Source organism: Scyliorhinus canicula, chromosome 3 (genome assembly GCF_902713615.1).
Source record: "Scyliorhinus canicula chromosome 3, sScyCan1.1, whole genome shotgun sequence".
Lineage (NCBI taxonomy): Eukaryota > Metazoa > Chordata > Chondrichthyes > Carcharhiniformes > Scyliorhinidae > Scyliorhinus > Scyliorhinus canicula.
The window spans coordinates 107,736,336-108,024,693 of NC_052148.1; the positions used below are offsets into that span (position 1 = coordinate 107,736,336).

The 288,358-nt window shown below is 48.2% G+C and overlaps 1 protein-coding gene across 1 annotated transcript; it reads right to left on the bottom strand.

Moving 5' to 3' along the window:
* Window positions 1–57,499: 57,499 nt before the first annotated feature.
* LOC119963634 (involucrin-like) lies at window positions 57,500–192,491 on the bottom strand. Its single transcript, XM_038792964.1, has 4 exons — window positions 192,415–192,491; window positions 191,559–191,691; window positions 59,572–61,134; window positions 57,500–57,556 (listed from the first exon to the last, which is right to left on the bottom strand). Exons 1-4 carry the CDS (start codon window positions 192,489–192,491, stop codon window positions 57,500–57,502), a joined length of 1,830 nt encoding a protein of 609 aa, XP_038648892.1.
* Between the last annotated feature and the right edge of the window lie 95,867 nt (window positions 192,492–288,358).

A 288,358-nucleotide genomic window follows, 5' to 3' on the forward strand; every position in this document is an offset into this window, starting at 1 on the left:
TTTGATTCCTTGGTGCTTCTCTTCTGGAGTCATTTGCGGTTCACTTGAATCATCGTTGATTTCTTGATGCTCCTCGTCTGGAGTCAAAAGCTTCAAGATTTCATTTTCTTGTGGATAGGCTCTAGTGGATGAGGTTTTAATTGATGTGGTCTCACTGGACTCAAGAGTAGTGTCACTTAGATTGTTGAGTGCTTCTGTACATATGAGCTGACATCTGTCAGTCTCGCTGTGATCTTGCACATCTTGTATGGGAATTGTGATTTCTTCGTCACTTGTCTCACATACAGTGGGTAGACATTCAGTGTCTTCTTGTTGGTTAAATGAGCTGGGTAGACTTTCATAGTCTGCTGCTGGTTGCTCAGATAAGGTTGATAGACCTTCACGGTCTTGTTCATGCATGGACTTATTATTATTCGAAGAAGACATCCTCCCTCAGTGAGCTGCCAGTCAGTCAAAAGCTTGCAACTCTCTTGTTGCAGCAGCGCCACCATAAGCAGTGGTCACTATGGAACTGCAACTGTTCACAAGGAAGTCATTCAGCAATGGGGCCTGGATTGTGAGATGAGTCCAGACCTCATTGAGATCAAGCTAACATGTCCTGGTGAGGAGGCTCAGGAAAGTGTGGACAGGGGCTGACATGTCAAATGGAGGAGGTATGAGTAAACGCAGGGACTGTTTTTTCTTGATGGGCCGAATAGCCTACTTCTGCTCGTTTGTCTTATGGTGTGGAATTTGCACCTTGGGGAGACCCTCTGATGTGCCCAGGCAAAACACAATCTCGCCCCCAGCCCATCCACCAGGCCAGCGATTCTTACTGGGAAGCTTAGACAATAGCTGTGGGTCTCTCCTACTATGGAAAAAAACCAGTTAATTGGCTAATTAGGGGCCTCACTTGGCCCATGACGTATCTGGCAACTCGACATCTCCACTATAGTGGGTAAAACATCATAGGGTGGGCATGCAGACAACAGACAAGATGCTGCTGCCATGGTGCCAAATTTGTGCATCCTCTCCTGCCATCAGAGGGAGCATAAAATTCTAACTATTGGGGGCAACTCATCGGCTGCTTAAATCCTATGTCGCTGAGTGAATCAAATTGGAATAGCAGCCCCCTCCCTCCAACCCCCTCCCCCGAGCCAGTGCAGCTTGAAGCCGGCAGCAATCACTACATGGTCTCCAAAACCATGCCGGGGGGCTCTGAGGATATTGTAGCCCCGGGGTGGTTGGGGATATGGAAGGGCTGTGCCATGGCACTTTCCCTGGCACCCTAGCAGTGCAAACCTAACATTGCCAGGTTGGCAGTGCCAGGGGGCTGTGCCAGGTTGGTACTCCCAAGCAGTATAGCCTGAAAGGGTGTGGTCTGAAAGGGGGCCATGAAGGCAGCGAGCATGAAGGGGCGGACATCAAGGGCGGGAATGTGGTGAGGGGCCAGGAAGGGGGGGGGGCATAAAGAGAGGGCTGCTATGAGTGGGGCACCTGAAGGTCAGACACTAGGAGGGGTACATTTGGTGACCCCACGGTGGAATGTTGCTCACTTTGTGAGAGGGGGGGGCGCTGGTACTGGCAACTGGGTGGGGGGGGGGGGGGTAGGGGGGGCTGGTGCCAGCAAGAAGAGGGGGGCCTGGAGGGAGACTCATTGGAGGGGCCCTATGTCAGCGATCCTTGAGACGGGGTGGGAGGGGGGGAGCATTGATGCCTGTGAGGATGCTGGTGGTGTGTGGGGGTGGGGGGAGGGGGGGGGGGGGGCGATGAAGCTCCAATACTGGTGAGTATGGGGCCTTTATTGTTATTCTGAGGTTGGGATGCCCTTTAAAAATGGCACCCCAATTTCTGATAAGCAGGACGTGCTGGTGTGTTTAGGCCCTACCCCTCTAAGTGGCAGTTTACCTTCTTTAGTTTTACACACAATTCCCCATAATTTGCTCTTTTCTAAACTTTAACTCTTTCCTACTTTCTTTTTAAAAATATTTTTATTAAAGTTTGCATTTTTACACTGTACATAAAAATAGATGAGATGGTAACAATTGACATGTTGTTCCTTTGCGGCATACCCTGTCCACCTCTCATTTTCCGCCCCCCACCTCCCACCCGCGCCCCTCCCCACCCCCGCCGCCAACCCCTCCCCGACTTCCCCTCTTCTGCTGTCTCCAGATCCTATCCTAGGCCCTTTCCTTCACCATAGGTGGTTTGTTTGGTGTTTGTCTTTTTCTTCTGGCTTTGTGTAGGGCCCTCTGGTTCCTGTGTCAGTCTCTCTGTGGACTCCCCTTTGGTGTTTCCTCCAGTCTCTCCTGCCCCCGTTCATGTCTGCTTTCTGTGGTTCCAGTGGCTCCCATGCACCATCCTGCAACTCCCCTCTCTGTTCTATCAGTTGCTGGCTTCGAACAGGTCTTGGATCAGATTGATGAATGGCCCTCACACTTTGTGGAAGCTATCTTTAGACCCTCGGATGGTGTACTTGATCTTCGGCAGATGGAGAAATTCCTGTCAGCCAGTCTGCAGCTATGGATGGTGCTGCTGATCGCCAGCCGAGCAGGATTCTCTGGTGGGTGATTAGGGAAGCATCGGCCCTCTTCCACATATGAAGTTCTGGCTGCTCTGATACCCTGAAGACAGCCATTCTCGGGCATGGCTCCACCTTCAGCCCCACAGCCTTTGACATCACCTCAAAAAGGCTGCCCAGAAGCCGGCAGGTTTGGGGCAGGCCCAGAATATGTGGGCGTAGTTGGCAGGGCCTCCCTGACACCTTTCACATTTATCCTTCACCTCCAGGAAGAACCTGCTCATTCGGGTTCTTGTCAGGTGTGCTCTATGCACCACTTTAAGCTGCATGAGGTTTAGCCTTGCACAGGAGGAGGTGGAGTTGGTCCTATTCAATGTTTTGTTCCAGAGTCCCAACCCTACTTCCATCCCTAACTTTTCCTCCCATTTCACCCTTGTTCCGTCTAGTGGGGAGCATGTCCTTTCTTAAAGTCGTCCGTCTATGTCTTCACAGATCCCCTTTCCCAGACTGTCTGTGTCCAGTAACTCCTCCAACATTGTGTCTCTCAGGGCCCGTGGGTACCTCACGTCTCCTTGCGGAGAAAGTTACTGATTTGCAAATGTCGGATTTCCTGTCCTTTCGGTAGTTCCAGTCTCTCCGTCAGCTCTTCTAGGGTCACCAATCTGTCCCCTGTGTAAAAGTTCCCAACTGTCAGTGTCCCACCATCCTGTCTCCACCTTTTCAAGGTGGCATGTAGCATGGCTGGTGGAAACTGTGGTTGCAGCAGATGGGGACCAAGGTGGACATGTCAGTTAGACCGAAGTGCTGCCTCACCTGGTTCCAGGTTCATAGTGTTGCTGCTACCACTGGGCTAGTTGAGTGTTTTGCTGGCGGGGATGGGAGTGCTGTCGTGGCGAGGGCTTGGAGGGTCCTTCCTGTCAGGAAGACTCCTCTATCCTCACCCAGTCCGTGTTTGGTTCCATCACCGCGGCTGCCCAGTGGTAGTATTGCAAGTTTAGGAGGCAGCACGGTGGCGCAGTGGGTAGCATTGCTGCCTCACGGCACTGAGGTCCCAGGTTCGATCCCGGCTCTGGATCACTGTCCGTGTGGAGTTTGCACATTCTCCCCGTGTTTGCGTGGGTTTCGTCCCCACAACCCAAAAAGATGTTCAGGTTAGGTGTATTGGCCACGCTAAATTGCCCCTTAATTGAAAAAAATGAATTGGGTACTTTAAATTTTTTAAAAAAGTATTGCAAGTTCAGCAGGGCATCCCATGCTTCTTCTTCTTTGCAGTGTTGTTTTAGGGATTCTTGGATTCTCACCCACACACAAGCGGCATAATAATTTTGTCACCTGTGTGGAAAAAGGCCTTCGGGATGTAGATTACTATGGATCTAAACAGGAAGAGGAACCTGGGCAGTACGTTCATCTTGATCGCCTGCACCTTCACTGCCAGGGAAAGCGGGAGTGCATTCCCTCTCTGTCGGTCCTTTTAAATATCCTTCGTCAGATGGGTCAGAATCCACTTGTGGAACTGTGTCCAGTTGTGGGCTATTTGGATCCCCAGGTAGCGGAATTTGCTTTGGGCTACTTTGAATGGTAGACCCTCCAGCTCTGCCCTCCTCCTCTCGGGTTCACAAGGAAAATTCACTTTTGCCCAGGTTGAGTTTGTAGCCCGAGAAGGTCTGAACTCTTCCAGAAACTTTGTGATTTAATTCATGCCACTTTGCGGGTCCAAGATGTATAAGGCAAGATCATCTGCATAATGTGAGACCCCTCTTCGTATTCCCTTCCAGCCTCTCGCGTCTCGCAGGCCGATCCCCTCAGCTCAATAACCAGGGCAAACGAGCATGTATAGTGGGCATCCCTGCCTGGTGCCTCTGTACAGCTGGAAGTATTCAGAGCTGGTGGTGTTGGTCCAAATGATCACCTGGGGGGCCTTGAACAAGAATTTTGCCTATGAGATGAACCCTGTCCCTTGCCCAAAACGCTCCAGTACCTCAATGAGGTACTTCCACTCGACTCTGTCAAAGGCCTTTTCTGCATCCAGGGAGACGATCTCCTCTGGTGTTCTGTCCCCGAATGGGGTCAGTATCATGTTCAGCAGCCATCTGATATTCGCAGTTAGCTGTCTACCTGTAACAAAGCCTGTCTGGTCCTCCACGACAAACTCTGGTACACAGTTCTCCAGTCTCTTGGCCGGTCCTTTGCGTGTATTTTCACGTCCACATTGAGCAACGAAATGGGTCTGTAAGATTTGCATTTCGTTGGGTCTTTGTCTTTCTTGGATATCAACTGTATAGTGGCCTGCATTAGCATTGGAGGCAGGGTGTTACTTGCTAGTGAGTCTGTGAACATCACCCGCAGGTGAGGGGTGAGAGGTAGCACAAATGTTTTGTTGAAGTCCTCTGGGAACCGTTGGGTCTCGGTGCCTTCCCTGTCTGTATGGAGTTGATGCTCTCCATGTCCTCTCCCAGTCCTATTGGTGCTTCCAGTTACCCCGTCTGTTGTCCACCACGACTGGCATGTCCAGTCCGTCGAGGAATCATTTCATCCCTGGAGTCCCCGTTTGGGGGGCTCGGAGGCGTACAGTCCCCCGGGAGAAGACTTTGAACACTTTGTTGACCGCTGTTTGTTCAGCTACCAGTCTACCTCTGCTGTCCTTCACCTGGGCTATCTTCCTCGTGGCTGCCTGCTTTCTCAGCTGGTGAGCCAGCAGGCAGCTAGCGTTTTCTCCGTGCACATAAAAGGTCCCCCATGTCTGGCGGAGTGGTGCACTGCCTTCCTGGTGGATAACAGGTTAAAGTCCATTTATAGATTTTTCCTCTTTGCCAGAAGCTCTCTGATCTGGGCTTCGGAGTATTTTTTGTTGACCTCCAGGATAGAGTTGATCTGTTGTTGCCTAGCCACCCTCTCTTCCCTATCTCTAAGTGCCTTGTAGGGCTATAATTTCTCCCCTAATTACCACACTCAGTGATTCCCAGAACATGGAAGGTGAGACTTCCCCATTCCAGTTGATGGTAACATACTTGCTTATGGCCTGTGTTGTTTTCTGGCAGAAGACCTTGCTGGCCAAGAGTGTCATGCTCAATATCCATGTAATATGGAGCATGGTCGGAGATTACGATCGTGGAGTATTCCACTGTGATTATTTCTGGAAGCACCGATTTCCTCACTACAAAGAACTTGATGCGGGTGTCGATCTTTTGTGCTGGTGAGAAGAACGAGAATTCCTTCTCACCTGTAGGAACTGCCATAGGTCCACTGCCCCCATCTGCTCCATGAACGTTCCCTGTTCCCTCGCCATGCCTGTCGTTTTTCCTGTTCTGGAGTTTGATCTGTCCGTCAGTGGGTCCTGTAAACAGTTAAAGTCCCCACCCCACCCTATTATCAGTCAATGCATATTTATGGTGGGAACTTCCACCATGGGCTATTTTACAAACTCTGTGTCATCCCAGTTGGGCGTGTACATGTTGACAAGGACTCTAGGACACTGCTGGCCATGATGTACCACTCCCTTTGGTCCCAAACCATCTTTGTCACAGTGAATACCATCCTCTTGCTTATCAGAATAGCTAGCCTTCTTGCTCACGTCCCATAGCAGGAATGGTAGGTCTGTCACATCTGTGACAATATATATATTGTATGGTAAATGAAGGGTTAACAATTTAATGTGAATGCATCCAACCACTAAGTGGTGATGAAAAGTATACATGTGAATCATGTGATACACTTAATTTGGGCAGTAAGTGATTAGGCGGGTTAGAGAGTAGTCCTGCTTTCAGAAGCTGCGAAGATAGAATCATGTTTTAGTTTAGCTGTCGTCTTGTAAACCTTAATTAGCAATTTGTGGTGAATCACAATCCTAGAAATTCACACTGTGTTGTATCATATGTATTATGTCCTTGTGGGCACTGTATGTGAGCCGTTGCGCGGCTCTGCCCATAGGGGGAGATGATGAGTTTGTACTGGGCTCAACCCTTGGCTCCGCCCATGGATCGGCCCAGAGCTCCTCCCACTAACTGGAAGTATAAAGATATGCAGTTGTGAGCCTGCTGCCAGTTCATCCCGTCGCAGGCAGGCTCAGTTGTAAGACTATTAAAACCACTGTTCACTTCCAACCACGTGTCCTGTGAATTGATGGTCACATCAATTTAATAGTCATAGGAAACTTGAAGAAAACGACTATGGAATGAGCCCTCAAACCTGATCGACTAGAACTCGACCCGCAGGCTGCAGAGGCGAAATAAATCTTTCAACACTGGCTCAGATGTTTCAAGGCCTACCTGGCTGAATCAAGCACATCAGAAACGAGAGAGGAGCAGAAACTCAGTTTGCATGCAAGGGTGAGCCACCGTATATCTACTCAACTTAACAGTATTACCTCGTATACGGAGGCCTTAGCCATGCTAGATCGAATGTACGTGAGGCCCAGCAACGAGGTCTACGCACGCCACATTTTTACGACCCACTGCCAGCGCCCCGCGGAGTCGTTGGATTAATTCCTGCGGGAATTAAAAGCTTTCGCTCGGGACTGTAATTACCAAGCTGTATCAGCCGAACAGCATATGGAGCTCGCTGTCAGAGATGTGTACGTGGCAGGGCTCAGGTCAAACTATGTGCGCCAGCGGTTGCTTGAAAAAGGGGCCCAGAACTTGGAGGACACTGTAGAATTGGCTACGACCATGGAGGTCTCATTCTGCAGCCTCACCTCGTTCCCCGTGGACCAAGCGACCCCATCCTGGGCCCCCGACCAGCGACTGCCCCAGGTCTGCGCCGCGCGGCCACCCACCCACTATGCAGCCTCAGTGTGCCATTTTTGCGGGCACCCACGGCAGTACTGCCCGGCCCGCAACGCGACCTGCAGCAGCTGCGGTCGCAAAGGACACTATGCCCGGGTCTGCCTGGTGAAGAAATCCCCCTCTCCAAACTCTCCCGCAGCCCAGAGCACTCGTTTCCAAAACTCACAGGCCCACATGCCCCAAAATGCTGCGGCCTGTAGTCCGACTTCACCCCCACCCGACACGTGCGACTCATGGGGGCCGCCATCTTGGCAACCCCCCACCACGCGGCCAGCCATGTGTGACTCATGGGGGCCACCATCTTGGGCGCCATCTTCCTCGCCGCCCGCCACGTGCGATCCATGGGGGCGGCCATCTTGGGATCCACCCTCTTCAAACTCTGAAACCCATCTCGAAGACTACGAACTCAGAGGGCAGTCATCACGGGGTCACTCCAGCACAGTTGATCGATCCGCTGACTACCCGCAACTCAGCGCGGTCACGTTGGACCAATCGAGTCCGAAACACCTCCGCAACTCAATAATGACCGTTAAAATCAACGGGTGCAGGACACTGTGCCTCTTTGACTCCGGGAGCACCGAGAGCTTCGTACACCCAGATCTGGTAAGAAGCTGTTTGCTCCCTATTTTCCCTGCACGGCAAACTATCTCCCTCGCTTCGGGCTCACACTCCGTTCACCTCCAAGGGCGCACCGCCATGACCCTAACGATCCAGGGCACTAGCTACTCGAACTTCCAGCTATACGTACTCCCCGAACTCTGCGCCCCACTCTTACTGGGACTCGACTTCCAGTGCAACCTCAAAAGCCTCACACTCAGCTTCGGTGGGCCCTTGCCCCCATTCACTATGTGCAGCCTCGCTACGCTAAAAATCGACCCCCCTCCACTCTTTGCCAATCTCACGCCGGACTGCAAACCCGTAGCCACTCACAGCAGGCGATACAGCCTGCAGGACAGGGTGTTTATCAGAACCGAGGTCCATAGGCGTCTATGTGAGGGAATCATAGAGGCCAGTAATAGCTCCTGGAGAGCTCAGGTGGTGGTCGTCAAGACCGGGGAAAAATTCCAAATGGTAGTGGACTATAGCCAAACCATTAATCGGTTCACGCTCCTCGATGCGTACCCCCTCCCCAGGATTGCAGACATGGTGAATCAGATCGCCCATTATAAAGTCTTCTCCACGGTGGATCTGAAGTCTACATACCACCAGCTCCCAATCCGCCCGGAGAACCGCCACTACACGGCGTTCGAGGCTGATGGCCGCCTCTTCCACTTCCTCCGGGTTCCCTTTGACATCACGAATGAGGTCTCGGTGTTCCAACGAGCAATGGGCCAAATGGTGGATCAGTATGGGCTGCGGGCCATGTTTCCGTATTTGGACAACGTCACCATCTGCGGCCATGATCAGCAGGACCACGACGCTAACCTCCATCGATTTCTCCAGACTGCTCAGAAACTCAACCACATGTATAACATGGAGAAATATGTTTTCCGCATGACCAGGCTAGCCATCCTCGGCTATGTCGTGGAAAACAGAGCCCTGGGCCCCGACCCGGACCGTATGCGCCCCCTCTTACAACTCCCTCTCCCTCATTGTCCCAGGGCCCTCAAAAGGTGCCTGGGGTTTTCCTCATATTATGCCCAGTGGGTCCCTCAGTATGCGGACAAAACCCGCCCACTATTTAAGGCCACACTCTTTCCTCTATCAGATGAGGCTCGCTAGGCCTTCACCTGCATCAAGGAGGACATCACCAAAGCGGCCATGCGGGCGGTGGATGAATCCGTCCCTTTCCAGTTAGAGGGCGATGCCTCCGAGGTAGCTCTCGCAGCCACCCTATATCAGGCAGGGAAACCAGTCGCCTTTTTCTCCCGAACGCTCTCCGCTTCGGAACTTCGACACTCCTCAGTCGAGAAAGAAGCACAAGCCATTGTGGAAGCGATACGTCACTGGAGGCACTACCTCGCGAGTAGGAGGTTCACCCTCATCACCGACCAAAGATCGGTTGCCTTTATGTTTGACAACTCACAAAGGGGCAAAATTAAAAACAATAAGATCCTACGGTGGAGGATCGAACTCTCCACCTACAAGTACGATATCATGTACCGACCAGGGAAGCTCAACGAGCCCCCAGATGCATGGTCCCGCGGCAAGTGCGCCAGCGCGCAAGACGACCGCCTGAAAGCTATCCACAATGACCTCTGCCACCCAGGGGTCACCCGGCTCGCCCACTACGTCAAAGCCCGAAATCTGCCTTTCTCCAACAAGGAGGTAAAAGCCATCACCAGGGATTGCCCGATCTGTGCAGAATGCAAACCGCACTTCTATAGACCAGACAGGGCCCACCTGGTAAAGGCCTCCCAGCCCTTTCAACACCTGAGCATCGATTTCAAAGGGCCACTCCGCTCGACCAATCGGAATGTGTACTTCCTAAACGTCATAGATGAGTTCTCCCGCTTCCCCTTTACTATCCCGTGCCCCAATATGACCTCCCACACAGTCATTAGGGCCCTGCACAGCATCTTCACCCTGTTCGGTTTCCCCAGCTATGTACACAGCGACAGGGGTTCGTCCTTTATGAGCGAAGAGCTGCGTCAGTACCTGCTCGACAAGGGCATCCCCTCGAGCAGGACTACCAGCTACAACCCCAGGGGGAATGGGCAGGTGGAGAGGGAGAACGCGACGGTCTGGAAGACCGTCCTACTGACCCTACGGTCCAGGAAGCTCCCGACCTCCCATTGACAGGAGGTCCTCCCCGACGCGCTCCATGCTATTAGGTCCCTCCTATGTACTGCCACCAATCAGATCCCTCACGAGCGGCTATTTGTTTTTTCCAGGGGCAATACCACGGGGGTTTCGCTCCCAGCATGGTTGAAGACACTGGACCCGGTTCTCCTCCGGAAGCACGTCCGGACCCACAAAACTGACCCACTCGTGGAGAGAGTGCTCCTACTCCACTCGAACCCCCAATACGCGTTCATTGAATACCCTGACGGCCGTCAGGACACTGTTTCCCTCCGGGACCTGGCGCCTGCAGGATCCAACTCCGACACTATCGCCAAGGCTCCCCTCACACTACACCCCACCCAACCCCCCGCGCCCGGCGCCCCCATGCCTGCAGGTTCACTGCCCGTGCTCTGCGCCCCCGCGCCTATGGGTTTCCGGCACTCCCCGCCACCGGTCGAACCAGTCGGGTACGAAGCTCGGACCGAATCACCCCCGGAGTCCGCCATGGTACCCTCGCCGACCACCACCACCCAGCCACCAGAAGAGGCTGCAACCCCAATGCTTCGTAGATCTCAGAGGACGACTCGACCGCCGGGCCGACTCAATTTGTAAACCAATCAGCCCCGCTGGACTTGATTTTTTTTACAGGGGCTGAATGTGGTGAATCACAATCCTAGTAATTCACACTGTGTTATATTGTATGTGTTGTGTCTCTGTAAGCTCGGTATACGAGCAGTTGCACGGCTCTGCCCATAGGGGGAGGTGAGGAGTTTGTACTGGGCTCCACCCTTGGCTCCGCCCATGGATCCGCCCATGGCTCCTCCCACTAACTGGAAGTATAAAGATCTGCAATTGTGAGCCTGCTGCCAGTTCATCTCCCCGCAGGCAGGCTCAGTTGTAAGACTATTAAAACCACTGTTCACTTCCAACCACGTGTCCTGTGAATTGATGGTTACATCACAATTCAAAGCTATTTAATTGTAGTGTTAATAATTAACTTTTCTAAAAACATAGCTTGATTTTCTTTGTGAGACAGTACACTTCAAACCCATTATCATCCATAAAGCAAAGAACATCACACACCCAACACTCCCTTACCCACAGTCGGTCCTTCTCCCTCAGGTGCATCTCTTGGAGGAAGACTATGACGGCTTTCACATTTTTCAGGTGGGCAAAGTCCCCTAACGTTCCAGGTGATAATCCAATGGGGGGGTTTCTGACCCCACCATCCTGCAGGATCAACCATACTTGTTCAGAGACCTCTCAACATGGCCACCAACTGTGTGTACGCCATGTGGGTGCGCCCCTGCACTCCAGAGTTTCCCTTTGTTTGGGGACTCTCCAAAGTGGCTGCTTATGATGTCATTTTCTTCCATCAACCCAAACCTGACCTGCTGAAGCCTATCTAAAGCCTTTCCTTTCCTTATGATCCCCCCGTGATCCCAATTGCCCTCTGTAGCCCTTTCTGCCCTCCCCTAATCTCCCTGTGCTCCCCCTTCCTTTTTGCCCCCCCTTCTCCCCATCCCTGTGTCCACTTTCCCTGCCAGGCACTTTCTCCCCGCTGGGAGGTGCCCCCTTCTTTCCCATGCTTTCTGGTGCTAGATTTCCCCGCTAGTGTTGTGACCCCCTCCCAGGGTTGCTCTGACCCCCTCCCATGCCCGTTCCATTGCTGTCCTCTCCATCTCCTCTCCAGTGCTCTGCTGCCTTCGCCCCTTCCTTCCTATGAGATAGTGCTCCTACTCATAGTGAGGAATTGCCGACCCGCGCAAACATTGTCCATGTCCATCACTTTTTTCTGCGTGCGGCTTTCTCGCTGCTACTTTGTTTGCCTTTTGTCCAGGCTGTTCGCAGGCACAAACTCGTCCGCCTCTACCGCGGCGGTTAAATAATGTTCTTTATTCTGGTATGCCACTCAGAGCCTGGCTGGGAATAACATCCCGAATTTTACACTGTTCTTGTACAGGGCCGACTTCGCATGGTTAAACTCGGCCCTGCGCTTTGCCAGGTCTGCATCAATGTCCTGATACACCCTTATTCTCTATCCTTCCCAACAGCTCGCTTTGGTCTGCAGAGCCCTGAACAGGATCCTCTCCCGATCCTGGTACCTGTGCAGCTTGGCGATTATCACCCTCAGCTGCTTCCCAGCCTTGGGCTTCAGTCAGAGTGACCTATGTGCCTTGTCGATGCCTGGAGGTTTGGGGAAGCATTCCCTACCAACCAAGTTGACCAGCATGTGGGCCACATAGTGAATCGGGTCTCTGCCCTCTATCCCCTCTGGCAGGCCCACTATTTCTATATTCTGTCACCTGGACCGGTTCTCTTGGTTCTCGACCTTCCCTTTCATGCTCCCTTGGGTCACAACAAACCTTTTTATCTCTGCCTCCAGGACAACAATCTGGTCGGTCAACGCCCTTCCGAGCTCTTGGACCGTTCTTCCTGAGCCTCCAGCTTCTTTCCCATCCCGTTGAGCCCGCCTGCATGGTGAACAGCGTCTCCACCACCGCCACCCTGACCGCCACCTAGATCTCCACCTTGGTCTCATCTTTCATTACAGTCAGCTCCTTAGTCAGGAATGTCTTCCATCCATCTCCAGGTGGTGGGGGCAGGATGGGGAGTGGTTGGGGTGGGGGGTTGTGAAGCCCGCTATCTGGGTCGTCAGTCTCCCTCTCTCGGGGGTGGCCGGGAATCCCTCACCTCGTGGGTCCACCGACTCGCTGATCTTGCCCATTTTCACTGTTTATGGCTTCCTTGTAGCCTCACGAGCTATTGGTATGCTGACATACTACTCTGCCTTTGCCTTTTTAGCTGAGGAGCTGAATGAGTCTGAATTTGCGGGCAACATTCAGCCAAAAGTACCTATTTTACTGTGTTCTGGAGGAGAGCCATCTGATGTGTGACTACTCAGTACATTCCCGTCACTGAAACCTTCCCTTATTTCTTTACTCTTGATCATAAATTTGAATCTTACTTTGGCTTGATCGCTTGGAATTTGCCTGGGTGCTTCTTCACACAATCTATTTCCATTATCTAGTGATCTATGGTATGCAATTGATGACAAGTGTCTTCTGCTGCGAAGGTCTTAACTTCTGAAATTCCCTCCCTAAGCTTCTCCATTTTGGCCCTCTCTTTCCTCACTGAAGTCGCCCCTTTAAACCTACCTCTTTGATCAAGCTTTTGGCCATTTATCTCCTTCTGTAACTTGGTGCCAAATTTTGTTTGATTATGTCCCTGTGCCGCACCTTAGAATGGTTTACCACATTAAAGGATCTAAATGAATGTTTTTTTTTGGGCGATGAGACCTTTCATATGTTTTAACTCAATCCAATGGATTATTTATCTCTCTTGCTGCTAATTACATCCCTTTTCGACTGCCATTAATCTATCATTAACTAGCATACTGTATTCACCTCTCCGATTTCCTCGCCCTTGATCTGAAATATGTTATATTCCACAATATTTAATTGTCTGCCCCGTTCTCATGCTCCATTAACTTTAAGATTGAATATTGAATGACTCAGCTAAGATAATTGCATGGTATATCAGCATGGATAAGGGATTCTGAACAGGAAGCAGAGGGAAGGGATAAATGGGTCATTTTTGGGTCGGCAAGCTGTAACTAGTGGAATGACATATAGATCAGTGCTGGGACCTCAACTATTTACAATATCAATGATTTGGAAGTCGAGACCGAATCTATGGTGGCCAAATTTGCCAATGACACCAAGTTGAGAAAGAAAGTAAGTTGTCAAGATGTGATAGAGATTCAGAGGCAGGTGAGGTGAGTGGGTAAAAAACTGGAGATGGAGTAAAATGTGGGAAAATCTGAACATGTCCACTTTGGCAGGACGAATAGAAAAGGAGTATATTGTTTAAATGGAGAGGGATTGCAGAACTTGTTGGTACAGAGAGATCTGGGTGTCCTGGTACATGAATGACAAAATGTTAGTCTACAGATGCAGCAAGTGATCAGGAAGGTAAATGGAATGTTGATGTTTATTACAAGAGGAATGGAATATATAAGTAGGGATATTTTACTGCAGCTGCATGTGATTTTGGTGAGACCACATCTCGCACATCTGTGCACCGTTTTGTTCTCCTTATTTGAAAAAGATATAGGGCTGGATTCTCATTTCAGTAACTGAGTGCCTGACGCCGGGACTGAATCGTGGGTGTTTTACGGCTGGTCCCAGAGCAATTCAAGACCTGCTGTTGGCCAGCACTTGGACCACATGGAAATTTCCAGCTGCGGTGATGCAATCCTGGACACCGGCCCCGAAATGTTCAGTTGCAGGGCTGGAGACACTGCTGGATGCCATGGAGAAGAGGCAGAACATCCTGTTCCCCAGGTGGGAAGGTGGCTGCTAGCTGCTGATGTCAACAGGGCCTGGGCGCAGGTGGCAGAGACTGTGATCGCCAGGACCAGGCAGCAGTGCAGGAAGAAGCTACTGGATCTCCTCAGGGCAGCCAGGGTGAGCCACCAACACCACTGCCCCGGCACCAACCCCTGTCCCATGCCCTCACAGCCACCCCCCCTCCCCCCACCAAATGGCCCACATCAGGCAGACTGATAGGCTGTGCTGTGTGAGGATGGGTAGCCCACCAGGCCAGTCAGGGTGAGTCATGACCACAATGCCCCTGGTGGCACCAAATCCCTGTCCCACACATTTCTAGCCTCCCCTCATCCACCTAGAGGGTGAGCGAACCCCACCAGACTGCAGGCCGCTTGCATCCATCCTGTACCACATGTCCACACCCATATCTGCCGCCATGGCCAGGTGCCCCTCATACACGGGCCACTGGCCGCAGACCCTGTGCTGCCCGAATCTGAGTGTCTCACACTGTGTCTTATCTGCCCACCCAGGAGAAGGCGATCCACAACTGCAGAGAGAGCGAGAGGAGATCCGAGGGGGCCAGCCAGCCCTGTGGCCCCTCACTGTTGCAGAGCAGAGAGACCTGGTTGGCGGGGTTGGAAAGCAGGCAGTCGCCGTGATGGCGGTTGGCATCGGAGATGCAAGTGAGCCCCAATGAATTGTGATGTCACTATAGCACGTGTGTCACCCCTCCCCGGCACCATGCCTACCTGCAATATAAACCTGCATCTTGTCTTGTGTCTTGCTGGATCACCTGGTGATGAGGCGGGTCCATTCCGGGTCCCCCCCCCCCCCCCCCCCACCCCCCCCCCCCCCCCCCCCCCCCCCCCCACCCCCACACTGCAACCCCATATCACCTGGTGGCAAGGTGGGATGTGCTGGTAACCCCCCCCCCCCCCCCCACCTTTGCAACCCTAAGACATCCCGGAGCACATGTCCGGGAGCGACACCGACTTTTCGTCACTGCTGTCGCCAACACCCTCCACTATCCCAGAGACACTCACCTCGGCTGGGAACTTGAGTGAAGAGGCTCCTGGGGCACTATCCAATGCGCAGCACACACATGTGTCGGTACATCAGGTGGAGGTAGGAACCTCTGAGGGGGCGGAAGGTTGGAGGCGGTCCAACCCAGAGACTAGCTGCCATCCAGACAGATCCTAGGCCTTTGGAATGGGTGGTCCCATCAATGTTGGAGATTTATTGCTTGATTGATTGATTGATTTATTGTCACATGTACCGAAGTACAGTGAAAAGTATTTTTCTGGGGCCAAGGGAACGTACACAGTACGTACTTAGTGGACAAAAAAAATAATCGACAGAGTACATTGACAAAGAGTGATTGGTTACAGTGCGGAACAAGGGCCAAACAAAGCAAATACATGAGCAAGAGCAGCATAGGGCACCATGAATAGTGTTCTTACAGGGAACTGATCTGTCCGAGGGGGAGTCGTTGAGGAGTCTAGTAGCTGTTCCTATGTCTGGATGTGTGGGTCTTCAGATTTCTGTACCTTCTGCCTGATGGAAGGGTCTGGAAGAAGGCAATGCCTGGGGTGGGAGGGGTCTCTGACAATGCTGTCTGCTTTCCTGAGGCAGCGGGAGGTGTAGACAGAATCAATGGGAGGGTGGCAAGCTTGTGTGATGCGTTGGGCTGAGTTCACCACACTCTGCAGTTTCTTGCGAGATGCAGGCGTACAGCTGGGGACTTCGTGAAGGGCTGTCAGCAACTATCCAGCGCCTGCAGGTTCAGTTGGAGGAGTCCAACTGCCTGCAGGGCAGGAGATGGTTCCGACCATGCATGCTGCCCGGGCCAACACCAGATAGATGGCATCTGCGACGGAACCCTTGACTCCAATGGTATCAGCCATGGGTCAAGATGTCCAAGTACTCTGTGTGGGCAGCGGCCTATACACAGGATAGGGCAGCCTTGTCACAGGCAGCCATGTACCAGGGCAAAATGAATATGCAGCGGCGCTGTTGAGCATTACCCAGTCACAATGGGTCATGGCTGCGGGTGTCAAGGGCATTGGCCAGGCGATGTTTGACTTGAGCCAATAACAAAAGGGACCTGGCACAGTCACTGAGTGACATGGCACAATCCCAGAGGGACATGGCTGGAAGCATGGCGACTCTGGTCAAGACAAGAGCGGGCCTCCAGGACTGGCAGCGGCAGGTGACCACGGAGCCCGCAGAGTTTGCTCCATCTGAAACCCCGGCTGAAGGAGTAGCCCAGGGGCCATTGGGATCCCAAGGGAGGAGGAGGTGATGGTGTCCCGTGTTGATGATTCCCGCAGGGGAGGTGCCGGGACACCGCAGCACCTAGAATCACCCCTGGCACATACGTTGGGGAGCGGAAAGAACAGGGTGGCACCACACCACCCGTGACACCTGGGAGACTGCCAGCCCCATCTGGTTCCAGGTGACCATCATGTTGATGGCCTCCAGGAGTGGGTGTCCTCCCCCATACCCTGTGGCTCAAGATGTGCCATGATCTGGTACTCATGTCTCACAGTCTCTCTGCTCAGCTGCTGTTATCACTTGGCCCAGCAGGCCCTTGTACGATAGGCAATGTCGATACACATGAGGCCTGATGTTACGCCTCCATCCCACCCCCTCCTCAGCCTGTTGGGCAGCTGGCTCTAGATCCTCTGGGGCAGGCTCCTGTCCTGCACCACCCCAAGTAGCTCCTGCCTCAGTGCATCTGCTAGGGCTACGGCGGATATGAAGTTGCCAACCATTCCTGGCTGAACTCCGAAATCCATTCCCTTCAGGGGGGTAAAGGACAGTCATGTTAGCATGACCATCCAGGACCAATGGGCTACAATGGGGTTTCCTGTTGTTTGCACCCACTGCCGCTGGGAAAACATGTGGGGTGGGATTCTCCGCTATCTGGCGGGGTAGGCCGTACCGGCGCCGGGCCGCCCGGAAGGTGTGGAATCTTATGCACCTTCAGGGCCTAGGCCGGCGCTGAAGGGCTTGGCACTGCGCCAATTGGCACCAAAGGGCCTCCGCCGGCCAGCGCGAGTTGGCACATACACGGGAGTGCCAGCGTGTACTGGTGTCATCCCAGCGCATGCGCAGGGGATTCTTCTCCGCGCCAACCATGACGGACCATTATACCGGCTGGCACGGAGGGAAAGAGTGTCCCCACGGCACAGGCCCGCCCACCCATGGCGTGGGATTGCCATCAGAAGGGCAGGAAATTCCCACTGGCAGGAATGGTCAGAAAATCCCACCCAAAGAGCATTTTTTCCTTTCATAGAATCATTAATGTATGGAATTCTCTTCCGCGGAAAGCAGTGGGGGCTGGGTCATTGAATTTATCCAAGGCAGTGTTAGTCAGAGTCTTGATAGACAAGAGTCATGGGGGGCTTGCAGACGACAACCAGACCAGTCATCATCTTATTGAATGGCAGAGTGGGCTCGAGGAGCAGAATGGCCTCCTCTTGCTCGTAAGTCCCATGTTCCTACATACCTGGCCAATGCACACACAATTCATCAAAAATAATAGTGCAGAGGTCTAGTGAGACTGCCGTAACAGAAACCCTTGTTGGAAGTAATATTTTGCGAGACATTTGCTCCACTAGAAATACATACGTATTTCAATACTTTGTGTTTTTTCTGAAAATTATTGCCATATGCTCTTGCTGAAGTTTGAACTTCTATTAATTTTGAACATAAGCTGAACATAGCCATTCATGAACTAGCTACAGGAAGTTTGGAAAAGCTATTGACATTACACAAAAAATTCTTGAATAAAGATTCCTTTTATGAATTTGTAATTCATTGTTCTCAGACTCCACCCTTTCTATGTGGCTAACCAAACAATGGAAAAAGCAATCAAAAGAACTGTCAGTTTCACTCATGTTCGCAAACGACATGCTCTGTCCAAACTGAAGTGGTGCACCACGATCAAGGCAGTCTTGATGAATTTCATCCGATCAGGTTTTGAGTTGAAAGATTGCTAAATCAGAGCTTCTTAAAGATCTTCTTTAAGGGTGGCACGGTGACACAATGGTTAGCACTGCTGCCTCACAGCTCCAGGGACCCGGGTTCAATTCCGGCCTTGGGTCACTGTCTGTGTTCTCTGCATGTTCTCCCCGTGTCAGTGTGGGTTTCCTCCACAGTCCAAAGATGTGCGAGTTAGGTGTATTACCATGCTAAATTGCCCCTTAGTGTCCAGGGATGTGCAGATACATTTTTTTAAAATTTCTTTACAGGATGTGGGCTGGTTGGGCTAGCATTTATTGCCCATTCCTAGTTGCCCTTCAGATGGTGGTAGTCAGTTGCCTTTTTGAACTGCTGCAGTCCTTCACATGTTGATACATCCACTGTGCTGTTAGGGATCGAGTTACAGGACGTGACAGCGAAGGAACGGTGATATATTTGCAAGTCAGTTGCTGAGTGACTTGGAGGGGAACCTCCAGGTGGTGGGTCCCCAAGTATCTGCTGCTCTTGTCCTTCTAGATGGTAATAGTCATGGGTTTGGAAGGTGCTGTCGAAGGAACCTTGGTGAGTTACTGCAGTGCAACTTGTAGATGGTGCACACGGCTGCCACTGTTCATCAGTGGTGGAGGGTTTGAATGTTTGTGGAAGGAGGAGCAATCTAGCGGGCTGCTTTGACCTGGATGGTGTCGAGCTTCTTTTTTTAAAAATGTTTTTTATTGGATTTTCGAATATCGTGGGCGCGATTCTCCGACCCCCACGCCGGGTGGGAGAATCACGGGAGTGCCAGGCGATTCACACCACGCCGGCGTGTCGCGTTTTGAGACAGGCCGCTCGGAGAATCGCCGTTCCAGTCGAGCGGCGATTCTCCGGCCCGGATGGACCGAGCCGCCTGCCTAATCCGACCGGTTCACGCCGGTGTCAACCACACCTGGTCGCTGCCGGCGTGAACAGCATGCGACCGCTGCATGTGGGGCCTGTGGGGGGCGGAGGGAGGATCGAGCACCAGGGGAGCTCAGGAGGGGTCTGGCCCGGGATCGGTGCCCACCGATCGTCGGGCCGGCGTCTCTGAAAGACGCACTCTTTTCCCTCTGCCGCCCCGCAAGATCAATCATCCATGTCTTGCGGGGCAGTGGACAGGAGGACGGCAACCGCGCATGCGCGGGTGACGTCATTCAGGCTCAACCGGCCGCGTCATTCAGGCGGTGCCGCTTTGATGCGGGCGCCAAGGCCCGGCACGCGAGATTGATGCGCCGCCGCTTCTAGCCCCCTGGGGGTGGGAGAATAGGGGACGAGGAGCGGCCTCCGACGGCGGAGTGAAACACTCCGATTTTCACTCCGGCGTCGGCACTTTGTCTCCCTTTGGGAGAATCGCGCCCAGTATATTGACAAGTGTATACAAAAAAAATAAAATTTGAAGATAATACAAACAAGATAAAAACAACAATCCTATATAGTTAGTAAAATCACGTAAATAACAAGCAACGAAAAATAGGGTGTGGGGGGGGGGGGGGGGGGTAAAAACTGGGGAAGTGTATATACATCAAAGTATTGGAGAGACAATTGCAGTATACCTGTATACATGTCTTGTGTATTTTTCCAATTTATTTTCTGAAACAAAGAGAGTACATACAACACCGGTAATAACGGTGGGTGGGGGGGGGGGGGGGGGGGGGGGGGGGGGGATGTTGCTTGTTCCTCCTGGTCAGTTTATGTTGTTCTTGCTGAGCGTTTGCCTCTGTTTCGGCCGTTCGTCGTTTCTTTCTCCTTCTCCTGTGCTTTCTCACTCTCTGTTGCTGTGTTTATCATGGTCGTTGTAATTTCCTGTGCTCTCCTTCCAGTTAGTGTTCCCTCGTCTTTTCCGCCCCCTCTGGTTCCCCTCTGCAGCTTTGGGTGGTGCTGCTGACCACTGGTTGGCCGATTAGGGAGGCAAAGGTAAGGGCGTCCGCCCTCCTCTTTATGAATAGATCTGGCTGGTCTGATACCCCGAAGACTGCCACTTTCGGGCATGGCTCCACCCTCACCCCTATCACTTTGGACATTCCCTTGAAGAAGGCTGTCCAGTACCCAGCTAGTCTGGGGTAAGACCAGAACATGTGGGCTTGGTTGGCTGGGCCCCCCTGGCACTGGTCACATCTGTACTCCACCTCCGGGTAGAACCTACTCATTTGGGTTCTTGCCAGGTGGTCTCTATGTACCACCTTTAGTTGCGTTAGGTTGAGTCTTGCGCACGTGGAGGTGGAGTTGACCCTATGCAGTGCTTCATTCCAGACTCCCCACCCTATTTCGAGCCCCAGGTCTTCCTCCCATTTCTTCCTTGTTGAGTTCAGTACAGTGCCTCTCTGCAGTCATTCGTGCATGTCGCTACAGTTTCCTTTACCTGGAATGTTTGCATTAAGCAACTCCTCTAGTAGTGTCTGTTGTGGTGGTCGTGGGTACGTCCTTATCTCCTTTCATGGGAAGTTTTTAAGCTGCAGGTACCTTATTTTGTTGCCCCTAGCTAGCTGAAATCTCTCTGTCAGTTTGTCCAGTGTTGTGATCCTGCCGTCGGTGTATAGGTCCCTAACTGTCAGTATGACCCCGTGCCCCCCCCCCCCCCCCCCCCCCCCCCCCCCGCCGTCCTGTCTCCACTTTTTAAAGATGGCGCTGTTGAGTGCTGGTGTGAACCTGTGGTTGTTGCAGATGGGGGCTTTGTCGGACATTTCGGTCAGGCCGAATTGCTGCCGTAGTTGGTTCCAGGATTGGAGTATTTTTTGGGTGGGGATGGGAGTGCCTCCATGGCGAGGGCCCGGAGGGAGGTCCCCCTGCAGGAAGCCTCCTCTGCGCGTACCCACTCAGCTTCTGGTTCCTTGATCCATCCCCTTACTCGTTCTGCTGTTGCCTCCCAGAGGTAGAATTGTATGTTTGGGAGGGCTAGCCCTCCCCTGGACTTTGCTTTCTGTAGGACCGTCTTTGGGATCCTCGCATTCTTCCTCCCCCACCATACAAGTGTTAATTTGTCCAGTGAGTTGAAAAAGGCCTTGGGGATGTGGATCGGGATAGATCTAAGTAGGAAGAGGCACCTGGGCAGTACGTTCATTTTGATCATCTGCACTCTCCCCGTGAGGGAGAGTGGGAGTGTGTTCCATCTTTGCAGGGGTCCTTTTTGACTTCCTGTCAGCTGGTCAGGTTCCATTTGTGGATCCCCGCCTAGTCATGAACGATTTGGATCTCCAGGTAGTGGAATTTATGTCGGGCTTCTTTGAATGGCAGTCCCGTTTTAGTGCTGCCCCTCTCCCTTGTGGGTACACCGGGAAGATCTTGCTTTTGTTCATGTTGTGTTTGTAGCCTGAGAAGTCTCCAAACTCTTTCAGGAGCGCGATGATTCCGTCTTTCCTGCTTTGTGGGTCCGAGATGTAGAGGAGCAGGTCATCTGCATAGAGTGAGACTCTGTGCTGTCTGCCTCCCCTTTGGATCCCCCTCCAGTTTTTTGCTGTTTTGAGAGTGATCACTAGTGGTTCGATCACGAGGGCGAACAGCAGTGGGGCCAGCAGGCATCTTTGCCTGGTGCCCCTGTGCTGCTGGAAGTATTGGGAGTTGGGATTCGAGCTTCTTGAGTGTTGCTGGAGCTGCACTCATCCAGGCAAGTGGAGAGTATTCCATTATACTCCTAACTTGTGCCTTGTAGATGGTGGACAGGCTTTGGGGAATCAGGAGGTCAGTTACTTGTTGTAAGATTCCTAACCTTTGATCTGCCCTGATAGCCATTAATGTAGTTCGTCCAGTTCAGTTTCTGATCAATGGTAACCCCCAGATGTTGATTGTGAGGGATTCAGCGATGGTAATGCCATTGAATGTCAAGAGGCAATGGTTGGATCCTCTCTTGTAGGTGATAGTCATTCCTGATACTTGTGTGGTCCAAATGTAACTTGCCACTCGTCAGCTCAAGCCTGGACATTGGCCAGGTATTGCTGCATTTGGACACGGACTGCTTCATTATCTGAGGAGTCGTGAATGGTGCTGAACATTGTGCAGTCATCCACAAACATCCCCAATTCTGACCTTATGCTGGAAGGCAGGGCATTGATGAAGCAGCTGAAGATGATTGGGCCGAGGACACTACCCTGAGGAACTCCTGCAGTGCCGTCCTGGAGCTGAGATGATTGACCTCCAACTTCCACAATCATATTCCTTTGTGCCAGGTATGACTCCAGCCAATGGAGAGTTTTCCACCTGCTTCCCATTGACTCCAGTTTAGCTAGGGCTCCTTGATGCTATACACGGTCAAATGCTGCCTTGATGTCAAGGGCAGCCACTTTTACCTTGGCTACAAGATAGTGGTGGATGTGGAAGTAAACATGGGTAGAGTGCTCATACAAAGGGTCAATGAAAAGGTGATGGGCCAAATGGCCTCCTTTTGCACTAGAGCGATTCTATAATTCTAAGTCCCAAGTGGGTATTATTGTAAAAATGCATAGATTTAACAATAATTTGTTTAATAAATCACAGACACATTTATTATGTTCTGGATCCTGACTAATCTCCACATTGGCACAGTACTGAAAGTCATGTCTGGAGGAATTATTTCCGATAATATGAGTTGGAATTTGTAAGGTCATATCTGAAAAAGAGTGAGTATATTATTCAACAACAAGCTATTCATAGTATGAGATTAACTTATAGAAATGAGTTTTCAGATAGATTTCACTGCATTGTTTATTAATCTTTTTCACAAGAGTATTTGAAATGAAGATTAATGCAAATAAAGCACCACTTCAGTTTGGACCGAGCATGTAGTTTGCGAAGATGAGTGAAACTGACAGTTCTTTTGATAGCTTTTTCCATTGTTTGGTTAGCTGCCACTTTCTTCATATCTTTGATGTTAGTTTTATGTTTGACCTGACGAATATATAACAAAATATATGTCAACCTGCAGAGACATATCCACAGTCTGTCACCTGGTCTAATTAAGGTGATAAAGAGACAATAAAGAGGTGTTCCTCCACACTGAATACATATCACTGGGCTGGTTTAATTGTGGATAACAAACTTTGCATGATACTGAGAGAGGTATCAGCACTTCACAACATTTTATAAAATACTTACAGCATAGCGAGTTCATCCCAACAGGAACAAGTTGATGTTTATGCACCACACGAGCTTCTAGCTACCCTTCAACTTAGCCTGCTCGATGGCACAACTGCTGGTGACGTGCCATTGAATGCAACACTCCAAGGTCTCAGTCCTCGGTTTTCTGAGAGGTGGCATCGGTCACATTTTAAGTGGGTTTCCCTCACCTCGAAGCGTCCAGCAGTACGTTTCTTTCAAGGTGCAAAGAGGTCAGAGAGGAATACATCATGGCTGCATAAAGGTATTTTTGTAGGTGCACACCAGCAGTAAATAGGTGGAATGCAAGCCCTTGTGGTTGATAAATAGTCCAGGGTGATCTGTGGGTATTTGTATTTCCACACATGCATTCCTGACACCGAATAATAATAATCTTTATTGTCACAAGTAGGTTTACATTAACGCTGCAATGAAGTTACTGTGAAAAGCCCCTCGTCGCCACATTCCAACACCTGTTTGGATGCACTGAGAGAGAATTCAGGATGTGCAATTCACTTAAAAGCATGTCTAGCGGGACTTGGCAGGCATGGAAAGAACATTTAAAACATCTGATGGAGTTATTTTATCAACATCAGGAGGCGGGTTTGGTGATATACCTAGCCAAAAGTGAATTTGGAAAAGCCCAAGTCACTTTCCTTGGCTATACAATCGGACAGGGTCGAATGGTCCCACGGGATGTGAAAACAATAGTTAATGGGGAGTTTCCGATACCCTCAAGACAAAGGGAAATAATGCGATTTCTTGGCATGAGTGGATTTGATCGAACATTTGTGAAAAATTTTTGTAGCGTGGTTGCTCCACTGATAGACATACTGAAGAAACGTTGATAATTTCAATGGACAGCGGACTTTCAACCAGCATTTGGCTGCCTGAAAGCTGTGATAACCAATGCTCCTGTGTTGGTGAATTACAAGGGACTCTGTGATCAGATTTAACTAAAGTACCTGACTTTAAAGAGAAATGCCGAGGCGTAGAGGAATGGATGGAGCGTGCAGAGACCTTCTTGTTCAAAGAAATTGTCAATTAAGAGGATTCCAGTTGGAGAAAGAAGAAATAAAAATGGGCTATATTATTATACCTGTTTGCGTGTGTTGTTTTTTTTCAAAGAAAAAGTATATTGACCATGTGCATTTCTTAAAGGATAGTGAAAAGGTGAAAAATGAAACCATCTTGAAGTTGATAGTTTATTTTTTTTCTTGAGGGAGATGTCATGTGAGAGTACCTTTAAGAAATGGGTGTTTATAAATGGGTGTGTATATAAATATCTGTAGTGAGAGTACCTTTAAGAAATGGGTGTTTATTACTGCAGTGATGTCAGAGAGTGGGTGGAGCTGGGCTGTCTGTCTGAGCTTTTTACTTACACTTTAGGCTTTTTGCTGCAGGGTGGGTTTGGTTTCATTTTAGTTTTGGAGAAGCTGCAATCACAGCAGGATGTGTGTGAATCTCTGCAAGCTTATGAGTGTCCATTTTCTGATTTCAATGTGGTAACTGTTCTCAGTAGTGAAGTTAAGCCTGATGTCTTTCTGTAAAAAGGTGTTTTTAAATCTTATGGATGCCAAAAGGAAAGCTAAAAGGATTACTTAGTGTTATAGTCTTTGGGGTTGTATTTGCATTAATGGTTGCTAAGATGTTCACTGTATGTTTTAAACAGGTTAACTTGAGTTCAGAGAATAAACATTGTTTTGCTTTAAAAAATACTTTTCCATTTCTGCTCTACCGCATCTTTAGAGTGGGCCATGTGCTCCCCATGCCACAATCTATTAAAAGTTGTGGGTCAGTTGAACTCCATGATACACTCTGGGGTTCTCTGAACCTTGGCCCAGAACACTCCAAACACCTGGCTAACCTCCCAACTCCTGACTACTCCCTCCAAATATCTGACCAACCTCCCAACTACTCCCCAGACAACCGACTAATCTCCCAACTCCCAACTACCCCCAAAGACCCGACTAACCTCCCAACTACCCCCAAAGACCCAACTAATCTCCCAACTCCCAACTACCCCCAAAGACCCGACTAACTTCCCAACTACCCCTAAACATCTGACTAATCTCCCAACTACCCCTAAACACCTGACTAACCTCCCAACTACCCCTAAACACCTGACTAACCTCCCAACTACCCCTAAACACCTGACTAACCTCCCAACTACCCCTAAACACCTGACTAACTTCCCAACTACCCCCTAAACACCTGACTAACCTTCCAACTCCTGACCACTTCCTCCAAACACCTGGCTAACCTTCCAACTCCTGACCACTCCCTCCAAACACCTGGCTAACCTCCCACCTCCTGACCAGTCCCTCCAAATATCTGACTAACCTCCCAACTACTCCCCAAACACCCGACTAATCTCCCAACTCCCCCCAAAGACCCGACTTACCTCCCACCTACTCCCCAAATACCCGACTAATCTCCCAACTCCCAACTACCCCAAAGACCCGACTAACCTCCCAACTACCCCCAAAGACCCGACTAACCTCCCAACTACCCCCAAAGACCCGACTAACCTCCCAACTACCCCCTAAACACCTGACTAACCTCCCAACTACCCTCTAAACACCTGACTAACCTCCCAACTCCCAACTACCCCCAAAGACCCGACTAACCTCCCAACTACCCCTAAACATCTGACTAACCTCCCAACTACCCCCTAAACACTTGGCTAATTTCACTACTACCCCTAAACACCTGGCTAATCTCCCAACTACCCCCTAAACACCCGACTAAGCTCCCAATTCCCAACTAATCCCAAAGACCCGACTAACCTCCCAACTACCCCTAAACATCTGACTAACCTCCCAACTCCTGACCACTCCCTCCGAATATCTGACTAACCTTCCAACTACTCCTCAAACACCCGACTAATCTTCCAACTCCCAACTATCCCCAAACACCCAACTAATCTCCCAACTACCCCTAAACATCTGACTAACCTCCCAACTACTCCCTAAACTGCCGACTAATCTCCCAACTACCCCCTAAACACCTGACTAATCTCCCAACTACCCCCAAACACCTGACTAACCTCCCAACTACCCCTAAACACCTGACTAACCATCCAACTCTCCCCAAATACCCAACTAATCTCCCAAATCCCAACTACCCCCCAAACACCCGACTAATCTCCCAACTCCCAACTACCCCCGAAGACCCGACTAACCTCCCAACTACCCCTAAACATCTGACTAACCTCCCAACTATCCCCTAAACACCTGACTAATCTCCAAACTACCCCTAAACACTGACTAATCTCCCAACTACCCCTAAACACCTGACTAACCTTCCAACTCTCCCCAAATACCCAATAATCTCCCAAATCCCAGCTACCCCTAAACACCTGACTAACCTCCCAACTCTCCCCAAATACCCAACTAATCTCCCAAATCCCAACTACCCCCTAAACACCCGACTAACCTCCCCTCTCCCAACTACTACTCCTGAACATCTCACTAATCTCCCACTTCCCATTTATCTGTCAAACACCTAACTAACCTCCCAACTACCCCCGAACATCTGTCTCATATATCACTCCCTTACTACCCCTAAACACCTGACTAACCTTCCGATTATCCCCATAACACCTGATTAACCTCCCGCCTACCCTCCCAAATTCCACCCCCGACACACCCCCCACCAATCCCCCCAACCCCTGCCAGCATAATGGCACCCCACCCATCCCGGCAGTGGCGGCACTGGACTCAGTCCACAAGCGCCACGCGAGGTCACCGAACGGTGTGAGCATACCCGACGTCGTTGAGGACTTGTCCCATCGGGGCAGAACATCGGGGAAGGGCCTCAGGTGACATCCTGAGGTCGTCCATATGGCGTGCGCTGTTTTTGAGGGGCAACGCAGAGCAAAAGCGGCGCCGCCCTCGATTGCGGCCTAAACGGGGATTCTCCGGCCGATTGCCAAATTCGATTTCAGCATCGCCGATCGGAGAAGCCAGCCCGATGGACCTGAAACATTAACTCTCTCCAACCACATGATCTGCTGAGTGTTTGCTGCACTTTCTGTTCTTATTTCCAATTTCCAGCTTTCTCATTATTTTGTTTTTCAATCAGTATTGCTGTAATTGAATAATTAACCTAAGTTAAGTGGCACTACGTCTCTCCCTGCAGTATTGATCACATATGGCCTATCATGCTGGTTCAATCACTGTATCAGCTAAAGTTATTCATGAGGGTCCCGGCATCTCAACCTTGTCCCTAGCCTGAGGTGTGCTGATCCTCAGGTTAAACCATCACCAGTTGCTCACCCCCTCAAAGGGAAAAGCAGCCTGTGGTGATCTGGGATGATGGCGACTTTACTTTACTGTCATGCTGCACTAAAACTCAGGAGCTGGCTAGTTGGAATGGACTTCCCAACATGCTGTCAATTTTTCTGTTTTAAACCCCACCTGGTCCCAAACATACGTAGTTCTACTCACCAAATTCAATCTCTAATTTAGTTGTGGACTCACCACCAAGTCCAGAAGGAAGCTGATCGCATATAATTCATTGCAGGGCCATTGCTATACATGGACAAGATGTCACAACACAAGTACAAGTGCGATTTATTCGATGAAGGCATTTTTCTCAACAGAACTAGCAACCTTGGATTGAGTTTGAGTTCATGCTCTGCTAAATGAAAGGAAGTCAAATCAAGTTGCTCATACTCACGGAGGGAGTATGTGACACGCTAACAAACTGTTAGACCGAGCACTAAAGGCACCTTGAAAACCGATTGAAGCAGTTACCCAAGGGACTGATTAAAAATCTCTGCTCACTCCAAGCCAATTCCTGGCTAAATCCCCATTCAGATCCAAGTGTACTTGTAAAAAATATGATTGGCAATTCTATCTTGCTGTTCATGGGAAACGATGCAAGCTGGTACATCACTCGTGGGGTGTGTATTGCGGGGAGGAAATTCTCTAAATTAAAACAAACTTTTCATCTGTGTGATTACGATCCCATCCACAGAACTCCTGGAACGCATGATTTGGAAAGGTATGCTTTGAGAGTCAGAGAGAGGATTTGCCAGTTGTTTGTTCACTTTAATACAAACAGGTATTTTTAATTTTTTGTACTAAAAGAAGAATAAAGTGATCAAAGCTTTCCTGGTGAAAAAGCAATATCCAGATGTTGCAATGCAATGCAATACAGTCAGACAGAGTTAAATCACAAGGGTGATTTGAAAGTGAAATGAAATGAAATGAAAATCGCTTATTGTCACGAGTAGGCTTCAAATGAAGTTACTGTGAAAAGCCCCTAGTCGCCACATTCCGGCGCCTGTTCAGGGAGGCTGGTACGGGAATTGAACCGTGCTGCTGGCCTGCATTGGTCTACTTTAAAAGCCAGTGATTTAGCCCAGTGTGCTAAACCAGATTTGTTAACAAAAGAAGAACTTGGTATAACAGATCTACACATCTCCAACACCACACTCGTTCCTTCGACTCCCGACCTTACTCTCAAGATTCCCCACTACCCGCGTCAGTGCCCTGGCACCCGATAGGGTCAGCTTCATGTGCTCCAACCCAAAGGCGAGTCATTTGGCCTGCAAAGAACCGCCCCCTTGAAGGGGACACACTACCACGCCACAGAATCGGGAGGAAGAATTATGCCACAGAAATGTGAGGCAATGTTCTGAAAATACATTTTTTGGTAAGTCATAAGTGCCGGCAACATTCGCCAGGTTTGTCAGCATCTTTAAAATGTGAAGATGATTTGTTTAGTAATCCAGAGTGCAAAAAGGTTTCGCACATAAGAAGTATTGCATCAAGAACTGTTATTTTTTTTCATGGATTTTCCTCCTGTACCACATGTTGATCTGTTACTTTAGAAGATATCGATCTATTTTCCTCGCCCTGAAATGAATTGTTAAATAGCTCTGCAACGCTGCTTCTTGTTTGGGAGATAGGAGGCCGAGAGTAGGGAGGTTAACAGGGTATGATCAGTCATGCACCCCAGAGTTCTGTGCTGATGCTCAAACCTTTATAATATGCTAATGGCTTGGATGAAGGAATGGAGGGTTCTTGGTCAAAACATATAGATTGCACTAAGTAAAAAGGCAGCGTATGTTATTTGGATAAGCGCAGGAATTTATAAAGGGACCTGGATAGACTGAGTAGGTGAAGCTATGGCAGATAGAGTTCAGTGGGGAAGTGTGAGGTCTGCCACTCTGAATCTGAGAACCAAAATTTGTAATATTGCCTTAAAGGTGAGACACTAGAAACTATAGCGAAGCAAAGTCATTTAGGTGTCCATGTGCACAAATCACTGCAAGTTGGTGCACAGATATATAAAATAATTATTGAAATTTCTTGACTCACGGGAGTTGGAGTTCAAACTTAAAGGTATTAGGGAGCATTTTTTTACACAAAGGTTGGTGGAATTCTGTCTCTCAGAAGTCTGAATCAATTGACATTTTCAACATTGAGATCAATGGTTAGCTTGAGGGTTTCAGGAGAAATGGAACAAAGCGAGGTAAATGGAGTTGAGTTACAGATCAGTCATGATCTAACAGAATGGCAGAATAGGCTCGAGGAGCTAACAGCATCGATATTCAAAAGAGATCAGCTTTTGATTGCGAGAGGCTTCGTGTGAGATTTGTGTCACTGAGTCGGGTGCGCTGAGGCCGATCGATCACCCCCAAAATATCACTGAAATGAACCACAAAACCTCTTCTGGTGATGCTTAACCATGGCTGCACTTGAATGCAGCTGCTTGAATTGACATTTTATTTGGGAAGTATTTTCTGAACCATATGAGTAATCTATTGCAAATTGTAACCTTACAATAAATGTTTCAATGGAACCTTCTCTACAAAGGTTGCTGGTGCTTTTACTGTTCTCCATGTACTTTGTAGGCTATAACCAGGAAACTACTTTTCAAACAGAGCATGCAAAAGATTACACATGCAGTTACTGAAAAATAATATTCACTATTTTATATTTGAGGCTCCTGTAGAATCCAAAGGGCACAAAACACTCACAGGACGCATGGTAGGATACAAAGCATGGTAGTTAGCACAATTGCTTCACAGCTCCAGGGTCCCAGGTTCGATTCCCGGCTTGGGTAACTGTCTGTACGCAGTCTGCACATCCTCCCCCTGTGTGCTCCGGTTTCCTCAGGGTGCTCCGGTTTCCTCCCACAGTCCAAACATGTGCAGATTAGGTGGATTGGCCATGCTAAATTGCCCTTAGTGTTGGGTGGGGTTACTGGGTTATGGGGATAGGGTGGAGGTGTGGACCTTGGGTGGGGTGCTCTTTCCAAGAGCTGGTGCAGACTCGATGGGCCGAATGGCCTCCTTCTGCACTGTAAATTCTATGAAAAGGGCTTGATTCAGCCAAATGGAAACAAAGTTCCATAGTTAGCGACTTCAGCTCCATGTTTCCCAGAACTAGCAGCGCCGAGAAACACATTGCTAATCAACACAATTTGCATTGTATAAGGAACACATGACCAAGGCAATACATAGCTCCGTTTTGTACACTGGACGGCTCCACTTACTGGAACTCCCCGGTGTAGTGAGAGATTAAATGGTGTCCCAGTCTCCAAGGCCCCTGAAGCAATTCCTGACCTTCCCTCCCAGCCCAAATGCACTATGGCTCAATCGCGCATGCGCAAAAAATACCAGCATGGCATCTTGGCAGTGCCAACCTGGCTGCCTGTTAGTGCCCACACTAGCTGGCACTGCCAGGGAACCAACCTGTCCAAAGGATGCAGCTGGGGGCTCCGATGCCCTGGGAGACCCGAACGTGTGCCGTTCCATCTGGTCCCTGTTTGCAGGGACCAGTGCTGAATGACGCTAGCTCAAGGTCTCCGATGCGAAGGAGATGAATCCCAAAGCCTCAGATACCTCATGAAAATGCACATTAGAATGAGGCTTACTGAGTCGCTCTAATATGCAGATTTGGCAAAACGTAGTTCCGCCCATTGTAGGCGGGATTTATATTGCAATGTCTTGCGAGGTCGTGCTGGATCTTGCAAAGGGTGGTGACCTGACTAGATCCTGGGAGTGGGGTCTCCCAGCTTTTATCTGTTGTGTTTGGTCTTTTATACTTTATGAAGGAATCCACCAAACACCTCGACTTGTCCAAACCAGAATCTTTTATTGAGTTTTGTGTGATAAGATAGCAATCTGATACAGAGCATGTTATCATGGTGTCTACTCACTACTCCTCTGGAATCTGCACCTAGCACTGACCATTCACATTTATGTCTTATTACCCTGTCAATCTTCTTCTCCCAATGGTCAGATGTGTCTCCCCTTATATAGGAGTCAGTGGTCACATGACCTTGGTCTTGAGACTGCATGGTGTGTCTGCACCGCCACCTGCTGGTTGGAGGTCGCACACCATCCATCTATGATATAGCCCACAGGCATATCACCACATTATCGACCATGCTGAGCTGTGGCAAGCTGCTTTTCTGGCACAGCATGGCCATTGGATCACGCCCAAAGAAAGGGATTTGAAATGAAAAATCACTTATTGTCACAAGTAGGCTTTAAATGAAGTTACTGTGAAAAGCCCCTAGTCGCCACATTCCGGCGCCTGTTCGGGGAGGCTGGTACGGGAATTGTTCCCGCTCTGCTGGCCTGTCTTAGTCTGCTTTCAAAGTCAGCTATTTAGCCCTGTGCTGAACCAGGCCCTGGATTTATTAAAATACACTATTAATTTTCCACGCCCCGAAGAGTCACCCTCTCCGATCTGCACCTAAGCTGGATTTTTATACTGTGGAGCCTTCTCTGTTAAGGAGGAAGCTCCGCCCCTAATTACGGGGGGGGGGGGGGGGGGGGCGGTGTTCATACTCGTTATGAGTTAATGGGAACTGAATGGTGAACACTCCCCCACACCTAGAGGGTCTTAATAGCTCCAAACCTTATTTAACGCTGTGAGCTACATTTGGAAGTAACTAGACCATTTCATTTGTATGATAGCTCAAACTCAAAAGACAAGTCTCCCTCCAAAAAACAGTACAACATACTGATTAGAAAGTCTCAATAAATTTGCTTTGAAGAATGCTGAACAAAAAGAGATAACCGTTTATATTAAAAGCTCACTGCATTTATAATAACCTCACACACTGGCAAAAAAACTAAAAACATTTCTCAAGCTCTTTCCATTTGGCACAAGGAATAAAGAAAAGAAACCACACTAGCTGGCGCAAATTTCTCCATAACTGTACGTTTGAGTTCTTTCAGGATGCAGAAAGGTTTACTTTTCTTTTACCTCATTTCAAGTTGAATCAGGAACAACGAACCCTGAGGACACTTCCTCAGTATTTTAGCATATGTTAAATGTAAAATATTACTGCCTAAAATTAAAGTGCCTGGCTACTTTATATATTCAAAGATTAATGGATCAATGATAAAATGAATGCAATTCTTGGAAGTGAGTGCAATTTTCCACAGTGTGCAATGTCAAAATTAACTTAACAGTCACACAAGATACACTTAACACCTGGCAAAGAGTGGGAGTGAAAAGGATGTCTAGTGACACAATCAATTTGCGACGGACCATATAAAATGAAATTAATGTCACAGTGCTGGCGAATTGGGAAGCCAAATAATTATCTTGGATATATGGGTCTAGACCTTGTACACTAAAATAGAAAAACAGAAAAAGGTCCCGGGGTAGTTATGCCAACCCCAATTCAGTTAAATTAAAAGCTTCAATACAATTTATGGCAGCCAGCAGAACCATTAATTTGGCTATCATCATAATATGGTTATTAGATTGTATGTTTTTGGAAACTGGGCTTACATTAAGACCATGGAAATCCATATTGAAATACTAATAGTAAGGTTTGTGCAGCAATTGGTCTGTGCATGTGTTGGTGGATTATTCAAAAACAGCTTTCCAAAGCAACTGGAACACTTGAATCCATCAGTATGAGGCAGTCACAATCATGTCTGTAGACCAGCATGGAATTTTAAAGAGTGGCTAATCAACTAATAATGGAATTGGGCCAAAAGGTTGCAGCAGGATGCCAATTGTAAACCAGGAGGAGACTCAGAGTGCATATATGAGTTCGAGGACTTTTTTGTTTTAACTTTGATCTGTATCTTGTAATAACATGCCACTTCAGTGACTGGACCCAGATTATTATTTGGATTTTTTTTCACATTGAAGACAGTCAGCACTAAAGAAATAGGTTTGAACACATCAGCTGAATCAAAAGAGAGTGAATATATTCTGTTATAATATGACAAATATGCAGAGCAAACAGAGATATGGGTGCGATCTAACTAAAACAAGCCAGAGTCCATTCTGGGCAGGGTATTCGGGGTCATTCCCGGCACTACAAGTGCCAGGAATGACCCCGCTATCTAACAGGACTCTTTCCTTTCCAGTACCCTGGCAGTGAACATCCCCCACCCCACGAGGCCGAACCTTTTTTTAATAAATGTTTTTATTAGGTTTTTGAACAAAGTATATTTACCGGTATGCTATGTACACAGAATAAGAAATATATAAGGGAAGGGCACAGCCAAACATACCAAAAGGAAAAAAAAGTAATAATAAAAAATAAAATAAAAAATAAAATAGAATAACTGGCAGGTTATTGTGCACCAGCTCAACAGCAGCAATTCTGTACGACTGGCAAAATTATTTACAACACATAAGTAGGCGACTGTTTGTGAGGGGGGAGGCAGAAGGGGGGCGGGGGGGGGTGGTGGTGACTGGAGACTGGGGAGGTAAATATGCATTTGGGTGCCGGAGAAACAATTACAGTGGGCAATACTCGAATGGGTTTGGTGTTGGCGTTGTCACTTGCTTCTCCTGGACGGATCTCGCTGCCGTTGTCGTCTCGCACTCACCACCGCTTTTGCCGTTCCTCCTGTCTTTTGCCTGTATTCTCCTTGTTCTCTGTTCCTGTAGATGCCAAGTTTGTTATCGTATTCCATGCCCTCCTTCCAGCTGTCATTTCCCTGCCTCACCCCCCCACCTCCCTGGTTCTCCTCTCTTGTTACCTGTCCCTTCCCTCTCCATTCCCCTCCCCCACTCCTGTGGTTCACCTTTCGTTCCTCTTAGGTTTCGCTGTCTCACCCCCCCCCCCCCCTGCCTATCCCTCCCTCTCATGCTTTGGCTACTTTCCCCTGATTTTTGGCTACCTGGCTGTTCTTCTGCTTGTTTGTTGGCCACAAACAGGTCCCGGAACAATTGGGTGAATGGCTCCCACGTTCTGTGGAAACCGTTGTCCGATCCTTGGATGGCAAATTTGATTTTCTCCATTTGGAGAGATTCTGAGAGGTTGGACAGCCAGTCTGCAGCTCTGGGTGGTGCTGCTGACCGCCAGCCGAACAGGATTCTATGGTAGGTGATCAGGGAGGCAAAGGCAAGGCCATCCACCCTCCTCCCCAGGAATAGATCTGGCTGGTCTGATACTCCGAAGACTGCCACTTTCGGGCATGGCTCCACCCTCACCCCCACCACTTTGGACATTGCCTTGAAGAAGGCTGTCCAGTACCCCGCAAGTCTGGGGCAAGACCAGAACATGTGGGCGTGGTTGGCCGGGCCTCCTTGGCATCATTCACATGTATCCTCCACCCCCGGTAAGAACCTAGTCATACGGGTTCTTGTTAAGTGGGCTCTATGTACCACTTTTAGCTCGTCAGGCTGAGCCTTGAGTAAGTGGAGGTGGTGTTGACCCTGTGCAGTGCTTCGCTCCAGAGTCCCCACCCTATTTCAATCCCCAGGTCCTCCTCCCATTTCTTTCTTGTTGTGTCTAGTACGGTGTTGGCCCTTTCCACCAGTCGGTCATACATCTCATAACAGTTTCCTTTATCTAGTATGCTTGCGCCTAGTAACTCTTCCAGTAATGTCTGTCATGGCGGTTGTGGGTACATCCTTGTCTCCTTTCACCGTTTTTGAGTTGTAGATTCCTTAGCTCGTTCCCCCTGGCTAGCTGGAATTTCTCTGTCAGTTCGTCCAGTGTTGCGCTCCTGTCATCCGTGTATAGGTCCCTAACTGTCAGTGTCCCTCCGTCCTGTCCCCACCTTTTGAAGGTGGCGCCAGTCAGTGCTCATGTGAACCTATGGTTCTTGCAGATGGGAGCTTTGTCCGACCTTTTGGTCAGGCCAAATTGCTGCCGTAGTTGGTTCCAGGATTGGAGGGTAGCTATCACCACCGGGCTGCTGGAGTTTTTTTTGGGTGGGGATGGGAGTGCTGCAGTGGCGAGGGACCGGAGGGAAGTCCCCATGCAGGAGGCCTCTTCCGCGCGCACCCACGCGGCTTCCAGCTCCTTGATCCATCCCCTTATTTGCTCGGCCGTCGCCGCCCAGTGGTAACGAGGCTGAACTTGCCGTCATTTCCTGCATTGAGAGGCTCCGTTGAGTGGAGCACTACCGTGCAGGAAGGGATCTTGACACCAATTTTAAATGGCGCGCCAATCTTTCGACACTCCAACATGACCCCAAGACCCCCCCCACCAAGCCCAACTCACCTGTAAGGGAGTCCTCGGGTCCACCTCACTCCATCTCACAGGGCACCCCCAGGCCTGATCCCGGCGTGGGAAAAATGCCAGCCTGGCACCATTGCACTGCCAATCTGGCACCCTGGCAGTCCCTCTGCAAACCTGGCAGTGCTAGGTGATGGTTTAGCACAGTGGGCTAAACAGCTGGCTTGTAATGCAGAACAAGGCCAGCAGCACGGGTTCAATTCCCTTACTGGCCTCTTCGAACAGGCACCGGAATGTGGCGACTTGGGGGCTTTTCACAGTATCTTTATTCAAGCCTACTTGTGACAATAAATGATTATTATCATTATTATAGGGTGATACCCTGGTGGCACTGCCATGGTGCCAGGGTGGCATTTTTGGGGTGCCAAACTGACAGTGCCAAAGTGCCTAGATGGCATCGGCAATGCCAGGGTGCCACCCTGCCCAGAGGACGGCTACCCTACGGCCTCAGATCACCTGTGAGACCCTCCCTCAGGTACCATTCCATCTGGTGGCCATTCGATCCAATGGCAGCATGGCTAAGTGGGTTCTTAAACTCACTTAGCCGGGCGAGACTGGGTCCTACCCATTGTGGGCAAGACCCAGATGGCAAAGTCTTGCGAGGTTTTGTTTGATTTTGTGAGGCGTAACGGATATCGGGAATCCCAGGGGAGGCCTCTCCTGGGATATACTGGCCGTGTCCCGCCCCAATTCCAATGGGAACAACTGGTAGATCGTTTCTCTGGTTTATGCTTTTGGAATGAAAGGTTCTCTCACATGATTATTCTCCTTTGAATAAAGTCATGAAACATGAATTTGACTGCAGTGATGACAGAAATTTTCATCTGTTTCTGGAATGTAGTGGTTGTCACGTTTGCCTCACATGTGAAAGGTCCCTTGTTCGATGCTGGGCAGGAACATAAAAAAACATAATGGCAGAAATCTGCCAAATCATAATCAGCTGACAGTAAGGCTGTTGTTAATCTTTAAAAAAGTAAATTATTTATTAATTTCTACACGGCTGGTGAATTTGGAAACCTAGATGTGGATGCCCTCATAGATAGTATTCTAACGAAAAGATACATTTTGTTTTAACCTGCTGAACAGTTAAATATCATACAAAATGGAGTGTACAAGTGCCTCATAAACCAGGTGAATCTGCAACACAAACAAATGGAAGGCTGAGCAGGAAATGAGTCAGAGCTTGTGTGATAATAAAAAAATGCAGACTGGAATGCTAATGCACAGTGCCACAATTTTTTTTAAAAAGTACGATGGATAAAATTAATTTGTTATTCCAGATTGTATAAAGTGAAAGAATTTCAAAATGTTATGAGACCACCACTAAGTTTAAAAAAAAATAATTCTTGGGATGTGGGCCAGATCAGGTAAGAATGGCAGGTGGCCGTCCCTAAGGGACATTAGACATAACAGGCATGTTTGTAACTCTTCCCACTGACGGTGGAAAATAAATGATTTTTCAGTGCCATCTCACCCTTGTGTTGACAGATAGATATGGATGCAAAATTGATTATTTACACTGACAAATTAACAAATTAAAAATTACCAACTCAACCTACTTAATTGCACAACTGCTTTTTTTATATAACCCGAAGTTACGAGCCAAAGAAGGTCAAGGACTACAAATGACGTGAAAGCTCACAGGAATAAAGAGGTTGCTATGAGAGGAGAGTTGCTAGGCCGTTGTTGCTGGAGGCTGTAGTTGCCAGGCCATTTGAGGGACGTTCTCTGAGGGAGGAGTTATGTGAGCAATCAGGAACCGGAGTTGGGAATTCACTGTTGCAACTTGCCCCAGTAGTAGGACCCTTCAGCTGACTATGGGAAGATCATGTTAAATCACTCTGTATATAGTTGTTCATAGTTGGAATAAATTGTTGTTTCTTATAAGTTAACTGTTGGAGCCAGTTCTTGAAGTTATGACATTAGCTACAAGTATTTTTACAGTGTTGCAAGTTTAATTTGACTGGGAGAGCCCCAGGGGAGGCCATTGCTGCCTTCATGGCAATACTTATGAAGATTACCGAGCATTGCGATTTTGGGACGACGTTAAATGAGATGCTGAGAGATTGTTTAGTATGTGGCGTTAATGATGAAGCCATACAAAAGAAGCATTTGGCAGAATTGGAAGTAGACTTTAAAAAGGTGCTGGAGATTGTTTTAGCCATGGAGAGTGCGGAGAAAGGTGCCCAGGCGTTAAAAAGCACCCTGAGCGCTCCACCAGTTAGGGTGGGAAACCACAAGCAACACTGGCACCAGGAGTGAAGGAGCTGGTCCAAGTAAGGAAATTAATATGGGAACTGGAAGAACCAGAATGTATAGACGGTTAAACCCACAGCCCAGGATGGTCCCAGAGCGCATAGGTTTTTACAGATGTGGGGGAAGCCAGCCCCCTGACATATGTACATTTAAGGAAACTGAGTGCTTCAGGTTTGTGAAAAAAGGACATTTGAGACATAAGCGCAAGTATCAGCAGAGCTTGCCTAGCACTAGTAGATTGAACAGAATAGCACGATATGCCGTATGAAAGATGGCCCTCAGTGGAGCGGAAAGTTGTGTCTGTCAATAATGTAAAAGTGGGTAAAACGGCCCTGATCACGGTGGAGTTAGTGGAAAACAGAAGGGCGTTATGGATGGAAGTGGACACCGGGCCTCATTCACTGTGATGGGAGAGCAGACCTATCAGGACATTCAAAAAGGGGTCCACACCTTGGGGTTGAACAACACTGGGACCAGGCTGACGGCATATACAGGGGAAGCCATAAAGATATTCGGCACAATGATGACTCGAGGGAGCTATTGCTTTGGTCACAACTTTTCCTTTCTGCAGCCGTGTCATTGGGCCATGGAGCCTTCAACTCCAAAGATTTGGCAGCTAGCTGCAGAGGGCCATTCTACTGATGGCAAAATGCCATTGGGTTTTTACCACAATCGACAATGGGTTCATGGTCATCATTAGACTTAATTCCAGATTTTTATTGAATTAAAATTTCACCATCTGCAGTAGCGGGCAGGATTTGAACCTGACTCTCTTAAGCACTGGGTCTCTGCTTCACTAGTGCAGTGACAATACTACTACGCCACCACCTCCCCAAATATCCCCAGATAGGTACCTCCTTGTAACCTTAGTCATTAATGCCCTATATGTTGAGCTCTCTGTCCTTCTCTGACTGTCCATTTTGCTGCTCTGCTCTATGAATTTGACAGTGCTTCATCTTTTATTGCTTTTAAATTTACCCTGTCTTGAATTTTCCAATCTCTGTCCCACCCCACCACCCACCACATCATCAGTTTAAAGCCCCACTGCTCTCCTAATTATTCCCTTTGCCAGGGCACTATTCCCAACCTGGTTTAAGTGATTTAAATCCTAGACACCCCAACAGAAGAGCTCCCTCCTTCGCCGTACTGCTGCCAGATACCACACACGTTTAGCTGTGTGTATAACCTTCCAACCTGTGGCCCCTTTGCAAATTTTTGTGTGGCTGAGTTGCCAATCCAGGCAAATCTGAGGAAATCTGAATTTTAATTTGTCAACAGGACCTCTTTCCTAGTTTTGCTGCTTCTGAGGTGGACAGAATCCTGCCCCGGACTCCAAGTTCTTTGCCAGCTGTGAGGAGACGTCTTTAATCCCGGCACCAGGAAAGCATCACAAACTTCTGATGTCCCAGTGTTAGCTGCAGAGAACAGTATCTATTCCCGACCACCCTCCTGATATATTCCGTGACTGTGATATGTTGTTACTCTTTTCCTTACTCCCAGAATGGTCTAATGGTTGTAGTTCAATAAAAGCATCAGTCTTCAATTTAAGCAAATAACTTTCAAAAAAAAAATTAGAGTACCCAATTCATTTTATCCAGTTAAGGGGCAATTAGTGTGGCCAATCCACCTACCCTGCACATCTTTGAGTTGTGGGGGCCAAACCCACACAAACATGGGGAGAATGTGCAAACTCCACACGGACAGTGACCCAGAGCCGGGATCGAACCTGGGACCTCAGTGCCTTGAGGCAGTGGTGCTAACCACTGCGCCACTGTGCTGCCCAGCAAATAACATTTAATGAATAATGAATATAAATACTAATGAGTTTGTTCACTCTTCACAACTATAACTGATGATAAAGTAAATCAGAAGTATTAATTATGTTTAACTACACGTGCCAACTAAGCTATCTCTCTCTAATACTGTACTCTGCTATTTAGTCACTCCTGGTTCAAGAGACAGGAAGACCCTCTGAGTTCAGTTTATATATATGGATCTGGTGCTGCCATCTAGTGGTTGTCTAACACTATGATACAGTTGTTAACCATTTACATACCAGCAGATATCCAGATCACGACACCTCTCACTGTCACATTCCTTTCCACCCCTGTCATCGTGTCACGGCCAGTTTGCATGTCCGCTCTGCAGACATTGTCTTCATTCACACAGGCAGCCTCATACTTTTTCAATAAGAGCAAATCTCAAGGTTCTTCTGGCAGTACACCGGAATCCCTTTCCATGCCGAACTCCTGCTCCTGATTACTCACCAACTATAGGCCATTAACTCACCGAAAGGGTTGTGATTATATCCTCGAAAAGTGTCCAGCTAACTCTCCTGATTCCTGATGCCCCACAATTTGCACTCAAGGCTCCAGCTCAAAACTCTGAGCAGATGCCCCTGAAGATGTAGCTACTTGCTGCAGATGCAGTTCTCTTGAATTGCATATGTTACTGTCTTGAGACACTGCCGTCCCTATCAAACCTTGCTTTCTGTCTTTAATTAAGTACTTAAGATTTAATTGAATCCGAGGAATCTTTGCAAACTGCACCAGTCCCTGCTCTGCTCCATACTTTTTGTTTATTAGTTTATGATTTATTATTTTCTGCTCAAAATTTATATGTGTCAGATCTTAATGAATATTTAGAATGCTTTCATGTTTTTATCCTCTACTTAATTCATTTTATTTTATCCCCAATGTAATTATTTAAGCACTAAACATAATTATATAATAAATTATATGCTTGAATTAGTTTTAATCATAGCTGTAGTTCCTCAGGCTGCTCCTTCTCAAGTCACTTTTTCAGATGGAGGGCGTGATTTAACGGCTTCACCGCACCCGACTTGGTGTTGGGACGTGGCCATTAAATCTCGCGAGAGACGTCTGGCAAGATCTGCGACACTCAAAACACCTCATCTGATTCAATGGAGTCCTGCGAGATGTCGAAATTTGGATTTCACCCTCACTGGGCATGATCCAGATTAGAACCTTTAAATGAGTTATTAGACTCATTTAAATATGCGTTCATGGGATTCTCCCGGAGCCCGGGTCAAAACGGCCATGCCTAGGAGACCTTGCCAGGGTGACGCTTAGTACTGATTTCCACAAACATGGACCAGTCGTAATGAGACCTGGGTGGAGGGTCTCCCAGGCCACTCGAGACTCCCGGGTAGTTGGGGACAGGGCAAGGTGGCACCCTAACACTGCTTCTGACACCAAGGCACCTTGGCATTACCAATATGGCACCCTCTTAATGCCAGCCTGGCACTGCCAGGGTGACAGAGTGGCAGTGACAGGATGCCCAGGTGCCAGGGTGGCAGTGCCAGGGTGCCTGGGTGCCAAGTCAGCACTGCCAGGGTGTCAGGGTGGTGGAGCCAGGGTGCATGGGGGCCAGGTTAGCACTGTCAGGGTGCCATGGTGGCGGTGCCAGGGTGCCATTGCCAGGTCAGCACTGCAAAGGTGCCAGGGTGGCAGTGGCAGGGTGCCCGGTGCCAAGTCAGCACTGTCGAGGTGTCAGGGTGGCAGCGTCAGGGTGCCTGGGGGCCAGGTTAGCACTGCCTGGCTGGCAGTACCAGAGATCAGGCCCAGAGGGGCCTTACCAGGTGTGGGGGTGGTAAGGGGCTCTTCCCGGGACCTCCCCAAGGTTGGGGGAGAGGGTTGAAAACAGGAGGGGATGCTGAAAGAGGGAAGAAGATGGGTGCTGCCAGACAAAATGGAGCTCACCAGCAGACAATGACTCTAAGTCTGGCCTAGGCAGAGAAACTCCACAGGGCCAAAAAAAGTCAAAGTACCGTTAAATAGCGAGATTCTTCTCTGCGCTGCAGCCAGCGAGAGACACCCCGCTAAACACGCCCAAACTGGACATAGGTTTTTACTGATTAAATCACGGGCGTAGGGTTGATTTTTAGTTTCCAATTTCTTCCCTCTGTCACTCCAAACCCTCGTGATTCATGAATTCTGATTTCTCCCCTTCTATGATATGCCAATGATTATTGGCATATCATAGGCAGGATTTTCCTGGTCGCCGACGCGACCAGGAAATCGCGTTCAGTGATCGGGCAGAGAATCCCCGTTCACATCTAAAGCGGCATACTCTCCGAGGACATTGCCTGGGGCCTTCTCCCTGATGCTCCGCCCCCAACCAGCCAAGTTCCCAACTGCATAGTTCTCTCATGGTCTCACACATCGGGAACTTACTGTGGCGGCTGCGGACTCAGTCCAGCGCCGCCACAGTCAGGGGAGGGCTGATCCCCGAACAGGGGGGGGGGGACTTTATCAGTGGCTGAGGGCACTTGGGGGGTGGTCCAGGGCTCGCAAGCTGTCCAAAGTGGGGGGGGCAATATTTTGCAGGCCGTGTCCACGAATGGCCAGTGCCACGTTGCACGGCTCGGCCAATGTAGGCCGCCGCCATGCGCACGCGGAGCCACGGACCCGAAGATTCTCTGGGCCATATCAGCAGCTCGAGCCGGGTGTTCTACGCTGCCGGCATGCTAGCCCCCAGCTTCACAGAGGATGGGTGGCCCGTTTTGCGCCGAATCTACGGTCGCAAATCGCCACTGTTCCCATGCCAACATGAGGACATAGCCTTGCAATAGGAGAATCCAGCCCCGTATTGTTTAACGTAACTTTCTATTCCTTTCCCTCTCATGTAGCTTCTCCTTAAATGCATCAATGATGTTTGTCTCAACTTTCCCTTGTGCTCCTGTGCTCCACCTTCAAACCTGTCTCTGGGTAAAGACGTTACTTCTGAATTCCTCAATTATTGTTAACTTTCTTATATTTTTTACCCTCAGTTTCGGTCTCTCCACAAATGAAAGCATCTTCTCTATGTCTACCTTGTCACACACATTCATAATCAGGTTACCACGCCAACTCCCCCCCCCCCCCACCTCGCCACCCCACCCCTTGTCCCTAAACCCTTGTCCGTCACCACCACCCTTCTCTTCTCTGGAGAAAAGCGGCCACAGCTTTTAAAATCATTCCAGATAGATATTTGCTTTCAGTTTTGGTACCGTTCAAATAAATATTTTACTTACATCCTCCAGTTCCTCTCTACCTTTATAACATGCAGAGTGTAGCATTACACAGCACTCTTAAGTAATTTGCATTATAATCGACACAGGATTTGCTGCAGATTTTACTTTATTGTGTCCATATACATGACTGTACCAAAGTCCTTCATAGTTTATCTAATAACAATGCAATATACAAATGAATAAATATACTTCTATCCCTCTCCATAATGTTCTATCTGTTCTCTTCATAAGAGAAGCATAATCTGCAGCAGTCCATAACTCTAATATCAGTTATGTGCACCATAAACCCTGTACAAGTCTTATGTCTGCAGCAAAACCTGATGTAGTTCCCCGGCTTCCGGGCACTCGACTCTATCAGGGGAGTAAGACTATGGAAGAGAATGTTAGTCCCGATGTAAATGAGACGTCGGGAGATTTAGATGGTAGAGATCAAATCAGACGAAGCGAGCATGTGGTATTTTCCATTGAAAAGCTGTTCAAATGAATGCTGGAGGAAGAAAGTCAGCCTATATTTGGATGCTTTCACTTACTGAGGGAACGTGAGGTAGCAATAAAAAAGTTAATTTACTTTATCAACAATATAAATAAGCAGAAGAAATTACACCCACATCATTATGCCAGTATCACAACTACAGTTAATCAGTAATTAGCCTTTGATCCACGCCAGCAGTGCAAAACAAGTTCACACTAAGTTGATTTTTCACTGCCCCATTTTTTATTTTCCATTGGGAAATATCACCAACATTTTGAAATTCAAACCTTGTAACGATGACACTGAGACGGGGAAATGAGCCTTATGCAGAGTTTGAATGATTGTTCGTTGAAATTCAGTGGAAAGAGGATTGGCTCATTGAAAAATTGGCTGCTGCTTTGCCTCAATCCCATTGCTTGCTGGCAGCAGGGACCAATTTCACTCCCCGTAGAGAACAACTTTTACATTGGGAATATTACACCAGTGAACATACGTATAAGCACACTAAATAGGGGCAGCAGTTGACCATTCGGCCCCTCGAGTCACCTCCACCATTCAGTGAGATCATGGCTGATCTGTCTGTGGCCTCAGCTCCACATTCTGCCTACCCCCGAGATCCTTTGGTTCCCTTGTCAGTCAACAATCTATCTGCCTCAGCCTTCAAAATATTCAAATACCCGGCCTTCACCACTTTCTGTGGAAGAGAATGCCAAAGATTTATGACCTTCTGAAAAGAAAAAAAATCTCCTCACCTCTGTCCGAAGTAGGAGACCCCAACTGTGGGATTCTCCGTCGATGGGATCGTCCACTTCGCTGGCAGCGCACCCTCGTCCACGGGTTTCCCGCCGGCGCGAGGTGGCTACAATGGGAAATCCCATTGCCGGCTGTGGGAACAGAGGATCCTATGCTGGCAGGGGCACGCCGTGCCGGAAAATGGGACTGGCGGGATGGAAAATCCCCTAGTTAGTCTCACTCACAAGTGGAAACATCCTCTCAGCATCCATCCTTTCAAGTCCACTCAGGATATGTTCCAATAAGATCATCTGTCAGTATTCTAACTCCAATGGATACAGGACCAACCTGTCTAACCTTTCCATATAAGGTAACGCCCTCATCCCAGTAATCAGTCAAGTGAACTTTCTCTGAACTGCTTCTAATATAATTAGATAATTTCTTAAATGAGGAAACCAAAACTGTACACGCACTCTAGATGTGGTATTACCATGGTCTTATATTCTGTTCCCCTTGCACTAACATTCCATTTGTCTTCCTAATCACCTCCTCCATCTGTCCACTAACCTTTTGTGATTCATGCGCCAGGACACCCAGATCCCTCTGTACCTCAAGAGTTCTGCAATCTCTCCATTTAAATAACACGTTCTTCCTACCAAAGTGGACAAGTTCACACTTTCCCACATTATGCTCCATCTGTCAATTTTTTCCCCATTCACTGAGCCTGTCTATATCCTTTGTCAGACTCCTTAGGAAGGATTTAGCAGCCACATGAGACATGGGCGTAAATCACGTAATGGCCACTAAATCCCATGAGAGGCCAAAAATGGGATTTGCACTGTGATCTTCCTGGGCCCTCCGCGTCATTGCAATCAGGTTCATGGCCAAGGAGGGTACAAACCTAATTTGCATGATTTTGAATCCATTAGAACCGTGGCTAACGTCGTATCTTTAGTCCTTAGTAAATCCGGGCAGCACGGTAGCACGGTGGTTAGCTCTGTTGCTTCACAGTGCCAGCGTCCCGGGTTTGATTCCCTCTTGGGTCACTGTCTGTGCGGAGTCTGCACGCTCTCCCCGTGTCTGCGTGGGTTTCCTCCGGGTGCTCCGCTTTCCTCCCACAAATCCCGAAAAACGTGCTGTCAGGTGAAATGGACATTCTCAATTCTCCCTCAGGGTACCCGAACAGGCACTGGAGTGTGGCAACTAGGGGATTTTCACAGTAACTTTATTGCAGTGTTAATATAATATAAAGATTAATATTATCTTCCCAGCCACCAGACATGGCTTCACGCTGGTGTGAACTACTGCTGGTTTTTAAAAATGAGAACCAGATGCCATGACCTCTGACAGGGAGGATGTAGGTGAGCACTAGGGAGTCCAAGGAGGCAGAGTGGCTGCGACTGCGGGCCATATGGAGTGGGGGTGTGGTGTGAGGAGAGTCAAGGAGATGGGCCTAACGGACTGGGTAGATGAGATCCCGAAAGAGAAGGCAACATGGCGCTCAACCTGGATGAGGGGGTGGAAAACTCTGGAGTGGCTGTCCAGGAGTCTTCAGTGCAGAGGCCTGACAGCAATGAGGGGCGAAATCTTCCAGCTGCAGTAAGACAAGAAGATCCCACTGCTGGCCAATGGTGAGCCACCATTGAAAGAGTAGACAATGATGGCCAAGGTCTCAGAATGATGCAGCCTGAGTAAGAAGGGAGCCTGTTCACTTTTCCTTCCCCTGAAGCAGAAAATAATTGTGCGCCCTTACATTGCTAAGGCTCACGCTCATCAAACTAATTGGCCATCAAGAGTTAAACCGTAACAATGTCAGCTGTCCACAGTCTCAAAGTCAAAGGATGGGATGAGTACTCAGGGTGCAAGCTTAAACGCTTGGTTACACTGGATTGATAGGCACTGGTTTGCTTATGGGCCAGATCCCTACGCCTGCCAGTGAGGATCCATTAGCCCCCAAGGCGGACATCACCATCCAGTTGACTGTGCCCCTTCGGGATGTGCGCGCATATAAACCTCCTGTCAGAACTTCCAGTATTATAGAAAATACGGGAGGGGAGAACCAGGTGGGAGGTCAAAGGCGACTCTAACAGGCTGGGGCCAGTCTTGGGGCAATGGAGATGGGGCACCTGAGCTGTGAGTGAGTGCTAGCCATCAGACAAAGTATGGAACTGGCTACTTCCAGGTCCGGGAGGCCAATGGGTCAGGGGAGGTGCTGATGTTATCCGGCTGTGGCACCAACCTAACCATCTCACTCTCATCCCTCACTGGTAACTTATTGATATCAGTATGGAGCCAGTGGAGCTCACTATTCTACTTATTAGAGTGCTGGAGAAGCACAGACTCCGGCAGCAATGTGCAACAGCTCCCAGGGGAGATCCAGCAGCAGGAAGCCAGCGGGTGGCAGAGCAGGCTCAGGGGTCAAAGGTTGCAACAGCTGTATAGGAGGCACAAAGGCACAGAAGGAGACCGAGTGTGTACAGGCCCCGAGTGTCCTTCATGGAGCTGAAAAACAACATGCGCCAAAGGAGACTCGGCCTGACCAGGGAGACTGTGGTACCTGTGCTACATCCTTGCCTACATGGCAACGGAGGACACTCCCTCCCTGTGACCGTGAAGGTCACGCAGCCCTCAACCTTTATGTGACGGGGATGTTCCAAAGCTCCATAGGTGACCCTGTGTGGCATCGCGCAGGCTTCCACCCATAATTGCATCCATGAGGTCAAGGATGCACTCTGTACAAGGGCTTTGGACTCTAATAATAATAATTGCTTATTGTCTCAAGTAGTCTTCAATTAAGTTACTGTGAAAAGCCCCTAGTCGCCATATTTAGGCAATGAATCGGGGGAGCCATTGGTGATTGAAGATGCATTGCTGGTCCCTGTCACATATAAACAGCAATCGGCTAGCTTTCTACTGGTGCTGGTACACGGCAGCGGACTGAATTTGCTGGGCCATGACTGGATTAGACACCATGGCATTGGTTTGCTGAATGTACCCACACAGACCAGAGTTTTGGTGAAGTTCCCTGGCATATTCCAAGAGGGCCTGGACACCATAAAGGGGGCCGTGGCCAGGATCAGTGTGGACCCGCTGGTGCGACTGTGCTACCTTCGTGCCCGTCTGGTCCGTAAGTCAAAGGTCATTGCGGATTTGGACCATTTGGAGCACCTTGGCATTATTCATTCTCGGATTGGGCTGTCTCGGTGATCCCTGTGATGGAATCTGATTGCTCCTTGAGCCTGTGTGGCAACTACAATATTAAAGTAAACTGAGTCTCTCATTTGGATCTTTACCTGGTTCCCCGCTTCGAGGACCTGTATGTGAAGCTCAGCGGCAGTCACACATTCACAAAGCTGGACATGAACCATGCGTACGTCCAGCTGGATTGGACCTTGACTCGTAATGGTTCGTGACAGTCAACACACACCAGGGCCTGTACGAATACAATTGTTTGCCTTTCAGGATTTCTTCAGCATGTGCCATTTTCCAGTGGTTTATGGAAAACATCCTGTGAGGCTTGTCCAAGGTCACAATCTACTTCCACAATGTCCTAATCACGGGGTCCTCCAACCAAGAACAGTAATGGAACTTAGCCGCGGTTTTGCAAAGGTTTCAGGAGTCAGGTGCCCATCTCTGGTGGGAGAAATGCGTTTTAATGCAGCTGAGGTCACGTACCTTGGTCACCGAGTGGACTGCCAAGGCCAGCCTCTCGTTGAGGACAAGGTGAGGGCTATCTGGCAGGCCCTATGCCCGGCTGGCCCGGAAGTCCATTCTTTCATAGGGTTGGTCAACTATTACGGGATGCTCATCCCAAACTATTACGGGACACTCATTCTGTCCTGCTGGCCCCTCTTCACCGGCTGTTGAAAAGGGATAAGCAATGGAAGTGGGCCCGGCCTCAGCCGGCAGCATTTTTAGAAGTACGACAGCGGTTATTGCCCTCCTAATTTTAGACTCATTTTGACTCCTCCAAGCCGCTCCTGTAGACCTGCGACACCTTCGCCTTTCAGGGTTGGGGCTGTCCTTGCCCACCGAATGGCGGACGGGTCGTAGCGACCCAATGTTTTTGCATTCAGAATCCTAGCAAAACTACGCCCAGAAAGAGGAGGGTCTGGCCGTCGTTTTCGGTGTGAAGTTGCGCCAATATGTCCCTTTACGGTTCTGACGGACTATTAACCATTGCTGGGATTATTCAAGGAGAATTGGTGGTTTCCCGCATTGCGTCCGCCCGCATCCAGCGTTGAGCCTTGTTGCTGGCCACGTATGATTGTTGGAACATCGGGCAGAGTCGAAGGTCACACATGTGAACCTATTGAGCCGCCTTCCCCAATCCACCAGACCACCAAAGCTGACACCGACAGACGAGACCATCACGGCCCTCCATTTTATGAATTATTTGCTGGAGACGACATCACGCACCTGCAGTTGAACACAGATGGACCTGCAACTACCCCGTGTTAGCCACATTATCCAGCACGGGGCCCAGCACCAGGCTTTGCCAAACGATTTAAAGGTGTTCAAGGCAAATACCGAGGAGCTGAGCATAGAAGACGGTGTCACCCTTTGGGCGGCTTAGGTGGTGGTTCTGGACCATAGCTGTGGCCCACTCTTGCAGGATCTCTGCCATGGACTCGATGGGCTGAATGGCCTCCTTCTGTACTGTAATTTCTTTGTTCTAGGATGTCCCAGACGCACTTCCCCCATTGCCACTGTAACTGCTGCTACCACCACTGCCGCTTCCGCCAAGATTGCCTCCGGTTCCGGACTGTGTTGGGATCCAGACACTGAGATGGCGAATGCAGAAACATCGACTTCAATTCCAAAATAGAGGTCCAGTCACTGGAGGAAGCCACAGCACAGATATCCATACATGGCTGGTGCACCAGCCATGCCCACCCCGCCTCACTGTTTCACATGGAAGCGCCGTTCTCCAGTCCGGTACATGCTTCTAGGCCCCGAGCTGACAATGCCTGAGCACCTCCAGGCAAAATGGACAATGGGTCCCTCGCAGATCATTTGAACCAATATTTTGTATCATGATAGAGGATACAGGTAATGTCACAGTAATAACTCTAAATCGGGAAATGGAAGGGAGGGAGAACTTGGGAAAATTATAATTACCAAGGAAGTGGAAATGAGCAAATTGTTAAAATTGCTGGTTGTCAAGTCCATGGATCCTGATTGACTTCATCCTAGGGTCTTAGAAGAAGTGGATTTTAAAATTTACTCATTCATTAGATGTGGGCGTTGAGCCTAGGCCAGAATTTTTTGCCCACCCCTATTTGCCCTTGTTTAGAGGGCATTAAAGAGTCAACCACATTGCTGTTAGTCTGGAGTGATATCTAGGCCAGACCAGGTAAGGACAGCAGATTTCCTTCCTGAAAGGACATTAGTATGTGAGATAGGTTTTTGAAACAATCGGCAATGGTTTTATGATCGTCATTAGATGTTTTAATCCCAGATTTTTATTGAATTTGAATTTCACCATCTACCATGGTAGAATTTGAACCTGAGTTCCCAGAGCATTACCCTGGGCCTCAAAAATGCTAGTCCAGTGATAATATCACTATGCTACCACCTTCTCTTTGTGACATATTTGCTGCGTCACTTTTAATTTTCCAAAACTCCCTGGATTTGAGGAAGACTCCATTAATCAAAAATTAGCAAATGTAACCCATAAATGGGCAGCACGGTAGCACAGTGGGTAGCACATTTGCTTCACAGCTCCAGGGTCCCAGTTTTGATTCCCGGCTTGGGTCACTGTCTGTGTGGAGTTTGCGCGTTCTCCATGTGTCTACGTGAGTTTTTTCTGGGTGCTCCGGTTTCCTCCCACAGTCCAAAGATGTGCAGGTTAGGTGGATTGGCCATTCTAAATTGCCCTTATTGTCAAAAAAGTTGGGTGCGGTTGCTGGATTACGGGAACAGGGTGGAGGTGTGGGCCTAAGTGGGGTGCTCTTTCCTAAGGGCCGGTGCAGACCCGGCGGGCTAAATGGTCTCCTTCTGTACTGTAAATTCTATGTAAATTCTGGAATGATTTCTTCAAAAGGGGAGGGAAACAGAAAGCAGGAAACCACAGGTCAGTTAGCTTACATCTGTCATAAGGAAAATGTTGAAAAGCTATTAGTAAAGATGATATAGCAGGCACTTGAAAATTTCAGTGTAATCAGGCAGAGTCAAAATGATTTTGTGAATGGCAAATCATTGTTTGACCAATTATTGGAGTCCCTTGAAGAAGTCACATGTGCTGTGGATAAAGGGGAACCAGTGGATGTACTGTACTTAGTTTTCCAGATTACATTTGTTCAAGGTGCTCCAAGATTATTGTGAAAATAAAATCTCATGGTGTAGGTGGCAATGCATTGGCATGGATAGAAGATTGACTAGCCAACAGGAAGCAGAGGGTAGGCATAAATGGATATTTTCTGGTTGGCAAGATGTATCGAGTGATGTGCCACAGAGATCAATGCTGGGGCCTCAACATGTTACTATTGATATAAATGACTTGGATGAAGGGACAATGGTATGGTTGCAAAATCTGCCAATGACACAAAGATAGGTAGGATGGTATGATGTGTAGAGGGATCTGGGTGTCCTAGTGCATGAATCACAAAACGCTATCATGCAGGTACAGCACATAATTAGGGGGAGGCAGTGGTGTAGTGGTTTTGTCACTGAACTAGTAATCTCGAGACCCAGGGGAATGGTCTGGGGGCATTCAAATCCCACTAGGGCAGATGGTGGAATTTGAATTCACTACAAATATGGAATTAAAAGTCCAATAACAACCATGAAATCATTGTCAATTGTTGTAAAAGCCCATCTGGTTCACTAATGTCCTTTAGGGAAGGAAATCTGTCATCCTTACCTGGTTTGGCCAACATGTGACTCCTGACCCACAGCAATGTGGTTGACTCTTAAATACCCTCAGGGATGGCCACATCCAATGAATAAAGAAAAAAGCTAATAGAATATTATTGTTATTGCGAGTGGAATTGATTACAAAAGGAAGCAGTTTATGCTTTAGTTATGCAGGTGAGGCCATATCTGGAATACTTTGTAGCAATTAGGAGCATAAATCCTAGTTGATTTTCTGCTCTTTTATTCTGCTCCCATAATGCAACACACATTGGAGAAACAATCAGGACCTTCCCGTTCCTTATAGCTTAGTAATGCACTGGGCATTTCACTAACTGTCGGGAATGAAGAGTGGAGGGGACATAGTGCACTACTGGTGAAGTACTGTCTGGGAGGTGAACAACTGAGGTGATAATGGTGTGGACCACATTCAACATGAACAGCACTATCTAACAAAGCGAAAGCTGGTCTGTAAAATTCACCGCAATCTTTCCAAAAATGTTGATGAGGTGAGGAAATTATTAAAAGGATCCTGGCAGACCTGAAACTGCCTGCAATGTCATATTGTGCAAAGTGACTGGTCCATTTTAAATTAGTCACATCTGATTTGCAAGGCAAAAATTCCAGTGCTCTTTTAAAAGAGATACACCAGTTCCCGTCATATTTGACCTAATGTTTGAAGTGTCCTTTGCTATAATATATAATTTTGCTTGAATGTCCTGAATTATCGCTTGCAAGTCTAATGTGAGGACAAAGTTTGCAGTGTGTAATGATTGACAATTACATTGTCGTGTTCATTTTCATTCCTTTATGCTCGGAAAAAATACTCCCTTAGGTGTTAAATATTCAACAAATACATGAAAATGAAGTGGAAAGTAAATTAATGAATATTTATTACTTTCCCTGAATATATAGGAGAATAATCACTTGATATTAGAAATAAAATAGACCAGTTTCTTTAAATAACCCATTGCAATAGTCATTTGCATCCCAGGAGTAAATTGCCAACACATCTGACTGGCAACCATTCAAGGAGAATTTCAGCAGTTGTGTGTTAAATGTTTTTCACTCTATGACACCCTTGTTGACAACCAATCTCCCAGTGCTAAATGGGTGCAAAGAAGTCTAATTTAGGAGCCAGCTCTGTGCGGCTGAATCGTCCCTCATGCATGGAATACAAATGTTGAAATTCATTGTTCAGTTTCGGTAGTAGAGGGTGGAGTCCCAATACATTTTCAAAATTAGGCTGCAGTTTTTCAGTCTCTACCCATCGCAAACTAATTTCCCAGCTGGGTCCTTCAACAAGCATCATACCTGTTATGATTCTATACAAGTGCCGGGCGTTTATGTTAGCGAGATGATAGCTACATCCTTGGCCGCTCCCAAGCACCCAACATTTTTGTGGGAGCTCAGTGGCTTCAGCAGTGGCTCCTAGGGGACAAGATGTAGTCCCTGGGAACATGACTGGGCTACAGAGTGCAGAAGAAACCAAATATAATGAGACTCATACTTCAATGGAGTAGACCATTAGTATGCTGAAAATGTGGTTCCGGTGCCTGGCCCGGTTTGGTGGAGCCTTGCAATATAGTCTGTAGAGGCTGCCGTGCCTCCTGGCTGTCTGCTGTGCCCTCCATAACCTGGTGCTTCAATAGGGCTCGGAGCTGCCTGAGGAAGAGATGGAGAAGTGGCACGTCTCTTCTGATGATGAGGACATCAAGGTGGACAATGAAGAGGAGGTCTTGGAGGGTGTAGGCAAAGGCCATCAAGCAGTGGCGATGGCTAGAAGGAGCAGGAGAGCTCGAGACACACTCATCGCCTCCTGTTACATGGATGACATTAATTAGGGCTGATGATAATGTCCCATCGTCCTGAAGTCCCTTCCATGTGCATTGATCTCCCATCTGACTGCTGGCAGTGCACACCCTCACTGATATCGTCATGTGGCTTCGGAAGGGAGCAGTTACCCATGGTCCCAAAGTTGCAGGAAAATGATGATGACTTGCAGTGGGGATAATGCATTATTCCTCAAAATCTGCAATGAATATCTGACTCCTGCCTGCCTGAAGACAGCTCACTTACTCTCAGGGTAATGTCATGCAGACAGTTTCAGTTCTCCCAGTCTAGGCTCCTGCATGGTTAGAGGTGCCCCTAAGTTCAATGTCACTGGATTCAGATGCACATTTTGCATAAGGGTCTCATCACTGGGTTCCATGTGCTGAGATCGGACATTCACAATGACCGGGTTGAGTATTGATCCTGACCATTGTGGGGGAGTTCTTCGTTATCAAGGAGAAACTGGCATGAGTGAAGGAGGGCTTGTGGCACAGTGGTAGTGCCCCTACCACTGGACCAGAAGGTCTGGGTGTGAGTCCAATGCCAGGAATTGCTGGCTATGGAAGGAGCATTCAATGTGGTTCAACAGACTGAGAATTAGCTCAGAGGTCCTTCCACCAATTTCCCCACTATTCCCCAAAGGTAAAAAAAACAATATATATAGGTGTGAAGATACGCTAACAACAACTGGCATGAGTGATGTGTTTTGTCACTGTGAGGGTGCACCAACCAATGAGCCGGCAGCCTTGCAGAGAGGAGATGGAGACGGCTCTGCAGTGAGCATCTAGCCTTTCGGTGGAAGATAAACACAGTTGTCTCAGTGACACTCCATGAAGAAATCTTATGACAGAGAGGTTGCAAAAAGTGAGGTATATTTCATTGACAGAGGTAAGTGATGACTTACATAAGTGGTCACTACCTACACACCTTTGCCTATGCTTTACAATTTGACATTCTTAACCTTTCTAACCCAACAGCTATGTCTTGGTGTATCCTCAGGATCCACAGCAGAGATGGAGGCAGCCTGCTATCTGCCACACCCTGCTGTCTGAGATGAACTTGGTGGACCTCCTTTGGAGGGCTGAGAGCTGGAGGACCCTGGCCTGCTGCTGCTAGAGGGTGTTGCTGTGTGGTGGTGCCACCCTCCTTGGCTTACGGGGCTGGAGCTGTTCAGCCACAGGACGAGGGAAGTCAGATGGGTTGGACACTCCCAGAGTCTTCTGGGTGGAAGATCCCGGTGCACCAGCTGCTCCTCTGACTTCCCAATTGGGATAGAGCTGGACTGATGTCGGGAAGCCCTGCCAGCCTCTGGCGTTGGTACTCATAGATGCCACAAGTGCATGCACCATGGAGTTCACACCCTGAACCATTTAGTGCATGTCCAGTGGCATGAAATGAATGTTCTGCACCAAGGTATCCACTGTGTCTGCCACCCGCGCAGTGTTGACATGGCTGCCTCGGAGTGTCGGCACGACCTCCTCAGACAGAAGGTATTGGGACTCCTCAAGTCGGTCTTGCAATCCATGGACCAATGCGGACATCCCTTCCTAATACTCCCAACTTTGCCTTTAGAGCTCCAGCAACGGGGGAATGACTGGGTCCAGGGAAAGTCACCTGTCTGGGGCTCCAACAGTTCTCTGAGTGCAGGTTCCCTGGGATGTCCCTACCTTCACCAGGTGTGGATCAGAAGAAGTGAGGTGACCCCGAAGCCTCTACTTCTAAATTCCATCGAGATGTGTGTCTCTGCACTGGTGGAGGGGGCAGGTGAAAGCTCTGTCACCTCTTCTGTCTAAGACCAGGGTTTTTCAAAGTGCAGGTCGTGATCTGCAGATAGGTCGCGGGCGGTTGTTGGGGGGTTTCGGAATGATTGGTTGTGGCATTCCTGTGGTGGTCCCAATTGCAGGAGAGCTGCCCAATAGTCGCTACCGACTTTTAACTTGAGAATGGTGGCCGCCACTGGCTTTAAAATACAAACAAAATGAAGCTGTGTGCAGTGTTCCGGCCATAATTGGCAGCAGTGAGCAGGCCAAGTGCCCTGTATGTATGTGCTTTTGGTGCCAAATCATGTAGCAGAGCGTCTTACATTTTTTAACTGCTAGGAAGGAAGACAAGGGGACTGTGAAAATGGATTGTTTTGTTACAAGGAAGAGACAGTGAGAGACACAAACATGCAGTGTACATACTGACCAGGATCTCACATCTAAATGTACTGGAGAAAGCTGCCCTGGAGAGTCCATGGCAGCTCAGAGCAGTGCTAGTTTTAACTCTGTACAGAGGTCCAGTTCCTCTGGTGAAGACTACATTACCTACAAAGAAAAAACTCAAATCGGGAGCAAAGCAGTATAAAGATGATTCCTTGAAGTATGCTTTGTTATTGTGCCAATGCAAATCAGGATATAAAGCCCATGTGTGTCATATGTAGGGAAGTACCAGGGAATATTCAAAACTTAAAAGGGATTTGAAGACTGAATTTGTGATATTGCTGAGAATTTAGAAATCCAGCTTATTTCTCGTTTAAAGTGGGCACTGGATGAAAATACAGGGCGGGATTCTCCATAACCCGACACTGAAATCGGGATCAGCGATCGGGCGGAGAATGGCTTCCAACGCTGGATCCAGGGCAGGCGCCGGTTCGATGCTGGTTTGTGATGCTCTGTCCCCTCCAATTCAAAATCATCGGGATGCTCACCATGAGCAGTTGCTAGGCCGTTGGCGCATCATCAGCTGGCCCGCCCGCGATGTTCTTCCCTTGATGGTGCAGGCCACGTGTGGTCCCAGTGGTCAGGAACCTGGTGTGCTGGTTGTGGACAGTGCGCAGCACCATCACACTCGTCCGCGATCCGTACCTCTGGCCGGGGCTTCTGCAAGGGCTGTGGGTAGTGGTGGGCGGTGGACACGGAGTAGGCTGTGGGGTTGGGGTGGGTGGGTTGGGGTCAAGCATGGCCGGCGCCATGTTTTTCGGCACGACTGGTGCAGGTTGTCAGTCCTGTGCATGCGTGGCCCTGGACCCGCCGATTCTCCGGCCGTTTTCCACGCGCTCCATGGATGGTTCATGCAGAGCCGGTGTTAGCCCCTCACTGGTACCGGAATCGTTGAGGGATTCGGGCCAATTTTCCTGTTGTGAACCACCCACATATTCTCCATTGCCGCCGGCACATAGCCGCTGGAATGAAGAATTCCGCCCCAGATGTTTGGCACCCTAAATTTGTTGAGGATTTGCTATGCTGTCTGATATTACCAACCAGCATGACAGGCACACAGTCTTGAAGCTTTGAATAGTTACGTGGTTGGGAAGTATGGCTCGACTGGGCTCATTGCAGAAGAATCGTAAGCGATGGGGCAGCTAAAATGACTTGGAAAAACAGCGGAGTTATAATAAGGATAAAGGAAGCAGCTGGTCAGGACATTGTTTGGAGTCATTGCTTTATTCATTGTGAGACACTGGCATCAAAAAATAATTCCTTCCGATCTTGAAGTGGTGTTGAAAGGAATTGTGAAAGTTGTGAATTTAATTAAACGCAGTGTACCAGGCTTTTTGAGGCTCTGTGTTCCTATAGGGAGGCCGAGCACAGCCGTTTATTGTTCCACACAGAGGTATGTTGGCTGCCAAGGGGTGGGGTCCTTGGCAGTGTTTACGAACTGAGGTGTGAAATCCACGCTTTCCCCTCTGGCTGATTCGTTTGCTGATGAAAGTTGGATGCTAACTATGTCTTACCTGCAGACATCTTTTAAATTCTAAATGAACTGAACCTTAATTAACAAGGAAAGGATGATGATTGCTTTCAGCACAGAGAAGAAATAGATGATTAACTGACAGCTGACTCCAAATGAGGAGACTGAGTTTCTTTGCCTGACTTGTGACAGCACCTTAAAAACACGCTACAAGCCCACGAGGGTGTCAGCATTCTGGAGTAGCTTCTCCAAGGAGAATCCAGTGCTGAGTTAAAGCATTCTGTCGCTATTAACCTTCACGATGACCTACTTGTGAAAAGGCCCAACTTCTGAACCTTGCCTTCGCCTGTGATGTGGTGATCCTCAGGTTATATTACCACCAGTCAGCTCCCCCCCTCAAAGGGGAAAACAGCCTATAGTCTTCTGGAACTATGGTGACTTTATCTTTACCCTTACCTTTTCCTTACATGTGCGCGGTTGGATTTTCCGTTCTCACAAAGATGAAGATGGCACAAAGTTGAACTCTGCATCTGATGTGCGCAATGTCCTCTCCTCCTGTGAAGCTGTTTGGAATGAGATTGTGAGGACCAAGTAGGTCATCTGTCACATTAAAGGTAAGCAAAAGTGGCGTGGGTCGGGAAGATTAGCTGGCATGGGTCCTGAAGGTCGACCGGTTGGCAAATGTGGGTCCCAGGAAAAGAGCTGAAAAACACTGATCTAGACATCCAAGAGCTCTTCAGAGCTGCTGTCTGGGCTGGTGTCTAGATGGAGGTCCTAGGCTGCTATCCTGATGTTAGCCTGCAAGAGAAGGGAGATGGCATCAGTGCATGGCTGGGGAATAAGGATATAAGAGACAGAACTCACATGAGGTTGTTGAGATGGATGATTGTGCTGTGGATCCTCACTTTTTCTTTGTGCCCACCTCGCCCTCAGGTAGGAGTGGCCCTCTTCATCCCCAGCCAGTTGGAGAGCTCTCTCCTCAAAAGGCGAGAGGATTTTTAACTCTGCCATTCCTCTGCTCATCTGTGCTCTCTCTTTTTTTATTGTGAGCCAAAGGAACAAATGGGAACAAATGCTGCATGCCAGGGCAGATGGTAAGCATGTCTGGCATGTGCGGTTGATGGGTGGGAACATGGATCTGCAGGGCAGATGAGGAATGCTGTGGGAGAATGAATGGTCCCTTTAGCTGGCAGTGAGCGAGCTTCCTGTGGATATATCCTGGGTTGTGAGTGGATTTGTGGGGATGAATGAGAAGAATAATTGACCCTGGCTGTACTTCGGAGGTCATTCATCTTCTTTCTGCACTGAATGCCCATCCTCTTGTGCAGTGAGCTGGTGCTCACAAACCCTGCCACTGCCTCCCATGTAGGCTTGGTAGCCAGACTGGAGTGTTTCCTGTCTAACTGAAGGTGCAGGATGTGGCACCTCTCCCTCACAACATAAAGCATTCGGGTCAGGACACCCTCTGAAAACATGAGCAGACACCCTTGCAGCCATTCTGGCAGGATTGCTCGGGAGCGTACCACTGATAGAAGGACTCAGCTGATGGCAGGACCGGAAAATCAGATATCACTTGCCATAAAGGTGGTGTGAAACCTGTTTAAATTATTTTTCTCTGTGCCTAAAAATACGACAGGAAAAGTCGCCAATGCCACTGGCGGGGCAACACTCTGTTTTTGCACCAAGTTGACATTTAGAGCAATGTTTTCCCAAATTTTGACGATGTGTCACTTTCAGCACAAAGACTGGTGCGAATCACATCTGCCTGGCAATGGGATCCAGACCGCAATTGTTACACACTTTAAAAAAAAATTCCCTACATGAAAAATGTCATGCCTGTGGTGCAAACCGTCTAATTTGCCCACCCCAGTGATAATTTGAACACTTTAATCAAGGGGGAAACCACACTTAAATGGCTCCACAGCAATTCTCTCATTCATCCTCGGAAGATGGCAGCGAGGAAGCCAGCTGTGCGCTCCGCAGAGGGGGCCTTAACCAGAATGTTGGATGCTGTGGAGGAGGGAAGGGCAACAATCGACCCTCAGCCAGGCAGGAGACCCTCCAGCAAGATTACGAACAGAGCCACATGCCATGCCTCTGGAGAGTTTTGTCCCTCAGCTGCTTGAGATGCAAAGGCAGAGCCGGGAATACCCGGAAGGAGTGTCAGCAAAACTACTGCAACGGCAAGGTCAAAGGGAGGAGTCCCAAAACCTTCAGTCGCAGGTGATGTTGCCGGCATTCCGAGTCACCCAAGCCAACATTGCATGTGTGGCATCTACAGTGGAAAGCCTGGGGCTAGAAGCCTGATCCATGGTGTGAGATGTCCGAAGCCCTGAGCACCATGACTGAGGGCTTCAACTGTATCGTGCAGGCACTAGTGGGCATCTAGGAGTGACGTGCCAGAGGACGGCGGGGCTTCTGGATCTCATTCCAGGGATTCTGACTGGCGAGTGTTAGGGACCGGGGAGAGAAGTGAGCCCCTTGTCACTTGTTCCCGTGCTGAGAGCTCTGACACCTGAGGCTGAATCCCAGTCTTGAGTTTGAGACTGTGAGGATTTGATGTTGCTCAGGGTTAAGCTTTGAGGGCCAATTTATGTCACTATTATGAATCTCAGGAATGTAACCACCGCCAATGGTGACACCCCCCACCCACCCCGACCCACCCCGTTGTTAAACCCTTCTGTCCCCAAAAGCATTCTCTTTCTCTCACCTCCCCCCCAACTCACCTGACCCCCCCCCCCCCCCCCCCCCCCCCCCGCAGACCTCCCGACCCCACACCGGAGCTGCACAGCGATCTATCCCCTTGGACTCTCTGGTGCTGGGTGGAGACAGTGGTGCTCACCTACGTCCTCCCTCTCTGAGGTCATGGTGCCTCCGTCCTCCCTCTCTGAGGTCACGGTGCCTCCTTCCTCCCTCTCTGAGGTCATGGTGCCTCCTTCCTCCCTCTCTGAGGTCACGGTGCCTCCTTCCTCCCTCTCTGAGGTCACGGTGCCTCCTTCCTCCCTCTCTGAGGTCACGGTGCCTCCTTCCTCCCTCTCTGAGGTCACGGTGCCTCCTTCCTCCCTCTCTGAGGTCATAGTGCCTCCTTCCTCCCTCTCTGAGGTCACGGTGCCTCCTTCCTCCCTCTCTGAGGTCATGGTGCCTCCTTCCTCCCTCTCTGAGGTCTTGGTGCCTCCGTCCTCCCTCTCTGAGGTCATGGTGCCTCCGTCCTCCCTCTCGAAGGTCTTGGTGCCTCCTTCCTCCCTCTCTGAGGTCATGGTGCCTCCGTCCTCCCTCTCTGAGGTCATGGTGCCTCCTTCCTCCCTCTCTGAGGTCACGGTGCCTCCTTCCTCCCTCTCTGAGGTCATGGTGCCTCCTTCCTCCCTCTCTGAGGTCACGGTGCCTCCTTCCTCCCTCTCTGAGGTCATGGTGCCTCCTTCCTCCCTCTCTGAGGTCACGGTGCCTCCTTCCTCCCTCTCTGAGGTCATGGCGCCTCCTTCCTCCCTCTCTGAGGTCATGGTGCCTCCGTCCTCCCTCTCTGAGGTCATGGTGCCTCCGTCCTCCCTCTCTGAGGTCATGGTGCCTCCTTCCTCCCTCTCTGAGGTCACGGTGCCTCCTTCCTCCCTCTCTGAGGTCATGGTGCCTCCGTCCTCCCTCTCTGAGGTCATGGTGCCTCCGTCCTCCCTCTCTGAGGTCATGGTGCCTCCTTCCTCCCTCTCGAAGGTCTTGGTGCCTCCGTCCTCCCTCTCTGAGGTCATGGTGCCTCCTTCCTCCCTCTCGAAGGTCTTGGTGCCTCCGTCCTCCCTCTCTGAGGTCATGGTGCCTCCTTCCTCCCTCTCGAAGGTCTTGGTGCCTCCGTCCTCCCTCTCTGAGGTCATGGTGCCTCCTTCCTCCCTCTCGAAGGTCATGGTGCCTCCTTCCTCCCTCTCTGAGGTCATGGTGCCTCCTTCCTCCCTCTCGAAGGTCATGGTGCCTCCTTCCTCCCTCTCTGAGGTCACGGTGCCTCCTTCCTCCCTCTGTGAGGTCATGGTGCCTCCGTCCTCCCTCTCTGAGGTCATGGTGCCTCCTTCCTCCCTCTCGAAGGTCTTGGTGCCTCCGTCCTCCCTCTCTGAGGTCATGGTGCCTCCTTCCTCCCTCTCGAAGGTCATGGTGCCTCCTTCCTCCCTCTCTGAGGTCATGGTGCCTCCTTCCTCCCTCTCGAAGGTCATGGTGCCTCCTTCCTCCCTCTCTGAGGTCACGGTGCCTCCTTCCTCCCTCTGTGAGGTCATGGTGCCTCCTTCCTCCCTCTCTGAGGTCATGGTGCCTCCTTCCTCCCTCTCGAAGGTCATGGTGCCTCCTTCCTCCCTCTCTGAGGTCACGGTGCCTCCTTCCTCCCTCTGTGAGGTCATGGTGCCTCCTTTCTCCCTCTCGAAGGTCTTGGTGCCTAGTTCCTGTTTTTAAAAAGCAGTAGTGATTTGCAGTGGCGTTACATCATGGCTGGTGGTTGGGAAGATTTGATGAGGACTGAAGATGCAACGTCAAGCCCACTAAGTCGATGAAAATGCATTCAAAATTCAAGCTAATCAGGTTTGTGCCCTTCCTGGATGTGAAGCTGATCGTGTTATTGGAGGGGAGCTGGGAAGATTGCAATCTAAAACCTCGCTGGTGAAAATCCTGTTTTTGGCCTCTTTCAAGATTGACAAGCCATTAAGTGATTTGTGCCTACTTGGGAAAATCAGACAATTCCACTCCTTATGTCTTTTGCCTCCAGTTCTTTTAAACTGCCTTTGTGCTGTTGTGTTTTCTTCAGACAGCGCTTAAAGATTACATGGGACAAACATGATTGCCTTCCATGTGACTCCTCAGAATTTCAGTGCCTTTTCCAAATATGGTAATAGTTTTGTGTTGATTAACCATGTCCGAGCTTATTGTCTGAAGACAACCATTCTGAGCGAGGGGTGGGGGTTAAAACAATCACCTTCTTTACATCAAAAAAGACGTATTTGATGTGACCATCAATTCACTCGGAACACGATTGGTAGTAAACTGTAGTTTTAATAGACTTACAACTGAGCCTGCCTGTGACCAGAAGAACTAAATGCAGGCTCACATGGCTGCAGCACTTTATACTTCCGATAGTGGGAGGGACCATGGGCGGAGCCGAGGGTGGAGCCCTGTACAAACTCCTAATCTCCCCCTGTGGGCAGAGCCGCGCAACGGTTCAGACAGAGCCCACAAGGACACAATACAATACAGTAGACACAATACAATACGGTGTGAATTACATTTCACCACATACACCCCCTGTAAAAAAAATCAAGTCCGGCGGGGGTGATGGGTCTACAGGTTGAGCCGGTCCGGTGGCCGAGTCGTCCTTTGGGATCGGCGGAGCACCGGGGTTGCAGCTTCTTCGGGTGATTGGGTGGTGACGGTCGGTGTGTATACGGGGGTGGATTCCGGGGGTGTTTCGGTCCGAGCTCCGTTCCTGACCAGTGTGACGGGCGTAGGGGGCACAAGAAAACTATAGGCGTGGGGGCTCAAGGCGTGAAGGGTTGGGTGGGGTGTAGTGTGAGGGGTACCTGGGCGGTGGTGGTGGTGGTGGAGGATCCTGCAGGCACCAGGTCCCGGAGGGAAACGGTGCCCTGACGGCCGTCGGGGTATTCAATGAAGGTGTAGTGGGGGTTCGAGTGAAGCAGTAGTACTCTCTCTACTAGTGGGTTCGTTTTGTGTGTCCGGACGTACTTCCGGAGAACTTGGCTCGGTGTCCTCAACCAAGATGAGAGCGAAGCCCCGTGGTAGTGCCCCTAGGGAAAACAAATAGTCGCTCATGAGGGGTCTGGTTAGTGGCAGTGCACAGGAGGGACCTAATTGCATGGAGCGCGTCGGGGAGGACCTCCTGCCAATGGGAGGTCGGGAGATTCCTGGACCGGTGGGTCAGTAGAACGGTCTTCCAGACCGTCGCGTTCTCCCTCTCCACCTGCCCGTTACCCCTGGGGTTATAGCTGCTCGAGGCAATGCCCTTGTTGAGCAGGTACTGATGCAGCTCGTCGCTCATGAAGGACGAACCCCTGTCGCTATGTACATAGCTGGGGAAATCGAACAGGGTGAAGACACTGTGTAGGGCTCTGATGACTGTGTGGGAGGTCATATCGGGGCACGGGATGGCAAAGGGGAAGCGGGAGAATATGTCTATGACGTTGAGGAAGTACACATTTCAATTGGTCGAGGGGAGTGGCCCTTTGAAATCGATGCTCAGGCGTTCAAAGGGCTGGGAAGCCTTTACCAGGTGGGCCTTGTCTGGTCTATAGAAGTGAAGTTTGCACTCTGAGCAGATCGGGCAATCCCTGGTTATGGCTTTTACCTCCTTGGTGGAGAAAGGCAGATTTTGGGCTTTGACGTAGTGGGCGAGCCGTGTGACCCCCGGGTGGCAAAGGTCGTTGTGGATAGCCTTAGGCGGTCACCTTGCGCGCTGGCGCATGTGCCGTGGGACAGGGCATCTGGGGGCTCGTTGAGCTTCCCTGGTCGATATATGATGTCATAATTATAGGTGGAGAGTTCGATCCTCTACCTCAAGAATTTATCGTTTTTTATTTTGCCCCTTTGCGAGTTGTCGAACATGAAGGCAACCGATATTTGGTCGGTGATGAGGGTAAACCTCCTACCTGCGAGGTAGTGCCTCCAGTGCCGTACGGCTTCCACAATGGCTTGAGCTTCCTTTTCGACTGAGGAGTGTCGAAGTTCCGAAGCGGAGAGGGTTCGGGAGTAGAAAGCTACTGGATTGGATTGGATTGGATTAGATTGGATTTGTTTATTGTCACGTGTACCGAGGTACAGTGAAAAGTATTTTTCTGCAAGCAGCTCAACAGATCATTCAGTACATGGGAAGAAAAGGGAATTGAACAGAATTCAAGAAAATACATGAGAATACATAATAGGGCAACACAATATATACAATGTACCACATAAGCATTGGCATCGGATGAAGCAGACATGGGTGTAGTGTTAATGAGGTCAGTCCATAAGAGGGTCATTTAGGAGTCTGGTGACAGTGGGGAAGAAGCTGTTTTTGAGTCTGTTCGTCCGTGTTCTCAGACTTCTGAATCTCCTGCCCGATGGAAGAAGTTGGAAAAGTGAGTAAGCCGGGTGGGAGGGATCCTTGATTATGCTGCCTGCTTTCCCCCGGCAGCGGGAGGTGTAGATGGAATCAATGGATGGGAGGCAGGTTCGTGTGATGGACTGGGCGGTATTCACGACTCTCTGAAGTTCCTTGCAGTCCTGGACCGAGCAGTTGCCATACCAGGCTGTGATGCAGCCCGATAGGATGCTTTCTATGGTGCATCTGTAAAAGTTGGTAAGGGTTAATGTGGACATGCGAATTTCCTTAGTATCCTGAGGAAGTAAAGGCGCTGTTGTGCTTTCTTGGTGATAGCGTCGATGTGAGTGGACCAGGATAGATTTTTGGTGATGTGCACCCCTAGGAATTTGAAACTGCTCACCATCTCTACCTCGGCTCCGTTGATGCTGACAGGGGTGTGTACAGTACTTTGCTTCCTGAAGTCGATGACCAGCTCTTTAGTTTTGCTGGCATTAAGGGAGAGATTGTTGTCGCTGCACCACTCCACTAGGTTCTCTATCTCCCTCCTGTATTCAGACTCGTCGTTATTCGAGATCCGGCCCACTATGGTCGTATCGTCAGCAAACTTGTAGATGGAGTTGGAACCAAGTTTTGCCATGCAGTCGTGTGTGTACAGGGAGTAGAGTAGGGGGCTAAGTACGCAGCCTTGCGGGGCACCGGTGTTGAGGACTATTGTGGAGGAGGTGTTGGTGTTCATTCTTACTGACTGTGGTCTGTTGGTCAGAAAGTCAAGGATCCAGTTGCAGAGTGGAGAGCCAAGTCCTAGGTTTTGGAGCTTTGATATGAGCTTGGCTGGGATTATGGTGTTGAAGGCGGAGCTGTAGTCAATAAATAGGAGTCTGATGTAGGAGTCCTTGTTTTCGCGATGCTCTAGGGATGAGTGTAGGGCCAGGGAAATGGCGTCTGATGTGGACCGGTTGCGACGGTATGCGAATTGAAGTGGGTCAAGGCGTTCCGGGAGTATGGAGGTGATGCGCTTCATGATCAGCCTCTCGAAGCACTTCATTACAACTGACGTCAGGGCCACCGGGCGGTAGTCATTGAGGCGCGTTGCCTGGTTCTTCTTTGGTACCGGTATGATGGTGGTCTTCTTGAAGCAGGTGGGGACCTGGGAGTGGAGTAGGGATAGGTTAAAGATGTCTGTGAAAACCTCTGCCAGCTGGTCCGCGCAGGCTCTGAGTGCCCGTCCAGGGATCCCGTCCGGGCCCATTGCCTTCCGTGGGTTCACTTTCAGGAAGGCCGATCTGACTTCGGAAACTGTGATGGTGGGTATGGGTGAATTATGGGTTGCTGGGGCACTCGATAGCGGATTGTTGGTTACCTGCTCAAACCGAGCATAGAATGCATTAAGTTCATCGGGGAGGGGTGCACTGCTGCCAGAGATACTGCTCGGCTTCGCTTTGTAGCCCGTTATGTTGCTTAGTCCTTGCCACAACCGCCGAGAGTCTGTCTGTGACTCTAGTTTAGTTTGATATTCTCTCTTGGCATCTCGGATGGCTTTGCGGAGGTCGTACCTGGATTTCTTGTATAGGACAGGGTCGTCTGCCTTGAACGCCTCAGATCTGTCCTTCAGTAGGGAGTCAATCTCGCGGTTGAGCCATGGTTTCCGGTTGGGGAACGTACGTACTGCTTTCTTTGGCACGCAGTCGTCCACACATTTGCTGATGAAGTCTGTGACGGTGGTGACATACTCATTTAAGTTAGTCGCTGAGTTCTTAAATATGGACCAGTCCACTGTCTCCAAGCAGTCACGTAAGAGCTCTTCTGTCTCCTCGGACCAGCACTGCACAACCTTCTTAGCTGGATTCTCCCGCTTGAGTTTCTGCTTGTAAGCCGGGAGAAGGAGCACAGTCTTATGGTCTGATTTTTCCAAAGTGCGGTCGGGGGATGGAACGGTAGGCGCCCTTGATTTTTGAGTAGCAGTGGTCAAGAGTGTTGTCGCCCCGGGTGGTACAGGAGATGTGCTGGTGGAATTTTGGCAGTACACTCTTGAGGTTGGCTTTGTTGAAGTCTCCGGCCACAATGAACAGGGCCTCCGGGTGTTCTGTTTCATAGTTGTTTATGACTGTGTACAGTTCATCCAGCGCCTTCCTCACTTCTGCCTGGGGTGGGATGTAGACCGCTGTGATAATGGCTGAAGTGAACTCACGTGGAAGATAGTATGGGCGGCACTTTACGGTCAAGTATTCCAGGTCTGGGGAGTAGTAGGTCGCCAGGGTCACCACATCCAAGCACCAGGAGGAGTTGATGAGGAGGCAAACCCCTCCACTCTTCGCTTTGCCTGAAGATGCCGTGCGGTCCGCTCGGTGAATAGAGAAGCCTTCAGGTTGTATGGCACAGTCCGGTGAGGCGGGGGTGAGCCATGTCTCTGTGAAACAGAGCACACAGCAGTCTCTTACTTCCCTCTGAGAGGTAAGTCTGGCGTTAAGTTCATCCAGCTTGTTTTCAATCGCTTGGACGTTTGCCAGGAGTATGCTGGGGAGAGAGGTCTTGAAACCGCATTCCTTCAGTCTAACCTGCAGACCGCTGCGTTTCCCTCGCTTTCTCGGTCGGCGGCTGCTGCTGGATGATCCTGGGATCTGATGGGAGACGTCTGCCCTTGTGGAAGGTAGGTGGTTGCGTCTGGCGAGGTCCAGGGCGCTGTTTACATTTCCGGGGTCGCGTCTGGCAGGGCCCCGGGCGCTGGTTGAGGTAGTGGGGTTGCTGGGGGGGGTGAGTTTGCGATCCGGATGGGTCCCGGCGTTCTGCGTGCGCGGGAATACCTTGCAGCGTGTTCGGGTCCTCGAGCGCAGTCTCCGTTGTTTCTGGGGTCCTGGGTCGTGGGCAGGGGCTTCCTGGGGCAGATTGGGCTAGGTCCCATGGTCTGTTCCCTTCCTGGGCGCTCCTGGGGTCGGATCTTGAAGTCGGCACGGTTGGGCCTTCATGTGGATTTTTCTTTCTTCCATCACCAGGTAGGTCGGGTTGCTGGGCGGGCCTCTCCGGGTTGGGTCGCTGGGCGGGTCTCTCGGGGTCGCGTTGAGCCGTGTCTTGCCATCGGGGGTCGGGTCGGGATCTCCGGGGACAAGGCCGGGCGATCCGGGGGCTGGCGTCGGTTGTTAGGCCGGGTTTGGAGCTCCGAAGCTCGGGTCGGCTCCAAATCGAGGTCGGGGCTTCACTTCCGGTTTGGGCCCGATCTTCTTCCAGGTCACGGAGGTCAGGTCGGGTCGGGTCACAAGGTCTCCAAGGGACTCGGAGGATCTTCAAGCCTGCAAGAGAAGATAAAAGAGAGAGGTTAGTAATAATGTTAGCTTTAGAATTAATTTTTAAAAGGTTAGAACGAGTATAAATAAGGTTAAAAGTGGATCTGTTGGGGAGAGCCTGCAGAGAGTCGCCTCGCTCCGGCGCCATCATCAAGATGCTGATGATGCATCTTGTCTCTCTGCCAAGTCTCCCTGCCTGGTTCAGAGTGGCGGCGATAGCGACCTCTGAGGCGTCGCTCTCCACTTGGAAGGGGACAGATTCATCCACCGCCCGCATGGCAGCTTTGGCGTTGTCCTCCTTGATGCAGTTGAAGGCCTGGCGCGCCTCAGCTGACAGTGGGAAGAGTGTGGTCTTAAATAGTGGGTGGGCTTTGTCCGCATACTGTGGAACCCACTGGGCGTAATAAGAGAAGAATCCCAGGCACCTCTTGAGGGCCCTGGGACAATGAGGGGGAGGGAGTTGTAAGAGGGGGCGCATACGGTCCGGGTCGGGTCCCAGGATTCCGTTTTCCACGACATAGCCGAGGATGGCTAGTCTGGTAGTGCAGAAAACGCATTTCTCTTTATTGGAGGTGAGATTGCGTTTCTGGGCGGTTTGGAGAAATCGGTGGAGGTTGGCGTTGTGGTCCTGCTGATCATGGCCGCAGATGGTGACATTGTCCAAGTACGGAAACGTGGCCCGCAGCCCGTACTGGTCCACCATTCGGTCCATTGCTCGTTGGAACACCGAGACCCCATTTGTGACGCCAAAGGGGACCCGGAGGAAATGTAAGAGGCAGCCATCTGCCTCGAACGCCGTGCAGTGGCGGTCCTCCGGGCGGATTGGGAGCTGGTGGTAAGCAGACTTTTAGAACAGTACAGCAAAGAACAGGCCCTTCGGCCCTCGATGTTGTGCCGAGCAATGATCACCCTACTCAAGCCCACGTATACCTATCCCAGTAACCCAACAACCCCCATTAACCTTCAGATCCACCGTGGAGAATATGCGGTATTGGGCGATCTGGTTGACCATGTCTGCAATTCTGGGGAGGGGGCACGCATCGAGGTGCGTGAACCGGTTAATGGTCTGGCTGTAATCAACCACCATCCGGAACTTTTCCCCGGTCTTGAACGACCACCACCTGAGCTCTCCAGAGGCTGTTACTGGCCTCTATGACTCCCTCACGTAGGGCGGTGGCTGGTCGGGGGTCCACGATGGGGTCGCTTGGTCCGCGGGGAATGAGTTTAGACTGCAGAAAGTGACCTCCATAGTAGTTCCTAGCTCTACCGTGTCCTCCAAGTTCTGGGCCCCTTTCTCGAGTAGTCGCTGGCGCACATAGTTAGACCGGAGCCCCGCAACGTACACATCACAGACAGCGAGTTCCATATGCCGGGAGGCAGTTACAGCCTGAAAGTTGAATTCCCGAGCAAGGGTTTTTAAGTCGCGTAGGAAGTCCTCTAGCGACTATGCGGGGTGCTGTCGGCGGCTAGTGAAAATGTGCCGCGCGTAGACCTCATTTACCGGCCGCACGTACAATCGGTCGAGCATAGCGAGGGCCTCAGTATAGGAGTCGGTACAATTGAGTTGTGTAGAGATGCGATGGCTCACCTGTGCGAGCAGTATGCTGAGTTTCTGCTCCTCTTTAGTCTCGGAGATGGTCGGTGCAGCCAGGTAGGCCTTGAAACATCGAAGCCAGTGTAGAAAAATTTCCTTCGCCTCTGCAGCCTGCGGGTTGAGTTCTAGTCGATCAGGTTTGAGGGCTGATTCCAGTGGTAGTTTTCTTAAGTCTATTAAATTGATGTGACCATCAATTCACTCGGAACATGATTGGAAGTAAACTGTGGTTTTAATAGACTTACAACTGAGCCTGCCTGTGACCAGAAGAACTGAGGGCAGGCTCACACGGCTGCAGCACATTATACTTCCGGTAGTGGGAGGGGCCATGGGCAGAGCCATGGGTGGAGCTAAGGGTGGAGCCCTGTACAAGCTCCTCATCTCCCCCTGTGGGCAGAGCCGCGCAACGGCTCACAGACAGAGCCCACAAGGACACAATGCAATATATTAGACACAATACAATACAGTGTGAATTACATTCACCACAGTATTCAATTCAGGAAATTCTTTAGATGGTCTCAGGATATATGTAATTGGCATCTTTTTGTCTGGAATGTGCCCTTTTGTCTGTTTTAGACTGTGTGGTGGTTTTTGAATAGATAGGGCTGATCATCTAACCTTCAGCAGCCATCTTTGCGGTAGCACCTGGTTCATTTTAAAAACTAACAGTAAATTTCAATAAGTCCACATTTAATAAGGTTTGTATCTTAAAAGTTAGGAATATGGGGCTGGATTCTCCGCACCCTGATGCCGAAATCGCGGCCGGTGCCGGGGCGGAGAGTCCATTTTCCCGCATGGAATCGGGACCGGTGCTGGTTCCCCGATTCTCCGGGCCCCGAAAAGCAGCGTACTTCGCTGCATATCCCCTACCTGCGGCCATTGCTGGAGACCCGCTCCGCCATTCTCCGCTCCAGACCAGCTGAAGTCCCGATGGCGTGGATCTAACATGGTCCTGCCGGTCGGGATGCTAGCATGGCGACTGCGGACTCAGTCCGCGGCCACCCTGATCGTGGGCAGACCGATCGGAGGGGGGGGGGGGTCTCATACGGGGCAGGGCAATTTTTTGGGGGGGGGGGGCGGTCCGGTCGGGAAAGTGGCCGATTGGGAGCACTATGTTTAAGGTCCAGGTCCGCGGTCTGAGTCCGCCATGGAGCATGGCGCAGCTGCTGGAGGCCGCCGCCGTGCGCATGCGCGCCCTCTGACCCGGAAGTGCGGGGGCCCATATCGGTAGCAAAAGCTGCTATTCTTACGATTGTTCACTGCTCGCCCCCTGCAGGGCTATGAATATGTGGCCCTTTCACGCCAGTTTTTCTGGCTTGAAAGACCTTTATTTTTACGATGGCGTGGGGACATAATCCCCAAAACAGAGAATCCAGCCCATGATATATCTTTATTCAGCAGATAAACTAAAAAGTTAAAAATTGCATTGTACAAGTTGGCATTGAATGAGTAGAAAAAGGACACATTTCTGTATGAAATCAGATAATCAACTTTATTATTCTCATGACTTTCTTTTGAAAGTCTGAAGGTAGCATAATTTAATTTTGTTTCCTTCACCTTTAACATCAGCAGTGGATACAGACATTAAGATAGAACAAGCTCATGAAGCAATTATATATTACAGTGGAACTTACAGAATTTTTTGTTCCCAAAGTTTAATCATTTCTTGAAAGTTATTTTTCTTTTGAAAGCTGTATGACATACTGTACAAACGCTGATGGAATTGAGATTCTAATACATCACTAATATTGGGAAATGTAGATAGCCCACTCTACATGTTATTCATGGCTTCAACAGCAACAAAAATGTGAACAAATTCAATCTGCTTCATATTGGGCAAGCAACCTGTGTTAAAATGCACTTAACACTAAGAATATTTTTCTCTGCAAAACAATGAAGAGATGCAGAATGTGGAAAACAGAAAATTCACTGGTCCATTTGGAAGTCATTTTGTATGTTTGGGAATGACTGTTACTTTTCCATAGACCACAATAATATTTAAAATGAGCATGCAAAAATGGTACTTCACAATTAAAAGTATTATTTGTCTGACTGCAATTTTACAGTCTGTGTTTTGGTCTCATTTTATTTTAAATTTGGTTAATTTCACAATCCCTCAGTTGACACAGATGTTATCCTTTTGTTTTCTGTGGAGATTTTAATAACAACTGCACTCCGCTTTCTTTATAACAATTCTCATGAATTGAAGAATCATTTATTCCTGTGGTAAGTGCAGAATGTCATCCTCCCCAAAACAACGATCTTCCTAAAATGGACAGTCTGCCCTCTCAGTGCCATTATCATGTCTTGTCTACGACTCCAAACAACTCTGTATTTAATTAAGTGTGGATTTGCTTGTTACTTTCTTTTATATTTATTTGTTTTCGTCCGCTCCAAGTCGGCCTGTTGTTTTTGGGATACAAACTAATGATGTACTTATACAGAAATCCTTATGGCTAACATAATAGTTTTAGTCTAAATTCGTATAGTTGCTGCACCCATTTTCCAGTGCAGAATTAGCACTTAAATATCCAACATGGTACCTGTGCGATCATTCTGAATCGGGTGTATGATAACAAGCCATTTGGAACAACTGGTTCATAAGCATCCAGGATAGACAATGATGATGGCACCTCGAGAGCTGACTGTCCATTTTAGGCGACATCATTGCCATGGGCGGAATTACTTTTTGGCAAATCTGCCTATTAGAATGAGACAGTAAGCCTTACTCTAACTTGCAGAATCCCGAGGTACCTGAGGCTTTGGGATTCAATCCCTTTGCCTCAGGGACCTTGGGCGAGACCCGTTTGATACTGGACCCCACAAAGAGGGACCAGATGGAAAGGCACTCGTGGGGGTCTCCAATGGGAGCAGAGACCCTCGGATGCATGCGCAATGGGCAGGGTTGTGCCCTGGCACTGCTGGTGCCATCTGGGTACCCTGGCAGTGCCAGCCTGGCACCTTGGCAGTGACAGCCTGACAGTGCCACCTGGGTGCCAATTTGGCTTTTTTTCACATGTGCGATCGGACTGGGGTTGCCTGGTGTGGGTGTGGGGGGAGGGGGGGGGTTCAGGGGACCCTCGCATGTTGGGCTTGGGGAGGGCGGTCAGGGGTTCATTTGGGGACACCGGAGATCAGGACACCATTTAAAAATGGCGTCCCAGTCTCGCGCCACAACGGGAGTTCCGGCGAGGGGAGCTCCCCATTGTTTTAAAAACCGGGGCTATGCATGGCCTCGGTGGTGCATTCCTTGTTCAAGCCCCTTGTTTAACATGGGTCACATTGAATAACCATGGGTGGGATTCTCCCGTACCAGGCGGGGGTAGGGCGGGGCCGGAGTGGTTTGCGACCCGCCGGCCGGCATGGAAGGCCCTTGGCGCCACGCCAGCCTGGGATGAAGGGACTCTGCCAGCCGGTGCGGGAGCATCAGCGGCTGCTGACGTCATCTCCGTGCATGCGCAGGGGGGGTGTTCACCTATGCGTTGGCCATCACGGAGGCTGACACGGCCGGAACGTAGGATAAGAGTGCCCCCACAGCACAGACCCGCCCGCGGATCGGTGGGCCCCGATCGTGGGCCAGGCCACTGTGGGGTCACCCACCGGGGACAGATTTCCCCCCCCCCCAGGACCCCAGAGCCCACCCACTCCACCAGGTCCCCTGGTAAGGGACCTAGTCTAATTTACGCCGGCGGGACTGGCAAAGAATCAGCGGGACTTCGGCCCATTGCGGGCCGGAGAATCGCCGGGGGGGGGCGCTGCGAGCGGCCGCTGACCAGCGCGGCGCGATTCCCGCCCCCGCCAAATTCGGCGGCCGGCAGAGGCGGGATTCATGCCACCCCCTGGCGATTCTCCAACCCGGCGGGGGGTTGGAGAATCCCACCCCATGTGTTTCTCAGTACCACGAGTGCCGGGAAGCACCCGCTAAATGCGCTCACTCGGGAAGTTTGTTCCCTTTTGGGAGGATTCTGCCCATAGAATGGATTCCCAAGTCCGCGAATGCGTCAAGGAGACCTACCAAAACTGGAGTCAGTGAGAATCGGAGGAAAACCCTTCACTGGATTGATCGTACCTGGCACAAAGGAGAATGCTCATGGCTGTTCAGATCAATCATATCAGTTCCAGGACATCACTGCAGGAGTTCTTCAGAGTCGTGTCCGAGGCCCAACCAGCTTCAGCTGCTTAATCAAAGACCTTCCTTCCATCATAAGGTCAGACGTGGGGCTATTCACTGATGATTGTACAATTTTCAGCACCTTTTGTGACTCCTCAAATACTGAAGCAGTCCATGTTCAAATGTAGCAAAACATGGACAATATCCAGGCTTTAGCTGAGAAGTGGCAATTAACATTCATGCCACAAAAGTCCAGGCAATGACCATCTCCAACAAGAGATAACCTAACCAATGCCTCTTGACATTCAATGGCATTACCATTGCCGACTCCCCAACTATCAACATCCTAGGGGTTAGGCCGGCACGGTGGCGCAGTGGGTAGCACTGTTGCCTCACGGTGCCGAGGACCCGGGTTTGATTCCGGCCCTGGGTCACTGTCTGCGTGGAGTTTGCACATTTTACCCATGTCTTCGTGGCTCTCACCCCCACAAGCCAAAAATGTGCAGGGAAGGTGGATTGGCCATGCTAAATTGTCCCTTAATTGGAAAAAAATAAAGAAAAGAAACATCCTAGGGGTTATGATAGACCAAAAACTGAACTGGACGAGCCATATAAATACTGTGGTTACAAGACAACATCAGAGGCTTGGAATCTTGCAGCAATTAACTCACCTCCTTACTCCCCAAAGCCTGTCCACCACCTACAAGGCAAAAGTCAGGAGTGTGAAGGAATTCTCTCCACTTGCATGGATGAGTGAGGCTCCATCAACACTCAAGAATCTCGACACCATCCAGGACATAGTAGCCCACTTGTGTGCCACCTCTCCACAAACATTCGCTCACTCCACCATTGACTCACAATCGCCGCAGTGTGTGCCATCTACAAGAATAATTGCACAAACTGACCAAAGCTCTGAGAAAGCACATTGCAAACCCATGATCACTACCATCTAGGGCAACAGTTGCATGGTGATGCCACCACCTGGAATTTCCTCTCCAAGCCACTCATCATCCTCATTTGGAAATATATCATCGTATATCGCGAGATCAAAATCCAGAAATTCCCTTCCTAACGGCACTTTGGGTGTACCTACACCACATGGACTGCAGCGGTTCAAAATACCAGTTTCACCACCAACTTCCGAAGGGCAATTATGGATAAGTAATTAATGTTGGCAAAGCCAATGAGGCCCAAATCCCATCAATGAATTAGAAAATAGAAGTAACAACCTGAACCAGATTATTTAATGGTCACTTAACTTTTCAAATCAAAGCACTGTCGCCATGCCTTGTAGTAAAAATACAGTAGATACAGCAATGGGGTCACCAAATGCCCCCAACTTCATGCATTTTACAGGCCCCACACTTTTCAGCCTCTGCGCTTTGTCAGTGCAACCCTGGCATTGCTCTCTGGCACCCTGGCAGCGCCAATCAGGCCAGGTGGTGAGGCACTGCCCTGCCATGTTACCAACTACCTGGGGGCTCCACTGACCTCAAAGCCTTCCCCAGTGTAGTCATCATGTCTTTCATAGAATTTACAGTGCAGAAGGAGGCCATTCGGCCCATTGGGTCTGCACCGGCTCTTGGAAAGAGCACCCTACCCAAGGTCAACACCTCCACCCTATCCCCATAACCCAGTAACCCCACCCAACACAAAGGGCAATTTTGGACACTAAGGGCAATTTATCATGGTCAATCCACCTAACCTGCACATCTTTGGACTGTGGGAGGAAACTGGAGCACCCGAAGGAAACCCACGCACACACGGGGAGGATGTTCAGACTCCGCACAGACAGTGACCCAAGCCGGAATCGAACCTGGGACCCTGGAGCTGTGAAGCAGTTGTGCTATCCACAAGGCTACCATGCTGCCCATGCTGCCCGTGCTGCTTCCAGTGGTGGAGAACAGTAGTGATTCCCACTGCATTCATGCTGCACAGGCGGGAGGTACAGTACTGGGAGCCGGGAGAATCAGGCATCAAACTGTCCCAGCAATTATAAATGATGATTAAAATATGCTGATCTGGTTCATGCCCAGAAAGGGTGCAGACCACATTGCGTCAGCTGCAACAGGCTGAGAGCATTGCACACTGTTGGTGCCTGGTGCAAATCCCGTTTAGGGACTCTCTTTTATTTTACCAACAAAGCAAGATTTGCTCCGGGTGCAACGCGGCTAGAGAATCACCCCCCACTGTATTTAAACCCCGTCTTTTTCTGAGTCAAATAAAGAGAAACAGTTTCTTGTAAAGCCCCAGGAGGTCCAAATTGTCTGTTAATATTATCCCGAACAATTTTTTCATCATGGTAGCGAAACATGGTCAATGATGCAGCAAGCCTGCACCATTCCATTCTCCCTTTTATCTGACTGGCCTAACTGTCTTCTACTGCCAGTACTTAGTTTAACATTATACCCAGCTTCACCATCTCAGATTTAGTATTTAACTTAGACTTTTCTCAGATGGGACTGAATTCCAACTGCACCTAAAGGTTCTTCAACTACGCAACAGAATTGATCACAAAATAATAGCTGCTGCATTTCAAAATAAAATGTGTGACCAACCTTTAGATGTTTTACCGTAAGAAGGTGCTATATAAATGTAAGTATATTTCTAGATTTTAATAGTTCGATAACAATATTTTAAATCAGCATATTGTTAGTGCAGAAGTAAAGGCTATGGTTGAAGTCGGGATATGCCTTTAATCTTTAGGACAACTTTAATAGTTGCTGCTCGCGCTTCCAATAAGAATAGACATAGCAAAGGGAGAGAATGCACCTCTCTTGAAGTTTATGATAGAAAAGAAAGCATTTTCTGTCTTGCCAGTTGTTGCAGCATTGTGTAAAGTCACCTCTGGATAATCTCTGAGGTCTTCAGTTTTATATCCTTGGACTACTGCTAAAGCAAAGTTATTAACCAATGTAAAATTAGCAGTTAATTATTTTATTGAAATACCAAGTTGAAGAATTTCATTCAATTGAATTAACCAAATAATGAAAAATAACTCGCCAAGGTATTTCTACCTCAGGATTGGGTTTAAGTAATTTCAAAAAGGTATCCGCAATCCTCAAAGATCCCCAATGTGTTTTGAAACAAATTATTGTAGCTGAGTTTGGATCTAAGTCAAAATTAATTCAAATTGAGTAAAACTTTCTTTTCACCAACAACTCTATAAAATATCTATTGTCTGTGGGACATCTTCTCTGAAAAACACTGCTGCAATGTTGTGAAATAAAAAAATAAGGTTAATTTATAATTATGAAGGGAAATTTGGGGTATTGTTTTCATTTCCCCACATAGACTACTAATTTACATGAACCATGTTGGATAACATTCCCAAGGTACAAGAGCAATATAAATAGCCCATGAGAGTTTTGGAGTCTGTGGGCAAGATTGTCAAATAGCCGACGCCGAAATGGGAAAGCCGATTCAGTGGAGAATCGGTTTTGACACCAAAATTGCGGCAGTCGCCGATTTGACGGCAAATCTCAATTCTCCAGCACCTCGACAACGGTGTCAATGCGTTCCGGAACGCATGTACAGTAGACCCCGTTTGCATATCATTAGAGAACCCAGCCTAGTATTCTCCATGGCCTCCGCGATTCTCCTCCTCTGATAGGCCGAGTTCCGGAAAACGCGGTTCACTTGTGCTTTTGAAAATCGTGAAACCGGAGTGGCAGAGAGTGGGTATGGAGGTGTCCAAAATTGCCATAGTTTGCTGACAGTTGTACAACTGGCCGGTGGGGGGGCTTCTGCCAAGGGCTGGGGGGAATAGTTAGGAGTGGGGGGGGGGGGGGGGGTGACCAGGAGGTGGGTCGGGCATGGAACACCATTGCCGCAGCCAGCAAGGCAGCCATGTAGTTGCGCACACCACTAACGGTCTACTTTGAACTTAAGGCCACGGGTCATATAGGTGTCCCCCCAGGGCACTTTCCCGAGGTGCCTTCTGGTCCCAGCCGACCCATCAGCTGTATGGATGCGCTCCAGCACAACCAGTACCATCCATCTTGTTTGCTGGGATAAATATGTGTGGGGAAAGTAATGTGTATATACAGCTGCAGCTTGTCAGCCTCCCGAGTATCAATCACGGACCTGGCGAATCCCGTACCATTTTTCATTGGAATTGACTGGGTTTCACGCGGCATCGGTGCTCTTCCCTTAACAGTAGGGGAATCGGTCCAGGTGTGGCATCAGTTTTTTTGTCGTGAAAGTACACAAATTCTGCATTGGGGTCAACACTTAGGGAGGAATTTTCAGCTTACCGACGTCAAAATCTCATTCGGCGACAGGGCGGAGAATCCCGTTTGACGCCAAAATCGGGGGGGGGGGGGGAAGTGCCTGTTTTCGGATGCTCCGCCCCCTCTAAAAAGGCATCATCGGTGAGTACGCCGCACGCCATTGGGATGGCCTCAGGATGTCACCTGAGGGCCCTCCCCCATGCTCCGCCCCGAATGGGTTGACTTCCTGACGGCGTGGATCATTTGTGGTCTGAGTTCTTGTCAACCTCATCTGGCGGCTGCGGACTGTGTCCAGCACCACCTCAGTCGGGAGAGGTTGGGGGGGGAGCCGTTCAGCTGGCGGGGGCTTCGGTGGGGGCTGGGGGGACTGGTGGGGGTTGGTCCGGGGGTGGCGAGGGGGTGTTATAGGGGGACACTATCTGGCAGGCCAGGTCCGCACGCGGTCGCCGCCACATTGTACACATCGGCTGCCGCAGGCTGGCGCCGTGCACATGCACGCCCACGGACCCGGCAATTCTCCGGCTGTATCTGCAGGTAAAGCCGGGGGCTTTATGTGGCGCGGCTGCTAGCCCCCCACCAGGCAGCATATCGGTGCGGGGACGGCGCTGACTTTTGCATCGTAAGACTAGACATGTGCCTCAAAATCGGAGAATCCAGCACTTAGTCTCAGAAATGGAGAATCCGGCCCCTTGTTTTTAAAGTAAGAACTCCAGGGCACAGAAATAATCCATAAACTATGTGCAAACATACTTCATTTCATCTCAGACTCCTTTCCCCTTCTTCACCATCAGCAACCTTGGTCTTTTCAGTCCTTTGAACTAAAACTGTCTTTTCTATCACCAAAGCTGCCTCAGTGAAGCTTTATTCCTTTTGTGAAAAAACACTTATTTCATCCACAGAGGCTTTTCATTCTGCAAGTGCATCCAAGACTAGAATATTGCTCTCATTTCTGGGGCTGCTTTTCCAATATTATCTTGCATTCCATGACAGGAAACCATAAGAATCTAATTGCTTGATATGCTGTTTTCTTACAGTTAACTTTTGGCTAATCTCTCTCTCTGTTGCAACCTTTCCTGACTCTCCATTTTATCAATACCCGGAAGGTCATTACTCTTCTGAACTTTCCTCTATTTTTGCTTTTAAGCTTCAAATGATCTTCTCCCCGCTCTGGGTATCAACCCTTCACCTTGGTTTTTCAATAAATAAAAAGGTTACGCGTCTTCTAACTAAAAGGCGGAGATGCAAAGGCACAGAAAATATCTCATGAAATGGCACAGAAAATCTATCAGTTTCCATGCCTTTGAGACCTTCATAGCTTTAATGGTCTGTAACATTTCTAAAGTTCAAGTGCTACTTATCTCTCACCTATTGAAGCTGTTATCTTAGTAGCACATGCTTTTTAAAAGGATGTTAGAAAATCCTTTTCCTCTGTTGAATAACACTTGAATTAATACATATCGTTTTTAAGTTGTTCTTGCCTATTTATCTTCTCCCAATAGTGCTAATTTAATGTGTGCAAATGGCTTTCAAGTGTAGTTTCCATGTTCAGAGCAGTTTTGTAATAGCCATTTCAAGTGTACTATTTGTTCACTGTTTGCTTGATTTAACTCAATTGTTTAAAAGAGCTAAAAACCACTTTCTATGGGTTCAGTTGTCATAACTTTAGCAGAAGATCAGCAGGATGCCACAGAGAAAGGCGATAAATGGCTGTTTCCACAATCTCTCCTAGGTCCTGAAGTGACGGTTTGGAAGAATCACTCAGAAATTATCCCCAACACTGAAATAGTTTTCTCCATCAACGCCTTCCAGAAAATTCTACAGTTCGAATCGGAATTTTCTATAAATAGTAGTTTGGTAGTACAGAACAGTATTGGTTGAAAAGGAATATGCTGTTGAAGCTTTTCGTCTTGCACTGATCAGGACAGAATCCTAAGAATACTGAATCTCAATTTATACTGCACGAGAAGAAGATGCTGATTGGGTGACAAGTGGGACTCTGATTGGTAGAGGTATTACCATAGAGCGTACACCAGGAAACAGTTAATTGTTAAATTTCAAACAATGTAAAACTGATTGGTCAAGGCATTGGCCTGTGGAATATACAAGGGAATGGCTGTTCCTCAATCTTTTGCTTAATTGAAAATGACACAATGCTTGGACATGCTCTTCTGTCTGTAAAGGACAGGGCCCTGTGTGTGTGAATATATACAGCACAAGTAAGCCACACTGCGAGTCCGACTGACAATCCTAAATGGGTTGTTAGTTCATTCTTAGCGCATGGGTTGTTAGTTCATTCTTAGCGCAGTCGGGATTGTTTTTTAAGTGTTGTCCAATCAGGGAATCACTGATGTTGGACTGTTTTGATTTTTGCAAGCACAGGCTGGTTGAGTATGGTTGTTGTGAACAGCTGAAGGTGCATGTTGTTTGATACAACCCACCACTCAATAGAACATATGGCCTACATACCTGTCATCAAACAGCACTGAGATCTATATACTACATTGTTCATTGATGTGGTAGGCAGAATGGGCTTTTTCTTTTGGCTTGAAACAGCATTCTGTTAATGGAGAATACCATTCATGTTGCTACTGCATGGTAGCAGTATGAAATGGCTAGCTTCACCTGTTGCTCAGATTTTAGAGATGCTTTACCAAGGTAATATGAAGTAGACTGGACATTTTTCTGAACCAAATGTGGTGGCCTTCATTAGTTTGTGCAATGTACAGTGAGCAAAGATCTGATTGAGATAACATTATCCTGCAGATTTGATGCACTCTACTTTGGCATCAGGCTTGCAAGGTGAAAAAATGGCTCAGGCCCTATTTACAAGATTGTCAATAAGGCTGATCTTTTAGAGTATGATATGTTGACATACCAATGCCTGTGTTGACCAGTGAAGGTGGGCTTGTGGTAGATTTTAATAAAGACCCCACTGGCATAATGGAACTCCCTTCCTAAACAGCACTGTGGGTGAATCTACATCACATGGACTGTAGGGGTTCAAGAAGGCCTTTTCAAGGGGAATTGGGAATGGGTAATAAATACTGACATAGCCAGTGATGCTCACATTCCAGGAAAAATAAATTCTCAAGTAGCACCTTGAGGAAAGGGAGCTTGTTGACGGTTCCTTTTTAAAGGTGAATTTGAGCGCAGGATGTAGCCCACAAAGGTGTGTAAGGATATTCTTACACAGGAAATGCATCATCTATGTATCAGCAATATTAAAGGAATAGGAAGTTAGGAATCATTCCATTGAAGACACATTTCCCATGGAAACCAACAAAGATGTTTGTGAGAGTTGGGCCGAAAGGGGATTGATGACAACCCAGTGGCGTGCAGAGGTCTGGTGATGCCCGGGGCAAACCTTGATTGTATGCCCCAAAGACTCAAGTATAAGGCCTAATATACTGAGAAATATTATGAGAAAGGAAAACATTTTGAATATATAAACACAGATAAAACATGAAATAAACGCTTTATTCGATTTTAATATAAATCAATCAAATTTATTAAGTTCTTTTCCCCAAATGATACCTCCTGTCACAAAACACCTGAACTACTTCACTTTTTACATCAGCTGTGAGAAATTCTTTTTCAATGCTTATTAAAGCCAGGTTGGTCAGTCGCTCCTGTGACATAGAAGACCTCAGATATGTTTTTATTAATTTCAGTTTTGAAAATGACCTTTCATAGCTTGCGACTGAAAATGCGATTGTAAGCAGTAATCTGTATGAAACACACAGCGTCGGAAAGACATCCCTCCCATACTGCAGTAAAGACTTCAGAGCATCTTTAGGATCAGGGGGAACTCTATTCCCTCCAGCTCGAAGGAGCATCACAAAATCAATAATTTTGTCATATAACTGAATTGCAACCACATCATTGTCATAATAATTTGCAAAGTCTGAACATTCCTTTTTTAATTTCTCTCTTTCTTGTTCATCTTCAATCACTCCTGAATTCAAGTTAAGAAGAAAAGAAAATCGGTCACTGAGTCTTTGAAGACGGACACTGCGGTCTTCAATTTCAGTTTTTAATCTGTTCACAATCTCTACCATTACTCTATTCATTTCTTCTTGTGCCGTCAGTCCACTATCTCTTGCTGACTCTCCAGGCATTCTTCTTCTTCTCCTTGTTCGTGCAATTGGTATTCCCCAATTTTGACAATATTCATTGGCTAAATCTATTGCATTGTGGATAATTTCATCATTCTTCAAATTCAAGATATGAATAAGTCCTCTCAGATCACAAGAAGCTTCATGGAACCCCATTTTCGGATCCTGCAAACGTTTTGAGACTTTATCCACTGATGATAAAACTGAGTACCAAAAATTTAATAAAGCTATAAACGGGAACTGTTGAATAGAGTTCAGTAGCGATCCTGCATCAGATTTAGTTTCCCATGAAAATTCTCCTTCCAGCAGGTGTTGAAGGCTTGCAATAACGTCACACTCTTCGTGGATTACTTGCACAGCATCATGGCTGGAACTCCATCTTGTGTCACACTGTCTTTTCACAGTCCGAGTGACAAATGATTTTAACACTTCCCAACGAGAAGTAGATGAAGAAAAAAAAGTAAAGAGTTTTTCTAGAATGCCAAAAAATGTAACAACAGGTTGCACCTCACTTGCATGGACACAGGACAAATTGAGGCTGTGGTTCTCGCAGTTCACAAACACAGCTTTTGGGTTAACTTCAAGAATTTTTTGTTGAATACCTCCTCTCACTCCAGCCATAACTGCTGCGTTATCATATGCTTGACTACGACAGTCATTCATGGAAATTTTGTCTTCTTCCAATTTTTCCTGAATTTTATTTACCAGGCTGACTGCATCTTTCTTGTTGACTTGAAAAAATCCCGGAAATGTCTCCTTTATTTCTACTTTTCTGTTTTCATCAATATGAACGTAACGCAGAATTTCAGAAACCTGATCTTCATGGGCAATATCTGGAGTTAAATCCAGCATTATGCTAAAATATTTTGCGTCCTTAATTTCGGAAATTATATTTTTCTTGACAGTTTCACCAAGAAGATTGATTATTTCGTTTTGAATTCTGTTGGACAAGTAGGTGACACTTTTTGGTTTCTCTTTCCCTCTCTGCAAGTGTTTTGCTAAGATGTCATCATATTTGGCCAAAAGTCTGATTGTTGCTAGAAAGTTTCCTGTATTTTCACTGACTGTCTCCCCTGGCTCTGATAACCCAGATATTCCTTCTCCTCGATGTCCACGATAGGCCAGATTCTGTTTTGCCAGAAAGGATATAACCTCGACAATCCGTTCAGTTATAGCTTTCCATCTTTTCTTTTCAGCAGACATTTGCTGTTGAAGTTCAGCATCTATCGTAGTTGAATGATGGAGTCGAACTACAAGGTTCAGGTATTACCTCATGTGAGCTCTATGAGAAGGGCTTTTCTCATGGTCAGGTATTGTTGGATTTAATTTTCTCCAAGTGGAGAAACCGTCTTCCTTTCCAAAGTTTGACACAGACGACAAATGCTCCTTTGAAAACAAAAAGCAAACAAAACAGTAGCATGCTTTCCGATATGGAGAGTATAACAACCATTTTCTCTCCACAATTTCTCCGTTTGTGGAAACTTTATCAAACCACTGTTTGGAAAATGATCTCCCATCCTTCTCAGCAAATGGACCACTTTTATTCTGATATCTTTCAGGGCCATGTTGTAATATTGTCATCTTCAAATAATCTGGAATCGGTTTCTTCAAACAGCCAAAATCGCTTCTTTGCAAAAATATGCAAATATCTTCTTTATTTTCTTCACATGGATCATCATCCTGACAACGAGACTGAGGAGAGAGAGTATTATGTTCTGACCGAGCTGAATCCGTATCAGAAAAATCCTTCTCTGCACCCACATCATCTTTTACTTCTCCAGGTTCTCCTACTTCTTCTTTACTTCTTTTTATCCATGCATCTAATGTCCCTCTTTGATGGGACTCTTCTTCGACTCTGGCCCTCTTTTTTTTCCTGTTCTGTGCTCCACTCGGTTGTACACGAAATACTCGTAACATTTCATTTTCTATCTCAAAAACCGTAAGACGCATGAGAAATTGGGAAGAAAATGGTAAACAATCGGTCAGTTGCAGACGGATAAACCATATTTCATTTCTTTATTCCTTCGTATCAAATTATTTCACACTGATTCTCCACTGATAATTTTGTGCAATTTATATCATAGACTTGCAAATTAGTGGTATCTGTATTCGAATATTAGCATGTTAAGGAATAAATGTCTCCTATTCCGAGATTAAATGCCATAGCAGTCCTCTGATCATCCAGGCTTCACTCTTACTACATCTCACGTAAATATTTCATTAAATATCACCAAAAAACCTATAAAAACCATAGTTGCACCTGTTCTAGAGCTATTCACTGACCTGAGTAGGTAAAAGAACTAATCTAGATGCACAAAAAGCTGAAGAAAAGACGAGTTATGACTCGAGGAAACGCAGGAACGAACAGCCACGTCTGCTTGTTGCTTTTGATGGTTGCACCACGTACATCATCCGCATGCGTGTGGGGGGATGGGGAGAAGGACCATTTTCTCTAGACAGAAAGGGTACACCATGTTAAAGGAATAAAGGGCTAACAACTGCCTCTGCAGTGTGGTGAGCCTCCAAAAATTGATTTATCACCGCTGAAATTTTAAAATTACTATCTTATTTCCTTCTCTGGGGCAGCACGGTGGCCTAGTGGTTAGCACAACCGCCTCACGGAACTGAGGTCCCAGGTTCGATCCCGGCTCTGGGTCAATGTCCGTGTGGAGTTTGCACATTCTCCCCGTGTCTGCATTGGTTTCGCCCCCCCAACCCAAAAAATGTGCAGAGTAGGTGGATTGGCCACGCTAAATTGCCCCTTAATTGAAAAAAATAATTGGGTAATCTAAATTTAAAAAAAAAATTAAAAAAAAAAAAAAATTTTTTTTTTCCTTCTCTGATTGGATGCCCCCATCCAATGGATGCCCGGGGCCAATGCACCGTCAGCCCCCCCTCTGCACGCCACTGTGACAACCTCATTTATTTGGACATACATGATGGCATTGAGACTGACCTCAAATGAACGAGTTCAGAAGTTCAATGAGTACTGATTCAGGTAATGGCAACAATTCTAGATTGCCATGATATATGAGACAAATGTCTTTGGCTTCCTTGAGGAGCACATTAGCCCAGCAATGTTGAATGAACAGATAGACACAACATTGTTATTGATATGGAAGTCCAGCATGATCTTCACAAAGCTGAAGAAATGGTTCACCTTATATCTTTAATAATAATCTTTTCATACGTTTTTTTATTATCGTCGCAAGTAGGCTCACATTAACATTGCAGTGAAGTTACTGTGAAAATCCCCTAGTCGCCACATTCCAACACCTGTTCGGGTACACAGAGGGAGAATTCAGAATGTCCAATTCACCGAACAAGCACATCTTTCGGGACTTGTGGGAGGAAACCGGAGGAAACACACACAGATATGGGGAGAACGTGAAGACTCCGCACGGACAGCGACCCAAGCAGGAATCGAACCTGGGACCCTGATGCTGTAAAACAGCAGTGCTAACCACTGTGCTACCGTGCCGCCCATGTAGAAAACATACTCTGAACTAGCTGCAGCAGCTATTCATTTTGCCAAGACAGACCAAGTCATAGGTAGGATAGGGCATAACGGGACACTACTTTTGTGTGGCTTGGGCTGCTCATTCATACAGTGAACCATGTAACATTCCTGTAATGCTGTCTAACTCACAGATTACCCTGGAGCATTATGGAGTCTCAATCATTTGAGCAACAGGTGAAGCTGGCTTTTAAACGCTGCTACTATGCAGTAACAAGACAAGATGTATTCTCCACTAACAGGGTGCGACAATCAAGTCAAAAAGACAGTGGGAGGGATTCTCCGCTTGCCGCCGCCGAAACGCAATTGGGCGCAGAATAGCTTCCAACGCCAAAATCGAGGTAGGTGCCGGTTTGACGGCAAATCGGGATGCTCCGGCACCCCGAAAATGGCGTAATTGTGTCACTCGCCTTGTGGGGTTAAAGTATAGTCGGCATGTCATTAGCAGGCCTAACACCCGATTGTCTGGGGCCTCCGAGATTCGTTGCCTCCAATGGGCAGAGTTCCTGATGGAATGGTTCGCTTGTGGTTTCAAAAATCGGGAACCTGGCGTTGTAGCTGCTGAGCGAGAGAGAGAGAGACGAGGTAGGAAATGGCATGGAGTGACTGCGGGCTGCTGGCCCGGGCACCGGCTATGCTGGCCGCGGTGGGGGAGCCCCTGCCAGTGCCAGGGGACGGAGGAACAGGCCGAGCAGCCATGGTGACCCCCCACAGGACTGGAGCCATGCCCAGGCACCGACCGCCATTACGGTGGCCATCTTGCTGCGCATCCATTGACTCCCACCTCGGCCCCTGGTTCCACACAGTGACACCAGGCCGTATGGGTGCGCCCACCCCCGCACCTCATCCCCTGCCACAGCGCGCCCCCTCACCCGGCCCCAAACACCCCGTCCAACCGATCGGCACCTACTGGGGGACCACCCAGGGCCACATCTATGACAGCCCCAGTGAGGGCAGTGCCAGCCAACGGTACCCCTGGCATCAGGGATGGGCGCTAGGACCAGGGGGCCCCACGGTGATGGACACCGACAGGGCAGGGGTGCGGGTGTGAGGAAGGGACATGTGTGGGCGGAACCCGCACTGCGAGCCAAGGCCACCGTGAAGATCATAGAACTCGGTTGGGCACAGAAATATGCGCCATGCTAACTTGTTGACCTTTCACCCACTTCAGACAATGGCGTTCGGCATTCAACCAGCAATGGTGGCTGCTGTGGCGATGGTTGCAGCTCTGAGAGATGCCCTGCGGCCGCATGAGCAGGGGCCGCTCGGATAGGAGGGGGAAGCTGCAGCAGCAGAGCTGACAGCAGCAGAGAGGCCAGCAGAGGGCCAGGCTGCAGAGGACCGGGCTGCAGAGGACCAGGCTGCAGAGGACCGGGATGCAGAGGACCAGGCTGCAGAGGACCAGGCTGCAGAGGACCGGGCTGCAGAGGACCGGGCTGCAGAGGACCAGGCTGCAGAGGACCGGGCTGCAGAGGACCGGGCTGCAGAGGACCTGGCTGCAGAGGACCAGGCTGCAGAGGACCGGGCTGCAGAGGACCAGGCTGCAGAGGACCGGGATGCAGAGGACCAGGCTGCAGAGGACCAGGCTGCAGAGGACCGGGCTGCAGAGGACCGGGTTGCAGAGGACCGGTCTGCAGAGGACCGGGCTGCAGAGGACCGGGCTGCAGAGGACTGTACTGCAGAGAGGCAGATGGTGGCCGCACAAGCTGGAGGGCCAGCCATCCAACAGATCAAGGAGGAGGAGGTGCCAAGGAGGCACCATGTGAGGCCTCCTGTGTACCGCTGCCGCCTGTCATTCGAGGACCTGCCGCACTGGACATGCATTCAGAGATTCCGGATGAGCAGAGACAGTACGACATATCTGCCAGATGATGGCACACCTGGCACCGTGGGGGTATGGGCGAGGATACTAGCTCCCAGTGACCATCAAGGTGACGGTTGCCTTGAACTTCTATGCAATGGGGTCTTTTCAGGTGCCAAGTGGGGAGCTGTCTGGGATCTCACGGACATCGGTGCACAGGTGCATCCACGCCGTCATGGAGGCCCTATATGTCCAGGCAGAGCATCACATCCATTCCCACCAGGATGCCCGGGCAGCGGAGTTTGCCATCATCGCCGGGTGGGAGGCGATAGACGGGATACATGTCGCCCTACTGGCACAGGCAGATAACAGGCTGCTGTGCACAAATCAAAAGGGGTACCACTCAATAAACATCCAACTGGTCTGTGACAATCAGCTGCACATTGTACACCTCTGTACCCTATATCTGGGGAGTGTGCATGATTCCTTCATCCTGTGTCATGTGAGAGTACCATTATGAAATGGGTGTTTATCCGTGATGTCAGAGTGTGGGTGGAGCTAGGTTGTCTGTCTGCTTTTACTTTCGCTTTGGACTCACAGCTACAGGGTGTGTTTAGTTTTGTTTTAGATTTGGAGAAGCTACAGTCATAGCAAGATGTGTATGAATCTCTGTAAGCTTATGAATGTTCATTTGGTGATTTCAACGTGGTAACTGTTCTCAGTGGTGAAGTCAAACCTGATGTCTTTCTGTACAAAGGGTTCTTTCTGTCTTATGGATGTTGCAAGGAAAGATTAAGAGTTACTGAGAGGGCACTGTATTCTTTGGGAGATTTATCGGTGTTGATAGTTATTAAGATGTTTACTAGGTGCTTATAAAGTTTTTAATAATTTCATAAATAAACATTGCTTTAATTTAAAAGTACTGTAGATTTCTGCCTCATCACACCTATAAAGTAGGCCCATGTGTTTCCCATAACCACAATCTATTAAAAGTTGTGGGTCAGGTGAACTCCATGATACACTTTGGGGTTCTCTAAACCTGGCCCATAACACCTGGCACACTCAGCAGCCCGTGACCTGTTCGAGGGGCACCCCCCTGGCTGAGTGGTTGGCTCCTGAGCAACCGTGGTTACCCGCTGCGGCCATGGCTGATGACACCTATCCAGAGGCCACAGACTGATGCTAAGACCCAGTACAACAATGCCCAAACAGTAACCAGGAGTATGATCGAGTGGTACGTCGGCATCCTCAAGATGCGCCTCAGGTGCCTGGACCACTTTGGAGGGGCCCTCCAGTATGATGCTGAGTGGGTCGCCCACATCGGGCCAGATGTCTGCATTTTCCACAACCTTCTGCAGCAGAGGGGTGAGGAGGAGGGGCAGGAATCATCTGAGGAGGAGGATGCGGGAAGGGGGACAAAGAGCAGGACATGGGACCTGGGAGGCAAGGGAGGCTGCATGGGGTAATTGTCAGAGCCAGCACGCACGGGACGCTCTGATCGCCTCCAGGTTCACCAACTAGGAGGGAGAGTGTGGAGGGGGGTGCTGGCCAGGAGCATGGACACCACATCCCAGACCCACACCCCCTCACTTCCCACACCATCAGACCGCACACTTGCCCACCCCTTTGTTATACATACCTGCAGAGCTACGAGCTGGGGGCCCTGCTTGGCAGTAACAGTGGGTCTGGTTCATGGGATCGATGGTGATGACAACCCGCTCTGCAATGAGCTCTGCATCGTATGACAACATCTAACTCATGCTCGCGGTAGCACCTTCCACCTGGGTGATTCCTGCATGCGAGCTGGCCATTCCATCGTTTAAGTGCAGCTGCAGCATGTGAGCCACATGAGTGCCAATCATGGTCCCGTTGAATCCGTGGGATGGGGGTGCTGGTGACGGTCGGGGCATAGGGGGCAGCTGGGTGTGTCAGCGTGATCGAGGGTTGCCATCCCCTGCGGCCCGCCGCCTGACGCTGACAGTCCTGGAGGCCCGCTCAGGGTCTGCATGCTCGCAGCCATGGAGCACTGGGAGCGGACCATCGCCATCTGTGACTGCGCCACATCACGCTGCGACTGTGCACAATCAGCCAGTGACTGGGCCACCTCCCTCTGGGACTGGGCTACCTCCCTCTGTGTCAGTGCAATGCTGGCCAGTGCCTGGGCAATGCCACCGACGTTCCCAGCCATGGCTTTCTGTGATTGGGCCATGCTGAGATGTGACGACGTGTGCGGGGGAGAAGGATCGTTAAAGTTCGGCTGCGGCGTGTGAGCCTCATGAGTGAACCCGGCACTGTTTTACATGGAATTGGTGGGTTCCACGTGACAACAGTGCTAGCCCATTTAAAGTAGCTGAATCGGTGCAGCTGTTGCACAGGCTTTTCTCTCGTAACACTTCCTCCGCTGGCGTCAACACATAGCCTCAGAAACGGAGAATCCAGCCCATTCTGTCCACCATACAAATGAGCAATGTAGTGTATGAATGGTGTGATTCCAGCTATGTCGTGCCATTTGTCCCAACGATTAGTGGATTGTAACAAATAACACGGGCGGAATTCGCCCATCCCACGGCAGAGTATCCACGCCGTCATAAACACCATCGCGTTTTACGACGGCATGAACGGGCCACTGCCAGGAGTAATTCTGGCCCTTACAGGGGGCCAGCACGCGCTGGAGCGGTTCATGCCCCTCCAGCTGCCGATCCCAGCGTGAAATGGGCACCGCGGGATCCGCACATGTACAGTGGCGCCGGTGCCAACACGCACATGCGCAGTGGCACCGGCGCCAACGCGCGCATGTGCAGTTGCCTCCTTCAACGCACCAGTCCCGAAGCAACATGGTGCAGAGCTACAGGGGCTGGCGCGCAGGAAAAGAGGCCTGCCCGGTGATCGGTGGGCATTGATCGCGGGCAAGGCCACATATCGGAGGCCCCCCCACCAGGTCGGAGCCCCCCTCCCAATACCCCCCCCCCTCCAAAGGCCGCCACCCGACCCTTGCATGCAGGGTTCCCGCCGGCTGTAAGCAGGTGTGGATGGTGCCGGTGGGACTCAGTGTTTTAACTGCGGCCGCTGAGCCCATCCCAGGAGAGTGCGGAGAATCGCAAGCTGGCGTAGGGGTGGCATAGCTCGGTCGTGGGGATTCTCCAGCCCGGCCCCGGGTTGAGAGAATCCCACACCCCCGTTCCTTCGGCTGTTTCCAACAGGAAAAGCACTGACCATACCCAACCAACCTGTGCTTTCAAAACTCAGAATCGTGTCCATCATCAGATGTGAATCAATGACTGGACAGCACTTACGAAACAATTCTGATTGTGTTAAGAATTAAACTAATAACCAATTTATGATTCTCAGCTGGGTTCACTGTATGGCTCACTTATATGTGCTATAAGCTACATTTATTCGCACACAGGGTCCTGTCCTTTGCAAACAGAAAGAACATTTCCACAAATTGTGCCATTTTAAACTAAACAGAAGTTTGGGGGAAAGCCATTTCCTGGTTCATTCCTCATGGCAAAAAATTGACCGATTACAGTTGACTTGCCTGGTTTAAATTCAAACCAAGTTTAGCAGTTAACTGTTCCATGCTGCATTCTCCATGGCAATCTATTAATCAGAGTCCACTTGCCAACCATTCAGCATCCTGTTCTCATGCACTATGTTGTTCCTTTTGAGATTTGACAATCTTGAAATCCATGATGAGTGCAAAATGAAATGCTTTGACAGCATCAGCACGACTCTCCGATCTGGAGTCCAAGTGCTCCCGTCAGTGGAGAAGCCGGAGTGGTTCCTGCTGGCGCTAGGATGACCCAGATGTGCTGTTCCATAGCACTTGGTGAAAAAGAGTTTTGGAAATCGACTTCTTCGACCCATTCCATGACACATTGGGGCCCACACTACAAATAAGAGGAGCGGGTCTTAATCTCTCAGACAGGTCCCACACCTCTGAGATCACGTTAAAAACGGCACTCCGATCTCAATTAGCTGCTGCAGCACCGTCCCCCCACCCCTTCCCCAGATCGCAGGCAGGGCATCACCCCACCCTAATCACTAGCAAGCCCTCTCTCTCAGAAATCCCCTTCGCCCCCTCCCGGCAGCTTACTGATTTATGAGTTAAGGGGTGCGGATGAGAACACTTTTACTTTATTACCAAGCATGTGTATTTATGAGATAAATGATATAGGGTTATAGATGAGTACATTTTCACTTCATTATGGGAGCTCTTTACCTTTTATAAACTGACTGACTGTTTAAATGGTTTATGGATACAGATAAGAACACTTTACTGAATTATGGACTTTTTTTTACGTACTGATTAACTGTTCAATGGGTATAATGGCAGCTGATGGGGAAAGCATCTAAAGGGGCCCCATCCCAGAGAAGACCCCCGACCTGAGCCCCTCCAGCCCAGGGCAAGCCCCCAGACCCCCACCTCCCAGGTAAGGCCCCAAACGGCACCGGGGCGGCAATTGTTGGCTGGGTGCTTACCACCTTGCCACCCATCGGACTGCAAGCTGCGGGACTTTCGCCCGGCTGACCGGAGCATCCCATTTGGCTTGTGAACGGTGCGCTCTGCCTGTGGGGTGCGCACTCAGATGCGCAAACAGTTTGCCGCCCGAAGAGAATCCTGATTTTGCCTCGCTATGGGATTCTCTGCCCATCGGGATTCCCAATCTTAGCAGCGAGGAATGGAGAAACCCAGCCCGTGTCTTTTTTTTCCACTATTTTTCTATTGCATTTTTTTATTCCAAATTTATTCATATATTCCAGAATTATAAGCAATTTCAACTCTGTGTTATCTAATGAATTTCTTAATACGTTATTAACCTCGAAAAGCATTCAAGACATGTTTTGTATGCATCAGCAATGCTGTTCCATAGATTGTCACCTGGCCTAGAAGCTAGGTCTGCATTGAATCAGCTTCTACCTGATAGCTAGTTGGATATTAGTGATAATATATTTGATAAAATAGATGCACTCTTTCACTGCATCCTAAATTAATGTTTATTTCAACACAACATTATTATAGCAAACTGATATTCCCACCAGAGAAAGTTGCTTTGGAAAGGTATTTACTTCTATCTTGCTTAACAGCAGGAGTTTAATAACCCCATCCTAAACTAATATGCCCGTCTATTGATAAATGTGATTTCTCCTCATAGAATAAAGCACTTTCCATTTATATACTATTTATCTTTAAATTGTAATCTTTGTCGTGGAGGCGCTCGACTGGTTTAAACCAGTGCCGTAAGCTTCCTGTGCAGAGAATTGCCCCTTTTCGATCAGTGGAAATTTAACTCTCTGCAACATTATGATGAGATTTAAACAGTGACATTTAGCAGGTCTTAATATATTTGTCCATTATGTAGCTTTGTTACAAGTCTGTTGGAAATTTTTAATTTGTCATTGATAGATACAGGGAGCTGAATGCAAATTTAGACCCAGTCAAAGTCAGGAGGTGACTTCACTTTCAGAGATGAAGCCGAAACGGAGCTTTCATTTTGCTGTGGAAGTGGAGCGAGCAATAATGGAGTAAAAATCGGCCCTCATTATGTTAATTTTGCAGGCATTAAATGGATACAAGAAGGTCCAATTAGTTACAGGTCCACGCAAGCATGGAAGTGAGGCCACATGTGTCAGTGTCCCCCTTCATTTTGCTTGTTTTCAGGCCGCTGGGTCCCCCACTGGAGGGGTGCTGGAAGAAAGAAAGCATTGCAAACCTGTGCTGCATCCTATCTGACCCCCGCCATACAAAGAAGATCCTGCAAGCGGTTCAAAGATTAATGTACAGCCTATTCTTTGCAGCCCAAAACTAAAAAGCTTTGGAGCCTCAAGGACTTTGAGGTGCTGCTTTTGCACCAGAAAGTAGCAGCCAGAGGCGTTACTGATATTGATGGTTAGGTTGCAAGCAAAGCATCAATACCTATTTCCTAAGCCTCTAGCCAATGAGGAAAATCTACCCAATGATATCCAATAGTTAATTGTGAAACATTAATCAGATCTCTCCCTTAATCTGAATACTTAAATGTATCTGTAGTCAGTCAATAACATGATAGCTTAGCTCATTGATAACACTCCCACATCAAAGATGGATGGTGTGGGGTTCTAGCTCCACTCCAGGACCAGAATGTATAATTATGTTGTCGCTTTACAATATTGAGCAAGTGTTGCATTCTTAGAGGTGCTGTTTTTCAGATGAAGTGTTAATCTGAGTTTCCAGTTACTTTTTCAAAAGAAGGTAAAAGATTCAATGACAAAATATAAAGAAGAACAAGCGTGTGTCCCTCAGCTGTCCTCACTAAACAAATGACTGCCTGATTATTCATCTCACTTGTTGTTTATAGTGCTTGCCTTGAACAATTTGCTGCTACCTTATCTTATATAACAAATGTGGCTACGCTTCAGGAGTAATTTATTGGTTGTAAAGAGCCTTAAGACCTGAGGACATGATAAGACATTATATAAATGCAAGTCACTTCCTTTCAGATGATGGTAAAGGTTACTTCCAAAAATAAACGTAGAAATTCTGAACACTTCAGGTGTTATAATCTTAATTTGTGCACAAGCATTTTATTACTTGGAATTTTCTTTGGAAGCTTATATTTTGGTTCAGCAGTTAAATTTGGCATATATTTGCTTTGTCTTACACAAACAATACTAGCGTGACCTCATACACTCAATCTTCAGTCACAAGCTATAGACCTTTTCCCACTAGGTAGAGCTGGTATATATTGAAGATTCGAGTGAGTCACGAACAGAGATAACAATGAGTGATGGTTGGGAAGCTGGTTAGGGCACTAGAATTAGCTTCAATTGTTCTGGGCTAAAAGAATCACCTCGTGTTTCCACTACTGTTTCGGTGACCCCTGCTGAAAAACAAAATATGCAAGTTTGTCTTGGCCGTGACACCCCTGAGGAGGCAATATCCTGTTGACACATAAGGGGCGATATTAGCCCTGCTTGTGGGAGAGCAGTTTAAATTGCCCACTGCTGGCCCTCACCTATCTACAGGCTATGGTTTTAACCTGTTCTTCTGAGAAGGCAAGAACGACATCCACCCAAAACTGATGAGATTCTTCTTTAAATATTCAGAAAGGGCTCCAAAGATGTTATTGATGCTCAACTGCCAGACTGACCATGGGCCTGAGTGAGGATGTTTGTTGTGGTTTTGACGCCTAGTCAATCTAATGGGGCCAGAAGAGGCCCAAAAGGTCAAGCTTTTAAACTTTTTTTTTACTCTGCTTGTGAGTGCAGGGGCACTGCCTTCAAGTGGATAACTTGATCAGGGGACTTGCAGGTGAGGCTGGCAAATTAAATCTCACACAGGTAAATTCATGATCGTTTGTCACCTGCTTTATCACCTGGCTGCCCAATTCCCGGCTGAGTTAAGGAAAAATGAAATAAATATTCTAATTACTGTCGTGCATTTTGTGACCTCAGGACACCCCAAACTACATAACAGTCAACAGAAGCAAACCAAATGTTCCTTCAGCTGGCTAAGATCACAGCTCAACCTCAACTCCACTCTTCTACCCATATCCCCTGATTTCCTTAAGGTCTAAAAATCTGTCAGTTTCAACCTTGTATAAACGCAGCAACTGAACATCCGCCATGCTCTGGAGTGGAGCACTAGATTCACAACCATCTGACTGGAGATATTTCTCCTTACCTCAGCCTTAAACAAGCAATGCCCTATCGGAGACTGCCACCGTGTCCTCGATTCCCCAGCCAGCATTTCTGCATCTATCTTGCCCAGCCTCACAGAAACATGAAAATAATAGCGAAAGACTGCCGGTGCCAGAAATCTGAAAAATAGTGAAAAAAGTCAGCAGATCTGGCAGCACCTGTGAAGAGAGAAACAGACTAGACATTTCAAATCCATATCCAAAGCTGTGCAGATTATGTGGATTGGCTATTCTAAATTACCCTTAGTGTCCAAAAGGGTTAGGTGGGGTAATGGGGATAAAGGGGATAGGGTGGAGGTGTGGGGCTTAAGTAGGGTGCTCTTTCCAAGGGCAGATGCAGACTCGATGGACGAATGGCCTCTTTCTGCCCCGTAAATTCTATGTAAATTCTATACGACTTCACTCAGAAATCTTGGGTTGGATTCTCCAAAATCGCATTCGGCAACGTGGCGGAGAATCCCCTTTGCGCCGAAATCGTGGGCGGCACCGCTTTCGGGATGCTCTGCCCCCTGAAAAGCGGTGCATCCACGGCCTCAGGCCATTGCCTGAGGCCTGCCCCGTGATGCTCCATCCCCGACTGGCCGAGTTCCCGACGGCGTGGGTCTCTCATGGTCTCACCCATCGGGAACTTAGCGTGGCGTCTGCAGACTCAGTCCAGCGCCGTCGCAATCGTGGGAGGGCCGATCTGTGGGCGGGGGAGGGGGGCATATTTGGGGCTGGGGGCACTGTGGTAGGGCGATCCTGGGCGCGCGTGCCGGCCGAAGTGGGGCACTATTTCGGGGGCCGCGTCCGCAAGCGCCATCCGCCTTAAAGCACGGTGCGGCCGCAGCAGGCCGCCGCCCTGCGCGTGCATGGCCACAGACCCAGCAATTCTCTGGGCTGTATCGGCAGCTAGAGCCAGGAACTCTATGCTGCATGGCTGCTAACCCCCACCCCGGAACAGGGAACCGGTAGTCGCTTTGCGTCAGTTTTCGTGGCCTAAAATGCCACCATTTTTAAGCCGGCATGTGGACTTAGTCTCCAGAACGCAGAATCCAGCCCCTTATTTCTTTCAGTTCTTTTAAAATTCCGAATTTATAAGCCCATTCCATCAATCTCTCCCCCAGGCTTGACCTGTCATCATCTTTGGCAGTATGAATCTTCATCGTACTACCTCTAAGACAAATATATCATTCGTTAGATGTGGAGACAAAAATTGTACATGACTCCATACGTGGCCTCAGCAAACCTTTGTGCAGCAAGGCTTCCTTACTCTTGAAATCCAATCCCCTTGCAAATAATGTGAACATACCATTTACCTTCTTAACTATTTGCTATAACTGCATGTTAAAACTTTCTGTGTTTCAAGAACAGGCATCCAAAAGCTGCACCAATATCGATACCACCATTCTATGAATATTGGGCAGGATTCTCCATCCTGCGAGGAGGGAACTGTGTTTCGTGATCGGACGGAGAATCGGGCAGCAGTTGAAAATCGAGATCGGTGCTGGACACAAAACAGAGCGCCATGTTCCACTGCCTCAATGGCGGTGTGGACACGTCCCACACCCCGCGCCAGCATGGTTATGCAAAACATACAGTGACACTCGTTAATCATTAATGGACCTCACCCAGTAGTCTCCGGCCTCCCATGATGCTACACCTCTTTCAAGTGGAAGTGACGCTGTCGTGGTTCACTTGTGGTATTTAACAATGGGGACCGGGCGCCATGAGCTGAGGGAGAGAGAGGAGGTAAGAAAAGTTTCCAAAGGTGCAACCGTGGGCTGACAATTGTGCTGCTCGCTAGGGGAGTATCTACCAGAGCCGGGGAAGTAACGGAGGGGTGATCAGGAGATGAGCCATGGGTTCGGGATGTCCTCCTGGGGTATCTGGGCATGGACCGCCATTGCCGCGGCCTGCAAGGCAGCCATCTGTCTGCGCACCCTGCTGACTGCCCACTGTGACCTGTAAATGCTCAGGGTGTCACCAGCCTTATGGGTATCCCAGCCCCCCCAGAAGCCATCCCACCGGGAACCCCCAGACCCTAGCCGACCCATCAAAAGGACGGACATAGCCCAGTGCAGTCAGTAGACCACCAGGTGTTGGCACCCCTCAGTGCACCCATCCGAGCAGGAGTAGGGGAAGAGCAGAGCGAACCCCGAATAGCAGATGCATGCACCATGGCTCTGCCAGCCTCCCTGGCGCCCCCCACCCCTCCCAGGGGAGATGCCCCACCAATAACCAGCTAGCCCACCCCACAGGAACACGACTGTCACCAAACCCCACCTGTCTACTGCACCCCTGCTCCCATCCACCCTGCTCCCAGACAGTTAGCCACGACCCATGTGTTGCACACAGGTCCTGCGCACACTGCAGCTACAGTCCCAAAGGGTGCCCACTCCCCTCACCCATCCAGGTTCCTCCCACAACCAGGTGCCACTGTTCTGGTGGGTATTACACGGCCCACCCAAGGAGGGCACCAACACTAGATCCCACAGGCAGGCACAGGACAGGGGCCACAGAGCCTTTTGCCAGCAGGGATGAGTGTCGGAGCTGGACGGCCCCCAATGACAGGCACTGGTGGGGCAAGGGGTGTGGTGCGTATGGCAGAGTGTTGGTGGGAATGGGTGGGGATGGAGCTAGAATCAGGAAGGGAAGGGGGCATGTGGGGGTAGGGGCCGCAATGCAGGCCAGGACCATCATGCAGCCCGGTGGACCTAGATGGGCGTGGGAGCATTTACCATGCTAACATGTCTGTGCTGTACCCACTGTAGAAAATGGATTATGGAGTTCCGCCAGGAGAGGTTGGGATCTGCCTGGTTGCGGCAGCCCTTGCAGTCCACTGAGGCTGCACAAACTAAATGGCAGGCAGTGATTAGTGGGGTACCACAGGGATCAGTGTTAGAACCCCAGCTATTCACAATATATATTAATGGTTTTGATGAACTGTCAGGAAGATGCAGAGATGTTTCAATGTGATTTGGACAAGTTGAGCGAGTGGGCAAATACAAGACAGATGCAGTATAATGTGGATAAATGAAATGAAAAAATGAAATGAAAATCGCTTATTGTCGCAAGTCAGCTTCAAATGAAGTTACTGTGAAAAGCCCCTAGTCGCCACATTCCAGCACCTGTTCGGGGAGGCCGGTACGGGAATGTGAGGTTATCCACTTTGGTAGCAAAGAGAGGAAAGCAGATTACTATCTGAATGGCTATAGGTTGAGAAAGGGGAATGTGCAATGAGACCTGGGTGTCCTTGTACACCAGTCGCTGAAAGTAAGCATGTGGGTTTAGCAGGTAATAAAGAAGGCAACTTGTATGTTGGCCTTCCTAGCGAGAGGTTTTGAGTACAGGAATAGGAATGTCTTGTTGCAATTCCACAGGACCTTATTGAGACCACACCTGGAATGTGTGCTGTTTTGGTCTCATCTGAGGAAAGATGTTCTCGTTTTGGAGGGAGTGCAACAAAAGTTTATCAAACTGATATCTGGGATGGCAGGACTGACATATGAGGAGAGATTGATTCCATTAAGATTAGAAACCATTAAAACCCCAACAGGACGAGACAAGGTGAATGCAGAAAGGATGTTTCAGATGGTGTGGGATCCAGAACCAGGAATCACAGTCGAAGGATGCAGAGTAAACCTTTTAGGACTGAGATGAGGAAACATTTCTTCACCCAGAGGGTGGTGAGCCTATGGAATTCGGTACACAGAAAGTAGCTGAGGCCAAAACATTGTATGTTTCGAGAAGGAGTTAGATATAGCTCTTGAGGTCAAGGGGATCAAAGTATATGGGGGAAAGCGGAAAGAGGTTACTGAGTTGAATGATCAGCCATGATGTAAATGAATGGCGGAGCAGGCTTGAAGGGCTGAATGGCCTACTCACATGCCTATTTTCTATGTTGTTATGTATTCTTTCCCAGCCACAAGGGGATTTCCTGATCCTTGATACTCCATAGGCAACACAGCCTTCGGCACTCCTTGCATCTGTATCTATTCAGAAGATGGCGCTGGAGCGAGGCAACTTTTGAAAGTTGCCACTCAAGTGGATAGAGCTGTGAAGAAGGCCTATGGTGTGCTAGTGTTCATTAGCAGAGGGATTGAATTTAAGAGCCGTGAGGTGATGATGCAGCTGTACAAAACCTTGGTCAGGCCACATTTGGAGTACTGTGTGCAGTTCTGGTCACCTCATTTTAGGAAGGATGTGGAAGCTTTGGAAAAGGTGCAAAGGAGATTTACCAGGATGTTGCCTGGAATGGAGAGTAGATCTTACGAGGAAAGGTTGAGGGTGCTAGGCCTTTTCTCATTAGAACGGAGAAGGATGAGGGGCGGCTTGAGAGAGGTTTATAAGATGATCAGGGGAATAGATAGAGTAGATAGTCAGAGACTTTTTCCCCAGGTGGAACAAACCATTACAAGGGGACATAAATTTAAGGTAAATGGTGGAAGATATAGGGGGGATGTCAGAGGTAGGTTCTTTACCCAGAGAGTAGTGGGGGCATGGAATGCACTGCCTGTGGAAGTAGTTGAGTCGGAAACGTTAGGGACCTTCAAGCGGCTATTGGATAGGTAAATGGATTAGGGTAGAATAATGGAGTGTAGATTAATTTCTTCTTAAGGGCAGCACGGTAGCATTGTGGATAGCACAATTGCTTCACAGCTCCAGGGGCCCAAGTTCGATTTCGACTTGGGTCACTGTCTGTGTGGAGTCTGCACATCCTCCCCGTGTGTGCGTGGGTTTCCTCTGGGTACTCCGGTTTACTCCCACAGTCCAAAGATGTGCAGGTTGGGTGGATTGGTCATGATAAATTGCCCTTAGTGTCCAAAATTCTATGATTAACCTAGGACAAAATTTCGACAAAAAAATCGTGGGCCGAAGGGCCTGTTCTGTGCTGTATCTCTCTATCTATCTATCTAACTCTCTGTGAGCTCTCCTCAACAGATCCACTTTTTACTTAATTTATACTCGTTCTAATCTTTTAAAATTTAATTCCAAGACTAAGATAATTATTTACCTCTCTATTTTATCTTTTCTTGCAGGCTTGAACATCCTCTGAGGCCCGTGGAGACCTTTTGACCCGACCTGACCTGATCTCCACGACCTGGAAGTGGATCGGGCCCAAACCGGAAGTGAAGCCCCGACCTCGGTTTGGAGCTGACACGGGCCTCGGAGCTCCCAAACCTTCATAACAACTGACGCCAGTCCCTGGATTGCCCGGCCCAGTCTCTGGAACTCCCGACCCATCCCCCAATGACGACACCCAACCCAACTCGACCCTAAGAGACCCGACCCGGTGAGGCCCGCCCAGCAACCCGACCTACCAGTAGATGGAAAAAAGAAAAATCCACGTGGAGGCCCGACCGGGCCTACTTCAAGACCTGACCCCAGGAGCACCCAGGGAGGAAACAGACCACAGGACTCAGCCTAACCTGCCTCAGGAAGCCCCTGCTTATCACCCAGGACCCTCGAAATGGCGGAGACCCCGCGCGAGGACCCGAACGCGTTGCAAGGCATTCCCGTGTCTGCAGAATGCTGGGACCAATCCGGATCGCATACATGCTCCCCCAGCAACCCCTCTACCTCAACCAGCGCCCAGGACCCTGCCAGACGTGACCCCGGAAACGTAAGCAGCGCCCTTATTCCTGCCAGTGCCCTGGATCCCGCAAGACGCAACTACCTACCTTCCACAAGGTCAGACTTCTCCCATCGGATCCCAGGATCATCCAGCCGCAGCTGCCGACCAAGGAAGCTAGGGAAACGCGGTGGTCTGCAGACTAGACTGAAGCAACACAGTTTCAAGCTCCCCAGCATACTCCTGGCAAACGCCCAAGCGATCAAAAACAAGCTGGATGAACTTAATGCCAGACTTACCTCTTAGGGGGAAGTAAGAGACTGCAGTGTGCTCTGTTTCACAGAGACATGGCCTACCCCCGCCTCACCGGACTGTGCCATACAACTTGAAGGCTTCTCAATTCAGCGGCCAGACCGCACCGCGTAATCAGGCAAAGCAAAGGATGGAGGGATTTGCCTCCTTATCAACTCCTCCTGGTGCTTGGATGTGGCGACCCTGGTGACCTACTACTTCCCGGACCTGGGATACCTGACCGTGAAGTGCCGCCCATACTATCTTCCACATGAGTTAATCCATTATCACAGCGATCTATATCCCACCCCAGGCAGAAGTGAGGAAGGTGCTGGACGAACTGTGCACAGTTATAAACAACTATGAAACAGAACACCCGGAGGCCTTGTTCATTGTGGCCGGAGACTTCAACAAAGCCAACTTCAAGAGTGTACTGCCAAAGTTCCATCAGCACATCTCCTGTCCCACCAGGGGCGACAACACTCTTGACCACTGCTACTCAAAAATCAAGGGCGCCTACCGTTCCATTCCCTGATCGCACTTTGGGAAATCAGACCATAAAACGGTGCTCCTTCTCCCGGCATACAAGCAGAAACTCAAGTGGGAGAATCCAGTTAAGAAGGTTGTGCAGTGCTGGTCTGAGGAGACAGAAGAGCTCTTACGTGACTGCTTGGAGACAGTTGACTGGTCCATATTTAAGAACTCAGCGGCCAACGTAAATGAGTAGGCCACCACCGTCACAGACTTCATCGCCAAATGTGTGGACGACTGTGTGCCAAAGAAAGCAGTACGTATGTTCCCCAACCGGAAACCATGGCTCAAACGCGAGATTGACTCCCTACTGAAGGACAGATCTGAGGCGTTCAATCAGACGACCCGGCCCAATACAAGAAATCCAGGTACGACCTTCACAAAGCCATCCGAGATGCCAAGAGAGAATATCAAACCAAACTGGAGTCACAGACAGACTCTCGGCTATTGTGGCAAGGACTAAATGGGATAACGGGCTACAAAGCGAAGCCGAGCAGTATCTCTGGCAGCAGCGCACCCCTCCCCGATGAACTCAATGCATTCTATGCTCGGTTCGAGCAGGTAACCAACAATCCGCTGTCGAATTCCCCAGTAGCCCATAACTCACCCATACCCACCTTCACAGCTTCCAAAATCAGATCGACCTTCCCGAAAGTGAACTCTCAGAAGGCAACGGGCCCGGATGGGATCCCTGGTCATGCATTCAGAGCCTGTGCGGACCAGCTGGCAGAGGTGATCACGGACATCTTTAACCTGTCCCTACTCCATTCCAAGGTCCCCACCTGCTTCAAGAAGACCACCATCATACCGGTACCAAAACAAAACAGGCAACATGCCTCAATGACGATCGTCTGGTGGCCCTAACTTCAATCGTAATGAAGTGCTTCGAGAGGTTGATCATGAAGTGCATCACCTCCATACTCCCAGAATGCCTTAATCCACTGCAATTTGCACACTGTCGCAACCAGTCCACAGCAGACGGCATTTCCCTGGCCCTAATCATCCCTAGAGCATCTCGAAAACAAGGACTCCTACATCAGACTCTTATTTATTGACTACAGCTCCACCTTCAACACCATAATCCCAGCCAAGCTCATATCAAAGCTCCAAACCCTAGGATTTGGCTCCCCGCTCTGTAACTTGATCCTCGATTTTCTGACCAACAGACCACAATCAGTCAAAATGAACAACCACACCTCCTCCACAAAAGTCCTCAATACCTGGGCCCCGCAAAGTCGTGTACTTAGCCCCCTACTCTACTCCCTGTTGAAAAATTTGGTTCCAACTCCATCTACAAGTTTGGTTACGATACGACCATAGTGGGCCGGATCTCGAATAACGACAAGTCAGAATACAGGAGGGAAATAGAGAACCGAGTGGAGTGGTGCAGCAACAAAAATCTCTTCCTCAATGCCAGTAAAACTAAAGAACTGGTCACTGACTTCAGGAAGCAAAGTACTGTACACACCCCTGTCAGCATCAACGGAGATGAGGTGGAGATGGTGAGCAGTTTCAAATTCCTAGGGGTGTACATCTCCAAAAATCTGTCCTGGTCCACCCATATCGACGCTACCACCAAGGAAGCACAACAGCGCCTATACTTCCTCAGGAAACTAGGAAATTCGGCATGTCCACATTAACCCTTACCAACTTTTACAGATGCACCATAGAAAGCATCCTATCGGGCTGCATCACAGCCTGGTATGGCAACTGCTCGGCCCAGGACCGCAAGAAACTTCAGAGAGTCGTGAACACAGCCCAGTCCATCACACAAACCTACCTCCCATCCATTGACTCCATCTACACCTCCCGCTGCCTGGGGAAAGCGGGCAGCATATTCAAAGACACCTCCCACCTGGCTTACTCACTCTTCCAACTTCTTCCATCGGGCAGGAGATACAGAAGTCTGAGAACACGCATGAATAGATCCAAAAACAGATTCTTCCCCACTGTTACCAGACTCCAAAACAACCCTCTTATGGACTGACCTGATGAACACTACACCACTGTGTGCTTCATACAATACTGGTGCTTATATAGTTACATTGTATACCTTGTGTTGCCCTATTATCTATTTTCTTTTATTTCCTTTTCTTTACATGTACTTAATGATCTGTTGAGCTGCTCACAGAAAAATACTTTTCACTGTACCTCGGTACACGTGACAATAAATAAATCCAATCCAATATTCCACTGACTATACTATTCTCTTTCAGTATCATGGGCGGGATTCTCCAATCCCGCGGCAGAGTGTCCATGCCGTCATAAACGCCATTGTGTTTCATGACGGCATGAACGGGCCAATGCCAGGACTAATTCTGGCCCCTATAGGGGGTCAGCATGGCGCTAGGACGGTTCGCGCCGCTCCAGCTGCCGATCCCGGCGCAAACTGTGCGCCGTGGGTTCCACGTATGCGCAGTGGCACCGGCGACAATGCCCGCATGCGCAGTGGCCTCCTTCAATGTACTGGCCCCGATGCAACATGGCGCAGGGCTGCAGGGGCCGGCGCGTAGGAAATGAGGCCCCCAGCCAGAGAGGACGGCCCGCCAATCGGTGGGTCCCGATCGTGGGAGAGGCCACATCTGAGGACCCCCGGGGTCAGACCACCCTCCCCCCCGCCACAGGCCACCCCCCGACCCTTCCACGCTGAGTTCCCGCTGGCTGAGAACAGGTTAGAATGGCACAGGCGGAGCTCGTTTTTTTTCACGCCCGCTCAGCCCATCTGGCCGGAGAATCGGCCGGCCGACCGCGTCGAGCGGCCCACGACCAGCGTCACGCCAACCACACTGGCACCAATGGCACAATTCTCCACTCTGCCAGCATGTAGCAGCGTGGCCCCGTCGCGAGGATTCTCCGGCCTGGCCCAGGGCTGGGAGAATCCTGCCTCACATTCTTCCTCTTTGAATGGCCTCCTGCACCAAGGTGCCATGTTAAATTTTTCATACTCACGGCAGTATTTGTTTTCATCCAAACATGTTTCAAGTACCTTGTACATGCAGGACAAGGATCAAAGTCTTTGGATCCTCAATGTACCCTTGGTCCCCATGCATGTCTGACTCAGGGTTCACCCTCCAGCACATGACCACTGGACAAATGTGAACTACTCTCATACCTATGGGGGTGTGACTGCCTCCTGGATCAAAATGTCCGGTGTCATGTGAGAGTACCTTAAAGAAATGCTTGTTTAAGCAATGTACCTTTAAGAAATTGGGCAGCTCATATTACTGAAGTGATGTCAGAGGGTGGGGGTAGCTGAGTTGAGCTCACTTCTGCTTTTAGTTTCAGTTTGAGAGAGCAGCTGAAAAGTGTCTGGCTGGTTTGCTGAGAGCTGCATGAAGAAAAAGAGCTTGGGGTGTGTCTGTGTTTGCAGTGAGCTGGATCTGCTATGATCTCTGCCAGGAAAGACTATCTCTGAATCATTTGGGTGATTTAAACTCATAATAGTAATGTCTTTAACCTGATGTGTTTCTGTTTAAAGGTGTTAAGTCTTTTGGAGGTTTGAAGGAACATTTTAAGGGATTATTTAGTGTTGTATTATTTTCGGGGTTATCTTTGAAGTAAGGCGTGTTAAGGGATCCAATGTTTATTTAAAAAGGTTAAGTAGAATTCATGGAATAGACATTGTTTTGTGTTTAAAAACCCATGTGTCCATAACTGTCGTACCACACCTGGAGAACAAGCCGTGTGCTTCAAAAGCAACAATACATTAAAGGGAGAGGTTGGCTGAACTCCATGATACATTTTGGGGTTTTGAAAACGCCGCTCCCATAAAACCGGTAATACTTCCCCACAATGGCTATAGCTGAGACTGCAGCTCAATAACTCTGAGCACAATTTGGTCGAGCTGCAGTCCCTTACTGGAGAAGTGATCTCATTGGTCTCACCCAAGTCCCATGTACTGTGATTAGGACACAGCTCCCTATCACTATCTAACCTTGTTCTTAAGGCTTAATTAGTTCAGGTTTTATTCACTCAACACTTTCAGATTTATTGAATGAATAGTTAATCTAGTCTTGTTATTGATTTGGTAAAGTAATAGTTATCGATTTTCCAGCTGTTACTTTAAGAAGCTTTCCTGGCTCAAAATGCAAAACGAAGGTCCAAGAAATACTAACCAATCTACTGGCTGCCCTGTGACTTTGATCCTTTATTTGTTTTTGGTCTCTCACTCTTTTTGAACCTATTATCTCCCCCACTTTCGGCCACTGGTTCTACTCTCGATGTGCTCTCAGGCCTCAACCCCCACTCCTGTTTCATTGGCTCCATCCTGTTGTGCTCTCAGGCGCACTCATATATCCTCAATACGCGTGGGCATTGGCTTCATCCCATTATGCTCTCAGGTCTCTGCTCCCATTCCTTTTGTCATAATATCCACTCCTGTATATAATGAGGTGCAGACAGGCAGTGATTGACACACAGGATGACCAGTAAGCACACAGCACAGTGCAGCCAATCACCAGACAGGACACTACCACTATAAAGCCAGAGGGCACTAAGTTTCCCATTCTCTTTGTACCCAGCCACTGAGACAGTCAGAGTCCATGAGCTAGCCAGTGCAAACACCATGCGGTAGCTAGTAAGTCTGGTTCAGTATAGTGTCGACCCACAGCTGAGCATGTATATTTGTTATGTCGTTGAATAAAATAGTATTGGATCTTCTCCAGTGTTAGAGGTCTGTCTCTTGCCACACTGCATTAACTGCAGTCCACGTCGAACCAACCTGCCTAACACATCACCTTTCATCCCCACTACTCTGAGTCATTGGTCCCATTCTTGCTGTGCTCTGCAGCCACCATCCTGCCCCTTGTGTCTCACCATTTTCATTCACTGGTCACACTCTCACTGTGAACTGGGGTTCCACTTCTGCTCCCTATATCCCCGTCACTCTCTGTTTCTGGTCCCGTTCTCACTGGATTATTTAAATTAAGTACTTTTGAAGTGTGGTCTGTTACGTAAAGGAAACAGTGACAGTCAATTTGTATAGTAAGAAGTCTTACAACATCAGGTTAAAGTCCGATGGGTTTGTTTGGAGTCAATTTGGAGCGAGCTCCTTCATCGGTCCAACGCCGGCATCTCCACATCAAGTCAATTTGTACTGTTGCTCTTTTTAATAATGATGCGCTTTAGAGTCACCAGGTATCAAAGGCTTTACCGGATATCGATCAAAGGACCACACAACCAGTTAGTCAGTTCAAGTTCAAAAATGATTTATTTACACACAAGGATTACTTTGACATGCAACATAAAACACTACGTGTTAAACTACACCTAACAACTACAATAACCTATACTTAACTTCAGGGCAACTGGCTCTCTGCAGATGGACAAGGCCTTTGTCCGGATCTTGCGTGGCTGGGTGGAAGAAGTGGCTCTGTTTCTGCTGGGCTCATCCATCTGGTAGCGGTCATTGGTCTTGAACTTGTCTGTCTGGTCATTATGCTGCACTTGGGTTGGCATAGGCCGGATCCAAGAGAGACGGACCACATGGCTGTGTCTCTACTTATCCCTCTGGGATTTTGCGCTCTTTGGATCCTTAACTCGGACCCAATAATTCAACAGTCTTCGATCACTGCCTTCGATTTTGGCCAATAAAGGGCGGGTGCCTTGATGGCTGGGCGTGTCCTTAGCGGATATTGACCTTGGCTGTTTGGGCTCCTTGAGTAAAGGGAGTGGCGCCGATTAGTCTGTATCTGTATCGGTTACCTGAGTACAATTCTTTTGTTCTGGGGAAATGGGCCATTAGAATGCAAACAAGCGGGGGTTTCGATCACGTCTACGTATCTGGCTTGCAAATACACACAAGCTCTGAGTCTGTCTGAGTCCTGGGTTGGCCATAATTCCCATGGTCCTTTGCAGGTGGCCATCTGATATGGCTACAGTACACAGCAAAGTCGCACCTAGTGATAATGTCCGGGTAATTTGCTTTTGTGATGTTGGTTGCGAGATAAATATTGGCCGGAATACCTGGAATGACCCTTCATCTTCTTTAAGACAGTGCCATGGGATCCATGGGATCTTTCACTCCCTCAGATTTTGCACTCAAGTCTTTAGCATGGGACTTGAACTTACAACTTCTGAATCAGACACAGAGCCAAGGCTGATGCTAAAGTAAAGTCAGTGCTCCAATCTTTAAATTTAACAGAGAAGGCAAGAGAGGGCAACAGGAATTTTAGAATTGTATTGCAGGGTGAATCACACCTTTCTGGGAAGGAGGGGTGAAAGCTGCAGTAAATGGATAGAGTAGCGATAATGCATCGAAAATTTGTACTGGTAACACTAATGCAACTGTTGTAACCATGGTTTTAACGGAATGGCTTGCCGGGAAACAGCTGCAAATTACTTTCGAAACAGTTCAGCATCTGTGACAGAGAAGAATAAGGAAACGACAATTGCACCAGTTAATAATTGTTATGATTCATATTGAAAGTAAATTGGCTAGCATATTTTGTATTAAATAATCTTATCGCTGTGTCTCCTGTTTTTGACCAGATAAGACTATGACTGTCTGAGAATTGGCAGAAAGTATTTGACAGACTAATGCAATGTGACTTCTTGAAAACTGCTATTATTAAAAAAAATCTAATGTAAAGGGTTATTCATATTTGTTGTTTTGCAAATGAGTTTAGCTCTACTGTAAATCATACATTAGGCAAAAAATAAGCCATGTATTGATATGGTCAGTTCTACATGATGTTTTTACAGAAATGATAATAGATGAAAACTAAACATTTTGTTGACATGATTCATTTATATTTTAGTTGTGGTGTCTTGGGCCATTATGCTTGAAGCAATTTCTGTAATTGGAAACAGTCAACAACCGGGAGTGCATGGAGAATAAGTAAACATCAATATTTAGTCAAAGATACTTCTGCCTACACATACCTGCAGCAAGAAACTCTTACAAGTAAATAAATCTCACTAGTTGTAAAATAAAACAAGGAGTCAATGCATTTATGGATTTGTCTTTAATGTTTGATGGACCAAAAGTGATTTAAAATAGGAATTATCATTACAGCAAGCATCCTTTAACATCTCAATTCATGTACCGGGGATAATATTCACAATACTGACTTTTTAAAGAGTATAATATTCAATTGACACTGCTTTTGCAAGATATAATATGACATGGGACAGGTTTTCTTATTATCTTAAACTGAACTGAGTTTATTTAGCATTTGGAAAAAACATTTCACACAGAAGTGAATTCAGAACAGCCTACTACAAAATGGATTTGATTACTTCAAAATTAACTTGTCAATTTATAGACAGACAGAACTTATAGGAGCCATAATTGTAGGTATCATATTAAAGGTAAAATAAGCATATTGTGGAAGATGCAAATTTTTTTGAAAGTCTTGTTTTATAATGGAATAATCACACATGACTCACTTATGCCAATGCAGCTGACTGGAGGAATAATTGGGATACAAGTGACTTGGAAAATACAAGCACCCATTCATTTAGACACACAAAAGACAAGGTGCAACATAAACTACGTGCCAACGATAAACCCCAAATTATCACAATTTCCTAGACAATGAAGGATTGTAGTCTATGGCTGTTTTGCATTCAAATTTGTGAATAAGGCTTTTTCTCTTTTCTCTCAGCTTCTTTAAGCTACATTTCAGAACTATCAAAGCAGTAAAATAACAAAGACATTCATCAACTTCAGGAAAAGAAGTCACTATATAATCCTTTGCAAAACTGCACACTGATTTTCCTTAAAAGCGCGCAGCATGTTACATCAAAGCTATAGGTTTATGTTTGCCCTCTAAATGCCACAGCTATCTGCCTTGCACCAAAATTAGGATGACTCATTTCACAGGGCCGAATCATACCAAAGTGGCGGCTCCGGTGAGAAGGTCAGTGGGTATCCCGCCATTGGCAGCAAAATTCACAGAATATTGAGCCTCTTTAACAATTTTCTTTTCCCACGTAATCCATGCTGTGTTCATAGCAGCTTGCCTCTGATTCACTCACCCTACAAAAACTTTAATCTCTGCAATCAGTGGGGTGCTCCTTTTAAACGCCTCCCCAGCACTGGTTCCAAGTCCAGTCAGGAGATGGCTGCCAGAAAGTCTGCACCAAAATTTTTGGAGGGAGCTCTGACCAAACTCCAAGATGGTGCCGAACAGATGGCATGGCATCCTCTGCCCACATTCCTGCAGACATCCATCAACCAAGCTCACAACCCCCATCTGGGAGGCAGTGGCTGCAATAGCGAGTGCCAGCCCACTACATAAGAGGACTGGACAACAGTGCCGAAAGAAGATGAATGTGCTTCTTCATGCAATCGGGGTAAGTCTGCCTCCTGATGTATACTGCTGCACCTCTCCATACATCCTGCACATCTCCAAAGGGATCTCTTACCAAGCCGCCTCATGGATTCCCAACACCTGCCTTGCTGCCCTCCCCCCCCCCCCCCCCCCCCCCCCCCCCCCCCCACACCCCATGTTCTCCACAGTCGATAATCTTCTCCACTTATCCCCATCACACTCACATCCCACAAATATAAACTGCATCACCTACTCACCTGACAGGACTCCTACCTATACTTTCCCCATCTGTCTAAGTGCAGGACAAACTTGAGCACAACCGGTATGAGTGAGCACAGCCTGCCAGAATCATGCCCGAGCAGATATGCCTAATGCCCTTTGAGGGAAGAGGTTCTGAGCTGGCAGACGATGAGCAGGACCGCACCTGTGCGGAGGGCGAATTCGGGGCAGCAGAGAAAAGTGAGAACAGTCAAGACAAGGACTCCTACATCAGATTCCTATTTATTGACTACAGCTCCGCCTGGAAAGTTTTTTACACAGAGGGTGGTGGGTGCCTGGAACGTTTTACCAGCGGAGGTGGTAGAGGCGGACATGATAGCATCATTTAAGAGGCATCTAGACAGGTATATGAACGGGCGGGAACAGAGGGAAGTAGACCTTGGAAAATAGGAGACAGGTTTTAGATAAAGGATCTGGATCGGCGCAGGCTGGGAGGGTCGAAGGGCCTGTTCCTGTGCTGTAATTTTCTTTGTTCTTTCTTTGTTCAACACCATAATCCCAGCCAAGCTCATATCAAAGCTCCAAAACCTAGGACTTGGCTCTCCACTCTGCAACTGGATCCTTGATTTTCTGACCAACAGACCACAATCAGTAAGAATGAACACCAACACCTCCTCCACAATAGTCCTCAATACCGGTGCCCCGCAAGGCTGCGTACTTAGCCCCCTACTCTACTCCCTGTACACACACGACTGCGTGGCAAAACTTGGTTCCAACTCCATCTACAAGTTTGCTGACGATACGACCATAGTGGGCCGGATCTCGAGTAACGACGAGTCCGAATACAGGAGGGAGATAGAGAACCTAGTGGAGTGGCGTAACGACAACAATCTCTCCCTCAATGCCAGCAAAACTAAAGAGCTGGTCATCGACTTCAGGAAGCAAAGTACTGTACTACCCCTGTCAGCATCAACGGGGCCGAGGTGGAGATGGTTAGCAGTTCCATGGGGTGCACATCACCAAAAATCTGTCCTGGTCCACTCACGTCGACGCTATCACCAAGAAAGCACAACAGCGCCTATACTTCCTCAGGAAACAAAGGAAATTCGGCATGTCCACATTAACCCTTACCAACTTTTACAGATGCACTATAGAAAGCATCCTATCGGGCTGCATCACAGCCTGGTATGGCAACTGCTCGGCCCAGGACCGCAAGGAACTTCAGAGGGTCGTGAATACCGCCCAGTCCATCACACAAACCTGCCTCCCATCCATGGACTCCATCTACACCTCCCGCTGCCTGGGAGGAGATACAGAAGTCTGAGAACATGCATGAACAGCTTCTTCCCCACTGTCACCAGACTCCTAAATGACCCTCTTATTTATTGACTGACCTCATCAACACTACACCCTGTATGCTTCATCCGATGCCAGTGCTTATGTCATTACATTGTATATCTTGTGTTGCCCTATTATGTATTTTCTTGTATTTTCTTGAATTGTGTTTAATTCCCTTTACTTCCATGTACTGAATGATCTGTTGAGCTGCTCGCAGAAAAATACTTTTCACTGTACCTCGGTACACGTGACAATAAACAAATCCAATCCAATCCAACATGCAGCTCTGATGCAAGCGTCACATGAGTTAACTTTCATAATTGATGGGAGAAAGTTAACACATGTGACGCTTGCATCAGAGCTGCATGTCTTGACTGTTCTCACTTTTCTCTGCTGCCCGGACTTCGCCCTCTACCATCTCACTTCCCTTGCAGGTCAATAAGTTGTCCAGCTCGGACCATCCTGACGCCCTCTGAGAGCACAGACCAGAACAGCTCTAATAATAATAATCTTTGTTAGTGTAATAAGTAGGCTTACATTAACCCTGCAACAAAGTTATTGTGTAAAGCTCCTAGTCGCCAAATACCGGCGCCTGTTCGGGTACACTGATGGAGAATTCAGAATATCCAAAACACCTAACAAACACGTCTTTCGGGACTTGTGGGAGGAAACTGGAGCATCCGGAGGACACCTGCAGAAACGGGGAGAACGTGCAGACTCCGCACAGACAGTGACCCAAACCGGGAATCGAACCTGGGACCCTGGTGCTGTGAAGCAACAGTGCCACCCACTCTGCTACCGTGCCACCCACGAGGGAGACATCTCAGAGTTAGGCATCGAAGAGCTGTCATAACTGTCACCTACACTCTCTACCCGTGCAGATATTCACACCTCAGTGGGATTAATTAGTAGGCAGGTTTCTGGGCCATTAATTGGTGAGCACCTCACAGGTGAAGATCCACAGCAGATGGTGGGAGGAAGAAACATCCCAGGGATCCGGCACTTGGAGGGATGCCAGAGCCCAAGACTCAGCTGTGCACATCTTGATGCTATCCGGTCATCCCAGAGCTACTGGAACTGCAAAATCAGAGTCGTGAGCATCAGAAGTAGATGACAGCATCCCTCCTCAGATTGCAAGGACAACTTGAGGAGTCCCACTGCCTTCTGTCCAAGGAGATGATTCCGTCACTCCAACATAATGAGGCCAGCATTGTGAAGGTGGCATCCACACTGGAGATCTTTGTGCAGGATATGCGCTCCATGGTTCAGCTCATGACCTCCAGGGCTGAGGGCAAGGTGCAGGGCTTCAACTGCATGGTGCAGGCACTAATGGAAATCCACGAGTGTCAGTGCTAGAAGATAGCGGGGCTTCTGGATCTCACTCCATTTGTCCCTTCTTCTCATGAAGGAACCCATGGGCCCCAGGCTCCCGGGTTGGCAGAAGGTGCAGCCCGGGCCTTCCGTCAATACTTGCAGTTCAATATTTGGGATCTAAGCTTCCAAAGGGGTTTCCAATCTATGGCTCACTTACGCATTGCAATACTGACTTAATTGGCACAATTGACTCATCAAGGAAGGGTCATGTAGCTGTTCAGGCAACTGGTTTCCCCTTGTGGCAGCTGAGGCACACTGATACATGAGCAGACTGCAAATAGCATATCAACTTCATCATATTGTGGCACCAGATGAGACCGTCAATTTATATTAGGAAACTGAATGAAAAACCCCAACAATATTTCAATTTATAAACTGTGAGAAAAGGATACTTCACCTCCAGGAGTGATTTTTTTGGTTTTAAAACAATCTGTATTATTAACACAGGATTCTAACCATTAACATCAAAGGAAAAAGCAGTTTTTCAATTTACAGCTGAAAAATTCTTTAAAAAATAAAGTCTTTGTGCTTACTTCCCATCTACTTCGAAAAATTCAATGAATCAAAATCCACATACAGGTCAAATGCCGCTTAATAATGATGTGGAGATGCCGGCTTTGGACTGGGATGAGCTCAGTAAATAGTCTTACAACACCAGGTTAAAGTCCAACAGGTTTGTTTCAAATCACTAGCTTTCGGAGCACTGCTCCTTCCTCAGGTGAATCTGGTGTGTTATTAGCTTATTAGTCATCTTATTAATAAAGTCAACACTTAATGGCTTATTAATAAAGTCAACACTTAGTGGCTTACAGATTTGTTCACAAAGTCCTTGGAGAGAAGCTTTTAGAAGTCAATGTGAGAAACACAGCTCCTTTCCTCAGAACCCAGAGCAGAACTCTCAAAATGAAACTAAAAACAGACATAGGGCAGGGTTGAAAACAAATCTAAAACAGGCCCAGCAGCTCCCATGCGTGACATCACAGCCTGCCTAGCTGTTAACCCATTAATCACAGATTTAGCAGACGCACAATCTAGCTACCTGAACCTCAATTTTTTTTACTGACATTACTGCAACAGACATATAATACAATATATGTAAAAAACTCCTCCATTCATCACCCTCATTCCCTCAGCTCCATTCCCTCATCTCTCAAGGGCTGCAGATTAAATAAATCTTCCAATTTGATCAGCCAGCCACCCAGACATTAATCCCTGACAGCTTGGCTTCCATAGCCAGCACTGGGTCTTCAACGTCCATGCAGCCCATGCGTTCTAGCTTCACAGTGCTGCCTGAGTATGGGGGTTCATTCTCACTACAGTGTCCTCCCCCTGTTTGAGGGTCTTCAGGTCTCATGAGGCTGGAGAACACCCCTTCTTAGACTGTTCCACTCTGCCAACCTCACTGCTGCTGCCAATGCCGCCCTACGGATTTGCCTGCTCCCACCCACTTTCATAATGCCACTCTGGAAGGGCAATCCCTCAGCAGTTATATCACCACAAAACCAACAAGGAGATCACGGGAAGTGCTGCCTGTATACCAACCGCAAGATCCTTTTACACCTAGAGGCTCACAGACACGAAGGGCTGCTGAGGCCTGTGAGCAACCCCACCCGCTGAGATGCCGAGACTGAACCCCCTCACCCTTCCTCCCCACCTGCCCCGAGCCCCGAATTGAACCTATCTGGGTCCACCGCGTTCTCTTTGCTGCCCCCTCTGCGACTGGCATGATGATGGCGACCTGAGCCCTCACCTCCAATATCCCTTCAAAGGTGAAGTCGCCAGGTTTTCGTTTTTATCAAGCTGTTGTAAATTGCCCCGCGTGATGTCCAGCCAGTGACCAATGAATATTCAGTGAGTGGGAAGTCCCAGCTAATGATATTATAATGTATCAAAATGAGGTCCTGGCCTTCCGCGGCAGATTTCTCATCACGCTGCCGGTGAGTGACCAGGAAAATCGGAAATCGTGATCTCGCCTTGCTCACTGATGGCTAATGCAGGCTCAAAATCGTCCCTGTTATTTCTGTCCATTACTTGGAGCCTTACTGGCTTCAACATTATCTCACACAAAAGATCATTCAAACATTCAACAGAAATAACAGTCCATGGAGAAGAATGTTATCTGGGTTAGCACCATCAATCATAATTAATCACCCTTAGATTACCACAAATTTTTCGGGATTTTTATTATCACACTAATAGGATTTATCCACAGGAACTTTGTGCAACATATTTTGTTCTTTTGAAGTGCAATGACATCCACTTCAAAGCACTGGTGTCTCTGGGAGAAGCCTGTACAAGATTTGTTTAAACGCTTCTGTAGATGCAAACATTTCTTCACTTCAAACAGTTTGAACTTTGCAACATTTTTAAAATGCAAAGGCTCTATTGATCGGCAGACATCACCAATTGGATTTGGCATCGCTGAACTGGATGGCTGGGTGAAGGAATGCTAAGCAGAATGCGCAGAGCGCTGTGTCCTTACATTATGATCCCTACAATACAGACAACTGCAAGTTTAGAAATGCTCAATGCTGGAGATTTAAGCACCAGGACAATAACAGGGTAGAATTCCAGCTCGCTTAAGTGGGGAGGTGCTCATACTTACCAGTGAGCTTAGCAGATGTGCACTCAGAGAGTGCACAAGGCAGACAGGAGTGCACACGAGCACTGAGTATGGGCTCATATGCTGAACAACCTGCCAGATGACAGACAGTTTTTTATAGTTCTAGGATCTATGACCCTCTCTCCTTCGACACTACACATTCCCCTTTCAATAGGGGATCAGGGGTTATGGGGAGAAGGCAGGAGAATGGGGATGAGAAAAATATCAGCCATGATTGAATGGTGGAGCAGATTCTGCTTCTCTGTCTTATGGTCTAATAATGCAGATGAGACAGCTGAACAACTCAGCCTCAATCTTACACAGCAAAGAATGAACATGACATGACCCAACAAAACATGTGAAGGAGGTTCCTGTTGTCTGTGATAAATTTGATGGGTATCCTCTGGAGGGCTGAGATCCCCCCCCCCCCCAACTCCCCCCACCCACCTCATGCACCCACTGATGGAGGCCACCAAATCCTCCACCAATGACATGCAGCTCCTGGTCCATGCGTGGGGGCCGATTAAGTTCAGTTGGCTAGACAGCTGGTTTGTGATGCAGAACAAGGTTCAATTCCCATACCAGCTAAGGTTATTTGTGAAGGTCGCACCTTCTCAATCCTACCCCTCGTCTGAGGTGTGGTGATCCTCAGGTTAAATCACCACCAGTCAGCTCTCCCCCTCAAAGAGGAAAGCCAACTATGGTCACCTGGGACTATGGCAACTTTACTTACTTACTTACCTGGTCCAAAGCAGGACCAATAGTAAGGTCTCCACGGCAGCCACTATCCTACTAGAGTTAACCTTGATGCATTGGCAGGCTGGAATTATTACCGTCAACTAAATGTGCACGGACTCTTCCATTATACATTGAAATATGAGTAATGCAAACTCTTTCTAATGTTCCCGTGATTGTCATTGCAGCTCCACTAACTGATTTAGGACCAAATGCAAATGCTTGTCACCTCCTTTAGACTCAGCGGAATCCTGGCCTCCAGTAGTCCTCTGAGTGCTAGCTACATTGGAAGTCCCTGCCTCTGCCTGCTGTGGGTCAGATTCATTGCTGCGCCCACCAGATTGTGACTCCAAGACCTAGGTTCCACCAAAGTGTGTGGAGGGTGTGGGTGAGTGCTGTGATGGGTCTTCTATGATGATATCCTCTGGTTCGTCATCTGAGATGACCTTGCTGTTGGAGATGAGGGTCTGGCTTGCTGATGCCTTCGGTTGCTTTCCAGAGGCACCGATGAAATATTGAGATAATTTGTACATGGCACGTACAAATGACTTCACACACAGTATTCTTGTCTGAGAGATGAATTAGTGCAGAGTCTTCACTTGGGTGGGCACCCCACCATCGCCACAAACACATTCCTGGTTCTGTCTGGAAATCTCATGCTCTTTGTTGGGAGTGAGGGCCTTAATTTCTGCCCCTCCACCCTTGGTCTGAGAGCTTTCCCTCAATTTGTCTGTGAGTTGTCCTGAATCAAGACAAAGAGAAAATGTGAGAAGAAGACATGGTAAGGATGCCTGCCTTGTGAGGTGGCTAGTGAAGCCCTGCAGGGGATAAGGAAAGAAGTTAACCAGGATATGAGTCCAGATGCAGATGTGACGGTGTGAGTGGAAAAGTTAGTGGTGATGTCCCTTGAGCTGGCAGTGAATGAGATCAATGTGGATTGGCACCCTGTGATGCCTGATAGCTTGCGGGTGTGAGTTGAGAGTGATGAGATGGTTGACTTATGCTTGCGGAATGGATGCAAACATTCATCCTCTTTTTGCCCTGGATGGCTGACCCCTTCTGTGCAGCGTTAGTGCTGACCGCCGCTGCCACCAACTGCCAAGACAGAGTGGTAGAATTAGTGGACCTTCTCCAGCACTGAAGCGCAACATTTGCATCAGGATCTGACAGCTTTGCAGAGAGAAATGTACCAAGAGTGTCAAGGTAAGGTTTCCCATGTCAAGTACTGACATTTGCTTAGTGCAGACATTCATGTGTCCAAGGAAGAGGTTGAGTGTGCAAGACTGAAATCAAAGGGCGCGATTCTCCCAAAGGGAGACAAAGTGCCGACGTCGGAGTGAAACCCGAAGTGTTTCACTCCAGCATCGGAGGCCGCTCCTCACCCCCTATTCTCCCCCCCAGGGGGCTAGGAGTGGCGGCGCGTCAATCTTGCGCGCTGGGCCTTGACGCTTGCGTCAAAGCGGCGCTGCCTGAATGATGCGGCCGGCGGCGCCTAAATGACGTCACCTGCGCATGCGCAGGATGGCCGGCACCAACCCGCGCATGCACGGTTGCCGTCTTCCCCTCCGCTGACCCGCAAGACATGGCGGCTTGATCTTGCGGGGCGGCGGAGGGAAAACAGTGCGTCTTTCAGAGACGCTGGCCCGACGATCGGTGGGCACCGATCGCGGGCCAGACACCTCCTGAGCACGCCCCTGGTGCACGATCCTCCCTCCGCCCCCCACAGGCCATACACGCAGCGGTCGCGCAATGTTCACGCTGGCAGCAACCAGGTGTGGTTGGCGCCGGGGTGAACCGGTCGGGTTCGGCAGGCCGCATGGCCCAACCAGGCCGGAGAATCGCTGGTCGCCGTTAGAAACAGCGAGCGGCAATTCTCCGAGCGGCCTGTCGCAAAACGCGACACACCGTTTTGGGGGGGGATTGGAGAATCGCGTGGGGGTGCCAGTGTGGCGTGGCGTGATTCTCCCGGCACTCCGGCGATTCTCCCACCCGGCATGGGGTCGGAAGCTTACTGATTGTATAGTTGGACATCTGGAGGATTGAAGACTGAAAGGTTGGCAGTGTGGTGGGTAGAAGATGGGGGGAGGAATTTTCCCCAAATTTGTCAGTGTTGTGCTGTGACTGAAAACTGCTGTGAATCTCCAGAAACACAGCTGAGTTTCCAGACCAGATTTTCTGACACTTGGTGCTCAGCCGAGCAGTGGCAGGACAGGGGCGGTGCACACCCACCAACCGCCATTACAGTGGCCATCTTTCTGGCCACCCACCCCGGCCCCTGGGTGGACGCAGAGAGATCGGTCCTATGGGTGGTGCCGCTCAGCTCCCCGGCCACCCTATTCAACCGACGACACCCATCGGGAACCATCAAACGGTGCCGCTGGCAGCAGGAACGGGCGCCAGGACTGGAGCCACCGATGGGGCCAGGGGGTGGGCGACAAGCCTTGCCGGCTCTCTCAGGCCTCGCCCCTGACCTGTCGGAGGCTCCAGTTGCCTGGACCTCTCTGGAAGGGCCCTCCAGTATGAGTGTGGTGAATTATAAACCTCAGTAATTCACACTGTATTGTACCACATGTATTGAGCCTGTACTCTGTACCGGATTGTGTGTAACCGATGTGTAACCAGATTGCCCTGCCCATAGGGGGAGATGAGGAGTTTGTACTGGGCTCCACTCTTGGCTCCGCCCATGGCTCCGCCCATGGCTCCTCCCCCAACCGGAAGTATAAAGATCAGTGCTGTGAGCCTGCTGCCAGTTCATCTCGGGTTCATTTCATCACAGACAGGCTCTGTTGTAAGTCGATTAAAACCACTGTTCACTTCTAACCATGTGTCGCGTGAATTGATGGTCTCATCAATGAGGCCAGGAGAGTCGGACGAATTGTGATGGTCTGCTGCGTCCTCCATAAAAAAGCGCAGCAGAGGGGCGATGTGCTGGAGGAGGATGAGAAGGAAGGGCATGCCGTGTCAGACGAGGAAGATGAGGAGGACACTGAGCCCGACATGGGGGCTGGCCAGACACGGGAGTCCGCACAACGGATCCGCCAGGGCCAGCGAGCACAGGACACATTGACCGAGACGCCTTTCACCAACTGGAGGGAGGGAGTGGTTGCTGGGCAGGGGCACGGACACCACAGTACCATGCCCCTCACCACCGAGCACCCTCACCTCCCACACCACCAAACGACCCGACTGCACACTCCCCTCCGCTAAATACACCTGCGGCACTATGAGCCGGGGGCACTGGGTTGGCAATGACAGTGGGTCTGGTCCATGGGATGGAGGATGATGACAGCCACTCTGCGATGAGCTTCATGCTCAACATTGTTAGACAATGTCTGACTCATGCCCACAGTAGCACCTCCCACCTGGGTGATCCCTGCATGCGGGCTGGCCAGTCCATCACACGGCCCTGTCGAATAGCTGGGGATGGAGTGATGGGGACGGCCGGGTGAGGGGGGAGGCTGCACGGTCCACCCACTGGGCCTCACTCGTCCAACACCTCTCATTCCCAGTGGCAATCAATGACCACCCCATCCCCACACCCATCAGACAGAGCACCAAGGCTGGTTTTAACGGTGTGAACATGTGTTTATTCTGAACAATTAATTATATACAGTCTGTTCCCTAGCCCCTATCACTATACTGTGCCCTGCACCTGTGCCAACTTAACTGGTGTCTAGCTTTCTGGCTTTACGGGCCCTATCACTACGCCAAGGTGGTTCCCCAGACGGTTCAGCAGGAGTGGGGGTGGACTGCTGTGACTCCTGCCCCACGATTAGGCTCCTCGTTGGCGCACACTTCATGGAGCGGCCAGGCCTGGTTGGGCTCCTCGGGCGTCCCGGGTGGCGTGGTGCTGCCCTGTTCTGCTCGCTGCCCACCAGATGCACCAGGGACAGGAGGGGAGGAGTCCGAAGTGCTGTGATGTTCTGGCATCTCCACTGCAGGTGTCACCGACACGGGCCCCAGCACCTCCTCCTCCCTTGGAGTGTCCAATGGACCCGGGCTTCTCCATGGGATGGGGGTGCGAGTGGAGCCGGCCCACTAGGCCCCGCTGCCACCTGGTGCTGTCAGTCCTGAATGCCTGCTCTGGTATCGAAAAAGTCTGAACGTTAGCTAACAGCTATGGAACACAGGGAATATACCATCTCCGCCTGGGACTGTGCCACCTCCCTCTGCGACGCCAGCCAGCACCTGGACAATGCCGCCGATGCTCTCAGCCATGGCCTCCTGTGACTCGGCCAACCTGAGGAGTGCCGCTGAAATCTCAGCTGGCTCTGGCATATGGCTGCCTGTGAGAGGGCAGCCCTGTCCTGGGCCTCGTCCCCCGCCTGCACAGAATTCCCCAGGCCTTGCACATGCTGATCCATGTCCGACACTGTCGCCCCCACTGCCTCCAACGCGGACGCCACCCGTGCAGTTTCGGCCTGAGTGGCACACATGACCGGCACCGCTCCCTGCCCCTACAGGCGGGTGGACTCCTCTACCTGCGTCTGCAGCTGCTGGAAGGTGGTCAGCATCTCATCCTCGTGTCCCTGGGTCTCTGGCTGCACCCGCACAATGGGTGGGACTGGATGTTCCAGGAGCCCAGGACCCGCCTGGGCGGCAGTTGGTTCCTAGGGCCGGACTGCCCTCCGACCGTCCAGCCCCTCGGCTGCCCTACTTCCACCTGCTGTACCGGATGCGATGTGTGGTGTGCACCAGATAGTGTCCCAGGAGCCTCTGCACTAACTTGTACAACTGAGGTGATCGTCTCTGAGATGGTGGACAGTGTAGGAGGCAGTTGTGATGGAAAGTCTGTGTCCTCCTCTGACCCGAGCCCCGTGGTATCCTGGGGCGTCTCGGGCAGCGGGCTGGTGTTCCGGCTGCTCTCGCCATCTGCGCTTGGCTGTCTGGGGTGCACCGGCTCTGGCACTGGCTGGGAGCGGGGGGCCCCGGATGGTCCTGTTAGACACAAGACAGCATGTGTGGTTAGACAGCAGGACGGGGGTTAGACGTGAGGTGGGGAGGGCTGGGGTGCAGGGAGTTGTGGTCTGGGGTGAGTGGGTTTGGGGTGTGGGGTGAGGGGTGTTGGGGTGGGCACAAATTTGTCGTGGGGACCCGCAAGCAGGTGGGGGGTCTCACTTCGTGACACATCGCCGACCACCGCCTCGGTGACCTCCCTCTCCTCTGGCCCGCCGAGTATGTCTAGTGCCCTCTGCTCGGGCACGGTGAGGGCACGCAGGTTTGGTGGTCCCCCTCTGATCTTCTCCCGCTCCCGGCGGTTGTGCGCGACCTTGTCCTGGGATGCGGTGGAGGGGGTTGCAAACACAAACAGCAATAGTGTTAGACAGCCCGATGCATGCAGCCCTGTGGTTGGGTATCTGATGGCATCAGTGCCCAGGGCACCCGGCCATTGCGGCTGGCATGGGTGCAGCCATGTATGTCAGGGTAAGGGTCCGACCGTCCCCCTGGGGGGGATCTGGGTCACATGTGTGTGGAGGGTAGGGGGGTTAGTGCCAGGGGCACAGTGCTGGGTACTCACGAGGAGATTGTGCAGTTTCTTCCTGCACTAGTCTCCAGTCCGGGCCACCGCACCGACGGCGCTGACGTCCCACCTCCGCCCAGGCACGGCGAACGATACCGCCTGATGACCTCCGTCCTGGCCCGGGGTACAACACCAGCCTCCTCTCCTTCACTGAGTCAAGGAGGGTCTCCAGTTCGGCATCCCAGAAGCAGGGCACTGCTGTTTTTGCAGCCATGTTGACTGAGCTGCTTGTGTGTGGGAGGGGGAAAACGCATTATGTGCAGGTGTGGTGTCGCGTCAATCACGGAACCGGTGAATTGGCCGCCGGTCCGTTAACAGCATTTTGCATTTCACGATACGCCCGTGCTAGCCCCTTGGGAGCCGTTGAATCGCTGCAGCTGGGGGCCCGATCACACCATCGTGAAACTCCACTATTTTCAGGACGGCGTCAACACTTAGGGCTGGATTCTCGGCAGCCCGACACCGAAATCGCGGCCGGCGCCGGGGCGGAGCCCATCTGCCGATTCTCCTGGCACTGAAAATCGGCGTCACTGTGGAGTATACTGTGCCACCGGGGGGCCATTCCCAGATGCCCACTCAGCAAACCTCCGCTCCGGACCGGCCGAGACCGGACGGCGTGGAACTAACCACCTATTGCCAGTTGGGATTCTCGCGTGGCAGCTGCGGACTCAGGAGACCGGGAGGCCTTATAGGCGGCCAGGTTTTCAATGTGCAGGGGTTGAGTCTCTTTCTTCGGTCTGGCTCCACGGTCCGAGTTCGCCATGGAGCACCACCCAGCCGCTGGAGGTTGCCGCCATGCGCATGTGCGTCCTCTGACCCATAAGTGCAGGGGACCGTATCTGCAGCAAAAGCTGCGAGATTCACTCTGAGCCCCTGCTAGCCCCCTGCAGGGCTAAGAAATCGTTCCACTTTTTTGCAGGAATTTCAGGAGTAAAACTCCACCGTTTTTACGCTGGTGTGCGGACATCCAGAATGGAGAATTCAGCCCATGGCAGCTTACCATAATACAAAGTTCTCCAGTATTTAATCTAAACTAAATGCCTGGTGTAGAAGCCACTCAACCACTATGATTCCCCTTTTGGCAAGCAACAAAGATTAAGTGCTGGAATTGGCCTTGCAGGAAATGGCGCCTGCTCACCCGTAAGACTGATAAATCAAGAAGACATTAAAATACATGCATAAACCATATTAAAAAGGATAGTAATAGCACTTCACAGAATCTTTACAGTGTAAAAGGCTAGGGTTGCAGCAAGCTCTGGAGCACACGTCTTCAGGGCTATTACCAGAATATTGTCAGGGCCCATAGCCTTTGCAGTATCCATTGCCTTCAACCATTTCATGATATTATCTGGACTGAATTGAATTGGCTGAAGGCTGGCATGATCATAGAATTTACAGTGCAGAAGGAGGCCATTCGGCCCATCGAGTGCACCGGCTCCTGGAAAGAGCATCCTACCCAAGGTCAACACCTCCACCCTATCCCCACAACCCAGTAACCCCACCCAACACTAAGGGCAATTTTGGACACTAAGGGCAATTTATCATGTCCAATCCACCTAACCTGCACATCTTTGGACTGTGGGAGGAAACCGGAGCACCCAGAGGAAACCCACGCACACACGGGGAGGATGTGCAGACTCCACACAGACAGTGACCCAAGCCGGAATCGAACCTGGGACCCTGGAGCTGTGAAGCGATTGTGCTATCAACAATACTACCGTGCTGGGGATCTCCGGAGGAGTCCGAGATAGATCATCTAGTCGACACTTCAGGCTGAAGATTGTTTCGAATGCTTCAGCCTTATCTTTTGCACAAATATGCTGGGTTACCCCATCATTGAGGATGGGGATATTTGTGGAGCCTCCTCCTCCAGTGGGTTATTTAATTGTCCACCACCATTCACAGCTGGATGCGGTAGCACTGCATAGCTTAGATCTGTTGGTTGTGCAATCATTTAGTTCTGTCTTTCACTTGCTGCTTATGCTGTTTGGCACGCAAGTAGTCCAGTTTTGTAGCTTCACAAGGTTGCCACTTCATTTTTAGGTATGCCTTGTGCTGCTTTGGCACGCCCTCCTGCACTCTTCATTGAAGTTTAACTTATTTCCAGTAGCTTCCCTACTATTGAAGTCAAACTGACTGGCCTGTGATTGTTGGCTTTATCCTGGCACCCCTTCTTGAACAAGGGTGTAACATGTGTAACTCTCCAGTCGTTTGATACCACCCGTGTCTGAAGAAGGCTGGAAGATTATCACTGGTGCCTCTGCAATTTCCACCCTCACTTCCCTCAGTATCTTTGGATGAATCTCACCCGGTCCTGGTACCTTATCTATTTTAAGTAGAGATAGCATCTCCTCCCTCTCAGTTGTAAATTCTTCCAGTATACCAGTTACTTCCTCTATCACCTCAGCCTGGGTAGCATCTTCTGCCTTTATAAAGACAGATGTAAAGTACTCATTTAATATCTCAGTGATTTCTCCAGCCTCCATGTGCAAGTCCACTTTTTTAAGCCTAATTGACCCTATTCTTTGTTTTGCCACCCTTTTATTATTTATGCTTACCGAAGACCTTGGGCAGGATTCTCGGCCTCGCCGTACCCGTTTTCTGGTGTGCCGCACCCCCTCCGGCAGCGGGATCCTCCAGCCGGCCAATGGGGTTTCCCACTGTGGGCACCCCCTCACAATCGGGATCCTGCCAACAGAGAATCCAGCCCTTTTTATGTCAGCTACCAGTCTCTGTCCATGTAGTCTCTCCTCACTTTTCTTATTAGTTTTTCACTTCTCCTCCAGTCCTTCTATATTCAGCCTGCTTCTCCGTTGTATGTTCTACCTAACGTGTTGTATGCACTTTTTATCTTGTATGGTTGGCGAGAGTGAGTCACTTCTGGGTGCCGCTCCTAGCCCCAGCACAAACCAGAAGCGATTTAACTCCAGCGGGACAACATCTATCTCCCAAGCGGAGAATCCAGTCCAATGAGTGATAGATTGGTACTTTATCCTGAAGGAATCTGATGAGGAGCTTGTATCAGTATTAAAAACATTTCTAGAATGTGGAACTGCACTTAAATAATCCCCAATGACCAATAAAATTCTGAGTGCAATGAATTATTTGTTAATTAGTGTAAAATGAATGAACTGATAGGCATTCCCATGCAATTGAAGATTTAAAAAAATTATTAAACCAGACATAATAGTGTACAATGCTTTTGTTAGCTTTAATTCTTGCTTACTTCCGAAGAAGTTACTGAAACATTCACCGTCATCACTTATATCTACCCGGATAGAATTTTTACGCAAATTCTTTAATCTCCTATTGCAGCGTCAGAGGGAGATCAGCAGAGTCAATATAAATTAAAGTCTGGTGAGAGATCAGGGTAACCCCTGTGACCATTACTGGCATGGATAATCCGGGTAATTATAGGTCAGTGAGCTTGACCTCAGTGATAGTGAAATTGTTGGAAAAGATTCTCAGAGATGGGGGGCGGGATGTTCCTTCCCACCTTGCCACATTTCTACCTCACCCCGCCGGCGGGATGCTCCGTTACGCCGGCCGATCAATGAGCTTTCATATTGTGGGGCAGCCCCATGCCGTTGGGAAAGCCCGGGCTGCGGCAAAATGCAGCATCCCGCCTGCGGAGAATCCCACCAAGGTTCAATGCACATTTGGAAGTGAATGGTCTTATTAGCGGCAGATAGCATGGTTTGTACGAGAGAGGTCATGTCTCACTAATGTGATTGAATTTTTTGAGGAGGTGACAAAAATGATTGACAAGGGAAGGGCTGTGGATGTTGTCCACATGGACATTAGTAAAGCATCTGATAAGGTCCCTCATGGCAGACTGGTGCAAAAGATTACATCATATGGGGGTCAGGTGTGAACTAGCTGTATGGATCCAGAACTGGCTTGGCCATAGAATACAGAGGGTAGCAGTGGAAGGGTATTTTTACGAATGGAGGTCTGTAACTAGTGGTGTTCCGCAGGGATCAGTTCTAGGACATCTGCTCTTTGTAATATATATAAATGACTTGGAAGAAAACGTAGCGGGTCTAATTCGCAAGTTTGTGGATGATACTAAGATCGCAGGGGTTGCGGATAGTGATGACGATTGTCAGAGAATACAACAGGATATAGATAGGCTGCAAAATTGGGCAGAGAAATGGCAGATGGAGTCTAACCTGGACAAATGCGAGGTGATGCGAGGTAGATCCAATTCAGGTGGGAGCTATAAAATAAATGACAGAACTATCAGGAGCATAGAGACACAGAGAGATCTGGGCGTGCAGGTCGACAGAGCCTTAAAAGTGGCAGCACAGGTGGAAACGGTGGTAAAGAAAGCATATGGCATGCTTGCCTTCAAAGGACGGGATATCGAGTATAAAAGCTTGAAAATTATGTTACAATTATGTAGAACTTTGGTTAGGCCACGTTTGGAATACTGTGTCCAATTCTGGTCACCACACTACCAGAAGGGCATGGAGGCTTTGGAGAGAGTACAGAAAAGGTTTACCAGAATGTTGCCTGGTATGGAGGGTGTTAGCTATGTGGAGAGATTGAATAAACTGGGATGTTCTCCCTAGAGAGACGGAGGCTGAGGGGCGACCTGATAGAAGTTTATAAAAGTATTAGGGGTATAGATAGGGTGAACAGTTGAGGCTTTTTCCCAGGGCGGAAATTACAATTACAAAGGGGCACAAGTTTGAGGTGAGGGGGGAAAGGTTCAGTGTAGATGTGCAGGGGATTTTTTTTACACAGAGGGTGGTACTGGCCTGGAATGCACTGCCAAGTGGGGTGGTTGAGGCAGATACATTAGCGCCCTTTAAGACTTATCTGGATAGGCACATGAAAAGATGGGGTATAGAGGAATACAGGCGGTTGGTCTACATAGGATACTTGTTTGGCTCAGGCTTGGAGGGCCAAAGGGCCTGTTCCTGTGCTCTTTGCTCTTTGTTCTTTGTTCTTTATATTTATATGACAAAACAACACTTATTTTTACATTTGATAAACAGTTAAGGATTTTGAATGTGGTTTTGGAATGTTATGTTGCTCCGTTTTTCTGTTGGTAATTCTCGATTTGGGATCTGAATTTTGAATTTGAAAATCCCAATACAACCAGGCAGAGTGGCATGGTTTTGTGAAAGGGAAATCATGTTTGACAAATTTAATAGAGTTTTTTGAGGATGTAATAAGCAACATGGATAAAGGGGAACTTGCGGATGTACTGCACTTAGCATTTGACAAGGTGCCACATCAAAGGTCATTACACAAGATAAGAGCATATGGTATGGGGGTAGGATGTTAGCACAGATTGAAAATTGGTTAGCTAACAAGAAGCAGAGAGTAGAGATAAATGGTCTTTTCTTTGTGTTGGCACAGGAATGTCACAGGGATTAGTGTTCGGACCACAAATGTTTATAATGTACATCAATGACTTGGATAAAGGGACCAAAAGTATGGTTGATAAATTTTCTGATGGCACAAAGATAGGTAGGAAACTAAGTTCTGAATGGACGAGCACCACTCTTTTACTAATGCATTGCCATTTGAGGGCCTCCTCCCTCAGCTGCTGGGATTTCACCAGCAGCATGCTCCCAGGTAAAACCTGGTGTGAGAGGCTTGGTGCCAGTCTGTGGGGTTGCCTCCTGATGGGCACCCTGAACTCCTCCATTCGCCCTTTCCACAGCGGCGTGGGGTGTCCACAGTGGGAGAATCCCGCTGCCTGCAAGGACCTGCAGCTGAGGAACACGAGGTTGGCAGACCAGAGGATCACACCCAAGGAATCTGCAAAATAATTAGATCGAATCGATGAGTGGGCAAAAAATTTGTAAGTTGGAGAATAATGTGAGAAAATGTGAATTTGTCCAATTTGACACGAGAAATGAAGGGCAGAATATTATTTAAATGAAAAGAGATTACAGAAGAGAAGGATCTGGGCATCACACAAATCAGGAAACATTAGTCTGTAGGTACAGCAAATGACTAATAAGGCAAAAGGAATGTTGTTGCAAGGGGGATGGAATTTAAAAGTAGAAATGTTTTGCTACAATTGTCCAGGACAATGGTGGGACATATCTAGAATACTATGTACAGTTTTGGGTGTTGTTATAACCCTCATGGAGGTCACTGAATCAGGGCTATCAGATTTCCCGTGACCTCCACTGAACATGAGCTCCCCCGGTAACGAGGTGCAGGGTATCCCCTTAACAGGGGATTAGATCAAGATCACTAGTATAAAAACCCCGACCTGGGTGCAGGTCATGGAGGAAGACCCTTTGGGGAGTGTATATCTTGTACATCATAAGTCAACCTAATCTTTGTTTCCTACCTGCATTATATTTTTGCGGATTCTACAGTCTCCTTATTTAAGAAAGGATGTAAATGAGTTAGAAGCAGCTGAGAAATGATTCACCCGACTGATTCCTGGAATGGGGAAAGGTTAACAGGTTAAGCCTGTATCCAATGGAGTTTAGAATGTTGAGAGATGATCTTACTGAAATATAAGATCCTGAGGGGACTTGGCAAGGTGGACGCTGAAATAATGTTTCCCCTTGTGGGAGCAACTAGAACTAGGGGCGGGATTCTCCCCTACCTGGCGGGGCGGGGGGTCCCGGCATGATGGAGTGGTGTGAACCACTCCGGGGTCGGGCCGCCCCAAAGGTGCGGAAGTCTCAGCGGCTGCTGACGTCATCCCCGCGCATGCGGAGAGGAGGGGGTCACTTCCGCCTCCGCCATGGTGAAGACTATGGCGAAGGCGGAAGGAAAAGAGTACCCCCACGGCACAGGCCTGCCCGCCGATTGGTGGGCCCCAATCGCGGGCCAGGCCACCGTGGTGGCACCTCCCAGGGCCAGATCGCCCCGCGCCCCACCCCCCCTCCCCAGGACCCCGGAGCCCGCCCGCACCGCCTGGTCCCGCCGGTAAGGTAGGTGGTTTGATCCATGCTGGCGGCATGACAGCGGCAGGTCTTCGGCCCATTGCGCGCCGGAGAATCGCCGGGGATGGGGGGGTCCCGCCGACCGGTGCGGTGCGATTCCCGCCCCCGCCGAATCTCTGGTGCCGGAGACTTCGGGACATGGCGGGGGCGAGATTGACACCGGCCCCCAGCGATTCTCCGACCCCAGGGGGCACAGTTTAAAAATAGGGCTCACCCATTTAACGCAGAGATGAGATAAAATGTTTTCTCTCTAAGGCTTTTGAATCTTTCGAGCAGTGGAGGCTGGGTCAATGAATGATTTTAAGGCATTGATAGATTCTTGGCTAACAAGAGAATCAAAGGTTACCAAGGTTAGGCTGAATGTGGAGTTGAGGTCACAATCGTATTGTGATCTTATTGTCATGTGAGAGTACCTTTAAGAAATGGGGGTTTATAAAATAGCTGTAGTGGATGTACCTTTAAGAAATGGGTGTTTATCAGTGATGTCAGAGTGTGGGTGGAGCTGGGCTGTCTGTCTGCTTTTACTTTGGTTTTGGGTTCGCAGCTACAGGGTGTGTTTTAGTTTCGTTTTAGATTTGAAGAAGCTGCAATCACAGCAAGATGTGTATAACTCTCTGCAAGCTAAAGAAGGTTCATTTGGTGATTTCAAAGTGGGAACTGCTCTCAGTAGAGAAGTTAAACCTGATGTCTTCCTGTAAAAAGGGTTCTTTTTTGTCTTACGGATGTTGCAAGGAAAGATTAAGAGTTACTTAGAGAGTACTGTATTTTTTAGGGAATTTATTGGTGTTGATAGTTGTTAAGATGTTTGCTGTGGTTTTATAAAGTGTAACTAGTTTCATAAATAAATATTGTTTTAATTTAAAAGTACTGTAGATCTCTATTGCATCACACCTGCAAAGTAGGCCCGTGTGCTCCCCATAACCACAATCTATTAAAAGTTCTGTGTCAGGTGAACTCCATGATACACTTTGGGGTTCTGTAAACCCTGGTCCATAACATGATTTAATGGCAGAACAGGCTCAAGGGGCCAAATGGGCTACTCCTCCTCTGATTTTGTATGTTCAACCTTAAATTTTTCTGTTCTATGTTGACTGTTTTTCTAAACACAGAGTGATACTCTGGAAATGAATAGTTATCAAACTGTCAGTGGTCACAATATAAAAAATGATATGCCGACATGACACTGGCGAACTAGGCTGGAATAAATGCACTTTTATATTGCATTTCATATAATTGAAAGGCCCAAGCACTTTACAGCATCTTATACAAGTTGGAAGGGTTACAGAAGATGGAGAAGTGCTCAACTGTTTGGCTGAAGAAGCATGTTTTGAGAAGACTGTTTTGAGAGACAAAGGTTGAAGAAAGCATTCCAAAATGTTCAGCAAATTTCTGTGATGATTGGTGAAACAGAATAAGAGACCAGACAATAGGCCACAGCGGGAAGAACAGTTTGGTTGTAGTTTAGGAGGATATGTTTACGGTATGAGGATTTTAAAGACAATTTGCTCGGAACCAACAGAGTTTGGTGCAAGAGATGATTAGTTTAATAAGGACACAGGGAATCAACACTGAGTCAAATAAAGAACTTAGATTTATTTACAATTATAGTAGATACACTTTGTGGTAGATCCCTACCAGGTCTCTCTCTGGTTGGTGCCTTACTGGTCGACATTTTATATAATGATAAATGAAGTCCCCCGCACCTCAGCGAGGGAGCTGGTACATCGTGAGAACCACGTGGAGGATAATCATTGCCACCTCGTAAGTCCTGTGCGGGATATTACAATTAGCCCAGAATAAGAAGAAATAACAGAGGCCGGGATTCTCTGTCGGCCGATGCCGGAATCGGGAAACACGATTGGGAAGAGAATCGGTTTTGATGCCGAAATTGTGGCGGGCACCGGTTTCACGCCAAATCGCAATTCTCTGGTGCCTCGGCAGCTCCGCCAATGCGTTCCACTCAGCACGTAAAGTATATGCAATTGGCAAATCATTAGCAGGCTTGACCCGGTATTCTCCAGGACCTCTGCGATGGTAAACAAGCACTGTGGCTGATGAGGGACAACAAAACCAGGAACTAATTATGAGTGGCCTGAAAAGCAGTAGTGACTGTTTGCCCCCACAGATTTGGCATGGTGATGTAACATGTTCAGGAACAACGGGTGGGATTCCTCATTGGCTGATGCCGAAATCGCGACAGGCAAATTGGCCAGAGAATCAGCTCCGACACCAAAATTGCAGCGGGCGCCGATGTGACGCCAAATCGCTATTCTCCGTCACCTCAACAGCGTTGTCAATGCGGTCTGGAACACATGTACTGTATACACCATCTCAATATCATTAGCGGGCCTGACCCGGTATTCTCTGGGGCTTCTGCGATTCTCCGTCTCCGATGGGCGGAGTTCCCGATGGCACGGTTCACTTGTGCTTTCAAAAATAATGAAACTGTAGTTGTGGCTGCTGAGGCAGAGAGAGGAGAAAAGACATGGAAAGAAGTGCCCATGGGCTGCCAGGCCAGTCTCTGGCCAGGCTGGCTCAGATGGGAGAAGGGCCCTGCCAGGGCTGGCAGACAAGTGGGGATGATGGGGGGAAACAAGCCTTGTGGCCAGGGTGACTCTCCAGGGCAATGGGGCAGTGCCCAGGCACGGACCACCATTACCGCCTGCAAGGCAGCCATCTTGCTGCACAGCCCACCTTGGCCCCTGGTTCTGCAGAGTAACACCGGCCATATGGGTGGCCCCTCCCCCCCACCCTGGCATCCGCCATACCACCCCTCCCAAGCTGGCCACCACCTGCCTGCGGGGCATCAGGCATCCCACCGAAGAGAAACGTCCACTGTAGCCCCTATGGGGGCACTGGGCAGGAGCCCCAGAGTGTACCTCTGGCAAGGGCAGTGCCAGCCTATGGGACCCCTGGCAGTTGGTACGGGTGCCAGGGCCAGACATCCCCACAGTGTTGGGCATGGACGGTGCCAGGGGTGCAGGATTGGGGGAGGAAAATGCGGGGTGGAGCCCGCAGTGCCAACTGGAGCCACCATGTAGCCCATTGGACCTCTTTGGGCATGGGAGTACGCACCATGCTAACGTGTTGGCCTTTCACACCTTGCAGACAATGGATATTGGAATTCAACCAACAATGGCGACCTTGCTGCTGGTCTCCGCAGCCCTGGAGGTTGTCCTGTGGTTGTACGAGCTGGTGACCTTCCTGCTGGTCCCCACAGCCTGGAGGTTGCCCTGTAGTTGTACGAGCTGGTGACCTTTCTGCTGGTCCCCACAGCCCTGGAGGCTGCCCTGTAGTTGTACGAGCTGGTGACCTTCCTGCTGGTCCCCACAGCCCTGGAGGTTGCCCTGTAGTTGTATGAGCTGGTGACCTTTCTGCTGGTCCCCACAGCCCTGGAGGTTGCCCTGTAGTTGTACGAGCTGGTGACCTTCCTGCTGGTCCCCTCAGCCCTGGAGGTTGCCCTGTAGTTGGACGAGCTGGTACTGCTTGAGGAGGAGGAAGCTGCAGCAGTGGAGCCTGCCCCAGAGGAACAGGAGGCAGTCGCCCAGAATGGAGAGTTAGCCGCCCAACAGGCCAAGGAGGTGGAGGTGCCAAGGAGTTGACACATGAGGCCTCATGTATACCGGCAGCGGCTGTCATTCAAGGACTTGCCGGATCAGGCATGCTGTCGAAGACTCCGGCTGAACAGGGAGACAGCATGACATATCTGCCAGATCATGGCACACCTGGCACCGCAAAGGCATGGGGGAGGACACTCGCTCCCGATGGCTGTCAAGGTGACGGTCGCCCTAAGGCTTTAAGCCACGGGATTCTTCCAGGCCCCGAGTGAGGACCTGTCCGGAATCTCACAGACCTCGGTGCACAGGTGTATCCACAACATCACAGCGGGCCTACGTGCCCAGGCAGCTCAATACATCCACTTCAATGTGGACTGAACCCACCAGTATGCCCAGCCAGCAGGGTTCCGCCGCTATCTCCGCGATGCCCCGGGTTCAGAGGATGATCAATGGGATCCATCTTCCCCAACGAGCCTGCAAATGACAAGCCGCTCTGCACAAACCGAAAGACGTTCCACTGATATGTGACCATCAGCTGTGCATCATACATGTCGGCGCCCAATACCCAGGCAGCGAGCACAGCTCCTTCATCCTGGCACACTCGACGATTCTTGACATGTTTGAGATGCCCCTCCAACTGGAGGGGTGGTTCCTGGGTGACAGTGGTTATCTGCTGCGGTCGTGGCTGATGGCGCCTATCCAGAGATTGCAGACCCACACGGAGACCCGCTACATTGCCCACGCAGCGACCAGGGATGTGATCAAGCAGTGCTTCGACCTCCTGAAGATGCGGTTCAGGTGCCTGGATTGTTCTGGAGGGGCCCTGCCGTATGATGTTGAAAGTGTCGCCCATGAATCCCTGAGGTGACGGTGGTGGGGGTGGCCGAGGGGTGGTGGGGATGCTGGGGGGGAGGAGTCTGGGCCATCTACAACATCCAATCAATCCCCACCCTCCACACTCCCTCTCTGTCCAGCCCACCCCTCACACCCATCTGACAGAGCACAGAGGCATGTTGTAACAATGGTAACATGTGTTTAAAAAGACAACGTATATACAGATGTGTGCCCTAACCCCGATAACTAAACTGTGCCCTGCACCCGTGCCAACTTAACTGGTGTCTATCTTTCTGGCCTTGTAGGCTACATCTAGGTGAGTCCCCAGGCGGTACAGCAGGAGTGGAGGTGGCCTGCTGTGATTCCCGCCCTGTGACCTGGAACCCGTTGGCAGGCGTCTTCTGGGGCAACTGGGCCTGGATGGACCCGATTGCTGTTCAGCTGTCGCGGGTAGCATGATGCCACCCTGTTCCATCTGCTGCCCACCAGATGTACCAGGGACAGGAGGGAGGGAGTCCGAGTGAAGGTGAGTTATGTCCTTTTGAGATTGTAATGGCTGCCGCATCTGGTGATGTTTAGGATCATTGCAGTCCGACATGGCGATCTCGGTAATCCAATACCTGAGCTCTGGAGAGAAAGTCAGGATTGATATAAACAAGTGGTAAACCAAGTGCTGGGAAGCTCATAAGGCAGCACGGTAGTACAGTGGTTAGCACTGTTGCTTCACAGCACCAGGGGGCGGGATTCTCAGACCCCCCGCCGGGTCGGAGAATCGCCGGGGGGCGGCGCCAAATTCTCCGGCGCCAGAGATTTGGCGGGAGCGGGAATCGTGCCAGTCAGCGGGCCGCCCCCCCCGGCAATTCTCCGGCCAGCGATGGGCCGAAGTCCCGCCCGTTCTATGCAGGTCCCACCGGCGTAAATTGGTCCCTTACCGGCGGGACCTGGCGGCGCGGGCGGGCTCCAGGTTCCTGGTGGGGGGGGGGGCGCGTGGCGATCTGGCCCCAGGGGGTGCCCCCACGGTGGCCTGGCCCGCAGCCGGGGCCTACCAATCCGCGTACGGGCCTGTGCCATGGGGCACTCGATTCCTACGCGCCGGCCGTGTAAGCCTCCACTTACAGGGAAAAGGGGCGCAAACCACTCCGACGCCGGCCTAGCCACTGAAGATGCAGAGGATTCCGCACCTTTGGAGCGGCCCGACGCCGGAGTGGTTCCTGCCACTCCACTGCGCCGTTTCTGCCCACCCCGCCAATTCCCGGAGAATCCCACCCAGGGTCCCAGTTGGATTCCCAGCTTGTGTCACTGTCTGTGTGGAGTCTGCACGTTCTCCCCGTGTCTGTGTAGATTTAGTCCGGGTGCATCTTCAGCTGCTTCATCAATGACCTGCCTTCCATCGGAAGGTCAGAAGTGGGGATTTAAAGGGCAACACGGTGGCCTAGTGGTTAGCACAACCGCCTCACGGCACTGAGGTCCCAGGTTTGATCCCGGCTCTGGGTCACTGTCTGTGTGGAGTTTGCACATTCTCCCCGTGTCTGCGTGGGTTTCGCCCCCACAACCCAAAAATGTGCAGAGTAGGTGGATTGGCCACGCTAAATTGCCCCTTAATTGGAAAAAATAATTGGGTAATCTAAATTTTTAAAAAAAGAAGTGGGGATTTATTGCGGATGACTGCGCAATGTTCAGCCCCATTTGCAACTCCTCAGATAATGAAGCAGTCCATGTCCAAATGCAGCAAGACCTGGACAATATCCCACAAGTCCCGAAGGACGTGCTGTTAGGTAATTTGGACATTCTGAGTTCTCCCACTGTGTACCCGAACTGGCCCAGGAATGTGGTGACTAGGGGCTTTTCACAGTAACTTCATTGCAATGTTAATGTAGGCCTACTTGTGACAATAATAAAGATTATTATTAAGATGCAGAAAACTCCAATTGAAGCTATCAAGAAATGAATACTATCAAGAAAGGTGACCAATGCTGGAGCAATGAAGAGTATGGAAGAACATCTCATTTGCATCTGCAAATAAGTTGGTAGCGCAGTGAGCCTACAGCACTACAGCACATGTATAAAATCTTACAGTATAGCAGGAAGCTATTTGACCCTTCACACTTGTGCTAGCTCTTTGAAAGCTGTCCAATTTAGTCACACATTATAATGTTGCTCGCTCGGAGACTTCTTTAGAAACAGGAAAGGTATTTATTAATTAGAAAATTTGACAGTGGCCAGCAGCCGACCTGGCTGCCCTGGTCTTTACATGTCTTCTACATGTCTTGGAATTGTCTTATGCCTAAGAGAAGTCTCCACCCTCTGGAGGGATTGCACACTCATTCCCAATATTCCTCCCAGCCAGATGACTGCTTCTGCTCCTTTTCCCTCAAAGGGACAATCACCATCGACCCCACACACACACGAACGTTTACCCCATAACCCTGAAAATTAGTCCTCTTCAAGTACACAACATTTAAGAAGCATTTAGATGTTTTAAAAATTCATTTTAGGGATGTAGGCATCACTGGTTAGGCCAGCATTTATTGCCCAACCCTCGTTGCCCTTCAGAAGGTGTTGCTATCCACAAGGTGTAGATACACCCACTGTGCTGTTGGGGAGGGAGTTCCAGATTTTGCCCCAGCATCAGTGAAGGAACGGTGACATTTTTCCAAGTCAGGGTGGCGAGCGAGTTGAAGGGGAAGGTGGTGGGATTCCCAGGTATCTGCTGCTCTTGCCCTTCTATATGGTGGCGGTTGGGGGTTTGGAAGGTGCTGTCTAAGGAACCTTAGTGAGTGACTGCAGTGCATCGTGTAGATGGTACACACGGCTGCCACTGTCCGTCGGTGGTGGAGGGTTTGAATGTTTGTGGAAGGAATATCAGAGGGCTTGTTTGCCTTGGATGGTGTCGAGCTTCTTGAGTGTTGTTGGAGCTGCACTCATCCAGGCAAGTGGAGAGTATTCCATCACATTGCTGACTTGTGCCCTGCCCTGGTAGCCACAGTATTAATACGGCTAGTCCAGTTCAGATTCTGATCAATGGTAACCCCCAGGATGTTAATTGTGGGGAATTCAGCAATGGTAATGCTGTTGAATATCAAGGGGTGATGGAAAGATCCTTTCTTGTAGGAGATGGTCATTGCCTGGCACTTGTGTGGCGCAAATGTAACTTGTCACTTGTCAACCCAAGCCTATAAATGATCCAAGTCTTGCTGCATTTGGACATGGACTGCTTCAGTATCTGAGGAGTTGCAAATGGTGCTGAACATTGCGCAGTCATCCACAATAAATCCCCACTTCTGACCTTCTGATGGAAGGCAGGTCATTGATGAAGCAGCTGAAGATGGCTGGGCCTAGGACTTGAAATGAGCACTTGAAATGCCATAGCTTATAAAGCTACGGACCAAGTGTTGGAAAATGGGCTTATAATAGATGGGTGTTTGACGGCTGGTGCAGACACGATGGGCTGAAGGGCCTCTTTATGTGCTACAAAACTCTACATGTCCTCACAAACCCAGACCTGACATGCACGCACACACAAATGCTGGCTTTGCCAATTACTCACATTCCATGAACTCTCTCTTCAAAAACACGCTCTCCGCCCTAACATGCACCCCACCACACCTGCACTGGTTTAACGATGAGCAAGTGTTATATCACTTCTTGTGACATTAGTATCATCAAGGTCCAGAAATTCCTGAGTATTTGCACTTAAATAAAATTATAAACCGATGGGAATACTCAGCAGCCTTAGTAGCATCTGTGGAGACAAATACAGAGATCATGTTTCAAGTTTCTGTTCTTTCATCAGAACTGGGAAAAGTTTGAAATACAATAGATTTGAGCATGTGAAAGGGGAAGGGTAAGATAAAGAAGACCTGTGGTAGGGGAGAAGAGATTAGGGCCGGAGTTCTCAGGCCCCAAACAGCTTTCTCCTGTAATGGTCCTTCCTCTTTGTTCCTGATTATTCCCTTATTTTCCCATTCTTTTATATTTGCCGTTACGTTTTTGATCCAAGGGTGATTAATGGGTGTGTGACTTTAAGGCAAGCAGCCTGTATCTTTAATTCAAGCAGGGAGAATCGAGAAGGCTGTGATGGTTTAAACAGAAACTGTAGACTAGCTGGCTCCACAGAAGGAGATGGGGGTTGGGACTCTGTTTGATTGATTGGCTGGTGGTCAATGGATTGGTCCAAAAGGCTGTGCTCTGTCCGGTAACAATGGTGATTGGATCCTATTCCGCTGGGATGTTTCTCAGAATCCCAAGATTTGAGTTTGGTTTGAGTTTTGATTCTGGCAGCACGGTGAAGGGATCCAGCTAACTCTCCCCAGAAGGCCACTTTGAGAGCTGGCTCTCTCTCCAAAAAGCCCGGTGGGTGCTGCTTTCCTGGGATGACAGAGGCCTGAAGCCAAACTACGAGCTGAAAGAAAAGTTTGATGTAAAGTAAGGTGCCTCTCCAGGAAAGCTTCACAGCGCCATTGGGTCACTGTCTGTGCGGAGTCTGCACATTCTCCCCGTGTCTGCGTGGGTTTCCTCCGGGTGCTCCAGTTTCTTCCCACAAGTCCCGAAAGACATGTTGTTATGTAACTTGGACATTCTGAATTCTCCCTGTCTATCCGAACAGGCGCCGGAATGTGGCGACTCGGGGCTTTTCACAGTAACTTCATTTCAGTGTTAATGTGAGCCTACTTGTGACAATAAAGATGATTATTATTATAACTGTCCATCTCCCTGCAATCCCCTTACAAACCCTCCCTCCCCTCTACCCCCTCACAAACCCTCCCTCTCCTCTACCCCCTCACAAACCCTCCCTCTCCCTGCAACCCCCTCACAAAATCTCCCTCCCCCCACATCCTCACACTCTTCCTCCTCACACCCCATTCCCTTATCCTTCTCCCAACTCTCATCCCTCACACTCTCCCATTCTCACCTTGCTTGCCTGGGTTCTCGATGCAGCCTGCCTTACCCACACTGCGTCCTCATGGTGGCTGCCACGCCTCTCCCTGACCTCGGGCATTGCACACTTGCGGTTGTCCTGGCCGGGGGAGGTGGGGGGGGGGGGGGGGGGGGTGGCTTCCACTTTGCTGCCTGCGCCGCCCTCAGCTTCCCCACACTATGTCCTCGCTGGGGCTTTGTATGGCTGTGGCTGGCCTGGGGGTAAGTTGTGGGGTGGTAGGGGGGGTACCGATGCTACCCTCGGCTTCCCCACACCACCCCATGTCTTCATCATGGCCACTGGGCCTCACATGCCTGCTGTTTTCCTGGTGGGGGAGGGGGTTGGGGTGTGTCCACTCTGCTACCGGTGCCACCCTCGGCTTTCCCACACCACAATATGTCTTCATCATGGCCATGGGGCCACGCTGCCTGCTGCTGGCCTGGAGGTAGGGGGGTGGTATCCACTCTGCTGCTGGTGCCAACCTCAGCTTCCCACGCTGTTCCCCAGTTGTGGCCAGCTTCCATTCTTTGGTGTTCATCCAATCAGTCGGATTTTGCTCTGCATCTTTTGCTGAAAAGCTCACGAGTTTGAGCCTAATGGGAGCGCAAAATCCCAGCGCCAGTCTCTCCCATAAAGGGAAGCATCACCTTGTCAATTCCCTCAGGATCCTATATGTTTCAATAAGATCATCTTATTCTCTTAAACTCCAACAGATAGAGGCACACTTGCCCAAACTTTCCTCATAAAATAATTCCTTCATGTCAGCAATTTCTTCAGAATTAAAAAACTGTTTTATCACTTCCAAAACATAAGGAAGGCAGTAACTAATGCATTAATCACGATGCAAAGTCTTTGGGCGAAATTCTCCGACCCCCACGACGGGTCGGAGAATAGCGGGAGGGCCTTCCCGACATTTTTCCCGCCCTCCCGCTATTCCCCCCCCCCCCCCCAACTCCCGACACGAATCGCTGCCGCTGTTTTTTTTACGGCCGGCAGCGATTCACAGCTGTTCGATGGGCCGAAGTCCCAGCCCTTCACGCTGTTTTTACGAACGGCAAACAGACCTGGTCTGGCCGTTCGTAAAAACGGCGGGAACAACTCGCTTTTTATAACCATGGCACCGATTGGCACGGCAGCCCGATGCCCGCGCACTATTTGTCCTTCCGCCGCCCCGCAGTATCCATTCGCGGGGCGGCTGAGGGGCATCCCGGCCCGCGCATGCGCGGGTTTCGCGCAAATACGCTCTGAGCCGGGGGGACTTCGTCGTTGAAGGGTCGGGTGGCGGCCTGTGGGGGGAGGGAGGGGGGGCCGACCTCGGTGGGGGGGGCCCTCCGATGTGGCCTGGCCCACAAACGGGATCCATCGATCGGCGGGCCGGCCTGTCTAGCTGGGGGCCTCCTTTCCTATCCGCCGGCCCCTGTAATCCTGCACCATGTTGCATCGGGGCTGGTACATTGTAGGAGGCCACTGCACCTCTGCGTGTGCGCGGACCCCGCGGCACACAGTTCGCGCCGGGATCAGCAGCTGGAGCGGTGCGAACCGCTCCAGCGCAGTGCTGGCCCTCAGTAGGGGCCAGAATTACTCATGGCAGCGGCCCGTTCACGCCGTCGTAAAATGCAACGCGTTTACGACGGCGTAGACACTCTGCCGCGGGATTAGAGAATCCCGCCCCAGATGTGGAGTTAAGGCCAAAATCAGGGACAGGATTCTCCAACACCTCGTAGGGCCGGAGAATCACCGGGGGGCGGCGTGAATCCCGGCCCACCGCCCCGACGCCGGCTGCCGGATTCTCCAGCACTTGTTTTTCGCCGGGGCGGAAATCGAGTCGTGCCGGTCAGGGACCGTCGGCAGTGGCCCCCCGCGGCGATTCTCTACTCCGCGATGGACCAAGTGGCCGCCCGTTTTCAGCCAGTCCCGCAGGTGTAAATCAAACAAGGTCCTTACCAGCGGGACGTGGCGGCCTGCGAAGACCTCGGCTGGAGGGAGTGGGCTGGCCCTGGGGGGGGGGGGCCACGGTGACCTGGCCCACGATCGGGGCCCACCGATCTGCAGGCAGGCCTGTGCCATGGGGCACTCTTTCCCTCCGTGCCAGCCGCTGTAATGGTCTGCCCTGGCCGGCGGGGAGATGAACCCCCTGCGCATGCGCTGGGATCACGCCGGAACATGCTGGCGCTCCCGTGTATGTGCCAATTCGCGCCGGCGAGCGGTGGCCCGTTGGCACTGGAGCCCTGCTGGCGCCGGCTGGCACGGTGCCAACCCCGCCGGCACTAGCCGGCGCCAGCAGGAGTGGTTCACGCCACTCTTTGGCCCGCCCACCGGTTTCCGGAGAATCCCATCCCAGATCTCACTGAATGTCAGAGCAGGTTCAAGGGGCCGAATGCTTGTGTTTGGATGTTTACTTTGTGCCACCTTAATATCACTGTTATCACATGATTGGCACCTTCTTCAGTCATACTGTTCAATCACTGCAGCACTGTGAGTTCTGAAGTCTTTTTGCCTACCTGACAATGACTGGATAATAATTTTACACATTGCGGCAAACACTGAGTTACTCAACAGCAGGCAGGATCAAATTACACCATCCTCCAAGGGGACCAATCAGAAATATCATCCAGCTCACTGGTGTTGCAAAGAAAGATTACAGGACAACTCCTCTGCCTTCTTCAAATAATACCACTACATAATTTAAACACCAACCTGAAGTAGCAGACGGGATACACGACTCAAAGGTCAGCATCTCTGACAGTGTCGCATTTGCTTGCGAAGCACTGAAATGTCAATCTCAATTGTATGCTGATGTCTCTGGGGTGGGGTTAGAATACATAACCTTAAACTCAGAGGTGAAAGCGCCCCCACTGAGCAAGGATTGACATAAGTGTGAGCAAAGCAAACTCTAGAACACAGAAATACATGGTATGCAACAATGCCCCATTCTTCGTCCATGCTGACTATGCTTTTTTTGGCTGGAACTTTTGCTATCTATCTCCAAAAGTATGTTCTTTGGGTCATGGTAATTCATTGCAAAGTTGCTGCATAGCAAGTCTTATTAAGCGAAAATAGCCTTTCAAATTGTATTTAATACCAAAGTATTCATAAATTCTTGACAAGAGAATAACAAAGCTGTTGCCAGAAGATCTTTTTGATAAATTGCAGTTAATTGGCCTTAACCAAGCTGAAAGACTTTTTGCCATAAACAAATTATTTTATAATGCTTGAGGGAATAGTTAACCCATTGAATGTATACCATTTCCTTTTGGGAAATGCTACACAGTCATGGTTGACCATCCCATTATGGGAGGAATTAAGCCAATTTAAACGTTAGCTCAAATTAGCAATCAGGATTCCCTGCCATGGGGCCTGTTTCTTTCCAGTGCTACAGAAATTATTTTAACCTTTACAGAATAACAGGCATTGCAAATATTTTTAATTCCAGCAGTCTCCTCAGGGTGTGGTGTGGGCAACAAATGCAATAAAGTCAAAGAATGTTACACAAAGTAAACATGCAAACACAAGAATTAGGAGGGGAAATAGACCATCTGGCTCCTCGGATCTGCTCTGTCATTAAGTAAATCACAGTTGATCTGATTCTGGCCATAACTCCACATTCTGCCTACCCCTGATAACCTTGTTAGTCAAAAATCTATCTGTTTCTGCTTAAAAATATTCACTGACCCTGCTTCCAATGCTCTCCAGCGAAGAGAGTTCCAAAGCCTCATGGCTGTCTGAGAGAATAAAATACTTCTAAACTCCATCTTAAATGAGAGACCCCTTATTTCTAAAATGTGTTCCCTAGCTCTAGCTCTGCTCACTTGTGGAAATATCCTTTCAGCATCCACCATGTCAAGTGACCTCAGGATCTTATGGATTTCAATACAATTCCCTCTCAATATTAGAAAATCCAGGCCCTATCTGTCCAACCTTTCCGCACAAGATAAGGGTGCCATCCCAGGTATCAGTCAAGTGAATCCTCTCTGAACATATTTATCATAGAATCATAGAATCTACAGTGCAGAAGGAGGCCGTTTGGCCCATCAAATCTGTACCGGCCCTTGGAAAGAGCACCCCGCCCAAGCCCTCACCTCCACCCTTTCCCCATAACCCAGTAACCTCGACTAATCTTTTTGGAGACTAAGGGCAATTTAGTTTGGCCAATCCACCTAACCTGCACATCTTTGGACTGTGGGAGGAAACCGGAGCACCTGGAGGAAACCCATTCACACACGGGGAGAACGTGCAGACTCTGCACATTCAGTGGCCCAATCGAACCTGGAACCCTGGAATTGTGAAGCAACCGTGCTAAACACTGTGCTACGGTGCCACCCATTTATGTCCTTTCTTAAATAAGACAATCAAAACCGTACACAGCGTTTCAGATGCAGTCCCACCAATGCCTTGTACAACTGTAGCAAAGCATCTTCACTTTTACATTCCATTCCCCTTGCAATAAACAACACTAAATGGCAACATAAATGTTAACATTCCTTTTATGAGAGCCATGAAGAATCCAGCACGTGCTTGTAGAGTTAAACAGAAAGTAACTTTATTTGCAGCAATATGTACACACCAGCAGCAGTTCACCACCACTTCGTTCTCTAGCCGGTACCACGCTGGCCAGCTCTATTTATACAGCTGAAACTACTAGTGATTGACCTGCTCCCCTCATTGGGGGAGCTCACACTCCACCTGAGCAGCTCACACCCGAGGTGTCGTGGGGAAATCTGTCTTTGAGCTCCTGCTGCTTCTCGCTGTAACCCTGCTCCCTGACCTGGTGTGTTATTCAGTATCCTGGCTGCTTTTTCTGGACTTTGAAGCCTGGAGTATGGCAATGATGAACCATTTGGATGGAGGAGAGGTTACTTGCAGGGGAAAGAGGGGATGGAGTTGCTTGCCTGCCGTTGCTACGCCTGGGGTTCGTACTTGTTACTGGCTACCTCTCTGCTTATCGGCTGGGAGTGGAGCATGGAACGGATTTTGGTTGGTCAGCAACCGGGTTGAAAGTGGATGCAAACAGACTCGTTTTTGCAATTTTGGACTGGCTGGTGCTTGGAGACCGGATGCTGGAACTGTGAAGCCGCAGGATGGTGGCCCAATTGACTGTGTGTCCTGCTTGTGCTGACGTTGGTTTTGTTTTATTGTTGGGGGATTGTATGGTTATTATTGCATTTTTGTTGTGTATTGTTATTTTGGACCTAGCGGCTGGGTGCCCGCCAGTTGCGGTCCTCCTGCTTCTGTGCTGCCTGTCCTTTTCCGGTGGATTGAGCTGCTTGTCGGCGCCTCTTCACCAATATGAAGCTGTTGCTGGAGCTGGGGAGAGGGGGGGGGGGGGGGGGGGAGGGGAACATGCACTGGCTTGAGCGCTGGTGGTTTTGACTTGTACTTAATTGTTTGTTGGGTTTCTTGTCGTTGCTCTGTATTTTGTCTTTTTTTTTGCGCTGCTTGTTTGAGCGCCTTTCCACCGTTGTGGGGCTGCCTTGGGGAGGGTGGGGGGGGTGTGGGGAGCGGGACAGAGGTAGCCGGCCCTATGCTGGCTTTGCAGCTGGTGGTTAGTTTACAGGAACTGTTTAGGGTTGAACTGTGCCTCCTCTTGGGAGGGGAGGGGTGTATCCTCTCTCTCTCACACACCATGTCCTGTAACGGTGTGTCCTTTTCCTGTGGTCTGGGCTGCTCGTTTGGGCACCTTTCCACTGATGTGGGGCTGCCATTGGGGTTGGGGGGGCGGGGGGTGGGGGAGGCTACTGCTTGTGGTCAGTGTGCTGGCTTGAGAGCTGGTGATTATGTAAATGCTATTAGCATATTACTGGTTAGCGTGACTGTTTTTCGCATGTTGCTGATTCTGTTGTATTCTTGAGTTGTCAATAAGTTTAAAATATTTCACGGGATAACCAATAGGATTTGGGCAGGTTATAACAATTCCATTCCTGGAAGTTCTCAGTAATTTACATCTCTTTGATCGGAATTACCCTCCTTGTGTACAGTGGACTGGAATACTTTGCGTGCCATTTTTTTGGTAATCTGTTTAGTACAGGACTATGATGAATAATCATGCAGTTCTCTGACTCCAAAATATTTAAAATGCAACCACCAGCAGAAAAACAACTGCTGTCAGTGATTTTAGATGCTAACATCTCCATAAACGATAACTTGTTTAGTAAGCAAGTGCACTGTCTACACAGGTTTGTAGCAACCAGAGATCTTTCTTCTTAATTGTCTGCCAGGTATAGCTTTTTTTGATCTCTTCAATTCTGGGATTGCCCAACACTGGAGCACTATAACTTTAAAACAGAAAATACACAATCCACAACGAGTTTAATTATGTTGTACATTAGAAATGTAAATGGTTCTACCATTGAGTTTTGAACCTAAATTGTATTTGAAATTGATTAGGATATTATTCACTTTTTGGTTACTTAAAACATCAGTCCAGAAATTATTGCTGATGACTGTAGTCGATAGGAATTTAACATAATAGTGTGACATTCAGTTACTGGAAGTGATAACTCACTGGGAATATATGGATTAATGTCTATTTTGAAATAACTGGCAAAGCAATGCCATGCTCGGAGTCACTGTTTCAAAACAAGGGGCCACCCATTTTAGGACAGTGATAAGGACAAAACTCTTTCTCTCTGAGTGTTGTGAGACTTTGGAATTCTCTTCGTCAAAATGTAGTTGAGGCAGAGTCTTTAAATATCTTTAAAGCAGAGATTGATAGATTCTTGATAAGCAAGGGGGTGAAAGGTTAACAGGGGTCGGCACCAATGTGAAGATGAGGTTAAAATCAGATCAGCCATGACTTGCTAATGGTAGAGCAGGTTTAAAGGACTGAGTGGCGTACTCCTGTCCCTAATTCATATGTTCATGTGCTAATACACATTAATCTGCCAGTATCACCCATGGTGATTGGTAGCTTACATGTACATGCTGTAAAAAGGAGACTGTTTTGCAAGTACTTGACTCAGGAAATGTCAACGTCTACAAACAACGTTTCTGGATGTTGTAACAACTTACATGAATATGAAAGTTTGAACAAAGAGAAATGTCCCAAAGTGCTTCACATGGCAGGAATCATTGAAACATGCATGCTGAGACAAAGGAGATAGTTGGAGGGATTGGTGAAAGCAAGCAATGGTGATGTGCAGCTTGTGTTGTGTTGGGTTGTGTTGGGTTGAGCACACTAGCTTCAGTCTTCTCATTAGTTAACTGTAGGTAATAGTTTGTGCAAAGTTTGGTTGTGTAGTGCTGTACTGTTGATGCTATGGGTGGCACTTTGGCCCCACAATGGTGTCAGTGGCATGCATTTACATCTCTGGTGCTGGCCATTCTGGATGCCATTTGCTAAGGGCATTGGTGTGTTTGCAGGTAGTGTGCACCAGAAGTATGCTGAGTAGGCAGATCATAAAGCCAATCAGACTGTAATGTAATTTTCCATTTGAATCAATTAAACTCTTGTCTTGACATTGCACAGTCAAACATGCATTCAGCAGTGAGAAGGACCCAGCACCTGAACTATTTAAAGGGATTTTTAACTATTTTCAGGTTTGTTGTTGATTGATTTCTACGGGCTGTTACTGAGTTTGCCGATGCATTTGGCAGTTTATATTTTCTTGTTAAGTTGGTGAAGTTTATTGGGAACAATGTGACCTACAACAAAGGCCTCGGTTCTGACTTCAAGAATTTTGCTTATATCACGGCTCCAAGAGAATGGTGCTGTAATTTGTAAACGCTTAGTCTGCAGCATGAGACTGTGCATGAGCAGAGGCAATGCGAGGAGAAGGTTCTTGATCAGGGAGGAGGTGGGGGAGGGTCTTCAGCAGAAGGCCATATCCTCAAAGCGTCTTCAGGAAGTAATCCCTGACCTCAAACTCAGTGAGGAACAGTGGGTCAGATATTATCAAGGAGGTTCTCACTAACATATGTTCCCTTTTGGAGATAGAACTGCAGCCTCAGAGCAAGGCAAGGATGGCATTGTGAAAAAGACTGTGAAGGCAATTATGGCCATAACATTTTATATAATGAATTCCTTTTAGACTGGAGCAGACAATATTTGTAAGATCTCCCAGTTTGCTACTGTGAAAGGGAAGTAACTAAAGCTCTGCCCACAGAGAGAACTGAATACATTTAATTCTGTTGGAGGAGAGGGTGGAGCAAACAAGTGGCCCTCGGAGGTGCAGGGCACGAGTGACTGCACACACACCACTTTGCAGGTGCTGCATATAGATTCTGAGCTATTCTAACTGGAAGAGAGTCCGCTCCCTCCAAGTCCAGTGGTGTGTCACCACATACAGCGTATCATTGCAGGTCCCTGCCTGGTATCCTGGTAGCAGTAGTGATGCCTTCATGCTGTGGCAGTCCACTGTACCTATTTGAGTCACCACAACAAACCAAAGGGTGGTTACCGGACAACAATGGTTTTCAGCGAATTAACTGGCTCATCATTCTGGTGCACTATTCACTCTCATGTGGGCAAAATTCATATAACAAAAAAAAACATACTGCCACCTCGAACATGATTGAGCAGACTGTTGGTTTGTGAAAACAATGCTTCCAACCCTGGGTCAATCTGGAAGAGCTCTACAGGACCCATCAGAGCTTGATTCAAGATGGTGTGCTGCCTCATACATAACCTCATCTCCATGATTGCACAGCACTTATCACCAGGTATGCAGAAAGTAGCTGAGGATTCTGTAAGATGTCCAGCAGCGAAACAGGCTCTCTGATATAATCAGTCAGTGTTTATGCTCCACTCGAGCCTCCTTCTATCCTTTCTCATCTAAATCTGCGATTGTTTTTGTTGTGTATTCATGTTTGTTCCTAGTTGGAACAAGGTCACTTGTTCGATCACGTGACATATTGATCACATCATTGACCATTGAGCGGGCAAATTGCCTGTCCATCCGAACAGCCTGTAGAATAAACACCTTCCAATAAAGCTTTTGTTTGTTTGTTTGTACTTTCATGGTCTGCAAGCTTATGCTTTAAAAACATCACAGGTTTCCACAAAATTCTAGTCTAGATTCCCCCTACATACTTTTGTTCTAATCACTTCATCCATTCCCTGTGTCAGTGAGTTCCATCTTGATTTTGATTTGATTTGATTTATTATTGACACATGTATTAGTATGCAGTGAAAAGTCTTATTTCTTGCATGCTGTACAAACAATGCATACAGTACATAGGAAAGGAAGGAGAGACTGCAGAATATAATGTTAGAGTCATAACTGGTGAATGAGTCATGCAGAGGAAAGATCAACTTAATACAAGGTAGGTCCATTCAAAAGGCAGTAGTGAAGAAGCTATTCTTGAATCGGTTGGTATGTGACCTCAAACATTTGTATCTTTTTCCTGATGGAAGAAGGTGGAAGAGAGTCTGTCCGGGGTGCGTGGGGTCTTTAATTATGCTAGCTGCCTTTCTGAGGCAGCGGGAATTATAGACAGAGTCAATCGATCGGGGGCGAAAGAGAAAATGCTGGAAAATCTCAGCAGGTCTGGCAGCATCTGTAGGGAGAGAAAAGAGCTAACGTTTCGAGTCCAATGACTCTTTATCAAAGCTAACAGCCAGAGAATGTGGGGAATATTTATACTGTGGAGTGACAATGAAAGATGAGCCATACCCATAGCCACAGAAACCCAGGGAAACGGGGTACTAATAGCGACAAAAACCAAGGGTAAAGAGTGCTAATGGCAGTCCCCAGAGAAAACAAAAGGTGTGAAAGGCCAAACAGCAGAGAAACTAACATCAGAGGGTAAACTGTGACAGATGGAGATGTGGGGGGAGGGGAAGGGGGAAGCAAACGGGAGAAGGGATAAGGAAAGATGGATAAAATTGGGGGGAGGGTTAAACATATATTACAAAAGACAAGAAAGAAAGAAATGGTAAGAGACAGTTGAAATGAAAAGGGATGAAAACAAATGGGTCGAGGTGGGGTGGAGATAATCATCTGAAGTTGTTGGATGGATGGGGGGGCTGGATTGTTTGATGGACTGGGCTACATTCATGACCTTTTGTAGTTTCATGTGGTCTTGGGCAGAGCAGGATCCATACCAAGCTGTGTTACAACCAGAAAGAATGCTTTCTATGCTGCATCTGTAAAGGTTGGTGAGAGTCGTAGCTGACATGCCAAATTTCCTTAGTCTTCTGAGAAAGTAGAGTCGCTGGTGGGCTTTCTAAACTACAGTGTCGGTATGGGGGGACCAGGGCAGGTTGTTGGTGATCTGGACACCTAAAAACTTGAAGCTCTCGACCGTTTCTACTTCATTCCCATTGATGTAGACAGGGGTGTGTTCTCCACTATGCTTCCTGACGTTGATGGCAATCTCCTTCATTTTGTTGACATTGAGGGAGAGATTATTGTCATTGTACCAGTTCACCAGATTCTCTATCTCATTCCTGTACTTTGTCTCGTTATTGTTTCAGATCTGACCCACTAATGTGGTGTCATCAGCAAATTTGAAAATTGAATTGGAGGGGAATTTGGCCACACAGTCATGGGTGTATAAGGATTATAGTACGGGGCTGAGAACACAGCCTTGTGGGGCACTGTTGTTGAGGATGATCGTGGAGGAGGTGTTGTTCTCTAGCCTTACTGATTGTGGCTTGTGGGTTAGGAAGTTCAGGATCCAGTCGCAGGGGGAGGAGCCGAGTCCCAAGCCACGGAGTTTGGAGATGAGTTTCGTAGGAATAATGGTGCTGAAGGCTGAGCTGCAGTCAATAGATAGGAGTCTGACGTAGGTGTCTTTGTTATCTCGGTGTTCCAGGGTAGAGTGCAGGGCCAGACAGATGGTGTCTGCTGTGGACCTATTGCAGCAGTAGGTGAACATTAGTAGGTCATGGCAATCGGGTAGGCTGGAGTTGATTCTTGCATGACTAACCTTTCGAAGCACTTCATAATGATGGATGTCAGAGTCACTAGACGATAGTCATTAAGGCACGCTGCTTGGCTTGTCTTTGGTACCGGGATGATGGTCGTCTTCTTGAAGCAGAAAGGGATCTCAGATTGTTGTAAGAAGAGGTTGAAGATGTCTGCGAATACCCCCACCAGCTGATCTGCGCAAGACCTGTGTGCTCGTCCAGGTACCCCATCCGGGCCAGTGGCTTTCCGTGGGTTGACCTTCGAGAAGGCTGCTCTGACATCTGCAGTGGTGATCTCAGATACAAGTTCATCCGAGACTTCTGGAGTGGAGGGCTCGCTCTCGCTGACCTCTTGCTCAAAGCGGGCATAGAATGGTTTGAGTTCATCAGGGAGGGGTGCATTGGAGCCGATGAGTTTACATGCCTTCATCTTGTAGCCCGTTGTGTCTTGCAGACCATGCCATAGACGGCGGGGATCCGTGTGGCTAGCCAGGGTCTCGAGCTTGGTCCGGTACTGTCTTTTGGCATCTCTGATGGATCTCCTTAGATCATATCTGGCTTTCTTGTAGAGGTCAGGGTCGCCTGACTTGAACGCCTCAGACCTAGACTTCAGCAAGCAGTGGATATCCCTGTTCATCCAGGGTTTCCGGTTGGGAAACACACGGATTTGCTTCTTTGGCACACAGTCTTCTTACTAATGAGGTCAGTTACTTTAGTGGCACATTCATTCAGGCTGGTCATAGAGTTTTTAAATACTGACCAGTCCACTGACTCTAAGCAGTCCCATAGGAGATCATCCGATTCCTCAGACCAACATTGCACGACTATCTTTGATGGATTCTCCTGCTTTAAATTTTGCTTATAAGCCGGGAGTAGGAGCACAGCCTTGTGGTCAGATTTGCCAAAGTGTAGGCGGGCAATAGAGCGGTCGGCATGTTTGATATTTGTGACGCAGTGATCCAGGATGTTTGGGCCTCTGGTGGACCAGGTGACATGTTGGTGGTAACTTGGTAGTACGCTCTTGAGCTTGGCCTGATTGAAGTCCCCAGCTACGATGAACAAAGCCTTGGGATGTTTTGTTTCAAGGCTATTTGTGGTGGTGTATATTTTGTCCAGCGCAATTTTCACGTTCGCATGAGATGGGATTTGAACTGCCGCCAGGATAGCGGAGCTGAACTCCCGCTCAAGGTAGTAGGGGCGGTATTTTACCTTCAGGTATTCCAGGTCCGGGGAGCAGAAATTCGCCAGTGTTGCTACATCTAGGCACCAGGAGGTGTTGATTAGGAGGCAGACCTCACCTGCCCTCGCCTTGCCTGAGGCCGCCATACGGTCCATTCGGTGGATTGAGAAGCCCTCTGGTTGAAGGGCACGGTCCGTTGAAGCAGAGTGAGCCATGTCTCCGTGAAGTAGCAGATAGAGGTTTATAAGATGATCAGGGGAATAGATAAAGTGGATAGTCAGAGACTTTTTTTACCGGGTGGAACAAACCATTACAAGGGGACATAAATTTAAAGTGAATGGTGGAAGATATAGGGGGGGATGTCAGAGGTAGGTTCTTTACCCAGAGAGTAGTGGGGGCATGGAATGCACTGCCTGTGGAAGTAGTTGAGTCGGAAACATTAGGGACCTTCAAGCGGCTATTGGATAGGTACATGGATTACGGTAGAATGATGGAGTGTAGATTAATTTGTTCTTAAGGGCAGCACCGTAGCATTGTTGATAGCACAATTGTTTCACAGCTCCAGGGTCCCAGGTTCGATTCCAGCTGGGTCACTGTCTGTGCGGAGTCTGCACGTCCTCCCCGTGTGTGCATGCATTTCCTCCGGGTACTCCGGTTTCCTCCCACAGTCCAAAGATGTGCAGGTTAGGTGGATTGGCCATTCTAAATTGCCCTTTGTGTCCAAAATTGCCCTTAGTGTTGGGTGGGGTTACTGGGTTATGGGGATAGGGTGGAGGTGTTGACCTTGGGTAGGGTGCTCTTTCCGGGGCTGGTGCAGACTCGATGGGTCGAATGGCCTCCTTCTGCACTGTAAATTCTATGATAATCTATGATTTGTTCTGTGCTGTATTTTTCTATGTTCGATGTTAATCCATGGGGATCATGCCATATTACTGGTAGGCAGCCTCTGATCTGTCTGCTCCACTGTGGCTTATGTGCTCCTTAACTCTGGGTTCATTATCTAAAGTACATTCTGCACAGAGTTCACACTTCATCAGTTTAGGAAAGCTGCAGATGGCGACCCTCCGGACTCAGTCCTAAATCAGTTGGTTGTGCCCCCGCAACAGTCAAGAGAATATCAGGAAGGGGCGTGAGCTGGGCTCCTCAGATTGCAATGTACGATGGAAGAGTCCGTCTGCTTCAGTCTCAGGTGAAGGTGCTTGCATGTCAGTGCACTGAGGCCAACACTGGCAGGTTGGCGGCCAGCAAGGAAACCTTGGCCCAGAGCATTGATCCTGCATTGCTGCAGCCATTGGTGGCATCCTTCAATGTCAGTAAGAGAGTATTGCAGGGCACCTTGATCTCATTCCAGCTGCCCCATGTCCCTGAGGAGTCAGCAGGGGCTCTCTGGTACCCATTGGGCCACCAATCGATACCCTGGGGCCATCCACTTTAGTGGCTCCAGGAGTGTCCAAACAATCCAAATCCCCTCTTCCTGCGACTCCATTAGCTCCAGGCTGAGAAGGGAATGCCTGGCCCAGAGCATGCTGGGGCCCTCCAGATCTCGGCCCTCTGGAGCACATGCACTGAGGTTATTACAGACAATAGGACAGTCAGCAGGCTGTGTCTACCTCCGCTGTGAATGTTGACAGAGTGTGGTAGTATGACTAGTGGTATTACGGTACCTTGGAAGTGAGCTGCTATTGGTGCAGAGGACTCGCTGCCCATTGGCCCAGGTAAGTCATGTGCCTCTCAGCCGATTGGCTGAGAGGTAGGTAGCTCCGCCTACAAGGCGGGATATTAGAACCTGTGCTTCCCGGCAGTCGGCCATTCTTCTGTACGTCTGCTGCCAGGCACACATCTTGTGCATTAAAGCCTATCGTTTGGATCTCATCTTCGTATCGTGTCCAATTGATGGTGCATCACAGAGCACCAAGATGTTAGCGGCAGGGGAGGGGAATATATATGTATATGTTATCACACAAGTTAGACATGTGTGTTAAACACATGTATATGCTGTTCACAAATGTAAATTGACCCACAATCATTTCATATCTCATCTTGCCTACGTGTCCTTGTGAAAACCTGTGTTCATGTCAGTCACGTGTGACATCTTGGTTCCTGCACCCATTATAATTATAATAATCTTTATTAGTGTCACAAGTAGGCTTATATTAAATGAAGTTACTGTGAAAATCCCCTAGTCGCCACACTCCGACGCCTGTTCTGACACTGAGGGAAAATTCAGAATGTCCAATTCACCTAAAAAGCATGTCTTTCGGGACTTGTGGGAGGAAACCGGAGCACCCGGAGGAAACCCACGCAGACACTGGGAGAACGTGCAGACTCCGCACAGATAGTGACCCAAGCCGGGAATCGAACCCAGCTCCATGGCACTGTAAAGCAACAGTGCTAACCACTGCGCGCCCATGCTGCCCTAGTGTTGTGGGGTCCTGTGATGCGCATTCTTGGCTTTGCGCCATTCAGGCAAAGGTGTCCCGCTATATTGTCTATATTCTTGGGAGGTGAAGATGTGGTGTTGAAGGGAACAGGTGATGAAACATGCAGAAGACTCATGTACTCTTAAACTCCATCTCTCCGCTGACTCTCAGCAGGGTCTCTTTGCTATGAGCCTGTTCATGTGTGCTGCCCTAAGTCAGACGGGTATCAGACGTTTCCTGTTGGAATATGATGAGTTCAGCTCAAAGTTGGAGAATCTTGCCACCTCAAGTTGATTATGCAAAGGCACTCTTGCGTGCAGGCACTGAGATATCCTCCCTTATACGTCTTCAATCTTGAACTTGTGACTATTGCAGGGAAAATTATACATTCACAAAGGTTGTGGACAGCGGTGTTCATTCCATCGCCTTCACTCTCCAGCAGTCTGTAAATAGTGACATCTGAGGGCCACATCAGCCTTTGAACATGCTTGAAAGTCATTCATCATTACTTGTTGCAATGTGTGAAGCAGCAATGTGATAGGATTGAGTGTGTGATGAACGAGAAGAGGGCTCCTCATAAGCGAAGATCCATACCATTGAGGGCTTCATGTTTTCTTATCATTTTGCACTTTACAATAGCAAGGTCTGGCCAGGAGGACACACTGCTTGAATATCAGAGAAGGCATCTCAATGTCACGCAGCCAAGTGTCTGGCCTTGTCATTTCCAGATGTGTCGCCCCCATTCTTATGTTGTGATTAATGAAACTATTGAATCAGATCTGAACCTGCCAGGGAGTGTGCCACAGCCATTGAGTCATTTGTACAGAATGTCACACCAGCGGGATTTCATCAAGTGTCTTGTCCCAGGTGTAATGTTTATGTCTCACCAACAAGATAGCACATTGTGCGTGGCTGCTTTGGTCACGATGGGTCTCACTGAGGAACCATGCCAGATCAAAGGTCTGCAGCCATTATCACATTTATAATTATCCAAGTGGCTTGTGGGTATTTTATGGTGGTGCTGTGACTACGATGCTGGCTAAACATGTGAGGATGCAGCAGCTTCTGATGTCTTGGGCCAGAAAGACCTCTTCCAGGTAGCACCTCATTTCAGGACTGACACATGCCCTCGAGGTATCCTCATCCTGCATCAGGGCAATTATGTGAAAGCTGTACAATGATGCAGTGTCATCTGGAGGTTCATGGATCAAATTAGAGGAGTGATAATGATCATCTTCATGCTGGTGCATGATGGAGGAGACTTGTCCCCAGGGTCCTCAGTGCACCTCATCCTCCTACCCCTTAAATCTGCTGGCAATGAGGATCTCACAAGCACATCTGCCTTGTTTGGCCCATGCAATGGCCCCTTTTATTAGTAATAAAAAGTAAGGTTAAGGGGGGGGGGGGTTGTTGGGTTACGGGTATAGGGTGGATACGTGGGTTTGAGTAGGGTGATCATGGCTCGGCACAACATAGAGGGCCGAAGGGCCTGTTCTGTGCTGTACTGTTCTATGTTCTATGTTCTAATGGCCCCTTTGCCTGCATTATCAGCTTCCAAGACCTCATCATTACCATCCCCTTCGATGCCCTCCTCATCAAAGAAGACATACAGACCCTCCACCTCTTCATCATCCAGGTCCTTCCCTCATTGCATGACCAGTTTATGGCGGGGCAGCAAGACGCGATAATGCAACACCCTCTGGGGAGTGCACTGGAGTGCTACGCCACATCTGCCAGGCATAGGAACCACTTTTTCAGGATCCCTATGGTGTGTTCCACCAATAGCAAGAGCCTCATTGTACCTTCTCTCTGCAGGAGTCTGAGGCCATCGCACGGGCATCATTAGCCATGTCCTCTGTGGGTAGTCCTTTTTCTGAGGAACCAAAACGGCACCCTCTGTGGCCTCTGGAAAATGTCAGGGATTTGAGACATACTGATGATTTAAGAGTCGTCAATGCTTCCAGGTTATCTTGCACGAACCTGCATGATCCATTTGTTATGGTTGCAGACCAGCTGAACATTGAGGGAATGGAAGCCTTTGTGGTTGATGTACTGGATTGCTTGTTGCCAGGGAGATTCAAGAGCCACATGAGTGCAGTCGATGGCACCCTACCCCTGTGGGAATCGAAAAACCTCAGCAAAGCCCAATGCTCCAAATATTCCACACCGATATTAGGTGGCTCCTGCTGGTTCTGCAAATGGAATCAGAGACATTGGCCACTGGACAATACATCAATGCTTTTCCGCAAGTGTTTTGGTGAAGTTGTCTAACACTGCCATGCTGGAAATATTGGGCTCCAAACTTTGTGCAAAGCCCCATGCCAATGAAATGAATGCCAGGTTCCCCAATACTCGGTACAGCCTCCAAAATGCCATGAATCTCTTTGTGCTTATCTTTTAATCTCGTTCTGCAGGCTGCACTAGCAAAGTGCTCATCTGAATGTTCAGCAGCAGAACTTGTGCACAACTTCAGCTGCTGGCACCACCTTACCCTCAGTGAATATGCAGCAATGTGTTTCAGTGTTGTGTCTGTCATTGTTTTAGAGTTCAAAACATGTGTATATGGTGTTTGTGTGGAGCTTGCAGCATTGCTAAATGTGTGATGGCCAGGTGAAGCTATAAGTATAAAGTATGACTCATAATTGATAGAGATTGTTCAGAGGTGCGTGATGAGGGTGTGGTGCTTTCAGCGGTTTATGAGGTTAGTGCTTCAGGAATTTGAACATGAATTCACTGATCTTGATTATTCACGTGAGATCGTTAAATTTCTTGCAGGCACTGCATCCAGTTCCTTTGAGCTACATGATTGTGATGGATATCTGCCCACATTGCCTCCTTTGAGTTTGCCTGGAGGGCTCCTGGCAGATGATGGATGGAGGAACTCTTTCCTCCAGTCCACAACTTGCACTAAGGCTTTGTGCTGTGTCTAAGAACCTCAGAACATGCTCTCTGTTGTGTTGTGACATTAGTCGGTGTTCTTCCTACTTAGAATGTCTTCCCCAGTTACTCCCAGGAACTTACTTTTAAGAGGTACAGGTTGGCTTTAAGTGGCGCTAGCCGTGCAGGAACCTGCAACCCCAGCTGAAGTGTGGAATCACTCATCAGCACATATTGCCTGCACACAGCTATCAAGTGCATGGGTGACAGCAAGAGGTTTGCATGTTACCTGCAGTGGAAGGAACAGACCCCCATTTGTCATGATTCACAAGCGGTGCACTCATTTTTGGGGGCTATTCTATTTTGCCCCCTGTGCCTCATCCTAGACAGGATATTGAACAAGTCATCTCACAACACGGAGATCATGCAGTGGTAAATCGGGTTGGTGGTGATGTAGGTGCTATTGACATACATGTAAAAGTTGAACCTAAATCGTCAGACGATGCTGTTGAGGAGTGGAAAGTAGATCATGAAGAGGCAGAGGACAGGTCTTTGGGGAGATCACAGTGTAGAGAATGGGCAGAGAGGTGGTTTCTGGGAGTGATCAGAGAGATAAGAACGGAACCATGTCAGAGAAACCCCAACAATTGAGCTAGGCACAAGAGGAAAGGGTTTGGAGGAGAATTATCGATGACGAGTACAGCACTGTCATAATTTCAGACAACAGCCCTTGATACTTTGGCTTGTATCTTTTCAGTGCAGTGTTGTGATGGAAATCTGTGTCTAACACAAGTTGCAGATAGATTGGCTCAGCTTTGGGAGGTGACAACCCCTAAGAGGTGGAATTGATGAGGTTTCCCAATGTCACGGTAACTTTGTGATGAACTTTTACATATGAACAGCCAAATCAGATGTAACATTTTGAAAGGACAATAATATTTACATTTCAGTGTTAACTTATAAGGATATAAGAAATATATCTGAGCGCATGTCACTGACAATGGAAAGAAGATAGACTGCCTCTGTGGCAGTGGCAAATTGATAAGAACTGTGATCTTTTATTCTTGTCTTTTACAATATTTTATTCAATTTACTCTTGCATTCACAAACGCGCAACGAAAATCATAATCTCCACCGTGTTTAACGTAAATGACATTCCATACTCATGGAAAGACAACCCAAGTCAGGCATTTTTAGGAATATTCTTTGCAGCTTTAGAATTACAAGCCAATTAATTTCTTCCATTCTTCAAAACATGAAAATAGGAGGGAAACATCTAACAACTAGAAATCTGAAATCTTTGCATGTGGCAGTGAAAGAGGCACCGATATCTGTATTAGATGGAGACTATTCTGCTGTATGTTTCCAGCATATTAATTTTTGAGTCTGTGGAGACGTCCTCAACAATGAAAAAGCTTAGATCAACAGCAAATTCAATATTCTTTTCACTGATCCAAGCACAAGAATGTGAAGTGAAAGTGATATTCAACTTCATTATCACAATGATGCAGGCTAGGTTAGCAATATCACTGACCTAGATTATAGACCATGAAGAATGCCTCGAAATGTAATCGGATATCATATGAGAACTTTACTTTCGACAATGCCATCCGTGAAATAAATTGTCCATAAAGTTATTTAAAATATGGCAGACTGGAGATGCTGTTGGTATTCTCTGCTTTCTGGAAGTAAAGATGCAGGCTAAATTTGGCTGTACAGTGCCCATTTAATAGGTACAATGCAGCCATATAAGTATTGAAAATGAGGTTTGAGTGCATGCACACTTTTCTGATGGAACGTGCAGGGGACGTCAACTTGATAGAGCTTTGTGCGGGTGCCCGATGACCATTGGTGGGCTGGTAACTGCACAATCCCATTCCTCCTGCCGTGCTTTCTACGTCCTGAATTTCACCACGTACAGATGCATCTTGTATCCTAGCATCTAAAATAGTGTGCTGGATTCTCCGGTCCTGAATACCAAAATCGCGTTCGGCGAGGGGGCGGAGAATCCCCGTTGACGGCAAAATCGGGTGTGGTGCCACTTTTGCGATGCTCCGCCCCCTGAAAAGCGGCATACTCTGGGAGTACGCTGAGCCACGTATCCACGGCCTCAGGCCAATACCTGAGGCCCGCCCCACGATGCTCCGTCCCCAACGCACCAAGTTTCCGACGGCATGGGACACGTGTGGTCTCACCCATCGTGAACTTAGCATGGCGGCTGCAGACTCAGTCCAATGCCGTCACAGTTGGGGGAACGCCCGAACGCAGGGGGGGATTTATTCAGGCTGGAGGCACGCTGGGTGGGCGGTCCAAGGCGTGTGAGTGGCCGAAGGGGGGTACTATTTTTACGGTCTGGGTCCGAAGACTGAGGCTGCCATGAAGCATTGCCTGGCTGCTGCAGGCCGCAGCCATGCGCATGCGCGGTCACGGACCCGGAAATGCTCGGGGCCGTATCAGCAACTAGAGCTGGGAGCTCTACGCTGCCTCCCTGCTAACCCCCAGCAAAACGGTGAATCGGTGGCCGTTTCGTGGCAGTTTTCTTACTGTTCTCAAACCGGCGTGGGGACGTCTCCCAAACGTAGAATCCATCCCAGTATATTTTAAACTTTTTTGCCTGGTACCCATTTTTCCCAACCGACTATTCTTCGGGACCCACGCCGGCCGACCTTCGCGACTTTCATCGGCCGACCTTCGTGACCCACACCGCCCGACCTTCACGATCCCACCATTTTCCCTTAGCTTTAATGTGACAGGTGAGCCTGCTTGGTCCTCACGATCCCACTTGCTTTGTCATTCAATGTTACATTTCTGCGGAGGACTTCACCTGATGACTTCAGATCTCACTGCATCCTTTGGAAAAATTCAAGAGGTTTGTCCTTGAACTCGCCATGCTTAGTCTTGAAATGCCTTTGAGGTTTTGAGGGTTATATGAAGCTTCTGGGCCATATGAGATTGTGGGACATACTGTGGATTTTTCAATCCCTAGATGGACAGCCATGGAGGTTGAGGGAGTGGGGGGCAGTGACACATGGCATGTCATGCAGCGTCATCTAGCTAGGTCCAGATTTTACCAGCAGTGGACAGCAGGTCACGTGAGAACAATGTGCACTTTTGAAAAAAGTAAATTATAAAGCTGCAGAGGGAACCATTAGTGGACCCCAGCATAGAGCTAGAGGTACCCTTATAGCAAAGGAACACAGAGGATGAGCTACTTCCAAATGGCAGAGTGGTAGTGTTGCCAAAGACTGCGTCTATCCCACATCACCTGATGTCAGTGCCAGGGAATGTCATCCAACATGCCCTTCATTTCTTTCTATGTATCTGGTTCACATCCAGGATTGGCTGGAGACATGGGAATCTAGGAACAGGGGTAGGCCATGTCGTGTTAATCACACTGGGGTAACACGGACTGCAACTGGATGCAGTTGTACTTGAAAGTAGACTCCAAACTTTGGTTTTGGTTCAATACGCTTTATTGAACTTGTTAAGCAGTGCACACAGTTCGCTGTGGGTTTGACACTCTACTAATCTAAGCGTGCTTACTATAACTAACTAGACTAGACTCGCTCTGATCCATGTGTAGAAGGTGCTAACTGATATATACACACTGACTGTCACTCCAGTTGTCACCAGTGGAAAGAGGCAGAGTGTTGATGCCTCATGTGTTTTATAGTGCAAGACCACCTTCTTGTGTTCTGCTTGGTGATTGGTTGTGTTCTGTTCTGTGTGTTGATTGGCTGTACTGGGTGTCTGTCACTGCCTGTCTGTATCAGATTATGTGCATGAGTGCATATCATGACATCTCCCGATTAAAAAAAAAATGTTGGTTGCTTGGAGCATATGCGACTGTATTTACATGTAGAACTATTTCCATTAAATGGCGAGTGGATGAAAACGAGTGGATGAATATGTACATAAGAGGTGTCTAGCATGCAGATACAGAACAAAATTTACAAGATAATTGTCTATTAGTCCAATCTTTGGAGCTTGCGTCTGATCCTTGTTTACCGCCTGAGAGGTGGAGGTGGGGACGACAGCGCCTTGACAGGCGGGATTGCTGCCAGATTGGTGGCCTCGTGGTGCGAGGTGTCCGGAGGAGGCATAACAACATCTGGAAAAGTAGGATCTGGTGGTGGGCAGGCAACTTTGTGCAGTGCCCTTCTGTTGCACCTGACAATGGAGCCATCAGCCATACGAACTACAAACAATCTGGGAGCAGCCTGTCGAACAACAACAGCTGGAGCTGACCAGCCTCCATCAGGTAGCTTGATGCAAACAGCACCTTCCGGAGATAGCACAGGCAAATCGGTAGCATGAGCATCGTACGTCAGCTTTTGCCGGTTCCTGAGTTGCTGCACCTTTTGCAGCACTGGGAGGTGATCCAGGTCTGGTAAGTGTATGGCTGGAACAGTCGTTCACAGGTCTCTATTCATGAGGAGTTGAGCCAGAGGCATAGCGGTGAACAGAGGGGTTGCCCTGTATGCCAACAGCGCAAGGTTGAAGTCAGAAGCAGAGTCCACAGCCTTGCAGAGCAGTTGCTTCACTATATGGACCCCTTTCTCAACCTTCCCGTTGGACTGCGGGTAGTGTGGGCTTGAGGTGATGTGGTTGAATTGGTACGACTTGGCAAATTGGACCATCCTTGTCTGTGGAAGCAGGGACCATTGTCACTCATGACAGTGAGTGGAATACCATGCCTGGCAAATGTCTCCTTGCAGGCCTTGATGACTGTCCTTGATGTGAGGTCTGACAGCTTCACAACTTCCGGGTAATTTGAGAAGTAATCTATGATGAGCACATAGTCACGCCCATTGGTGTGAAAAAGATCGATTCCCACCTTGGACCACGGAGAGGTCACGATCTCGTGTTGCTGGAGTGTTTCTTTTGTTTGAGCAGGCTGGAAACGCTGGCAAGTCGCACAATTGAGGACCATGTTGGATATGTCCTGGCAGATTCCAGGCCAATAGACAGCTTGCCGGGCCCTGCGCCTACACTTTTGACATCTAGGTGTCCCTCGTGGATTTGTTTCAGCAATAAGCTCTGCAGACCATGAGGAATAACGATACGATCTAGCTTGAGGCGGATCCGTTCGATGACTGTCAGGTCGTCCTTCACATTAAAGAATTGAGGCATTGCCCTTTTTGCCAGCCGTTTGCAAGGTGGTGCATTACATGCTGCAGGAGAGGGTCTTTGGCAGTCTCTTCACGAATGTTGACCACTCTTTCATCTGAGGCCGGGAGGTTGCTGGCACACAGCTGCACCTGTGCCTCAATCTGGCGGATTAAGTCAACCTGTTCACAGGGCGAGGTGATGGATCGGGACAGGGCATCCGCAATTATCACCTCCTTGCCTGGTTGTATACTAACTCAAAATCGTACCTTCGGAGTCGAAGGAGAATGCACTGAAGCCTGGGCGTCATTATTCAAGTCCTTACGAATGATATGGACCAAGGGTCTGTGGTCAGTCTCCACTGTGAATGTTGGTAGACCGTAGACGTAGTCATGGAACTTTATAATGCCGGTTAGGAGGCCCAGGCACTCTTTCTCTATTTGGGCGTACCTCTGTTCAGTAGGAGTCATGGCCCTTGACACATAAGCAACTCGAGCTCAGGATGAGGAGTCATCCCTCTGGAGGAGCACAGCACCAATGCCATCCTGGCTTGCGCCCGTGGAGATTTCTGCTTCCCTGTCCGGGTCAAAAAACGCTAGTACCGGAGCAGTGGTGAGCTTTGCTTTGAGCTCGAGCCACTCTGCTTGATGTGTGGGTAGCCACTGGAATGCAGTGGACTTCTTCACCAGATGCCTGAGAGCCGTGATGTGTGAGGCCAAGTTGGGAATGAATTTTCCCAAGAGGTTCACCATTCCGAAGAAGCGTAGTACCGCCTTCTTTTCTTCCGGGGTCTTCATGGCGTAAGTTGTCTTGACCTTGTCCGAATCTGGTCACACACCCTGCTGGGACATCTGGTCGCCCAAGAACTTGATGGTTGACATGCCAAAGGAGCACTTGGCCTTGTTCAGCCTGAGGCCGTTTGCATGGACACGTCGAAAGACTTGCTTGAGACGAGATATGTGTTCCTCGGGGCTTGTGGATCATATGATTACATCATCTACGTAGACACGCACACCCTCAATGCTGCTCCATGATCCTGTGGAAAATTTCAGAAGCTGAGACAATGCTGAACGGCATACGGTTATAACATTACCTGCCAAATGGTGTGTTGAACGTGCAGAGCTTCCTGCTGGACTTGTCCAGTTGTATCTGCCAGAACCCTCGTGATGCATCTAGCTTAGTGAAGAATTTGGCGTGTGCCATCTCACTGGTCAGTTCCTCCCACTTCGGGATCGGGTAGTGTTCCCACATTATGTTCTGGTTAAGATCTTTGGGATGTATGCATATCCGCAACTCTCCTGAGGGCTTCTTCACACAGACCATCGAGCTGACCCAGTCAGTCGGTTCCGTCACTTTGGAGGTGATGCCCTGGTCTTGGAGCTCCTGTAGCTGTGCCTTTAAACGTTCTTTCAGAGGGGCCGGCACCCGACGTGGTGCATGGATCACAGGCGTGGCATCAGGCCTGAGTAGAATCTTGTAGCAGTATGGCAGAGTACCCATTCTATCAAACACATTCGGATATTGAGTAAGGATGTCATCAATGTCAGCCTGAAGATCCACATTGGAAGAAAACATGAAATGGACTCGCTGTATGAGGTTGAGTAGCTTGCATGCATGGGCACCAAGCAGGGATGCCTTATCAGGCCGCTTTCATCGATACTGAGGCGCTGCATCCGGGCGATGGCCTGTACACTCTCTGCCTCGTGGGAGGCAAGTTTTTTGTATTCTGCTGATCTGAAACGGGAGTACCGGTTTCTCGCATGCTCATGCACTATACACATCTTGATTGCGACTGACAGGGTCATTGCTTTATTTTGAGGAGTTGCTCCCACAAGGAATCGGAGTGCACCCCAAACACGATCTGATCCCTGATGATGGAATCAGCGGTTACACCATAATTGCAGGACTGCGCTAATATACGGAGATGAGTTAGAAAAGATTGGAAAGGTTCATTCTTACCCTGAAGGCGTTGCTGGAAGATATAGCACTCAAAGGTCTCGTTTGTTTCGACTTCACAGTGACTGTCGAACTTCTCCAAAACGGTCTTGAATTTGGTCTTGTCCTGGCCGTCGGTAAAATTAAGCGAGTTGAAAATCTGGATGGCTTGGTCCCCCCGCAGTTGATCGAAGCAGCGCGATTTTTTCTGGCATCGGATGCATCCTTAAGGTCTGAGGCCTCAATGTAGAGAAGGAGCCTTTGCTTGAAGACCCGCTAGTTGGCGTCGAGATTGCCGAAGATCCGTAGCTGTGGAGGGGCCTGGATCTTCTCCATGCCTTGCTGGTCGTCATGGAATCTCTAGAGGTAAACCACTTGGAGTAGACTATCACGGTACCATGTTGTGTTAATCACCCTGGGGTAACACGGACTGCAACTGGATGCAGTTGTACTTGAAAGTAGGCGCCAAACTTTGGTGTTGGTTCAATACACTTTATTGAACTTGTTGAGCAGTGCACACAGTTCGCTGCGGGTCTGACACTCTACCAATCTAAGCATGCTTGCTATAACTAACTAGACCAGACTAGCTCTGATCCATGTGTAGAAGGTGCTAACTGATATATACACCCTGACTGTCACTCCAGTTGTCACCAGTGGAAAGAGGCAGAGTGTTGATGCCTCATGTGTTTTATAGTGGGAGACCACCTTCTAGTGTTCTGCCTGGTGATTGGTTGTGTTCTGCCCTGTGTGTTGATTGACTGCACTGGATGTCTGTCACTGCCTGTCTGTATCTCATTATGTGTATGAATGTATATCATGACAGGCCACTCAGCCCACCGAGCCTGTTCTGCCATTCAATGAGGTCATGGTTGGTCATCTACCTCAATACCACTTTCCTGTGTTTAGTCTCCAAGTATCTATCCATTTCTGTCTTGAGCACACTCAGTCATTGAGCTTTCATCGTCCTCTGGGGAATGATAGAGCTGCCGCATTTCTGGAGCAGAGAATTCCAAAGATTTCCTAGCCACTGAGTGACGAAATTCCTCCTCATCTCACTGTTAAATGGCCTACTCCTTACCCTGAGATTAGGTCCCATGGTTTTAGACTCAACAGCCAGGGGAGATATCTTGGGCGGGATTCTCTGTTAGCCGATGCTGAAATCGGGAAAGGCGATTGGGAGGAGAATCGGTTCTAACGCCGAAGTCGTGGCGGGCGGCGATTTGATGCCAAATCACAATGCTCCAGCACCTGGACAGCGTCGTCAATGCTTTCCAGAATGCACGTACAGTAGACACTGTTTGCATATAATTAGGAGGCCCAACCCAGTATTGTCGGGGTCTCCGCCATTCTCTGCCTCCGATGGGCCGAGTTCCCAACGGCGTGGTTCACTTATGCTTTTAAAAATCGTGAAACCGGCATGGAGGCTGCCGAGGGAGAGAGAGGACGTATGAAAGATGTCCAACATCGCCATAGTTTGCTGAATTTTGTGCCACTGAGAGGGGAGGCTTCTGCCAAGGCCAGGGGGAGTAATGGAAGGTGGCCAGGAGGTGGGCTGTGGGGTCAGGATGGACGGGCACAGAACACCATTGCTGCAGCCAGCAAGGCAGACATGCAGCTGCGCTCACCGCTAACAGCCCACTGTGAACTTAGTGCCACGGGCCCTCTAGCCCCATCAGCTGTGTGGGAACGCGCCAACGCAATCAATGTCATCCTGTTGGCTGGGATGAGTGTATGTGGTGATTGTAATGTGTATATGGTGCTGCACCTTGTCAGCCTCCCGAGTGTCAATCACAGACCTGGTGAATCCCGCACCCTTTTTCATTGGAATCGATTGTGTTCCACGTGGCACCGGTGCTAGCCCCTCAACGGTAGCCAAATTGGTCAAGGTGTGGCGCCGGTTTTTCTGTCGTACAAGTCCACGTATTCTGCATTGGCGTAAACACTTAGTGTCCCGCCCCTTATCTAAATCCACCCTGTCATGCCCTGTAAGAGTTTTGTAAGTTTCAATGAGGTCACCTTGCATTCTTTGAAACTCTAGATAATACGGAACCCATGCCCTCAATCTCTCAGAAACCATCATTCCAGGGAGTATTCTGATGAACCTGTGTGAATTCCCTTCATGGCAAGTATATCCTTCCTTAGTGAATGGGTGTAAAACTGTATAGAGCCTCCCAAGTGAGGTCTCACAAAGATTCTATACATCTCCAGCAAGGCGTCTTTATTCCTGCACTCAAATCTCTTTGTGTTCATCCAATATTGGTCTGAAGATCATTTGCCTTCCCATTACTTGTTATACCTCCATGCGAGGTTTTAAAGACTCAGCAACAAGGACATTCAGATCCCTTCGGACTTCAACATTTCCCAACCTCTGACCATTTAAGCAATGTTCTGCCTTTTTCTTTTATCCTATCACTTGTTCACATTATATTTTGTCTGCCATTCATTTAGCCTGCCCAGGTCCCCTTGGAGCATCCTTACATCCTCTTCAAAGCTCACTTTCCAACCCTGTTTGGTGTCATCAGCAAATTTGAAAATAGTACAATTGGTCTCCACATCCAAATCACTGAAATAGAGCGTGAACAATTGTGGCCCTAGCACTGATCCTTGCGGCACCCCACTAGTAACAACCTGCTACCCTGAGAATGATCTGTTTATTCCTGCTCTCTGCAGGGCCACAAATCTCAATCCGTACTAGTATATTGCCATGCGTGCTAATGTTATTCACTAATCTCATGTGAGTGGCCTTTTCAAAAACCTTCTGAAGCCAAATGCACCATTTACTACTTTCCAGTCCATAGGAACCTTTCCAAAATCCATAGAATTTTTAAAGGTAACCACCAATGCATCCATTATCTCTTGAGTCACCTCCTTCAACTTTGGATGAAGCTATTCCTGGACAGCTACAACACTGGCATCTAACCAGCAATGTGGAAAAGGTCCCTGTTGTGCCTTGTACATAAAATGCAGGACAAATCCAACCTGGCCAATTTCTGCCCCATCAGTCCATTCTCGATCATCAGTAAAGTGATGAAAGGGATCATCGACATTGCTATCAATGGCACTTACATAGTAATAACGTGCCCACAGAGGCTCAGTTTGGATTCTGCCAAGGTCACTCAGCTCCTGACCTGATTACAGTCTTGGTTCAAGAGGCGAGGTGAGAATGACTGCCCTTGACAGCATGGCAGCATTTGACTGATTATGGCAGCAAGAAGCTCTGGCAAAACTGGAGTCAATGGGAATCAGGGGAAAGCTCTCTGTTGGTTTCATAGCTCGCACAAAGGATGCGCAAAGGATGTGAAAAGCTGTGGTTTGCTGGAAGTAAATCATCAAGAACTCCTCAGGGTAGTGTCCTCAGCCCAATTATCTTCAGCTGCTTCATCAGTGACCATCCTTCCATCATAGGGTCAGAAGTGGGGAGGTTCGCTGATGATTGCACAATGTTCAGCATCATTTGCGACTCCTCAGATGTTGATGCAGACCATGTCCAAATGTAGCAAGAGCTGGACAAAATCCAGGCTTGAGCTAACAAGTGGTAAGTAATATTCACGCCATATAAGTGTCAGGCAATGAGCGTCTCCAACAAGAGATAATCCAACCTCTTGACATTCAATGGCATTACCATCGCTAAATACCCACGATTGACATCTTGGGCATTACTATTGACAAGAAACTGAACTGGACTAGCCATATAAATACTATGGCTACAAGAGCAGATCAGAGGGTGGGAATGATAGAGCAGGTAACTCACTGCCTACTCCCAAAGCCTGTCCACCATCGACAGGGCATAGTTTAGGAGTGTGATGGAATGCTTTCCACGTGCCTGGGTGAGTACAGCTCCAAAAACACTCAAGATGCTCGACACCATCCAAGGCAAAGCAGACTGCTTGATTGCTACCCCCTTCCAAAAACATTCACTCCAGCGAATAAAAACACTTAAACAAAGATTGACTCCTTTACCACCAATGCACAATGGCAGCAGTGTGTACCATCCACAAGATGCACTGCAGGAATTCACTGAGGCTCCTTTGGCAGCACCTTCAAAATCCATGACTGCTACCATATAGAAGGACAGGGGCAGCAGTCATATCGGAATACCACCTGCTAGAAGCACCCCACTAAGACACACAGCAGCCTGAATTGTCCCTCCACTGTCGCTGGAACATCCTCACTAATAGCACTGTAGGTGCAGTGGCTCAAGAAGGCATCTCACCAGGACAATCTCAAGGAAAATTAGCCATTGGTGGCCAAGACAGCGATGCTCACAGACCATGAATGAATAAAAATAATCTCACCTGGTCCAGCAGAATTATCGACCTTCAAACCAGTGAATCTTTGCCTCATGCATCTAATTTATTACCCACTCGGGTTATGCCTCACTTTTGAATTATTTATTATTACAATTTCTATTAGTTCTTCAGTTTCAAAAATTCCTTTCAGTCGCCTAGTATTTCTGGGAAATTTTCTGTATCTTTCTTCATGAAAGCAGACGCAAAGTAACTGTTTACTTTCTCTGCCATTCCCCTGTTCTCCACTATAAATTCTTCTGACCCCGACCTGTAATAGGCTTACATTTGGCCTCACTAATCCTCACCTTTTCACATACCTAAAGAAGCTTTCATAGGTTGCCTTTATGTATCTCGCTAGTTTGCACTCATATTCGCTTTTCCCTTCCTTAATCGTTTTCTTGCTCCTCCTTTGCTGGGTTCTAAATTATTCCCAATCCTCAGGTTTACCACTTTTTCTGGAATTCTTATAGGCCATTTCCTTTGATCTCATACAATTTGTAACTTCTGCTATTAACCCAAGCACTCAACAAGCCCAGTGGTGCTGGCCACACTCCGAACCTGGAATCAGCACTTTGGCCTATCCAAAATATCCACTATGACCCCCATCTGCGACAACCACAGCTTTGTGCCAGCCATGTTGGGCACCACCTTTAAGAGGTGGAGACAGGATGGGGGTGGGGAGGGGGGGGGGGGGTGGGAGCGGACAAACACACGCTGACTGTTAGGGACTTCCATACGGATGACAGACTAGTGACATTCGAGAAATGGACAAAAAAACTACAATTACCCAACGGGAATGACTGTGACACCTACAGGTAAAGAGTTTCCTCCGCAAGGAAACAACATCATACCCACGGACTCCGAGACATTCAATGTTAGAAGAACTACCCGATGTGGGCAATCTGGGAGGGGGGAACTGCGGGGACCTGTGTGGACAATTACTAGAAAGGGCAAGCTCCCCACCGGACAAGACACATGAAAAATGGGAGGAAAAACTAGGGATTGTAATAGGGTGGGGACTCTGGAGTGAAGCACTGAACAGGGCCAACTCCACCTCCACTTGAGCAAGACAAATAAGGGGCGGGACACTAGGGGGCGAGGAGCGGCCGACGCCGCCGGTGTGAAACACTCCGGGTTTCACTCCGCCGGCGGCACTTTGTCTCCCTTTGGGAGAATTTTGCCCTAGGTGTTGACGCCAACGCAGAATTCATGGACTTGTATGACAGAAAAACCGGCGCCGCACTTTGACCAATTTGGCTACCGTTGAGGGGCTAGCACTGGTGCCACGTGGAACACAATTGATTCCAATGAAAAATGGTGCAGGATTCACCAGGTCCGTGATTGACACTCGGGAGGCTGACAAGGTGCAGCACCATATACACATTACAATCACCACATACACTCATCCCAGCCAACAAGATGGCACTGATTGCGTTGGCGTGTTCCCACACAGCTGATGGGGCTAGAGGGCCCGTGGCACTAAGTTCACAGTGGGCTGTTAGCAGTGTGCGCAGCTGCATGTCTGCCTTGCTGGCTGCAGCAATGGTGTTCTGTGCCTGTCCATCCCGACCCTACACCTCACCTCCTGGCCACCTTCCATTACTCCCCCATGGCCCTGGCAGAAGCCTCCCCTCTCAGTGACAGAAAATCCAGCAAGCTATGGCGATGTTGGACACCTTCTCATGCAACTGAAATTAGTGCGTAAAGCACATCTAATCAGAACCCAAATCAGCAGGTTCTTCCCAGAGGTGGAGGACAAATGTGAGCGGTGCCAAGGAGGCCCGGCCAACCACCACCACATTTCCTGGGCATGGCTTAGACTTGTCAGATTCTGGACAGACTTCTCTGAAGTAATGTCCAAGGTTGTGGGGTGACGGTGGAGCCAAGCCCGAAAATGGCAGTCTCAGGATATCAGATCAGCCAGAACTATTTATGGGATAAAGGGCCGATGCCCTTGCTTCCCTAATCACCCACTGAAGAATCCTGCTCAGCTGGTGATCAGCAGCACCAACCAAAGCTGCAGACTGGCTGGCCAACCTATCGGAATTTCCCCACTGTAGAAAATCAAATTCACCATCTACGGGTCGGAAAACCAATCACTAACTTGTTCCAGCACCTGTTTGAAGCCAACAGCCAAAAGAGTGAGGGGAGAGGGACGCATAGAGGCCACTAAGACACCGAAGAACAGGAAGTGGGAGGAAAGGAGGGAGGGCGAGGGGATGGAGAAGGGTGACGGGGGGACGGGGATGGGAATAGCCCAAATAAACAATTGGGGCCAAGAACAAGGCCACATAGGCAAGGCCCTACAGCAGCGACAAAGGGCCCAAGGTCAAAATGGGGGCCGGCCAAGGCAAAATCACCCTTAACACGCCCCCTCCCATCCCCAGGCGGAAAAGTCCATTCTAATTGACAAACTAACAGAACCAGTTACAGGGCCTAAGGCCCTGCTTGGTCCGGTGCAAGCGAATAAGTAAAACCCTCCCAAAATATAAAATCATTACCCCTATGCCTCCATGCTCCTCCCTCATACCTTCATCATTTTCTTTCCTCACATTAAGATGCTAGTTTCAGAATTAAATATACTTCATCTAAAAATTATGCAATATTCTATCATATTATGGTCACTATTTCCAAAGATGGCTTTACAGCAAGGTTATTTGTTCGCCTTTTATCATTACTCAAGATTAAATTCAAAATATACCAATCCCTAGTTGGCTCCTCAATGTACTCCTTCAGAAACCCATCTCGTGTACACTTCAGGAATTCCTCCCCCACAGCATTAGTGCTGATTTACCAACCCAGTCGACATGTAAATTGAAGTCACCCATTATTACTGTAATACACAAATTACATGCATCTCTAATATCCTGATTTATATCATGCCCTCCATAACCACTATAGTTGTGTGGCCTATAAAAAAATATTTGATGACCCCTGCTGTTTCTTAGCTCCACCCAGTCTGATTCTACATCTAGATCCTAAGATCCTCTCTTACTGAGGTACTGAACTTGTCCTTTATTAAGAAAGCTACCTCAGCTCCTTTTCCTGTTAACCCATACCTCCTAAATGAAAAGTACGTTTGGTATTTACAGTTCCCAATCTTAGTCACCCTGTAGCCACACCTCCATAATGACAACTAAATCATCCCTATTTACCTCACATCGTGCAGTCAAGTCAGCAGCCTTTTTGCAAATGCTAGGTGTATTCAGACAGACTGTCTTTGCTTCTGCTTTTCTGATCCAAACTGATGATTGCCTGCACTTCATCTGCCTTCTTTTTGATTTCTACTTGCATTTACAAGTTTTGTGTACCTTGTGTATCTGAACTTCCTCTCATTTCCCCATTCCCCTGTCAATCTAGTTTAAGCCCTTCCCAATAGCACTAGCAAATATGCCTTTGAGAATGCAGTGATCCAGTGATGCCCAAAGCAAACTGGATGAACAGCACCTCATCTTCTGATGAGGCAGGTTGCAGCCTTCTGGGATCAACATAGAATTCAACAACTTTAGACTGTGAACCCTCCCCTCTGTCTTGAGCCCCTTTTTGTTTTTTGTTTCCTTGGTTTGTCCCCTCCGATACAGATGAGCTGCCAAAGTGCCAAACACCTGGCTCCAAGTGCACTCCTCTGAGGAACCAATGACATCACCAGTATACAAAATGGAAAACCTATTAGCGACTTCAGGGGACTCCTGTACTACCTGCCTAGTTCCCTTGAACTGCCTGGTAGTCACCCATTCCATTCTACCTCTGTTTCCTACCCTGTGGTGTGGCCACCTATCTGAACATGCTGTCCATGTAGCTCCCAGCCTCACTGATGTTCTGCAGTGACTCCAGATGGCACTCAATTTCTGAAATCCAGAGCTCAATTTTCTGTAGCTGGTGACACTTCCTGCACATGTGAACATCTAGGTCACTGGTAGCATCTACGACTTCCCACATGCGGCAGGACATGCATCCCACACAACCTGCATGCCCATTAATGTTGCTCACCAGCTGGACTGTTGGAAAACCAGCCACGGAACGTCGCCTTCTGCGAAACCATTAGATCCCTCCAGCAGGAAGGGTTTTTAAATCCCAGCCCGAGGGTTGTTATAATGGACTGCCAGAAAGGATGCGGGAATTTTCAAAAGGAAATTAGACATCTGGATTGAGGGATGATGTGAACGAATTGATATGTTGCACTAACTGAATTTCTCTTTCAAAGAGGCACCCCAGGCATGATGGGTGGAATGATCTCTTTTTGTTTAGCAGAGGGCTAAATCGCTGGCTTTGAAAGCAGACCCAGGCAGGCCAGCAGCACGGTTCAATTCCCGTACCAGCCTCCCCGAACAGGCGCTGGAATGTGGCGACTAGGGGCTTTTCACAGTAACTTCATTTGAAGCCTACTTGTGACACTAAGCAATTTCATTTCATTTCCTTTCATAATTCCAACTGGGTTGATGAATGTGTTAAATGTGGGAAAACATATTTTCTCTTTGTGTGCTTCCTATCACATGAGCTAAGGAGATACACAGGGATCTGAAAGCTATGACTCACCATCCGGCAGAAGGAAGTTATATAAATATAAATTTTGTTTTCCATATCATACGACAATGCAACTTATAATGTGCATGGAACAGGTTCGTTGTCATGAAAATAATTAACTATTTCATTTGGCTATTTACTGAGATTTTGTACACACTGAGAAACAATTTTCATCTGAGAAACTGATTTTATATCAAGATTAGAATTCCACAGTTTATAAACATTGCTGGAGGAGCAACTGTAGGCACCATTTACAAATGAAAGCCACCATAGTCCCCGAGGACCATAGGCTTTTTGAGATGGTGCTGACTGGGGGTGATTTAACCTGAGGGTCACCACACCTCAGGTAAGGGGTAAGTTTGAGAAGGTGAGGCCTTCAGGGATACCTTCAGCTGGTACAAAAATTGAACCCGCACTGTCGATATCGCTCCACATCATGAACCAGATGTCCAGCCAACTGAGCTAACCAACTCCCCATTTCCAAATAAAACAAAGTGGGTTGGGGTGGATGGGATTATGTCTATCTTCCTCTTGTCTACCAATTATCTGTCCAACTCAGTCTTGAGTAGATTCAGTGCCCCTTGATTCCACAGATTTCTGGGTAAGGGAATTCCACAGACCTTTTTTTCACCTTTTGTGAAAAAAAATCTTCTTATCTCTATGTTAAAGGGGAGACCTCTTGGGCGGGATTCGCCTGTCGCCGATGCCGAAATTGCGCCCGGCGATCAGCTGGAGAATCCAGGTTCATGACCAAATCGGGGCGGTGCCACTTTCACAATGCTCTGCCCCTCCAAACTGGTGTACTCTGCGAGTACGCCGCGCGCCGTACCGACGGCCTCAGGACATTGCCTGAGGCTCACCACCCAATGCTCCACCCCCGACTGGCCGAGCCCCCGATGGCATCGGTCGCGTGTGGTCTCATCCGATAGAAATTCGGCGTGGTGGATACGGACTTAATCCAGTGCCGCCACAGTCGGGGGAGGGCTGAGCCGCAGGCAGGGGGGACTTTGCCTGAGGCTGAGGGCACTGTTAGGGGGTGGTCCGCGGTGCTTGAGCCAGCCAAAGGGGGGGCTTTATTTCGCAGGCCGGGCCGCGAGCGGCCGGTGCCATGTTGCACGCTGTGGCCGCTGAAGGCTGCCACCTTGTGCATGTGCGGCCATAGTCCCGGCAATTCTCCGGGCCGCATTGGCAGCTAGAGCCGGGTGCTCAATGCTGCCTTGATGCTAGCACCCAGCCAAACGGAGGATTGGTGGCCGTTTTACGCCAGTCAGTTTTTCTGTCGGAAAACACCACCATTCCTACACCGGCATGGGGACATGGCCTCAAAATCGGAGAATCCTGCCCCTTATTTTTAAACTGTGCTCCTTTGTTCTCGTCTGTCCATCCTGTCAAGCCCTCAAAGGATCTAATATATTTCAATGAGATCACCTCTCAGTGTTCTAAACTCCAATGTGTATAGGCCCAAACTTGCTCAATCTTTCTTCATTAAGACCTTCACCCCAGGATTAAGTAAGTGAATCTTCTGACGCATGTACGTCTTTTTTCAAATAAGACCAAAACTGTGCACAATATTCCAGATCCGATCTCGGCAAAGCCCTGTGTAACACAAGTAAAACTTCCCAACTTTTATATTCCATTCCCTAGCTCAACCAATCAGAATAATCACTCAGATCGCCCAGTGTGGTGATTGTCGCTTTCAGGACAACTCAGCAGAGTAAGAGTCACATGGCCTATGTGACCAATCGGAACTCAGAGTACAGAATCACCCCCTGGTGAGAGAGCCTCCAAGGCAAAGCTACATTTGTGAACTAGCTACAGTCATGAGGCTGCTGTACAATTCTGATTAATAAATACCTTTTGTGTTCATTAATGAAGCCTGTGAAAGTGTATCTTTACACCCAATCAAAAAGCAGCATCCAGCCACCTTGAGTGAAGAGCTAAGGACAGGGGTGAGATTCTCTCAGCCCGATGCCGCGCCGGAGAATCGCCGCGATCGGCGTGAATCACACCACGCCGCCCCGATGCCGGGACGCGATTCTCCGCAGAGCAGAAATTGGCTCCATTGGTGCCGGCACGGTTGGCACGGCGCCGGTGGGGAGCCGCTCTATCGGGCCCCCCCGGTGCTTCTCCGCCCAAAATGGCCGAGTGTCCGGACCGAAAAACCCAAGGGGGGGGGGGGGGGGGGGGGGGGCGGTGTCCAACCCCAGGGAGGGCCTCTGTTGTGGCCTGGCCCGCGATCGGGGCCGACTGATCAACAGGCCGGCCTCTCGAGCTGGGGGCCTCCTTTCTTCTGCGCCGGCCCCTGTAGCCACGCCATGTTGCATCAGGGCCAGCACGGAGAAGGGAGCCACTGCGCATGCGCACAATGGCCCCAGTGCCACTGTGCATGCACGCGTTGGAGCCGGTGCCACTGCGCATGCGCGGACCCCGCGACGCCCAGTTGATGCCGGGACCATTTACAACTGTTGGACAGAAAGCTACAAGTTGCACTGATAAGTGTTGTGTCTAAAAAGTTCATATTGAAATTCCAAAATCTTGTGAAAGATGAAGGGGTGGGATTCTGACTCTGGAATCGGGAATCGCAATTGGGCGGAGAATCAGTTCCGACACAGGAATTGTGGCGGGCGCCAATTTCGCACCAAATCACAATTATTCATTGCCTTGAAAACGGCATTAATGCGTTCCAGAATGCACGTACTGTAACCACTGTTGGCATATCAAAAGACGTGCTGCTAGGTGAATTGGACATCCTGAATTCTCCCTCAGTGTACCCGAACAGGCGGCAGAGTGTGGCGACTAGGGGATTTCCATAATAACTATGTTGCAGTGTTAATGTAAGCTTACTTGTCACAATAATGAAGATTATTAGTATTATTATAAGTGGGCCCGACTCAGTATTCTCTGAGGCCTCCATGTTTCGCCACATCTATTGGTGAGGTTCACTTGTGCTTCCAAGTGGTGATGCCCTGTTCTGTCTGTTGCCCACCAGATGCACCAGGGACAGAAGGCGTCAGTCCAGGTGCTGTGGTGTTCCATAACCTCTCCTGCGGGAATCACCGGCATGGGTCCCAGCACCTTCTCCTCCCTCGGTATGCCCCAAGGCTACATGGGCGGGGGTGTGAGCTAAACTATCCACTGAGACACTACCTCCACCTGCCGCTACCAGTCCTGGAGGCCAGCTCTTGTCTCAACCAGGCTCTGCATACCCACGGCCATGGAGCACAGGGAGTGGACAATCTCTATTTGGCACTGCACCACATCACACTGACACAGTGCCACCACTTTCTGGGTCTGTGTCACATCAGCCAGTGACTGCACCAACTCCCTCTGGGACTGTGCCACCTCCCTCTGTGCCTGCGCCACATCAACCAGCACCTCAGCAATGCCACTGATGTTCCCAGCCATGCCCCGTGCTCAGAAGTGCCGCTGCGATTTCCAGGTGGCACTGGCACATGGCTGCCTGTGAGAGGAAACAACAATGTTGGGCACTCTGATGCATGCAGCCCATGGGGTGGCTAGCTGGTGGCTTCAGTGGTAAGGGCACCCTGCCACGGCGGTCAATATGGGTGCGGGCATGTGGTGCAGGGTGGGGTTTTGGCCGCCCTCCTGTGGGGGGGAGGGGCATCACTGGCATGTGAAACAGGATTGGTGCCAGGGGCACAGTGTTGCCTACTCACCCTGGCTGTCCTGGGTCATGCAGTTTTTTCCTGCACTGCCGGCCGGTCCGGTTGGTGGTACTGGTGGTGCTAACCCCCCTGCCACCTGCATCCAAGCATGCCGAACAACAGCAGCTGGCAGTCTCCTTCCCAGGCCAGGGCATAGGGTGGCCCACCTCTCCTCCACCACGTTCATGAGGATCTCCAGTTCAGTATCCGTGAATCTTGGGGCGGGTCTCCTCACTGCCATCTTGTTGTCTGGGATGGTGTGTGTGGGGAGTGAAGTGTGCATATGAGGCTGCAGCTTGTCAGCCTCCTGAGTGTCAATCACGAAATTGTGAATCCGGCACCGTATCTCATTGGAAATCAATTGAGCTCCACGTGGCGCCAGTGCTAGCTCCTCAAGGGTCGCTGAATCAGTCCAGGTGCGGCACCAGTTTTGCTGTCGTGTACCTCCACAAACCCTGCCCAGGCGTCAATACTTACTCTCAGGAATGAGAAGCCAGCCGAAAGGTTGCAAAATGTTGTGCTAAATGACGGTACATTTTTGTAACGTAAACATAAAAGTAAAGGGCATTTGCCTACATCAAGTGTAAGTTGCTTTCTACCTAAATTAGTACAAGTCTCTAAAACAGCAAGACCATAGTCATGCCAATGACCCTTCAATGATACTTATTGTACAACTCGGAAATAAAATTAACTTCTTTATCGTTCATTTTTAAAATACATCTGTCGTTCAGCAGAAATGATGGGCCAATTCAGATTATAATTATTGATATTATCTGCCAAATCAAAGTGTAACAAAATATCTTTCAGAGTAATGTTAATTGCTCAACCAAGACACACATTTCCAGAACAAGTAACATCATGCCAGAAATCTTAACAAAGGCACATTCAAACAAACAGGTGAGTAATAGCTTTAGTATTAACCCAAATAAAACAATTTAAATCTAAATCATTGATTGAAACAAATCTGCACAATGCCTTAACTACATCCCACTGCCCTTCTGTGGTGAATGCAAGAATTTGTCATATTTTATATTTTATATATTTTGCAGTAATATTATTGAAATCTGAGTTAATGTTCATACAGACAGTATGGCGGCTAGACCTGTGATTAAGTTCTCATAGACGTGAGGTGATCATTTATTTGCAGGTGAAGTGTTCTGTTCATAGATCTTGAGAACCATTTGCCTGTTTACAGATAGCTAGCTAATGAAATATTGTTTACATTTGAAGGGGCCTTGATGGTAGATAATTTATGAGGGGTAATGTGTTTGGTCCTGGCTAAACAAGTCAAAAGACATCTTGTAAGAAGAGTCAAAAGAATGTCTTATGCTTTGGGTACAGATGGTGTAGTTAATGGCAGGAGCCAGGTCTGTCTAAAAGTCATTTGGTGAGAGAACTCTCATATGAACAGAGGTGTTTCACTTTGGTCCCAAAAGGTTCTCTCTCCAAAAGCTCTGCACAGAAAAAAGCAAGTAGAAACCTCATTGTTAACGATATTCATGGGTGGTATTTGAAATATATTGGTATGCTTAATTGGAATATAGTGGCAGATTTAGGAATTAAGTTAGAAATTTCTCTTTCACTTAAAAACTGTTCTAATTGTTAGCTATAATGCCATGTCTTTGTTGCTAATGTGATTAATTCTGTGTTTAAATGAAAGTTTGGCTTGTCATAAAAGATACCTCTGTGTCAGTGATATCACTCCTGTGGTGCAGTAACATTTCCTCAGTTTGACAAATTGCAAAGAGTTGAGTTGTCGTCCGGGATCCTCGCACTTGATGGTGAGTTTAGATTGCTTGGTCAAAGTCTCGCATTCTTTCAACTTCAGAATGAGAAATTTCATAATGGAATCCAATGAGAAAATAGATGTCTCTGATACTTAAAAAATATAGAAATATCACTTCAATTATGAAAGAAGCTTTGAAAATAAGGAGAATGGTTAAGTTATGAGAGACTTCCCGCATCATTAGCAACTTGTGAGACTGTTATTAGATGGTAGGCCCACCTCTGCTGCGGCTGGCCACGAGAAGCTTTCCTCCTTCCTCAAGCATAATACATCTGTGATAAATGCTTGGGTACCTGTCATTTATAAGATGTTGTTGACACAGACATTAGTCAAGGGAACTCAGATCTGTCCAAGAATTTCTAAGCCCACACATTTTGAGAAAGCAGGAGAACTGGTAGCTTTTCTTTTTCATTTACAACTTACCAGGAATAATGTTAAGAGTGTGCACTTTTCATCTTCCAACTCCTCAGGATATGATTTTGTTGGCAAGACGTGAGCAGCCAAACACAATATACGTGTAATATGATACGTAAATGTTTCTCAAGGGCTTAATGTACCCCTTAATCAGTCGCAATACAGAGAAGTTCCTTAATGCACATCTGCACAAGTTTGAACAGGATGGTTCAATGAATTGAAGGAAATGTAATTTTCCCAACCACGATTGCCTCAAGTGTGCAAAGAAGAGGCTACAATAATATGACATTGAAAGAATGAACTTTGTCAAGAAACCCAGGGGGTGTTCATGAATCGGTAGCTGACTCTGAAAGGTTTATTGCCTAGGGTACTACCAATCTTGAGTTATGCTCTTTGTGTTCAATACCCTTTCATACTCCCAGTACCCACGGGAATAGTTAGAACATAGAACATAGAACGCTACAGTTGATACAGTCCTGCTCTTGAGCAAAAACATTGCCATGCATCCTTCACTTCTTTCACAGTTCTGCAAAATCTTCCTTCCTGTGAAATTTATTAATCTCTTTAGATTAATTTTCGACTGGATCATGCAGTTTCCTGTACGACTTCTCCATTTAATGACCTTTACAAGGCCTTAACAAGCAATAAACAAATTTACTGATGTTTACGAATGAAGTTTGGGAGCAGTATTCTCAGAGCAGCAGTCGCATGGATAAATAATTTGTTTGGGATTTGTGCCCCTCATATTACAGCTGCTTTAATAAATTTTTGCAAAGATAATAAAGCAGATGAAAATATACCTCAAGGGACTAAATATCAGCGCAAATGTCAATCCTTTAAGATTGGCACCTATACCACTCCATCACAACACAGAAGTGCAAAAACAACTAACAGACTCATGCCCACAGATTCACAAAGAAACAATGAAATGAGTGTATCACACAGAATACACTTTGTTGTGAATAACTTGGCTGGCATTTGCCCTGGCACTACCCCCTACTCTGCCAGCATAGCTTCACGAGAAGTGGAGTGAAAAATCCCTTTCCTTGTGTTATGACCAATTTAACTCACTCAGCCATTGTTAAATTACATGAGCACTTCTTTCCGACAGTTTCTTTTCACTAACCCATAGTTACCCAGGTTTGTACCCAGTAAATTAGGGTGATCTTTAATAATAGAATTTAAGCAACTTAACCTTGCAAAGCTTTAATGAAATGAAAAATGAAAATCGCTTATTGTCACGAGTAGACTTCAATGAAGTTACTGTGAAAAGCCCCTAGTCGCCACATTCCGGCGCCTGTCCGGGGAGGCTGGTACGGGAATCGAACCGTGCTGTTGGCCTGCTTGGTCTGCTTTAAAAGCCAGCGGTTTAGCCTGGTGAGCTAAACCAGCCCCCTAAATAAGCACTGTAGATATGTGAGGGTCAAGAGGAGGCAAATGGGAATTATGGGATAGCTCCTTCACAGAATATTGGCTCCTTCTGTGCAGTATGACTCTATGGCTGCAGTATGAATTCTGATTGTTGCCGAGGGATCTGATATATGCGACACGGTAGGAATTTCAGCACGGCAATCAGTGACATTTTAGTGCCGCCTCCTCACTATAATTTTATTTCAAGGCTTGGGGTTGAATGATTAAACCTGCATGGTGCCATCTCAGTGGCAGTATTTCAAGGGCTGATTCAAAAATGTAAGTGTTGAAGTCGAGAAGTTTCGCATCGAAGTAGCCTAGATGTAATGTGGACGCAGATAGCTGAAGGGTTGCACTCTGTTTGAACAATACCTTGATTGATCTACTGATAAATGCAGTGAGGAATCAAGATGGAGAGGCACTTGCCAATTGATGCACCATCAAACTGGCGGAAGAAACTTGCTGCTGCTGTGAAGCAACATGGCTGGATGTGGCCCAGGAGATCAGTGGCAATGGCACACTGCTGTGTTTCGAACGGGACTCGTTTTATTGACCTAACCAGGCTTGGAATGGTGAATGCAAAACTTTGTTCAGTTGTATTTTCATTGGCATGTGGTTGTACATATCACCACCGGGTACTCCCCACTCTGCCTTATTCCATCACATCATTCCTCACACCCACTTTACCATTCAAGTATAATCATCATTCTATATATATCCCCATGCCTCCATCTATTCATCCAGGTTGGACCTATATCCATTGGACTTGAGAAGAATGAGAGGAGTCTTTATTGAAACACAAGATCTGGAGGGGACTTGAACGGGTGGATTCCAGGATAATGTTTCCTTTGTGATAAAGTCCAGAAGTAGGGTCCACAGTTTAAAAATAAGTGGTCTCGCAATTCATAGAGAAATGAGGAGAATTTATTTCTCTCTGTGGGTTGCTAGTCTATGGAATTCACTTCCCTGGAGAGTTGGGAGGTTGGGTGCTTGAATAAATTAAAAACTGAGCTTTTTTCATTCACTCAAGGGGTGTGGGTATTGCTGGCTAGGCCAACATTTATTGCCCATCCCTAATTGCCCATAAGAAGTGGGTAGATGGATTATTCATTACATGGGTGTCAAAGGTGATAGGGGTAGTCAGGAAAGTAGAATTGACGCCACAATCAGGTCAGATCTTATCAAATGGTGGAGCAGGCTCAAGGAGCTGAATGGCCAATTCCTGTTTCTATTTTGTTTATTCTAGTGTTCATGAAACTCCAAAGAGGTCAGTCAGCATGGACTACAGCAAAATGAAAACACCACGGCAGTTCCCTGGAAATCTAGTGCACACCTGTGTTCCGATCCCAGTTGATGTTGTAACTGAACAGGAAAATCCCAGAATGGAACCCTGGCTCAAAATACCATGGGCAGACCATGGGTGGATTCTCCGGTCTAGCAGCCGCGTTTTCCTGACTGGCCCATCCCCGCTAGCAGCAGGATTCTCTGTTCCCGCAGCTGGCCAATGGGTTTCCCATTGTGGCCATTTCACGATGTCAGGAAACACTCGGGCATGGGTGCGCTGCCAGCAGACCAGAGGATCCCATCAACAGAGAATAGTGCAACATATCTTTTATTTATTTTTTAATAAAACATAGGAGAACAGTGTCACAGGACTGCAAATTAGTTTTGACAGTAAGACTTTTTTTACTAAACATGAAAAAATTGGATTATGATACAATACACCTTTACTCCTTCCTCAGGTTAACAATTACACACAGGTTTTAGGATCAACACGCATTACAAAGTACACCTTAATCTACAATGGTCTCATTAACACAAAGTCCCTTTTAAGCACTCAGGATGACTGTGGGCAAATAGACTCTCCACTCTGAATCCTACATGAATGTCTGTGGATGATTTCTCAAAATCCCTCGATGATTGTCTCATGAAGAGTTTCCAAACTCTATTTCTGAAAAGCCACTATAAAATCTTCTCTTACAATTCTGCTTTCCCATAGCAATTTGCATTCCGAAATCCAGACCAGGTTTCCCAAATGACATTTTTAAACAAAGCTTTACTCCACTTTTAATAGTACGTCTGTTCCAGGATTTTACACCAGACCCTTCAGGCTTTCTTTGTCTTGACTGATAGAACATAGGACATAGAGAAATACAGCACAGAACAGGCCCTTCGGCTCACGATGTTGTGCCGAACATTTGTCCTAGGTCATAGATCATAGAATTTTGGACACTAAGAGCAATTTATCATGGCCAATCCACCCAATCTGCACATCTTTGGACTATGGGAGGAAACCGGAGCACCCGGAGGAAACCCACGCACACACAGGGAGGATGTGCAGACTCCACACAGACAGTGACCCAAGCTGGAATCGAACCTGGGAGCCTAGAGCTGTGGAGCAATTGTACTATCCACAATGCTACCGTGCTGCCCTTAAGAACAAATTAATCTACACCCGATCATTCTACCCTAATCCATGTACCTATCCAATAGCCGCTTGAAGGTCCCTAACGTTTCCGACTCAACTACTTCCACAGGCAGTGCATTCCATGCCCCCACTACTCTCTGGGTAAAGAACCTACATCTGACATCCCCCCTATATCTTCCACCATTTACCTTAAATTTATGTCCCCTTGTAATGGTTTGTTCCACATGGGGAAAAAGTCTCTGACTGTCTACTCTATCTATTCCCCTGATCATCTTATAAACCTCTAACAAGTCACCCCTCATCCTTCTCCGTTCTAATGTGAAAAGGCCTAGCACCCTCAACCTTTCCTCGTAAGACCTACTCTCCATTCCAGGCAACATCCTGGTAAATCTCCTTTGCACCTTTTCCAAAGCTTCCACATCCTTCCTAAACTAAGGTGACCAGAACCGCACACAGTACTCCAAATGTGGCCTTACCAAGGTTTTGTACAGCTGCATCATCACTTCACGGCCCTTAAATTCAATCCCTCTGCTAATGAACGCTAGCACACCATAGGCCTTCTTCATAGCTCTATCCACTTGAGTGGCAACTTTCAAGATCTATGAACATAGACCCCAAGATCTCTCTGCTCCTCTACATTGCCAAGAACCCTACCGTTAACCCTGTATTCCGCATTCATATTTGTCCTTCCAAAATGGGCAACCTCACACTTGTCAGGGTTAAACTCCATCTGACACTTCTAAGCCCAGCTCTGCATCCTATCTATGTCTCTTTGCAGCCGACAACAGCCCTCCTCACTATCCACAACTCCACCAATCTTCGTATCATCTGCAAATTTACTGACCCACTCTTCAACTCCCTCAACCAAGTCATTAATGAAAATCACAAAAAGCAGAGGACCCAGAACTGATCCCTGCGGTCCGCCACTGGTAACTGGGCTCCAGGCTGAATATTTGCCATCCACCACCACTCTCTGACTTTTATTGGTTAGCCAGTTCGTTATCCAACTGGCCAAATTTCCCACTGTCCCAGGCCTCCTTACTTTCTGCATAAGCCTACCATGGGGAACCTTATCAAATGCCTTACTAAAATCCATGTACACTACACCCTCTGCTTTACCTTCATCCACATGCTTGGTCACCTCCTCCTCCAAGAAGTCAATAAGACTTGTAAGGCAAGACCTACCCCTCACAAATCTGTGCTGAGTATCCCTAATCAAGCAGTATCTTTCCAGATGCTCAGAAATCCTATCACTCAGTACCCTTGCCATTACTTTGCCTACCACCGAAGTAAGACTAACTGGCCTGTAATTCCCAGGGTTACCCCTATTCCCTTTTTTGAACAGGGGCACGACATTTGCCACTCTCCAATCCCTTGGTACCGCCCCTGTTGACAGTGAGGATGAAAAGATCATTGCCAACGGCTCTGCAATTTCATTTCTTGCTTCCCATAGAATCCTTTGATATATCCCGTCAGGCCTGGGGGACTTGTCTATCCTCAAGTTTTTCAAAATGCCCAACACATCTTCCTTCCGAACAAGTATCTCCTCGACCTTACCAGTCTGTTTCACACTGTCCTCTCCAACAATATGGCCCCTCTCGTTTGTAAATACTGAAGAAAAGACTGATGTGCAAACTGCTCACAACTGCTTTAATTCACAATTCCCAGACTGCATTACAGTGGCATCAGATATTTCATCTGTCTCTGAAGTCTGCTGTACCACTTTAAATCTAATTACTGCAATTGACTCTTTAACTCAGAACACGTCTCTTAAATTCAGGTGTCTTAATCGATCTTTCAGCCCCAATTCCCTGGTTATCAGGATTGTCTGTTATTCCTTCGGAAGCTTGGGCAGCACGGTGGCACAATGGTTAGCAATGGTTGCTGCCTACGGCGCTGAGGACCCGGGTTCGAATCCCGGCTCTGGGTCACTGTCCGTGAGGAGTTTGCACATTCTCCCCATGTCTGCGTGGGTTTCACCCCCACAACCAAAAAAGATGTGCAGGATAGGTGGATTGGCCACGCTAAATTGCCCCTTAGTTGGAGAAAATAATTGGGTACTCTAAATTTAAAAAGAAATTCCTTTGGAAGCTTGCATATTTACAACTCCCTTGTTCACGGTGAAAGACACCAGTGGGATGCCAGAGCTCCAGGAGAATCAGGGGGCAGAGGTGAGTGCAGTGGCCGTCGCTAACGAGAAGGTTCTGGGGAAACTGAAAGGTGGATAAATCACCTGGACCGGATGGTCTACACCCCACAATTATAAAAGAGATAGCTGAGGAAATTGTGGAGGCATTGGTGGTGATCTTTCAGGAATCACTGGAGGCAGGAATGGTCCCAGAGGACTGGAAAGTGGCTAATGTAACACCGCTGTTTAAGAAGAGAGGGAGGCAGAAGACGGGAAATTATAGGCCAATTAGCCTGACTTCGGTCATTGGTAAGATTTTAGAGTTTGTTATTAAAAATGAGATCGCGGAGTACTTGGAAGTGCATGATAAAATAGGACTGAGTCAGAACGGATTCGTCAAAGGGAGGTGGCTGTCAAACCTGTTAAGAGTTCTTTGAGGAGGTAACAAGGAAGTTAGACAAAGGAGAACCAGTGGATGTGATTTATTTAGATTTCCAGAAGGCCTTTGACAAGGTGCCTCATAGGAGACTGTTAAATAAGTTAAGAGCGCATAGTGTTAAGGGTAAGATCCTGGCATGGATAGAGGATTGGCTGGCTGGCAGAAGGCAGAGAGTGGGGATAAAGGGGTCTTTTTCAGGATGCCAGCCAGTGACTAGTGGTGTGCCTCAGGTTCTGTGCTGGGATGACAACTTTTCACAATATACATTAATGATCAGGAAGAAGGAACTGAAGGCACTGTTGGTAAGTTTGCAGACAATACAAAGATCTGTCAAGAGATAGGTAGTATTGACGAAGCAGGGGGGCTGCAGAAGGATTTGGACAGGCTAGGAGTGTAGGCAAAGAAGTGGCAGATGGAATACAATGTGGAAAAGTGTGAGGTTATGTAGTTTGGAAGGAGTTCTTGTTCACGATTCTCTTAAAGTTAACATGCAGGTTCAGTTGGCAGTTCGGAAGGCAAATGCAATGTTGGCATTCATGTCAAGAGGGCTAGAATACAAGACCAGGGATGTACTTCTGAGGTTGTATAAGGTTCTGGTCAGACCCCATTTGGAGTATTGTGAGCCGTTTTGGGCCCCATATCTAAGGAAGGATGTGCTGGCTTTGTATGAGGAACCGTTGAGGACTCTGGGTTTGTACTCGTTGGACTTAAGAAGGATGAGAGGGAACCTTATTGGAATTTACAGGAGATTGCGGGGCCTGGATAGAGTGGACGTGGAGAGGATGTTTCCACTTGTAGGAAAGCTAGAACTGGAGGACACAATCTCAGACTAAAGGGACGATCCTTTAAAACAGAGATGAGGAGGGATTTATTTAGGCAGACGGTGGTGAATCTGTGGAACTCTTTGCCGCAGAAGGCTGTGGAGGCCAATTCACTGAGTGTGTTTAAGACAGAGATAGATAGGTTCTTGATTAATTAGGGGATCGGGGGTTATGGGGAGAAGACAGGAGAATGGGGATGAGAGAAATATCAGCCATGATTGAATGGCGGAGCTGACTCAATGGGCCGAGTGGCCTAATTCTGCTTATGGTCTTATGGTCTTATGGTCTTATGTTCCAGCTTCTCATGACAGAGTTGCGAAAGGTTCACTCCCCAGTGTCCTGTCTCCAACTATCCACAAATTCAGCTAAAACCTAAAAGCTTATCTAACTTACAAGGCCCCAGTTGCTAAGTAAACACTGCTAGTTTATTTATTCTTCATGCAATGGACCTCTCTAAGCACAACAGAAACAGAGTTGGAACCTAACAAACCCCCACACACCAAACACCTTTGTCCAGTATGAATTCAGCTGCTGGATTTTACCCCTTCAGGCACAGAAATATTAAATTAAAGCCACTTAAAAATATATCTTATATCAAATGTTTACCAATGCAAATATAAATCCCTTAAACCACCTTTGTTTTCCTTTGACCTGCATGAACCGTTTCTTATGGTTACAAGCCAGCTGCACATGGATGGAATAGAAATTGTTGTGGTTTATCATTGCTGCTGCTTAAATGCATAGTAAACCCTAGAATTTACAGTGCAGAAGGAGGCTTAGTGGTTCACAGTCTGCCACATGTGTGCCACTGATGACAAGCTGCGCCTGTAGGATGCCAGCCGGAGATGTAAATCCAAGCATCTTCTCATTTTGATTGGCATACAACAGGCAACGTTCACACATGGCCCCCCTGCCAAATAACACATAATGGACCTTCTGCATTTGTGTGCAGTTAGCTAGCAGATCCTACATATGTCTCCAGCAGAACCTTGGAAGGACATGGAGCCTAAAAAGTTCAAAACCACTTTCCCAGTCACTGGGAGCATGAAGCCACCAGATTCAGCAGGGAAGACTCTTCATCTGGACGGCGATAGATGTCTGCCACCAATTGATATGATAATACGAGCCTTTGGGAGCATTCCTTTGTCAATAGTTTGAATGAGTAGAACCTGTGTCTGTGAACAATGGATTGACTAATATGGGGGGGGGGAGGGGAGGGGAGGGGGAGGGCAGCACGGTAGCACAATGATTAGCACTGCTGTCTCACAGCACTAGGGATCAGGCATTGGTTTCGATCTCCGATGACTGTGTGAAGTTTGCACATTGCGTGGCTTTCTTCCAGGTGTTCTGCTTTCCTTCCACAGTCCAAAGATGTACAGGTTAGGTGGATTGGATATGCTAAATTGCCCATTGCTGCCCAAAGGTTACATGGACTTATGGTGATAGGGTTGGGAATTGGGCCTCGCTAGGTTGATTTTCCGGAAGCCTGGTGTGGACTCAATGGGCTTTCTGCATTTTAGGGATTCTATGATGCTATGATTCTCATAGAATTTACAGTGCAGAAGGAGTCTGCACCGGCTCTTGGAAAGAGCACCCTACCCAAGGTCAACACCTCCACCCTATCCCCATAACCCAGTAACCCCACCCAACACCAAGGGCAATTTTGGACACTAAGGGCAATTTATCGTGGCCAATCCACCTAACCTGCACATCTTTGGACTGTGGGAGGAAACCGGAGCACCCGGAGGAAACCCACGCACACACGGGAGGATGTGCAGACTCCGCACAGACAGTGACCCAAGCCGGAATCTAGCCGAATTCTAGGAGGGGAATGTGGATATTAGGCCCGTAAGTCCCCGGGAACCATGTCTGCATGGAGCTGACATGCAGCATGCTGACCATGCCCACAGCTATAAAGCACTGTTGGGTATATTAACAAGAGTTGAATGGGACTTTTAATCCCACTCTTTGCAGTTTCTATTCTCTGCAGCTCATCCCCTCTCTCTGACACTCCGTTTCTCTCTGTGAATCCCTCCTCGCTCATTCACTCCCTTTCCCTCTCTCTGTTGCTCCCTCTCCATCTCCTTTTTGGTCCCCCTCTCACTGCTGTTTGCCCTCCCTCACTCTCTGCCACTCCCACTCCGTCTCTCTCTCTGCCACTCCCCCACCCTCTCTCTCTCTGCCGCTCCCTTCTCTCTCTCTCTCTGCCGCTCCCCCTCCCTCACTCTCTGCCACTCCCCCTCCCTCAGGGGCTATTTAGCACAGGGCTAGATCGCTGGCTTTGAAAGCAGACCAAGCAGGCCAGCAGCACGGTTCGATTCCCGTAACAGCCTCCCCGAACAGGCGCCGGAATGTGGCGACTAGGGGCTTTTCACAGTAACGTCATTGAAGCCTACTCGTGACAATAAGCGATTTTCATTTCATTTCACTCTCTGCCACTCCCCCTCCTTCATTCTCTGCCGCTCTCCCTCACTCTCAGCCATTCCCCCTTCTTCATTCTCTGTCGCTCCCCCTCCTTCACTCTCTGCCACTCCCCCTCCCTCATTCTCTACCACTCCCTCATGCGCACCCTCATGGAACTCCCCCTCCCCCACTGTATCAAGGCCCTCAAACGATGCCTGGGGCTCTTCTCATACTATGCCCATACTATCCCTAACTATGCGGACAAGGCCCACCCACTCATCCACTCCACAGTTTTCCCCCTGATGGTTGAGGCCGTATCAAGGCTGACATCGCCAAGGCCGCGATGCATGCGGTTGACGAGACCCTCCCCTTTCAAGTCGAGAGCGAGGCATTGGACGTCGCTCTGGCCACCACCCTCAACCAGGCAGGCAGACCCGTGGCATTCTGGGGGGGGGGGGGGGAGGGTGAACAGCCAGCTGTCGTGGTGCACATAGGCACCAACGATATAGGTAAAAAACAGGATGAGGTCCTACAAGCGGAATTCAGGGAGTTAGGAGTTAAACTAAAAAGTAGGACCTCAAAGGTAGTAATCTCAGGATTGCTGCCAGTGCCACGAGCTAGTCAGAGTAGGAATGTCAGGATAGATAGGATGAATGCGTGGCTCTTGAAATGGTGCAAGAGGGAGGGATTCAAATTCCTGGGGCATTGGGACCGCTTCTGGGGGAGGTGGGACCTGTACAAACCGGACGGTCTGCACCTGGGCAGGACTGGAACCGATGTCCTAGGGGGGGTGTTTGCTAGAGCTGTTGGCGAGGGTTTAAACTAATGTGGCGGGGGATGGGAACCGATGCAGGAAGTTGGAAGGTAGTAAAACAGGGACAGAAGCAAAAGGAAGTAAGGGGAAAAATGCAAGGCAGAGAAGACATGGTCTAAAATCAAAAAGGGCGACAGTACAAGGTACAGTGACTGAGGGGAGCACAGTGAATAGGCCCAGTAATACTAAAAGGAATAAAACTGGAGATGTTAAGATTCAAAACAGAGGTAAAAAAACCAACATAAGTGTACTTTACCTGAATGCTCGTAGTATTTGGAATAAAGTAAATGAGTTGATGGCACAAATCATCGTGAATGACTATGATTTAGTGGCCATTACTGAAACATGGTTAAAGGATGGTCACGACTGGGAGTTAAATATCCGAGGGTATCAAACTATTCGGAAGGACAGAGTGGATGGTAAGGGAGGTGGTGTAGCTCTGTTATTTAAGGATGACATCCGGGCAATAGTAAGGGATGACATCGGTGCTATGGAGGATAAGGTTGAATCCATTTGGGTGGAAATCAGGAATAGTAAGGCGAAAAAGTCACTGATAGGAGTAGTCTATCGGCCACCAAATAGTAACGTTATGGTGGGGCAGGCAATAAACAAAGAAATAACTGATGCATGTAGAAATAGTACAGCAGTTATCATGGGGGATTTTAATCTACATGTTGATTGGTTTAACCAGGTCGGTCAAGGCAACCTTGAGGAGGAGTTTATAGAATGTATCTGCGATAGTTTCCTAGAACAATATGTAATGGAACCTACAAGGGAACAAGCGGTCCTAGATCTTGTCCTGTGTAATGAGACAGGATTGATTCATGATCTCACAGTTAGGGATCCTCTCGGAAGGAGCGATCACAATATGGTGGAATTTAAAATACAGATGGAGGGTGAGAAAGTAAAATCAAATACTACTGTTTTGTGATTAAACAAAGGAGATTACAAGGGGATGAGAGAAGAACTAGCTAAGGTAGACTGGGAGCTAAGACTTTATGGTGGAACAGTTGAGGAGCAGTGGAGAACCTTCCAAGCGATTTTTCACAGTGCTGTGCAAAGGTTTATACCAACAAAAAGGAAGGACGGTAGAAAGAGGGAAAATCGACCGTGGATATCTAAGGAAATAAGGGAGAGTATCAAATTGAAGGAAAAAGCATATAAAGTGGCAAAGATTGGTGGGAGACTAGAGGACTGGGAAATCTTTAGGGGGCAACAGAAAGCTACTAAAAAAGCTATAAAGAAGAGAAAGATAGAGTATGAGAGTAAACTTGCTCAGAATATAAAAACAGACAGTAAAAGTTTTTACAAATATATAAAACAAAAAAGAGTGGCTAAGGTAAATATTGGTCCTTTAGAGGATGAGAAGGGAGTTTTAATAATGGGAGATGAGGAAATGGCTGAGGAACTGAACAGGTTTTTTGGGTCGGTCTTCACAGTGGAAGACACAAATAACATACCAGCGACTGATAGAAATGAGGCTATGACAGGTGAGGACCTTGAGAGGATTGTTATCATTAAGGAGGTAGTGATGGGCAAGCTAATGGGGCTAAAGGTAGACAAATCTCCTGGCCCCGATGGAATGCACCCCAGTGTGCTAAAAGAGATGGCTAGGGAAATTGCAGATGCACTAATGATGATTTACCAAAATTCACTAGACTCTGGGGTGGTCCCGGCGGATTGGAAATTAGCAAACGTGACACCACTGTTTAAAAAAGGAGGTAGGCAGAGAGCGGGAAATTATAGGCCAGTGAGCTTAACTTCGGTAGTAGGGAAGATGCTGGAATCTATCATCAAGGAAGAAATAGCGAGGCATCTGGATAGAAATTGTCCCATTGGGCAGACGCAGCATGGGTTCATAAAGGGCTGGTCATGCCTAACTAATTTAGTGGAATTTTTTGAGGACATTACCAGTGCAGTAGATAATGGGGAGCCAATTGATGTGGTATATCTGGATTTCCAGAAAGCCTTTGACAAGGTGCCACACAAAAGGTTGCTGCATAAGATAAAGATGCATGGCATTAAGGGTAAAGTAGTAGCATGGATAGAGAATTGGTTAATTAATAGAAAGCAAAGAGTGGGGATTAATGGGTGTTTCTCTGGTTGGCAATCAGTAGCTAGTGGTGTCCCTGAGGGATCCGTGTGGGGCCCACAATTGTTCACAATTTACATAGATGATTTGGAGTTGGGGACCAAGGGCAATGTGTCCAAGTTTGCAGATGACACTAAGATGAGTGGTAAAGCGAAAAGTGCAGAGGATACTGTAAGCCTGCAGAGGGATTTGGATAGGTTAAGTGAATGGGCTAGGGTCTGGCAGATGGAATACAATGTTGACAAATGTGAGGTTATCCATTTTTGTAGGAATAACAGCAAACGGGATTATTATTTAAACGATAAAATATTAAAGCATGCCGCTGTGCAGAGAGACCTGGGTGTGCTAGTGCATGAGTCACAGAAAGTTGGTTTACAGGTGCAACAGGTGATTAAGAAGGCAAATGGAATTTTGTCCTTCATTGCTAGAGGGATGGAGTTTAAGAGGTTATGCTGCAATTGTATAAGGTGTTAGTGAGGCCACACCTGGAGTATTGTGTTCAGTTTTGGTCTCCTTACTTGAGAAAGGACATACTGGCACTGGAGGGTGTGCAGAGGAGATTCACTAGGTTGATCCCAGAGTGGAAGGGGTTGGATTATGAGGAGAGGTTGAGTAGACTAGGACTGTACTCGTTGGAATTTAGAAGGATGAGGGGGGGGGGATCTTATAGAAACATTTAAAATTATGAAGGGAATAGATAGGATAGATGCAGGCAGGTTGTTTCCACTGACGGGTGAAAGCAGAACTAGGGGGCATAGCCTCAAAATAAGGGGAAGTAGATTTCGGACTGAGTTTAGGAGGAACTTCTTCACTCAAAGGGTTGTGAATCTATGGAATTCCTTGCCCAGTGAAGCAGTTGAGGCTCCTTCATTAAATGTTTTTAAGGTAAAGATAGATAGTTTTTTGAAGAATAAAGGGATTAAGGGTTATGGTGTCCGTGCCGGAAGGTGGAGCTGAGTCCACAAAAGATCAGCCATGATCTCATTGAATGGCGGAGCAGGCTCGAGGGGCCAGGTGGCCTACTCCTGCTCCTAGTTCTTATGTTCTTATTCTTTTCCCGCCCCCTCCATGCCTCCAAAATTCAGCACTCCTCTGTCGAAAAGAATGCCCAAGCCATCGTAGAAGCTGTGCGGCATTGGAGGCATTACCTGGCCGGCAGGAGATTCACTCTCCTTACTGACAAACGGTCGGTTGAATTCATGTTCAATAATACACAGCGGGGTAAGATCAAAAATGATAAAATCTTGAGGTGGAGGATCGAGCTCTCCACCTACAATTACGAGATCTTGTATCGCCCTGGTAAGCTCAACGAGCCCCCCAATGCCCTATCCCGAGGTACATGTGCCAGCGCACAAGTGGACCGACTCCGGGCCCAACACGATGGTCTCTGTCATCCAGGGGCCACCCGGTTCTTTCACTTCATAAAGGCCCGCAACCTGCCCTACTCCATTGAGGAGGTCAGGGCTATCACCAGGAACTGCCAGGTCTGCGCGGAGTGTAAACCGCACTTCTGCCGACGGACCGAGCGCACCTGGTGAAGGCCTCCCGCCCCTTTGAACACCTCAGGATGGATTTCAAAGGGCCCCTCCCCTCCACCGACCGCAACACGTACTTCCTGAACATGGTCGATGAATACTCCAGATTCCCCATCGCCATCCCTGCCCCGATATGACGTCTGCCATAGTCATCAAAGCCCTCAATAGCATCTTCACCCTGTTCGGTTTCCCCGCTTACGACCACAGCGACCGGGGATCCTCCTTTATGAATGATGAGCTGCGTCAGTTTCTGCTCTGAAAGGGCATTGCCTCAAGCAGGACGACCAGTTAGAACCCCCGGGGTAACGGGCAGGTGGAGCGTGAGAACGGGACGGCCTGGAAGGCCGTCCAGCTGGCCCTACGGTCTAAAAAATCACCGGGTCTCCCCGACGCCCTCCACTCCATCCGATCGCTACTTTGCACTGCGACTAATGAAACCCCCCATGAACGTCTCTTTGCCTTCTCTAGGAAGTCCACCTCTGGGGTTTCGTTCCCAACGTGGCTGGCAGCTCCAGGACCCGTCCTCATTCGCACGCACGGGCAGCTCCACAAGGCGGGCCCGTTGGTCAAAAGGGTACAGCTGCTGCATGCAAACCCGCAGTACGCCTACGATGGCCGCCAAGATACAGTCTCCCTCAGGGACCTGGCACCAGCTGGTTCCCCACACCCCCTCCAATTGCCCCGGCGCCACCCATCCTCCCCCCAGCGACACCTCACCACAGCCCCCCTCCAGGATGATCCGTCCTCCCGTTGGTTCCACCCGGGAATGAAGATGAGGACTACACATTCCCGGAGTCACATGCGACCAAACTGGCGCCTGCATCACCATCGGGACTGCGGCGCTCGCAACGGAAGATCAAGGCACCCGACCGGCTACATTTGTGAACTTTCACCAAACTGTACACTTTAAAAATGTCCACAGACCATGTAAATAGTTTTCCCACCACCCCCGCTGGACTCTTTTTTAACAGGGGGTGAATGTGGTAGTCACCATTGTTTGTATAATACGTATATGAGAGGTAATACGGAAAGGCTCCTGTAATACAGGTACGGGGGTAGATCCCTGCCTGCTGGCTCCGCCCAGTAGGCGGCGTATAAATGTGTGGGTTCACCGAGCTGCAGCCATTTCGGTAGCAGCTGCAGGAGGTAACACATCTCTGCGTAATAAAGTCTCGATTACTCTCTACTCTCGTCTCGTCGTAATTGATAGTGCATCACTCCCCCTCCCTCACTCTCTGCCACTCCCCTCTCTCTCTCTCACACTCTGCCGCTCCCCCTCCCTCACAGCCTGCCACTCCCCCTCCCTCACTCACTGCCACTCCCCCTCCCTCATTCTCTGCTACTCCCCTTCCCTCTCTCTCTCTGCTGCTCCCTTCTCTCTCTCTCTGCCACTCCCCCTCCCTCACTCTCTGCCATTCCTCCTCCCTCATTCTCTGCCACTCCTCCTCCCCCAGTCTCTGCTGCTCCCCTTCCCTCTCTCTCTCTGCCGCTCCTCCTCCCTCTATCTCTGCTGCCCCCCTCCCACTCTTTCTGCTGCTCCCTTCCCTCTCTCTGCCGCTCCTCCTCCCTCACTCTCTGCTGCTCTCCTCCCACTCTCTCTGATGCTCTCCCTTCCTCTCTCTCTATACAGACTCGGGAGGGCTCGGAGAATCCCGCACCTTGTGCTTGAGCCCCAAGTGATGGTCCTGGTCACTCGCGATCTCTCTGCACAAATCATCTTTTCCAGGTGGCCCAGGTAGTGACTCATCTTCATCTTGTGACAGTATGTACGTATCATCCAAGGCCGTGGAACTGCATCCAAGTCAGTATCAACTGTCATCGTGGTGCTACAGACAGATGCAGGCCATAATTTATCCTTGTCATCTGTTATTATGTACATATCATCCAACGCCGTGAACTGCATATCGGATGCCGTCATTTACTCTTCAAACTCCTCCTGCGGTGGACTGGCTTCGAGTCTCGGGAGTCCACTACTGGGACCCTTTCATGGGGCTGCGATGGTTCCCCATATGCTTCTGGAGCTAGTTTGTCTAGAATTGGTACTCTGTCTTCTGTTTTTAGCTGGTTCGGAGCTACGTCAGTTATCTCTGTGGTGCCTGCTGCTGCAATTTTATTGTCCATATCTACATGCAGATCTCAGCATTCTCATGTATTTGCTTTGTTTGCTTTGTTTGGCCCCTTGTTCCGCACTGTAACCAATCACTGTCTTGCCGATGTACCATTTGACAATGTTCTCTGTTGATTATTCATGTGTCTGCTATGTACGTACTGTGTACGTTCCTCGGCTGTAGAAAAATAGTTTTCACTGTACTTTGGTACTTGTGGCAATAAATGAAATCAAATCAAATCGCACTTCTCGGTGTCTGGCACAGGCTGGGCGTCCCTTGTGATCGCCTCGTCATTCCTGCCAAGCCACTTACTTAGCGCTGCACAGACTCCCTCACTCTCACGATACAGCCTTACTAGCATTTCATATTCATTCAGCTCCGGCTCATCATCCAAACCTTTGCTTACTTCATTGTCTTCTGGTCTTCGTAGAATTCATCGGATTGAGTGTCATCGGCAATGACTTCTCCTGTAAAGTACGACATTGCACATGGATTCACACAGGATTCGACCAATTTCAAAGTTAGCAGCAAGTCTTGTTGCAGAACTTTTATTTAACACTCCATGCTGCAGAGTTTCTGGAGGACTGAAGAAATTAAAGGATGAGTCATTTGGTACAGTTTCTGTAACCGTTTTGCGAGTGCTCGGACCGTTATGCTTCGGCTTCATTTTAATGGTCTTCATTGTGACATTTTTCCCTTTCTTCTAGTCGATCTGGCACCCCTTGATTTCTGGTTCGTCACAGAATGAGAATTCCTGCTCGCCAGGCCGTGATTCCAGGTGGTATGCTTTTGTAATTACCTCGTTTATAAAATACTCATTTGGCTCAAACGTAACTCCAGAGTGAAGCTCATCGGCTGTGTACGCTCTGAACATTTAACGTTCACACCTTGTAGCTGCTTTAATATAGTCTCATCATGCTCCTGTATCATGCCACTTAGTATATACACCTTCTTGAAGGCTATGAACCAGAAGCCATGAATTCCCTTCGGCTCTTCCAGGGTCTCATTGGATTTGTCGTCTTTCACCTGGACTTTCACTTGTTTCTCATTGAGTGAGTGCACCAGCATATCTCGTTGAGAGTCACAGTAACCATCTGACCACCTCGCTGTTTGGACCATACAGCCGCTCACGACTATTCAGAAGGATTTCTTCACTTGTTTCGGTTGGACTGTTCTGGCCCTTTTCTGAAGTTAGATCAATAAAGAAATGCTCTTCTCGAGGCATCTCCTCCACTGCGTTAATTGCTCTGATTTGGTCCATTGAAGGATGCAAAAAACATTATTTCGCAAAGTGATTTGTTCGGCCTCACCTGGAGCATACTTTTCCATATGCTGCACACTGCTGTGGGCAATGTCGGTTGCCACATTTCTGGCATAAGATGGTGGACTCAGTCGGCCACTTAAAATGGTCGCCCGCACTGAGACCACATTTTTTATTGAACTGCATCACAGTCCTGATGGCACTGGCATCTTCCTCCATGTTGGCGCCAAAGTGTTTTGAGCTGAGTGTACTGATCTGCTGTGCAGCCAGCTCACTCGCATGGCAAATCTTAATTGCTTTTTCCCATATCAAATCTTCTTCCTGCAGCAATCTCTCACGGAGCTTGTCATTTGATCTGACAAATACTATTTGGTCGCGGATCATTTAAGATTTTAGATTACTGAAATTGTGGGACTGGGCCTTCAGCCTCAAGTCAGTGCCAAAACTGTCAAAAGATTCACCTGGTTTCTGGGTATGTGTATGAAAAATATATCTTTCAAATGTCTCATTCCTTTTGGGAGAGCAATGCTGATTGAAGTACTCTATCACTTGATCATATCTCTTGCTTTCCTCTTCGCTATCGAAAGCAAATGTATTGTAGATTTTGATTGCTTCTGGGCCTGCCACCATGAGCAACAATGCAATGCGCCTCTCGTCAGGCTCTGCCTGCAGGCCCAGGACTGAAACATAGAGCTTAAACTGTTGTTTGAAAACGCGCCAGTTTTCGTCTATGTTACCCGATACTTGAAGCTGGTGGAGTGCCTTTAAACTCTTCATCTCGAGATTCACTGTCTTTTATTGAGTCACCAGAGGCGGTAGTTTACCAGGTCAGTTGAAGAATCTTATTTTCTCTGCTTCGTTTTCGGCTGGTCTTTCTTTGTCACTTCTGCTATTTCCTTAAATGTTCAAATCTCCTGGTGCCATGTTATATTCTGTTGTCTTGCTGTTGAAATGATGCTCACAGAACTGCTGATGACTAACTTAGAATGATAATTTATTGATTAACATGTGAAAGGATAACTTGCAGAATACTATACAGACTAGGTTTCTCTGGAACTACCCGATGTACTACTGTCCTTCTGTACGCCTTGGTTCCAAATGGTGCTACATCTCGTGACCAAGGTCTGATGCCACCAGCTGGTTGGAGATCGCATTGTTAACTGCATACAATCTTATTCACAGATATATCACCACCCTCCTCTCTGCTGCCGTCCACTCTGCTGCACTCTTCTCTGCCACTCTGCTCTTTGCTGCTCCTCTCTGTTGCTTTCCTCTCTGCTGACCTTGTCTCTGCTGTGCTGTGCTTTGCTCCTCTCCCCTCTGCTGCCCTCCTCTTTGCCAATCCCTTCTCTTCCGCAATGCTCTCTGCTGCTCTCTTCTCTGCTGCTCTCATCTCTGCTGCTCTCTTCTCTGCTGCTCTCTTCTCTGCTGCTCTCCTCTCTGGCGCACTTCTCTCTGCCTCTCTCCTCTCTTCTGCTCTCCATCTGCTACCTTCCTCTCTTAGGCTCTCCTCTCTGCCACTCTCTTCTCTGCCGCTCTCCTCTCTGCTGCTCTTCTCTCTGCTGCTCCACTCTTCGCTGCTCTTCACTCTGTTGCTCTGCTCTCTGCTGATACCCTTTCTGTCATTCTCCTGCTCTCCTCTCTGCTGCTCTGCTCTCTGCCACTCACCTCTCTGCCACTCTCTACTCTGCTCTCTCTGTGCCACTCTCCTCTCTGCTGTTCTTCTCTCTGCTGCTCCCTCTTTGCTTCTCTTCACTCTGCTGCTCTGCTCTCTTCTGATATCCTTTCTGTCATTCTCCTCTCTGCCGCTCTTCTCTCTACTGCTCTCCTCTCTGCCGCTCTCCTCTCAACTGCTCTCCTCTTTGCCGCTCTCTTCTCTGTCACTCTCCTCACTGCTGCTCTCTTCTCTGCTCCTTTCCTCTCTGCCGCTCTCCTCTCTGTCACTGCTCTTTGCCACTGTCCTCCCTGCCGCTCTCCTCTCTGCTTATCTTCTCTTTGTCACTCTCCTCCCTGCTGCTAACCTCTGCCATTATCCTCTCTGTTGTTCTGCTCTCTGCCGCTCTCCCCTCTGTCACTCTCCCTTCTGCCATTCTCTCTGCCGCTCTTCACTCTGCCGCTCTTCACTCTGCCGCTCTCCCCTCTGTCGCTCTCCCCTCTGTTTCTCTCTCTGCCGCTCTCCTCTCTGCCATTCTGTTCTCTGCCGCTCTCCCCTCTGTCGCTCTCCCTTCTGCTGCTCTTCTCTCTGCCGCTCTGCTCTTTGCCGCTCTCCTCTGCCACTGCCCTCTCTGCTGACCACCTGCAGGCCTCTGCACATAGGCTGTTACGCTACAAATGCTATTTTGCTCCTCATCCCATATCCAGTCTATGGCAGCCAATGTACCCCCATCCTTATTTGAGCCTCAATAGATCGCAAGTGTCAAAACTAACCTCTCCCCAAAGTACTTTAAACAAACTCTTTCCTGGTTTGAGGTACAAAAGCAACAGTGAGAACTGATTGGTTAGTGCAGGAGTTGTTTAATGTGCTCTGTGATAGTTGTTTAATTTTCTCATCTTGCTTTTAATGGTGAATATTGGAAAGTCCAGAAAGAAGGTGGACAGGATGTTAATCATGAATGTCGTATTAAATATTATTTTAATGAATTGATTGGCTGATTTATATTGGTAACTTGCCGTTACAGTGAAGGTTACGTAGAACTAGCCAATTGCACCTTGTCACACCTAAAGGTTGGTGCATTGGATTTATGTCCCAGATGCAAACATACATTCAGCCACTTTAACCTGCACCCAGCCACACCTTAAACGTATGTCCTGCTCCATGTTAAAATTTCCCCATGGAGTTGGGGTGGGGGGAACTGCAGATAATTTGCGTTTCAATCTAATTGTCCGACATCAAATCAAAAGCAGAGCCCCTTTATCACTTCATTCTCGTAACCCTGCTCGCGATGTCGGAGTTAGACTTCAGCCCAGCAAACCTAGCTTCTTACCCAGTTCCAGAAAGAACTCAAGGTCCCACCTACTTCTAAGAATAGCAGATTGGAAATAATATGCCTTTCATTCTTTGAGTTTGTACCTGGCGTTACCACGAATGCCCCTGCTGTGCCAACATTTCAGTCTTTGGGCTGCCTGCCATGCTCCCATCTGTGGTTGCTGAAACCTAGACATCGTTTCCTGCTTCTGCCACTTTTAAAAGAAAGGAAGCAATTCTCTTTTAACCTTGGTCAACAATGACTCACTGATTGAGCAAGAGCACATTCTCATAGCCTACACGCAGCCTTGAACTTTAAATAAATACTGGTCATATTTCAAATTTAAAAAAATTACTTGTCCTTATTTAATTCATTCCTGTTCACAAAACCGTTCTTGTGTAAAATATCTTTGAATCAGAGGTATCACTTTCTCCTCTTCCTGTTTTTGATTATTTCCTTTATTGATGCTCTCGCACTACTATCAGGAGGAAGATCGCAGGCAAATAACCCACTTGCAGACTTCTGTGTGATAGATCACAAGCAGACGTGGGAAAATAATTGGAGTGACTTGCAGTCCAGTTTGCAGAAGATTTTACCAGCCTTTGGAGAAGGGTTGATGAAAGGCCCCAAGAAGTGCTGGGAGGGAAGCCAAGCTTTTCTTCCTGGCCCTGGTATGGTTAAATATAAACCAGAGGGTACCTCAGCCTGGAGTTGTCCCTTCGTTTTTCTATAGCCCCAGCAGTGATTACGCTGTTGGTGGCGCTGCAGAAGTGGCAGTGCTGCCAGCCCTCTGATTGGGCCGACAGCTCTGGAAGGTGGGCTATCATCCTCAGTGGTGGTCACTTATTTGGTTGTCAGTGTTAAAGTGTCACTCAGGGCCCCACTGCCCGCTGGCGTGGGGCCGCGTGCCATTTTCGACCTCAGCAGCAGGACTTTTGACCCGATGAGAAAATTCACCTTCTAGACCCCATTCTGAGTTGAGGCAAGATCAAAAACCTGTAAAGTCATGGGACTGGAAATTGGTGTTTTCGAGTGCAGGGGACACAATTTGTTACCTACCTCCCCTGGTTTCAAACCAGTTGTAAAATTGCTGAAGCCGCTTCATTTCCATGATTGTAGTATGACCTCGAGTAGAAATTAGACCTGTGGGTGCTGTAAGAAAGTTCCATGCATGCAGACTTTCCTTTTCAAAAGCACAGTGCCTAGAATAAACAGCACCTACAGTGCTGAAGAAGGCCATTTGGCCCATTGATTCTGCACTGACTCTCTGAAATAGCACACGACATAGGCCCTCTCCCCTGCCCTATAATGGGCAATCTGTCTAACCTGCACATTTTTGGACACCAAGGGGCAATTTAGCGTTGCCAATCCACCTAACCTGCACATCTGCACGACATACAATATAAGAACATAAGAACTAGGAGCAGGAGTAGGCCATCTGGCCCCTCGAGCCTGCTCCGCCATTTAATAAGATCATGGCTGATCTTTGTGGACTCCACTTTCCGGCCAGAACACCATAACCCTTAATGCCTTTATTCTTCAAAAAACTATCTATCTTTATCTTAAAAACATTTAATGAAGGAGCCTCTACTGCTTCACTGGGCAAGGAATTCCATAGATTCACAACCCTTTGGGTGAAGAAGTTCCTCCTAAACTTAGTCCTAAATCTACTTCCCCTTATTTTGAGGCTGTGCCCCCTTGTTCTGCTTTCACCCGCCAGTGGAAACAACCTGCCCACATCTATCCTATCTATTCCCTTCATAATTTTATATAAGCTGCTGGACAATCATTTTGAAAGACATGGAGTGAATAAGGATAAAAGCAAATTACTGCGGATGCTGGAATCTGAAACGAAAGAGAAAATGCTGGAAAATCTCAGCAGGCCTGGCAGCATCTGTAGGGAGAGAAAAGAGCTAACGTTTCGAATCCAATGACTCTTCGTCAAAGCTTTGGAACACTTCAGGAGCAGTACATACTCCAAATAGTAACCTTTCGTACTGGAACAACCTACTTTTTATACCCATTCACTTTGCAACATTCTATTTGCCTTCCTAATTACTTATTGTCCCTGCATATTAGCTTCTTACGGTTTATGTAACAGGTCACCCAGATCCCCCTGTATCACTGAGTTTCTATTCTTCCTGCCAGAATGTACAAATTTACATTTTCCCACATTATACTTCACCTGCCAATTTTTTGTCGACCTGCTTATGAAATGAAATGAATGAAAATCGCTTATTGTCACGAGTAGGCTTCAATGAAGTTACTGTGAAAAGCCCCTAGTCACCACATTCCGGCGCCTGTTTGGGAAGGCTGTTACAAGAATTGAACCATGCTGCTGGCCTGCCTTGGTCTGCTTTCAAAGCCAGCGATTTAGCCCAGTGTGCTAAACAGCCGTTTCCCTTTGTAGACTTTCTCTAAACAGCTTATATCCCTTTGTAGACTTTCTCCCTCCTTTTGACAACTTACTATCCAACCTAACTTGGTGTAAAGTTTTCCTTTGCTACTTAGGCTATTAAATTGCTTCTTGCAGTCAATCCAAGAGTGTAGCCACACCCTCCTGATGCTGACCTCTTCGGTCACTTTGAATCACACCTTCTTGGTTTCCTCATGGGTCCCTTTCCTTCGCTTGTTAGGGAAGATTATCTCCCTCCCAAGGGGATGTCCTCTTGTTGACTAACCCACCAGAGAAACTTGAAGAGGCCAAGGATGAAATCTATTTTCCAAAGAGGGGATCCTTTCCTCTCCACTGCCCCTTTGTTACCTCTTCCTTTCTACACTGACATGAATCTGGATCCCTCCCGTCACCCCTGCCCAGGACTTATCTTATCGCTGGGAACCATTACCCGATGATGATTCAGTTCCTATCTTAAATGTGACACCCGCTAGTCAGATTTGATATCATTCTTGCCAGCTTCAGGAGGAAGACGTGAGCATTTGAAATGAGGGCTAATAAAATTGACCAGACCTTGCTTCTTTCACAACATTCAGACACACAGTCCACTTCAAGCCTGATCTTGCCACTCTCACAGCAATTCTGCCTCAGGTTAAAATTAACCCCACGGACTCCCCTAATAAGCAAGAGCAAGTTGTGATGAGTGTTTGCTCAAATTCCATCTTAGCATAAACAAATGCAATGCGGGATAATGCAAATGATTTCTTGCAGTACCATTGGGCCCACAGTCAGCTTTTGACTATGATCAAAATTGCGAATGATTATTGCTTAATGCAAGTGCCACAATAGCCCACCTGCCTGTCCAAGTAATGACCTACAGACAGAACAAAACCTACACTAACGACTGTCTTGCCGAGGGTCACTGGAGTATGTCTGTTAGTGGCAGCCTGCAGCCATCTGTCTGGTGACCAGCTTGAGGATGTTTTTGTTAGACTGGATGTGTAATCAGCTCTTGAATAATCCTGGATTCATGAGGAAATAAAGAGAAGACAGATAAAGCGAGCGTTCATGTACAGAGCATGCAATCATTAAAACTTGCATGATTGTGGAAAAAGTGGATTGATATCTAATTGTAAAATATCCGTCCCTTTGTCTGTGTTGGTTATTCGAGCACAGCTCATTCAAACTTGGCCAAGTTACACCGAGTGTAAATTGAGGATCCGAGATCTTTTGAGTAATTTTAAATGCATCGTTCTGGCAACTGGCTCCGCCCACATTCCCAAATCCAATTCATCACCATGGTGAGTTTCTGCGAGTTCCTCCTGTTTATGAACCTTCAAGGAGCCTTTTAAAATTGAGCTGTTTGTCTTGAAGCACATGCACTAGTTGGCACATTTTCAAAGCTTTCACATATTAAAAAATATTTAGTTTGCTAAGAAATTGACTTCTGTGCATCGATGAAACTTGTAACTGGTCCTGTCAAGTTTCTAAAAGTAATTTTCAGCTATTTAAAATCAGCTTAGTCACAGACGGCGGACTGCACACAATTATTAGAAGTGCTTATTTTTTCTAGTAAACTCATTTTCAGCTGTATGAATAAAACAGTACCGGGTTATCAAGGAATTTTTTTAATGCAAGAGCAATAAAACAAAACATTTATTTTCCAAAAAGCTTCCCAAATGTGGTGGTTCATGGAAGATTACGTTTAGTGCTCTTCAAATGAATTTTAGTGGCGAGTTGAGCAAAAGAAAAGTTGAAAACAAGTGCAATTTTGATTGGAATTTGTAACCAAGTGGCTGGATCTGCTGAAAGTTGTAACTCTAGCCCGACACAGATAAGAGGCACCATACGGAAATTGGTTGACTGAATATTTTCCTTTGAATTATCTCACCATTATTTGTGTCATTAGGCCGGTCATGTGGCACAGTGGTTAGCACTGCGCCGGGGACCCGGGTTCAATTCCACCTCTAGGTGATTGTCTGTGTGGAGTTTGCACATTCTTTCCTGTGTCTGCATGGGTTTCCTCTGGGTGCTCCAGTTTCCTCTCACAGTCCAAAGTTGTCACAAAAATTAAGACTGGACAGGAAAAGGCCTTTAAGTGGCCATTAAATGGCCATGTAAGGGCTTCAATTGAGGCAAATGCGGGCTCTCCCTCCCTTTCCCACCTCCACTGTAAAATTGCTTCCAGCGAGGGATGGACCAGGTGGGGTGGTGGTGGGCTACATAGAACATACAGTACCGAAGGAGGCCATTCGGCCCATCGAGTCTACACCATCCCACTTAAGCCCTCACTTCCACCCTATGCCCGTAACCCAATAACCCCTCCTAACGTTTTTTGGACACTGAGGGCAATTTAGCATGGCAAATCCACCTAACCTGCACGTCTTTGGACTGCGGGAGGAATCCGGAGCACCCGGAGGAAATCCACGCAGACACGGGGAGAACGTGCAGGCTCCGCACAGACAGTGACCCAGCAGGGAATCGAACCTGGGGCCATGTCGCTGTGAAGCCACAGTGCTATCCACATGCTACCATGCTGCCCTAGGGTGGGGGGGGGGGGGGGGGGGGGGGGGGGGGCGGGTGCGGTGAAAACAGGTGCGATCCTGGAGGGAATCCCGTCCATGCAGTTTCATGCTTCCCTTGCAGCCTCAAAATTTGTTGGGGGGAGGAATATAAGATTCAGGCCATGATGTTTGATTTGATTTATTATTGTCGCATGTATTAGTATGCAGCGAAAAGTATTGTTTCCTGCATGCTGTACAAACAATGCATACCGTACATAAGGAAGGAAGGAGAGACTGCAGAATATAATGTTACAGTTATAGCTAGGGTGTAGAGAAAAGATCAACTTAATACGAGGTCAGTCCATTCAAAAGTCTGATGGCAGCAGGGAAGAAGCTGGTCTTGAGTCGGTTAATGCGTGACCTCAAACTTTGGTATCTTTTTCCTGATGGAAGGAGATTGAAGAGAGTATGTCCGGGGTGCGTGGGGTCCTTAATTATGCTGGCTGCCTTTCTGAGGCAGCGGGAATTATAGATAGAGTCAATGGATGGGAGGCTGGTGTGGTGAACCAGTCTGTGCACCTGTACAAGGGGATGTAAGGTAGGACCTGCACTACAGGTTCGCCAGTAGCCCCTGCCGGCTAGCTCCGCCCATAAGGAGCCGTATAAATATGCGTGTCCTCCTTCTGATCAGCCATTTTGCCAGCTGCAGTAGGAGGCCAAGCATCTGACAGAAATAAAGCCACAGTTGTACCAATCTGAGTCTTTCGTGCAATTGATCGTGCATCAATTTGTTACAGTCAGATTTACTAAGAGATGGATATCAGAATCAAACCAGATTGCCTGCAGCTGGATCCGCACTCGCCCGACGCCAGAAAGGACTTTAATCACTGGCTTGTTTTGAGGCCTACATCAACGCTGCGGACACTACGCTGACGGAAGCTCAGAAGATTCAGGTCTTATACTCCAGGTTGAGCTCCAACGTTTTCCCGTTGATCCAGGACGCCCTGAGTTACGTGGAAACGATGGCACTCCTAAAAGAGAACTACGCACAGAAAGCAAACACGCACTTCGCCAGGCACGTATTCACCACTCGCGCTCAACTCCCTGGTGAGTCTATCGAAGACATCTGGCGGGCTCTAATCCCACTCGTACAGGACTGTGACTGTCAGGCCGTTACGGCCACTGAACATTCCAATCTCCTCATGCGCGGCGCGTTTGTAACGGGGATTGCGTCAGACCCCATCCGACAACGGCTGCTGGAAGGGGCCACACTTGACCTAACGGAGACAAAAACTTTAGCTCTCTCCATGATGGTCGCATCTCGTAATTTCCAAGCCTACCCCGCTCGCCGCGTGGCCCACCCGTCCTCCCCTCCTATACCCCGCAAACGACCCCCTGGCCGGGGCCCTGCCTACTCAATATGCCTGCGCCGCCCGCCAATCCGCTCACCCCGGGGGTCCCCGCTGCTACTTCTGCGGTCAGCAGAAGCACCCCCGCCAACGCTGCCCGGCTCGCACCGCCACTTGCAAGTCCTGCGGCAAAAAGGGCCACTTTGCAGCTGTGTGCCAGGCCCACGCAGTCACCGCTATCGCTCTCAAAATCGCCCCCTGCCAAACGCACAATGGGCACCTCCATCTTCTCCTCCCAGGGACACGTGCGGCCAGTGGGCGCCGCCATCTTCTCCTCCCAGGGCCATGTGTGGCTAGTGGGCGCCGCCACCCCCCCTCAGTCCACGTGCGGCCCATGGACGCCGCCATCTTGCCCTGCCCCGCAACGTGCACTCCATGGGCGCCGCCATTTTGTTCCCTACAGGACCCCCGGACACCGCCATCTTGTCTCCCCCACGGGGCTGGAACGCCAGATCTGGGTCGCCGACGCTCTACATCTGAAACCTCTGACGATCACCCACAGCTCGCCTCGATGACACTGGACCAGTCTGGTCCTCACAACCTGGCCACCGCTTCGACGACGGTGAAAATCAACGGCCACGTGTCCTCTTGCCTGCGGAACTCTGGGAGCACCGAAAGCTTCATACACCCGGATACGGTAAGGTGCTGCTCCCTCGCAGTCCACCCCGCCAACCAACGGATCTCCCTGGCCTCCGGATCCCACTCTGTCCCGATCCGAGGGTTCTGTATGGTCACTCTCACTGTCCACGGCGTAGAGTTCAGCGGTTTCCGTCTCTACGTCCTCCCCAACCTCTGCTCTGCACTATTGCTGGGCCTGGATTTTCAGTGCAATCTCCAGAGCCTCACCCTGAAATTCGGCGGGCCCCTACCTCCACTCACCGTTTGCGGCCTCACGACCCTCAAGGTTGACCCCCCCCCCCTCCCTCTTTGCCAATCTAACTGTGGATTGCAAGCCCGTCGCCACCAGGAGCAGACGGTACAGCACCCAGGACAAGACCTTCATCAGGTCCGAAGTCCAGCGGCTGCTTCGGGAGGGTATCATCGAGGCCAGCAACAGTCCCTGGAGAGCTCAAGTGGTAGTAGTAAAAACGGGGGAGAAACATAAAATGGTCGTGGACTACAGCCAGACCATCAATCGGTACATGCAGCTTGACGTGTACCCCCTCCCAAGCATATCTGAGATGGTCAATCAGATTGCACAGTACCGGGTCTTCTCAACAATTGACCTGAAATCCACCTACAACCAGCTCCCCATTCGTAAATCGGACCGTCCATACACTGCCTTCGAGGCGGACGGTCGGCTCTATCAATTCCTTAAGGGTTCCCTTCGGCGTCACTAACGGGGTCTCGGTCTTCCAAAGGGAGATGGACCGAATGGTTGACCGGTACGGTTTGCAGGCCACGTTTCCGTACTTAGATAATGTCACATCTGCGGCCATGACCAGCAGGAACACGACGCCAACCTCGCTAAATTTCTCTGCACCACCACTCTCCTCAACCTTATGTACAACAAAGAGAAATGTGTGTTCCGCACGTCCCGCCTTGCCATCCTCGGCTATGTAGTCCAAAATGGACTTCTGGGGCCCGATCCCGACTGCATGTGCCCCCTCATGGAGCTTCCCCTCCCCCACTGCAACAAGGCCCTCAAACGCTGCCTTGGGTTCTTCTCCTACTACACCCAGTGGGTCCCAAACTACGCGGACAAGGCCCGCCCACTCATACAGTCCACTCAATTCCCCCTTGCGGCCGAGGCACAACACGCCTTCGCCCAGATCAGAGCAGACATAGCCGAGGCCGGGATGCATGGAGTAGACGAGCCACTCCCCTTTCAAGTAGAAAGCGATGCTTCAGACGTCGCCCTCGCCGCCACTCTAAACCAGCCAGGCAGACCCGTGGCATTCTTTTCCCTCACCCTTCATGCCTCTGAAATTCGGCACTCATCCGTCGAAAAAGAGGCCCAGGCTATCGTTGAAGCTGTGCGGCATTGGAGGCATTACCTGGCCAGCAGGAGATTCACTCTCCTCACTGACCAACGGTCGGTAGCCTTCATGTTCAACAACACGCAGCGGGGCAAGATAAAAAATGATAAAACCTTGCGGTGAAGAATCGAGCTCTCCACCTATAATTATGAGATTGTGTATCGCCCCGGCAAACTCAACAAGCCCCCCCGACACCCTTTCCCGAGGTACATGTGCCAGCGCACAAGTAGACTGACTCCGGGCCCTACATGACAGCCTTTGTCATCCGGGGGTCACACAACTGTACCACCTCGTCAAAGCTCGCAACCTGCCCTACTCCGTCGAGGAAGTACGTACAGTCATCAGGGACTGCCAGGTCTGTGCGGAGTGCAAGCTGCACTTCTACCGGCCAGACCGCGCGCGCCTGGTGAAAGCCTCCCGCTCCTTTGAACGCCTCAGCGCGGATTTCAAAGGGCCCCTCCCCTCCACCGACCGTAACACATATATCCTCAGTGTGGTCGATGAGTTCTCCAGCTTCCCCTTCGCCATCCCATGCCCCGATATGACGTCTGCCACCGTCATCAAGGCCCTCAACACAATCTTCGCTTTATTCGGATTCCCCGCCTACATCCACAGTGACAGGGGATCCTCATTCATGAGCGACGAACTGCGTCAGTTCCTGCTCAGCAGGGGTATCGCCTCCAGCAGGACGACCAGCTATAACCCCACTGGAAACGGGCAGGTAGAGAGGGAGAACGGGACGGTATGGAGGGTCGTCCAACTGGCCCTACGGTCCAGGAACCTCCCAGCCTCTCGCTGCCAAGAGGTCCTCCCTGATGCACTACACTCCATCCGGTCACTACTGCGCACCGCCACAAATAACACACCCCATGAACGTGTTTTCACCTTCTCTAGGAAGTCCACATCTGGGGTGTTGCTCCCGACAGCTCGCAGCTCCAGGACTGGTCCTTCTACGTTGGCACGTCCGACTCCATAAGGCCTTGGTGGACAGGGTACACTTGTTCCACTCCAACCCCCAGTATACCTACATGGAGTTTCCCGACGGCCGCCAAGATACTGTCTCCCTCAGGGACTTGGCTCCCTCAGGTTCCACTCCAACACACTCCCCCAACCACGCGCCACCCTCCCCTCCCCCGGCGCTCCCAACATTAACCCCATCAGGTCGCTATCAGATAATTTGTCAATTTGCTACACTGCATATACTCTTCAACATATTATACTCCTCATACACAGTTAATCCGTGATTAAATCTGAATTAAAGATATTTTATATGCAAATGCAATGAGCTGAATCGTCGGTTTAGAATGCATGTGGTTTAGTTCCCCAGTGTAAACCACAAACACTTCCCCACAAATGTTCATGGTTAAAAAAGCAGTCAGGCTCTGGTGTATATTTAAAGAAGAGGCCCGTCAATTTTGTGGTGGGCTTCCCTGTCACCTCCACAGAAGACAAAGTTGGTATATGTGTGAGAACTTGGGTCTCCTGGACAACGTTAGCTCCTGGAATGCCCCTTCTAGTTTAAAGTCTTCTCCAATCTGTGATTGAATGATAGCAATAAGAAAATGAAATGGAGTGAACAAAGAACAAAGAACAATGAAAAGTACAGCGCATGAACAGGCCCTTCAGCCCTCCAAGCCTGTGCCAATCATGCTGCCCATCTAAACTAAAATCTTCTGCACTTTCTGGGTCCGTCTATCTATTCCCTCTATTCCCATCCTATTCATGTATTTGTCAAGCTACCCCTTAAATGTCACTATCGTCCCTGCTTCCACCACCTCCTCCGGCTGCGAGTTACAGGCACCCACTACCCTCTGTGTAAAAAACTTGCCTTGTACATCTCCATTAAACCTTGCCCCTCGCACCTTAAATCTATGCCCCCTAGTAATAGACCCCTCTACCCTGGGAAAAAGCCTCTGACAATCCACTCTGTCTATGCCCCTCATAATTTTGTAGACCTCTATCAGGTCGCCCATCAACCTCCGTCGTTCCAGTGAGAACAAACCAAGTTTATTCAACCTCTCCTCATAGCTAATGCCCTCCATACCAGGCAACATCCTGGTAAATCTCTTCTGCACCCTTTCTAAAGCCTCCACATCCTTCTGGTAGTGTGACAAACAGAATTGAGAACTATACTCCAAGTGTGGCCGAACTAAGGTTCTATACAGCTGCAACATGACTTGCCAATTCTTATACTCAATGCCCCAGTCAATGAAGGCAAGCATGCCTTATGCCTTCTTGACTACCTTCTCCACCTGTGTTGCCCCTTTCAGTGACCTGTGGACCTGTACACCTAGATCTCTCTGACTTGCAATACTCTTGAGGGTTCTACCATTCACTGTATATTCCCTACCTGCATTGGACCTTCCAAAAATGCATTACCTCACATTTGCCCGGATTAAACGCCATCTGCCATCTCTCCGCCCAAGTCTCCAAATGATCTAAATCCTGCTGTATCCTCTGACAGTCCTCATCGCTATCCACAATTCCACTAACCTTTGTGTCGTCTGCAAACTTACTAATCAGACCAGTTACATTTTCCTCCAATTCATTTATATATACTATGAACAGCAAAGGTCCCAGCACTGATCGCTGCAGAACACCACTAGTCACAGCCCTCCAATCAGAAAAGCACCCTTCCATTGCTACTCTCTGCCTTCTATGACCTAGCCAGTTCTGTATCCATCTTACCAGCTCATCCCTGATCCCGTGATGTGTTGTTCCAGGGTGGCAGAGGAGGAGAGGACAATAAAGCGTTCCCTATACCTGAAAAATATGAACAATAAAGGCCATATATCTGTGAATTAGTAGAATCCAATGCAACCCCGCTCCTGAAATTAGATTTGAAGAGCTGCATCCAAGGAAATGCCAGAGGCCATCAAGTCACTAAAGACAATAAAGCTCTTAATATAATAGCTCTCCAACGGCAACCTTACACGAAACACAGATCATATACGAACTCCTTTATTAATTATTTTTCAGAAGTGCATTGAACAAGCAAGACTTTGTCAGGCAGCAAAAGATGAGTCAATAATTCTAAGCCTATTTATTAATCCTGATGGAGACTCTGAGCAGACGACATGAAAATATGCTGAAGGCTGAGATTCCTAGCAGTTAAACCGGTCATTTTTGATCATTTTTCCCAGGGGTACTGCTGGAATCAGGGCCGGCTCAAGGTACCGGCAACTCGGGCAGTCGCCCGGGGCGCCATGTGCTAGGGGGCGCCATCAAGGAGTGCGGGTCCCGCGCATGCGCAGTTGGGCCGGTGCCAACCAGCGCATGCGCGGTGGCCGCCCTCCCTCAGGCCGCCCCGCACAAACATGGCGGATGGATCCAGGCTCGCCGGTGGTCACTCCGGCCCCCTCGGGCCCCCTCGTCCCCCCCCCACCCGGCCCCGCCCCCCCCCGGCCCCGCCCCGCGCCCCCCCGAAGGGCGCCGAAGTTCAGCTTGCCCGGGGCGCCAGCAACCCTAGGGCCGGCGCTGGCTAGAATACGTGTGGCATTTTAACTCTTTTATGGTCCATTCTCTTTCCTGATCTAGGGTGAAGAAAATGTGTTGAAGGTCAAACAGGATTTTCCGTTTGTGCCCGCTCCAACTCGGGAAATTCCCGCCCAAGGTCAACGGACCTTCACATGGTCTGTCAAATTGCCAACCCGCCTGTGACAATCCCCACGACGAGTGGGACTGGCAAATGTCCCCCACTGTGAGCAATATCCATTTGGGTCTTTGTTTTATTGAGCAGAGGAAATTTCATAACTGGCTGCCCCCAAGTACAGTGAATGTGAACTGAGCCATCAAAAAAGGGAACGGAACAGATCCCTGGCTCACCACCGGGTAGAGGGGTCAGACTCCACACCGGAGCATGGGACAGACAGAAACGATTTGAGCAGATCCGTTAAACAAACCTAACAAAGGACCAGGGTGGATGGCTCAGTACTCTTCCCTCTCCATGTTCTTCATCTTGTTTCTAATGTTTGCATTAAATCTATTCCTAGATTTTAATTTAGAGTTTCATTTGGTTGAACATCATTGTGTTTACATTTGCATTTACCAGATTTAGCATCACATTAGTGAGTGCAATCGGACAATTTGCTTACAAAGCCAATGTGCCATTAAATTACTCTGTAATAATTTCAAGATTTTGAATTGCAGGGAAATTGAATATCGCATTGATAAATGCTGACGCACTCGACAGAATACTGATACTCTAGTCCTATTAGGGCCATAAAATATCATTTCTCAAAATATGCAGATTATAATGCTGGGTTGACCACCTGGGACTTCTTGTTGAATTGTCCTTTGCTGTCAAACACAATCCAGTAGAGTTTGATCTTGGAAATATTTCCTGCATTAATTCAGCTTCCTTAAAGGATGGGATCCTCCGTCCAGCGACATCGGATTCACGAATCGCAATCAGGCGAAGAATCGCGCGTCAGACGACAATCGGGGTCGACGCCGGGCGCCCAACAGAACGCGATGCTCCAGTGCCTCGATGGCAGCGTGGATGTGTTCCATGCCCCATGTCGGCATGCGCATGCTAATCGTAAATTAATATTCATTAACATATCATTAACCGGCCGAACCCGGTAGTCTCTGGCCTCCCGCCATGCTCCACCCCCGCCAGGCGGAAGTGAGGTTGGCGATGTTCTCTTGTGGTGTTTAAAATTGGGAACAAGGTGTCATGGCTGGTGAGGGAGAGAGAGGGGGTAAGAAAAGATTCCAAAGGTGCAACAGTGGGTTGACAGTTGTGTCGCTGGCTTTGTGGGGGCTTCAGCCAGGGCTGGGTGCAGTTGAGGGAGGCGATCAGGAGATGGGCCACGGGCTCATCCCGGGATGGGGTGCGCAGGCAAGGGCCGATATTGCCGCAGCATGCAAGGCAGCCATCTGACTGCGCAATCCACTGACTGCCCACTGAGCCCCGTAAATGTCCAGAACGCCACCAGCTATATGGGTAACCCCACTTGCCCAGGCCACTGCCTGAGGAACCCAGCTGCCGATCAATAGGGTGGGTGTGGTCCAGCGCAGCTGTTGGCCCACCAGATGTTGGTACCCCTCAGTGCACCAATCTGAGGCACTGTCTCACTGCAGGGGAGCAGGGGAAGGACAGAGAACACCCCAAACGGTGTACGCATGCACCGTGGCCCCACCATCCTCCCTGGCACATTGCCCTCTGCACTCCCCCTCCTCCCAGAGTGGATGCCCCGTCAGTGGCACGATCAACTAGTCCACCCCACCATAACACCAGCCTGCATTAAGCTCCACCTGCCCTCTCTGTACCAGCTCCCATTCACTGTGCCCCTGTACAGGTAGGCATGGCCCATGTATCGCACACAGGACTCATAGCACAATATAGCTACAGTCCCAATGGGTACCCACCCACCTCAAACAGCCCTATCAGTGGGCCCTGCCCGCAAGCATGCCTCCAGGCATGGCAGCAGTCAGTGGTACACAGTGCCCCCCCCCCCCCACAGCCAGGTGCCACACTGCTGGCAGGGTAACACATGGCCCACCCTTGGTCAACCCCACAGGCAGGCGCAGGATAAGGGCCACAGAGCAGCAAACTGATCATTCTGTTTCAAACTGTGAAGTGTTCTGGGAAGGTGGACAATTAGAGGATGAAACTGTCCTGGCAGCTGCTTGGGAATCTTGCACACACCTGTGGTTGCACACTAGATTCATGTTGATGGAGTGGAGGCCCTTGTAGTGATCTATGGATGCCTTAATTGCAATGTGTGCCTGGTTGGTGACCACCTGCATTGAAAGAATATAGAATCCCTGCAGTGCAGAAGGAGGCCATTCGGTCCATCGAGTCTAAACTCCACTCAAGCCCACTCCCCGAATAGCCCCTTAACCTAACCTGTACATCTTTGGAAACTAAGGAGCAATTAGTCATGGTCAATCCATTTAACCTGCATATCATAGAATTTACAGTGCAGAAGGAGGCCATTTGGCCCATCGAGTCTGCACCAGCTCTTGGAAAGAGTACCCTATCCAAGGTCAACACCTCCACCCTCTCCCCATAACCCCACCCAACACTAAGGGCAATTTTGGACACTAAGGGCAATTTAGCATGGCCAATCCACCTAACCTGCACATCTTTGGACTGTGGGAGGAAACTGGAGCACCCGGAGGAAACCCACGCAGACACTGGGAGAATGTGCAGACTCCGAACAGACAGTGACCCAAACCGGAATCGAACCTGAGACCCTGGAGCTGTGAAGCAATTGTGCTAACCACAATGCTACCGTGCTGCCCACAAGAATCTTTGGACTGTGGGAGGAAACTGGAGCACCCAAAGGAAACCGACACAGACATGGGGAGAATGTGCAAACTCCACACAGACATTCACCTGAGGCCAAAATTGAACCCATGTCCCTGGCGCTGTCAGGCAGCAGTGCCACCATGCTGCGTCTGAGCAAAGCCATCCAAGCTGCAAATCCAACTGCTCGTTCATTCTGATTTGTGTAATCGGAGGTGAAGTTGACTTATTGCTAGCCCTGGAAAGCAAACCATCAGCCGCTTGTCTTGTGCGTTAATTTCTGATGACTGTGAGATCCTGTACATGCTTCCAGCAGAGGCCAGGAAGGATCCAGAGGCAAAAATGAGCAGCGTTGACTTTGACAGTCACTGGTAAAGTGTGGCCACAATGTCTTGTTCTCGCAGGCTGCAGACACCTGCCATCACCTGACACATCAACTGCAACCTCCTGAGCACACTGAGAAAGGTTATCCTGGGTGCTGGGTGTGGCCTCTTTTAAGCTGCATCTCCCTGCTGCTCCACTCTGTCTTGTGACCAGCAGCCTGACACTCGTTCTGCTGCTGGTGCTAGCCATCTTGGTCCTCATCTGAGGCCCATTGTAAGACAGCATGAGCAGCATCTAACCTGATCTGATAGATCAGGGCTCCAAAGTGCAGATCACAACACGACTTGTTGATCGGAGATGGGCGGCCAATTAACAGTCACTTACCACTCCCATTATACTTGGATTGGGATGGCTCCCAGACATGTAGCGAGGCCACCAGAAATAATGTCTGGCTGATCATCCAACTTAGTAACCTGTACAGGCTTTCTCCACCCCCCCCCCCCCCCCCCCCCCCACCCCATATCTTTTGATCCCTATGCCGCCAAGAGCTATTTCAAACTCCTTCTTGAAAACATACAGGACTTGATTCAGCGGACAAAAGGAAGTCAAATTGTGGGAGCGTTTGGCAGGATGTATCTCGAATCACGCCGCTATTCTACGGTGCTTATCGTTTTTATTGGCCTCAGGGAATTTCTCCCTGTTGAAGCCACACTTTAGTCAATTTCCTGCTGGTGAGCACCCCTTTCAGGCCCCCCCCCCCCCCACCCACTTTCTGGAACCCCCTCCTTCACCTCCAACCTTGTTGGGGCACCTGGAAACTACCCCCCCATCCCCACCCAATGGACAAGGCCCTCACGGACCTGGCAGTGCCAACCTGACACCCAGCACCCTGGCACTGCCAACCTGTTCTCCTGGCAGTCCCCTCGCACCTTGCCAGAGACACCTTGGCAGTGCGACGGTGCCAGGGTGCCAGGGAGAATGCCAGGGTGCTACTGTCCCTGACCACCGGGGGTCTCTAATGGCTTGTGAGATCCCCTGAGGTGTCGTTACACCTGATCCAGGTTTGTGGAGACCAGTACTAAGCAGTGCCATGGCGAGGTCTCGCAGGCACGACCCCTAACTCCATGGCGCTGGGTGAATCCGGCATCCAGGTATTTAAATGAGTTGTTCCGCTGGGCAGAGCGAATCGGCTGACTTGCGAATAGCCCGGCATCTGGCGCGGAGTCCAACTTGGGGCTCTTGCACGTTTCATCCATTGTGCCCGTATCCACGCCGGGAGCAACACAGTCGCTGAATCGCCCCCACAATCTCCTCAACTGTTTTCTGTGGTAGCTCACCACTCTCTGGCGAAGAAATTTCTCCTCATCTCAGTCCTAAGGAACCTTAGAATGTGACAAAAATAGATAGACACACAGTGAAAGATCCTCAGCTTGGCGCTGACTCGCTCCCAGAACCAGGTTGCTTTCCCATTGTCCTTACTTTCCAACCCACCAGCCTCTGCATTCAAAGGATTCGCCAGTTCCTCCAGCTCCAGCCTGATGCCACTGCCGAACACATTTTCCCTCACTCCCTCTATCAGCATTCCACAGGGACTGTTTCCTCCGGGATACCCTGGTCACCTCCTCCATCACCCCGAATACCTCACCCCCTATCCATGGCACCTTCCGCTACAATCGCAGATGTTGCATCAGCTGCTGTTTTATCTCCTCCCTCAGGATGTCATGAATCCCTGAGGAAGGAGCAGTGCTCCGAAAGCTCGTGTTTGAAACAAACCTGTTGGACTTTAACCTGGTGTTGTAAGATTTCTTACTGTTCTCTCACCACAGATGCTGTCAGACCTGCTGCGATTTTCCAACATTTTTTGTTTTTGTTACAGATGCCAACATTTGCAGTAATTTGCTTTTTCCTTAGATGTGACCCCTGGTTCTAGACTTCCCTGACACCGGAAACATCCTTCCTGCTTTTATCCTGTCTAGTCCTGTTAAAATATTATGGGCAGGATTCTCTAATAATGTCCCCACGCCGGCGTGAAAACTGGCGCCAACGACTCAGCCGTCAAAGGCCCCTGAAAGTGAGAAATTCCTTTCTACGGGGCTAGGTTGCCGCCGGGGTGGTTCCCGCAGCTCCAGTTGGTGTGGAAAGGCCTGTGCGAGTCCACGCAAGCATGGAACGGCCGGTGTATTTCCACGCATGCATGGGTGTTCCCTTCTCCACGCTGTCCCTCGGGCAATATGGCGGAGCCCTACAGGGGCCTGGCGCAGAGTAAAGTAGGCCTCCACAGAACCAGCCCGCCTGCCAATCGGTAGGCACTGATCACGGGCCAGGCCACCGTAGGCCCACCCCTCGGGGTCGGATAAACCCGCTCCAGGACAGTACCCGACCACTCACCTTCCAGGTCCACCTTGTGGGAGGTGAGTAATCCACACCTGTGGGCCTCGGCCAAAATCATCGGCCACTCGGCCCACTGGGGCCGGGAGAATCGCCCGGGGGGCTGCTGTCAACGGCCCCCAACTGGCGTGGCGGCAATCCCGCCGGTGCACGAAAAATGCGCCAGAGAATGGGGAAGTCGGACTCGCGGCACAATTCCCGCACCCCCCCGGGGATTCTCCAATGCGGCGCCGGGTCTGAGAATCCCGACCTATATGTTTCTATGAGATCACCCCCTAATTTACCAAATTCAAGTGAATGTAATCCTAACCAACTCAATCTCTTCTCATAGGTCAATCTTGCCATCCCTTGAATCAGTCTTGTAAACATCTGCTGTACCCCCTCTATCACAAAAACTTCCTTCCTGCGATAAGGAGACCAAAACTGCACGCAATATTCCATGGTAGCATTGTGGATAGCGCAATTGCTTCACAGCTCCAGGGTCCCAGGTTCGATTCCGGTTTGGGTCACTGTCTGTGCGGAGTCTGCACGTTCTCCCTGTGTCTGCATGGGTTTCCTCCGGGTGCTCCAGTTTCCTCCCACAGTCCAAAGATGTGCAGGTTAGGTGGATTCGCCATGATAAAATTGCCCTTAGTGTCCAAAATTGCCCTTAGTGTTGGGTGAGGTTACTGGGTTATGGGGATAGGGTGGATGTACCCTGGCCTTGGGTAGGGTGCTCTTTCCAAGAGCTGGTGCAGACGCGATGGGCCGAATGGCCTCCTTCTGCACTGTAAATTCTATGTGGCCTCACCAAGGACCTGTATAATTGCACCATGACATCCGTGCTCCTGTACTCGAATCCATTTGCTATGTCGGCCGACCTACCATTTGCCTTCTTAACCGCCTACTGCACCTGCGTGCTTACTTTCAGCAACTCGCGTACGAGGACGCCCAGGTCACATTGCACAATGCCTTCTCTCACTCCATAGCCATTCAGATAGTAATCTGCCATCTTGTTTTTGCTGCCAAAGTGGATAACCTCACATTTATCCACATTATACTGCATCAGGCATGCATTTTCCACTCATTCAACTTGTCCAAATCACACTGAAGCATCTCAACATCTTCCTCACAGCTCACCCTCCCACCCAGCTTTATGTTATCTGCAAATTTGGAGGTATTAGTTCCATCATCTAAATCATTAATATATATTGTGAGAAGCTGAGGTCCAAGCACTGATCCCTATGGTACTCCACTAGTCACTGCCTGCCATTCGGAATAAAACCTGTTTATATCTGCCCTTTACTTCCAGTTTTCTGTCCATCTTAATGCATTACTCCCAATCCCATGCACTTTAATTTTACACGCTAATCTTTTACATGGGACTTTGTCGATAGCCTTCTGAAAGTCCAAATAGCCACATCCACTGGCTCCCCCTCGTCAACTCTACCAGTTACATCTTTGAGGAACTCCAGTTGATTTTTTGAGCATGTTTTCCCTTTCGGAAATCCATGATGACTGACTGATTCTGCCACTGTTTTCAAGCTCTCTGATATAAAATCTGTTATAATGAACTCGAGAATTTTCCCCAGCTACAATGTCAGGTTGACTGGTCGCTAATTCCCTGTTTTCTCTCGGCCTCACTTCATAAACAGTGCAGTGACATGAGGTACCCTTCAATCTGTAGGAATGGTTTCAAGGTCAAGAACCTTTGAAGATGACCACCGATGTATCCACTATTTCTAGGGCCACATCATTAGGTACTCTGGGATGTAGAAATGAAATGAAAATCACTTATTGTCATGAGTAGGCTTCAATGAAGTTACTATGAAAAGCCCCTAGTCGCCACATTCCAGTGCCTGTCCGGGGAGGCTAGTACAGGAATCGAACCGTGTTGCTAGCCTGCTTGGTTTGCTTTAAAAGCCAGCGATTTAGCCGAGAGAGCTAAACCAGCCCCAGATTATCAGGCCCTGGGATTTATCGGCCTTCAATCCCATCCATTTTCCCAAAACTATTCCCTGACTAAACCCTGTGTACCCCAACATTTCCAGTACATTATTTGTGTCCTCCTTTGTGAAGACAGAACCAAAATATGGATTTTGTTGGTCTGCCATTTCTTCGTTCCCCATTATAAATTCCCCTGTTTCTGACTGTGAGGGACTGACATTTCTCTCTGTCCAGAGTATGAACTCATTCCATTACAAAGCAGAATTTCCATGGTAAATTTCACATAAAATTAACAAATCAATTATTCAATAAACTGTCAGAGTTGTTCCAAAGCTAAATTAATTGATAATTGGAATAGATAAAAATCTAATAAATTTGACAATGCCCCCATTAAAACAGCAAAAAGCCATGTAACTCAGCATTGCATGTTCATATTCATGTCAGCATAATTCAAGTCCAAAGTCTCTTGTGGCCTTTTCAAAGCAAAACATTGTGAAAAAAGAGAAAATGATAGAAATACAAAAAGGGTCAATGTGGAAGAGAAAAATAGTTGTCTTTCAGGTTCTAATAAAGAGACCTGTCTCATCGGCAAGCCCACAGCTGCTAACTCACATTCCCAGAAGTTAATGTGTTGTCACTACGTAAGAGTTATGTCGTTATTTCAACTTGACTTCCCCTGCATGAATATACTTTCAAATAATTTTTTTAGTCATATGCTTTCTCACATGCAGCATTTTGGAGCCTTGAGCCTTGTAGCAGTGTATAATGCAGTATTGACTCCCACGTTAAATCACAAATATATAATTCTACCCCCCACCATAATAAAACACACTAACCAATTGGTATTTCTGTTCATTGATCGATTATTTCTGATTTTAATCTCTAAAATACTTTCTATGGTCTCCAGCAGTGGTTCAGTTGTCTTCCTCCATTTTCCTTATCTTGCAGGCTGGATTCTCCGCTTCACGGTGCCGGAAGCCAGAATCGCGATTGAGTGGAGAATCGAGCGAATGTGAAAAAATCAGGGGCTGGATTCTGCACCGGCGGGTTTCTCCATTGCGCGGACAGCGCACCCATGCCCACTGGCTTCCCAGCAGCATTGGGGTGGCCACAATGGGAAATTCCATTGGCAGGTGGCAGGAACAGAGAATCCCAATGCTGGCGAGGGCGGCCACCCAGGAAAACGTGACTTACGGACCAGAGAATCCCGCCACAGGTTTGCGCCCGGCCCAAGTTCTGATGCCATGCTCTGGCCCCTCGCTGGTGACTAAATCAAAATTTGCACCCGCGCTGGCAGGTCCATGCAAAACCAGAACTTGCATGGATTTTAATATCAGTAGGGTTTGGACACTTTATTCACCGCCCCTTTCAGGCAAACGTTATATGAGTGTGAATTGGTGCAAGTATTTACAAGCAGGCCCTGGGCACCATGGCTATTGAGGGCGAATGAGAGGGTAAGAAAACTCTTAAAAATTCTCCAAAATTGGCGGGCTTGCTGGGGGTGACTGTTCGGGCAGGAGGAAGTAGTGGAAAATGACTTGGTGCCAATTCTGTGGACTCAGGGTGCCCCCCTCAGGATTGAGGTGGTCTGACTCAGACCGCCATTGCTGCAGTACGTGATTAAAGCACACCCCTTTGGTGCTACGTGCAAGCAACTGGCTGGTCATTCTGTTGACTGCACACTGTGTTTTGCAAATGTTGACCCCCATCTTGGATGAAAACCATCAGACCCCAACTGCCTCATTAATGGGATGGCGTGGCCAAGCACAATCAGTGGCCCACAGGTGTTTCCACTCCTCAGTCCACTCATCAGAAGTGCATCCACACTGCAGGGGAAGCAGGAGAATAGACGAGCTCACCCCAAACAAAGGACACATGCACCGTGGTCTTTGGCACTCTCCCTGGCATGCTGCCCTTCTTGGTGCAGAGGCCTCACCAGTGATACTAACAGCTAGCCCACTCCACAGGACCACCAGCTGTCTCCTATCCCCTGCCTGCCTACCACGTCCCTGAACCCATCCATCCTGTGCCCGGACTGGTTGTCACTACCTGTGTGTCACACCGAGGACCCACATCACACTGCAGTTTTGCTCCCAGCAGCCGCACACTTCCCTCGCACACTGTGACCCTCTCCATCGCACAACCAGGTGCCACCCTGCTGGCGGGATAATACACTAACACTAACACAGGCTCCCCAATCAACGGATTGGAAAAATGCTAACTTATTCAAAAAGGGAGGGAGGCAGAATGTGGGAAATTACAGACCAATCAGGTTAACATCTGTTGTGGGAAAAGTGTGAAAGTCAATTATTAAGGACGTAATATCAGGACATTTGGAAAATCAAAATGCTATCCATCAGAGTCAAATAGTTTTATGAAAGGCAAAACATGTTTGACTAATTTGCTAGAGTTGTTCGAAGATGTAACAAGCAGAGTGGATAATGGGGATCCTGTAGGTGTAGTATATCTGAACTTCCGGAAGGCTTTTGATAAGGTGCCGCACAGAAGGTTAATTCACATGGTGAGATCACATGGGATTAGAGGTATCTTATTGGCTTGGATAGAACACTGGCTGACGGACAGGAGACAGAGAGTCGGGAAATGCGTCTTGTTCTGCTTGGCAAGATGCAACTAGTGGGGTGCCACAGGGTTCAATCCTTGGGTTCCAGCTATCTGTATTAACGACTTGGATACAGGGATAGGAGGTTCTATAGCCAAATTCACAGATGACATAAAAATAGGTGGGACAGTAAGTTGCAATGAGGATATAAGAACATTACAAATGGATGTAGATAGGTCAGGAGAGTGAGCCAAAACGTGGCAGATGGAGTTTAATGGGGAGAAGTGTGAGGAGATGCATTTTGGTGGGAAAAATGGAAAGGTAACTTATTGTCTAAATGGGGAGAGACATCGGGGTGCTCCAATGCAGAGGGATCTGGTTGTCCTCATGCATGAGTCACAGAAAACGGGCATGCAGATACAGCAGATAATAAAGAAAGCAAATGGAATGTTCGCATACATAGCAAAAGGAATAGAATATAAAGGTAAGGAAGTGTTGTTGCAACTATACAAGACAGCACCTGGAGTATTGTACAAAATTTTGGTCCCCTTTATTTGAGGAAAGATATAGAGGCATTGGAGGCAGTTCAGAGGAGGTTCACTGGGTTGATTCCAAAGGTGAGGGGTTTGGCACATGAAAAGAGATTGAACAGTTTAGGCCTATACTCTCTAGAGTGGGTAGATGGTAGCATAGTGGTTAGCACTGTGGCTTCACAGCGCCAGGGTCCCGGGTTCAATTCCCGGCTTGGGTCACTGTCTGTGCCGAGTCTGCACGTTTTCCCCCTGACTGCGTGTGTTTCCTCCGGGTACTCTGATTTTCCCCCCACATGTCCCGAAACACTGATAGGTGAGTTGGTCATTCTGAATTCTCCCTCTGTGTACCTGAACAGGTGCCGGGGTGTGGCGACTAGGGGCTTTTCACAGCAACTTCATTGTAGTGTTAATGTAAGCCGATTTGTGCCTATAAAGATTATTATTATTAGAGTTTAGAAGAATGAGAGGAGATCAAATCAAGATAGACAAGATGCTTAAAGGTATGGCTAAAGTAGAGATGGAGCAGATGTTTCCTCTTGTGGGCCATTCTAAAACGAGAGGTCATAATCTTACAATAAGAGGTAACAAATTTAAAATTTGGGGAGAAACTATTTCTCCCAAAGGGTTGTGAATCTTTGGAACTTGCTATCCCAGAGTGTGATGGATGGAGAGACAGTGAGTAAATTTAAAGAGAAGTTGGACAGATTTTTAATTAGTAATGGGTTGAAGGTTTATGGAGGAAGGGCAGGACAGTGGAGTTAAGGTCATGATCACATTGATGGTGTTTAGGCTCGGGAGGCTAAATTGCCTACTCCTGCTCCTAGGTCATGTGTTCTAGGGAGGAGATGCTCTGGGTAATTTTGCAATCCACCTCTTGGCCTGTAGCATTGTAGGCAACAGAGGAGGAGCATATAGCCATGATAGAATGGTGGAGCAGACTTGATGGGCTGAATGGCCTAATTCTGCTCCTATATCTTATGAAGAAGCACGACACCTGTTTGGACTACAACTGTTCCCTGGAATCAGGCAGTTCTTCAACCGCCCGCTCCCTTGAGAGTCCCTTCCTCCACTTGATGTGCTACAGCATATGTGAAGTGCGCATACAAGGTGATCTAGGCTGAAAAGTGGCAGATGAAGTTTAACCCTGATAAATGCGACGTGATTCATTTTGGTAGGACAAATTTGAATGCGGATTACATGGTCAACAGCAGGATTCTGAAGAATGTGGAGGAGCAGAGAGATCTCGGAGTTCATGTCCGTAGATCTCTGAAAGTTGCCACCCAAGTGGATAGAGCCGTGAAGAAAGCCTAAAGTGTGTTAACATTTATGAACATGGGGATTGAGTTTAAGAGCCGTGAGGTTATGCTGCAACTGTACAAGACCTTGGTTCGACCACATTTGGAGTATTGTGCGCAGTTCTGGTCACCTCGTTATAGGAAGGATGTGGAAGCATTGGAAAGGGTGCAAAGGAGATTTACCAGGATGTTGCCTGGATTGGAGGGTAGGTCTTATGAGGAAAGGTTGAGGGAGCTAGGGCTTTTCTCATTGGAGCGAAGGAGGATGAGAAGTGACTTAATTGATGTGTATAAGATGATGAGAGGGATAGAGTGGACGTTCAGAGACTTTTTCCTCGGGTGGATGTAGCTGTTACAAGGGGGCATAAGTATAAGGTTCATGGTGGAAGATATAGGAGGGGTGTCAGAGGTAGGTTCTTTACTCAGAGAGTGGTTGGGGTGTGGAATGCACTCCCAGCTATGGTAGTGGAGTCGGACACTTTAGGAACATTCAAGGGTTATTGGATAGGCACTAGAATGATTGGAAGTAGGTTGATTTGATCTTAGTTTCAGACTGGTTCGACACAACATCGTGGGCCGAAGGGCCTGTACTGTGCTGTACAGTTCTATGTTCTATGACCTTTTTAAAAAATTAATTTATGCGATGATCGCTGGTTAGGCCAACATTTATTGTTCATCCCTAGTTGCCCTTCAGCAGGTGATGGTGAGTTGCCTTCTTGATTCGCTCCAGTCCTGAGGTATAGGTACATCCACTGTGCTGTTTGGGAGAGAGTTCCAGGATGTTGCCTCAGTGACAGTGAAGGAGTGGCAATACATTTCCAAGACAGGATGGTGAGTGACTTGGAGGGGATCCTCCAGTTGGAGGAGTTCCCAGGTTACTTCTGCTCTTATCCTTCTAGATGGTAGTGGTCGTGGGTTTGGAAAGTTCTGTCTCAGGAACCTTGGTGAATGTTTGTGGAAGGGGGCTCAATCCTGGCCTCTTTCTCCTGGATGGTGTTGAGCTTCTTCAGTATTGTTGGAGCTGCACTCATCCAGGCAAGTGGAGAGTATTCCATTACACTCCTGACTTGTGTCTTGTTGATGGTGGACGGGCTTTGGGGGATCAGGAGGTGAGTTACTCACAGTAAGATTCCTAGTCTTTGACCTGCCCTGGTAGCCACAGTATTAATATGGCTAGTCCAGTTCAGTTTCTGATCAATGTAACTCTCAGGATGTTGATTGTGGGGGATTTAGTGATGGGAATGTCAAGGGGCAATGGTTATATCCTCTCTTGTAGGATATGGTCATTGCCTAGCACTTGTGTGGCGCAAATGTATCTTGCCACTTGTCAGCCCAATTCTGGATATTGTCCAGATCTTGCTGCATTTGGACATGGACTGCTTCATTATATGAGGAGTCATGAATGGTGCTGGTCATTGTGCAGTCATCCGCTAACATCCTCACTTTTGACCTTATGATGGGAGGAAGGTCATTGATGAAGCAGCTGAAGGTGGTTGGGCCTAGGACACCACCCTGAGGAACTCCTGCGGTGATTTCCTGGAGTTGAAATGATTGATCTCCAACCACCACAACCATCTTCCTTTGTGCCAGGTATGACTCCAACCAGCGGAGAGTTTTCTCCCTGATTACCATTGACTCCAGTTTAGCTAGGGCTCCTTGATCCCATATTTGGTCAAATGCAGCCTTGATTTCAAGAGCAGTCACTCACCTCACCTCTGGCATTCAGTTCTTTTGTCCATGTTTGAACCAATGCTATAATGAGGTCAGGAGCTGGGTGACCCTGGTGGAACCCAAACTGAGTGTCTGTGAGCAGGCTGTTGCTGAGTAAGTGTCGCTTGATAGCACTGTTGACGACTCCTTCCATCACTTTGCTGATGGCGAAGAGTAAACTGATAGGGCAATAATTGGCTGGGTTGGATAGCCTTTGCAGTATCCAATGTCTTTGGCAGTTACTTGATATCACATGGAGTGAATCGTATTGGCTGAAGACTGACATCTATGATGCTGGGGACTTCTGGGGAAGACCAAGATGGATCATCCACTTGGTGCTTCTGACCGGAGATTGTTGCGAATGCCTCAGCCTTGTCTTTTGCACATATGTGCTGGGCTGCTCCATCATTGAGGATGGGGATATATGTGGCGCCTCCTCCTCTACTGAGGAGTTTATTTGTCCACCACCATTCACAGCTGGATGTAGCTCTTCATTACAATGCCCCACCGAGGTGATAGTCTCTGCAAAGATGGAGGGTTCAGGTGAGAGCAGTGATGAGAAGTTGGTGACTTCCCCAGACTGCAGCTCCAGGGTGTGAGGAGGATGTGGCTGAGGGGCAGCGACCCTGAAAGGTCCAGCCTTGTCCATTGGTGATCCTGCAAGACAAAAGAGATGGTGAGATCTTGGGAAGGATTGGTCTGTGGAAGAGAAGTGATTCACTTGTTGAAGGGATATCAGCATTGCATTGGGCTTTCACTTGGTTGCCGCCTGCCAACCTCCATATTAGCCATTGCCCTTTCCTAAGTCTTTACCGCTAGCTCCATTTTCACCTGCTCCACAGGGGTGTGCACTCGCGTGTCAGGGATGCCTCCTCCAGACTCCTGGGGTGGGATTCTCTGACCCCGCGCCGGGTCGGAGAATTGGTGGGTCGCCGAGCGAATCGCACCATGTCTCCCCGACGCCGGGACGCGATTCTCCAGCCCAGATAAACCCGAGTCCCGACAGCGCCATTCTAACCTTCTCTGAGCCGGTATGACCTTCGCTCTGAAGGGACAGATGGCGGCATGTGTGGGGGGAAGAGGTGGTCCAACACCAGGGGGCCTCCGATGTGGCCTGGCCTGCGATCGGGACCCACCAATCGGCGGACCGGCCTCTCTGTCTCCCGGCCTCCTTTCTTCCACGCCGGCGCCTGTCCCCCTACGCCATGTTGGGTCGGGGCCGGCATGGAATAGGGAGACATTGCGCACGCGTGGAAATCGCGCCGGTGGGTCTGCGCATGCGCGGGTTCGTGCCTGACCCACTGCGCATGCGCGCATCCACCGGTGCTCATTCCACGGCCGGATCAGCAGCTGGAGCGGCGTGAACCGCTCCAGCTCCCTGGCGGCCAGAATTGCTGATCCTGGGGCCGTGCTTTGAATGAAGCAGCAATCCAATGATGGTCGCCACTTCACAGAGGATCTGGGCCATTCTAAATTTACTCAGGGAACATTGCCAAAATGGATTAAAACTTTAGCACAAGGCTGGAATTTGTTTTGATCCTCCTCGGCATCCATCCCTTAGGGAGATAAACATCGTACCCACTGCAAATGTAATCTGTAAATTGAATCCAGCGTATAGTGGGTGATCGCTCCCTTCTTGTTTCACATTGGGATGAAAATCAAACTTGAAATCAGGAAAGGTTTTTTGGTGACGCTGAATTCTCAGTTTAAACTCTCAGCCTTTACATTTCTCACGGTGGAGAGTGCAGGAAGTAGAGTTGTGTGTTGTGGGCCCTGCCATTTCTTTGGGGTCATGCTGGTGGCATTTGTAAATGTTTTGAGCTTTCAGAGCTGAATGTTGGATTTAGTTGAGCAGTTTGCAGAATCTCTGGATGGAGCTCTGTATCGTCGCGTCCTGAGAAACTGTCATTTTGCCGTGATTCATATTCAAACAGAATCGTGAAAGACAACGACTGCTTCCAATTTAGTTTAAAGGAAAAGGTCATTGTCTCTACATTTGAAGGAGAGTGGTAGCCTTTTCTACCTACAGCATGCTAGCAAAACTCTTATTATATTAAACCAGCACTTGGACTGGATGTATGTGCAATAATGTGGTCTCTAATTTAATTAGAAGTTAAGGCGTCTTGACAAACAGGATATTTGCTTCATATTATCAAACGAAAACCTATTATAATGCGGAGTACGCTGATAGTTTGAACTTTTTTTTGAAATTTGTAAGTATAATCTTATACGAGGAGTTTCAGGAACAGCACACCAAAAACACAGATGGGAGTGTGCCTGAATGATGAGAAATTAGTCCCACATGTCCTGTTGTACCAAAATAACCACATGTACTTTAAAAGGCCATCACTATTAGAGAGGTAGAGCAGAGGGCAGAAATTCTAAATATTGATGGCCTAGTGCCCAAGGTTTGCATCGGGACTCAAAATATGGGACACCGGATGTGAGACCCATGATGTAGAGGAATTCCCCTGTTTCCAGGTACCCTCTGCGAAAGCTTCTAAGTCTGAGTCTGAGTCGTAAAAATCAGACAATTCCAATGTACTTACCTGAATAGTTACCTAGGAAATGTTAGGAAGATAATCCCTAGTCTAACTCCTGGGTGATTCCAGAACTGATGCCCAGATTACTCACATTGATGCCCCTGACTACCCCAACCCCCCCCTCACATCCTCTCCCACCAAACCCTTGACTACCCCTGGCCTGACCGGACAACCCACTTCATCCACCTACCCATTCACTCACTCACCCAATCATCCATCGCCTTTCCCAACCTGTATTCTGTGGAATCCAAAGGTTTCCAAGGGTTCCACAGGAGCACGTTTGAAAATGAGAAAAAAGCTGCCCTTCCATTGTTCAATCGGAGATGCTTTGGCTACTTATAGGCATACTAGTCAGTCTATCAGCAGCCAATGGACTGAGAAGCAGGCCTCTGATTCGATGAGCCAGAAAAAGAACCAAAATGAACATTGAGGGCATGCTCCATTGGAAAAGAATTTATATCCGGTTATGGGTGCGTTTAGAGGGGTGTTTCTCAGTGGCTGCAGCGCCGAACAAAACCCCACTATTCAATGGCGCTTTGCCATTTTCTTTTGGCATCTGGGAGTTTCTCTCCGCCGAAGCGGCACTTGAGTTATTTCCTGCTGGGGAGCCCAGAAGGAAAGGCTCCTCGCGGGTTGTGGCACAACTCCAGGGTCCCAGGTTCAATTCCCGGCTTGGGGCACTGTCTATGCAGAGTCTGCACGTTCTCCCCATGTCTGCGTGAGGTTCCTCCGGGTGCTCCGGTTTCCTCCCACAGTCCAAAGATGTGCAGGTTAGGTGGATTGGCCATGATAAATTGCCCTTAGTGTCCAAAAAGGTTAGCTGGAGTTACGGGGATGGGGTGAAGGCGTGGGCTTAAGTAGGGTGCTCTTTCCAAGAGCCGGTGCAGACTCGATGGGATGAATGGCCTCCTCCTGTACTGTAAATTCTAAGATTCTATATCCAAATAAATACATAACTTCAACAGAATAAAAATGTTTGGGGTTCTTTCAGTGCTCTTGAGAGGTCAAAAATTATCCATGCTGAGATAAATTTGGAAAACCTTAGTCTACCATTCATTCACCCACCTGTCACCACATCTACCTGTCCCCTACCCATTTATCCACTTACTTCCCTCACCTCTCCCCTACCCATTTAGCTGCCTCACCCACCTGCCCCCTACCCATTTACCTCACCTACCAGACCCTGACCCATTTACCCATTTACCTCACCCATCTGTCCCCTACCTATTTACTCGCTTACCTCATCAACCTGTCCCCTTCCCATTCATCCACCCACCTCTTCACAAACGTTCATCTTGGACGTTTAAACTTGCCTTAAGGCAGCCAGTGCTGTAAAGAGAGGGTGCACTGAATCTTTTCCCTGACACTAGAAGCTGTGATGGAGTTTTCTGATGGACGCTATGCTCTGAATTTCTGGAGATGCCAGGCACGGAAGACTCAGCTAGAAATGTAATCCGACGTTGACTACCACTTCATGGAAGATCCCAGCCATGGTGCATGCTGTCAGATTCAAATGGGAGCCTTCAGCAGCATTTCTGAGAGAGGGTCCAGCTGCTCCCAGGCAGACTATGAGACCCCGGAGCAATCAATTTATCATGCCATTTTTTTCGCCAGTGTGGATTATGTGCCTCACCAATAAATGGTTGGACAAATAAAACAAAAAACTTTGGAGATTTGAAACCCTGGAGCAGGGCAGCGAAAGTGTCCAAATTCACCCACTAAGGCATCTGATGCTGCCCCTTCCAAAGCTTCAGTAGTCACTGGGAGAACACTTTGCTTTTGAGGACGATCATTGTGGGGATATGAAATTATATGCATTTCAAATCGTATGTTTAACATCAAAACAGCAGGGAAAAGATAGTTTAATGCAAGTTAGAATTCAGCTAAACAGAGCAGTCTGAAGTAAATTGAACCTTGATTGAGATGAGATTTGACTTGAGGAGCTTAATTTGGTTTAATATTGTGTAGTGGAAAGTTCATTACATTGTTTCTCCCATTAGTAATTCATTAATGAAGTATTGATTTATAACAGCTTTAAATTTAGCTTTTCATCACACTGCATGCAATAAGCTCTCATTGGAACAAAATATAAATGAAAAACCTGACAGTCAGATTTAATTAAAAACTGAAGTGCGAACATCATCAGCTCCCTGCAAATTCTGAATGGACAAACAAATTAAAAAGATACAAAGGAGCAATTCCACGCTTTGTAAGATTGAGTGACACGTATTGTGGATGAACAAATTGTCTCCTTTTGAACTGAAGACCAGTCCAACCTGCCAAAATTGCTATTGCTTTCTTCTGATCAATGGAGTATTGGTGCAACTTCAAGATTCATTTCACAAACAAGAATAAATTTTGCAGCTTACCAGAGGCAGAGTTCAGCAGTGCGCTTTCTCCTTATTTATCCACATTACATATCCACATTTTCTGGCGTCGTCTTGTTATGTATCAGAGCACCACCGTTGGCTGGTGCAACGTCAAGTGTTACGCAACGATGCCGTTGTATGTTTTGTGGGCTTTGGTGGAGTTCACCATTGTACCCTTATTGAGCAGCATTTTGTAAATAAACCCTTTGCACTATGTTATACGAACTCGACACATGCCACCTCTGATTCTTTCTCTTTGTGGCTAAAATAACAAATATAGCTGAAGAGAAACTGGCAACAAGTTCTGAGCAGTAAACATTAAACCAGAAAAAAAACAACTTTCAGCAATTATTTTGTGAGCCAGGAGAAGGAATCATTGACAGAGATCCAGGCATACACCATCAGGAGTGAGGTCCGGTGAAATATCCAAGGCTTCCAAGGCAAAATCCTTGTGGCAAGTAAAAACCATTTTCAGGTAAATATTTAGACACTGGTACAGTTTGTAGCAGGGCGTGACGAATCATCCGGTCAATCATAACAGCTACTGGTGCAAGTAAAAGGGTTTTCAAAAAGAAAACAAGCCATCGGACAACTGAGTTTATGGGGGCTTACTTCAAATGGAAGATCAAAGTTTTCAGTACATTTACCATTTGTAGTGGGTAGAGCTACGGAGACCACAAATGAAGCTCTGAAATGGGCTGCAGGTATGTGAACCTGGGAGGCTGCCGACTCTGCCACTGCCCGGGAATGTATAGCAGGGCACAGAAACACCTAGTGTGCTTGTGCTCTGCGAGTTCAGCTGCTTTAAACAGAGAGGAAATAAACAGGAGGGAAGACAGGCTGAAGGCCTAGATCAGAGAGCTGCAATCCAAAAATTGGCGGTAAGAAAAGGCGTTATGGACACGTTTGATGAGGAGGAGGAGACATGTAACTCTTATGAGAAAAGGTTCCAGTCGTTCCTTAAAGCCAATCAGACACCAGCAGACCAGCATATTGTGACCTTTCTCAGCTCAGTTGGGAGGAAAACATTCATGTTGCTACAGAATTTAGTTCCCCCTGCTAAACCTGGAGACAAGTCACACGATAAGTTAATGACTGTCTTGTAAGAACATTTTCTCGCTCTCCGCTATTAATAGCTGAAAGATTTTACTTTCATGTCGAGTGCAGGAGGAAAGGGAAAACAATTCACAAATTGTTGCATCACTGCAAAGGCTAGCAAAGTGTTGCGAATTTGGACAAACTTTGGATGATACACTTCGTGACCGATTAGCTTGTGCCCTCAGGAATGAAGCCATCCAAAGGAAATTGTTGACAGAAGGTGCATTAACCCTAAAATCTGCTGGAGAAATCGCAACGTCTATGGAAATTGCTGCGAGAGAATTTTCGTTGATTAGAGTTTCAGCTAACGTCCATAAGATGGAGTCTGCAAGTAGCAGGTCCACCAAGTGGGACCTATGGCAGGAGATTGTTGGAGCAAGGAGAACAAATGCAAAAATTGTGGCTGAGTTGATGACATTGCCAAGGCATGTTGGTCATACCAACCTTCATCAGCACAAAAAAAGTGTACCAAGAAAAATATTGCAAAGTGTACAGGACGAGTTTACCAGTTAAGTGATCCAACTGAAGACTCACAGAGTACCAAAGTGTCAAGTCAGCTTTAGGAATGTAAGCTTGGCATTGTAGCACAAGGAGACTAGCAACAATTTTGGGTTTATCGGAAATTAAATGGGAACACTATTAAGATGTAAGTGGATATGGGCGTCACAGTAATACTTATACCTGAATCGATATACTGTCAGAAATTGAAGTATCTGCCAGTACAGTCATTTGATGTGGTCTTGAGTAGGCATTGTCAAACTCAGGGGCACGAACAGCGGGTGGGTCGCAGGCGGATGTCGGGAGGGTCGCAGAGCCGTCTGTCGCAGTGCTCCTGGTCGCGCAAATCCACACGCAACAGCCACAGAAGCCGGCTTTTAATAATGGCCAGGAACAGATAATTGGCCACGCATGCGCAGTGCGGCTGCATTTTTTTAATAAAGTCGCAGCCTTTTTTTTTCAAGTTTGGGGGGGCCAAAGGGACCCAAAACCATTTCCTCCATTTTTGTCAGCAACAAACAAGGTAAGAGAAAATGGTGGGTTGCGCAGGTCGGCTGGCGTGGGTCACAAAGGTCGGCCGGCGTGGGTCACGAAGGTCGGCCGGCGTGGGTCTCAAAGGTCGGCTGCCGTGGGTCACAAAGGTCGGCCGGCATGGGTCACGAAGGTCGGCCAGCGTGGCTAGCAAAGGTCGGCCGGGTTGGGCCCCGAAGGTTGGCCGATTGGTAAAAATGGGACCCCAGAAAAAAAGTTTGAAAAACACTGGTTTTGAGGACCTTTAACAAGGAGGTCGTGCCACTGAAGGACTTCATCAGGGTGACTGTGGAAGTCATAGAGCAGAAAGTGGAGTTGCCTCTTCACAGTGTTCAAGGAAACTTTCCAGCATTGTTTGGGAGATCTTGATTAAGCTAAACTGGGCTGCCGTGACCCAACTTGTTGATTTTATGAACGATCTTCAACCACTTCTGAGAAAGTGCACAAGGAGTCACTTGGAACCATGACTAGAGTCGAAATGAAACTCAAGATAAAGGCAGACAGCATGCCTAAGTGTTTGAAAGCACTTACCCGACCCAATGCTATTCGATCTGAAGTGGAAGAAGAACTCAAGAGGTTATTGAAGACAGGAGTCATTGAGTCTGTTGCCACCAGCCTTAAATAAGGATGGTTCAATATAAATATGTAGGGATTTCAAAATGACCATCAACCCTGTATTATGTGCTGATCAGTACCCTCTACCCTTATCGAAGATCTTTTTGCAGGATTCTTAGGCAGCCAAGCATTTAGCAAAATTGCCCTCTCCCAAGCCTATCTGCCAATGAATGTGGCTATTGAGTTACTGATCATTGTACAAGGGTCTGTTTTGGTATCTGAAGCATCTGGATTGGATTGGATTGGATTTGTTTATTGTCACGTGTACCGAGGTACAGTGAAAAGTATTTTTCTGCAAGCAGCTCAACAGATCATTCAGTACATGGGAAGAAAAGGGAATTAAACAGAATTCAAGAAAATACATGAGAATACATAATAGGGCATCACAATATATACAATGTACTACATAAGCATTGGCATCGGATGAAGCAGACACGGGTGTAGTGTTAATGAGGTCAGTCCATAAGAGGGTCATTTAGGAATCTGGTGACAGTGGGGAAGAAGCTGTTTTTGAGTCTGTTCGTCCGTGTTCTCAGACTTCTCAATCTCTGTTTGGGATAACGTCAGCACCGGCTTTCTTCCAACGATCATCGGACCATATCTTGAGTGGGCTGCTGGTTGTGCAAGGCTACCTGAATGACATTTGGTTACGGGTTCGAACATTGTGAAGAGCCTAGAAGCGACTCTTCCACGGCCGCAACTACATAATCTCAGAGTCAAGAAAGAGAAGTGCAAATTTTTTACATTTTCTATTCACTACCTTGTATCATGTCATTGACGAAGATGGTCTTCACAAAGAACCTAAAATGTCGGAGACCCTGGATGCTCCATGACCACAGAATATGACTCAGTTAAGGTCTTTTCTAGGTTTATTAAATTACTATGGAAAATGTGCACCACACTTAACAACAAGGCTGAAGCCTTTACATACGTTGCTTTGTAACAAGCAAGCTTCGCTCTGGATGAAAAATTGTAAGGGTGCTTACCAAAATGTCAAAACAAATTACAGGAATCAAGTTATTGGCCCATTGTAACCCAAAACTGAAGCTGCAGTTTGATTACAATGCATCACTCTATGGGGTTGGAGCAGTTGTCTCGCATATAAAACCTTGACATGAAGAGCAACCATAGTATTTGCTTCCAGAACTTTGACAAGCACTAAGTCCAGCTATGTTCAACTTGAGAAAGAAGCTCTCAGCATTATTTTTGATATTAGAAGGTTCCATCAATTTAATCTATTGGCCGCCCATTGCCCCTTAACAATAATATTTGGGCATGGGGGGGCACCTTCGGGAGAGTGGGCAATTGTGAAACACAATATACACTCTTGAGCACAACCAGAATGACGCCTCCGTCACTTTCTTCCGCAATGCGGGCTGACCTCTGAACCTTTGGCCCATATCTCCTGGCAGCAACCCCCCCACACCCACCGCCCCAGGCACACCGTGTGCAGGTGATGGGTGTGAGCGAGCACTCAGCAGACAGGCATAGATTGAGGAGCACTGGCGCTCAGCTCTCTGCAGGTTATTATCAACCGCCTGCCCTCGACAGTGACCCCTTGACAGCCAACACAGTCCCAGCATCCTAGATTGATGTAGCACATGCCATGGGAGGGAGGGAAATGGGAGTGGGATGGGTGACAGACGAGGCCACATCCTAAGTGAACCGGGTGAGTATGAGGGCCACCCTGGCCCTCCAGGCATTCTGGACCCGAGCCACTGCTGCCTGCCCAGCAGCCTCCGGCTGGTCCTCTGGTTCCTTCCTGACCTCATCCACCAGCCCCGACTGGTCTGGAGCCACCTCATGATCCTTGCCCTCCTCCTTCTCCTCCTAGGTGGCCATATGTCCCCAATCACCAACCCCCAGCTCATATTCCCGCTGCTGTGCGAGGTTGTAGAGGGCACAGCAGACCACAACAAAATGGCATGCAAAGTGGTCGAGGTATTGGAGCCACATCTTTAAGAGTCCGATGCACCGTTTAATCACAGCCCGGGTGGCTGCATGGGCCTCTTTGTACCAGGCCTCTGCTTCGGTCATCGGCCTCAGTACTGGCATCATTAATCAGGTCCTCAGCAGGTACCCCTTACCCCCCAAGAGCCAGCTGCCCATCCTGAGGTGGTCCTTGAAAAGGCCAGGTATGACTGACTGCCCCAGGATGTGGCAGTCATGGCACTCTCCACGAAGTGTGCACACACATGCATTATCTTCATCTGCTGGTCGCACATGAGTTGTATGCTGAGGGAGTGGAACCCCTTTTGGTTAACATAGGGCAGCCCCAGATGGCCCGGTGAGCCTAGGGCGATGTATATGGCATCTATTACCCCCTGGTCCTGGGGCATCCCGACGATGGTGGAGAAACCTATATCCGGGCGTCTTGCTGGGCTTGGTCCACTCATCCCCGGCCTCAGTGGGCCCTGTCACTGGACCCCAGACCCTGTACACAGGACACCCACTCACAATGTCACCTAGACCTGGCGCTGGTCCCGTCCCAGTGGCACCCACACACCTTCCAGCTGTGGTATATCCCCAGAGCTGTGTCCCATCACGTGGGTGTTCGGATGTTGGCTGCTGTTAGTGTGGTGTTGCCTCCCATAGTGTTCAGGCACAGTGTTCAGGCATCACGGCCTGATTGGGCTGCTGGGCAATGACTCCCACATGCTACATAGCCCTCCCACCCACGGCAATACACTTGGGTTTTGTGAACTGCAGCACTGCAGCACAGTGGTTAGCACAGTTGTTTCACAGCTTCAGGGTCCCAGGTTCGATTCCCGGCTTGGGTCACTGTCTGTGTGCAGTCTGCACATTCTCCCCGTGTGTGCGTGGGTTTCCTCCGGGTCCTCCGGTTTCCTCCCACAGTCCAAAGATGTGCAGGTTAGATGTATTGGCAATGATAAATTGCCCTTAGTGTTCAAAAAGGTCAGATGGGTTTACTGGGTTACGGGGATAGAGTGGAGGTGTGGACTTGGGTAGGGTGCTCTTTATAGGGTCGGTGCAGACTCGATGGGCTGATTTGCCTCCTTCTGCACTGTAAATTCTATGAAGTGCGCACTTAACCACGATTGCCAGATCCCTATTAGCAATAGCCTTTAGCTGCATGGGCACAGGCCTCGGCAGTCGTTGTGGGTTATGGGTGGTCTTTGAACCTGACGGGCAGGGACAAAAGTTTCCCCCTGAACATGTATACACGATCCAGGGGTTGGCATGGTGGTACTGCTAGCGGTTGACCCCCAGTTGCCACCTGGTTGCCCCCCCAGCACCTCATCCCCCTCACATGGCGGCCCACCCCAGCCGGGGCTGACTCCCACCCCCCCCCCCCCAGTTGAGAGTCCACCAACCCCCCCAACCGAGGGTCCCTCACACCCCGCCAAGCACAGGGGCAGCAAGCCCAGTGCCCCAGGCTCTTTCCCTGTGAGCAAAGATGGCTACTCACCTCCTCGGCTCCCCACAGAAGCTGTTCCATCAGGTTCACGTTTTTAAAAAGGAGTACTAATTGTATGGGAGTAGGGCTTAAATGGTGATAAAAAGTTTCTTGCCACGCTACGGAAAGATCCTGATTTTGCCTACGGGAACGGGCTGGGTGCATCAAAAAATGTTTGGCGCCTGGCGCAGTTCTCGTTTTCCACCTCTCCCACTTGTCACCGGCTTCGTTTCGCTTGAGCCAGAACGTAACAAGGCCAGAGAATCGTTCCCAATGTCTTTCCAGGAATGGAAATTTACCCGAACAGATCCAGTGATGGCCAAAGTGTTGGACATGAGTCAAAAAGACACTCGAATACAAGAGCACAGGCAGAATCCAGACTGTAAACCCTACCTTACCAGGCATCTATGGTTGACAGTACAAAATGGTGTATTGGATTGGATTTATTTATTGTCACGTGTACGAGGTACAGTGAAAAGTATTATTCTGCGAGCAGCTCAACAGATCATTAAGTACATGGGAAGAAAAGGGAATAAAAGAAAATAAATAATAGGGCACCGCAAGATATACAGTGTAACTACATAAGCACTGGCATCGGATGAAGCATACAGGGTGTAGTGTTAATGAGGTCAGTCCATAAGAGGGTCATTTAGGAGTCTGTTGACAGTGGGGAAGAAGCTGTTTTTGAGTCTGTTTGTGCGAGTTCTCCGACTTCTGTATTTCCTGCCCAATGGAAGAAGTTGGAAGAGTGAGTAAGCCGGGTGGGAGGAATCTTTGATTATGCTGCCCGCTTTCCCCAGGCAGTGGGAGGTGTAGATGGAGTCAATGGATGGAAGGCAGGTTCATGTGATCGACTTGGCTGTATTCACGACTCTGAAGTTTCTTGCGGTCCTGGGCCGAGCAGTTGCCATACCAGGCTGTGATGCAGCCCGATAGGATACTTTCTATGGTGCATCTGTAAAAGTTGGTAAGGGTTAACGTGGACATATCGCATATGAGATGTATTACGGTAAGGCTCCTGTACTACAGGTACGGGGGTAGATCCCTGCCTGCTGGCTCCGCCCAGTAGGCAGAGTATAAATGTGTGGGCTCTCCAAGCTGCAGCCATTTCGGCAACAGCTGCGGGAGGCTACACATCTCTGTGTAATAAAGCTTCGATTACACTCTACTCTTGTCTCGTCGTAATTGATAGTGCATCACAGGCCATGGCAATGAATCTATGATGATTGTTTAGGACCAGTCGACGGGCACATGTTTTTGGTGATGGTTGAGTGGCCGGAGGTTGCCATCATGAAATCAACAACTACGGAACAGACCATAGAAAGACTCGACAAAGTACATGTAAATTTTGGGTGATCTGAACAACTCGTGAACGACAATGGTATTCAGTTCACAACAGCCAATTTTGAGGATTATCTGGAGGGGTGTGGCATCCAACATATCAGATCTGCTCCCTACCATCTGGCTACCAACGGATTAGCTGAGCGTTTCGTACAATTGCTCAAGCATACAGTGAATGTATCGAGGTACAAAGGCCCTCTACCTAAATGTGTCGGTAGCTTTCCAATAACATACAGAAACATTGTGCATTCTACAACACCAAGTTCACCAGCTATACTGATTTTCAAAAGGAAACTACGCACATAGTTCGACCTTTTGACTCCCCCTTCGACTTCAGAGATAGCCATGCAACAACATCAGACGCAAGTGGCTTGGAGGGAACAACATTCCAAAAGCAGAGTCTTTGTCCGTGGGGAACGTGTTTTTGTGAAAAATTACACCTCAGGCTAAATGGACTCTAACAATTGTATAAGCTAAAATGGCTCCAATTTCATATTCTGTACAATCTGATGATGAGCGAATTTGGCATTGGAATGCTGATCAATTATTGTCTCCACATAATGAGAGTACAGAATCTGTACCAGATGTTTTCACCACAGAGAGTATGGACAATGACAACCTTGATTTGAGGATTACAAGTGCCTAAATTATGGAATGTGTTATGACAGAATCATCCAGCCAACCAGAGACAGTTCCTGAGTTGGTTTTGCCGGGTGCAATACTGATCAGTATGCAGGAAGACACTCCTGGTACCCCTAAAAAACAATTTCCTGAATATTGTGTTCTACAAAAATGAAACAGATGTCCACCCAAGAGGTTGTCATACTAATATACATATGTATCCGTAATGTAACAATAGCTGGTGTAGACCATAAGACCTAGGAGCAGAATTAGGCCATTCGGCCCATCGATTCTGCTCAGCCATTCAATCATGGTGATATTTTTCTCATCCCCATTCTCCTGTCTTCTCCCCATAACCCCTGATCCCCTTGTTAATCAAGAACCTATCTACCTCTGTCTTAAAGACACTCAGTGATTTGGCCTCCACAGCCTTCTGCGGCAAAGAGTTCCACCGATTCACCACCCTCTGGCTGAAGAAATTCCTCCTCATCTTTGTTTTAAAGGATCGTCCTTTTAGTCTGAGATTGTGTCCTCTGCTCTGGTATTTCCGACAAGTGGAAACATCCTCTCTATGTCCACTCTATCCAGGCCACACAGTATCCTGTAAATTTCAAAAAGATCCTCCCTCATCCTTCTAAACTCCGAGTATAGACCCAGAGTCCTCAACCGTTCCTCATATGACAAGGTCTTCATTCCAGGGATCATTCTTGTGAACTTCCTCTAGACCCTTTCCAAGGCCAGCACATCCTTCCTCAGATGCGGGGCCCAAAATTGCTCACAATACTCCAAATGGGATCTGACCAGAGCCTTATACAGCCTCAGAAGAACATCCCTGGTCTTGTATTCTAGCCTTCTTGACATGAATGCGAACATTGCATTTGCCTTTCTAACTGCCGACTGAACATGCACATTAACCTCAAGAGAATCGTGAACAAGGACTCCCAAGTCCCTTTGTGCTTCTGATTTCCGAAGCATCTTCCCATTCAGAAAATAGTCTATATCTCCATTTTTCTTTCCAAAGTGCATAACCTCACACTTTTCCACATGTATTCTATCTGCCATTTCATTGCCCACTCCGAGCTTGTCCAAATCCTTCTCAGCCCCCTTGCTTGCTCAATACTACATATCCCTCTACAGATCTTTGTATCATCTGCAAACTTAGCAACCGTTCCTTCAGTTCCTTCCTCCAGATCATTAATGCATATTGTGAAAAGTTGTGGTCCCAGCACAGACCCTGAGGAACACCACTAGTCACCGGCTGGCATCCTGAAAAAGACCCCTTTATCCCTACTCTTTGCCTTCTGCCAGTCAGCCAATCCTCTATCCATGCCAGGATCTTACCCTTAACACCATGGGCTCTTAACTTATTTAACTGTCTCCTATGCAGCACCTTGTCAAAAGCCTTCTGGAAATCTAAATAAATGATGTTGCTCGTTTTAGTGGAGTGTATTAACATGCCTCCGTTTAAAGACCGTGTGCTCAACACTGCTATGACTCTGTGTATGTAATTATGCTCAGGAGTCGCCAGGTGCCGTATTTAGACACCTCACAAGTATATCAAGGTCAGGTTCAAAGTAATAAATCTGTACACCGATTAGTAAGTCCAAACGATTGATATTTATTATGACAAATATAATAAATACACATGCATACGCTAAAGAGACTAACTTACTTCTAATACTAAACAACTAAAATACTTATCTAGACAGGAACAGGCAAGGTCAGGGAGCAAGGCCTTTGTCCCGTTCTTGGTCTGCAACTCTCAGGTACTTATAGTTGTCAGGATCTAGCAAAGTCTGGATCACATAGCGATCGTTGTATTGGCACATACAGTTCGATGGCTGATGCTCAACGGCCGGTGCTGAAACTGGAGTCAGGATGCGATGTAACAAGTCTGGGCCGGAGTCTGGAAGCAACAGACCGAACCATGTGCGGGGTCTATTCTTATAGTCCCTAGAAGTCCTTGCCCCTTCGGGGCGGGTCTTTTACCTGCCATGTATCGATTGGGCCTTTCCCAATCGATATCTTCCAAACCCCACAATCTGAGGGTCGTTTCTCGATGGGTGGGCTGTCCCTATGGTTCTTTGTGTTGGATACAGTGGTGCCGTTCTGTCTGGGTGTCTACTCAAAAGTATCCATTCATACTTAAATGTTTCTATTGTGTGGGGTCTGGATCTGGATCACCTCATTACTATGTAGATCTTGTTGCCATTTACACCTTTGGCTGAAACTCTGCACCTGGCCACAAACTGGTTTCTGTACGTGCAGAATGCTAATTAGTCTTCTGCAAACTGCTTGTCCTTGCTAAGACTGTTTTTCCCTGCAGCCTTAGCAGTTCTCCATTTTGTAGCCCAGTGTCCATCTTAGGTGGCTACAATGATGTCCACTGATTCTCCTTTGTCTAACTTCCTTGTTACCTCCTCAAAGAATAGATTTGTCAGACATCTCCCTTTGACAAAGCCGTGCTGACTGAGTCCTATTTTATCATGCACTTCCAAGTACTCCGCGATCTCATCTTTAATAATGGACTCTAAAATCTTACCAATGACCAAAGTCAGGCTAACCGGCCTATAATTTCCCATCTTCTGCCTCCCTTTCTTCTTAAACAGTGGTGTTACATTAGCCACATTAGTGATTCCTGAAAGATCATTACCGATGCCTCCACAATCTCCTGAGCTATCTCTTTTAGACCCTGGGGTGTAGTCCATCCGGTCCAGGTGATTTATCCACCTTCAGACCTTTCAGTTTCCCCAGAACCTTATCCTAAGTAAGGTCACTGCACTCACCTCTGCCCCCTGGTTCTCCTGGAGCTCTGACATCCCATTGGGAGCTGGTTTAGCATACGGCTAAATCGCTGGCTTTGAAAGCAGACCAAGGCAGGCCAGCAGCACGGTTCAATTCCCGTACCAGCCTCCCCGAACAGGTGCCGGAATGTGGTGACTAGGGGCTTTTCACAGTAACTTCATTTGAAGCCTACTTGTGACAATAAGCAGTTTTCATTCAGTTCATCTGCCACTTCTTTGTTTCCTATTATTGCTTCTTCAGCCATATTTTTAAGTGATCCAATGTCCATTTTTGCCTCTCTCTTACCTTTCATACATTGAAAAAAAATCTTCCTATGTTCCTTTATATTACTAGCTATCTTGCACTCATACGTCATCTTCTCCCCGTTTATTGCTTTTTTAGTTGTCCTCTGCTCACATTTCAAGGCTTATCAATCCTCTGGCTTCCCATTATGCTATCCTTGACTTCCCTCGTCATCCATGGATGCCTTGTCCTCCTTAGCATGTTTCCTCCTCCTTGGGATGAGCTTCTGTTGTGCCTCCCGAATAACCCCAAAAACCACTGCCATTGCTGTTCCACTGTCTTCCCTGCTAGGCTGCTTTTCCAATCAACTCTGGCCAGCTCCTCCTTCATGTCTTTGTAGTTACCCTTATTTAATTGTAATACCGTTACTTCTGATTGCAGCTTCTCCCTCTCAAACTGCAGGGTAAATTCTATCATATCGTGGTCACTGCTCCCTAAGGGTTCTTTCACCTTAAGTTCCCTTATCAAGTCTGCCTCATTACACATCATCAAATCCAGAATTGGCTGTTCCCTCGTGGGCTCTGTCACAAGCTGCTCCAAAACAAATCTTAGACATTCCACAAATTCCTTTTCTTGGGATCCAACCTGATTTCCCCAGTCCACTTGCACATTGAAGTCCTCCATGATTATTGTAATATTGCCTTTTTTACATGCCTTTTCTATCTCCTGATTTATTTTCTGCCCCACATCCTGACTACTGCTAGGGGGCCTGGACATAACTCCCATCAGGGTCTTTTTACCTTTGCGATTCCTCAACTCTACCCACAGAGATTCTATGCCTCCTGATCCTATATCGCTCCTTGCTATCCATTTAACTTCATTCCTTACTAAAAATGCCTTTTCCCATTGCCTGTCCCTTCGATAGAACACATATCCTTGGCTATTTAGATCCCAGCACTGATCCCCTTGCAGCCATGTCTCTGTGATGCCCACAACATCGTACCGGCTAATTTCAATGTGCGCAACAAGCTCAGTTACCTTGTTCCGTATACTGCGCACATTTAGATACAACACCCTCAATCCTGCATTGACCACCTCCTTTTTCCCACTTGTCACTGTTTTTGCTCTGCCTGAGGGTGATGTTGTTCTTTTATTTTGGTTCTCTATTTCCCCTTCAGTTATTACACCTTCTAAGCTCACATTCTGGTTCCCATCCCCATGCCATACTAGTTTAAATCCTCCTGAGTGAACCTAGCAAACCTTCCAGCCAGGATATTGGTGCCTCTCCAGTTTAGATGCAACCCGTCCTTCTTGTACAGGTCCCACCTGCCCCAGAAGAGATCCCAATGATCCAAAATTCTGAAACCCTCCCTCCTACACCAAACGTTTAGCCGTGTGTTTAGCTGCACTATCCCCATATTTCTAGCCTCACTGGCACGTGGCACAGGGAGTAATCCTGAGATTACAACCCTAGAGGTCCGGCTTTTTAGCTTGCTGCCTAACTCCCTGAACTCCTTCTGCAGGACCTCATCACTCTTCCTGCCTATGTCGTTAGTACCTATGTGTACTACGACCTCTGGCTGTTCACCCTCCCCCTTCAGGATGTCCTGTGTTCATTCAAAGATATCTTTGACCCTGGCACCAGGGAGGCAACATACCATCCTGGAGTCTTTTTTACATCCACAGAAGCGTCTACCTGACCCCTTACTATAGAATATCCTATATCGCTCTCCTTGCACTTTGCCCTCCCCTGCTGAGCAACAGAGCCAGTTGTGGTGCCACTGTTCTGCTGGCTGTTGTTTTCCCCTGATAGGCTATCCCCCCTAACAGTATCCAAACTGGTATACCTGTTAGAGAAGGGGACAGCCACAGGGGATTCCTGCGCTGACTGCCTGCTCTTTCTAGAGGTCACTCATCTGTCTGTCTGCACCTTGGGTGTGACCACATCTCTATAACTCTTATCTATGATGCTTTCCACCACCTGCATGCTCCCCAGTGCATCCAACTGTTGCTCCAAACAAACCATGTGGTCTGTGATGAGCTGCCATTGGTTATACTTGCTGCAGAACGGTAGCATGGTGGTTAGCATAAATGCTTCACAGCTCCAGGGTCCCAGGTTCGATTCCCGGCTGGGTCACTGTCTGTGCGGAGTCTGCACGTCCTCCCCGTGTGTGCGTGGGTTCCTCCGTGTGCTCTGGTTTCCTCCCACAGTCCAAAGATGTGCGGGTTATGTGGATTGGCCATGCTAAATTGCCCGTAGTGTCCTAAAAAGTAAGGTTAAGGGGGGGGGGGGGGGGTTGTTGGGTTACGGGTACAGGGTGGATATGTGGGTTTGAGTAGGGTGATCATTGCTCGGCACAACATCGAGGGCCGAAGGGCCTGTTCTGTGCTGTACTGTTCTATGTTCTATGTTCTAGAAGTAGTCGACCGGAACGCTGGAAGCGTCACAGATCTGCCACATCTCACAGTTGGAGCACTGCACCCCGCTGAGTGACATTCAAGCACTAGTTAATTAATTTACAATAAATATTTGAATTATTGTTAGATTGAGTTACAATTAACTATATGGCCCTGACGCTAGAATTTTACTGTAAAATTAAATGTTAAATACTAATCTCTGCCCTCACGTTTAGTTACTCCTCTACGTAGTTTATTGATAAGTTTTAATTAGTTTTTTCTTTAGTGTTTTTTTCCCCAAATTTAACAGATTTCCTACCAGCCAATCAGGTCACAGCTTTACTTTGATTTCTCTTCAGTTTTTCCCCCCACAATTTGAAAAGGTATTTGTATCACTTACTTTCCCAAGATGCTCTTTGGCTCTCTCCCTGCAGATTAACAGTTACAAGCCAGAAGAATGAAAAGAAAACGAGATGGAAAAAGCACCTTCTCCCACTCTACACAGAATTACCTCACTGCACCAAATACCAAGTTTCAACCTCACTCCAGCTGGGCAAAATTCTCCAACCCCCAGCAGGGTCGGAGAATCGCCTGGGGCTGCCGAAAATCCCGCCCCCGCCGTGGCAGAGATTCTCCGCCACCCGGGAAGTGGCGGCGGCAGGAATCTCGCCACTCCGATCGGAGAGGCCCCTGCGGTGATTCTCCAGCCCGGATGGGCCGAAGTCCCGCTGCTGGAAGGCCTCTCCTGCCGCCGAGGTTTAAACCACCTCTGGAACAGTGGGATAAGCGGCACGAGCGGGCCCCGGGGTCCTGGGGGGGGCGGGCGGCGATCGAACCCCGGGGGGTGCCCCCACGGTGGCCTGGCCCGCGATCGGGGCCCCTCGCTCAGACTCCGGGCCAGTGCCCTGGGTGCACTATTTTCCTCCGCGGCCACCACGGCCTCCGCCATGGCGGAAGCGGAAGAGAACCCCACATCGCGCATGCGCCGGCAGTGACGTCAGCGGCCGGCCGCCGCTGACGTCACTGACGGCGCATGCGCCGACCGGCGAAAGCCTTTCGGCCAGCCACGCTGCCGGGGGTGCCGGTTTTTTGCGCCAGTCTTCTGGTGCTAACCTTTCCGGCACGGGGCTGGCCCCCAAAGGTGGGGAGAATTCCCCACCTTTTGGGAGGCGTGACCCCTGAGTGGTTGGCGCCACTCCCCTACTCCAGGACCCTCCGTCACACAGGGGGCGCAATTCTCCGACCCCCACACTGGTTGGGAGAATCACGGGAGTGCCGGGTGATTCCCACCACGCCGCCCTGGCACCCGCACATGATTCTCCCTCCCCACCCCCAAAACGGCGTGCCGCGTTTCACGACAGGCCGCTCGGAGAATTGCCGCTCGCCATTTCTAACAGTCGAGCGGCGATTCTCCAGCCCGAATGGGCCGAGCGGCCTGCCCAAACCGACGGGTTCACGCTGGCGCCAACCGCACCTGGTCGCTGCTGGCGTGAACAGCGTGCAAACGCTGCGTGTGCGGCCTGTGGGGGGGAGAGGGAGGATCGAGCACAAGGGGGGTGTTCAGTAGGGGTCTGGCCTGCGATCGGTGCCCGCCGATTGGTGGGCCGGCATCTCTAAAGGACGCACTCTTTTTCCTCCACCGCCCCGCAAGACCACTCCGACATGTCTTGCGGGGCGCCCGCGGGGAGGACGTCAACCTGCGCATGCGCGGGTGACGTCATTTAAGCGCCACCGGCTGCATAATTTACGTGGTGCCGCGGCCCAGCGCGCAAAATTGACGCGCCGCCGCTCCTAGCCCCCTGGGGGTGGGAGAATAGGGGGCGAGGAGTGGCCTCCGACGCCGGAGTGAAACTCTCCGGTTTTCACTCCAGCGTCGGCACTTTGTCTCCCGTTGGGAGAATTTGGCCCAGGATGTCTGGACTTCGTGCGCAAAGCTTGCCGAGTCTGCACTTTGTGTAATGCCATGTGTTACGCAATGCCATCATTGAAGCATTTCCGAACTTTTGTGGAGTTGACCATTGTACCCTCTTTGAGCAGCATCTTACAAATAAATACCTTGCACTGTGTCATATGAATTTGACATGTGCCACCTCTGATTTTTTTCTGTTTGCGACTTCAAGAGCATAACAGGTATAAATATTCAGGGCATATTCAATAAAGAAATGCAAAATGATTCCTCCTTGGTGGCAAAGTTTGACATTATTTGGTGACCATTTGGAAAAGCCAATATTTTACTGTTCGCAATAGGTAAAACTGTATAGTTGAGTGCTGAGCTTGCTACATTTGATGGTCCCATTCTACATTCATCGGCTGCTCATGAGAAACAATAACAGGTAGGTTAACTAGCTTTTCTGTATCAGAATAATCTCACCATCAATCCATATGCCAGTGAGTATCATTCAGTGTGTACGTTATTGAGGCATGTATTTGGTTTCTCTATTCACCAATGTGAGTGGTCAGCATAACCCAAATTCAGAAAACCTATTGTACAGGTTGTACAGTAATGTCATTGTTGGAAAGGCTGATAGAAGGTTTCAAGAATAATTTTTTTTAAAACTTGTTCCTTATTATGGACTTCAGGAATTTGGACAAGTAGTCAAGGGACTCCATGGGCTGTATTGTCTGATTGTGAGACTAAGAGCTGATGCAGGCATGAGAACGGTGGCCTTTTATGATCGAAAATATAGTGCAAAATGGCCACCGATCCCTTGTCTGGTGGGGAGCTAGTAGGCACGCAGCGTACAGCACTCACCTCTAGCTGCTGATATGGCCGGAGAATTGCCAGGTCTGTGGCCCTGCACATCCTTCCTTAGATATGGGGCCCAAAACTGTTCACAATACTCCAATGCACATGTTCCGCTCCTGGAATATTAATGAATTTAATTCACTCCATCATGCTGTATCACTGGGCTGTCAGTTTTCCAGAGCTGCTTCAGGTTTAAGTAAGCTGAAGTACAGAATGGGTCCACTCCACCAGCAGAAGTGTTGCATAGCGGATCTATAGGCTAGCCATGAGACATAATGCTGACCCCACAGATATTATGGAGCCTGCAAGAATCCTGGAAAAACTTGCTGAGGGTGTATTGGGGAAATTTCCAGCATAGCCCAGGGACATCCCAAGATGTGCTCCTGTCACACAAGAGCAGGTGGAAGATTCATCCATCTCCCTTTCTCCCTGCATTTTAGTTGGTCACAGTAAACAAAGTAACATTCTTCTGCAATTGGTCTTCACCCCAAGTTCCGTCTCCTAACAGGCGGTCCTAAAATCTGGGGTCATGATCGTTAATCACATTTATATTTAGAATGTGGTGTCCACTTTTATTTGCAATATATTTTTCCTGGGTCTTTTTGAGTTCCACAGACCTTGTAACAACAGAGGACAACAATTTAAGGTGAATGACAAAAGGACCAAAGGTGACAGGAATGTCATTTTTACACATTGCATGCTTAGGATCTGGATTGCACTCATGCCTAAGAGTGGGCCAGAAGAAGATTTAATTGTGGCTTTCAAAAAGCAGTGAAATAATTTTCTGAAGAGAAAATAAATATCAGGCAATGGGGAGAGGCCATGGGACAGGGATCAGCGTTATTATCCTTACAGAAAGAGTGGGCACAGGCAAAAAGGAAGACGGCCTCCTTCTACCCTGTAACCAATCTACGAAGAAAAGTGATAGCAATAGCCAGCTTGGACTGATATTTACCCACAAAGCAAGTAAATAGTCCTAATCACATTGACCCATCTTGTTCCCACATCCCTGTCCCACCTTCACTTTCATCATTCTAAGCAATCTGATCTTGATTCATGACATAGATTTTGCTTCAACCACTGACTAGAATTGAATTCCACACACTTGCTATGTTGTATCATATTTTACTAATGGACCTATTACAGAAACCAAGAAACAGCTGCTTTATAAAAGCATGGCAATTAAATTCTTTAATAAAAACCTGCTTCTAAATTAGAAGATCAGTATGCCAAGAGAAACCAATTAATTACTCGTTTATGATTTCCATTAGTGTAAAAATATACTATTTATGCCTGCCATTTAATATGAATTGTACTCCAAAGTGACATTTACAAGGTTATTATCTACAAATTCCCTACAAAGGCAAGATGTTAACAATTTACCTTTGCCAAATATTGGATTTGAATTAAAAGGATATTATTGCTCCATTATGGCATCACAGATTCCATGCCAAATTACCTTTGTCTGTTACCCATAGTAATAGAAAGAAATTTAGACATTATTTGCGGTGATTAAAGCAATTATTTTTACTTCCCTGTATGTATTGTCTCTCAGTACTGAAAGCTGATGATATCATTAGATTAAATGACCAATATATTCCAAATAAGTCAAGCTCCAACTAACATTGCAGATTTCCACATCATTGTCCCAGACACTTTTTGTTTCAACTACATTTCTTATTCCATTTCAAAGATGACAACCTATTGCATGTAACTGATGATAGCTATTCATATACATCCAAAGTATTATCACATTTCAATTCTCAAAGACCCTGCTGGATCCCTAGCCATCAACTCCAACCCTTTCCCAGTAATCACCTGAAGTTGAACAAGCCTATTTGCAACCTTTGCATTGTATTTGAGCCTGAGATAACTTCCAACCACATACATACTCCATTACTAAGGCCAGCTATTTCCACCTCTAACATCACCAGACTCCACTCCTGCTTTAGGTTATCCGCTGCTTAAACCATCATCTATGCCTTTTTTAACCTCTAAACTTGATAACTATTCTAGTGTGTCTCTCAAACACCATATGCTCCTTAGAAAAGTCCACCCAAGCTCCCTTCTGACTTCACCAAACTTTCAAAGCTCCTTAAACAATACAGCACTTCCACTTACTCTGTGATAGCAAAGGTAGCATTGTGGATAGCACAATCGCTTCACAGCTACAGGGTCCCAGGTTCGATTCCGGCTTGGGTCACTGACTGTGCGGAGTCTGCACATCCTCCCCGTGTGTGCGTGGGTTTCCTCGGGGTGCTCCGGTTTCCTCCCACAGTCCAAAGATGTGCAGGTTAGGTGGGTTGGCCATGATAAATTGCCCTTGGTGTCCAAAATTGCCCTTAGTGTTGGGTGTGGTTACTGGGTTATGGGGATAGGGTGGAGGTGTTAACCTTGGGTAGGGTGCTCTTTCCAGGAGCCGGTGCAGACTCGATGGGCCGAATGGCCTCCTTCTGCACTGTAAATTCTATGATAACCTATGATAAAAGAAAGCCAACAGCACCTCATCTGAAAGTCCTGTGCTGATACCTTTACATAACACTGATGGAGGACTGTAGGGTGCAGGATATGTATGATATAGGGTAAGGGTGCCTTTGTGCAGGTAAATGCATGTTCACCTCAGAGTGTTTAAACAAGGGTAATAACAGGACCTAGCATATCCAAATTGGCAGACTGGTAGCCGAATCAATTTTAGATGCAAAGTGACATCAACATTTGTCCATCCTACATGCTTCCAGTGCATACCTGGCATGCTCACACTAATGTTTTTTCAAGCACATCCATGTGGGTAGTGCGAGTGATGGTCAGAGGTGGAATGGCTGTTATTTTCAGAACTCCGGATCTTGGTAATGCTGGCACGAGGGGTGCTACTGAGCCAGATTTTGTGTTCAAAGATTATATATTTTGCCCTGAAACTATCATTTTCTGAAATTTGCAATACTTTTAAATCAGCCTGAGAAAAACACTTCAATGTGGAAATGCACTATCAACATGTACTGCTGAGCTATTTGGAGCAGGAAGGCTCCAGATTCAATCCCTTGTCATATGTGACATAACCTGATCTGAGCAAGGCAGTCAGGGGGGCTAATACAATTGGCGAGGGAGGAAAAACATTAACAACTGTGGGAACATGGGATAAATTTACTGTCTTTGATTATTTTTCACAATTTATTTTGTAAGTTGCTATGCATCAGCTTTCACCACCCTGGCAGACTCACGGGAGTTATTTTCACCTCACCCACCGGTCAATGGAGTGGAAAGAGACTAATATTGAGTTTGGTGTAAAACCAGCGCCCTGCTCAATCCTGTTGGGTGTTCTGTTAAAATGTGCCCCACAGCCTAATAAAAGTGACAGCTTTGTGGTGGTCTGGAGCTGTGTCAGTCGCAGTTCAACTACAAGCAGGTGCTTCAACCTCAGAGTGTAACAGCTCGAGCATGAATCATTCGCCAAAGAGCATCAGTCACACCTTTCACACATGGAACAAATTAAATGTTATACAATAGCTAAAAGCTACGGTTTGTTAATAAACAACCAGGAAGGCAAAGCAGAGCTGGGAAATTAAATTATCAAGGAACATAAAACTAAAGAGTGAAATATTCTTCAGGCACATGAGTAACAAAAGGAAAGCTATGATGTGAATATGGCCACTAGTGGATGGATAGGATAAACCTGTAAGTAGCCAGCCCCGGTGAAATGGAGAAATATTAAATAATGCCTTTTCTTCAGTAATTACCAGGGGGACAGATCAGATGGATGCACCATCAGAAGACGAGATTAGAATTTCTTTAATCACAATTAAAATAAGAGGTAAAGTATGACACAAATTAATCAAACTCAGAGAATAAAACCACCAAGTCCAGACAGACGGCATCTACACATTTTTATACGATAGCAGAGGCACTATTACACGTATTTAATAATTCAAAGGAGAAAGGTGGAATGCCAGACTATTGACCAATAATGAATGTTTTACCTATATTTAAGAAAGAAGATAGAGCATGCCGAGGGAACTATAGTGCAACCAGCTTATCATCAGTGATTGGAAAAATAATGGCATCTCTGCTGGGAGGAAAAATGAAAAATCATCCAGAAACCAAATATGTAGGGTGGGATTTGCTGGTCCTGTTGAAGGTGACCCCCTGTAATGGGTTTCCCAGTGGTGGGATGGTCGGGCCACGTAAAACGGTGTAGAGACCAGCAGGACCAGAAGATTCCCCTCGTAACCAATGGCCTCCGCTGCCAGAAAACAAGACATGGGGTGGCAGCGGGAAATGCCACCCATAATAATGAGAAGTCAACATGGGTTTCACAAGGGGAAGTTTCACCAGAGTAACCTCATTGAATACTTTGAAGAAATAACAGGTAGAGTAGGCAAGGATAATTTATACAGGTTTCAAAACGTCTTTCAATAAGGTGCCACATAATAGACTAATGAACAAGGTCAGAGTTTGTAGAGGCAGGAGACAAATAGCAGAATGGGTACCAGCCAGCTGAAAGACAGCATGTGAGGAGCAGGATTAATTAATTAATTAATTTTCATTATGTCACAAGTAGGCTTATATTAACACTGCACTGACGTTACCGTTAAAAGCCCCTAGTCACCACATTCCAGCGCCTGTTCGGGTACACAGAATGTCCAATTCACCTAACAAGCACATCTTTCAGCACTAATGACTTGAGGTGGGCCCTCTGCCCCTATCACTTTGAAGAGCTGTCTGCCAACCATAGGATAGTAGTGGCCACTGCAGAAACTGCAGGCAGAGTCCAAGAGGCGAGGTTGGGGGAGCGGTATGAGGTGGGGTAGGGGAGCTGGTGGTGGAGGTGAGGGAGGGCAGACAGGTCTAGGGTCCTGCAGGGGACTGGCTGGCAGGCCCTGGCAAGGGGATGAGGGTGGGGAGAGGCGTTAGAATATGAAACCTGGATGTGGGGAGATTTACCTTGAGGTGGGCTGCCTCCAGTGGGCAAAAGGTACATGAAAGGAAATGAAAATGAAAATCGCTTATTGTCACGAGTAGACTTCAATGAAGTCACTGTGAAAAGCCCCTAGTCGCCACATTCCGGCGCCTGTTCGGGGAGGCTGTTACAGGAATTGAACCGTGCTGCTGGCCTGCTTGGTCTGCTTTCAAAGCCAGCGATTTAGCCCAGTGTGCTAACATACATAGCCACTCCCATGAATTACCATCGTTCTATCAGGACTCACGTGGTGACTTGGACATTGGGTGTCGGCCTCGGTTGGGCCACTGAACTTCTACCTTGCCACCAGTGGAGGCAGGTTCGGGTACAGAGCTGCTATGCACCCGATATGACGTCCATGTGCCCTGCCTGCCATCTTGCTCACGGTGCTGCATAAAGCACAATCTCTGAAATTGTGGATGACACCAAATTGCTGCACTGTGTGATGGGGAGGGATGTTAATGGGGGGGGGGGGGGGGGGGGGGGGAAGACAGCATAAAATTTGTAGAATTAGCCAATAATTGACAAATCTATTCCATGACATACAAGTGGGTGGCATTACACGTATCTCAGAAAAATAGAGAGATTACATATTATTAGGAAAATAAGAATTTCAGTGGGGTAGAGGAGAAAAGAGAACCAGGAATACAAGTGCATACATAATAATCAAGGTTAAAAAGGGCATAAAAAGAATAAACCAAATGCCATTTCTAGAGCGATAGAATTGAAATGCAGAGAACATATGCTGAACTTGTATTGAAACTTCTTGAGATCATAAAAGTACTGTGTGCAGTTCTGGTTGCCAAGTTATGAAAAGGCATATGGAATCGTGAGAGGCTGTATGATATGTTTTATAAAGACGACACAGAAATGTCAGGCTATACTCATCAGGAAAGCCAGATCTCTTTGTCTCGCTAAAAGATGGCTGAGGGGTGGCTAATTAGCGTTTCAAATTATGTCCACTTGTGGAGGAAGAGCAAACCTGGAGGGAATTAGTAGAAGATAGTCGGCAAAAATCAAATTGGGAATTTAGAAACAAATGACAGAGAGTGGGTAAAGTTCAGGATACTGAAAGCAGAAATTACTATTTAAGGAACAGTTTCAATTGAGTCATTTTAAGAAAACTGTATCTCTCAAATATTTTCTCCAGGAAACCACCAGAATCCTTCAAATGAGAAATTAATAGAATGGAATTAATTAACTTTAGAGTGTACAATCCATGGTCTGAAATCTTCCATGTGTATTTCCTCCGAGTGCTCCGGTTTCCTCTCACAGTCCAAATAGATAGAATTTATAGATAGAATTTACAGTGCAGAAGGAGGCCATTCGGCCCATCGAGTCTGCACCGGCTCTTGGAAAGAGCACTCTACCCAACCCCACACCTCCATCCTATCTCCATAATCCCACCCAACACTAAAGGCAATTTTGGACACTAAGGGCAATTTAGCATGGCCAATCCACCTAACCTGCACATCTTTGGACTGTGGGAGGAAACCGGAGCACCCGGAGGAAACCCACGCACACATGGGGAGAACGTGCAGACTCTGCACAGACAGTGACCCAAGCCGGGAATCGAACCTGGGACCCTGGAGTTGTGAAGCAATTGTGCTAACCACTATGCTACCATGGTGCCCTGTTCAGCATTCACTGTCTAACAATACCCCATTAGTTGATGATACGTGCAGGTTAGATGGATTGGCCATGCTAAATTGCCCTTAGTGACTAAAAAAGGTTAGGAGGGGTTATTGGGTTAGGGGGATAGGGTGGATGTGCGGGCTTAAGTGGGTCGGTGCAGACTCGATGGGCTCAATGGCCTCCTTCTGCACTGTATGTTTTATGGTCTATGTTCTATGTTTTTGAGGCTGTTAAACACAATGGATAGAATTTAATGTTTGATGTGCACGCTCAGCACGTTGAACATGACTCCTTATCCCGCTTGAGTCCAATAAAAAATGGAAACTAGTGCGAATGGCAACCGCATTGGGTGAACGGAGTCAGTGGGTGCAGTAGCTGGTGTTTGGCAGGCGCCATGTCCAATGGCATCCCATTGCAAACTTTAAATCTGTGGCTGCAGGAAGCCACAGCAGGTGGGAGGAGGAGTTCTGGCCACCAGTAAACCCCTCATTTCCCTGACAACTGTCTTAGAGCTCTGCTGGAGGCTGTTACAGAAATGAGGGACATCCTTATGCCAAGAGAAGGAAGGAGAAGGTCTGGAGGTCACAGAAGAGGCCAGCGATCATGACCTGGTCCAATGAACCTGGATCCAGTGTTGGAAAAGGTTCACTGACCTTCTGTGTTTGGCATGATGAGTCCTGAATGGGCATTGTCCAATGTGGGGCACTGAGGAATGGTTCCCATTCATTATTGCAAACAATTGTGTGGGTTTCAGGGTGTCTTTGATTTATTTCATGATTTATTTCATGTGATTATTCTCACCAGAAATCACTTCCCATGCTCAAGCCAGAAGTGTCCTGTGTGCTCTATTGGTGTCAGACTTATCATTGCCTGTTTAGAGATGTCCAGGGTGTCAAATGTTATTTGGAAGGGAACGGGCTCATGGAATGGATGAGTGTTATGTGTTTGGGATTATGGCAGTGCCCCTTGCTGATGCGGGAAGGCAACACATGCCAGCCTATCTGAAAAACCACTAAATCAGGGTGACCCTGCCCCCTTGAAGGTTCTCATCATCTGTGTCCTCTGGTTGCCCAGCAGCAGCATCTGAATCCTCATTGGTGTCCACGTCTGAGGCAGGTACTTTGGCATCATGGTCATCTTGTTCAAGAGGACCCCAACAGAGAAAGCGAGATTGTGAAGGGCTCAGCAGTCAACTACTATGAGCGACATCCGGTAGGGCGGATTCTGCAGGGCACCCCTGGATCAGTCGAGGCATCCAAAACGTGTCTTTAACAATTCAATGGTCCTCTACATCACTGCATTTATGGATACATGGGTTGTATCTTTCCTCGGCATCTGTTGCCTGAAGTATCATTAGCCAACATTTTAGTGAGTAAATCTTGTCGGCAATAATCCACCTGGCGAGATTTACTGGAGCAGCGAAGAACTTGGCCATGAAGAATGTATGCATCATGCAAACTGCCCCAGGTATTTTGCACATACCTTCAGATACCTTGTGATCACATACAATCTGAATATTCGCAGAATGAAACCCCTTCCTGTTAACAACCACGAGGATGCAATCAATGGCACCCTTGATATGGGAGAACCGTGCAGTGGCTGCTCAGCCTTGCTGATGTTGTCCATCCTGTAATGAATGAATCTTCTCACATGCCTGAACTGGACGTCAGTGGCCAGCTTGACACTGTTGTGTGCAGTTGACTGAGCGACTCCACATGGATTACCCATAGAGCCCTAGAAGGATCCGAAGGCATAAGGATTTAGTGCCACCATAACCTTCGGCACCACGGGAATTGGGTGTCCTCCCACACAATTGGAGACTATCTCAGACCCAATTATCTGGCAGATGGTTGTCATGGTTTTCTTGAAAACCAGAGCCTCCTACGGCACTGGATCTCAGTCTTGTCAAGGCAGTCTCATCGTTGCCTGTACAGGATAGTGGCATCTTCTGTGGGGGTGGCATCCTTGTCCTCTATTCTGGCCCCGATCATCCTGTGCCTGCACCTTTGTCAAAGGAGGATGCCTACGACCACCAGGCGACCTCAATTTTTGTTCCCTCTCCTCAGCAATGGAGGTGCTCCCTGCCAGGTAGACAATACCCATCTCTAGGTTGGCAAATGGAGCTCACCCATGCACAGATGGTGACAGAGGGACCCAAACATCCGGTGCCAGAGGACAGAAATGTCCTGTGTGTCCACAGTGTGATAAACCTTACACAATACTCTATCAATAATCCCAAACACCACCACAGCTTACTCCGAGAAAATCTTAACTCCTCAACCAACATTTACACCAGGCCCCTTTTATCCTGCCTTTGCATGAAGAAAGACCAATTTTGGTTGGTCCGTCTACTCACATAGCCCGTGCGACAAGCTTAAAATCATATGGGCAGTGCGAAATTCTGGTCAATTTGGATTTTAATCCCCTTAAATATCTCCGTTACTGTTCACAGGTGTGCTGCATTTCCGCACCTGTGCCTTGCGAGCAAAATAATATTGTACAGGTCCGTGGCGGCGTTGGGATGCTTGCCTGGCATAATTTAATACTTCCAGGTCAGGTGCGCACCCACCCAGGCACTGTAAAATTCTACCCACTGATTGGTGGTACATTAGCTAAGAATTTGGAGGAATTACAAAGTATATTTCAAAGGGACTGAATTATGACTTCTCATGAAAGAAGTCATGAAATAGTGTGAAGTTGTTTTTGGTTCTTGAAAATTCGTCATAATAGCACATGGTACTGCACAACATCAACCGAATAATCCTGAAAATTAATTATTCTCTTAAACAGAAAGGAAATAGGAGATTATTCTCGGACTGATAAATAGATAATCAGGGGTCAATTTGCCTTGTTACCAAGCTAATTGATTCTGATGATATGCTACCACATCATAAAACATTTGGCATAGGCAGTTGAGCAGGAGCGGCCTGGCCGGTTTTTATATCTATTGGGAAAGGCTCTACTGGTGAAAAAAGAAGATTGGGAGTTTACCAATGGATGTCTTTAAAATGATCACATGTTTTGAGAGAATGGAGAGAGAGACGGCCGGATTCTCTGTTCCTGAGACTAATTGTGTTGATGCCGGGACAGGATTCATGGAGTTCTACGGCAGCAAAACTGGTGCCGCACCAGGAGTATTGAGGGGCTAGCGCCGGTGCCATGTGGAACACGATCAATTCCAATAGAATTGTGCAGGATTTGCCAAGTCCGTGATTGACCCTCGGTGGCCCCTCCATCAGCCAAGGTGTCTGTTTCACGATATTGGAAAGCACAAGTGAACTTCGCTGTCGGGAATTCCCCCTAGTGGAGGCGGAGGATCCTGGAGGCCCTGGTGAATCCCAGGTCAGGCCGGCTAACGATATGCCAACGGTGTTTACTGTACTTGCGAGTGGAACGCATTAACACCGCTGTCGATGTGATGGAGAATTGCAATTTGGCGTGAACCCAGCGCCCACCACAATTTCGGCATCAAATCAGACTCTCCGCCCAATAGCATTTTGCTATTACAGCGTCAGCTGACGGAGAATCCCGCCCAGAATGTTTCCGATTTTGATAAAGTGCAAAACTAGGGCCATCAATATATCATAGTGATCCAGAAATCAAATAGGAAATTCAGAGGAACCTCGGCGTGCCGGTGGAAACATCCGGTCCCACCAAAAATCAATGAAGCTTTGGCTGGTCCATCACATCACTCATGGCGCATCCCACCACATTAGGGCTGGAAATCCCCAGCACACTCCTGTAAAGAGAATGGTGAAAATGTGGACGATGCTAACTAAGGGAGTGGTTGATGGGATGTTACAGGCGCATTTAAGGAGAGTCTAGATAAGCAAATGAGAGAGCAGGGAACGGTGGGTTATGTTCTCAGGGTTAGATGACAAAGGGTGGGAGAATAAACTGACTTTTTTTAGGCGGAATGCCCTACTTCTATACCTAAATTCTGTCTAACTCTGAAGAACTGCACAATCAATTTGACAAAAGTATTAGATGCAAGAAAAATGTGTAACTGGTTTCAAGCCACACAGAGTAGATGCAAATTCCTGACACATGTTCTATAGGTCAGGTGGGGCATTTGGAAATGTCTTGTAAACAGGAGAGTTCAGCAGAAAAAGGAAAAAAGCACTTTTAATGATACAGGATAATACAGTGGAAGGTCAAAAGTAATGAAGAAAGGATCATAATGGAAAAAAGTAGATTGAAAATTGGAATAATAACATAATTATTCTAGATTTACTCTAACATTCACACAGGGAAACATTTTCTTAATTGACGAATTGTAGATAATAGGAGCTCATCAGATTTGAAGATTACCAAGCTCTGCATTCTGCCTCCCAATATTAAAGACGAGTGCCTTGCTTCTGTACAGTTCTATTTTGGAAGTACTGTATTAAATCTGCAAAGTACACATTGTATATTATTTTACATTTAAAAGCAGACGACTTAGTAAAACATTCTAAATTGTCAGGAATACTATTTCATGTTAAACAATGCCATATTTGGTAACAAAGACAAGTTCGATACTGGAGATACCTCACCACAAAATGGCCCGTGTCCAAACAGTAATGTTTAAACAAGAATAGTTTGCACAGCTGTGAACCTATCTAGCCACTATTTCTTTGAACCAATCTGACTCACATTGTTTCCTAAATGGAAACTTTCTTTGCACTTAATATCCCAATAAAATTAGAAACAAAGGCTGAATTATTTGATGCTTCAGTGGGATCTAAAATGAGAAAAAATGGATATAAGCACTTTTACAACAAATCCCCAAATGTAAAATTAATTTCTACTAAGTTTTTGCTGGCCTTTTTTCTAGTATTAAATTGCAGAATTTTTCTCACTATAGTAGTGTGATTGTATTACCAGCAGTGTGCCATTGCTGCTCAAATTGACTTTATAGTATAGTTAATTTTCCCAGAAGATAAATGTATATTTTTTGACTTTCATCTATTCTGACTTTGTGTTTTCAAGTTTTGGATTGTGGACGTAGTGATTGGTCTGTGGATAGGCCTTTTTGTTGATCCACATTTTGCATTCTTTTGTGGTTACTTATTATTTAACAGCACCGAAAGGAAAGAGGATGCGGAATTGTTGCCAATGAACCACACAGCAATCTCCCGATTCTAAACACTCGGGTCACATCATGAACTACAGCAGCAGGGGTTGCGGGGGTGGGGTGTACATTAGACTAGTGGTTTTCAAACTTTACTGTCTGTGGGACCTCCTGCAAATACTGATACAATCCCAGGGACTTCCTGTCCTAACTTCCGAAAAACTGTCATCTATCCAAAGGAAAACAGTGCCATCATTACCGAACATTATTTTGTAATCAGAAACAGAAATAGTGTGCATAGAATCGGCAGATACAGAAATGATAGCAATCTGATGATTTCCGCCACCCACAAGATCCTTGATAGCCTAAGATTGGTTTTACACCTGTTAAACTGGGTTCCAGATTGCAGATTAGGCTTCAGAGGCTGTGGAAGAGTGATGTTTCTTTGGAATTGACATGAAAGGAGCATTCACTGTTTCAGTGTGTAAGCTGGGGCATTTAAACACTGGGAAGCAATTCTTAATTAAAGATTCCATGTGTGAAGATCATTAATCGTCTGCATATAATAAGCTCAATCTTGAATTTCCAGGAACATTTATTTTAGATTAATTAGCGAATTATACAACCTCCACTTGAGATAAATTTAGATCACCATGAACTGGGAGACGGATGTTCTCATTTGTGCATTATTTGTAGGAGAATAGGAAATTGCTTGCTGACAAATAAATTCACAATACCAATACAGAAGGAAATCTACTCTCCTGGATTTGTAAATCAAAATTTACTCATAAAGGCAGAATAATTTCCAAGAGGAACAAAGGTCATTCTGTAATAGGTTTGTACTGCTTTTCGTTTCTTTTGTAATTAACTGGAATAAAGTGAAAAATCTCAATGAGATGACAATAAGAACCCAATCGCTGCTGCAACGCTCTTCGATGTTTGCAGAAAATATTGGGCAGGATTCTCTATTTCAGAGACTGTGCCAGGACTGAATTACGGATGTTCGACCGCCCCAATGGCAGCGTTGGTCCTGGAGCCCGGTATACTAATGGGTAAGCACCAGTGCCACGTGGAACTAGCGCGATTCCACATCGACGTGTGCTTCCCCGACCCGGGATGGCACACATGAGCCTGACAAGCTGCAGCTGTATACAAACACTGCATTTCTCACACACTCTCATTCCAGCTATGAAGGTGCCACCCCAAAGAGCGGGACCGAGGTTTTCCGAAGCAGAGCTGGAGACACTGCTGGAAGCCGTGGAGGAGAGGCGGGACATCCTGTTCCCCAGGGTAGGAGGTAAGTTGCCACCCGCCGTCATCAACTGGGTCTGAGGCCATGAGGGCAGCGGGCCCCACTGCCAGGATCGGGCAGCAATGCAGGAAGAAGCTGCATGACCTTCTCAGGGTGGCCCGGATGAGTCACCAGCTCCATGCCCTGGCACCACCTGCATCCATCACCTCCCCTCATGCAGCCACTACCAGGCGGGCCGGTAGGCAGCACTGGGTGAGGAGGATCAAACCCCCAGGCTAGTCAGGTGCATCAACCAACATCACCTTACCTTTGGCAACAACCTATCACACATACCCGTAGCCCCCACCTCCCTCTGGAGGATGATTAAACCCCACCCGCTGGCAGTCTGCACAGACCCCGCCCTGCGACACATGCTAACACACATAACCGCCCGCCATGGCGAGGTGCCAAGCACACAAAGGCCACTGGTCGCGGAGCCCCTGTGCTGCCCTGTCCGAGTGTCTCACACTGTGCATTATCTAGCCACGCAGAAGAAGACGGCCCACAACTGCAAGGAGAGAGAAAAATCCCTTTGGAAATGGCAGGTGACAGGGCCAGATATGTCAGAGGCCATGTGGTAGGATCTAACCGGTGAGTGATCCATCGCCGCACATGGACCCAGTACCAATGCCGCTCTCCTCCCCTCCTCCCGGGAACCCATCCCCACCCCAGCCATCCCAGAGGTTCGATGGGACCGTGAGCTGGAATAGCCAGCATGCATGCAGGAATCAATCCTGCCCTCCTTTACATCCTCCTCATTATACAAAACCTGGCATTCATGCTCCTCCTCCAGCATGTCACCCCTCTGCTGCATGATTTATGGAGGACACAGCATGCTACCACAATGTCGGAGATCCTCCTCAGATTGTATTGAAGGTCCTCACCGGAGTGGTCCAGGCATATGAACCGCATCTTCAGCTGGTCGATTCACTTCCCCATTCTCTCCTGGTTGCTGCTTCGGTGCCGTTACAGCAGTTCTCCAGATAGGTGTCATTGGCCACAACTACAGCGGGTAACCCCTGTTGCCCAGGTGCCAACCTCTCACCTGGTGGAATACCTCGAAGGTGTCGGGTACCACTGAGTGTGCCAGGATGAAGGCGTTGTGCACATTGTCTGGGTGGCGGGTGCAGCTGGTGGCCACACACCAACAGCACACTGAGGGAGTGAAATCCCTTTTGCTTTGTGAAGGGTACCCCTTTATGCAGCAGTCCTCATAGAGGGTCATGCATCCCAGCGATGACCCCAGGATCTGGGATATCTCAATAATGGCAGCGAATCTTGCTCCCCAGGCAACCTGGTGGGCTTGGTCCATATTCAGGTGGATATATTGTGCTGTCCTGGCACCGGGAAGGGGGAGGATGGCCTCATATGGTCTCTACAATCGTGGCTCTGGCATGGTGGACCTTGCGGTGGGCCATGGGGACAACCTATCTCACGATTGCTGAGACCAGAAGTGAATCTCGCCCATGTGATTCCCAGACGCAGCACCCTGAGAATCATGGGCGGCGGAGCATCGAGCGCCTGGCCGGCTAAATAGATGGAAATGTGTCTTTTAATTTCCATGTTTGCACTGGCATGTGGCCTGGAACTCGTTCACGCTGCCAGCAAGGGCTCGGAACATGGCATTCAGGTTGGCACCTGGCGTCAATTCTACTTTTGCCCTAATGCCCGATTCTCTGTCCAATCGGGAAATGGATTCTGTGCATCCCAGGGACAGAGAATCATGCCCCTGGAGTCTCAGTAATGGTGACTACGTAACTATCATTGATTGTTCTAAGAATCCATCTGGTTCACTAATGACCATTTAAGCACGGGAATCTACCACCCATACATGGTCTGGCCTGCACGTGAGTCCTGACCCACAGCAATGTGCTTGACTCTTGACTTCCCACTGAAATGGTTGAGCAAGCCACTCAGTTAAAGGTCAATTAGGGATGGGTCATAAATGCTGGCCTTGTCACCGATGCCCACAACCAATGAAAGGATTGCACATGTCTCATTTCTCACTGTTCAGTGAAAGCGCATTTGTGCATACACTTTGCCCATTTTATGAATGGTTTAGGAAGAGTAACAGCAACCCATTGATGTTTACTTTTTGAGGAGTCTGAATTTCCTCTCCCAGTCCACACCACAATCCACACCTATTAAACGGCTTGGAAATGGGTAAGAAATCCAGCAATTCTAAATTAAGAATACATTTTAGTAATTAATTTTCATGCCGTTTCAATTTAGGGATAACTTGGACCAGTCAAATTCATTGTTCTGTTTGGCTGTGCACTAGTCTGTTTCAAATAAGGTGTTACTACTATAATACGGGTCAAGGGTTTTGACAGTGACTCAAGGAATTGACCCTTGCAGTGCGGGTCATTTCACATCTCCATTAGTAAGATTCTCAATATATTACAGACTAATGATATCCTGCAGGCACGTTGTTAAAAGCTAAATGTAGCTTTATGCCGATGAAGAAGTTCATAATGGTTCCTTGCATACAGAATGCAGAGATAACTATTTGTAGAACAGCTTTAATTAAGTATTTTATTTAAAAGAAACTATTGTCTTTCAAATATTTTCTCCAGGAAAAATATCAGACTGGTTTAAATGAGCAAGTAATAGTATAATTGAATAGATTCAATTAGTTTTAGAGGTTGTTTAGAGGTATATGTCTCATTAAAATAGTCATTAAAAAGTGAGAATTTATTTTTGGCTGTTGAAAATTTGCTGGCACTGCACAAGTCAGACAGCTATCTTGAAAACTATTTCAGCCTCCTGAACAGAAACAAATCTGATCTGTGTCGGTGTGCTCAACAAAAGTTAGTTACCAAGTTATCAAGAAAATGAATAAAGCACAGGGATGCAAAAATGTTGCAAAAAATAACAACTTAATTTTTTTTTAAATTTCAAAGTATCCAATTATTCCTTTTTCCAATTAAGGGGCAATGTAGTGTGGCCAATCCATCTACCCTGCACATCTTTGGGTTGTGGGGGTGAAACCCACGCAGACAAGGGGAGAATGCGCAAACTCCACACGGACAGTGACCCGGGGCCGGGATCGAACCTGGGACCTCGGTGCCGTGAGGCATCAGTGCTAACCGCTGCTCCACCGTGCCGCCCAAAACTTTATTTTTAACATAGGAAAACATCACACAGTGGATCAAAGGAGTGCAATCGGAAAACAAATGTCAGCAAATCAAAGGAGACAATGAGATTGGTCAAAAAGTTAGGTTCTAAGGACAATCTTAAAGGGAAGAGAAAGTTGGAGAGACAGTAAGGATTGGGCTGGGAATTAAGTTTCGGGCCTGGGTAGCTAAAGGCACGGATGTCAATGCTGTGGGGAAGGGAGGAGTCCAGGGTTTGAGGAATGCAGGAATGAAGGCAGGTGATGTTAAGGAGTTGGAAGGAAATAGATTTTGTGATGGAGATATGAGGTGAGTGCTGGTCCCAGTGTTGAATTGGATATTGAGGTTGCAGACAATCTGGTTTAGACTAAGACAGTGACCTGGGAGGAGGATTTGATAAATGGTAAGGAAACAGAGATTGTGATGCGAGCTAACTGCACAAAGAGAAACACTTGTAAAAACAGTACCGGCAGATGTAACTGAAAGAACAGCTGCTGATATGGAAAAGAGACAGCAGGTAAGGATGAATAGTCCAGTATTAGACAAACAGAAAGAACAGGGAGAGACCCATGAATAGACAAGGTTTCAAAGCTAGGGTGGGGGAAGACAATGGTGAACTTTTGTCATGACATGAATAGACATGAAGCCAGTAGACTTTGGCATAGATGGTGAATCTGGCGATGCAGAACTTGGTTTGCAAAGGTTTCAGAATAAACTGGGAAGTAGAGGATAACTAATGTCTTGAGATGATAAAGGCTTGGAACAGGTTGTTGGCATCAGTGGGGAGATTTAGGCAATATTTCAACAGCAACAATTGTCACCTTAGTTGAGTACAATCCTAAAGTTTCACATCTCTGAGCTAATCTTCAAATTTAGAACACACAAATATACTGCTGAGAGTTTTGATTTCACTGTCATTAAGCCACAAAAAATAGCAAAACATCTAATTTGTTATGCAGAATAATGAATTTAAATTCTTAACTAGCTGAAGTCTTATATTAGATATCCAATTAATTGTGAGGATTGACATTTTCAGCTCATTAAACAACCAATACAGGCTAAATAAATGATGCTGGATCATCAGTGCAGAAGATGCCAAATAGTCACCATTTTTGCTATTTGAGGAACAGAAAGGCATTGTAGTTGTGACATTTATAATAACCTGACAGAAAATGAATGTATGAATCTGTTACTCACAGAATGGACTGATGTTAGTTTTCAGTGCAGATTGGACAGTAGCTGTGGTGTGTTTATTATACCCAAATAACTTCAAAGTTATTCATGAAGGCTCTGCCTTCCCATCCTCATCCCTCGCCTGAGATATGGTGACTCTCAGATTAAACCACCACCAGTCAGGCCTGGGACTGTGACAATTGAGGTTCGATTAGCTTAGTTGGTTGGCGGCTGGTTTGTGGTGCAGAGAGATGGTAACAGTGGGGGTTCAATTCCCGTACAAGCTGAGGTTATTCATGAAGATCCCGCCTTCTCAACCTTGTCCCTCACCTGAGGTCACTCAGATTAAACCATGACCAGTGAGGTCTCAAAGGGGAGAGTAGCCAATGGTCCTCTGGATCTATGGCAACTTTCATTTCATCACACCCAAAGTAATGCTCCCAGGGCCAGAAGTGAATTATGTATTTATCATACCTAAGTAACGCCAACAGGACCCAAAGCCAATTAAGATATATCCTTCCCCTGTCATTGATTAGCAGGCACCTAATTTTGGAGTTTTTATTTCAGGATAATTAATTTTGGGCAGCACGATAGCACAGTGGTTAGCACGGTTGCTTTACAGCTCCCGAGTCCCAAGTTCAATTCCCGGCTTAGATTACTGTCTGCGGAGCCTGCACATTCTCTCTGTGTTTGCGTGGGTTTCCTCCGGGTGCTCCGGTTTCCTCCCACAGTCCAAAGATGTGCAATTTAGGTGGATTGACCATGATAAATTGCCCTTAGTGTCCAAAAAGGTTAGGTGGGGTTACTGGGTTCCGGTGGAGGTGTGGGCTGAGGTGAGGTGTTCTTTCCAAGGGCTGGTGCAGACTCGATGGGCCAAATGGCCTCCTTCTGCACTATCAATTCTATGGCTCTATAAAGTGGAAATCTATATCATGTACGATTTTGCACTACATCCAGGCACCTCTGATAAGTTGGCTATAGAGTGATGTTGGTAGCGACTGTAGCCTCCAAATCAAACCTTCAGCTACAGAAAATGTATATAGCGGGAAATTTGTGAGAGGAGAGAATAAAGAAATAAAAGAAAGACTTCCATTAATAAGGCATTTTTCATGACCCCTGCACATCTCAAAGTACTTTATAGCTAATTAAGTATTTTTGAATTGTAGTCACTGTTGTAAAGTAGAAAACACAGCAGCTAATTTGCGTTCAGCAAATTCCCACCAACAGCGATGTGATTAACACCAGATTATTATGTTTCTTTATGTTGATTAAGGGATAAAAATTGGCCAAGACCAAAATAGTACCATGGGATCTTATCCTCTCAAGCAGACAGATGGAGCTTCAGTTTAATATCACATCCAAAAGACACCTTTCAAGGGTCATTAGAGATGACCCAGCGATACCCACATCCCGTGATAGAATAACAAATAAACAGTGCATCGCTCCCTGAGTACTGAACTGAAGTACTAGCATAGATTTTAGTGTCTTTAACTGAGCCTTTAATTCAGAATATTGTAACTTAGAGACAATTGAGTCACGGCTAACATTCAACAATGTAAAACTGGAAGTGTAAAATAAATCATAGAAGTAGCCCTTTTGTTTGGCTATTTCCGCCGAATCAACTGTTGGGCTTTAAATGTTGCAATTTTATGACAAATAAGAAGTAATAAAATTACTGCAAAGTGCAATACAGCACCAGTCCAATAACTGCAAAAGTTGTTCATCCAATCCCCCGATCACTGAATACTCAGTGTCAAATGTTTAACAGGGAGGAAGAGTTGACTCTACGTTGATACGTAAGCACTGAGCATTTTACCTGCGTACACACCCACCCTCTCATCCATCGGCAGCCTGTGAACATCGAATATGAAGCAACTGAGGAAAACCTAAAGGAATTCATACTGTCACAGAAAAAAAAGTGAATAAGTGGGTAGAATTCAATCCGGCCCAACCCCAGGGGAACCATGGTGACCGGGCCTATTTAATCACAGCAGGGCCTGTGCTTCACTCTCCTGGAGTCAGAAAACATACCGCCATTAAGATCATAGAATTTACAGTGCAGAAGGAGGCCATTCGGCCCATCGAGTCTGCACCGGCTCCTGGAAAGAGCACCCTACCCAAGGTTAACACCTCCACCCTATCCCCATAACCCAGTAACCCCTCCCAACACTAAGGGCAATTTTGGACACTAAGGGCAATTTATCATGGCCAATCCACCTAACCTGCACATCTTTGGACTGTGGGAGGAAACCGGAGCATCCGGAGGAAACCCATGCACACACGGGGAGGATGTGCAGACTCCGCACAGACAGTGACCCAAGCCAGGAATCGAACCTGGGACCCTGGAGCTGTGAAGCCATTGTGCTATCCACAATGCTACCGTGCTGACCTTAAGTCGAAGGTGGGAATGGCTCCATAAGGGAAACTTGCCTGCTCATGGCGGGATGTCAAATAGGCTCTTTGATGACCCAATTGACATCAATTCTGCCCAAGACCATTGAAATTTAGTGATGGTCCAGAGATTAAATGGAAGTTGCACAGTTTGAGCTGGGTTTCAGAACTGGAGTGGCAGCTGGAGTCACTGTGGTGTATCCCGCAAGGCTGAGAACTACGTGGAAGGATATTCAGAGAGGTTTGGAGCATGGAGTCAGAAAGGGAAAGGGTGACGGCCAGGCACTTCAAGAGAGCCAGGCAGCTAGAGCAGAGTTTCCTGAGGTCCCGCTCCTCAAATAGTTTTCTGCTTTGGATACTGGTGAGGGGGCTGGTTCCTTGGAGGAGTGCAGTCAGAACCAGCTTGATGGCTCCCCGATGGCTCAGCTGTACAGGAGGGGAGGAAGAAAAAGAGAAGAGGGATAGGGGAATCTTTAGTTAGAGGAACAGAAGGGTGTCTCTGTGATTGTCAACGTGATTCCAGAATGGTCACTTGATATACTTGGCCTTAACTTAATTAACCTTATATATATTTAAAATAAACTTTAATAGTACTGATAAATCTGACTAATACTTAACATACTTTACTCGTTGATGGTCAGGAAAGTCATAGAGCGGCTGCAAGGAGCTCGGAAGGAGAATGAAAAGCAGTGTTGCTCGTTCCGTTCTCTCCTTAATTGGCTCTGCTTATGGCGGTTAATATGGTCACTGTCCTTAATTCTAATTACGTTTGCTCAAGAGTCGCCAGGTATCTTTCGATATCGCCACAAGGTTCAAAACCGAATACTGATCAAAGACTCGATATACCAGTTAGTAAGTTCGATATCAATGCTCATTTATTTACCCACACAGTCAAATATACTCATGCACAAAACTCTACCAACTAAATTATCACTACTACTAAAGCCTATACTTAGCTTTGGGTGCCCACTCAGTCAGAGGAACAATGGCCGTTGTCCGGTTCTGAGGCTACTGGGGTCGAGCTGGTACGGAATAGTAGCTAGGGGCGTCTATCTCGTAGCGTGCGTTGACTTTGGATTTACTTGTTCTGGTGCAGCTGCTAGGCAGGCTTCTCATCGCTGAGAGCCAAGGCCAAGAAGAACGATTCTCTCTTGGGGGCTTCTTCTTATACCCAAAGGGGGCTTCGCGCACTTTTGGGCGGTCCTTGAACTTGGTCCCAATTAATTGGACCATATCCTGATCATTGGTATCGATTTCCTCCAATAAAGGGGTGGGTGCCCTGATTGCTGGGCGGGCCCCAGGTGGCCGTTGGCCTGCTTTGTTCTAGTCTCCACTGGCGCCGGGGTGTCTGCTTTAGTATCGTTCACCTAAATGTTTCTCTTCTGTCCCCGGAGATGGATCATTAGTATGTTAATGGCTTTGCAGTATCGGTCTTGTCTGGGAGCTGCAACTCCAATCAACAGCCAAAACTTGCACCTGCTCGCTTTCTTAGCATTGTCCATTTTTCCCTTCATTCTACAGCCACAGCAGGACATTTAAAGCAGAAATCTCAGGATTACCTCCAGTACCATGTGAGCATAGAAACAGGAGAAGTGAACAATTGAACACATGGCTGGAGAGCTGGTGTAGGAGGGAGGGCATCAGATACCTGAGGCGTTGGAACTGTTTCTGGAGCAGGTAGAACCTATACAAAATGATGGGCTGTGTCTTAGCAGATCTGGGACTTAGAACCTCACAGGGAGATTCACTACTGCTGTTGGGGAGGTCTTAAATTAGATTGGCAGGGGAATGGGAACCTGAGTGAAGTGAGACTGGAGAGAAGCAAAACTGATAATGGTATGTCGAAAAGTAGAAAGCATAAAAGACAGACAAAGCATAGGTGGGCATCAAATAGGATCAGATTAGAGATGAATATAAAAAAAACTGAATGAAAGTTACCCTCCGAATTCAGGTAGCATTCACAAAAAATTTACTCATTTGAATGAATAAATTGAGTAAAAATTGTCTGATTTAATTTTCATGGAGACATGGCTACAGGGTGATCCAGGTTGGGAAATGAATGTCCACGAATATTTGGCACTTAGGAGAGATAGGCAAAAAGAAAATGGAGGTGAGTTAGTATTTTTAATCAAGGAAAAGGTCAGTGAGAGGGAATCTTATCTTGAAGGATCAAATTGAAGAATCAGTTTGGGTGGAACTCGGTCATCAAATATTGGTGGGAGTCGTTTATGGACCACCAAACTGCAGTGCTAAAGTTGGGCATGTTCCTCTAATCAGGAAATTAGAGATGCATATAATATTGATAATACAGTAATAATGGCTGACTTCAATTTACACATCGACTGATTTAATAAATCAGCAGTATTGCTGTGGACGAGAAATTCTGGAGTGTGTACGAGATGGGTTTCAGGAGCAATTTGTTGGGGAGCCAACTACAGATCAGACTATTTTGAATTTAGTATTGTGTTATGAGAAATGGCTGCTTAATTACCTTGCTGTAAAGGAGCCTTTGGAAAATAGTGACCACAATATGATAGAATTTTGCATGGGTTTGATTGTGATATGGTTCATTCTGAAACTAGGGTCTTAAATCCAAAGAAAGGATATTATAAACATATGAGGGAAAGTTGGCTATTGTGGATTGAAAAAATACACTATAAGATTTGACAGTAAACAGGCAATGGCTATTGTTTAAAGAAACATGGGGCTGGATTCTCCACTCTGCCGCGCCACATTTCTGTTTCATCCCCCCTCCCCCCCCGGCGGGATGCTCCGTTATGTCGGCTGGTCAATGGGGTTTCCCATTGTGGGGCAGCCCCACACCGTCTGGGAAATCCCCGGGCTGCCGGCAAAATGGAGCATCCCGCCAGCGGATAATCCAGCCCATGATCTACAACAGATACATTCCTCCAAGGCACATTCACCCAAAGGGAAAGAAAAATCAACCGTAGTTAACAAAAGATGTTAAAGATTGCATGAGATCAAAGGAATTGGCCTCTAAGGATGCCAAAAAAATGATGAGCCTGAGGATTCAGAGCAATTTAGAACCTAGCAAAGTAGGAGCAAGAAACTTATTAAAAAAGGGAAAATAGAATATGAGTGCAAACTAGTGAGGAGCACAAAGGCGTTCTGTAAAAACTTCTTTAGGACCATGAAAAGAAAGATTAGCCAGTACAAATTTGGGCCTATTACTATTAAACATTAATACTTGAGAATAGGGAGCTGGCAGAGAAACTATACTATTACTTTGGATGGCATTTTCCAAAAATCTGTCAGAATGTCAGGTTCAGACTGGAAACTGGGGCGGAATTCTCCGACCCCCCGGTTTTGGCGGCAGTTAGCCTGGCGGAAACGACTCCGGCTCTGGCCTAGCCCCTAAAGGTGCGGAGGTGGGGAGGCCCGAAGCCGGAGTGGTTGGTGCCACTCCGCTACACCGGGACCCCCCGCCCCGCCGGGTAGGGGAGAATCCCGGCCCTGCGTTGGAATTCTCCGACCCCTTGCAGGGTCGGGGAATCGCCCGGGGCCGGCATAAATCCTGACCCCCGCCGTGGCTGGAATTCTCCGTCACCCGGGAATCGGCGGGAGCAGGAATCACGCCCCGCCGATCGGAGTGCCCACTGCGGCGATTCTCCGGCCCGCGATGGGCCGAAGTCCCGCCGCTGACAGGCCTCTCCCGCTGAATTGGTTTCAACCACCTCTGGTGGCGGCAGGATTGGCGGCGTGAGCGGGCCCCCAGGGTTCTGGGGGGGGCGCTGGGCGATCGGACCCCGGGGAATGCCCCCACGGTGGCCTGGTCCGTGATCGGGGCCCACCGATCGGCGGGCGGGCTTGTGCCATGGCGGCACTGTTTTTCTTCCACCGCCGCCATGGCCTCCACCTACCGCGCATGCGCCGGTGGTGACGTCAGCGGCCGCTGACGCGCCGGCACATGTGCGGACCGGCAAAGGTCTTTCGGCCAGCCCCGACACCGGGCGGCAAGCACCAAAGGCCGTTGGTGCCGGTTTTGGCGCCAGTCAGCGTGGTGGAAACCACTCCGGTGCAGACCTAGCCATTCTCCGCACCTTTGGGGAGGCCCAACTCTGGAGTGGTTGGCGCCACTCCGCTACACCTGGACCCCCCCGCCCAGCCGGGTAGGGGAGAATTCCGGCCCTGATGTGTATCTTTCCAGATGCACAGCCAAGTTGTCTCTTTGGCACATAGTGCATAGGGAATCTGGGGATGTGATTTGCGCTGTCACTCTGGTGGGGCGATTCCTGATAGAGATGGCAAGTCCGGCTCCAGAGATTGGGACGCCATGTTTAAAGGGCGCCTTGATCTGCACTGAAAAAAACTTCCCTCCACTTGCCCCACAGACATGGATGCCCCCCTTCACAAACATCTTGGAAAACTCTTTGCCCCAAGCAAGCATTTTATTCTTTCCTCCTCCCCCATGCAAGCATCGGCCCTTCCCATCATAAGCATTGGGGTGCACACCCCACCACAATAGGGTGAAACTGCCCAATTGGGCTCTCAGATGGCCCCCCACTGCCACACTGATACTGCCAGGCACTTACTGGTGTGCTCCCAGCATGGTTACACAGCTGGGTAGCATGATGCCATGAAGACGGAAGTAACGCCGTTAAGCTAATCAGTCTCGCGCCACCTGGGTAACGGGGTGGCCTGCCTGTCATCCACAGCTTTGAGAAGTCTTGTGAGGTCACCATCCCCAAAGCAAGGAACAGGTCTGCTTGTTGCCATGCCTGTGTTTTGACTGGGAGCGAATGGTGAGGAAGCATTTAAAAGCCGTTCCCCCTTGTTCGCAGTGAGCTGCTGCATCGTGAGTTGGGCGAATTCAGACGGAGAAGCAGCAAGTATGTTGAGAATCTCGTGGGGGCTCATTTTTGGCACTAAGTTCTGTTGGATACGAGCTGTGATCTCACCAACGCAGCCGTTGCAAAACGCATCTCCAAACGTGGACTTGGAATTTTTTTCTGTTCAATAGCGCCCATTGTGTTCAGCTTTGCAAAATAACGTAGTTAATGCGAGGAGCCAGGGGCTCAGGTATTGTGTTTATGGAGAAACAGTTCATTTTGGATCTGTCTGTGCTGGATTAGCTTCTTCTCTCAAAACAGTGAGTTAAAGTAGATTTTACAGCAGTTTCTGTAAAGGTGAACCTGCAGTTTGACTCTGGAAAGAATCTGTAGCTGACTCCTGGAGTCTCTTTCTCTCTGAAAGTGGTTTACCCAAGACATCTATTTACAGCAAGTACTCCTGAGTCTGCTAACTGTATTTAAAAGTGGATTTTGACTTGATGGGTGTTGTTTGAGTGGAGATAAAGATAGCAGTTAAGGGTTACATAGACATAGAATTTGCAGTGCAGAATGAGGCCATTCGGCCCATCGAGTCTGCACCGGCTCTTGGAAAGAGTACCTGACCCAAGCCCACACCCCCACCCTATCCCCATAACCCAGTAACCCCACCCAACACAAAGGGCAATTTTGGACACTAAGGGCAATTTATCATAGCCAATCCACTTAACCTGTACGTCTTTGGACTGTGGGAGGAAACCGGAGCACCCGGAGAAAACCCACGCAGACACGGGGAGAACGTGCAGACGCACAGACAGTGACCCAGCGGGGAATCGAATCTGGGACCCCCGTGCTGCCCCAAAAAGATCATGCTAGGTCTACAACAGTTCATAATCTATATAAATGATATGGATGTGTGGACAAATTGTAATACTTCCATATTTGCTGATGACACCAAACTGGGTTGGAATGTAAGTTGTTTGGGGGATGCAAGGAAGTTTTAAGAGAACTTGGACAGGCTAAGTGAATGGACTAAAACATGGCAGATAGTGTATAATATAAATAAGTGTGAAGTTATTCACTTTGATAGAAATAACAGAAAGGCCGTATCTTTCCTAAATGGTGATTGATTGAGAAGTGTCGATGTTCAGAGGGAGTTGGTGTCCTTGCTGATGAATTACCAAAGGTTAGAATGCAGGTGCAGCAAGCAATTAGGATGCCAAATGGTATATTGGCCTTCATCGCAAGGGAATTGGAATACAGGAACACAGATGTCTGGCTGCAGTTGTGTAAGGCCTTGGTGAGATCTCACCCAGAGTGTGTGTACAATTTTGGTCCCCTTATCAAAGGATTAATATACTTGCCAAAGAGGGAGAGTGCAGCAGACATTCACCAGACTCATCCCGGAGATGACTGATTTTTGATGTGGAAAGATTATGGAGACTGGGTCTGTATAACCTAGAGTTCTGAAGAATGAGAATCAAAGCTTACAAAATTCTTACCAGGCGTGACAGGGTTTTTGATAAGATATCAGACCAGACCCCAACATTTGTTAGTATACCGGACAAGAACTCCAAAATAAGTTTTTGATTTGTAAAACTGGAGGAAAGGATACTTCACCCCTGGAGTGATGACTCTGACCAAAAGGTATCTTTTTATGTTAAAACAAACTTTAATTTAAACACATAATTAACCACATTAACACTAAAATAAATAGCTTTAAATCAGTTAAACTTTTGTCAACCACAAGGAAAAGTTCAAACTTACTATCTGTACCTATTACTAACTCAAATTAAGCAACTGAACTGCCGCTTATAAATAAAGTTAACAAAACAGATTTACTTTATTAGCTGAGCAGACCTTTGGAGGGAGTTCCTTTCAAGAGCAGATTCAGTACACTTCTGCTCAATCTCGCAGCATTTGGCAAAATTTCTTAAAATCTTTCTGTCTTGTCAGACTCAAATCCTGTGGCAAACTGCAAAACACACCATTGACAGGTATAGGAGCAGAGAATCCCACCATAGAATGACGTGCCGCCTCCTGCTCCTGGGAAACACGTGACTGAGAGGCTGGAGAAAAATTCCACCCAGTATCTCACTTGTATCCCACTCTGCGTTTTTAAAACTTTTATTTTTTTTCTCCAATGCCATAGGATGCTGAGAGGGGCTGGGCATGTAATTTACTGTTTGCGTCTCAAGCTAAATGGATGCTTGAGAGCGACAGCAGAGCACCTGAAGGCAGGTCTCACTCTCTGGCTTCCCATTCTTCACACATGGAGTTGGTTCAGCATTCTCCTGGAAGGCATGGTGAAGACTGAAGGCTCACCACTCTGCAGCATTACAACATGCTGCTGTGTTTCATGTCACTTTTATAACTATTTATTTAGTTATGAATGTATTAAAGAGGACATTTGTATTTGTGTGTTAGATTTCATTGTCAGTTTTATTTATTCTTTTGCAGGACATTTTGACTTGGTACATTTATAGCTTTGGATATTTCCTTAAATTATGCAACTCTCCAAATATTTTTACTTTCCACGTTTTTAAAGTAAATTGTTTGAAGGTGAAAAATGGCAGAGCACTGGTAAATTTGTCCTAAAGGGAGCTATTATTCTCACAGTGTTAAAGCATTGATTTAAGCGAACTGTGCAGTCACCGTCACTGATTTGGTCCTCCCCCACCAACGCTGCAAGGCAAGGGCATGTTGTTCAATTAAACAAGTGCCCATTGTTCCTCATTTAAACACATGCCACTGTTTGTGGTTGCCAGATCGATGAGAAGGAAAATAAAAATAAAATATTGTCAGCTCAAGAGAGAAGTGTTCATGGAGGGTGCTGGGAAATTAAATATAAGAACTTTGAGGAATGGAACAAGATTGATGGTGGTTGAAAAATGAGGCTTTCAAACTCCACTGGTGAACCCACGCAAGTTCTATATAAATTTCAGACCAAGTTTATAGGTAGATTATTGTCCATTATTCCGAGGCACACTTTGTCACAAGTAAATAATCTACTTCCAATCTTATTGCATCAAATAAATAGTAATTTAGCAATGTTAAAGCCAAGCTTTTAAAAACATTAATCATCCAAACTTCTGAAACTGTATTACTAAATTTTAAAATGAAGTATCAAGTGACAAGGTAAAAATGACAGAAAGCAAACATTGCATGGATTGATGATTGGAAAGGCTATTTATTTCTAAGAAATGCAAAATGGGCAAAGATTGTTTTGGGATTTTTTTGTGCTACTGCTTACACTGGTCCCTTCATAAAGGTCTGTTGTGCATTTTGTAGAAATCATTAACACTCAGACTGCTGCATTTCCTGGGAAAGAAGTGTTAAAAGGTTTACAGATCCAATGTCATGAAACAAACATTGATATTGTTGTAAGATCTGCTCAGAGTTAAGAAGGTGTTTAATTACTGGCACGTTAACCATTTGACGTAACATTTACAAAAGCAATATAACAATGATGCTGGAAATCTGAAATACTGGAAATGCTCAACTGGTCTGACAGCATCTGTGCAAAGAGAAATTGAGTTAACATAGATCATAGAATTTACAGTGCAGAAGGAGGCTATTCGGCCCATCAAGTCTGCACCGGCTCCTGGAAAGAGCACCCGACCCAAGTTTAACACCTCCACCCTATCCCCATAACCCAGTAACCCCACCCAACACTAAGGGCAATTTTGGACACCAAGGGCAATTTATCATGGCCAATCCACCTAACCTGCACATCTTTGGACTGTGGGAGGAAACCGGAGCACCTGGAGGAAACCCACGCACACACGGGGAGGATGTGCAGACTCCGCACAGACAGTGACCCAAGCCGGAATCGAACCTGGGACCCTGGAGCTGTGAAGCAATTGTGCTAACCACTATGCTACCGTGCTGCCCCTATTTCACCCGTGAATGGGTCATAATAACCCATTTGAATCCACTTCGCAGGTAGGGCGCCATATTCTCCAGGCCCGGGTAATTCTCTGGTCCTCTGGGCTGCAAATCACGTGGGTGAGAATTACGACAACTGTGGACAAGCGTGGCCCTGATAAGGTGGGCCTCGCGGTGGGCCAAGGGGTTACCTCCAAAGTCCAACCAAGGGCCACCTATCCCCCACCATGATGCCAGACCTGCCCACTCAACCCCAACTAGACCTCTGCACCAATCCCACCGAGACCCCTAAATATAGAGACCCCACCCAGAGACCCCATAAATAATGAGACTGCCTCCCAAGAGACCTCTTAAATAAAGAGATCCCCCAGAGATCCCCTAAAATTGAGACCTCCCCAGAGACCCCCGAATAAAGAAACCATTCAGAGAACCCTAAACATAACTATCTCCAGAGACCCTCTAAATATAGAGACATCCCACAGACCCCCTGAAAATAAATCCCTCAGGAAACCCCCCAGAAAAGAGAAAACCGTCGGGAAGCTAGAGAACAATCCAGAAAGAGGCAGTGAAAACATTTATTGTAACACTCACCTGGGCAATACAGTTTCTGGCTCAGACACAGGAAGTGCCACATGTAAATTCTTGCAAACAGAAACAAGGCAGCTGTGCTTAAAACCCTCAGATACTTGAGCTTCAAGTAAGTCATTAATTTCCCTTACTATGCTGTGATTGACAGCTTCTACACACACACTGCTGTAAACTTTGTTTCCTTCATCGTCCTTCACGGTTGAGTAACTCTGTATGCTCCGACCACAATGTTTAGAAACATCAATCTTTGAATAACAGGTCTTGGCCCACTTCAAACAGAATTAAGTGCTTCCCAATCATGCTTGAGTGATTTTGAAGTGGTCAGCTGGAAATTGACAACACTCTATTCTGTTTGAAGTGGTTGATGTTGACAACCATTTTGGTAAGAGCACCTCAGAGTTACTCAACTATGAATCCCTGCCCAGAGCCAGACCACTCCAGGGCCCTCTGATTGTCAGGGGGTGCCCCCTTATTGCCAGGGGGACCACCCCCCCAAGTGCCGTAACATGTAGTCCATGTTTGTGAAAACGGCAAAACGGCAGGATTTCCGAGGTATGGTTGTTCAATCCCGTGCCTTGGGTAACTCCTGCGCTGACACATTCAAGTGAGACAAACTACTCACTTGAATAAACCAATCTGAATCACACCAATTGAGGACGACATCCAGCTCACGACGCCTTATGAGATCTCGTTGGATCTTACGAGGCATAATGAGCATCATAAATCTTGCGAGAGGCCTCACCGGAGATTTAATGGCCTCGACGTGACATGAGTCGAGCGCGACAAGGCCGGTAGATCGCGCCCAATAAATGTTTAAGCAGAGTAAGATATATTTAAATCATATTTGTATTTGGAGAGCAGGAATGCAGCAGGTGAAACAGGGTGCCCTTACTATGGACGGAGAGAAATTGAAACATATATTGTGGTGATTTGCCACGTGATGGACTTAATTGGCCAAATCCTTTCCCAGGTAAAATTGGGAATAGTTCCAAGCACCATGGTGGGGGAAGGGCATCTCTTTCTCTGGGTTCTATTCATGTGAGGGACTGTATAATCATTCAGAACAATGCCCTGCCATTGTTACCATGAGGATTAGTCACTTTCAATATTCCATTGTCATCTTGGAGCAGCATAATTCCAAAGAGGCCTTGCTCATACCTCCCTGTCAAGGAGAAACTATGTTTTAAATTGTAAGAATGACTGTCAAAACTATGATTCGATCAAAGAAAGTTTGAAAAAAGGTAGAATCTGCAATGCTAATTCATTTTTTCCCAAGATATCAGTCAAAGAGGCATTCATCAACAAAGGAACCAGATGATTTTGTGTAGCCATGTGGTACAGGTGGATCATGACCCTTAGCCTATAATTATTCAGCATAATCTGTGACTATGGAATAAAAATAAATTCTGAATTTATTGCCTTGTTAAATCATCTTATAAGTAAGCCAGCCCATTAGTAATTGATCAAATTCAGCAATGCCAACCCCCCCCACCCCCTTTCTCCCGCTCCAGAAAAGCCTGTCGCACCCGTGGGGACTTCCACGCCTACATAAACCTCGAGATCAACCATTGACTTTCCTGAAAAAACACTAAGGGACAAAAATGGGGAGTTTCTGAAAAACAAACAGAAAACTATGCAACCCCCTCAATATAATTGTCAGCACCCGTCCTGCCTACGACAAGGGCAAAACATCAGATCTTCTAATATCTGCCTTCACCCCCTACACCAATTGAGCCAAGTTCATTCTCTGCACTGGGCTCAGCTCCACGCCACTTGGATACCGAAGCATTCATCGTCACCACTACCTGTGGTGCGCTACCTCCTGCGTTCTCAGCAACCCCCCCCCCCCCCCCCCCCCCCGAGGACATCTTAATCATGTTCAGTAACCTCTGGATATTTGTCGACAACGGCCTTCCCTTCACAAACACCATCTGATCCTCTCCAATTAACACCAGCACACAGACCTCAATCCGTGATGCAAGCATCTTTGCCAATAACATGGCATCCACATTCAACAATGACATTGGGCGATATGACCCACACTGCTCTGAGCCCTTATCCTTTTTCAGAATCAGGGAGATAGAAGCCTGTGACAAAGGAGGGGGGAGATCCCCCTCTCCTTTACCTCATTCTACACCCTCACCAGTTGCGGCCCTCGTTCTGCCACAAACTTCTTACAAAACTCGACTGGGAACCTACCCGGACCCGATGGCTTCCCTCGCCCCCATGCCGTCCATCACCTCCCGCAGCCTCCAGGTTCTGCACCCACCCCTCCTCCACTCTGGGAAACCCCAACCCATCCAGGAACCTCCTCATCCCCTCTACCCCTCTTGGGGTTCCAACTCGTAAAGCTTCATTCACCCCCTCAGGATCCATCACCACATTAACCCCCTCATCCCTCATTCTGCCAATCTCTCTAGCTGCTGACTGCTTCTTCAACTGATGGTCCAGCATCCTACCCGCCTTCTCCCCATATTCATACACGACCACTCTGGCCCTCCTCAACTGCCCCTCTGCCTTCCTTGACGACACAAACCCAAACTCCATCTGGAGCCTCTGCCTCTGTTACACCAACCCCTCCTCCTGCACCACCGAGTACCTCGTGTCCACCCTCAAAATCTCCTCCACCATCCTCGCCCTCTCCTCCCACTCCACCCTCTCCCTGTGTGCCCAAATCAAGGTAAACTCCTTCCTAACTACAGCCTTGAGTGTCTCCACAATATGGCGGCTGTGACCGCCCCGGATCATTCACCTCCACATGGCCCTGTAAGACAGCCCTCACCCACTCACACACCTCCTCATCTGCCAACAGCCCCACATTGAACCTCCACTGCGGCTGCAGAACTTCCCCTGAACTACCTGCAAATACACCCAATGCAGCGGGGTGGTCAGAGACCACGATCGCAGAATACCCCGAGTCAGCCAGCAGCCTCTTATCCATGATGACAAAATCAATCCGGCAATACACCCAGTGAACAGGGGAGAAAAATGAAAATTCTTTTGCCCTCAGAACCTCTCCACAGGTTCACCCCCCATACACTTCATAAACCCCCTCAGCTCCCCAGTGATGCAGACCTCCTCAATGTCTTTGGGCTCGGCTGATGCAGGCTTAGGTCCAGGACCATATTAAAATCTGCCCCCCATAATCAGCCGATGCATATCAAAATCCAAAATCTTCCCCACCACCTGCCTTGTGAAATCCATATGATCCCAACTCGGGGCATACACGTTAACCAGGACTACCGGCATCCCCTCCATCTTCCCGCTGACCACCACATATCTACCCCCAGGATTGTCCACAATGCTCCCCACCATCAAATGCCACCCTCTTGTTGATCAACATGGCCACTCCCCTCATTTTCATATCCAGCCCCAAGTAAACACCAGCTCCTCCCATCCCTTCCTCAGCCTCATCTGATCCCTCAACTTCAGGTGCCTTTCTTGCAGAAACACAAAATCCGCCTTCAGACTCCTCAGATACGTGAACACTTGCGACTTTTTAACTAGTTCATTCAACCCTTGCACGTTCCACGTGACCAGCCTGGTCTGAGGCTCCCCACCCACCCCGCTGATCAGTCGTACCCCTTCACGCACCCCTCCAGGCCCGCCCTCAGAAGCCCACCACCATCACTCCCTTCCCAAATGCGTCACACCAATCACTTCCATGTCAGCAACCCACCTCTTTTCCCCTCCCTCCCCAACCAAAGAACTAACCCCCAACCCCCTCCCACGCCATCCTCCTGGCAACCCCCACTTCACTTCTATTAACTAGCCTATCCAGCTAGAATGATGGCCCCCGCCAGAGGCCTGTAACCTCCGTGTCCCTCTCCAATCCAACCCCCTCCAATCCGCCCCGCAGCCACCAACAAACAAAGAAGAACAAAGAAAACAAACTCACCATTGATGCCCCCCCGTAAAAACCCACTCAGAATACCCACCCCATACATGTTACTACAAACCTAAAGCTCCTCTCCAAGTTCATTGCCCTCACACTCCTCCCAGTCCATGGTCTCTCATAAAGTCCATCGCCTCCTCCGGCAAGTCAAAAATAAAAACTCTTTCTTCTGCTAAGTCACCTACAAGCAAGCTGGGTACAACACCCCAACTTTACTCCCTTCTTGAAGAGGCCAGCCTTTACCCTGTTGAACCCGGCTCTCCTCTTCACCAGCTCCACACCAGGTCTTGGTAGAACCACAGCTCACTCCCTTCCCAGGTACACCTCCAGGTCTGCCTTGCCCACTGCAAAATCGTCTCCTTGTCAAAAAAGCGGCGCAACTGCAGCACCATCGCCCTCGATGGCTCCCTCTGTGTGGCCTCCTCCACAGCGCCCTGTGCGCCCAATCCACCTCGAGGGGCCGATCAAAGACCCCCATCCGCCATCAGCTGCTTCAACATCCTTGCCACATACCTGGCGGTGCCTGCACCCTTGCTACCCTTGGGCATCCTGAGTATCCTTAAATTCTGTCACCTGGAGCGATTCTCCAGGTCCTCCAACTTCTCTCTCAGCATCTTATGGCTGTCCACCATTATCCACAATCCCGCCGTTAATGAGGCCATCCGCTCCTCATGCTCCCCAACTACTCGCTCCACCTTCTGTATCGCCAGTCCCTGAAACTCCAGTCTCTGCCCCACTGTCTCAATTGCCGCCCAGAGCAGCTCCACCACCTTAGTCAGATCCTCTGAGGCCTCCATCCTCTGCAGCTGGAATCTATTATTAATAAACTGCACCAGCTGCTCCACCAGCAAGGGCAGTTCTTCCCCCTTGCCCTCCACCATCTTGACGTTTGGTGCACCACAAGAACTGCCCTGTTCCAACTGCTCTCTTTTTCTTGTGACACTTCTCGTCTTCTGCACCATGCACGACTCACAAGTGGAGAATTACCTTCCTTGGGCACTCACACACATTTCACCCTCAAATCGACCCCTCTACGGGTCGAGAAGGACCAACAAAATCAGCCTTGAGCAGGAGCTACCAAGGGCGTGACCTCTTGTGGTGAATATAACATGGTAAATTCACACTGTATATTGTAAGCGCAGTAGCGTTACTCGACCACTAGGGGAGTAGCTCTGGGAATGCTCAGGAGCTTGTACAGGGCTCCACCCTTGGCTCCGCCCATGACTCCTCCTCCTAGTGCTGCTGTATAAATACCCTTGTCCAGAGTCAGCCTGTGGTTCACGGAGAGTTCATCAACAGGTAACAGGCTGGCTCTGAAGTAAGTTGATTAAAGCCTAGATTCATATCGGAAACACGTGCCTGGTGAATTGATGGTTCCATCACCTCTCACTCCATGGCCGCCACTGGTATTCCTTCACTTGGGTCTTTACCTTATAAAGTACAAGCCCTGTTTTCTTCAACACAATACCTGGGTGCCAAGGAGAACTATCTCTAAAGTTCTGGACAGAAATAGCATCCCCCAGTTGATAATTTCTCCCCGGCATCCTGTGATCATGATACTTTCTTTGCATGTCCTGCTGCAGCTTGAGTTTTAAAAAAAAATCTAGATTACCAAATTATTTTTTTTCCCAATTCAGGAGCAATTTAACGTGGCCAATCTACCTACCTTGCACATCTTTTGGGTTGTGGGAGTGAGACCCACGCAAACACGGAGAGAATGTGCAAACTCCATATGGACTGTGAGCCGGGGTCGGGATTGAACCTGGCTTCTCGGTGCCATGAGGCACCGGTGTTAACCACTGCGCCACCGAGCCACCCAAACCTTTATTCCCAAGCTTGGAAGTCACAGTTAAATGAGTCCAGAGGTGCCGGCCCATCAGCAGCTCCACTGGTGCTGCCCCGGTGGTGACATGTGGCATGGTCCTATAATGAAAGAGGAATCTCACCAGTCGCGTGTCCAGGGAGCCTGCGGTTTGCTGCTGCATACCCAGCTTGAACGTTTGTACCTTCCTTTTGGCCAAACCATTTGAAGACGGGTGGTATGGTGTGGTCCGGATATGTCTTACTCTGTTTGTGCATACAAATGTGGAGAACTCCTTGCTTGTAAGCGGGGTACCATTATCAGTAGTTAGCATCACTGGAATCCCATGGGTGCTAAACAAGTGCCTTAATTTATAAACAATGGCTCTCAATGTAGGGGAGGTCATACTATGTGCATCAAGCCACTTGGAATGGGTGGCTACAAGGATTAGGTATATGGACTCCATGAAAAGTCCAGCGGAGTCCGTGTGCAGCCTTACACTGGGGCACCATGACCATTCCCACAACTGCCCCACAGGGGGGTGCCATCTTCAACACTCAGCTCCTGCTGTTCCAAAACATAGGGCTGGAGGCTTGCCAGGGGGTCCTATGTAGTCCGCCGTGCAGTAACATATGGCAAACTTTCACCAATGTCGGATCTCTGTGCTTCCACGTGCGAATCTGTGCAGCTGTTACCAGCAGAGCATCCAGCTTTAAAGTAACCACAGCTTCGCCTACCGCTAGTGGAGGTGGTGGGGGCGGGGATGACAGTTGGGGGGGGGGGGGGGGGGGGGGGCGGCTGGGGGCTCATAGGCAGCGGAAGACAGCTGAGGGATCAATATTTGGACCCATGGGCGATGCTGAAAGGTGAATTCTTACGCTGCCAGCAATAGAGCCCAGCGCTGATTCCGGGCCATGGCTATGGGGGGAGTTCCCTTGTCCTCCTGAAAAAAGACGCAGTTGTGGTAATGTTTGTGATAATGAAAATGTGCTGCCCAAAGACATATCAATGGAATTTCGTTTTACTGCCAAGCCTTCTTTTTTGCTCTGGGCATAGCGGCGTTCCGTATCGGCCAGTGGTCTGGAAGCTTCTGTGATGAGGTTTCTGTGCCACCATTCCACCGATGGGATAGCACCGCCCCGATACTGTAGGGAAAGGCATCACAGGTGAGAACGAGTGGCCGGAATGGATCACAGTGGGCCAGCGGTTGGAGGATAGTAGCTGTCTCGTCACTCCTGCGAATGTCTCCTCTTGTGGAGCTTCCCAATCTTACTTCTGGTTCTCTTTCAGCAAGAGATGAAAAGCTGCCAGCAGGGTGCCAAGTTTGGAATAAACTCCCCACAATACTTTACAAACCCGAGAAATAATCTGAATCCCAAGGCATTTTGAGGAGTTGGGGCCCTTTTTATGGCCTAAACCTTTTCTTCCACAGGGTGCAAGCTGTCTTTATCCATCCGATAACCCAAGTAAGTCACAGCCTTAGCTTGGAAAATATACTATTCACCTCTATTCAGGTGGATGCTTACCTGGGTAAAGCATCTGATGATGTCTTCTAGATTGTCCATGTGTTTTTTTTCAGTTGTCCTCGTGAAATACCACCACTTTGGGCACCCATGGAGGATGTCTTCCATCACCCTTTGAAAAAGTGCTCAGGCGGAAGAGACCCTGAAGGGAAGGTGAGTGTATTCCAACATCCCCCTGTGTGTATTTATGGTCACATACCTTCGCGATGCGATGTCCAATTCTAATTGAAGATATGCGTGACTCATATCCCCAGCCAGTTTGGTGTTCAGGTCCTCCACACACGGTATGGGGTAATGGTCCAGGTGGGATACCCTGTTCACAGTCAGTTTATAAATCCCACTGAGGCGAACTGACTTGTACGACTTGATCACTGGGACCACAGATGCAGCCTATTCCACAAATCACACAAAGTGTATGAGGGCCTTCAGGTAACGTCCTGAGGCCGTCCCACTTTTGTGAGCACGACATAGGGGACCAATTATGCTCTGGTCTGGGCTGGGTCTCTGGGCCCACAAAAATGTGTACCTTAGCTCCTTTTTATCTTGCCCAGGCCCTCCTGGAATACCTTTGGATTCTTTCCAAGGACTTCACATAACAGCCTCCCTGAACAGGCGCCGGAATGTGGTGACTAGGGGCTTTTCAGAGTAATTTCCCTTGAAGCCTACTTGTGACAATAAGCGATTTTCATTTCTTTTTTTCATTTTTCATACAGTTTTCCGGTACCCATCTGGAACGTCTTCTGCCAATCGAAGCGGAGTACTAGCAGCCAATCACATCCCAACACATTGGGTCCCAATCCTTGCATCACTGTCAAAGGCAGCCTGACTGTTTATTGCCCATGGGTCACTGGGGTCACGGTGGTTCCAATGCTGCGCAATGGTTCTCCAGTATATGTTGCCAATCATTGGCAAAATTTCTGTGCAAAACCAGCAGAAGATCTGCTGAGCGATGATGGAGGCAGCTGCCCCATGTCTATCTCCATCACAATGGGCTGTCAATTTACCTGTAGTGTAACTCGAATCAGTGCCACTTTCAAGGCAGTGATGCAATTTTTCCTCCTCAGCTGGGGTCATGTGCAAGGCTCGGGCTCAAGGCAAGCTCATTACTGAAACCAACGCCCCCCCCCCCCCCCCCCCCCACCCCGCCCCCCCACCATCCTCTGAGGAGGTGCTCTGCTGGTCTGTGGTGGTCCTTTAATGTTGAGTCAGGGCGCGGTGTTGTACTCTTGGTATTAATTTCGGTGGCGACCTGGCCATTTGAGCACTGCCTTTGGCCACTATTGGATTCTGTGTGGTGGTCGAGCAACACAATGCACTTTGTAACCCTGCGGAAGTCCAAATGTACTAATTCGGTGGGAATTGCCTCGGAAGTCAACACTCCGGATGGGCAATTCCCCTTCTCCCTGGGACCCCCTGAAAAAGTATCCAAATATAAGTTAGAATCAGAGACTTCACCCTGGTTATCTGGTTAATTACCCAGGAAATGTTGATTACCCAGGAAAATCCTAGTCTAAATCCTGGGTACTATACACCTTATACCTGACTGCCCCATCAACTCCTCCCACATCCCCACTCTTCTTGATACACCCCTAACTCTACAATTAACTCCCCCGAGCCCCCAACACCTCCTCACTTGACTAGCCCCCACAACCCAAAACCCCTCCTCACACCCAACCTCCCACAGTCCTGCCCCCACTAACCCCTTGGGTCCACTACTCCACAATGAACAAGCCTGACTAGTATCCGAGAACCTCTCCCAACCCACCTGTCATACCCCGACCACCCTATGCAATCACCCAACTCACCCAACTCCCACCTGACCCACTCTACCCAATTGCCACCATATCCAGATGCCACTGTGCCCAACTGCTACCCTACCCGTTAGGCGTTCACTCATTACGCCGCAGACTTATTCACTAATACATTGAAGGGCTATTTAAATGTTGCATTTAATATTCAGTGAAATTTCAGCGCAGAATTTGGGTAAATAACTTTTGTGGAAGCAAAATGGAGCTCAACATTTTTAATGCCAATTCTTCTGCCCAAACCCACATAAACCACTGCTGTGGGATGTCTGTGAAGTTTGTGACCTCCTCTCACCGACAGTGAAAAACATTCCAGGAACAGGGATGGTATTTTCTATGGGTTTAGCTTTGCGTATCACAGAGAAGGAGGAGAGGTAGCAAAGAAGGGTGAGACATTCATTTCTGGACGTTTAGAGCATCAGATATTATACCCCCTGACAATGAAAATATTACTTCTCTCAGACAGCTTTTCCCCCTTTAGGATTGCCAAGGTGTGATTAAATGTATTCCTGGGGGTTTCATCACATGACTTATCCCCACGCTCCCGCAATTAGTTGGCCAACACATTCATCCTCATGACATACTGCCTTGCAAAACAAAAAAACTCATTACCCTATTGGATGATGCTTGACTGTCAGCCAACCAGCCTTTATTTCCCATTTTCAATATTTTAAAGCTGGCAAGGAAAAATGTTGAAAGAAAATGAAACATTTTTTTTCATCTCTAGGATTGTATGAAGCGCTGTCCTGGTGATTGACCCTCAATTGCTGGAGACTCCAAGCCGATCCTGGAGGGTTGGCCACGCTAACAGTCATTAAAGTTCCACACAAGGGTATGCCAACTGCAAATCCCTTAATTGGAATAATTTATTCTGAGTGATAATTCTGTGGAAAAAAAGTGGGATATTTGAAATTCTTATTCTTGCTTACGAATCCTTCCATGGGCCTTCCCCTCCCTGTTTTACTAATCCCCTTCAACCTTCTAACCCTCCTCCAGTTCTGTTCTGTTGTGTTATCCCATCTCCATCACTCTACCATTGGTGGTCATGCCTTCATCTGCTTTGGCCATGTAAATTCCAGCCATTAACTTTGTTCCTCACTGCACAGATGCTGTCTGACCTCCTGAATATTTCCAGCATTTTCTGTTCCAAGTTATTACTGTTGATTAGTTGTCTGCAGGCTACATATTTCTCACTGTTACATGTGTTAACATCAGCCAGAATATATTTGAGTGAATCACAAGTTTTGCCTCACAGAAGCGTGCTTCTTTGAGATGTGAATCTTGGGTTGTGACTTCTCTAAGGGCATATATTCTGCTTCGATGTTGTTTCGAGGTTGGATTATTTTGTATGGGCATTAGACGCAAGACTTTAAATCAAATGATTCTTGAAAGGAAAACTATGGCAGAACAATTCACTTCCACCTAATCCTCCTACATACCTACAACTATTCTGCATTAAGATCTGCTTTGAATTTTGAAAGATTTCCTTGCGAACAGACCCTGAGCATATAATAAGAACTCAGCATCAGAAGTACGAAGCTCAGCCTCTACCCTTCTTTACATATAACAGGAAACGTGTTTGTTTTAACTTAGATTACACATGATGGCCAAAACTAACTACATGCCAAAAGCTTTTCAATTATGAATTTGTAAATCACTATGATTAACAATTAGAATTGGAAACCAGTGAATAAATTTGGTTCAAGTTTGACCTGTTAACAACAAACAATGCAGAAGGTTTTGTGAATCGGTGCTGTGGGAGGGTATAAATACTTAGTATTGATAGTCAAATTTGAATGCAGTATTTTTAACTGGTGCTTGACACGATGAAGCACCATAGAACATCTGGTGAAAAAATATTACTCCAGTTATCAATGGGCAGAGAGATATATAGCCGTTCTGTTAATTAAATTGATATCCGTTCAAGAATGAACGATGTGTTACACTACCTCTGAAACCGTATTCTTATGGCTGGCAAATTAAAACATAACATCCATTAATCTGGGATACTGGGAGGTGCAGTAGGTTAGAACATTATGGTTTTGCCTCTGGGACCTGGTTATGAATACAATCCAGGATAATGAGATGAAAGTCTACCTCTGCCAGCTGCACTGGTGCAGAGCGAAATGGGTCTGAACAGCCTCAATCCAGTTGGGCCTGGATCCAAATCAACCTGTAAACTGGCAGTAAATAGGTAGTATTATTCAAAGGTGCTGGAAACATTGCTGTTGTGGAGAATGGGAAATTTTGCACCATGGTAGTGAGGACTGCTTTTCTGCAGCGAGTGTTTTGGCACATTGCGACAAGATTTCCACTGAGTGCAATATGTAATGGAAATCTTAAGCACCAAAAGGACAAGTTTAATGATTAACACAACAGAAAAATACCTTTCTTTACTGTTGGCGTAGGGTATATGGAATTGTACCCATATCTACCTCATGATGCAGCTGACTGGAGTGCCAGACATTAACATTACATACAAAATAGCTGGTTTCATCTTAGGGGTGCCATCCCTCAATTTAGGGAAAAATTCCATAAAAATGTAACATGCATCATTTGTCTACCAAATTCCGAACAATAGAATTAACATGCACCTTGGTAACAAAGCTGAGATCGAAAGACAGGGAAACTTCTAAAATTCTAACAGGACTAGACAGGGTAAATTCAGAAAGAATGTTCTCGATGGTGGGCCGTCCAGAACTAAGGGGCCATAGTTTGAGGATAAGGGGTAAACCTTTTAGGACTGAGGTGAAGAAACATTTCTTTGCCCATAGAGTGGTGAATCTATGGAATTCGCTACCACATAAAATAGTTGAGGCCAAAACATCGTATGATTTCAAGAAGGAATTAGATATAGCTCTTGGGGCTCAAGGGATAAGGGATTATGGGGGAAGGCGGGTTCAGGATATTGAACTTGATGATCAGCCATGATCATAATGAATGGCAGAGCAGCCTCAAAGGGCCAAATGGCCTCCTCCTGCTCCTATTTTCTATGGGCTGAATTCTCTTGCTCCCCGCTTGCCGCAAGAACGCCACAGGCGAGACACCGACAATGGAAAAACCCCTTGACCTCGGGCAGGATTCTCTGGTCGGCAGGCGAACGCAGATGGAGGATCCCGCCCAATGTTTCCATGATTAAAGTTTGGAATGATCATTCTGATGGAGTCCATATATTTCTGCTGCTTCAAAAGCCTGATCTGTGTGACTAATATGCTCTCATTTGCTGTAAGAAATCCTTTACATGACCTCATTAACTATATTTATTAATCTTTGCAGCTGCAAAACATGTAAGATGGGCCGGTCTATTTTTTTAATCTCTACCACCCAAGAGTGTAGTACTTGCTGTCTACATTCTGTCACGTCACATATAATTCAACGCTGCTCTGTCTGCAGCTGATTGCTTCTGTTTAAAAAATAACCCATGCACTATTTGCTTCCCTTGTGTATTATCACAATATGGCCGAGACTCAAGAGAACCATTTAACTATTTTCCCCTTATCAGGATTGCCCACGTTGTGAGCATTCTGCTCGAGTTGAGAATTCATTTTGGGAATCTGCAAATGACTATCAGAATCTTTCAGGAACAGCACTTTTTAAAATGTATTGGCTATTCTTCCAATGTTTAGGCTTATAATCACCGATTTATCTGCTTTGTTTTTCTTCTCACAGTTGCCTTACCAGCTGCCAGCTCTCCATTGTTACGTTTTTTGCCAGTGATAAGAGTAAATTGAGTAATCTTTCCTAAGTGTTTGGGAAATTGACTATTATCTTCCTACTTCCACAATGTGCATGGTGCACTAAATTGAGTTCTGTTGTAAATGCACAACGGTTTTCTTCAAAATACAACAGAACGGCAGCAATAAATAAATCAGTCTGTTTTTAATTTAGTATCAATTGTGAGATGGACCTGTCTGAAACCAAATGTTACAGCTTACTTTAGAAATTGATGAAATAAAGTCTGAAAGTTGAGTCTGCTATTTTTAATCGTGTAGCAGCTTGACAGAGAATCAGGGCTGGATTCTCCGATTGCCGACGTCGAAATCACAGGCAGGATTCTCCCCTCCCCGGCAGGTCGTGGGGTCCCGGCGCCGAGGAGTGGCGTGAACCACTCTGGCATCGGGCTGCACCAAAGGTGCGGAACCCTCCGCACCTTCAGAGGCTAGGCCGGCCCCGGAGTGGTTTGAGCCACGCCGGCCGGCGGGGAAGGGGCTTGGCGCCACGCCAACCGTGCCGAAGGGTCTCTGCCGGCCGGCGTTAGTTGGGGCATGCCCGGGGGTGCCAGCATGTGCTGGCATCATCCCAGTGCATGCGCAGAGGGGTTTGTCTCTGCACCGGCAATGGCAGACCGCTACAGCCGCCGGTGCGGAAGAATAGAGTGCCCCCACGGCATAGGCCTGCCCGCGGATCGGTGGGCCCCGATTGCGGGCCCGGCCACCGTGAGGGCACCTCCTGCGGCCAGATCCCTCCGCACCTCCCAAGAGGACCCAGGAGGCCGCCCGCGCAGCCAGGTCCTGCCGGCAAATATCTGGTGTAACATACGCTGGCGGGACTGGCCAAAAACAGGCAGCCACTCGGCCCATTGCGGGCCGGAGAATCGCCGAGGGGGCCGCTGGCCCCAGCCGACCCATCAGCTGTATGGGCGTGCTCCAGCACAACTAGTGCCATCTTGTTGGCTGGGATGAGTGTGCGTGGGGATTGTAATGTGTATATCCGGTTGCAGTTTGTCAGCCTCCCGAATGTCAATCACGGACTTGGCGAATCCCGCATCGTTTTTCATTGGAATCGATTGTGTTCCACGTGGTGCCGGTGCTAGCCCCTCCAAGGTCGCTGAATCAATCCAGGTGTGGCGCCAGTTTTGCTGTCGTGAATATCCCCAAATTCGGGATCGGCATCAATCTCTAAAACAGAGAATCCCGCCCAGAAGCTTTGCATAGTCAGCAGTAGAGAATCAAAACTAAACTCAAAAACTACCACAAGGCCTACATGTTCAGGAGTTCCTTGGTAACATTTGGCTTTTAAGTTGGCCAGGACAGATCATTTGTGGCATTTTCTCTTCCTGAGCGTACTGATCATTTGAGATATTTTCCTAAGACTTCTAATGCAAGGTGTGTATTTCAGACACTATGGGTTGGATTCTCCGATTTTGAGGCTATGTCTGGAGCATGTATCTTGTCTTACGACCAAAATGTCGGCGCCGCCCCTGCACCGATGCTTCGACCGGTGGGGGGCTAGCAGCCGGCTTTACCGGCAGATACAGACGGAGAATTGCCGGGTCCGTGGCCGAGCAAACGCACGGCATGGACCCGGCCTGCCAGATAGTGCCCCCCTGTAAACCCACTCGCCTCCTCCGAACCACACCCCACCAGTCCCCCCAGCCCCTGCCGAAGCCCCCCCGGCCAGCACAATATTTTAAAATTCAGAATTCCAGCATCCGCAGTATTCTGATTTCATGTTTTATTATTCACCATTTGCTCAATTTACCAAAGTTAAATGAAGTTTGATGGATTCATTTGTGATTAAGGTAGGAGTTGTAAAATCATAAAAGTTTAAGCAGAAGTAAATGTTATTATTTTAAATATATATTTTACAAATGACTTCATGGCATGTGAGCATCACAGACAAGGCCAGCGTTTGTTGGCCATCCCTGTTTACTCTTGATTAATGGTGAGTTACTATAAGTAAATTCTATATGATTCTTGAACCACTGTAGTCTAAGTATGGAGAAATCTATGGATTGTTTTTTAATGGGATATAGAAATTTGACATTCCACACATATTAAATTAATTTTTAGGTGCCAGTGAGGTTGTACAGCAGTAATTATGGCTTAATACACCATTACAAATGCAATTGCACCTCATTCAATAAGTGCCATTTTACCAAAGAGTTCTGCCTCAAGAATAATAGGGTAAAAAGTGGATTTTTATGCCAGTTCATTCATCAAATGTTTATTTATTTAAAAATCAACTTCCTTTGAAGCCAAGGGCCAAATTGAGGGAGGTTTTATAATCAATCATTGCAAGTAAAATGTGAAAGAAAATTAAAAAGTGATGAGAAAAATAAAGTAGTGCACTGATCATCAGATTCGGATCTTTATGTTATCATGGTTGAAAGTTTGACAATCATTGGAGTTTGTTTATTGTGCAGATGAGGTATGGCATTGGGCTATTCAGAAATCTTGTCAATTTGTTTTGAGTTCCATAGCTGATATCAAGTGTGATCTATCTGCCTATAACCAGTCATGACAGTTGGAGTAGTGTTCTTATGAAAAACTGGTAAAATTGATTGTGTAAGGTACCTGTGTAACTGTGGTGATTAGACCAAGAATAACGTTTGCAAGCCTTTTCCCTCAAAACTCTCCATAGCTTTGCATTGCTGCTTTCTGATTTTGCTTGACCACAATATGGGGTGAATAAAATATTTGAGAACGGTTACAAGATCAGCCTCCGAAGCAGGTATGGACAGCTTTTAGGCATTTGATGGAATGTTCTATTTAGCTCAGTGGGCTAGACAGCTGGTTTGTGATTCAGAACCAAGCCAGCAGTGCAGGTTCAATTCCTGTATCAGCTGAGAATTCTGAATTCTCCCTCTGTGTACCCGAACAGGTGCCGGAATGTGGCGACGAGGGGACTTTCATAGTAACTTCATTGCAGTGTTTCTGTAAGCCTACTTGTGACAATTAAGATTATTTATTTATTTTGGGTGCAGTACAGTAGTACAGTGGTTAGCACAGTTGCTTCACAACTCCAGGGTCCCAGGTTCGATTCCCGGCTCAGGTCATTGTCTGTGCGGAGTCTGCACATTCTCCCCGTGTCTGCGTGGGATTCCTCCGGGTGCTCCGGTTTCCTCCCACAGTCCACAAATGTGCAGGTTAGCTGGATTGTCTATGCAAAATTGCCCTTAGTGTCCAAAAAGGTGGGGTGGGGTTGCTGGGTTATGGAGATAGGGTGGAGGTGTGGGCTTGGGTAGGGTGCTCTGTCCAAGCGCCAGTGCAGTCTCGATGGGCCGAATGGCCTCCTTCTGCACTGTAAATTCTATGATTCTATTTTATATCTGCCTGGATAGATATACCCAGCAGTTTGATTGTGTTGTTATGCTGGACCGAGACATAATTCAGAGTAAAATTGGGAGGGGGCTGTTTTGTATCAAGTGAAAAATATCAATAATCGGAAACTTTGGGGGGTTAATTTAATGTGCAACCTGTTCATTGAAGACCAGGAGTAAAGTTGTACAAGAACACAAGAACTGTTTTGCACTGAATGCTGAATTTGGGTGCATTTGAGTGCACCCTTTATGCACTACTTTATTTTTCTCATCACTTTTAAATTTTGTTTTACATTTTACTTGCAATGATTGATTATAAAACCTACCTCAATTTGGCCCTTGGCTGCAAAGGAAGTTGATTTTTAAATAAATAAACATTTGATGAATGAACTGGCATAAAAATCCACTTTTTACACTGTTATTCTTGAGCCAAAACTCTTTGGTAAAATGTTGCTATCTTTAAACTTTAGTGAGAGTTTGGTGACTGAGGGAGTTAGGTGAGGAGGGAATAAGGTCCTCCTTTTCATTTCATTTTCTACATTTCCTCAAAGAGCATGAAGGGAGCCGGGAGATTACAGAGAGTACAGCTGACTGGGAGCAGAGTCGGAGGGCGGAGTTCCAGCTGGTCCACAGTGCAGCTGTATTCTGTAAGGTAAGAGGGGACGGAGGCTAGGGCAGTTGCATGCTCCTCCTGTAGG

What these genes read in the sequence shown, in the direction of transcription:
- LOC119963634 (XM_038792964.1), bottom strand. Translation starts at nt 192,491, where the DNA reads ATGTCGTACTTTACAGGAGAAGTCATTGCCGATGACACTCAATCCGAT. An exon ending in GAAGACCAGAAGACAATGAA is followed by an intron (nt 191,692 to 192,414) that starts GTAAGCAAAGGT and finishes ACTTGGATGCAG; the next exon opens with TTCCACGGCCTTGGATGATA. An exon ending in ACTTGGGGCTCAAGCACAAG is followed by an intron (nt 61,135 to 191,558) that starts GTGCGGGATTCT and finishes TTTTAAAAACAG; the next exon opens with GAACTAGGCACCAAGACCTT.